The sequence below is a fragment of the Anticarsia gemmatalis genome, chromosome Z, assembly GCF_050436995.1.
Source record: "Anticarsia gemmatalis isolate Benzon Research Colony breed Stoneville strain chromosome Z, ilAntGemm2 primary, whole genome shotgun sequence".
NCBI classification, from domain to species: domain Eukaryota; kingdom Metazoa; phylum Arthropoda; class Insecta; order Lepidoptera; family Erebidae; genus Anticarsia; species Anticarsia gemmatalis.
The window spans coordinates 11,715,515-12,003,872 of record NC_134776.1 but is presented as its reverse complement, the minus strand read 5'-3'; the positions used below and the strand labels follow the sequence as shown (position 1 = coordinate 12,003,872).

The following is a 288,358-nucleotide window of genomic DNA, read 5'->3' as shown; positions in this document are numbered from 1 at the left end:
TTTTAATATAATTGATACAAAGATATACTCCAACTTCGTTACAAACCCGTTACCGAACAACGCGACATGCCCTTACAGAATAATACCCTTCAGTGGGGCTGCTTATGTAATAATAACGCTTTTAGTACATTGAATTCTGTGATGTTCGCAAGGAAGCCTACACGAGTGTTTATATTAACATACAAAGTTTGGATGCTCCCTATTCGAAAGGAACCACCCTTTAAGGGGTGGTGTTATTAGTATAAGCAAAAGACATAAAGTTCCCCCTTCAAGCAGACGCGGTGTGCATACAATGGAGTTGGCATTGATTTTGAGTTAAATATCACCCCTTTGCTGTGGTGCATTGTTGAGCATCGAACGTGTACAAACATAGTGACATGAATTATTGTTACTGGTTCTTTTATCTCTTTCATTGTAGTCATTAATCAGCTACAGAATATGCGTTTGATGGCTGCTCCTGCGCTCAACGTATCTCTCGCTTGGTAACAACAGAGCTTCAGTAAAAACGTTAGAACCGCTTGTTGCTTGAAATCACACGTCCCTTAAACGGCAACTTCAATTTCAATGCATGAAATCCACTTCAACGCTTCAATATGAAGTAGAATAAACTAATATTCATATTCAACATTTATGTTGTGTGAAAATGCACTTTACTATTTTAGTTTGTTTCAATATTTTCGCTCGGCTTAATGGCTAGAGTTTTCCAATGGTATCATGATTCGCTCTTTCCGTAGTTCCCCAAAATAAATAAAGTCACAACGAAAATACAAAAACGGAAATGTTAAAAAAGCTTCTCCAACTACGAGCCTTAAACTCAATTATAAATCTATGGAGTGGATAATGCAATACTTACGGAATGATATCAGCAGAGCACGCGGCACTGATAATGGCACGTCACATCGAATCTGATGTAAAAGTAGTTGAACACATTTTACTAATGTGCGTGGGTCCATTTCATTTATAGTACGCGCCTACGCGCCTTCCTTTGGGATTTATTGCATTAATTACCTGCTTTCATCTGTTTGTCAATAGTATATCTGTAAACAGAAACTGTCAAAATCTGCTCTTTGACGTTCACCGAGTTTGCTCAGGTGTACCCCTTTAACAATAACAGCTTGCTAAGCCTCTTCAACGTCATTTTACTGGAATCCTTTTAAGCGATGACAGTTTTGAAATAGATGCTAAATAGACATTGTGAATGTATAATTGTGGCTATATTATTGTATCGAATAGAATAAACTCCTTTCTTTTCTTGGTTTTGTACTTATTTCTTGATGTGTAGCACATGATGTTTTAAGTGAAGAAGTTTTCATTTTAAAAGGCTTATCAAAACAGCAGTATTTGAAACATTATTTGTGAGAATTCTTAAATATGTATTTTTTAAATACTAAAAGCACCACTTTTTTTTTCTAATCGAACGTAATTTCTTATTATTCAAAATCGTAAACATAAATCTTACCCATTTCTTTCAGTTTCTGCGCATATCTACCTATTAAGGTAAAATTCTATGTGCAAGTAAAATAAACCTCTATTTAAATTCCCACACGTTTAAAGTACTTAACGCGGCATGGAATCGCTACGCCAAAATCCCACAGGCTTACTAAGTCAACTCCTCTGAAAAAAATACAATATGTTCACAGCGCTTTGTCCTTTATTCATATTTAATCTCCTCAGCTATAAAAAACAATGATTTCACGGTACAGCATTAACGCATGTAGGCATAACAGAGAGCGAACCAACCCAAAGTAAACACAAGACCATATATTAAAATGTTGTCAATCCTATTTACAGACATTTTACTCTGTGTTTATCTTATAAATCTATTGTGTGCGTGGCGGTCGAAATTATGGGATTTTGTGTCAATATTGACGCGAGTTGGGTTTTGTCGGCCGTTGCATTTAACACGTCCCACCGGTAGATAAACGCACCAGTTTTAGTGCACCGCTGCGGTTATAGATGGCGCTGAGAGGCGCGTCTTGCCGCTCCACGCTTTTGCCTACTAGTTTGATTCTGAAACTATATTACGCCTGTGATTTGCTTCCATTAAAAATACTTTAAACATGTTAGTTTGAAGCAAACTAGCGTTGGATTTAGAATATAAAAAACCATTAGCGGCTTTTAACGAAACAAACTCAAAATCCTATTAAGTAAAGGGTAACTCAATTTTAACTCGCCGGCTAGTCTCCCTCGGTCTAGTTTTTCCAGGGATTCGTTGCTGAACCATTAGTATTTTTCATATAGATTTTAGCAGGTGAACTATTTACTCTCTTTGTTCCGGGTTTAACTTAATTTGTGAATAGATGTGATAGAGAGTAAAGGATTAGATTTTATTCCTCTGCAGCGGCTCCGAAAATATATGAATCATTTAGTCAACCATCTATTTTCAGCAACTTAAAAAAGCTTGTAATATTGTTAAGTAAAATATTAAATACTAATCTACATTTTATATAGACGTTATTCAAATAATAGAGTCGTGAAAATCACGCCGTCAATGACTGAAAAAGTTATCGATAATACCATTTATAGTCGCATATCTAAAGTAATACAAAGTTATAGTATTATAATAATGTAATTATTTAGTGTTGACGGGAAGTTCAAAAGTTGTGAGCAGTTTCCATGACGTGTGGCTTCTCTGTTAACCCTTAATGCACTTATTGACTTTGAGGAAGCCGATAAAATCTATTCGCAATCAAATGACATGTTTTCATCCTTTTGATCTTTCACGCCACTAACTTTATTTACGTACTTATTATTGTTATATAATTGTAGGAAATTATGCTATTCATTAATTTCTTATAGCTATTAAGTTATAATTATTGCTGATTATAGTTCCATTTTATGGTTCTTTTATACCTACTGACTTGCAATTTATTATTTATTGCTTTACATTTTTTTCTTGTTCGTTTCTTTTTAGAAACGATTTTTGAATATCAAAGAGTAGCCAAAAATGATAAGCGTTCATGTAGCAGTAAGGTATATTGATAAATATCATATACAGATCTACATATTATTTTAAAGAAATTTCTTCTTATTTTGAAGGATTTTGCTAACTGTTGTGTTGCCATGAACATCAAACATAGAAACAATGCCGCCGGCCGTAGTTGACATGGTGTTTTAACGTTAATATGATATTCGAAATGAAACGCGGTCCTCAAAATGTTTCCTTTAGTTTCCCCTAAAGTAAAATTGTCATAACCGTTGCAATATTCTATTGTTTGCTTTATGGCAATAAGGGATGCTGGAGTGTAATAAATAAATTTTCCCACAGACTACGAAGGTTTATTGAAAACCTCTGATTAGAATAGTACAAAAATATTACCTTTACGTCTGTTGTGGCCGTTGTTAGTCAACAACAGCAAGTTCAAAAAATGTTTGCATAAAACCAACTTAATCTCGAAACAAAACTCATTAAATAACAGATTAGTAGAAGTATTTTCTGAAAGTAAGTAATATTTTCTCTGATTAATGCGAAGTTGGAAAGCATTGGCTTGTCTTCCTACACACTGAAGGCTTAGTGGTAGAAATGGGTTAGTTTGTGGGCGAGGAGATAGCGACCTGTCACCTGTCCACCAGTCTTGTTCTTGAGCACAGATACACGATTGTAAACCTCGTACAGTAGCTTCGAAGCTTGCGGACGAACGTACGTTTTGGTCAACACGACATGGCTTTAATTGGAACCGGCTATCAAAAGTTTGCGCAAATATTGTAAGATAGAGGTAGCTAGGTAGAGGTAGTTCATTCATTTTGAATATTAAAAAAGGCCAGTAGTTATATAGTGGTTTTGTGTAGGATATAGGTTTTGGAACTATTTAGAATACTTATATATTTTTTATGTATTAGACGAAACTCGAAATGTTACTCTCTCGGCTATTCGCAATAATTTGTTATGTTGGAATATTGAGCAAATGAGTAAACTATAGAGAATCAAGTCAATAACACACTACGCTTTTGTTTTTTAATAGCGTCCACTTTTGTTCTTGTTCCGACCTTATTTCAGACATCTGCATGTAAATTGCTAACATTAACCACCGCGATACTCCGTCTGAGCTACCCGCGTACCCTAATAACAGGTTTTCAACAAAGTATTTTCGTAAAGAAAACAACAAATCATTTTATATGTAAAAATACGAATACTGATATGTGAATAGTTAGTGAATTTCTTTTGTTGGGCTTGAGCCGCAAATGATCCGTTTGATATAAAGGCGAATATTTTCACGAACGAAAAGTGCAGCATTTATTCTTTTATCTCCACAATATCGAACCACGCATCCATTGTCTGTTGTTTTTTATTAAGCCGTTGTCAGAAAAATGCTCTATCAAATTATCCACAGAACGCGGAACATTTAAAAAGGTAAATTAAACGTCGCGTTTCTCGAACAAAGAGTTATTCGGTAAAATGCGCCGTGTCGGCATACATAAGGCGCGCCGGGATGTCATTAGCGAAAGCTCGGCCTTTCTAATGCCTAACTGCGCACCGCCTCCCATTGTCGCGGGAATAATGAGCAACTAACGATTTAAGCCCCTGCACTCCGTTTATTATGGGTTAAATGCAAAAATTTCGAAGAAAAATAGTGTGACACACTAGATTTACAAAGCGGACGTTTTATGTAAATCTGTTGATTTTCCGTCAGAGTTGACGTGGAGGAAGACATGTTTTATGTGATTCCGATTCGTAGTTAAGAAAAAGGTGTTCTTTACAGGTATCATTCATATATTTGGCTGCCTTTCTCACCTATTTCTAGACTTCGTCTTAAAATTATTGCTTCCATATTATTATGGAATAATAAACTTGTATATATTGCCCTTAAGCTGATTAATTTGCTACTCTATTTTTTGCTTTATGCTTCAACGCTATTATCTAGATGAAAAATTAAATTCTTATATCTTTATATCGACTTCACGCTGAGCTAGTTATATCCTCGATAAACCGATATAATCGTCGCTTATATAGGTGTGAAACTACATATAGTTTCTTGCTTGTCCAGACACAGTGGAGGACACTCGGTTTGCAGCAGACGCTTTCCACCGTTCTGAAATTTACGCATATTTAATTATTAACAACTGAAATTGCATCTAAAATACTTCACCTGCTAAGTGCATTGCTTTAAACTTGTATGAATGCCTTGTCGCTAAAGTACGGTATACGTACTTCCACCCTGCATGTATGAGACACTTAACAAAAATGAACACGAAAACAAATGGAAACGTAAAATTGTCTATTTTGATAAGACATATTTGTGTTTACAGCTTAATTAGGCTGAATATAGACGGTAAAAAAGTCAGAGTCATTTTGTTTCGTTCACAAATAGGGTGATTGACGTTGAGCGGTACATTTAAAGATGTATCCAGGGGTTCTTTGTGTTCGGAGGACAAACGAACTTCCACCTCGTGTTTATATTCGTGTGATTTATCAACGCGTGCGGATCAGGACCGTCAAGCTTTTAGATGATCCCATAATTAAACACCCTGTATAAACATTGTACGATATTGCATTTCGAAGCCGGACGATACCACATTTGATATGTTTGGACATTATAATGTTTGTTTGTGATAAGTAAAACTTGTTGGTGCGGTTTTTGTTTAACCACTTAATTTTGTGTTTTTGGTTTGCACCTAATATTTTTAGTCAATAGGCAAATCAGATGGTACACAATTAAATGGACCGCGTGCGTCAGTGATTGAATATATGTTTATGTACACATATTTATTTAGATCCTGCCTTCGATTGTGACGGCTTAAATTGTCTTATGCGCACTTTTTCAGAAAACGAAGTTTCCTTAATTAATCAAAGATAGTCTTTATTATTTATTTTTCCTCAGGATACTAGATCCTGAATTATGAAAATGCCAGTAAAACTTGGTTGTACTGAAAATACATAATGCATATATATGGTACCTATTATATAGTGAATCGAATTTACGCATAGCTGTTGATAATGTTATAAAATGTATTAAAAAGTGTGGAACCTAAGATAGCTCTTTGGTTGAACCTTTTTACTTCGCTGTGAACTGTTGTTGCATTATGCACTACTTTGTTTAACGCCGTATTCTAAAATAAGCAAGACATTATCGTAGAGGTGTCTTTTACACACTACCTTTATCCTTATCTATCTAGCTATGATCTTAGCTCTAGGCTTGTAGAGTTTTTAAAGTACAATATAACAATTAGGCACTCAATACTTTTATTTCTACTTAGCTATAGAGGATTTACTCCGGTATTATTATATCTAAAGTACAATGGTAGGTATAGGTGAATGCATTCACTTGGAAATCTTAATGCCCTGTTTCGACTTCTCTCAGTAATTACTTCTATAAGTACTAGTTTTCTTTCTACTGGTATATACTTTGTATTTTCTCGTTCTTAACTGCACCAAAATAAAGCCTAAATAAAAACCCCCTTTAAACAGCACATTCGTTTAAAACTACCAGAATAAATAAGTGTAGAAAATACATTTCCGCATTATGTTGGCAATAAATTCAAAAGCAACGTGAAAATATATTTTAAATCTTCTCAACATTATTGCAGCTTCAAGTGAACGCAAATATTAAATAAAAGCATTCAGATTCGATAATGAAAACGTGTGTCCCAACAAGCCAATTTAAAACTCAATCACAATATGTATGAAGCTATAAACTATGAATAAATACAAAGTACAAAACAAATGGAAATTAAAATATGAACATATCGAGGTTTTAATTAAAGTAGAACGCTATACGAATTGGCATGACAGTGTGACACTCGTATCGTTTGACACGGATGCGCATTTACCGGAGCCGGTGCTTTATGTATTTGTGAATCACTCCGCTTTTGTAACGACTAGTCGAGCACAAACAGTCGACAAACGCAGGGCAGTATGCGTAACAGTATACATAGAAAGCCCTCGTAATGTTTGCCTATACGTGTGATTTATTGGCTTCGGCGGATTTAGAGGCACGCACTCGCAGACCAGACCCCGAGTACGCGGTGTAGCGTTACGTGACTGTTTGATACACCCCCGCCTGTGATATTAGCTCGCAACTCATCACTCGTTTGTTAATCAAACACTCTTATATTTCACATCGAGTTTTGTTATAACGTTGCCCTCCCTAGTATTACTGATATACTTTTTACAAGTAAGTAACGGGAAAAAAATTATGAAACATTCAAAATAGAAATACTTCGAATTATTAGAGCCGTAGATCACGATGTTTTAGAATACTCGTAGTCCAGTCAGAATCTGTTAGCCTTTTATACAATCTGATAATTAAAAACTAAAAATACCTTAAATACCAGCACAAGTTAACATAACCGATAGCAATTAATTAATCCAATACTAAATAATGAACAGGCGGCTCAGAGCCGAGAATAAACTGCAAACATTTGTACCTGGATTCGTCCGACCGATCTAATTTGATTGATTCGATTAGTGACACCCAGAGCGCATTCGCTGAATACATTTTAGATACGTGCGCTCATGAGCTATCGCTTAGGGAATTTAACCAGCCGTTTCCAAACTGGATGGAGTTAAATTTATTGTAATTACATAGTTGAATGTTGCAACAGCGTACTCAAACAAAACGATACAACTTTTATTCAACTTTAAAAATGCGTGGGATTGTTTCTTCTATTGGAGAGCAAACCACAATTCCCGAAATACGTACGCTTAAACATCCAAAAACGCCAATACACATTGGTGCTATTTCGCGTCGGTCGACGGCAACAATGAAGAGGAGGGACCTCGGTGTCATCTGCTTTCAACATAATTAAAATCACTTTAAATAATGCCACTAAGCGCCCAACCCTGCCGAGGTTTTATTTTAAAAAGTGCTATTAGCATTAAATTTAGTTTTGCGGATGATTATGTCGCTCTCAGGCCTCCGGGCACATTAACCGCTCACAATTTTTGTGAATTATTGTTCCGACCGCACTCCCCCGCTTTTATTACACGCTTATACCAAATTTTGACTACTCAGTGTAAGGTTGTAAGGAATTCGAACTGAATGGAAATGCTCAATTCGCAAAGCTTAATCGGTGCGATAGCGAATTTAATTATTTCCTGGCGGTTGTTTTTTAAACGACGCACCCTTTTAAGTTAAAATTTGTAGCCTACTATGTACTAGGCAGCGTCGTTACAGTTAATTATGTTACATTTTCATGTCTGATAATAATACAAAATAATTTTCCTTGACTTTAATTTCTTTTTGCAGTCGATGGGTAACATCATTGAGTTGTGTCTTGCTAGTTATGACAAATTGGTGGCTTTTTGAGAATAAATTTAAAGACTTTACTAGTCAAGCTACTTATGTACATTTTATTCGATGGTTTATTTTCCAGGTTTAAAAATATATGTTCATGACTTCCTAGAGTCTACTACAGATTCTATGCTAATAGAGCTCTTACCATACTCCCAATTTCAACAAATAGTAACTCCTTATATTATGTACCTTACTCGAATACTGACAATATTTTATGGAACCATTTTACCAACTTACACCAATATAGAGCACATTCAACATATAATTCCTAAAATCAGTGACAAATAAAAGTCTCACAAAAGAAACTACCACAATTAATGTCCTTTAATTGTAATACATTTTGTTTTTAATTAAAATTAAAAAGAAACGTCGAAGGCTGCGCCACCTACACACGGTACACAAGTACAATCGAAACATAAAGTTCGCTCAGAACACGCTTATCGGTACAATCGGAGGCAAAGAATCGGAAAGAAAAACAATCCGGGGGTTGGATTCTTTTAATTTATCCATCGCAGTTTTAAATCGGTGTTAAGATTCAGCAGTCGTAACGTTTTTTCAATTATCGGCGTCGATCTCTACGCGGCCTTACGATAGCTACCGAGACTCAACACGCCAAGACTTGGTGCCCGTTAAAAGGAAAAAAACGTCTTCCTAAAACTTACGCTTTACCCCTCGCCCAGTCAATGAGTTCGATTTTGAACAGAAACAAAATGTAATTGGTTTTGTTTTCATTGGATCTTTTTTGTAAAATATTGTATTCTTATGCCAAAATAGAATTGTATCCACAATAGAGATATTAAGTAAATGTCAAGTGATGTACGTAGTCCTATAGCAATTAATGCATTTACTTACTTATTAACCTTGATGATCAAAGAATAATGTGCGAATAGCAGCTGTATTATAGCCTAGATAGTAATCTGAGAAATAGAAAAAGTCCGCTTTGTTTAACACCAGTTCGTATAAATCTTCGGTTGCAGTAGATTGAACAAATAAAATCTACATTTACATTGACCAGCTGGCTACCCAATGTTTCTTAGTGTGTGTCAACTGCAAAATAATGCGTAGTTCTACATTTATTTTAAGTTCTTTTAATTGGTTCTTACTTAGGTTTAAGTGGAAGAAATCTGTGTAGGTACGCGATTTGTGTTAAACAAACGCGGTAATGTGAGAACGAGGCTATAATAACGCCAAATATTTGCATATTTCTACTCTACTTATGCTCAAGGCATGCGTGATTATCGCTAATTAAATTCTGTAAACTGTTATAGGAAGTAGTAAAGTAAATATTCCATAAAAATCCAACACCAACCTCGGTAAAAAAATCTTTAACAGTCAAAACTAAAACTACAAGCTAAATAGCAATTAAACAATGCTAAATGAGCTGATATTATAACGCATTATAAAGTTAAACCACCGTCCACAATAGGGTCATAAAAACGGTACCTTCTTACGTATAAACATAAATATGAGTAGTAAAACCTGACCACGCTTCGTGGCTTTTATACCGAAGCACTATCTATAATTAAACAATAGGCCTGACCCACGCCCTTCCATTACAACCCAACGGCGACGTTTAACACATTCAGATAATCTCACTAAATCGCCATAATCTCAACTCGGGACGAAACTTAATTCAATTCCACGTTAATTTACTTATTTGAAAACGAGAGCACCCGCGATACAGGGTTATCAGGGACGGGCCCCTCGAGAATTAGGGCCTAGTGGATGATCAGGATAATCTTTTTACGAATAAATCACGATATGAGAACCCCGCAATGACAACGCGTGCTGTACTTTATTAATAGTTATAAACAATTAACGCCACTTTAAATTAATTTATATATGTTGGTTTTTGATTAAATATTTTATGAGTTGAGTTGAGCAGCGAGTTCCCGCGACTTAGTGCGCATCCGGTACCTCTAAAAAGACGGTTTACAAGTTTATACTGTATGTTATGTGAATTTAATTAACATGTATGTTGAGTTATGATTATTATTGTTATATGTACATCGCATTGTGAAAAACGGTGCTAGAGTAGTTAACCGCTATTTTATGGCTCACAAGGATTTTTTAAGCCGTGCATGTATTAGAAAGTAATTAATTTATTCTTAAAGAAATTAAATGTAGGAGACTTGTATGCTTTAAAGATTGTTATAATGTTCAATTATGAATAAGATGTTATTGGCCGACATGTTGAAATTGCACTGTTTTGACCTTCCAAGGTTTACTTTTTTTGTGTTCCAGATAAAAGCACAACGTTTCTGATATTATCTGTAGACATTGATATTCGCTTTTTGAAGAGGCTTCAAGTAGGACTCGTAAACGACTGTAGCTTGGATCTTGAAGACACACTTACAAAAATTAACGGCGTCCGTGAGAATAATAAACGGATTAATTTTTAGTTTTCTTGAAATATTACTAGAATAAATAAAAACTTTTTTCATTCCCTCAATTGTTCTTTCTTAATTTCACAAAACTGTGGTGTCAGTTTAAATTAAGAAATTCAAGTTTGAGTTTCACGCTAGGCCAGTTGACGAATAACACAAAAACACTGAAACCACGAATATATTATTGTTTTGTTTTTTATACTGTACACACGTTGTTTAAACTGTTTTCTAATTAACTACGTAACAACATGTCTGACTAGTTGTCTACTATTTGCTTCGCTGTGATTTTAGAAACGCATTCCATTCAATATAATTTTAATTACCGTTTAATTATGCTGGCACTTTTGATCTTAGTGTCTTTAGCTTTCCTGCAATGTGCTTTTAGTATTTATCTGAACGTAATGACTATGATTTTATGTAGTTTTTAATATCGAAGTAGAGAATTATAATAGTGGTGGTATTTAATTTAGTATGTTATGTTCGGATAAGGCGTGATCTTATGTGCATATGTCCGAAGTTTAGGTTTCCAAGTAAAAAGTAAATCGCTAGATAGCTCATAAATTTTCTACCTATTCAAATACTGCAATATCGGTTACATAAGATTCCCAAGCGGTTAGTGTTCGCCTGTCTAGTTCAAACTGTGAAGTCACTGAATATATAATCAAGTTATATGTTTAAATGGCATCTCGCTTAAATATCATAACACCTATCTTTAACTTAGATAACCTTAGTTTTCCATGTTTTATTTTAACCTTATCTTAATTGAAGGATTGATCGATAGAATACCTTCTCTATCAGTTGATATTTCAACAGAAAATTTAGATACGAATGCAATCATCTTTTCATATTCTAATAAAGTTTTTCCGTAAAGCTATTAAAGTAGCGGCAGTCAATAAACGTTTCTGTCGTCGGTATCTCACTATCTAAAGGACTCTATGATTTAAATTCTAATGATGTTAGTGTACATTTGTTTCACTCATTGCGTGCCAGTGTAATATGAATAAAGTGATAAGAACAAAGAGGTTTATAGTCAATCTATCAGTGGGTGACTTCAAACACTTAATGATAAAGATGATAGATACCTACTGCGCGTGTCAATCCTACCGCCCATGTTTTGATATAAAACGTTCAGATGACCATGAAAAATAATAACATGTTTTCATAGCCCCGACAGTACAACCAATAAATAAAGAAAACAAATACTTGTATAAGTTATTCTGCAGAATATTCTCTTTAGAGCGAGTAAATCCATCATAGTAATCATTTATTACTCGAATCTAGTATATGTAAGATTAAGGATAAACTGTGTAGGCGGGCCATCTCGACGTTTATCACGAACATCTATTAATAATGCGTCATACCGATTTTTAGTTAAATCTAATGGCAATGTCTTACACAGAATGGGTTTTAAATGAACAGGTGAATTATTATCACTATTATTAGGTAGCCGCGCTAGATAATTTAACTAATAGAACGATGCCAGATAATAATTTTATGCGTTGCACACAAAAATGATAAATGACATTATTTAAATGAGTACGACAGATAGGCTAGGAGCTGGCGGTGTCGGCGCGTATTTTTAGGTGAGGCGAGATCGACTGCGCTGGCGCAGATACGTCGCTGTGTCGCCGCCCGCAAACGCCGCTTGACATTAACAAATTACATCGGCTGTCAACTTTCTGAAACAATATACCAGTTGGCGTTTAACTTATCTTGGAACTTTTCGTCTCGTGTAGATAAAATGTTGTAATACTAAAATGTCATTATGCTTGGTCGAGAGGCCAGTACTCGTAAGTCACACAGGAGATAATATTTCATTGGGCGCGGTGCGGCCCCCGCCTCGCTCCACGCTATCGTTTCAGTTAGTATCGCAGTTACCGAAGCGATTTGTTATGTTATCTCCGTTACTTTGTTTGAGGTTGATAGGTCAACTTTAAGGTATCGTTCACGAAATCTATTCTTACGTATGCAGGTGACTTTATACAAAATACCAATTTGTTTACCTAATACACATACAATAATAAAGAAAAACCTGTTATCGCGCTTTGACTATTATTCATTTTTTTATTATTAATTGAATAGTTCTTGTTATTAATGTTCGTAATTACTCATTTTATAGCTTCTGTAATATGCGTAAGTCACGAAAATAAATTGAAAATAAAAAGGAGGTCCTTACTTAGACTTAACCAAATGTTTACATGTATGTACATAATTAGCCCACATTCGAGATAGTAAATTGTTAATTAGAAGTCCACATGGCACCACTGAGCACTCCGCCAACATTGCTCTAGGTACAGTGCACAGAACTATAGCCTACTGGAATAGAAGCGAACGCATATTTAAATGTCTCCTCACAATTTTTACTATTGTTAGGAAATAATAAACAAGAGATTAGTCACGGAATTTAAAATATCAACATTATAAGTAGCTGTGTTTGACGTGTATAATTTTGAATGGGATTAAACTTACCAATCTGACAGAAGTCTACGTAAGATAGCATCGCGGACATTTCGACTTTTTACAGTAACATATTACCTTTTTAGACAAACGGTACAAGCCAGCCCACGTTCTTTGACAATCGGTGGGCCCCGACTTAAAAAAACTAATCACACGACTTTTTTATTGCTCTTTGGGAGTGAGGCTAGAAGTGATTTGTCCAGGGCAATCTATCATTCAAGCACTATGGGAATAATTAGTGTCAGCGAGCGCATCCGGACGGAGTGCGCGCCAACAATGAGCCGCGTGACGCACCATTCAAACAAACCATTAATAATTTTGAACGCTAGTTTTTCTAAGACGGATTCACTCTTGTAAATAAATGGTACAGCGGATTCTTAACTACCTACTTACGGAGACATTTTTTACGGCGACGAGCCGTTAGGCGGTTAATGTCGCCGCCGTGGTTGAGAAACTGGGATTTGGACGGACTATGATGAAAGTACATGCATTGTAAAGGCACAACATTAGTTTTGTGTTGTCTCTTAGCTACTTATTCATTGCGCGAAAGCTAATTGTATGTTTCAAACGCTCGAGTAATTAAAAGTTGTATGAAGTCGAACAGGCGGGACATGATTGTTGTGTTTATCGTCCGAATACTTTTGTTTGTACACGAAAATATTTAAAAATGGTTGAGGGAACGCAAACGGTCACGGTCGCACACCACGTTTTGTAGGAACCGAACCGGTGTGAACGACCTTTGTTTCGTTCCAAGATATGTTTTAATACGCATTTTAATAAAGCTCGTATTGTTTAGGCTATGGCGGAATACATTAAGCTTGTCGTCAGAAGCGTTTGATACATGTACTCTTAGTTTTAATTAAACAGATTCAACAAAAATGTTGTTAACTGTATTAATAAAACATGTAAAGGGTCAATGTTTGAGTCTTTCAAGTCGGTTTGTTCCCGACAGTAGAGCTGTTTATTTCTGGATGGATTTACAATTTGAATAAATTGTAAGAACTTTTTAATAGATACATTGTAAAGTAATCAAAATATTTGAAGACTAGGGGCGTATTCATTAAAATTTGTGAATAATTGATACATTTTATTGCATACCTTTTACAGTTTTATGTGTGCATAAATTACGTTTTTCAGTATACAAAATCTGCTGGAGACTTAGGTAGAAAATTTACTAAGTGTAGAGCATCTAAGTATCTCACAGGTGTTCGTCATGTACTAGGAAATTCATTTGACCGCCGTAGCGTATGGCCGCAACACCGCAACCATTGCTCCCCGTGAAGCTTGTCATGTATAGCGACAGTTGGAACTACCATGTTTTCTTGTTACATGCCAACTTTTCTTGAACGCTTTACATATTCTATTATTTATCAAAACTCATATAATTAAATAAATACAATTGGTAAAAATTTAACTAACTATTAGATATAGGTACCTACATAGGTAAAGCTTTTTGTCCAATTGCTATTCGGCAAGTTAATGCACCTGAGTTACAGACGGCTTCAAGAATAGGAATAGGTACATTGATTTATTTTCAATCGTCTATATACAAAAGTATACGTCATATTTATATTTGTCACCCTCCAATATACTATGATTATAATATTACTTTGGAGTACCTATGCTGAATTAATTTCCCAATTTTCTTTGGTAAAAATGCTTTTGAAAATCTGATTACATTTTTTGACACCGACCGTATCTACCGCAAAAGATTTTTAAATACGCCACTAATGTCTAAAACAAAGCAACTTTAGAGATAGTCTTGAAATTTCGTTATCTCGAGTTGATACGCTTTAACACCTAAATCAATCATCAAAAATATTTTTTTTCTAGCGGAGAACAGGCCAGTTCTCAACATTCTCAGAATTGACCACTTTAGTCCTGTGTAGTTACGATTACAACGATTATATCTAAATATAATACAACAATATGATTTATTCAAATCCGATCAAACTAAACAACTTGTTCTTAAGCTTAGCAGAACGTGCGAATGTTATACCGAGCGATAACGATCTTATGCTAAGATTGTTTAACACAATTCATACCTAAGTTCTGTTCTGCACATGAAACATAACTGTATACAGCAGGAGGACAATGACATCACTTCTTTAGTGAAAATTGGTACCAAAGAGCCCAGGCTTTTTGTATAGCAAATAAAATTTAACAAGACAGTGTTCACACGTCATTTATTTGAGACAAAAAAAATACATGTCTAAATTCGTTTATCTAGCATAACAATTTATGGTAATTAAATTAGTTAGCATTGGTCAAGTAATAGGTAATTATTCGTAGTTAGGATTCCGTATATAGAACGTAATTGGTAATTTTTATTGCTCAGTAAGTACATATTAAACAGGCAGGTAATGTCGTAGTGTCGCAGGGATAATTGTTTCGTAGAAGTATGCGTCGAGTGGAAAATTTATCACAAAATCGATTGTTTGTTTTTATGTTTCTTTAACCAGCTATCAAGAACGTAGTTAAGAGGTAACATGTATCGAATACAGTCACAGTAAATCCTAAAAAGACCAAATAATTAATTAACAGACGTACAGCAATTTAAGCACAAGTAACCTTGGTACAACGACATTATACCACTCTTATTACCACTGTCACCGTAAGTATCTACTCGGTTCATTGTTTTTTCTCTTACGTACCAACAGTATAATTCTATCGTTCAATATTGGCTCATTCTTTGCCTCCATTCAAATGTACGCATCGCCAGTTCCCGCTCAAAGAACCCTAAATGAGAAATAAAAAAATAACAATGGCGATTAACCTCCTCTAAGATATTTTCTGAATGGGCCTTCACTTTGTGTAATAAAGAACTCGTTCATAATTAGCGCTGTATATTAAATATAATGTCTAAAACGTGATAATAAGGAAGTAATGTAAGCAAGATCGTTATAATAAAAATAGAGATTTCTTTATGTGTACAACTAAATGAGTGAACGTCGTCGTATTAATTGCTTTACAGCAGCTGTTAACGTGTATGAAATACAGCTAACTTCACGGTAGGGGACCGTGTTATTATCTGCTTCTAACTGGAGTGTACTCCACATCTACAAAGCTTTATACGTTCATGCTCTGAAACCCGATAATTACCTATCAATAAATTTAATCGGATATAGAGACCGTGCCATCCAACGCGTGAGTGCGTGTGAGTACGTGTGACCGCCGTCAACAACCATCGCCTTGCTGGCTAAGATATTAATAATATGTTATTCCTTCTTTGATTGAGAATATCAAAGCAATGAGATCCGGGCAGATTTTTCAGTATGATTGGCGCGATTACACAGAAGACGCGGCTCTGTCGACAGATTTAACGAGTCGCCCAAACAACGCCCTCACAGATATCTTTCACCTGAATATTTAGCTCTTTGAGTAAAAATAAATCTTTCCGTTTCTCGGAATAACAACAGTGTCAAGTCAACTCGCTTTAGAGCAAAGATTATATTTGTCATCGACGATCGCATTAAGCTCGTTTACGGGGTGTCGCGGACGCGGTAAACGATTTAGTCGGAATAGCCGCCGAAGGCTCCCACACACGGAACAGATGTTTTGTCATCGCACCACCTTTCCACTACAAACACTCTCTCTTTTAGCCCCGACAATACAAAAATAAATAAAATAATATACTCTTAGAAGACGCCCGTCTCCTATTTATAGAGCTGTCATCTCAGCTTAAAGACCTAATGAGCCGTTTCTAATATCGTATGGTAGTTATTATTCGGTTTCCCTGTTTGTTGACGTAATTACTATCCACACGCCTAAAGCGCCTGTGGCTCGTCGTACTTTAAATACTTAAGGGGAAGTGCTTTACTCATGCATTGATACTTATGCTAATTATATCCTTGCTAATCTAGATATCGGAGAAAAACAGAAACTGTATCATTAGTTATCTCTCGATGTAAATTATCAGTCGTTTATGAGAACGAGTTGCTCTAACACTCTAACCAGTTATTTTTCATTTGTTGATCATGCACGTTAATTTGCTCTTTATAAGTAACATGAAATTGCCATATGAGATTACGTGATTACTTATAGTGCAGTGGAGCAAAGAAAATGTGATGGAATGTGTCAAAAGATATTTATCTATAGTGACTTCGTGGCCATAGTAAGTGTATCTACATAAGTTAACGTTGAGCAAATAACTTAAGTTCAGCGGTTTAGGAATTAACCGTCACAAATGGAAATGGAGTAGGCAACTCTACAATAGAATCCTTAAAATGGAAGCTCTCTGAAACGAGAAAGTCATCAAGGGCAACAACGTGGCTGTGGGCTCGGGAGCGGCGGGATCGGTGGGAGCGGCGGGCGCGGCGCCGACGACAGAGGTGGAGGATTTTGAGAAATATTCCGGCATTAGCCCGCGCGCCCACCTGTCCGTTCACACTCGACCTCCGGAATTTTTCGGTATTGCCGATGCAAAGTTTCTCGTTAATATGCAAATTAAGAATTATCTGCACAGAGGACGGGATTTAGGGTCACTTTCAAATAACGCCAAGTGCGCCGCTAAATGAAAATTTGAACTTCACGCCCTGATTGTACGCGGACCCGTTTAAAGATTTAGCATAATTACGAGATTATATTTTTGTTGTGTATGTTTATCGTGGTATACATATATTAACATATAATTACGCGTGAAATTCGTGGCGCATAATGTAACTAACGAACTAAAAATTTTAATAATGTGTTACAGTGCTTAGTTAATTCAAGCAAACTATAAAGAAAGACATAAAACTGTTTACTGCCTGCATTAGCTCATTAAGAAAACAACTATTCTTTTACTAAGTATGGGTACCTGGCGAATCTTCAAACACATTCGTTGTGTATAATTAGGCAACTGCCTAGATAATTTTATTAATTTGAATTTTATTATAATATGAGGGAGATAACGTTTGTGCGGTGGTCTAGAGATGGAACCTATGTTTCACAATGGGTAGTTTCGTGGAATGTTAAAGACCCTGGCGAGTATACAATTATAATTATTATTGCCGACGTTGTGAGGAAACTGCAAAAGAAAGCATTAAGAAAGTCCATTTGTAGTCGGTGAAAATGGTTATTATAAACAGAGTGGGTATTATGCGAAAAGGGTGAAGAATAATGCGATGAATGACAAATAAGTATTTAATGACTCTCGTTATCAGTCATACGAGGTCGGAATATGTATGTGTGAAGTAACAGTTAGCGGCAAGCGCGGACGCGAGGCTGCAGCGAATTACCGCTTGACCGCATAAAGACTCCGCGGCAAAGCGATGGAGTGTCACCAGTCAATTAATTGCCATGCGTGCTCAAAGAGATTTATCACGAGCACTTGTGAGGACTCCCTAACTCCACCTACCGACCGATTGTCTTTAATATTTCCACCATTCTGTTTTCAAGCTCGCTCTTCGAACGTCTCGGAAAAAATACCTCCATAAGCATACAAAGACAGGTATCATGTGGACAGCCACCTAATTGTTTTAATTATTGCGTACAAATTAAGTTGTATTTGAAATCAAAGAAACATAATTTCGCAGTTTTAATTCATGAGCGCTCTAAATACGCGAGTCGACGTGGTCATTGATTGAAGACTCGCATTAATTTATATTGTAAATAAATCCTATGAAAAAAAAACGCCAACAATTGTTTATTTGAAATTCCAACAAAATAACATTTAGTCGGTATGACAAAACCAACGCTGGACAGGATTGTTGGCGGAATACTAATATGGCTTAAAGAAGAAATAAAGAATCGCATAATGTTGTGTCGTATTTGTAATATGGACATCGATAAATCATAGGGAACCGACCACAATCGTTCCGATGACATGGCATGCTTACAAAAAATAATACAAGCCATCATTCAGATGCCCCGTAGAATTGGGTGGGAGCTTAGTTCATCTTTAGGGTTGAAGACAGTAGTCTAAATATTACATTCTACACGATGCTACGATGGAAATTACAATATTTGTTGAACTCAAACTTGAGATCTGTCAAGAAGTTTGTCGATTCATTTGCTATCCTACTCCATTTATCGCCGCGTCTCAGCTGAATAGAAATAATTTGGTTTAATATTCATTAAGCTTTCATAGTTGCATAGCAACTGTGGAGTATTAATAACAGTAAATTATATTGATTATTTTACGATCAACCATAATATCACAATGTTAACATCAGTTAAAGTTTAAAACATGCATCTTTTACTGAGCTAATTCGATTTTGTCAACCTTAGCCGATCACGATTCAGACAAGAGCAAAAGACGATTTTATGCTGAATGTTAATATGAAGACTTGTCCCTAATTTATTTATCTATTGTGTTAACATTTTCGAGGGAAGGTTATTGATAAACTTTTATTAATATTCCTTAAATCATTCCATTTATTGATTCAACATAATATTTTATTGTTTATGTAAATTTTTGTAGCCTCTTCTTGTATCGAACAACGGTTTGCAAGCCGCAAGGTGTTTTTTAGGAGCTGTGGAACATTTGCAATTAATTGGTGACACATTTACTCTTGGTAATATTTGAGTAGGTACATATCCTCTGAACGAAAATAAAAAAGTAAATCAAAAGTACTTTTTTGTAAAGTTATGCTGTATTATCCGTTCTCACTCGGATTACTTGCATGAAATTGTACTTATCCACGTGGGAGAAAGGTTTTAACGTATTTTAAAGTATGCACACATTCCCTTGACGATCCCGACTCATTGTTTGTGACCACAGAAAGAACAAAACACCAACCAAGATGGAGATGTCCAATATTTTAGATGGCATAGCAGTCGCCGCTACGAAATCGGAATTCCTGCCTCAAGGATTCTCGATCAGCACAATGCTAAAAAACAGCTGTAATTGTATACATTTAAAGTCGTTATTTGATTGCAATATTTCTTGTACAATGAGACTGTATCGCGACGTTCGAACAACGCTTTAGTAACCAGGTATGCAATAGATAACCATGTTTTATGCTAATCCTATAAACAGAAACATAACTTACAAATTTTCGAGAGCCTTCGTAAACGTTGAAGTTAAATCACGAGGAAGTGGGCTTTATTACCAAGCACCTACGTCCAAGTGTGCACATAAAATTATGAGCAATCAACCCGTAGATTGTTATGTTGACTTTTGCCCGTCATCGGCTATTAAGATTTCTTTGTTATAGAAACATGTTGGACTATTTACACAACACGTTGCTCTCAGCGCCTTTGTAAAAATAAGTTCTTTTTTTCGTAGCGTTCTTGTCGGTCAGCATATATCGCTCTCACGAGTTTGAATGAAATCCTCAAGTCACTTAGTGCGATGCGACGTTAGAATTTGCTTTTAACATAATGAATCGTTTCGATAGCTTTATTATACAAACCGAATGACGGCGATATAGTCCGGTAAAGGTTCAACAAAGCGAGCATCTCGAGGTGACAATGATGCGTGATTGCCGCGTGAGAGTTTGTAATTGAATTGTGAACTTAAATACTTAATTCAATGTGAGTCACTCTATAAAAATGTTGATTGGCCTTGGGAAAGACTTAGTAAATACCATATTATTTTATGATAAGTTTAATATGTGAAAATTGTTCCGCTACAGAGTTACGTCGGCAGGTACTCAGCACTCAGCTGTCTACGAAATTAGAGCCTGAGATTTAAGTTATGTCGTGTAAATGTGTCATGTATGCGGGCGCAATGTTTAATTTACATTTAAACAGACTTTGTTATGTCCTGGCGGAACTGAAGCGATTTAATTCAACTATGTTATAAGAAAATGTATAGTTTGTACGTGTATCAAAATATGGAATGATAAAGTGGAGATCTGCGAGATATTTTACATAGATCTAACTGCATGAAGGTAATATATAATCAATACTTTGTGAAAATCTCCTGCATAATTAAGTTTTAAAGGACTGTTTCCACTGTCATTTTGTCTTATTGGTGTTAAATCCATCATCCATCCCATCACAGGCATAAAAATCTAAAATCTTTGATGTACTTTTCACAAAATGCTCATTCATTTTGTTATTTTTTTACGTTAGACGTTTTTTCAAAAGATATCAGATGGAACGTGTTATCCAAGTGTAGGCAGTGTAAAAGCTAAGTTAATCGGTCATCACATATTCGCTGGCGCGGTAGTTCACGGGTATTGTTACCATTATCTTATTGTGAATTTCTCAAGCGTATTAAAGCGCGCTGACGTCAAACTACACGAGTGCTCCTTCGTCTCCGCCCAAGTATTTTATTTCACAAACTTTTCACGCCTTATTATAAACACTTGATAACACGAATTACAATTTATGATAAGTGAATCGTTAACACTTTAATTGAAAGTTATTAACACAATTCGAGTGCATGTTGTTTTCATAAATTCCATTATAATTCCGTCATGACGTTCTTTCAACGATGCCATAGGCTGTTCCGCGATTTGTTTATTTATATTGTGGTCGCCTTTCATCTAGTATACGTGAGCAAATAACGAATGTACGACATATCAGAAGTGTGTGACGTCACAGCGGACACGGTCACATCAAAGCGTCTACATCGATGATTTATGTGTATTTTGTTAGACTTCGGCCCAATTACGTTCATGAAAATTTGTGCACTTTCATAATAAAGTGTTTACCGTTGAAATGCTTTGATGTCTAATTAGGCGGATGGTGCGTTGAGCTATATTATATTTATACGTACGAGTGTCCCGGTAATCGTTGATTGATTTATACTTACACTTTAAGTAGATTTACTACTGGTCAAGGGTAGTCATCATAATTAGATACACTGTAGACGCGGATTTATGCATTGGCAGTCTCTTGACCGTGTGTACGAACACAGAATTAAATTAGTGTAAGCTGTGTTCAGTGTGCTGCTCGTTTGACTAACATTGTAGGCGCGACGAGGTATGTTTCGTACCGAGACTACCTACATAATATACTGTTTATACTTATTATTAAAAGTAATAATCATATTTTAATTACCCAAGTGTCTTAATCCTGTATTAAAATTGTAAGAAGTGTGCAGTTAATGTTCTTTGTTAAACACTTTCTCTCGTCGGTCGTCATCAGTATCTGCCATTAGCGTGCAGTCTTTTGTTTGACAATAGTTCTTAAACACTTTGTATTTTCACTTACCCACTTACTGTCTGTTTGCTCTTCAAGCTACGAGGAAAAATACACCATTATTATGAAGAACTTTGTTGAATATAATGTAGAGCTAAAATGTAGAGTAAGTGGGTAAACAATAGTTCTTAAGTCTATTTACTTTTCACGTCAGAGAGTTGTTTCATTACTTACCTATTAAGCATTACATTTGTGATAAGACGAAAACAAGTGAATAATTAATTTTCAAAGAGATTATGTTATTTTTTACGTCGAACAAGTAAGCTGATCTACCATAGTGTGTTGTGTTATTTCGATTTAACCCATGAGAACTTAAATGTTAGTGGGTCATTGTAGAACAATCGAATAATAAAAATAAATGTTGGTTTTGTGTTGTCCGGTTGTTTGGAAACCGTTCGCCGCGTCAGTTCGGCGAGTGAGAGCTCTTATTGATTGGTTAATACATCTCGTTTGTAGTATTATTGATACTAAGTGAACCATCGCCGCAGCGGTAACTTCTCATACAAAAGCCGAACATTTTTTACTCCTACGCTTGAGTGGCCATTCAAATTCTTCCAATGTGATTCAGGCTCAACTTAATTGAAACACTATTTCATATGTATGTAGATTAGTAGGTAAAGAAGAAAAAAAACCACAAAAATTATTTCTGTATTAAATTTTATTGCATCTATTCACACACCTTTCTGGGGGAAACGGTTAAAAGACGTCTGAAGCTAACAAAATAATACAATACGTAATAATTTTTAACAACAGTTACTTTGTATTTAACTTAACCCATTTATGTTAAGATAGTGTCCGATTCTACAAACTGTTCAATGATACTCTAGAGAGATATTACAATGTTCTTATTATCGTAAAGTGAATCGAGAATGTATGCGTATGATATTTGTTGAAAAATATACAGTCGTCGTGTCCCTGGGAATCTATGTATAGTCGAATATACTTCGTTGTTTATATAACTACTTTGAAGATTCACGTCTTCTATCCGTATTTTATGTACATCAAAAGGACTTCTATGTAATACAGAAAATTTATTGCATTTACCTCTCTTAAATACTCACGTTATTATTACAATATATACTTACAACAGTGACGTATGTACAAAACTATAGACTCAATTTTGGACTTTCAGTCTCTACAATATTGAAAAAAATATTATACAATGTTTAGAAACAAATTGAAGATGTAAATGTACATTCTTTTAACGTTTACAATTATACAAGGCCATTTTTTATGTAGTTATGACAAAATGGTGACAAATCTTGGGTAAATGTTTAGGTGATAATACATTTCCGTCCACAGTAAGGCTGGCAAGCGTGGAAGGCGATATTCGATGGCTGAGCGATTACGAGGTATCGACCCAGCGAGCCCCAAATGGTATGGCGACATAAATATTTGTTGAATTTATCTGTCTTCGCGAAATCTTTGCGGTACTCTCACGTATTTGTCGTGCAAACCCTCTTTACCAACTAGGCTTCTTTTGCAATTGGTTATGCAACGTTATCGGCACGAATCTTTTCTTGAAAGACTACCTTTGTTCACTTTCGATTTATCTCAACACGCTTATTTCCAAAGTAAGCTCTATCCAATATCGACTAAGTTATTAATGTAAATGCGAGTGGTTAGTGTTCAGCAAAAGCTACTAGTGTGATCAATTAGCCTCAGACAAATGAGCTTTATAGCGGCTTTCATAATATACTGAATAATTAAATACCGCGATGCGGCAATTTTGATATGACAGATACTTAGTTAAAAGTAATTAACTGAATGTTTTATTAAACCTATTATGCAATTAGAAGTAAACATTTCCTATTGAATAAGGTTAGGTGATGTGATAAAAAGCTCTCCGCATTAATTAAAATGTAGATTTAAAAAATATCTATCTACACACAAGTAAGTGCTAACTTGTGAATGGTATAAAAAGTATTCACTAAGAAAAAACTAGCGATGCCACTAACCATTACAAAGAACAATAAAGGGATTGCCATGTGAACATAACAATATTATTATGTAAAATGAAATACATTTGAAATTAAAACTTGTTTACGCGCGTAACTAAGCAGTTTGTTTAACTTTTTTATAAAGGGGCGAAGCAAACAAAAGTTAACATTAATGCTAGATATTTTAATTGTACAATAAATTTCGTACAATTATGTACTACAGCGGGAAACTTTTATTCGGACTCTAATTATATTAATTTCGCAGCAAGCCGCTCTTCCGCATTTCACGTTCCGCTGCTCCCACATGGTTTAAAAGTTGTCGACTTCGTCTACTTTGTACCGTAGCGTTTTTAGGGATCATTGTTCAAACAAGCATTTTCTTTTTTTGCGTTCCGGTGATGCTTTTACATAGTGTTATATTATTTAGTTTTGCCAGCCTTATTGTGCGAGAAATTATTAGTAACTAAGTGAGAAGTTGATTAATTAGTAATAGGTATGTAATTTCATAAATGTTTAACACAGACAATCATAGTCTTCTGACTAGAAAAAACTACACAGATTTTCCGAAATCTTCAATAAATCTGATATAAATTATTATTGATATATGGTAGATAAAAAAACCTTACATTAACGACTCGTTATACTACTGACCTCGTATCAATAAATATTAAAATTCGAATGTTAGATATTTAATGAAACTATCAAACAATAGAAACACTGGACGTAATTAGGCACTAAATATAAAGAGAATATTTGAAAATAATAATTTACACTACATACAAATAATAGTCTAAAACAGTGTTGTTTATCTATAAGAAACTTAACACATATTAATACCTATTTTTGAATGAAATCACTTCGTTTAACCACCTCCAATAATAACTACAGCAACATGTCGCAAGGTCCAACTTGTATTAGCACCTAGTATTGTCGGTCGGTCGGCGCACGCGTCGACGTCGTTTGCGAGTTGTCAACCTCACGGCGCGGGCGGCGGCGGTGGCTCTCTCGCACCGCTCGCATATGTGTCCACTATCACAAATCTAAGCTTCTCTACCGGTGCATAATAATTATTATCACGTATTTATACGTATGTATACATATTTATATTATTTAGTCTATCGCTATTTACAGGCTGAGAAGGCCCAGCAGCAGCACTCATCGAGAGAGATCGCAGTTATTGTCGATGCGCCAGCGGCGGGCGGGGGGCTGGCGGTCAGGCGCGGGGAGGGGGTGGCGGCTCGGCCAGCGACGAGGTGGAGGACGAGGACGGCGACGGGGCAGGCGGCGCGGGCGCGGGCGCGGCCAGCGCTAGCGACCTGGAGTACTCGAGCAGAGCGACGTCCGCCGGGTGGGTTGGAGGGTACAGGCCCCTGTACAGCTCAGGTCGGCCATAAGGATGAGCTAATCGAGCTGCCGCCGCAGCGGCTGCCGTCTGATAAAAAGCAGATGCAGAAGAAGGCGGTGCTGGGGCCTCGCCCTCTTTGCTCGCCATGTCTGCCAGAGACCATATTCTTGGTTTAGCAGAAGCTGGTGTGCTGCCAGGCGGTGCGCGGGAGGGTAAGTGCTGATAGGCTGGGTGAATGGGCCTCTCATAAGGCTCAGGTGATTCGGGGCCGCTGTCGGCGCGAGATTCGGACCACTCTGATTCGGTCCTTTGACCAAGCATGTCCAATCTTTGTTGTGGTCTATCTCCATCCTCACTGGAGCCAGTTCCTGAGTCTTTTCCATCTAAAATAAAATAACTATCCTTAGTAAAGACTAAAACACCAACGTATGTTCGCAGTACTTCTGTCTATAAGTCATCATTATCCCTAAAGTCAAAATCAAATCTCTATACTACTTATTTAAAAAACAATACGTACCTAATCCATCTTTCCCATCGTTGCTCTTGTGATCATCGTCATCATTATTATTGTCATCATCATCGACCCTGTTCCTTGGCTCCCATGTCATCTTGTTCTCTTTCTTGAGACGGCGGCGCGCGTTTGCAAACCACGTGGACACCTGAGTGAGTGTCATCTTGGTGATGATCGCCAACATTATCTTCTCACCCTTGGTTGGGTACGGATTCTTCTTGTGCTCGTTCAACCATGCTTTTAATGTGCTAGTGGTTTCCCGCGTTGCATTTTTTCTTCGTGCGCCATTTAGATCCATCCCGTACCTAATGAAAGAAATATATTTTTTTAATTTTATAGTAAAGACTACAAACCACGACAACAAAGTCTTTTGAATTATTCATCTCCCTCGCTAGCTTCGTAAAAAAAGTCTTTAAAGCCAGATTATTATTATTATTTCTGTCAGATTGATTAGATACGGTTTGGCATAATTATATTATGGGAAAAGCAAGTGTTAATTTCGAGAAATACAATCTAGCATAATATAATGGCAGAGTCCGATTTGGGCGAGATTTCAGATAACGTGGAACGAGACCGCCCCAATCCCTATCGCGCCGTCCCGCTTGATCGCCACACCGAACCAATGAAAGCGCCAGCATAATAATTGAAATCGAGATAAGCCACCGACTGCTGTGCCAGCGTTAAGCTGTAGCTTATCTGAGACACGGCTGTAGTCTATACGCATTTGTTGAACCATGCGCCGTTATTTACTATCTTTATAACTCACTATCCATAATGTGCATTCTAATGAAGTTCATTCAAGGCGCGTGTCACTTGTTTACATAAATGCATAATGACGTTCAGTGAGTACAATATTTTTGTAAATTTACTTTCACGAATGCTACAGAAGGAAAACCGATTCAGTAAATTAAAAGTCATTAGTTATAAGTATTAAGATTAATAAAATGAATAATTTGGTTTAAAATACATTAACATACAAATTTAATTGCTCTACGCGACCTTTTATTATATTGTTGATTGTACATTTTTATAACGTTTCAGTTGGGGAGTTTGGTACAAACACTGGCGGGACCATATGCTGCCTGTGCAATGGTGTCGGAAACTGAGTAGGGTGGAAAACAGGGATGAGTAGTAGGAAATTAATAAAACTGTCACTTAAATCGCAGAAGTGACGGGTAGGGCCCCTTTGCTTTCCATCAGCCAATCGATTTTGAACCTTTGGTTGCAACCAATATGGTAGGCCTTCCTTTAACGCCCTCCTCGCCAAATGAGCTAGCTCTCTCTATTGTTAAGTTCGTTGTTGACTTAATTCTCCTCGATCCCCATTGAACGAGATTCTCGTAAATAAATATGATAGACAATCTCTTTCCCATTTTGATTCTATTTTCATTTATGGCGCTGGCAGTTGCGTCGGTTTCTATGCGTTATGTTGATTAACAACTTGTAACGGTTTAAAACTGAGCTTCGTTAAGTGTAGGAAAATAAAGGCTTGTGTGAGAGCACTATATGATAATTTGTGGTGAAAACGCGGCGTAAAGGCGACATAAATTTAATGACGCTGCGACGGAGCGAGCTCTATGAATGAACTAACATCCATAGAATTGGAGTGACAATACGAAAGTGGAGCGACGCCAAGCTTAGGCGTATTCTACAAACAAAAAAGCTTCATTTATCCACGGCGTGCCACTTTCACGGCATCCGAGCTCGCGGGGGATCGGTCTGCGAGCTTCATTTTTTTATTATTTTGCTACCCCCGCGGCGTGGCCGGCGGGCGGCTGCGGCTACCCACCCCTCCCATCCAACGCCTCGCCTTCAATTAAATCCCTATCTCTCTCGCCACCTCATGCTTCCTACTTAAACTCATAAAAATGAGATAAACACAAAAATATTGCTCGTACTTTCTGTCGTTGTTATTAAAGTAATCCTTTGGTGCTGCGGTTAATTCATCGTTTAAATTTTATGCACCGATTCATAAATAGTTCACCATATTTATGTTTAACTGAGTACATTATTTTGAAGTCTGAATTGAGACTATTGAGAGATACGTAGGAGAGTTGCTAGCAACATTTTGGAATGAGCAATAGATTATGTAGGAGAGCAGCAGGTCATAATAAAAGCGGGCGGTCCGGGGCGTGAATTGGGAGTCATAATAATGGAATAAAGGTAAAAGAATGGGCCGCAGCGGTCACGATTGTTTGTTTGTTATATTTTCGTAGTCATATGGCGGTCATATTCGAACGTTCAATTGAAGATACTATTACTTTTTACTACGTTGTTACCCCAATTTTTAATGATTACATAAAGTAAAAATGTTTTAATTCAAGATACCTATTCATTATTTTTTTTAGATAACTACACATTACACTACATTTGAGTTACTTAACTTCTAAAAAAGATAATGTCTTCTCTATACCGGCAAAAGCAAGCACTTTCAAAAGTGACAACTCGCTTCTATCGCATGCGAATAACAGTGTCGGGATCAATAAATGCAGATTTCTAGAAAAAAAATGCGATGTGAGTACAAACGTTCGGTTCCCTGGTTTATAAATGCAAAAAAGTACGCATCAAACCCAAAGCGGCTTAAACAAGAGGTTCGAATTGCATCGCTTTGCACCTAACAGGCTTAGGTTTCTGTGACACTCGCACAAATGTACCACATGGAGAAATACGAATGAACGGAAGCAATGCATCTGATGTTGTTTCTATATTGACTATACGAAACAAGGAAAAAAATACGTAAGTAGGTTTTAGCTTGTTACGTTTTTAAAGTTCGCAGTGGTGATGATTTCAGTCGGTGTTCATTTGGTTTCGAATGTTATTTATGGATATGATATGTTTCTTTATTTCTCAGTGCGTCTGAGTAAAATAAGTAATGTTTCAAGAAAGATTAGTTTTTGATTGCTTACAACGTTAAGTTTTATTTACTCAGTTTTATAGTTCCTATTCTAAACCCGGAACCAAATTTTTTAGTTTCCATTTTATTTTAGATACTAAAAACACAAATCGGTCTCTATGAATCATTTTAGGTGTCAATGTCTGATAGGCAGTAGTTGACGGATACTGGCTATTAATCACAACAAACTTTTATAAAAGTAGAGTTTCATAGTTAAAAATCTTTATAACAATAATTGTCTATACATTAGATACTATATATATTAGTGAAATGGAACGAGTATCGCGTGTATTAAATAACAGACATGTTTAGACAATGTAACTAAAGAAAAAAGTATAAGTTATAAAAAGATAGAGCGAAATCGAGCTTCTTTTAAACCGGCGCGGAGCCTAGACAAGTGCTAATACAGCAATGTCGGCCTCTCAGCTCGAATGTACCCGACCGGCTCCGGGGCCGATCTAAAATTTCATTGCACATGTTTCTGTCGTGTTTAATTAGACCGTTTACGTAAAACACCTCACTGTTAGCAAAAACTCTCACGATTACGCTAGTATGTATTATGTAAAACGACATGACAAAGTTCACACTTTGTGGGCGAATTTCTCTTAAATTCGAGGCTATATTTAACTAGGTATGTTGACATGAGTGTGCAATTGTTATTGCTAATGGATGTCGGGATAATGCCGTCCTGATTTGCAATGATGCGGTCCGCCTAAACCGACGCAATCGATTTACATTATTGGGCTAAATGCTCTTGTTATTAGCAAATGGGAAGTGCGATAGTTTGGAGGATTCGGAGAGTATTAATTGATGCAATCTGTAGACGATAATCGAATAGGTTTAAAAACATTTATTGTAGTTCAGTGTTCATGTCTGTGCAGGTGGTAAGCCTTTTGTCAAGACTCTTATCAATTGGTGTTCGAGAAATGCACCTGCGTCATTTTGTTACGATTGTCGCTCGTATGCTTACTCCGAGTTTTTGTATTCGGATTCTTGCTTTAACTTTGATAAAGTAACTATACGATGATTGAGTCACCATAATCTAGTTAAATTGATATCTAAAAACTATTTCTTACGTCAAGTACATAGAGAAAATATTAATAGGGCACCTATTTAATATTTATTAGAACTAAGTATTTGAAAGATTAAGTAAGTTAAAATGAATCACTTTTGTTAGAGGCATAGAAGCGAGGCTTTCAATAATATAATTAGGAAATTCATTTCTGAATTTATATAATGTTTAGATATCCTATCGATCTTTAATTTCAGTTGATTATTCAGGCCTTGTTATTAGAAAATATAATAAACATTAATATTACACTAGTAATCACGATTGTAAAAAAAGCAATCATATCCCAACCTATCTGTGACTAATGTAATCAACCATACGTTTTTATTAACCACTAGCACAACATTTCTAATTTCTACTATGTATTGTGTCACCATGACAATTACTTTCAACTAATCATTTAACAAATGAAACAGATATGTACATGGTGTTGTAACAGTACACTGCAGCACTGTAGTCAGCGTAGTCAGTGTACGGAGTGGGTTTTGTGTGAGTGATCATGCCGCCCGCGGCCGACTCACGTAGCCTAGCAAGTTAACAAGCCTCAGGATATAATGTTTCTCTACAGTTTGAATTTACCAATGACATCGTCCGCACCCATATAAAATTACACGGTGCCATATTTTGTGAGGTAATAGATGTACACCTTTTTCATACGCTCCAGGGATTTCGTCAACATTGTAATCCACCAACTATGAAATTTAAAAGAGGCGCTTAATGCACGGTGACAGTTTTTGTGTAAAAACGCTTTGAGATTGTATCTCATAGCGCAATATCGTATTTCGTGTCATTCCAAAACATTTCAAGTGTTTTTAAGCCAAATTGCCGAGTAAACTCGATACTATCGTCTGAACCTTTTTGATTTCACCTTTAAGATCGCATATTTTAAACATTTCCAGTTGATATAATGGCCTTATGTCAGTCGGTTCACCGAGGTCAATAAATATAAAATTATTTAGAAAAGAAGGATCGTTTTCAACACAAACTTCGGCTTTCATGCTACAAGTAAATTACCATGTTCGTAAAAATGATATCAGATAAAGCTAATTATTCGTCGTCGTAATATAGAAATGGGCGCACGCAACGACCAATCTCGGGTTATGGACGAAGTTTTAAAAGGTACGATACAGGTCCTAAATATTGGTGGGTAGATAGGGTGGTAGGGGCGCGGCACGCCAAAAACTCATTACGAGCCGGCAACGCGCTATTACGGCGAACCGCACGCGTCCATGTTAGCCGATAGCTGCCACCCGAACATGCTATCCGACGACTAATTGGTCAGCTTCATGCACAAAAACCCCTAATAGAAACAACTGCGGCCGGGGGGAGTCCGCGCCGCGCCGGTTTACAGCCTAAAACATAAATGATCGCGTTAATCGCAAGGTATGACTGTAACAATCCGGCGTGGCTTACCTACCGAATATTTTCGGCGGTGGAAGTTAAATAAGGGCCAATCGTTAAGTTAGGTGGTATGAAGGGCGTGTTATCTAGAGGCTTGGGCGGCGCATGTCACGTGACAAACGAAGCGTAAACTCACCACCGGTACTTCGGCCATCTTTGTTTTTGTAACAAGGGGTAACGTTTTAAATTGCTTTTATTTTAAAATATTAAATTACCTGCTTCGCTTCCGGTGACACTTAAGGCAATGGTACATAGTCTCGCTACATAAAGACATTAAGAAGCGTTCAATCTTCGTCACATAGCATGTTTAAACAAGGGTGGGTACAGATTTATTTAAATCTATTTACGCTTTTGTATTCACTTGCACGGATCCGATTGAAATAATCAAAATATTTATATAGATACATAACAAGGTATAAAACTTATTAATCAATACTTATAAATATAAATTAGCTAGACAAAGATGTATGGATGAAATTGATAATAAAAGTAATAATTGCCGGTTTTACATTTCTCGTCCTCAGATAAATACTCGATGCAATGTGACATAATTACTTATCTGGGGGCACGGCAGTGCCCCCGCAAGTCGAGCAAAAAAAAGCGGCACGGCCGTACTATCTTTTCTCGAAGCAATTCAGGCCATTTTCGACCCCCTATAATTTCGTTGTGGATAAAACAAGAAGCCTGAATTTTTAGCGACTTATCAGTCATTGTATGAACACGATATTTTGAAAATTTCAGTCAATTTGAACCAGTACTTTAAGAATGACAACTTGTTAAAGTTTTGAATTTTGTCACTCACTGATTCACTGACTCACTGACTCACCGATCATCAAAAGTCTAAGGCATTTCTAGCAGACTTAGAAGCTTCAAATTTAGAATACAAATAGAATTTAGTATCTTAATCATGGGAAAATTTCAATATTTTCTCATTTCAGTCCAGTTTTCTAAATACATTAACTGCAAGAATAACTTTGTAATCTTATACATTTATATAGGATTACAAGGTTACATTTGCAGTTAATGAATTAATTATTACTGTAGTATAATAGAAAATAATAGGTGTACATAGGTACCTACTGTATGCGGCATAACTTAAGAGTGTTTAGCCCATGAAACTGAACAACATTTCAATAGGAAAATATGTTGAATTATGAAAAAAATAACCGTCTTTCCATACAAATTGGACTTACAAAAAGAAGTGAGATGCCATCAAAAACATCCTGTAAAAAACCTCAAGTCTCGCAGCGTAAAAAGTGGTGAGATCTATGTAATACCAAGTCGATTAATCTGTTTAGTCTATACTGAAAGGACCTTCTGTCTTAAGTTATTACATAAGTTATTATCATGCCAATATTAAAAATATTTCACATTTAAAACAAATAAATCGACTTGGTCATCGCATGAAAACACAAATTCGCCATTAAAATTTCAGGAGCATTAATTTCTTTAAGATACTCATCTCAATCATTATATTCGGAAGGACCCTAGTGAGGAATTCGGTTGCTGGCCCGTCGTGCTGTGCAGTGTGGTACATACTAATAATCAAATCATGCGATGGCCAGGTCGATTTATTTGTTTTAAACGTGAAATATTTTTAATATTGGCATGATAATAACTTATGTAATAACTTAAGACAGAAGGTCCTTTCAGTATAGACTAAACAGATTAATCGACTTGGTATTACATAGATCTCACCACTTTTTACGCTGCGAGACTTGAGGTTTTTTACAGGATGTTTTTGATGGCATTAATATTTACTGTTTATTGAAAACATATGAAGTTTAATGAATATTCTTATTATTTTAAATGATTCTGTGCAATCTCTTCTTGTCCAAACTGTACAAAAACAAGGCATAAATTACGGTGTTTATCGGTGGCAAATTATTTTTCTGTTAAACTTGTATCTTGACCCGGTCGTTTGCGTAGTTGATAATATTAATGTATGTGATACTACACAGAACCGTTTTAATTAATTTTATAATTATAACAATAATAATGTTGTGATGTATAATTAAAATCAAAGTGATCACCAGTAAATTTGCGACTACATGATATTGAATGTCGACGGTTATAAATTACTTTGATTGTTTTGAACGAAGTAGCTTTGATGGCTGCTAAGTAGGTGGTCAACGCGATAGCATCATAATAAAATAATATTTAATAATATAGACATACATTCATACATAAATTTATAAACGATACCTATGCAGTTAAACAGATTGAATCAGTATTAGTTAAATTGTAAGCTGTTTTGAAACGAGGATCGGCTACTTATTTATCTTCATAATTTCATTCAGAAGCTTTGAATATTCATATCAAGACTATAATTGAACTATATACCTCGTAAATAATGATAAGATTGCTCTTTATCATATTAGAACCTAATGTTGACAGTTAAGTGTGGCAATAGATATGCTTTTGTGCGCTCTCTTTGCGAAAATTTATCAGGCAATTGCTATGATGGGCACGAGTCTCAATTCAGGATAAGAGAGGTTAAGACCATAGTCCACAGTGACGGAAAGCGGCTTCATTGATAAAGATAACTTCACGAGGACATTTTCAATAGCATTTACAATCTTGCCTATCTAAGATTTGTTTCTCGCATTATTGGACTATTGTAAATTAGAATTGTAACTTGAGTTATTATTCACTATTTCAATCTGTAATGTCTTCTATTCTACAAGTTGTAATATTTATCAAGTAAAATGTAGAGCATTTTCGACATGAAACAGGAATAAATAAATCATGAAAGCTTGTATTGATCACCTAGACGTAAATGTTCATTTATACGGCTTTCAGATCCGATCACATTTTATAGCGTGTAAACTACAATAAATAATACTAATTAGTTAGGAACTCGGAAAGTAGAGTTGTAGGTATTCGCTCGTTCCGGTTCCGGTAAAAACACAAAAGAATGTTATTTTAATTAAATATGGGTAGATCACGGAAGGCTAATTTGGTATGAGCAATAATAAAATGTTCTAAATTATTTGGAGAAGGTAGTTACTACCTTCGGGTTTAAGACGATTTATTACTGTGATAAAGCTTTTTAATAATATAATAAGTTTAAAATAATCTGAACGAACTTGTTGGAACAGTTCTTTCATGATTTTAGAGTTAAGTCACCAAACCTTTCCTAGGCAGTGTGGTGAACTTAATTATTCAATCATCAACTGTGGAAAGGCTTTAGTGTAGTAAGGTGGCAATACGCCAGTCTTTTTAAAACCTACTTAATAGAATACACTAAAATGTCATGCGATACGACTTCAACAATACATACATAAGACCATCTAACAAGTATTATTATACGTTAATTTATTACACTGTCACTCATGTCTAAATAAATCTATGTCTGTATTATTATCTAGAAATCGATCTCTTTGAAGTTTAAACAATGAATAAAGCTTACCGTTATCTTATTGGCTCTTTGTTTCATATTTGCGGGTCACAAAAACTACACCTAAGAGACTTGAGGAAGTAATCTAGAGTTTTCCCATTGCATTCAAGCTTAGCATTGTTGTTCAGATAAGAGATAAACGTGATCGATCAAGTTGTATTAATTTGAGCAATTATTGCAGTACCAATACAGTTATTTGAACAATTTTCTTTTAGTAAAATTTGCTAGATATGAATTATTTTACAACAGACTATTTGACTTGACAATTTATGAGGATATTGTTTCAAATCTTTAGTCAGAATTTGTATCAAGTCGAAAATTGTTTCTGGTTCAATTAAATGTTGCAGAAAGCCTGTGGCATAGGTCAAGTTGTGTTTAATATATTTGCTAAAGCTTATATTTCTGCGAACCCTTTCTGTAGATGCACAATGATCAACAAGAGCCAAATATCTGCAGACGCAAATGAACCAACGGTTCAAGCAATTAATCATTCCATCGAAAAGCCTTAAATAAGACCAAATTAGGGCACCCTATAAGTGTCCACCTCTCAAGCTATCTCTTGACCGCAGGTTAAATACAGATTCTACAGATCAAGAGCTAATTCCTGATTATTTTGGCCACAGATCTTCGGCCATACAAATAAGTCAGCTAATTGAGATAGACCAATCTCTCAGTCCATTGTAATTAAGAGTGGCTTTTCCGAACTTGGCCACAATATTGGCGATCTAGGTCACCTGTTAATACTCTAATTACCATCTTCGGAGCTTTATTTTGGCACTTATTGGGACCGGTTTTCCTTAAAAATACAATATTTTTTTTGTCTAAAAGCGTGACGTTCCTAACAACAATTTTTGCGTTTCGAAATTTTATGAAATTTTCAAGTCATTCAAATACAAGCAACTTCGAAATTTTCATAAAAAAATATTAATATATAAAAAGTTGTGCAAATATTTTTTCATAGGAAACTCTTGCACTATGCGTTGTCATATAGCAAGGACTTTTCCAAACGTAAATCGACTATCAATCGAGTAATAGTATCAACCGTACCTACAGTTAGTACGTAGAAACTTAGTATACTATATCAAAAGCCGCTATCAGCAGTTGTACTGTGCAGTCCAAAGTACACTCATCAAAGGCTGATTCATAATTCTCTTAGCTGAGCTTTCGTTAACCGCTGTTGTAAATGTACAAAACATTTAAGCCTGAGGTACTGAGTCGATTCTTTCTCGTTATTATTCACAATACACAGTAATTTCAAAGGTGCTTGTAGCTATCTTATGATTTATAACCTAAAACGTACTTAAAATTCAAATATTATAAGAAAAATGTAGCAACTCTATCTCGTGTTATTCATCAAGTAAATACATTATATTACGTTTTAGATAAGAAAATGTTCCCCCTTCAACTACACAAAGTGTTGAACAATGAATTATTTATATTATCAAAGTAATAAATAGAAAACAATTCATAGCAACCACTAAAAGTTTTATTTTATATAATATTATTATATTAAATTATATTATTATTGCGATGTATTCGATAAGATTTTCATAATGGTTCTAGAAAAAGTAAAGCGATTTTATAATCTTGAATGTTTTTACTTGTACTTAGATCCTCAATGGTTGAAAACAACATAGGGCATTATAACTCTTTATACAGATAATACTCTAACATAGAGTAATTGAATCTGGAAGCATTGTTAATTCTCTTGGGATCTGTTAATCATAATTTAAGATAAAAAGCATGCTTGTTATTGGCCCACAGTTAAAATGAGCTCACCCTCTAAAATTAACGAATAGGGAACAAGTTTTCCATTATCTCAACGCTTTATACAAATATTTATATTTGATATCACCAAAAAGCGATACGAAATAATATAAATCATTCAAAATAAAATTAAAACATTGAATACAATTGAACGGCCCAGTATTTTATCGAACCGATAAATTGTCATGTTTATTTTGTTGTTGTAAATTTGTTTGCGACCTCCCAAAGACTTATCAATGCTGTGCTCTCACTAGGAAGATGTCAACACATGCTATTTATCAAGCGTCAATCAACTGTACCTACGTGGAAGCGTAAAGGCACAGCTCACACATGTCAAATTTAACATTCCGATTGATAATGTATTATGCGACTAGAATGTACGACGACACGAGAACTCTTCATGTCTCTGTAATTGGTTGAAAGCTTTTCTCTAATATGTGTATATAAACGAGTACAGAAAATCTGTTATTTAGATTTTGAAGTTGGGAAATAACCGAATTAATAAACGATGAATAATCAAAACGCGAGGGTTAAAGTTGTTTAAACTAAGGTCAGTGGTAACAATGCCAATAGTGGTTGTTAGTATGCCAAAATTGAGCGAACATTTACATATTTTTTAACTACTATTTTGTATGTTTTCAAATTTTTAGCAAAGCTTTTGGAAGGGCAAAGCTTCGCTAATCTGAGCGCGCCTTAACAAGTTGTTCGTTCGGCTGGCCTGGGCCGTGGCGCCGCTGACGTTCTGATAGTCGCATCGGACCTCACAAGACGCCATATGTAGAACGTATAAACTAGTGAAAATTAAGTGTCGCGAGCACGGTTCACTTGCTATCAGGGGTCATGTCACATTTTATTACCGACATATTATTAATATCGATGAGAACATTCAATTTTATACTTGAAGGCATTGTTTCGCAACCACTCCTACATTTACGTAACGGTGATTTCGTGATCTGTAAATACTTTATTGGTCAAGTTGTAGGGGTTTATCATCAGTCTTTTATCTATGTCGTAAACTGTACGCCGGTGGCAACCCGAATGTAAGGCGTCATTTTTATTTATTGTCGTAAAAAATATGTAATCATATTTAACTGTCACACGGAGAACCTACAAATGATGAACACAATCGATGTCTAATGCCAGTGTTGAATAGGTCTGACACTTTTTATTTTTCACAGCCGAATCATAAAGATAAGTATCAAAGAGTGAGATGGCACACGTATCATCTGTATCAGAACGGATATAGAGATGAAGTTTGTAAAATCGTATTTGCATTTACCTTCGTATTGCAATACTCAGAAATTGACTATTGTTAGTCACCGATTTAACACGAACGTAGATCCTCTTGGCAACCTAGTTTCTGAAATGACTGCCCTACTTCAAGCCGAAGAGACCGTCCATTCTATATGGAAATCATCGGAAATAGTTCGCATACAATCAATTTATTTACAAGAATATAGAGAGGCCTTTTATTGAAATTGACGTGAGACTATTAGCCAATTTCGGCCATCTTCTTAAATCTTTGTTGAACTAAATTTCTCTCTAAATCTGTTGTGTCAGGGCCGATTAAATGTCAAGTTAAAATTCATTTGCATTGTTTGAATAGGCTGAATTCGCTAATCAAAAGCTATCTATATTATCATAAATCGATTCCTGGGATGAAATGATGCCTGCCAATTTTTATTTAAGCGACTATATGACAACGATATAACTGAGTTCATTCTTATATTACTAAATGTATAAGATCAAGTCTTAAACATTTTTGAAAAACAAGGCGTTCTATTTTCTATCTTAAGATTTTTCCCTATCGTTTTTCAAGACAATGTTATTATTGAAACCTTTTATCAGCCTGTAAAGCTATGAAAATAGATGCATAAAAGCTATTACAGTTTTCAATCTGGGCTAGACGCTGACGACATTCTATTCTTTGCGCTAATGCTTTAGACAATGTAAAGGATATAATAGCAGATGAGGGGACGTTAACACAATATGTCACTGTAGTTACAAAGCAACATACTCAGGTTACATACTGTTCAGCGAACAACTTTATTTTAGTACAGGCTAGAAAATAAACACGTGGAAAAAATGTGGAAGCATTTTTCTAAACTTTAATATTTAATTGAATCACTTATTGGATCAGTGACCTGTGTTGGGTATAGTATAAAAAAAACTAAATATTAAACGTCATAAAAATGTATATATGACATACAAGAAATATCGCTACAATACAATTTTTAATGATTCCGATAGAATGAGTATTAAACATAACTCAAAGAAAAAACATTATAAAAGTTTATCAAATTAATTTAATTTCTTGTTCTGCACCAACTGACAAAATAAAATATATGGGCCTTTATGTAAGCCGTATTCCCTTTATTAATATTGGTCACTAGTTGTTAATGCAGTAGGTTAATAATGAACAAAGAAAATGAGCCTTTAGCAGGCTGTTTATTAGAACTTAGTGGACATCGTGACTACGTCTAGACATCGTGAGTCATACAAAGCCGGAAGTTTGTGTATTCGCCTCAGGTACTTAGTAACCATGTATGACAACTAAAAAAGAAATGTGTTGGCTGTATTCAAACTCGTGTAAGTATTAGTTTAAAATTTTGTATAACTAAAAGTTTCTTTAAGGCGAGGACAGTTCATTACAAATTGTCCCATTTAACTCTTGTATTTATTTTCTTTTTTGACAGATATCTCATAGGACTTTTGTAATGATTATTTCTAGTCTTAAACTGCCACAAGCCTGATAGCCAGCTAACCTACTTGAATCGTTACTAAACCTTTAAGTAAGTCGCGTTCACTGCATCTATAATCGAGGTTCGTATGCTATACGTTCGTATGTAGGTGCATTTAGCTTGCACGCACGACCGATACATGACCAATACAACAAACTGTCTGCTACATACACTGGTACGTTACCGTGTGTATGTATATCGCGAAGGAACCGCAAACCGTATGTCTACGTAATTGCTTATGCACGATACACACAATCGCTCCAACTGACAGTTCTTTTATGTTAACTATAAATTAGATAGATTTACTGAAGTAAAGAGATACAATTTTCGTTAATGTTCAGACTTAGTTCGAAATTGGTTAGTCGATAGTTTTGCTTTCATTAGCCGGCAATGTCGTGTTCGCTGTTTTCGTGGCCAACTTGCTCTGGATTTTAGGTTGCAAAAGTTTTAAAAGTAGAACAGCCAAGTTAAAACTGCTATGTGGTTTAATTTATCGCACGTTTAGTAGAATTTATTATGTAATAGATACGTGTTGGTAAATAAATGCCAATATCCACTGTCAATAAAGTATGTAGATCCACCATTGTGGTAAGCTGACGACATTGCGAAACGTCTCCGTATTCTGAGAACAGAACGGAAATACGCAGGTACCCATTGATTAAATAGAGTTAGGTACCTAAATTACGATTCAAAATGTCACGTTTTCTGTATCTAGAAATGTAATGAATGCCTTTCAAATGTTAATTAATGTTTAAACTGATCTCAAAAGCACACAATTCGTTCCATTTTGTATGGTAGAGTATAGATCTAGATGCAGTAACCATAGAGCTAATTTGCCATTACGCTGATTTATGTTTTGTTAAAGACCTGATAGAAAAAACGTATCTAAAAGCAAAGGTTCGGTACACAGAAACAAAGCAGCAACGACAACACTGCCACTAAACCAATTACGCTCCCCAAACTTCGTGATGAGTCGTCTGTTTTTAATTAAGTTGAATAAGTACATTCATGTCGATCACAACTCGCCTCGTGGCCGCTGCTGACCGATAGGAAAAAGGAAAGAGGAAGCGTCCAATGCGCCTAGAATGAAATTAGCCCGTCGGTCAATTACTCCGAACCGAGCGCGGCTTACTAATGGCACGCGCGGCGTCCCCTGCATACGGCACCGCTCATTTATATGCCTTCACGCGTACTCTTTATTGTTCCATAGATTGGTAATACACGGGAGGACTGGCACTTTGTGCTGTAAATCGTTGTCTGTACACGTATCCACGATTAACTGTGTGCTGTAGCCATAGGCGAAGCGGGCACCGTGTCAGTACATGCCGCCTGCGCAAGTGTGTACGATGACATCATGTCCGGAATCGAGTGGCCACACAGAAAACGTGAGGGTACGTGTTTGACTGACTCTTATTATCGTTGCGCTGTGCATGACGCATAGCCCTTAAGCTAGCATCAATGTGTTGTGAAATTGATCCGCCATATTGATAAACGTGAACCGCTGACATACATCACTTTTGCATGTCTTCAACAACAATCCTTGCCATATTGTATTTTTTTCGATTTGTAGCAGTCAGTTTTTATATACCCTTTTATTTATTTGCAAGATATTAAAAGTCATCAGCGTTGCTTAAGGCCCTATTCGTACTGATACATTTACTGATTGATTTTAAGACTTACTAAGCTTAAATCGCCCTTCGTTGAATACGGTTAGTAATTTAATCAACTTTCTCGACACGTTTTACCGGCGCGTATCAAAGTAATATATATTGCTTTTAATTTAGCTTCTGTTCTGAAGGAATGTTCTAAAAAGTACATTTCGTTGTAAACAAACAAAACGTATAGTCTCTATTTGTATTGTCGCAGTGTTGACTACGAAAAGGCAAAGGAGTCTTTCTCCAAGTCCCAAGAGGCTGTGATTGACAAATTGTGAACGTTAAACCTTCTTAACTCGGCTACCCTACCCCAGCGAGACGCTCCCTGAGGTTTAAAGAGGAAAAATACCATTTACGATGGAAGTATTTTTACCAACCGATAGGCCGGTTAATGCCAAATGAATATTCATATGTTTGCTCATCTGCTGAACTTAAATTGACATTGGCGAAAAAACAAAGTTGTCCGCTAATTTTTGTACAAACGAGAGTCGTCGGGCGTCGTCATATTGGGAAGTTATAACCATTATGAGAATACAATCGCAATTTCTTCCTGTCATAAATAAACTTTGGCGGGCATGAGTAATCGTTACTTTGTGTGCACAATATCGGGTCGGGGCCAAATAGATTGGTACGTGCTCAGCGTGCTGAACGTCCGCCTCCCGTGTATTATCACTTACTTCAACGAAATTCGTCTACACAGTTTTGTATGGTGTAGTTGAATTTTCCGTTTGTAATTATGTCGGTGGACAGCGGAAGTGTCGGCGGTGGTTGTTACACCGGTCACGACGCATCGGTTGACGACCGTCGCCCGACGCCTAACGGGGTAACTCCGGCTATGGATACCGGCGCGACCATCTCACTTTAGGGACTTTAAATATACTGTGTTGCCCTCCGCGCATAAAACATCACGTACCATTCACTTCATTCAACTCTATCTCCAATACGGAAAAGTGAATGTTATTACCCCATTCGATATCTGATCCCATTTTTATTGTGACAGCGATATAAGAAAGTGATTTCATAGACGCGGATATAGTCATTTTAATTTACAGTTGTTGTTAAAGATGTTGAAAATACTGATTAAAATTCCAACTTTTCAATTATAAAGTCATCAAATTAGTGTAAAAATGTGATTAAGCCGTACTGTTATGTTCTGCAACACCATCAATCATCAATGCTTAGACGTAAAGCGTTAATTTCTTTAATTAATTTAATAAACGGACAAAACAGTTGAAATGGACGTGTAACGCGTTTCGCTTGAAGGTACGTAGATAATTAGATAGTTTAAAGAGTGTCTGTTCGTCGTATACAAATACTACAGTAATCCGTCTCCCTCAGTTAATTTTTACAAACGTTGAAGGGCAAATAATTTTATATTGTTATCTTTATTGTGAAATCATTGGGTGCCGTGAATAATTGAGGTGTTAGCACTTCCTTCTATTATAACAGCGAGAGACTGCGTGTGTGTATTATTAAACGTAAGATGTCAGTGGTTATAAAAACGTTGAGTCTGTTCGACACTGATTTATAACTGGGTATATTAATGAGGTTGTTATTACAACACATTACCAATTACCATCACAGATGTCGTAGAAATACTAAAATTAAACATTTCCGCTTTAATTGATAGCGATCTGAGTTTAGTTTCAATATTTGCTCTTGCTTTGAAAAAATATACTATGTGACACTTTTGGATATAATTCTTTTAGATAGGTGGTAGATAATACTATTGGCAATTGTGTAGGTATAAAGCGTATACCAACAGTGAAAAGACTGTCGGCCTTTATATTTTCGCTGCTCGAATCAGCTACGAAATGAAAAAAACTTGTAATATGTTATGTTAGCAGGTTTCAAATAGTTTCAAGTGCCTTAGATAAATGACATCCTATGGCCTTGTTTTTCTGAAATTATACAAGTAATTAGCTGTACACATTTCCCTTTACTTATTTCGATATATTTTCCTGTTCAAATGTTCTTTTGTACTTTATTATTTATAAGTTAATATAGTTAATAAATCTGTTTGATTGACAAGTAAATAGCTAATGTTGTAATTTTATGAATACAAGCACGAATCGTTCTCTGGAACTACTAGACCAGACTTATAATACCTTCAATAGTAAAAAAATATATTTGTACTATTTTATGCAAAAACAGAATACAGTTATTATAGAGCAAGCAAGTAAACACGAGAAAATGTTGTCTTAAATCTGAATCAAATAGACAGAGACTATAAAAAAAATAGTGGAGGCTTGACTTTGCTTGAAACTAAAATATAGATTGAATATTAATTAAGTCTATATTAACGTTAATTTATTAAAGCAAATTAACCCTCTTTAATATTCATCAATTCGACGTCCGTTGGAAGTTCAGATTCAAAACAAAATAGCACATAATGTTCATTATTTAGTCGTACCTGTTATATATTTCAATTAATAAACACTATAATGTCCGCTAAGCGGTCGGACTGACCGTTTGCTAAAGAGGGTTTGTTTGTCGTAGTCATTTTAGGGTTGGTCCGTTGTCACTCTTCATTGCGACAAGCCTGCCCTCGGGCTAATTGTCCAAAACTTCCGACAACCGATGTTATTATTACAACAACCCAAGATTGTCTCGTTTTAACGCTCTTTATTTGACTTGTGCGTTTTTTTATAACACGTTGATGTGTAGCGTTTTCCCAGTAAATAATTTCTAGCCCGTAAATAATTTCAGGTTCAGAGTTGCGTGGAAAATTTGCATTTATCCTTTGCAAATAAAATGTTCTCTGCCATTTACTGTTGTGTATGTAATAGTGATATTTACATTAATAAAACATCAACTTACAAACAAATCCAACTTCGTTCAAAAAAATAAAAGTAATTTGGCCAGGTAGTATAATTAAATATAAGATTATAATTGATCAAAAGATATGCACAAAAAAGGACTTAACATTTTACAAAAAGTTTGCACAAAGAATAACAAAAAATAATGTTAATAATGTGACAAAAGTAATAGACGCCAGTTACAACAAACTAACTAGTAATTATTCGTTTTATCACTAAAGTCTAGGTGAGTATAAAAAATCGAACAAAAAACTGTTTAATTCGTCTCTATCGCGTTTCTACGTCGGTAACATAGTTAAACGTAGTTAATTATGGTCCGTTTTCGTGTTTATTTAGTACGTACATATCATTTGCCGACGTAAGTGATTAAAGTGTGAGATATCCATCGTGAGGAGCCGTTGGGACGAAGCACCTGCCGTCCGCGGCCGCTCGGCTCACTTCAAAACCTTCTATTACGTTGTTATTAGCGAGACGCCCCTTCGTTTTACAACATTTTAATTGTGTTATTTAACGCTTGTTATTCACAACTGACATGGTGATTTATTCATTATTGGCAGTTGCAGAATTTGATCGCACCGCTATTAATTCTGTCAGTTTTGATTAAGAACGTTTTGATCGGTAGTTTTGTGGGTTTCATTTATGAAATTGTTTGCCGCTGTACTTGTAGTAGAATTACGGTAATATTTGTTATGTTTCTGTTTTGTGCGCAAAAGCGCTGTTCTACAAAGTTATGATAACTTATCGCATTTAAACAGTACCTTGGTATACAGTTCTGACTGTTAACCAAAAAGTTGTAATAACAAAACGATTTGGTCCTACGTATTTGCAAATCCCTGTGCGCATCGATTTCAGATGTCGCTGAAAATTATTTAAACGGATGATAACTCACAGAAGATACAGAAGAATACAGGACTATATGGTCGCTCAAATAATGGCTCAGATTGAAGAGGAATATGAAATGTAAATCAGTACCAATCTTCGCTCATCCAACAATTCATATCGATAAAATATATAGACGAGTGCCTACACATATATGTATAAAAGCCTGTATTTGATTACTTCCGCCAAACTTCATAACAATACATCACGCTATCTATAAAGCAGCGTTATCAAAAGCTTTCACTATCATTGTCGGTCGATGCACAAGTTAGCAAAATTGGACGCACACGTTGATGTGCGCCTCGTATCTGTTTATAGTCTCCCTTTCATTTACGCACTGTTCAAAAACAATTCTGTAATCACTTGTGACTTTAGGTACGGTTGCTCTGCTAGAATGTTCTAAACAATATCGCAACTTGAAAAGAAGAAGACTATCAATGTCAAGCATAAGGTTTCATGATATCATAAACCAGCTTCACCGGCCACTCGTTGTAAGCATCGCACTCATCAGTATTTTTATCGCATTGTTTACGAATACACCTCCGTTCTTTCCAATATGTGTTATCTTATCCGAATCTTTGGCGTGATTATTTTAAGCCTTCCGTTTATGTATGCTTTTTTTCTTTTTTATTCGCCGAGGTAAAATACGATACAGACAATTTCGACTTTACAACGAGTGCAAGGTATTTGTGAACAGTGTTTGTTTGGTATAGCTAGCTCCTGCACGCGATGTGCTTTGTGCTGTTCTTTTATTTAAAATTTTCGGTCTATGTTTCGAGCACTCCCTTTTTGTAAAGCCTTGCGCATACCTACACGGTTTCAGCATTTTCAAATGTTGTTTTAACTTTTCAAAGTCGCTTCTCATTACGATGACAGTTTTCACATAAGATATGATGAAAACTTCATGCAACGAACAGTTTCTTTTTCAATGCGGCACAAAAAGACGCAGCCGGTGCTACTGATTATCGTGATTCAGAGGCTTAAATACAACTAACAACTCCTCATTATCACATTTCTTCTACTAATACCGGAACTGCGCAAAGTAATGTAGCTATTAGCAATCCTATTTACCACAGATACGTTTTTATAGGCAATTACTGTTTTACAGCAAACGATAAATACCTCGAATACAGCGGCATACACCTAATAGAGAATACAAAATGTTTTTAAATTACTGATTCAAATTAACGAGGGCTTTAGTTACGGTAGAAGAACTAAAGTTGGTTCCAATCGCGTAATCTATATTCATTCGGCGAAGTTGGCGGCATCAGTGCGCAGCGGTGCAATTAAAAACATATAAATCAAAGCATTCTCTACATATACCTAGGCAACAACAGCGAGAATCTATTAGCGCTTTATAAACTCACTAATTAACCTATATCCACAAGCTTTTTCATCGTTCACTGTTGAATAAAAGTGACAATGTGTGAAAAATATTCTAACATCTCAGCAGCCATATTGTAAAATGAAGACAGGGTGATTTTCCCGGCTCATTCTTTTTAACTAGTGCCATTATAAATAACAAAACATTAAAGGACATGTATAAAGACAAGTTATACAATGTTTCATACACTATTCACAGCAAGAATCCATTGTTAATAGACATAGTTTTATTTATAATGCGCGTCCACCTGTCGTAATTACAGTTTAGATATCATTTATAGCGCGTTTATGTGTTATAAGTATGATAGAAAAACAATGTTTCCTCCTCACATTGACATGGAACCATTGCTAATTATAATTACACCGGCTTGCCGCTGAGCACGAAGCAAAAACACTCATGAGAACGATGCCTTGATTGTATTAGCTTTCGTATTCTTGTTATACGATCAATAGGCATGCCGACATTATCAATAAAAAATATCTTGTAAAGTACCAAGGCGTGAAACTAATGAAGTGTTTCTATAACAAAAACTGTATTGCGAGTGTTTACTTCACACTACAGATTTCCATGTTTTTATTCACCGTTTTTATGCGTGGAACATTTTTATTTATTGTTCGCGTCTGAATTGTGATAACTTCATAGAGGAGCTTTATTTAACCATTTGTTAGAAGTTGCGTTGTCTTTAAGTACTTAATAGTATATAGTATAGTTTTTTTTACTGAAACGTATATGGTTAGATGCTACTTCATCGTGAACTGTTCATGATTGTGTAAGCGTGTAAATAATAATATTATTTATTACTTGGCTTCAGGAAGGAAAAACCACTACTTATCTTTTTTATTAATTTCTAATTGGTTGCTATAAAGCTATCAATATTTATAGTAAATATCATAATAGTTATATTTTTAATGTAGGTCGTCAGTTGATGGTAGATGGTAACGATCGCCCACTAAAAGAACCGCTTTCGTGTTCCTGTGTGTACGCTGCGCCCACAACGCGGACACAGTTTCGATAATCTGATACAACATTCATAATTATCTAATAAACTCATGTTTTGTAACCTTTACAGTTTGCCGCTATCAGTTTACATAAGCGTGTTGACTATATCAAATCCTATCTACATAGGTACGTGTACCTTGATTACGATAATATACACACATCAAAGACTCCTAAATAATTACTTACTTGTTTTAAAAATAATATCTGCCAAACCTATTGTCATAACTTCATTTACATTATATATTTTTGTCTTTTTTTGTTTTATACATTAACACAGTAGAATTTCAGGCATTTAGGTTTTAGAAAATAACAATGCTCATTATTTCAACGTCAGGACGATTAAAGTTTCTATGAATCCATAAATTTGTCAAAAATATTGCTTATGGTTTTCTAGTCGGCTAGGTATTACAATGTAGAATTCTTTCAAACACGAAGCCTGCGGAGGCCAGCTGCAGTAAAACGAGGTAAATGAGATTTCTCGTGCATGTGTGCGTGAGTAACCCTTAACTCGTCCGAGGGCGTACACATCGATACATCGATACCTTACACCCCTCCGACCAAGTATCGGGTTACGTACCGACACTGTCATTTTTGTACGCTACATAAGGTGTTCTTTGTCGGCCACATTCAATGTAAGATAGCGGTCTTCGTTTGTGATATTGGTCCCTTCGATTTTCGGAAATCCGTCCACTCATGAAATATTTTCTGGATAAATCATCCAGAAAATATTCGCGAACAAATTGCTTTAGTGAGATATTAAAAGGTAGCTTTAATCCTTATTATTCAATAGCGTGACACGATTGATAGCGCGGTGTGTTCACCTTTGTATTTAACGGTTCATTTTAATAAGACCTGTAATTATAACATTGACATATCACCACTTACAAAAAATGCTTTCAATGAATAATGAGATTAAGAGAATCGACAAAAAAACGGAGTAGGCGTGGAATTAGTGGGACGGTCAGAAATAGCACTCTACCGTCCTTGAACTAGAATCTAATAAATTACCTAAAAATCAATGAAATGAACTGGTTCCGGAGTTGGCTACGTAAAAGTATAAAAAAGGACGTACCGAAATATCGACATAGATGATATGCACAGGGCTGACGTAGCCTTTAGATAAACGTTCAGAAGCTCAGCCCACAAAAAGAGTAGAAGGATAGACAGGAAATGTAGAGTGACAGTGGATAGGGAGGAGCAGGCCGCTCCAGCGTTAGTGTCATTTTCCTCTTTTTTAGAGATTTGCACGTCTATTCTGTCGATATTGCAGCCGTTAGGGACTTATCTGTAAATTGCCGAGAGCCGAATATCGCGCGGTACAGGCTCGCAGCGACTTGTTTAAAAATTAATTATGCCAGACTCGGGCGTGTGTTGTCAGCAAGCGTTGTGAATCGCGGACCATAGAGAGGAGCGTGAGTTTTAGGTTTGTATTTGTCGTCGATTGATAGACTTACCCGTTGAATGGGTATCCAGCGAAGGCGGCGTCATATGGGTGGTATACGGTTGGGTACGGCCAGGTTGCAGCACTGGCCGCTAAATTTTCTTTCAGCTCAATTCCTGCAGCCTAATAACCCAGAAAATACAAAATGTCATTAGTATTAAACTTATACAACACGGCCATCGGTAAGTGTTGGCAGAAATCATACTAATTACAACTACAATATATACATCTAATTAAAATGGCCACTAATAGCCATACCATTATAATATCTCCATCCATGTTTCCGGTAGCTTTAACGCAATCCATTACTAAAATGATCCTCGTCGGATTGATTTCTTGATCGATCACTTTAACGTTTCGGTCTTAACTATTATTACTTAATGGGTAAAGATACGAGACGAAAGCATCAATCATCTTTCGGTCGACAAATGTACATTTTTTATTTTTAGAGATGGTTCAAGTTTTATCTTTTTAAAATAAACAAATGAATGGAGTGCTTTCGTATTATATTATACATTTTTTTTTGTTTTTTTAATCTGAACATTTATATGAACAGAATTTTAAAATTATGATTAATTTGTTTTGCCGAGACTGTGTGCGCGGGAGATCGCGTAAAAAGCACGACTGTCACTAAGGGTCCAAAAATTTATAGCGACACATTAAAAATAACTCAGGAGCGAGTCTTAATGCGGTCAGCCAGGATAAATCTATCAAAAGATTTTGTTGTCCAACAACTTCATTGGTGGCCGAATCGAAAATCCGATAATAAATTTTACTCAAGTACGACAGCGTAATCCAGTCGCGCTGTCGCTCTTTGTTGCTGCGACCTTTGTGATATAATTCCAGTTTTCTGTTACTTCAAATAATCGGACTAAGCCGAAACGCGAATCTCTGGTAACTTGGATTTATTATGTTTGGATACAATATTTATTTAATCGCCTAATCGCATCGTAAGCGATGATTAATGATTAACTACGTATGTATCTTTATTGAATAAAGATGGATATGAGAAACGCATATCCACGACGTTTTACAAACACTCAAACGTATGCTTTGCGCACTACATGTGCAAGAAACATAATAACAAGTTAAATAAATATAAAACAATTCAACTTAGTTAGAGAACCTCTCACATTGATCCTTAATCTAAGATAAATTGAACTTACTAAAAAGGTTAAGACTTGATTGATAGTCGTGTTGTTCTTAACGAAACAATTATTTCTACAAAAAACTTGATCGTGATCTTTATTGGTATCAACATTATGAGTTTAATGGATACCTAGCTTTAATCCCATTAACATTAGTGTGTTGAACTAGTAGGTATATATTTTTATGGAAGGTATAAGTTAATCCGGCGAGCGACGTGGTTGACACGCAAGCCCAGGTAGCGTTCAAATGTCGACGAGTCGACGAAGGCACTAAGTAGATACACGACTTCGGTCTGTTCAAAATTATTGCTCAAGTTATTTTTACCGAAAGACATGACAAATGATACAACTGAATTATTGTCTTTAGGTACGGAGTTATTACTATACCGAAGTACATGAGTCACGTCACATATATTTGTCGGCAAATATTGAGCGTATTTACCTTTACTTATATTGCATAGCCTTTACGCTTTCGTCTTTAATAAAGAAAGATGTAAAATTATGCACAGCTGGGACTTTACCTAATTTTACATCTTTCAATGCGGATAATAGAACTATAAATCTAAACGAAATCTGTTGATTAATATGAATCATTTCATAATTATCATAAATTATAGACAACGTTTACCACAAATCTATTAAAGAGCGACCGCGCGGAACGATCATTTATTTTAGGACACTTCTTCAGAACTATAAATCGTTATTTTTTCAATATAATAACGCGCTTCCTGTCGGTAAAGCCCACATGTGCAAATGGAAGCGATTAGATCGCCGGAGCTATTAAATATTTTGACACTTCAAATTTTCCGTTTGTCTCATAAATGTATTTCTGTTTACAGTAAACGTTAGATTTAAACTATAAAGTGTAAACAAACACGTTATAATCCGACAACTACGAACACCAAACAAAGATATATAAAAACGAGTCTCAGCGCACGGATACCCCACGGGCCGGGATGAAATAATAAATTATAGACAAAATAAAAGGCGTTAACTAAAAAAACCATGAGGCAGGATCCCATTGAAGGCGTCGGCCGGAGTTAACACTTTCGCCACTGATGATGTATGATCATATCTTCATGAATGATTGAATCATCTGCCGGGACACGTTCACGGCTTTTAACACCTTCCTCCAAAAGTTTTACTACACGTCATATATTACGTAGCGTGGCTACTTTTATGTTGTTATGATCATTATCATTCAAAGTCACTACCCACACGTATTCAGACAGGCACACTCTAACACAGGGAGTGCTTTTATGATTTGACTTTATTTTTGACGTGTGGGGCAATACTACCCCTTTACTAATAAACTATATCCCGGATTGTACAATTTAATAATCACATCTTGTCCTATTAATACTTATATCGTTAATATTATGAATATGAACCAAGTTTTAAATGCAAATTTTAAATACTGCAGTTTAATGTTTAAGTTTTATAAAGACCAACAAAAACATATTTTATAAGCTAAAAATTCCAAAGTTACTAATTGGGGTGACATATTATGATATAGACATATTTATGAAAGCGATATGGTAACTCGTACTTCGAACATATTTTAATCCTCGGAAAGGAATTGTTAAACATATTAAGTTATTAAACCCGCCCGGTCCGGTACAAGTTTTTTGGTGCGATGGACAAAAGAACATACATCAACGGATTACGATTCCAATTTATATGTATTTATTACTTATATCGTAAACCTTATTGTGTAGCCTACTTAACACTGCGAGAGAGTCTTATAACTACCTCTGTAACGTAATATTTTGACATCGGATCCTAATTATTTTAACGTAATACCTTTTGTAATAGGGCGTAGAAAAAAACAGAATAATAAAAAGTAAAGCTTCTCCGCTGTAGATGCACATAATCCCTTTGCTTTAGATGATATCTCGTTCTCAACCGGCGATGTGCTCTTAAGCTTTTGTGGACGTAATTAATTTTAGTCATAGTCTAATAAGATTAAACGGTGTTTGAACATCATAATATTTGAAAACTAGGTGATTTACAAACTGATTATATCTAATGAGAACTCAAAATGGTTCATAAAAAATACTAACGATCTCAGCATAAAATTAGAGTAGGCATGGCTCATAGATTATGCTGAATGTAAACCATTTATTTTCTCTAAAAGGCTTTAAGCGAATTTAAATATTCATTATTATGTACAGCTACTTCAGAGATTAGCTATTCCGTAGAAAACTGAGTACTGGTACCTACGTTTGTATAAAATTACAATTTATGTTTCGGATCAATTGAAAGAGACTACTCTGGATAAAAGCGTTCTACTAACGTTATTAACACTACCTATAACAATAAAATATTAAATTACTCGGGCGCTTAGTATCGGCTTGATAGCACACAGAAACCTGTCAACAGAACTAGTTTTAAAATAAGTACTTGCTCACCATAGTTCTATAAACATGGGCCTCTCATGAAATGGTCGAGTGGGAGAAGTAAATTTAATTGTACTTAAATAATAATTAAGAAAATGTTCTTATGAGTCAATCCAGTGTCTTATTCTGAGTTATATCTTTGTTTGTGCGAGTGGGCACAAGATCGTCGAAGACAAAACGAATAGCAAGTTATTACTTTGTTGTCAACTTTTCAGAATTCTAACAAGACTAAAACTGCTTTGAACATTAAGCAGTCCATGACCAAAGAAATGATCAAAGCTGTGGTTATTAAATAAATAACTGTACACTAGTAGGTGTGCTGCAGGTACATTAATCCACAATAAATCTAGAGTGCTAGTCTGTGAAAGCAAACCTTTTCCTAGAGATAAAGTATCGAAGAAAGCCAACGGTGACATAGCGTGTACTGTTGCCCCACAGATATTGGAAAACGATGGAAACAAACGATAAAGTCAATTCTTCTATACAAACAACTTTCGAGTCGGTCACTATCCTGAGATTTTCTCATACATATAGAAGAGATGTAATTTCAAATCGATACCTATTTATAACTGTTCTGTTACTCCATAATCATGAGTTAGGATAGGTCAAAAAAGTGATTTGTAATGCCATCTAAATTAAGAGACGACGAACGTTAAGTGACCGATATCTTTCTGTGTAAAAACTCAGAATTAATTTAATGATCGTTTTTATTTGCAATTCAATTCGATATCCCTAATTCATGTTCGGTTGCAATACTAGTGTCTGATTATCATGTCAACCGCAGAATTGGTTGTGTGTTGAAAACTCGGTCAGGCAGTATTGTCTTTTATCGAAGCGGTTATTTAACTAAAATAACGTTGTAATTAATAGGCATCGTTGTTAGTCATCGGACAAATATCACCTACATGATTTGATTTTTACTCCCTATTGTGCTTAGAATAACTAGCAATTCCAAAAGCTACATAGAAATCTACCTAAAGTGTCTATCAAAGAGATTTAATTTATAATGATCACAAAGCATTGGGATCAATGTAGAAATAACAGTTTTGTAAATCTAATTGCAATCAAAATTTTATAGGTATTTTTAACGACCCGTTTTCAAGTTTACTAACAACAGTTAAGTAAATTGTTTTATGAAACTTCACCTTATAAACCTGCACTGGTATTACGAAGTGTACATAAATAACAAGTAAACATTAATAATTGTTAGGTACGCTAGATGTATGGCAGTCAGGCATGAACTAAAATCCACATATTTCTCTAATTGCCCAATTTTATGGTCCCTTACACGCAAACATAAAATGTTGTCCATTTAATGATTTAGCGGCCTATGTTACATAAAGACCTGAATCATACATTCATACTTATATGACTTCTGCCAAAATTACCGATGAGCTGTGAAAACCTGCTTTGTGTTTGGAAGGTCGTAGGTAATACTTACGGCATTGGTGTAGAAGGGTGGTTGATCGGCTGCTAGTGCGGGAAAGTACGCCGCCATTCCTGCAGCGGTGGCCGCCGCTGCGTCTGAGTACGGAGCACTGTACATAGATAGTGGCACGCCAGAGGCGAGCCTTTGGTAGTTGAGAAACTCATATTGACAGGAGCAGACTGTTTGTCCGGTGATAGGATCCTGGAATATAGGACGGCCTGTGTCGCAGCAGCGCGGAGCCGCGGCTGCCGGCGAGCTGGGCCTGGCCGCGCCACTCGCGCCGCCTGCGCCCGCGCTCATTCCCGCCTGCGCCGGCGGCGGACTGTTGGAGGCTGTCGAGATGGTGCTCTGTAAGTTGTAAATTTTGAAATGCCTTTATGGCGCGTTTTCACATTCGCTGGTGGCATACATGACGTATCTAAGGAGGCCTCCGTGCGCACAGCAACGCTCGCAAAGCATACACAACAATATAAAATGCACTTTGATATGATCACGTGTTACAGCCATAAATCGATCGACAAAAAGTTCATAATGGAAGACTGATATCATTAGCATGGTATAAAATAATTGATGGATAATAAACGAGCCTTTAACGATTGTGTGAAAAGGGGTGAACATCAGTAACCTTGGGCGTGCCTCTCATGTCGTCAAGGCGACGAGGACCCACAGTAGGCAAATTTGAAACGCTTTCAAACTCCCTTTAAATATAATAAAAAAAATGTTTATGCTTTGTCGCGGGTAATACTAATATGACGCGATTGAAGATTTAGAATTAATGACAATGGGATCAGGCAGGGCGGGCACATTGTTGTCGTAATAGATTTATTCGCCGGACTACCTGAATCGATAACGCGGTCGCAAAATAAACATCCGGCTGTTGTCCGATCATAATGCGAGAGATGCGAGTTGAGATCGTCCTTTTAATTGAGTACAGTGCAGACTCGCACGAGGGTAAATAACTTTCTAAATATTTGTCATTGTAATGAAAAATGGTCCCAGCCGTCCAAAACGTATTGTGTTCTCAATAGGATTATAAACCGAGAAATGTCGTTCTAATACAAATTCTTGTCAGTTTTATAAAAAAATATAATTAATGTTTCTTATAGATATGCTTCTAGGCTTTTATAGTAAAAAATATTAATATTTAAGTATTAGGATTTGAATGTAACATGCTGAAATATGTTTTGGAGTTGATACTGTTACCGTCAAAGCAGTAACCTTGCTATGAGACCCTAGGTAGTATGAGAGTTAACCTTTAATTGTGTAAAGAGGCGGTGCTGTTGCCATAAGCCTAGTAAAGTCACGTCGTCGCGGTTGACTGTGGACGTATTAAGCTGGAGCTGTGACCCGTCTGCCAGAAGTATGGCTTCCCTCGCCCTAAACACGCAGCTCACACCCATCGCCGCTTCTATCGCTATCGATACGAATATTTCGACGACCTATGGCATCAGCACACGTTCACCCTGCGCGCGACAGGCTAAAAACATTTGTTGTGTTGAGGGAATTATTGAGGTAATCCCGAAGCCGTTAAACGTCGAATCCCTGCATTACCTACATTACATACCCTGCATAGTTATTTAATCCTTGCTCGCTAACATTGTGTATGTATCGCGGGCTCTACGGTCGGTAGGTGTTAGCGCTGAATCGTCGCTCATTCGACCTAATGACTATGGTAATAGAGATTATATCGATCTATATGGGGGATGCGGCTGAAATCGACGCCGGTGCTTAAAAGGGATTCAATCCGTTCAAACGATACGAGTGTCTGTTGGGTAAAACGACATAATTATTGTACTACCTACGTATTGTGCGCTCTATTTATTCGTTCCGTCGGCCATTATGGACGGCCTGTGCGTACCCAATTTTCCTCATGTTTACAAATTCAAATTCATCCAATCATACGGTTTCATTCAATCATCAAAGTGGAAACCTAAGCTGTATCTAGTGTTCATTGCGAACGAGCAATTCAGTCATCAAATTGATATGGAAACATTGATTGAATTGTGAAAATTGTGGTGAAAAAAGATTGATCAACACGGTTATGTATATACATATATGTACATTTACGTCATGAGTTGTAAGTGTAAGTACTTCATGGAGTCAAATTATAAGTCTTATGTATTGTCTAGCGAACACTTGCGAGTTACAACCGTGTCAGTTCGGAATAAATTCTCGCATCATAGAAAAAACGAAAAATGAATTGTTGGCTTAATCACACACAAACAAGTAACAATTTTTTTGAACTTGCGTTACAGGTTGATTTTACAGATGCCTAATGATAGTACTAATCAGTTGATTAAAAGTATTTTTTATTTAAATGTTTCATCTTTATATGTTTGCTAGAGTCAGAGATCGTTTACGAACTATGAAGGTACCTATATCGATTTAGTGTGCACTCTCTAAGTCATGATAACAGCTAAGCTTCGTGAACTTCGAGACAGTTTAGTGAATATAATGTAAACATGTACTATATCATGTCATTCGCCGTCCATGAGTTTCGTACAAAGTTAGTTTGAGATTGACAGTTTTGAAAACAGTATTAAAACATGACACGTAACTAAACACTCGCGTATAACACGTCGTTCTCATTTATCTACTTAGACAAACTTTGGAAATAAGTAAGTATTGGTTATGTGTGCTTATTAGATAAAGAATACAAAAAAGTTGTCATCATATCCTTTTCAAATATCGGACGGTTGGAGGATTAAAGTGCCGCTGCACCTTATCTCCAGCAGACATCTTTTAAAAAACAAACACGAGAAGTATTCTCTTTTTGTCGTCTTTTTTTATCGTAACCCGCAGGATGTGTTAGAGTCGTTAAGCCCTTTTAAGTGTTAAACCATGTAACTGAATATTCGAGCGTATAAGGGTCCGATCTATTTGTTAAATAATGTAAAAAAGTTAATCTTAGAGAAATCGGACCCAATGACATGAATTTCGTTAAAGACATCAGCCGGGCAAAAAATATCGATGACATGTCGCTCGCTTAACTAACCGTGGGTGACGCCGAACGATGGCTTTTGTCCAGGTACCACGAGGTTTTTTATCAAAGTCGGCCCTTTAGCAGACATCATTAAAGTATTAAATTTACGATAAGGTTACCGATGCACAATAATAATTTGGAAAATCTTGCTAATGTTTAATTCGTCCACAGAGCCGATATAAACGGCTCGTGCGCTTCAGTGCTGATGCGAGGAGCGATCCCGGTCAGCCTCCTGTAATCTTGAACGATCTGGCAATCTGTTGGGCAACTTATAAAGTGATACAGATCACATTAGGCGCAATGTTTACAGTACACGTCAGGCTATCGCACTCACGTGTTATCATTAACTCTATGTATGAATATATCTGCCTAATGTGCTCACATATCTCAATGTGAGCCTGCCGATTCTGTCAGCGGCCATATTAATTTGAGCTCGTTACCATGTAGCGGTCTACGGCTTAAGCTATTACTCAGTGCTGAGACAGTTCACAGAATTATCGGAGTGTTAATATTCTCGCCTAATCCTTTTCGCACATAGTATGCTAAAGAAAAAGCATCACAATTTGATAGATCGAATGATAATACCAGCGGCGCGAGCGTCACGCCAGGTTGCGTTCGCGTTTACATTCCTTGTCTTGAGAAAAGCGTGTGCGAATAATTCCAGTGTGTTATGTTTTTTCTTCGCCTAAACATCAGGTTAATTGCTACAGATTAACATCGATACTAAAATAATTTGTTCAACAGCTACATGTTTTTGTAGCAGCTTTCGATTCTATAAGCTGATATTTCGAACATTAATTGTATTATTAAAAAGAGATCGTTAGTATTTATTCTTGTTTTTTCTATCCCGCACCTGATTTAGAAGATAAGTCGCACTGGTTCTACAAGAAAACGCTGGCTAGAATCTGTTCTAATAACGTGTCATTCATATTTATTAGAGCTGAACTTTATTTATATGATGTTCCGTGACTAGCTAAGAGCCACTGTATACTGACGCTAACAATTATATTCAAGATAATAGAGATTATGATATTGCAGCAAGTATAAGTGAAATAGACTTGTAATTAAAGTACTAAACGCCTATAAAAACTAAGCTTTCACAGATGTTTTTGTTTTACTAATGCTTAATCTTAGAAAAGCATCTATCACTTCCATTATTCTGTTTAGTCGATAAAAACATATACGCTGACAAAGTGTGATACATTATCGCCCATCGGTTTTAGACAATGAATTGCTACTAAGTCGTGTGATCCAGCTTTAATTAGCAACGTACCGCGCTCGCATGAATAGGAAACTCAATTAATAGCTGTGCAGTGTTTTTCAATAGCACTTTGATGCGGACTGCCTACTGTAAAACGCGCATGTTGTCGACCCTCAAATGTTTATTTTGTGAGCTCTAATTCAGTGAATGGCCAATCAAAGCTAACTGCCGACTCGCACGTGACGCACTCAACATTTTTACCCAAACGTCGAGTAATAAAATACAACATTTGTGAGCTATTACCTCCAGTTATTTACATAAAATTATACATTTAATTGGACAATTACACGGTGGATCACTCGAAATAGGTGTCTATTCGGACCGCATCCTGTGTCAAGATATCCGTATAGATAACCCCACGAAATTGGCCCACCCTCGAAATGCATAATGCCTTAAAGAAATTCACACCTTCTCTAATTAGGGTGGAATTAGGGAAGGATAAATATTGAAAGGGAACCGCCGGCCTTATTCTAATACTGTGGTATGGTAATGTGAAGATAAATACACATCAACGGTGTAAGTATAATAATAATGAATACTTATTAATATCATAAAAGTAGTCTATCAAACAACTATAGAGGGTTGTTTTTTCAAAAAGGTAATATTATAATCACGCAACTGCTGTAAGGTTTTCTTTTTTGTATCATATCTACTAATAAACATTAATACAAACACCTTGTATTTCTTATTTTATCGGAGTCGTATTCATTCACCACGTTAGTCACCTTAGTTGCAGTCGAACTCGAAATTTGCGTTCTGGCGACGATGTATCTCTGCTACAAAATATATTTCTAATAATTTTCTCAATCTCTGATAAGCAGTTTTTGCTTTGAGCTGATTTTGAATGTTAATTGGCACGAATTGTAGAACGTTAGTACTCAAAATGATAAGTAATAAAGCAATTTTTTTATGTACTTAGTCATAATTTTTTTCGACTGAATATATCAATAGTCAAGTTCATTCAATATGTCGTTTTTGTAAAACATTTGGCAGTCGTAAAATCTTGGCAGCGTTTATAAAATAGAGCCTTTTTATTCTCCTCTAATATGCTCGTGTTGTGGCTACTTAAATAATAAATATGTATACATCGAGTGATACATTTTTTGTCAAGAGATTATCAATTTAATTACCGACATAACTTAAGTGCTGTCCATATAATATTGTATTTATAATTTATGGATATATATGATATTGATGACATTCTTGTCAACGATTGTACTGTAAGGTTATGGTAATTATACAGTTTTATACACATGACACCCAGATTTAATGAAGTAAATACCTTTGTTCAATAATAACACAATTTAAATGTGGCTGTTACGATTTGAATAAGAACAAGTCGGTGGGCCGGTGTAAATCGATATACAATATTATTAAGTGTTTTATGGGGAGGTGAAATCTTTAACGTCAGACCAAATATTATGCGCGTTTAAAAGGCGTTTCGGACACGTACACGTCTCTACAGCGCGCTTTCCGCGTCGATTCGCAGCCCGAGCCGTATTATTATTGTGTTTCATTCAAACAACTCATTCATAAAATTGCAACTCATTCGAGAGCAACCGGAGAGCCCGCCGACACACTCCATCGAACCCACAAATGTGAAACTTTTACCTGCTCCTTTTAATCCGATATTCACATGTGAAAAATAACATTCGACTCATTATCTCGGACCGGCGTCTTATGTGTCTTCAATCATCCAGTGCGGCGCGAACGAACGTTGATTTCGCTAATGAAGTTGTTTCAGATTGTTCAGCGAGATTTATTGGCCCCTGTTACGGAATAAACATGTGCTAGTGCCGTGGGTACTTGTCTATTAATAACCGGACTATTATTCTGCTTAATACCCTTGTGACGCGGTCGCAAACATTCCACTGTTACAGTAATGCTCAAATTAGATTGATGCAATCGGAACATTGTAGGTAACGCTATTTATTAGTCTGATGTCGGTCTACTGATGGACCGAAATTTTGTGTGACGTATGTGATATATTAATTTTAGACTAATTGCATGATGAGATTGATTCAAATAAGAATATATTCTTAGTGTGAGTTTCACTTCTATCCGCATTTCTTGTCTGATAAGACAGTCCTTATTGGAAATTATAATTTTCGGGTTCCCTGAATGCTAATGACATATTTAAGAGATTTGATATAATATTATAAGATAATTACATATTTTGTACTTTAGCTAAAAAACCTTCAAAGATTCAGAACATTGCATTTCTTTTTACTTTTGCTAATATTTCTATTTACAAACTTTGCATAATCAAAGATTTATAATTATTTATGGTCAATGACGAGAATCATGTCATTAATGACATAATTAGTTCGCGACAATCTTTTAATAATTGAGTTAATAATTATAATTAATGTTAAATTTATTAAAACTGCCGCGATAATAGTTTTTAAAGCCGGTTACAATGTTTGTTACATAGAATATAAATATGTTTTACAAAACATGTTTGACACCTTCGTAAATTAATATTTTTACGTTTGGAAATATTTTCACTAGTGTAACAGTATTACTTCTGTCTATTTGCGTCTGTCTAACTCTGCGTAAATAAAAATACATCAGAATTTAAAACAAATTCTGTCGTTAGCCTGTTTGTTACATTTTCATTGCTAAGCCACTGAAACTATTTAAGTTGATAATATCGAGAGCTGATACATGTACTTGGACGTATCTAAATTATGGGTTTTCTTTCGAGAATTCGCGAGATTGTTCAAATATTCGATATACTTCTTTTTTACATAATAAACTAGAGTTTCATGATCAGTCAATTAATATCATACGCGTGTAACAGTTCCTTCGTCAAATCTATTTATCTCTACCGTTCGTAATATTTACTCTTCTATATATATCTTTACTTGACATTAAAGACAAAGGCGATCGATAAGCAATATTTTTTGTCCTAATTTATATTGTCAAAGATTTTCCGTTGACCTACAGTTTTGCATACACGCGACATAATAATAGCGCATGGACAAGGAAATATGCAAAATATTTCATTCTGATTTAAGTAAACATGACAATACTTGTGTTCGACAATGACATCCAGTTTTTTATCAATTCAAATGAGTATACTCAATTTGCTCGTACAATTAAAGAAACATAAAACAATTGCGTTAGTAAACCTTATTCCAAATGACTTAAACCGTATCGCACATAAATTGTTAGTAGGTGTCATTGAAACAAGTAACGAAAAAAAGATCTTGTGACAATTCTTATTCACATTCAAATTGTTACAATTTTTTCTATAAAGATTTGTAATAAACTCAAACATTTTGAATATTCATAAAATTAATTAAGAAACGACCTATACTTCTTATAATTAATATATTATTGAAATCGAGATACATATCTAGTAAATAAGTTGCTATTAACCTTTAATTCGTCGAGTCGTTTCCGTAGAACATAATTAAAAGATGCTTTGAAATTGCACTAAAATCGATCTGAAATAGAGCACAGGTGTCAACAAGCAACAGTTTCGATACTTTACGGTATCGGTGGAGCGGTAGAGCGTGTGTTATGTCAGCTTGTGTTTAGAACTCGAAGAGGGGTATGGAAATTTGAATTATCGGTTAATACAGACGCCATTAAAGCGGTGGCGATTCAAAACATCCCGTGCCGTTCCCAGCCGAGCCTTTATTGCGCACTCTATCGTTACCCACTAATCGACAACTGTGTTACCAAAATAACTCTGCTCAAAATTACTTCCTAAACGATATCAATTTATTTAGATTCATACATGTGTTTAGAGTTAGGTAATTAATTGTTTATAGCAAATTAGCAGTTTGTTGCAAAATATATATCAATTTAAAAGCAACTTTATGGAAATTATGATTTATTAAAATAAATAAATTAAATTATGATTTCGTTGTTCTTGCGTTTTAATTCTCATTGGTTTGTGTAGTTTTGTTACCTATGTATCTACGTCATCAAGCTTATGTATGATGCATAATATCGGCCGAGTCGAAAATAAAGCGGATTAAACGTGTCTCATAATGTACGCATATAGCCAAAACGATAAGATTATGTTATTAAAATAATTGCTATTTTTACAAATTTATTCTAGGTATTAAAATACGGTAAAGATTTATTTTTGTTATTTCCTGTAAAATGTAGAACACAAATAGTTTACCTATTTTCCATAATTATTTTTGTTATTTATTACAATTAATTTGCCATTGTCAAGTGAAACGATACCAATAAATTGGAAAACTTATTCAATTTACTGTTTTAACAAGAAACTCGTAAACGACATTTCTCTGAGTAGATGCTCTATTTACAGGATATTTTGAAAGCGTCAAGTGAAATGAGTGACACATTTACGTTTCAGCGAATGAGCTTTTTATAATAATGACTTTCAAAGTGAAACGCAGAGCTAAGATAAGATTTACAATACTTCTTTTAAGCATTTCGTACTTTGTTGTTGTTCGTACTTATCAACTCTTTTCATTCACTCATTCTGTTGCATTGACATTTCTGCTACATTCTGTACAGTAGTGTTGCTTTTGAAATAATGCATTGTAATTGGTAGATATAGCATAAGTGACGTCATTGTATAGCCGTGTGTTGGAGGGTAATGAAGACGTGCGTTAGAGATGATCCGAGAACACGCTGTACAGTTGTCGCGACCGTGTGTCACAAGTGTAACGATGTCTCGCGAACGCGGACGGTTCGGAGGCGACGAGGTGTGAACTAACGATATGTGAGCACCTCATCCGTCGCACACACACGCCCGTGGGCGAGACAACGCCAGTAATTGTCATACATGTGTATTTTAAGTTCACAATGTTGGTAATAAAGTTTCACGACTCTCTATGGCGCGGCTGATTAGGACCACTAACGAAAGATCTGTGGTCGCGGCGCGCCACAACGCCCGTTTATTCGTGTATTACAGTTGTCTCGTGGTTATTTTCATGCGGTATTTTTGATGTTTATACCTATCCTTAAAGTAAATAATGATGTGAGACACGCTAAAGAAAAATGTTCATGTTGTGAAAGCAATTTACGTTTTTTAAACGAATTATGCTGTCGTAAAGTCGTACGAATGTTTTAGGTTATTCCATTGAAGACTATTTGAATGTGGAATAGGAGTCGTTACATGCATCTCATAAAAGAAGACGCATAGTACTGCTACATAAGATTGGGACTTAATATACAGACAGCGGAATTTATTTTCACATAGTCGTATCGCCTTTACTCGGCAACCTTGTGAGAATAAAATGAAACACGCTTCAAGTAGACACCGGTGCTTCTAAATCCTATATTATACAGGCATCGCTGCAAGGCACACGATGTTTTCCTTTAGGGTAGCTGCGAATTCTATAATTTCATGCGGTCATCCATAAGAATTACTGTAGATATCTTCTTATTAATCGCAACATAACTCGCTAACACGGCCTTTTCATTGCCGTGTTTGAACGCGAAAAAGTTTTATTACCATCAAAATGTCGTAACATATCTCGGGGTTCCATCCGACTGACTATTAGATTACACGGCTGAATTAAACTTTGTTGCGTAGAGGAAAAGATTCATATTCGAAAGGACGTGAATGCGAGTTGATATTCTCGAAATGGATGGAGTATGTATCTGAGCGCACGCACACATACGCCAGTAAATCCGGTTGCGCCCGCGCTTTAGTATGAGAAACACTATCACAATTCGTCGCTGCCGTAACGAGAGACTACAAAATTTACTAACCGCGTGAACAGCGCACTCCCTTCATTTCGGAGAAATTAATTAAAGTTTCTGAGAAGTGAACGTCTCATTCACCTATCTGATTAGGGCGGGTCGAGTGAGTGCGCGCGGAGGATCGCTGCGCACCGCTCCGGGCCTCACGATAAGGTGTCAGGTTTACGCTACGCTCGCACCAAAACATCTCTCATCTTCATTCTAGGTGATACTTATATACTTATAATTGTAGTCTGCTAATTATGATTATTAAATTGCAGCACGATCGATATTCCCTGAAAATGACGTAAGGTTCTGGCTTCAATATTTTCGAGACTGGTGTGCCTTCGCGTTTATATTTTTGCAATCAAGAGTAAGAAGCTACTTTAATATGCTTTATTATTTTGGGTAGCTTTAAAGTTTTTAAATAATCTAGATTATATTTACGTATGTAATAAAAGGTTGATTCGAAGATTATTTGAAATACCTCTACTTATTGTTGAAGCGAGGGCATTTTTACGACTGAAAAACAACAGAGTTATTTTAAGACCGACCCAAGAAAAAAATTAAAATAAATATTTATGGTAAAACGTACAAGCTAATTAGTAAAACTGCAAAGCGATATCATGTTACACAAATGTAAAAAGCACACTTGCATATCATTAAACATTGGCTCATTATCAAGAACAATAGCTCACCAGACGAACATTTACTTAATCATGGCTTTTTATTAGGTACGCATTATTAAAGTCGAAACGGGTACCACACGTCAAATTACGATTCCATACAAAAAGGGGTCAGTAAGCGGTCGAATGCAAACTGCAAAAATGACGAAGATTGTTCATGGCTCATTATGAAGTTAAATGAATGGTGTTGGTTTTGTTCTTCGGTTTACGTGTCCCGAGGTCGTGCACGCGTGTTCGCCGTATGTGACCACAAGCCAGCCGAGTAGGCACCCATAGCTGAGCTCGCTCACGCCTCCGCGCCTCGCCTCTCAGGCCCACCTTCAATTATCACGGGGAGTAAACCTCCGTTCACAACTACAACGCCGCGTCCTATACAAATATGGAATAAGACAATTTTGGTATAAGATATATCTTTATCTTACATGGATATAAGCAGGTACAGAAAGCAACAGTAGCTTCCCAATATCAGTCTTTATATGAAAATTGTTGTCGAAAGAGGTTCACCGCGTCATTTATACAAATGTGTATTCCTCCTAAAGCCTGCTCGCGACTCCGCGACGCGCTCACAAAATATTAATCTGGAACTCGACACTTGAAACGCAAGCTTGACGAGACTCGTATGACCTAAATAAAAACAACTTTGTCGTCTTTTGTTCCAGCTTGTTTATGAAATGAAAATGTACATAAGTTGTACACAAGCGAGTAGATAATAACACACATGACATTAAGCGCTACATGTTTCAACGTTACATGCGATATTTTTAAGGAATTATTTTACGGCATCTATAAAAAGTTGTAGTATAAAGTGTACTTACAAGGCCCTAAGTAGTAAAATTTTAAATAAACTCCGTAAAATGAAGCGCCACTTTATCTATATTCTATCGACAGCTATAAGTATCTACGTATATCCACCGCTGAATGTATCTATATATTAGTATGTATCAAATAATATAAGTATGGCATCCTAATGCGATTCAATTTCGACCCTTTACGCGGAGCATTGTTCAAAAGTCGTCTATGAATTTTATAAGGCGCCGGTGTTATAGGGTGCAGAATATGAGAATAAGAGGGTTGAGAGTTACTTGCAACACGTGCAAAATATTACGTTGTGAATGTCACTAACTGTTTAAAATGTGTAAAATGACAATGTTAATTAAATGTTGTATTGCGTGGAGCTTTAGAAAGTGACAAAACTCATGTATTGATTACAGAGGAACATTGAATAGCTTCGAAAAACGTTATCGCCTACGGCCATAACGAAATTTATTACAATATTGTTAGAAAGCAAGTCCGTCTAGGCAAACGTTTGTGCAAACATTTTATTTGTGAAAGTAAAATGATGCTACCCGAGGTTTAGCGGGCCCAGGCTCTTAAAACGTCCGATACAACGCAGTATAAACGTTTACAGCCCATTCTTGTACTTAATTGCTATTTAAATAAAAACGTACCATGAAAGCAATGGGACCATGCTGCTATTAAAGAAAAAAAACATTGAATTCTTATTAAGTAAGCTTATTTAAAGGCTGCATTTACGACGGTCTCATATTAAGAAATGAAAAAATAGTGAATCATAACTGCGGGAGGTTGAAGAATTGAGTGTTAAAGTTGTGGAATGTAGTGTTGCGTTGCTCGGCGAGCTTTACGTTCCGAAACTGAGAAATAATGAGGATAATCCCCTCCCTGTCGAGGGAGTGAGTCCCTCTTATCACCGAGATAGCAAAAGTAGATCGCGTACGGCACGCACTCGGCCACTGACCGAATCATTCCATATTATCTTTATTAACATTGCTCTGCGTAGGTATAATATAGACTTCACCATTTTAATTATGTCTCGCAAAACTAACCGAATAGACAGATAAGTTTCACAAAACCGATATATTAATACAAGTGTGAAATTTAATAAACCGTTATCAGATAACAAATAAGGGTGACACTGAATCTAATAATTTATTAATGAATCACATCCACTCGAGATATAATATTTCATTTTTAAATATTATGCATACTTATTGATTGAAGAGATTTTATTGGATTAGTGGTTAAGTGCTCCAGATATTGGAAAACTTGATTTTGATAGTCAATAAAACTAGATTGAAGTAGATAATTCAATAGTATTTTATATTAAATGCAAAATAGATATTGATATCATAATTAACAGAAGTAATAGAGTCGTCATTCAAGGTAATAAGTTGGGAAGGAAATAAAAGAAGTGACAAGTAATTTGTGGAGCGATATCAAAATATACGATTGTTATAAAAATCTGAATGGACCCGGAGCAGATGTGAGCCGTAGTAACGTGACGATACTTTAAAAACAAAGAACGTTTAGGCCTCACTTTACACGTACATTTACATAAAAACTCGTTTTAACTGGTTTAGCTGTTTCTAAGGTTATTGATGATTATGTTCCTCGGACCAGATAGTACTGATTTTAAGGTGACGCTATGATTTTAAATCGGTGTGTTAGTTTTATTTGTAATCTCGTGGAAGGGAACTTGCGAGCTTTGAGTGTAATTGCGACTTTTCAAATACGTGTGACTATTGTGTTTTGTTCATTAGTTCCGTTATTGTTCTTGCGTTGTATTCTGACAATGTTCGCTTTATGAAAACACGAGGAGGTTCTTTCTTATTTTTTGTATAATTAATGCTGGCTGTAAGTTAATTACAAGCCGAAATTAACCTAGACCTTGTCTTTATTGATTATAGTTAAATATTTGCGTTAATGATTATATTAATTAAAATGTAGAGTCATTTAATTTTACAACAAACTAGACAATGTCATTCTTTGAATCACTGAAGCATTTATAGGTTTATTCCTATTATAGTACGTGAGCTTTTAACAAAATATTACGCGTTGTATTGGGAAATGTAGAGTCGCGTAATTTCTTAGGGAATCGATTATGACGGGAAATTTATTAATATTGTTATAAAGTTACTTTAGGACTTTTGTTCTGAATATATATTTTCTGTTGTCATTAATATATTTAATATAGTTCACAGTTTTTTGACGAGAATAAATATTACGAAAATTTGTAACAAGATTTCATAGGGTACGTTATATTATTATATTGGTACTAACAGTTTTAGCGTTGTAATTGTATTTATACAAGAAGTAATACAAATACTAACTGTACACGAAGCTGTTTTTAAACAGAACGGCGTTTTATTTATTTAGAACATATTATAAATCAAGTAAAATAAAGTAGACATAAAATATAGATAAAAAACGAAATGATAAAATTTAACGTTGAATTGAATGGAGTGCGTCGGCTAAAATCATGTTATCGCATTTGTCACAACACAACTGTCGATGCTAAACGTTCATTGGCAAAAGTGTTTAACTTTCAAATATACCTTTATTCAAATAAAACTTTAACCGAATGATTTACAGATTAATACTGCTATTTATCAATAAATACAAGTGTGTATGTTTATTATAACATCATAAAAATAGTAAATAAATGTGTATTGGGATTCTTACGGTGTAAACTTATTTTTGAACACAATGTTACTACACTTCATTACATTTGTATGAGGCTAATCGATTTAGTTTGCGATTGTTTATGCTTCGTTCTATCGACAATAAGTTGCTTTATAAAATGTGCAGTTACCGTTAACACACTACCTTATGACCATCTCTATGTAGGTATTTTATAATATTAATATGCCTACAATCATAAGTTATGTTCGTGATAAAACTACTGCGACCACGTAAAGCTGTCTTATAATTGTTGTAACATTTCGTTTTCAGTTAATAAAATATATTTAAATACTCTTTCATAAACTTCTGTATTGTTTCAACACAATTTATTGGTTTCTTGTATTGTGTTGAAGATATATTGCACTTTATGAGGATAACAAAAAAATAAAACTTGTTTTAAATGGAAATGAAGTTTGAAAAATATGTTTAGCCAACAACTTTGTGTGTTAGGAAAAATACACAATTAATAAAACTTTTCTTGGCGTGTAACCACGTAAACATATCACTGATTGTAACAAATGCATTATATTTAAATAATAAAATACTACGGACATCGCACTGCACAAAGATGACAATTATTTATTGGATCCAATAAAATGTTAAAAACTTAAGACAATATTATTTTTAAAGTTTTCGGCTTACCTGGTTGGGGGGAGATCCTCTGAAGGCGAACTGGGACGTCATCTTTCACTGTGTAACTCGCCAGTAAACTTGTAAATATCACGATTAGCGTTATGTCTGTGTCACAGTCCGCACACACTTCACAGTTGCATTGTCGCGCGCTGGCACTACTTAGGACGCGGGCTGAAGTGGTCGGCGGTGCATCCCCGGGGCGAGCAAAAATCAGCGAGTCGACTCGGGATGCACGGGACAGTGGCGAGTCGCGACGGTGGCTTGCCGCGACGATGCGAATATCGATTGCGGTGTAGAGTCGGGATAGAGCGGAGCGTCACAGGAGCGGAGCGAGCCGCGTGGTGCAGCGGGCGCGTGGTCGCGCGCGCGGCGGCAGTGGGTAATGCGGTAGCTGCCCGCCAGGTGATAGTAATTGGCGCCGCCGTCCCGCTCTCGCGTCGGCCGTCCCTCTCGGCGCGCACACGCACACTCGCCGTTGTGTGCGTGATGCTCGCACACCGCTCCTTCTTTTCACGCTCGCGTCGCCGTTTGACCCCGCGCCGCCGTCGACGCTCTCGATTTTTGCGGTGCGGTGGGTGGCGCCCGCCGCAGGGGCGGCCCGACGCGGTGGGGGCCGCCGGAGGTGGGGGTAGATGCACTCCTTTCTTTTTTAAAGCTTCTCTTTCTTTTCTCGTATTTTTTATGTTAGTATTGGTACGGAGCGGTCTCTTTATTTTATTTTATACATATATATTGTGATAATTAACAGTGACGATGCGCACGACGAGCGAGTTTGCCGAAGCGTCGACTTAATGATAGCTTTGCATTTGATTAAAGGTAACCACGACATTTGTAATTTTTATTTTCCTTCCATGTGAGACGTAGTAGAGGGGCTATAGATGCCTGTCTGTAAAGTCTATGGTTGTGGCCTGTTGTGTACTCGACAGCTTATATTACTGGGGTCGCTTTAGCGGTGGAAACATGTTAGCGGTGACAGTATTAAACGGTCTTTTCAATGTGTTTCTCCGTATGTCTGTATTGCGTACCAACCTATACACAGATACAACACAAGTACACTTGTTTTGAACAAACACTTTTAGTCCGTAGATATTAAAGTGTAGGGGCTCATAAAGAACTATGCTTTACGCAGCATTTCATTGAAAGGTTAATTTATATTTTAACTCAAGACTTGGCATCAAACTTTACCAACGAAGTAAGTATGTATGACCAATGCAAAGAATTAAGATTAAGTAATTTGTAAATCTTAAACTGTTTTAGAATTGCTGTAACTTTTGATTAGTTTGAAGTTTTTCAAAGAAATAGATATTACGAATAAATTTTAGTAGGCGCAGCGACACAAAGAGATTAAAGGAGATTATTATCAACAATTAAACTATGACAATAACACAAGCAAGTATCAAAATAAAAAGCGCAACGTCCCCGATCGATCTGTTCTCCTCTTCTTTCTTATCGCGCGAATATTTCACACTGAACGCATACCGACCGAAAAAACTCACACAGATATAAAATATTCAAACGGTATAACATAAAATAAATTATCTTAGGTGAGTGTGAGATTGTGTGCGTTGCCCCCTCCCCTGGGCGGGACGCCGGCGACCGACCAATTGGGTCGAGCGGCGCGCGACGCCAGGCCAAAGTCACTCATCGCGGCGCTCTCGTCGTCGCCGCACGTTCCGCTCCCGCTCCGCTCACTCACCCGCTAGCATGTCCGCTCGCCCGCCGCCACTAAGCCATGACCTTAATCCTTTGACTCATTACACCAGCTCACTGACACCGCAATGTACTTACACAACTTCACTTACATACTACATTTGTACCTCCACCAGCTCTCACAAGTGCTGCATTGGCTTTTTAACAAACGAAAACTTTATCTTATGACGGCAACAACTTTATTATTCTACCGAAATATTTAGATCGCATAGGTTTGTTTGTTTTTAGGAAACTATAGCCAAAGCTGTATTAATATTTCAATGTCGTTATTATAAAAATTTCAAAGTTATGCATCATTCAAAAATGTTTTAAAATATAGAAGAGAAATTATCAATTCAAATGAATTCAATAGAGTTGCGTAACTAAATAGCTATTTGATTAGACGGGTTATATTTTAATAATAACGCCCCTCAATAGATTGACCCCATTATTATTGTTATTATACGTGTTGTTTACTACTTTGTTTGTGTACCTACTACTTGCTTTATGTTTAGCAGAAGATTCCTCATACATTTAGATATAAGAATACTTTACTTTTAAAGTAGTTATCTAATGGGAACTGAATAAACTTTAAGACTGCACTTAATCGAAATAAGCAGAAACCGTAGAACTGTACCTGAGATTTCATTCATTTTAATGCTTTAGAACTCTACTAGGATGATCAAAATGTGATTGCGGTAGAGTTTGAAACTAAGTCTTTTAAGCGGGTGAGTGTGAGCACTCACGCATTAATTACTTTTAGTTGGTCCTCTAATTATACGAAAGTTTTTAAAAAGTTAACTTATATGTGGACTCTACCATTTATAATTCGACAAAAATATTAAATGGTGTTTAATAATATAAACGTATTAAACCAAATAAATGGTAAGTAATTGTTTTTTCTTATGTACAGATAAGGTTAGGATTTTTAAATTGGCGATATGTACCACTTAGGTATTTATACTACTTATTAAGAATTCCTATTTAATCTGACTCTATTCGTCACAGAAAGTATCCTAATAGATGATGTATGATGTAGACGGGTATGGACCTATGTAGAATCTTAGTATTTTGGTTACAATAGATATTACTAATTTTGATTATGTTCTGTATGTAAGTAGCAGGATTATTATCTACAAATAAAGACTTTTATTTAATAACTGCTCGTTTACTTACAAAAATAATATACAATTATTTCATATTTTATTACGATTTTTCAATAAGATATATCCAGAATACAATACAATACGGGTGTATATTTTTTGCCAGAATTCCTACTAATTGAATTGAATGAGCTCTACTTTTGCAAAATTGGCGGTCGAGAGATATCTTAGCTTGCATTGATTCGTCTTTAGATCAAATTTAGATATGCGATATATTAAATTGAAAATAATAAACTGGTAAATTACTCTTAGTTAGTTACTTAACTCTTATTATAGCTTATCGCTTATTTAGTTATTTTTCCTATGGTTCTCTTAACCTGGTGAAAGAGCTATTTCAAACTCAATGACAGATTTCTTCATTCACAAAAACCGAGAACGAATTTTAACATGCCTTCTGAAGCACGGAGAGTCAGGGACGCTTAGCTCAAATACCACTAAGCGGGCACTCACCTATGGAGTGTCTGCACCAAAGACTGATCGTTTACTGACCGGTAAATGTATGAGCATTGAAGAAATAATAATGGTTAAGGTGAAAAAAAAACTGAACCATTTGCCAAATTTTTACAACGAAATTACATTTGATAATTTATATCTTATCTATAATGCAGTGTAAAAATGGCATTTGCAATTATGAAATGCTATAAAAATCCTATGAACATGTTATAATTTTTTTTTATGGTTTTTGTTATTAAGACAGCGATTATGAACTCGGGTTATAAATTATTTAGTCTTAATGGTCCTGACCAAATAGAATAATGCTTCCGAATTACTTATTGTTTTGATAGCAAATAGTTTGTTAATTACGAACCGCAGACTGATGTAGGTGGTAGGTAACTGACGTAGGTTCACTATTTCTATAATAGGTACCTAGTCTAATAAGACTGGTTGTTGATACTAACTAGACCTACTCAAAAAATAAGGGGTAATTTTTTTTTGTGAAACGTTATACCTGATTATCATGTGTTTTTATAGTCTTGGAAATTGGAGATGAAAGACAAAACACTAAAACATTCCTAAAAATTGCTGAAAATATTTCATCTCGAGGTAAGTCATCGTCAATGTTTTTTTTAATGATTCGAGAGGTAAGTAAGGAAACAAAAATATCAGAATAAAAAAGAAGAATAATAAAAACAGCCTATGATTTGTCTTAAGATGCAAGGTCATACCCTCCCAAACTTCAACATCACAAATTCAGTATTAGTTATAACTGAAAAATGTGACAAACAGACTTTTTATTTATTTTAGTGTGGAGGAGTGCAGGGCAAAATGGCAACATTAAAAACGTATATAAAAATTTATGCTCTAAGCAACGAGTGTTTCAACACTATAATAATTGTAGGAATAAAAATGCTATCTTTACATCAAAAGTACAACAGTAAATTATTCAATAAAAAACAATATTTATATTATTTATAACTAACATTTTGTTTGTAAAAAAAACTACAAAATAAATATCAAGGTTTCCATTAGATTTGATTAGAACTACCACTTTTTACTGATGCGTTCAAACACCATGAATAATTTACACGAGTTTACGCACGTAATAGCTTTTTACCACTGTTATTTTCTTTAGTTAAAATAATGATATAAGTATGTGAAAATAGTAGCTATGGGATATATAGTAATCATGACAAATTCTCGAGTCTACCCTTTAGACGTGAAAGAAGTACAATTCATCACATAGTATTCATAATAATAATATGAGGAAACAAAAACATTATCACGTTTTAATTACCTTTCATATTGACATAGCCATCTTATTTACGATTTTCCTATTATTACATTTTTAAAGCCAGGCCACAAATTGCATAAAAGAAGATCAATTGTTGATCTTTAAACTAAAACTTATTCTATATTTCACAAATTCCGTAGAGTACATAACATAAGTTGACTAGCTTGAACGTACATTTAGTTGTGTCCCTTTGCGGCTTCTCATCTGAGTCCTTGCATTGGCAGAACGATTGCTATCTCGGTAACAATAGCCGGAAGCGGTTTTTCACGTGCCCTACAGGGGATACCAAGCTTGGGGACTTTTCATTGCCAATATTACGCTCTTTTCACGAACCAAAATAAGAACTACGATACTTTTTGAACATGAATGAGTATTATTCGTTTTCTATTTCAATTAAAAAGTGTCAACTAATAAAGTCGAAACCCCTCTATAACCGTTTTAATGAACTACTCTATGTTTAAAGCAGTTCTCTACGTTTAGTATGTGAGTAGGGTGTTCAGGCCTTGGGGCTCTAGGCATCCGGTATACTCCACTGTCCCTTTGTCCATACGTTTCAATGGAAAATATCTGCAGTAAATTACTTCATTAACAGTTATTTAGTTCGGAACTAAACAGTGTGATACTGTTCTGCTCTTTAGTGTATACATTTTGTTAAAACCTTTGTTACTTAGCTTACAAATCTGCAATAGTTTATCAATCATCTTAACATCAATATGGTCAAGCACTTTGCAGAGCATTCTCTTATTTAAACTGCGTTGTTATTTCTGAAGTCGTAGTTCGTTCGACGCTCTCTTTTCATTTCAGCGAAGCCACGTGTGATGGTCGTTGCCTCGTCCGCTTACACCTATAATAATCGCTCTATAGCCTCAACGACAGATTGAAATAAAATGGAAAGACGCACCGGCATCTTAAAAGGCGTGCGCATAAGAAAATAAAAAGAAAGTGAGTGTTATTTGTTTTAGTCAAATGAGTTTCTGACGTGGAGCGTCTCATACATATCGAGTTCGTGGAAGGCTGGCTTTATTAGCGCGTCTGTACCGGCACAAAGACACATCGCATTTAAATATCACACTAAAAGCGTCAATCTACATACGTCCTATCGAGCAAATCCTAAAAGTGATTTATACTGAGACCCTATTCGATTGAAGTAGATTACAAATAATGAATAAAATTGCATACGAAATGAGTAGATCGAGAGTCCGTGGGTGTACCGTTGTTTGAGCGGGGTGAGGGGGAGGGGACGTGCAGGCGGGCTTATTGCCGGTAAATACTTAGCTAGTATACCTCTGAGTACCTCACCACCGCTTATCCGCCCGATATGGCCCTGTGTGGATACGTCAAAATTCATTCGCGCTTTGATCTGTGCTCCAATACGTGGAACGGCTTTTCTCCCTCGTACACATTAAATCACGGAAGTTGCCACAGGAAAAAGAGTCCGATGAAATCCAATTTTAGGAACGTTAATTTCAATTGACTTTACGGTCACCAGATCGCCGCGTCCCCTCAGCTGGCTCTGGTGAATAAAGCAACAACGTTTTATTCTTATTATGCTTAGATTGTTTGCGTTTTGCAAGGTAAAAAAAATGTACAGCTATTTTATTGTTCGAAGTAGTTGTCGTTATTGTCGCTAGGACTGAGTTGTTTATGGTCAGCCGAACGTGTGTATTACGGTACAGTGAGTTTCATATATTGACATGGGCTTCTTGCTCAACACAATTACCATCAACCCTCCGAGTGCCAGATTTGCGTAGATTTGGAAAGCAAGCTAGAGTAATTCAATTGAATAGTCTGGACTAAATTCAATAAGACACTCTCTATTGCAAGATATGGAGGGCCGTCAAGAGTTTCTGGCCATCTTAGTATCCATTTGCAGCTCGAACTAGATTAACACTTGATTTAGTTCCTGATTCAGAAATTACATACAACTTACCTGTTTAGAAAGAGAGAATTAAGCAAACAATAGGTTTAGTAATATCCGTATTATCATATAGGTAATTATGTATGTACTTAGCTATAATTTTGTAATGGAGCACGAAGTATATATTGTAAAAATACCTACGAATGTGTAATTCTATGGTGATCATTAATCCGTCAAATTAATATGAGAAATACATTAAAATCCTCTGAATTATTTTGTTAAATGCACGATATCGCTACATATTTATTTGGATTTTATATTTGCTAATAAATAACATTTATTGTAATTTCGACACGTTCTTATAATATCGTATGAAGTACATTATCACGTAACTTGGGGAAATTATTTATTAACTTTGTTATTATCGTATTCATTTTGTACCAGCATAGACACTTCGAAATATCTATGAAATAATAAAGATCCAGCTATGCAGATATCATCAGATATCAAAGTGTAGCTAAGAGTTAAAGAAAGAAAAGTTCATCAAGCATCGCAGAAATCTGCATTTTAATAAAATAAGGCTTATTTCGAGGTTATTATACGTATTTTAAAGACCGTTCTCTATACAAGTACAATTCTATTTATATTATAAGAATAAAATATAGTAGTAGACGTATGACATTTATAATATAGTTTTACTACAATCACAAAATGGCGGACAAAAATTTACATGCGCATTGGTAAAAAAAATAATTGTTTTTCACTTTCTGATTTGAATAAGGAATATCAAAAAAAAGAAAATGTTGATGAGAAATAAAAATGTTACATTTGAAATCTTTCCATTCGGACGAAGTCGCGAGCATACTCTAGTTAAAATATAATATTATACATAATTCATTTGTTTAAGATAGGGTTCTTTTCCTCTCATTTATAGTATAATAATCTAAGTTAATATGCATAAAATATAATAATGTGGGAATAGAATCGCGTCATTATAATAGTCGACTATCAATCACGTGTTTTTATATACATTTTAAACTATCTGATTCCAAAAATTCTGTAATATGAATTGAATTGAAAAGTTAAATATATGCAAAATGCGATTTAACACTTTTTGTATTTAAATGTTATAGGTACATTCGCATTGAATATTTAGTAATTATAATTAATTTGATTTAATTTACACAATATTTTGCTACATTTAGAGAACCAATTAATGTATTAACGGAGCAACATATCTTTAAAATTGGTATTAACTAACCAAAACATTAGATTAACTTTAAATAATGATAAAACGTATGAATGAAAGTTCCAGTCTCAAAGCATTCTCATGAATGGGCCCGTATCTACTTATAGATACGGCTCCACAACGAGGTTTCTGCTCCATTAGTCTTATACCCTCGATCGTTAATTATCTTCTACTTAATTATCGAGCGCACCGAACATTTTTTTTTATTTAATTACTAGAGAACTTATCTCGGGAGCACACATTGAATAAGTGGGTAAACATTTTCTTGGGAAAGGGAGAGGACAAGTTGCAAAAACAGTTTAAGACAAAAGAGTAGCGAAAACCAGAAATGAATCCGGGCGGGAGTGCTTCCGCCCAGCCCCGGCGGGCGAGGGCGCGGGAATAACACGGGAGGCACCGACCATAGACCCACGACATTCTAGAACCATCTCGCAAACCACTTAACACGGTGATTGGAACATTCTAGTATTCTGATATTTTTTGCATTGTAGATTTAATGAAATACAGGTTGGTATGACTGTTAGTTAACAGTAATAGAATTGTGTTTTGTTTGAGTTTTATAAGGATGAATTAAATCTTGAAGCTAGTCTGTATACTGTATTTGAAAAAAATGTAGACCATGAGACTTTTTGCAGTATGTACTACGGCGTGTAATATACATATGTTAAATGGTATTACTCGTATTAAAACCAAAAGCACAATTTTAAAATATATGGATAACAGTTGGTTAGAACGAGACTAACTGGCCTAAACAGGAGGAGACTTATACCTGCAGAGAAAACATAAAAATTATGAAAATTTCACGCAAAGAAAATGACTGAAACAATATTGTACAGTTCTAATAGATAGTGTAAGGCTGTTGTTTGCCGCACTCACCGAGTATACTGTTTGTGGATACGGTGGCACGGGTTAACAGAGTAGAGGGATGGTCATTTAGTGGAAGGTAGCCCGCCCCTCCATCCCCGCACACCCCCGCCGCCCGTGTCTACAGCACAGACTGATTAAACGATCCGCTGTCTGTCTCTAAACTTGTTTGTTTTGCCGCTCTCATCGATGATACAGTTTTAAACTCTACGTACTTCTCATTTAGTCTCAAGTTTTAGTACTTGTATGTATAGACTGAGTACTTAACGCTTGCCGTGAGATATGTGTGTGAAATTTTGTGATAGCTGGAGATCTATCTGGCTTAAGCTTTTTGATTGTTCGAAATTACGTTATTGAGGATTTATAAGATTTTTTATCCGATAAAGCCTTATAGTTCCTTCGATGACAATTGTTTTTACATTAATATACTTTCGTAGATAGATAGTATTATAAATAAAAATAATATTACAAATATTCGCTAGTACCTACCTACAAATAAAATTCACGTTTCAGCAGCTCCATCTAAAAAGTATTTATTAAACTTTTGGATATTTAATATCAATTTATATTAGGTTAATTAATTAAATATTGCAAACAAATAGTACTTATAATACTTTTTAAAGTTGATTTACACTGCATGACCTCGTGAATATACTGCGTAATTAAATGTTACTAGAAATAAAAATACATTTCCTAATTTTCTTTTAAATTTTTTAATTATGCGGTCTTCAGTAATTGGCGGTATATATGTATAAATAAGCGTAAACCGCAAATACATAAAAACAATAGAAATTAGTATTTATAATAAACTAGCTGACCCGCGCAACTTCGCTTGCGTCCATTAAGAGAGAAAGGGTGAAATTTTTCCCCGTTTTAGTAACAATAATTACTGGTACTCTGCTCTTTTTGGTCGTAGCGTGATGATATATAGCCTATGTCCTTTCTCGGGTACCAAAATATCTCCATACCAAATTTCGTGCAAATTGGTTCAGTAGTTTAGGCGTGATTGAGTAGCAGACAGACAGACAGACAGACAGAGTTACTTTCGCATTTATAATATTAGTATGGATTATTGTCAATACAATGACATGCTGCCAAAAAAAAAAAAAAATCATGATTTTAATTAGACACAAAAATAAATGTTAACTGTCAAGTCCATACGATAATGAAAGTTAAGCACCTACTAAGGTGGTCTAGAAATCGGAGGCCGTTAACGAAAACTCGCACAACATTTGTGAAACATTTCCCGCGGTTGATGGAATTGTTTTATTAACTGAAATATCGCAAAGAATATTATTTACGAATTGACAGGCAAATAAAAATATTTTTAGGATTTTTCAGTGATCTCTAAGTGATAAAAATAATGATTTTTATCTATTTTAAATAAGATTATCTTTAAATAGAGACAAAATAATGACGACAACTTATTCGGCTAGTCAAAGACAATGGAAATTGGAAATGTATTGATGTAGGTAAGTTCTTCGCATGATTATTTAATTTCCCTATTTTTAAATGATTTTTACCCTTCAAGCCTATCAGTCGAATAATGATATACCAGTTTTATTGTTTGTACAATAAATTAAATCATAGCTTATCTCGTACAATAGCTTAGCACAATTGCTTTTCAATTTCAAATATGTTAATATTAATTTATTTTTAAACAAATTATTAATATTTAATTATGTATCGCAAAACTGTAGTAAGTACAGTCAAAATTTATTATGGTAGTATGGTATGGTAGGTTTTATTTATCTTATCCTGTGGTAAGTGGTCAACCCAGGGTCAAAGTTGTCTATGCCCCAAAGGTCTATGACATGGCTTGTGTTGTTACTGTTCTTGATAGAGAACAACGGGAACCGACTTTATACGACCGAAGCACAAAGACATCCAATTCAAATTCCACTAAGCGGTCATCCATCTATAGTACGACCGCGACAACGGTTGCTTAACCCAGAGATCGTTTACCGTCCATTGAGCGCAACTACTACTAATAATAACTGAACTACACTAATAATAACTACACTAATAATAACTGAAGTTGAGCAATGGTACTTATTTAGGCATTACGCCTAAATAAGAACTTTTTGTATGTAAATTGTATTTAAATGTAATTTGTCTGATTTATTTTACAGAAAATGTGTTGACGAAGGTCAGAAATGCAAAACAATAATTGTTGTAACATGACTTGGCGCTATTACTACAGATTTCTATTGCTAATGACAAATGCCTAGTCTTTTGGTTCTAATTTTTATAACCTCATTTATTAACAGTTTAAATGATATTATTTACCTTATGCTTGGTACATATTATAGACTGTTCACATCAGCTTCTGCGTTCTTCGCGTAATTCTTCTTTACACAACTAACAACACAATTTACTATTGGCCAACCTAGGTTCATTGACGCCCAGCTAAAACACAAAATAATAAGCAGTACCACCCATGGTATTCTCTAAGCCCTAAAAGTCCCTTAATCCACTTTATAGCATATATATATCTATGTCTTTATAGGATAAAATAAACATACAACGGTCATGAAAGGGCAAATAATAAGAAAATTTAAATACGATCTAGTGACATCAATCATCAATATTATAGTTAAGAAGTTATTTGTCATAATTTCCAGGTTTCCTTAACTGTTCGCAAGTAAAAACTGATCTAGACACGTGGTATTGTCGATCCAGAGTACACGAAACAGAACAGCAGCCCAATTCTTTACTACTATCCAGAATCGACAACCGGCTATCGAAAAAAATTGTATGAAAATCTGATCAGCGCCTCTAGCGGATGAAGTAGAAACTATTTTGGCTGTACATTTTAAATGTAAAACTCTCGTTACTCGATGGTTCCGATGGTTGAAGATCGAGCTACTGGCAAGTATGTACTCCCTTATTACGGGGGAAAGCCTTGCCCAGCAGTGGGACATAAATGGGTTAAATTTATTTTATTTATTTACTTTTTACTGAACTTGGTACCCATTTTGACATCAGTCCATTTGTCAGTGGAATCAGTAACCAAGGCGTCAATCACGATATTCACTTTGGCGTTTATTAAAACAAAGATGTTTGTGAAAGGATTTCTACTATAATTTCTTGTTGCCCTTATAATGAGTTGTAGTTCTCAGTCTTCTACCAGTCTTAAGAAGACCGATGAATTAAAATCATCAGATAAATAAAATGTTTTTAATTTAATAAAAACAGGGTTTTCCAACCAGGAAAACATTTCTTAACTTTTCACTAAACTTGGTACCCATTTTGACAACATATGCAAGACCGACGAATTATTTACACTTCTAGTCGCGTTCCAAAATGTTTTTAATTTAATAAAACCAGGGTTTTCCTCGTTTTCACAGATCATTGAACTAATTCAATACTAGAATACGGAATAATTGCATTGTAATAAGCTATGTTAATATGTAATTAACATTGCATATACTTTCAAATTGGTGTAAGTTGTAAACTGTTATTCTAAATAAAAGTCACTAATATCGAGTAATTAAGCAAACGTTGTATTGTGTGATTCGCGTTCTGTTTGTTCATCATAGTTATTCACGTGGCAGCCTTATTTTGATATTCTTTAGTCGCGTGATAAACTTTTTTTTAAATTACTAAACGCAGTTTTTGAATAATAATATGTTTATGTATAGTAAAAAACAAATAATAAAACGAAAAGCGGTTAAATAGGAACATGATAAGCACTAAACAGTTACGTATTTTGCAATTTAACTAACGTGATACAGATGTTTTTTATTGAATTTTTCATTCATTTTCGAATCAATATTGTAATTACCAATTCGTCAGCACTTCCATTCATTACGACATTTCAATCATCATATTGGAAGTAAAAAAAGTGTCTTCAAATAGTTTGTCTGTTGTTGCAAAGCTAAACTAAACTAGCATCTCATCAAAAACTTAAATAAATAAATTTAACCCATTATTGTCCCACTGCTGGGCAAGGGTCTCCTCCCGTAATGAGGGAGGGGTTAGGCCTTGAGTCCACCACGCTGGCCAAGTGCGGGACTTTGCATACCCTCAATAAATGTATGTATTAAACAAGTTATACCTACATTTATATAAAACTTACTTTTTGCAAATTTGGGTGGTTTTAATAAAGGATGGTAAAAGATTTTTTTTTTAAAGTTGGTCTATATCAGGCAGCAGACACGCACGAAATATGTAACTTGCACCATTTTGTTATTTTGTAAGTTTGCGACTCGTCATGACGACAGCGAGTAAATGTTTTTCAATTAAGGTAATAAACAGGTCATAAGGTGTAACTGTAGTACATTAAGTCGAAAAAATCATAAATGAAACATTACATTTAATTAGTAATTCACAATACTATGATTAGTATATGTCGCGTCGGGTTAATTATAATTGTGTAACTTTCTCAATCACAAAATTGATTGGATAAATTAATCAATTAGTAGTTTTATTATTGCGTTCGATTGTAGCATGTGCTATGAAATATTGCATTAATTACAAAACATGTTTTTAACCTTTATACGCTTTTTATTGTTTTAACGGACGTAGTTTACCCATAGGTTAATTAATATAGGTATAAACATACAGTATAACTGTAGTCACCTGGTGTGAGAGTTCAAATTCTGACTTTAAAGATCATATGAGTTCTAGTTAGTAAATATCCCTGTCATTTATTGAATTTTTGAATAAAACGTAAGGTTTGTATTGTACTACTTAAACTAACAGCAAAATTAAAAATCACTAGAATCCACTTCTCTCGCAGTACTACTTACACTCTGATAAAAACACATGCATACGCATGCAGACAAGTCATACTCTTTCATATTTTATTATCAGCTGAATTTTGTACTTAATTTTGCCTCCAATACACCCATTTATTAATATACAACAAACAACTAAAACAAAATAGTTTAATTGCTTATAACAGAGTAACATTATACGGTGTTTAAATGGCTGCTATCAGATTAATAACAATGCAAATATTCATAATTTCGTAGTTGGCAATTCAAATGAGCATTTTGTTAGTTTTGGGTCGTACCCGTGACCCGCTACCGCGACAACCTAATATAACAAGGAACAGGCATCAAACTTAATGTTATTGTTTATTCACAAATACATTTATAACTTTAAAACTGTTTAACAATTTCTGAATAATTTTGTCGGAGTTTGTCTCGTCGTAGTTAATTTTACAGATTCAATTAAACCGTAGTCAGATTTCTGGCGGCCGGTGTACAGCTGTTATGTAAGCGAAAAGCGCGTATGTGTGTAGTTGACTGTACGGCAACGTGGTTAATTAACGTATGTCCAATTGAGTTTGTCGAAATATTGAACGCACCGTAGACAGAATGAGCAGCATTTTAATTGGACCCCAAATTACATTTATTAAATTAACTTAAAACACGTACAATTGTACGACTTGAACTGCAGTTTGTCGATATCGTTTGCAATTTATTTTCATCTCTGAAAATGTTTGATTATATTCCTTGTTCATTTTGTATTCATATTGGCTTGTGATTTATCATCATATGCAAACCTTTTGGTCAAGTGACGGCGGTGGTGGTTATTGAGATTCATTGGAAATATTGTTTACATATTAATGTTTCAGGACTCACAACAAATAATAGGAATAATCTTTTCTCAGATGTTTAAATTGATTTGTGTAATGTCTACTGTATCGAATCCTTTCAACATTTGAAGAGCTATTGGAAAGGAATTTGGTTGCGCTATTGTCATTTCCACGTGAAAGTGCATGTAAAAATAAGAACAAACGATATTTGAGGCCACGAGACGTAATTTATTAGACATACATAGTCCTCGTTACGTTCAAAATGTTTATCATATAGAAGTGTAGAACATACTCGTACTACGTTCACTTTAAATAACGTTTATAAAAACTTGCAAAGTGAATACTGAATTAGAACATTGTGAATAATGAAGTTTCCGTAATCGGGCTTGTTATATAAATTATTGGTTATACGAAAATAATTACAGTGATTTAGTATGTATGCAAGTCATTTATTATACGAATGGACTGTTTTACATTAGCTAACTATACGTTCTTGAATTTCGAAGTCATGAGTTCATTAACTTTTTAATATTACTTGTCAAGTAATACTGTTAGTATTTAAAAACTGAAGTTTATCACACAATTACACAGAGTTCAACATACAAATGATTCTAGAAATGCGGTGGATTTTTGATTTGTCGTTTATATGTTTCAGTTAGACATTGTCCAATGTTTAGCGCTAGTAGATTTGTGACGGATGTATCCCTGGAAATGGACTTTCACCGCGTTCCGCTACTGCTTGCTGGCTTATGACCGAAACTATTGAGAATTGTTTGCCCGGAACACAGAAGCAGCCTTCATCAGTAACTTACGGAGTAAATAACTTCTACGCTACTCCACGTAACGATCAGTGTGCTAAACGACCAAGTATTGCGATAAACTCCGATGGAGTATATTCCTTAACATTGATGCTCTTAGCAGGTACCAAGTAGTGATATATATAAGGGCAAATAACTCTATTTTTGATCATTTGAATGTGTAAAAACAAATTATATTTATATACCTGATTGTAGGCCACGTTTTTGTATGAAAATTATTATACAACGATGCGATAATGTCTGAAGCTGTAATTAAAAAAGGTAAATGGTAGGATTCGCAATTTTTCAATAAGACATTGGTTAAAACACGAACCGGAATGAATTTAAAATGTTTAAAATTATATCATATCAGGCGACAGTAAGTCTGCTTGTAATATTTGCCAATTTTGTCGCAATCTGTAATCTAAAGAGTTTGCCGACTCCTTATCTGTCCACATAAGTAATAATGTGATTGTACATAACATTTTTATAATAAACGGGGTCATGGTGTTGATAACAACTTATTTGCTGGTTACTGTAACTTGTGGCAGCGGTTTCTTTTAATAGAATGATTGTTTTATAGTATTTATGCTTCCGCCTGCGTATATTTCGGATTTCCGGGAGTAAAGCTATCTTTTGTTTTCATAAGTTTACCTCTAAGCGTCACTGCTAGCAATTTTTTTCGATGGTTCAATTATGTAACTATAGAACTAAATTAAAATCCATTATAAGCAGAATATTTAAAAGTTCTTATTCATGAAAAATACTTTATATTCCTGCATTTTAAATCTTGCTTTAAAATATATTGGTATGAGGCTAACCATTTCGACACTTGAATATTTGAACGAATTGTTATCGTCAAACCGCCCAGTCTAGGTACAGTTTTAATTCAATGAGAATAACACACATTAATAAACAACGTATGTTTATTAGCAAATATTTGATGAAGCATTTTAATTAGGTATTATTTCAATGGAGGTCTTAGGTATAAGTGCGCAGTGCTTGCTTGAAATTACTAATATTTTTAAGTAATTGAAGTAGGCTACATTGGTCTTCTCAACAATGTTTCATAACAGGCATGCTATGTATGTCTCAGTATAGGTATTTTTTTTATTACGTTCAACATTATTCTAGAATTTTACTGTTTCATTAGACCTCATAGAGTTATCTGTTCGAAAACTTTATATAATTTTAGCGATGTATGGGACAACGGAAAGTATTTTTGAATCTTAGCACACTGGTCATAGAATTTGGTAGAATAGAAACCTCGAAACTATCCTTTTCAGGTTTATAGATAGCTCGCCCTCTAGTCAGCGAGAGCATAATTAAAAATACTCTAGTTTTTATAACTAATTATGGGTAATTATTTTACGGGTAAATAAAACACCTTCATTCACGGCGTACCAGAAATGGTAACAGCCATATTTTAATATTTACATAGGACATTCATTAATATATTATGACAATATACCGAAAATCTATTGCAGGTGTCACACGACGCTGTGAGTTAGTAAATTCGGTGATGTCTCTATAAGATCAAGGCAAAGTAATCTGCTTCGGACAGCCTATGAAAGGGGTGTCAGTCTTGCGCTATTGAGCGTAACGTGTCAGTGTCTTGGGAGGTTGATAACAGCCCAAGCTATTGTTGAACCTTGTTCACAGGCTTTGTGTTTAACCTGATATTGATTTAGATGGTCAGCCATTTACAAAGCCATTGATTCTGAGGAGTTTTCGATATATTGAAGACTTTTGGGAAAGGATGAAGTAACGACAGCTAGTTTAAAAAATCCGTAATGGGTTTGAAATGGCAAAGTTGAAATGAGTTTTTCATATACAAAGAAAGTATTTTGCTAACTTCTGCAAAACTAAGTGATAATATTTAAAGAAATATTAACTAGGGACGCATCTTCATTCGCGTATCTTGCAGCAGTGGAACACTCATGAGGCAGTTGGTCTCTTGGTAAAAAAATTGTATTACAATAACTGGGCGAATTTGTTACAATGTATACTTCTAATGCGCATTTTTATTTTCAGTTGGCCTCGTTAAAAAGTATGCCCAAAACCTAATATTTCTTCAGCGATTTTCGTTCATACCTTTTAAAACCTAAATAGTTCGTTTAAATTTAACTCCAAAATACCAGTCAGGTATGTCAACGTTGAATATTTTCAGCTGTTTATTAATTAGTTTTGTAGTATTTAGGACAGTGTGCCTTTTAATACTGGGTCACTTTGTAATTAACGCGAACGAAATGAGTTCCGAAAACCAGACGTAACGTAACAATGCTCCCATTGTTCGGAACGGGAAGTCAATTCAGACCTTACGACCTTATTTGCAACGTAAGGTTGGGTCTTAAACCAATTTCGGATTTATGTTAATACATAGTTGTAGTTGGTACTGAGAGTGGAATTGGTGCGGACACTGTGTCTAATTGTTTCATACAGTGTGTCTGTTTACCATTAGTGATTGAGTGTGGGCCGTGCATTTTTAACATGTGATTGTTGAAGAAGATAGATACATACAGCAGATAATTAAACGCGGTTTAGTAAGTATTATAACAATTGCATTACATAAGCGTGGGATTGAAAAAGTATTTCTGCATTATGATATCATAAACAACAATACAGTCTTTTTACAATCAGAATAATTCTCGGTCTAAAGCAAAACGAGAAGAACTAGCAGTTAAATCGATGTTTGTAGTAAGTTTCGTAAGGTAACTGCTGACACAAATGCAATTACTTAAGTCTCAAACCAACTCTCAAGGCACGGGCTGCGGGAAAAATGCAAAGTAACCAAATTAATTACTATAACAGGACCGAATGTGCAGACACAACGCTATTTCAACTGTTGCGGAATAAATAAGAGTATTGGAAACCTATGCAATGCATATTCCTATTTATCACTATATTATTTGGGTTCTCTTTCTTTGTCTTAACGTTTTATATTTCCCAGAACGTGCTTATTATTAAAATATTTTACATAATTATGGTCAAAAACTTAAGCCAGATCTAGTCATGATTAATCGTAAGAATCATATCAATTTCCGCTTACAGACGTTTTATGGAAACACCTTTATTTTTTACAACTATTAGCCTTCTAAATCCAGCTTATCTTTATGTTGTTGAATGAGAAATCGTAAATTAAGATTTAAATAAAAGATGTCTTGTAAACAACAAACCTTTTGCTAAAAGCGGTAATAAATTGTGGGACCAGTGATTTTTTCGTATGTTTTTTTGTCAGTATTTTATCACTTTTCTGCTCGCCTATTTTTTATAGGCAATGCTTTTACCAACTTCAGATGTTATCAAAAACATATTTTTGATCGTCCGTCGTAGGTAGTAAAATTCGTTTTTAAGCATCGAAGCATGTAGAATGATGATTAGAGGATTAGTTTGGCGCGTCTTATATCTACTTCTGTTTATATAAAGTGGTTGTATAATAAACTCATTTGTCAAATTCATACTTTTCTTTTCTTAAGTCTTTAGTTTAATAATTAAAATCCCTGTATTTGTACAACATTAATAAGTGTTTTACAAAAACACATTGTTAAAAACCCGTGCATTAATTAAATTATTTTTAATCATGTGTTCCTAAAATACTTAAACCAACTTAAATGACACGCTAATGAATATGCAGTTTGTATTGGAATTACTAATTTACTTTTGTTCAATGAACAAAAAGGTCAATAGAATCAACCTCTTTTCCTCGCTGAAAAATAGATATTATACATCATAATTATAAGAACAACGGCACGAACTTTTACCTACCTACGGTATTTGAAAGTGAGGTTCCGTATATTTTTGCTATTATTTGTCATGATGCTATCTACAGTTGTTTCTTTGATTATGTTCCATTTATTGTTTAATTGCTCGGGTTGATCGTTGCTACAGCTTTACTATACAACTTTACTTTCGTTTGTGTAATAATTATAATTTTATTTGTTTGTGTAATTATTGAGCAATTATTTATAGCAATAAATACTTGCGTTCACATGCTTAGTTGACTACTGCAGGGTGGGTATTTACTTGATCTTTATCTTAACTTATCGATACAATTCTTAGATTTACGTGTACTTACTACAGTTTGCACTTTAATATCAGGATTATCTATAGATATAACTTGGTAACATTCATTTTGAATAATAATTATGGTATCGCAATAATATCTACATAATCGGAACATTTGTAGTTACTTTTTGTAATTAACTTTGTTATTGTTCTATTCATTTACCTTGTGTAGAATATGTTAAATAATTATCTATAGATTTGTGTCGTAAATCATGTGATCACAGTACAATGTTAATACGGGGAAATACAGGTAGCTTTAGCAGTATGATTTAAAAACAATGTGAGAGGTTTAAGTAGAAAACTTCCTTGACTAGAGATCTAAAGTCTGTATAAAAATCGATCGATCGATCATGCATTTGCATAAGTAATAGAGTAAAGTAAGTATTAATTATAAACTACAAATAGATCTTATATATTCCAAATTATACATACTTGTATTTGATGAGTCATATTGTTCTCTGTAAACAATACATTTAAAGTAAACAGTTTATCTACAAATGTTTATACATTTCACATAATACGTGTTTATATTAACCTCGGAACTTCCTTCGTGTAATTGTTAACGATGTATTTGTCATTCAATAGACAAAACATTATGTCGTTCAAGCATCTTTGATTCACCTGAACTTTGTACTACGTTCATATTGATCTTTTATTTATGTTTGGGAATACTATTGTTATGTTTCAAGTGCGTTAGCCTGTTAATTAGATTAATTATGTTATTGCATATTATGTGTTGTGACAGACTATTTTGACCACTTGCATTTATTTAATTAATACATACTTACATACATAAAATCACGCCTTCTTCACGCAGGAGAACTTGGAACGATCTTTACAAACTTCCTTTGATTCATTCACATCCATAGATCTTAATTTAATCGCTTACTTTTTTTCTAATTGCTTTTACCCGGTCCTTTTTTAGATTCCCCTATTTTGTCTAGTAAATTCTTTCAAAAATTGCTACTGAAGTCTTAGATGACTTTGTATGTGTAGCAATAAATGCTTGTTAATTTTAATCTTAACCCAACTCAAGTTCTTAATATTTTTTACCTTGAGAATCTTTTCCTTGCATCCAACCGCTCAGGGGTTATTAAAGTACCGCTTTAAACTATCTATCAGTAGAACTACTGAAAACAAAAATAAGACCACTATTGACATCAATAATTGGCCAAATTTGTGACGGTTTTTATCCCTGTATCTTAAACTACGGATAGGTACCTACGAGTTATTGTTTCTGTATAACTAGAGACACATGTGACTGAGCGTTATTGAGCAACTCGAGATATACTTGTCCCGCAGTGTCGTCCACTATTTTATGCTGAAGCACAAAGTTCACAGGTGCAACAAGTCCGCTGCAAGGCACAGAGATCACAAACGGAAAAGTTTTTACACAACTTATACTGTACACGACTAACAACTACGCTTATAACAGTTATTTGTACCACACTATTTTGGATACTTCGTTCAGTATTCAGATACAACCACATCAGCTTTTCTTTCAAAGGAAATATCGCTATTGTGCATATATTTACATCATTGTTACAAAACAATTTAGTTTTATATTCTCAAATGTTTTAGCATGTACCTGTAGGCATTCAGCAGACAATTTATTATTATAAAAACATGTTTTTTATTTTTTATCTTCATCATGGACATTTTCGAGGTTTGCTTTAAGTTAATTAACAATTGTTCGTGCCGATGAAGTGATTTTTATTGTAATAAAATGCTAATATATGAGTTTTAAAAAAAGACATACATGTTGCATTACAAGGCGTTAATTTACGTTATTAAATATATGGAGTTGGCTACTATTAGACGTCATTCAAGGCGCAATCTTATCTTGAAGAACAGTCAGTTGTTCCCGACCCCCGGTTTATTGGTCGTCGTTTATTATCAAGATAAGTTATCTTTGAGGAGCCAATTAAATTTGAAAACAAAGGTAACATAATAAGGCGCCACAGTGAACTCGAGCGGTGAGCGGTGAGCGGGCAGCGGAGGACGCAGGCGGTACACGCGGGGAGGGGGTCACTGGCTCTGGCGACTTGCGTAGGCGCAACTCCTTTGTCGCTCAAAGGATTTATAAGGTAACATTATGAGGAATCGGCTATTGTATTATCTAAGCCAACGATACGTCGATACCATCGGTATTTTGATTGTAGCTTCTTATCAGCGATTCTGATGATTACAGAAATGGAAATAAAATGGCGGCGTAGGTATCATGTCATTTTGAAAGTAACTTTTATTCAACAAAATTGTACAGTGTAAATATAAAACTAGTATTTGGTCTGGAAAAAATGTAAGGCGGTAAGTACTAAACTATGAGTATAAAAGACACAAACTGACTCCATACTTGGCCTATATCCGTTCGGCACCTCAATCTCCCTATTTTATTGCCTTTATTTCTTCCAAAGGTAGACACAAAGAACTGTGTTTATAGCTAATGATACTTAGGTGTGTATTTTAACACAAAATCCGGGCCTCCAAAAGGTACACGTAAAAAATACACTACACGATATAATAAGGACCTGCTGTACTTTGAGCCGAGATTCTCTTTGGTGGCGCCTATTTTTTGTTAACATTTTTTGGACGCATATTAAACCAAGAGTTGGCAGAGCAATAAAATGGCAACTGTTGGAAATTTAACAGCCACTTTCAGCAGAATCCTCAAGTTTATTATTTGAATTTATTATAACATTAATGGCTGCCCGCTTACGCGATAGAAATTCTTTAAGATTTTTTAGATAAAGTGTGTTTTACAATACTAATGGAGAACAAGAAATTTATCATAAATAACGTAAGTGGGTTTTCTTTTGTAGATCGTAGGTATAGAAGGTAGGCATAAAAATAATATGATAATACGATCTGACAGATATTTTAAACAGCTATACCTACACATAGGCATGTAAATGTATATTTACTTAATTTGTTAGCTTTTTACCCGCGATTTCGTCAGCATCAACATATTCCATAAAATAAAAGTATGCTATGTATTTATAGTCCAGGTTATTCGTACAGCTTAATGCTTTTGAAAGTTAGTCGGAAACAGACTTCTATATATTTATCCAATCCGTATGTTGTGATGGACTGTGTTACTAAAATTTAAATGACTCTCCTGACTTCTTGCAAATGGGGGGTCGAATTTTCATCTCTGTTTTAGACTGATAATTATGACGCGAGAATATAGTTGCATGACCCGCCGTTTATTTCTTGCTGGGAGATGTGTCGTAAGTAGAAAACAAAATGTATCCATAAGTATATTTATATGTCAATCGCGGACTAACCGCTAAAAGGTACCGGTAAGGTATAAGGAGTATACCATTCATTACTCTTTCACGACAAAATCATGTTTACGACGATATAAAAGAATAAATTAATCTGTAATTTATTCAAAGGGAGGTGGAGAACAAAATAAATCAAAAACTCAATTCACATAAAACTTGAAATAAAAAAATATACGGTGAAATGAAATTAGGGCAACAAGTCAAACTTTTGCTTTGACTTACTTAGCCGTGTCACGCAACGCCAAATGACATCGAAACATAATGTCGGACCCAAATAGGGTAGTTAATAATAAAATAGAATTATTGAATAATCGAACATTCATAACTGTTACTATAGTTGACACTGTCGTTCTAATTAATTGTGTCAGTTCATGCTAAATAACAGATCTAAACGAATAGTCAGTGGCATGAAAATGTTTTTATACTGTCGTTAAAGGAATGAAAACCTGCAATACGAATTTACTTCAATATTTGAAGCTTCTTATACGCAAAATAAATCTTGTAAATTAGGTCCTGTTCGCAGTATAAAACAAGTTATTCTAGGTCTAGGTTAATTCAAGATGATATTCATGATGTGTCCTGATTTTTTAGCCTATAACTATTTATATGATGAATATGAGCAGTGATAGCCGAGTGGTTTAAGTTGGCACCTCCCACGCAAGTGGTCGCAGGTTCGAATCCGAGGCAACACACCAATGACTTTTCGAAGTTATGTGTGTATTAGAAATAATTATCACTTGCTCTAACGGTGAAGGAAAACATCGTGAGGAAACCTTGCATGCCTAAAATTTGTTTAATACATTTATTGAGGGCATGCAAAGTCCCCAACCCGCACTTGGCCAGCGTGGTGGACTCAAGGCCTAACCCCTCCCCCTCGTTTGGGAGGAGACCCTTGCCCTGCAGTGGGACAGATATGGGTTATTAAAAAAAAAAAAAAAAAAACTATTTATCAGGAAAAAGGGAAATAGTCAGAAGTTATATTTGATAGCTGAGTTTCATACGTGAGACACCAAAGAGATTTGTTTTGAAAATTAATTGTCAATGTTGTCACCTTGCTTAGACCTTACGACACCTTGTATAATTTTAGTTATTTATGAAATCACATCATTATGTCCCTCCATAATCACTATATTAAGTAAATTAATAAAACAGTAGCCTTATTAGTCGGGTACGAACCACATTTATCATTTTTGGATAAAAGAACAGGAACCAAACATAATCCGAGGTACACGTAATAGCTTTCTGTATCTACTATCTTACCCAACAAAAGTCGGTGTCCAACGACAAACGACAAAGCATCGCTTTAAGATTAACCCCATCAATTTGAGATAACTGCGCCTACTGTTCTCTTGTGTGGCCTCCCAAAATGAAATAAAAATCATACTAAAATAGTTACACTGCCCACTTCCTATTCAAACTTACGACCTTCTTCTTCTTGATTAAACGTTCCTCAACTAAATGGGATTACAGAACCGTTCAAGAAACGTTCCGTGTAAATCTATAAATAGGTTTCGATACCTAGTTAAAATTGAAGCTCGATTGCATTAAAGTTTATGAAACTATTGAAATGGAACAGCGGAGACGTGGAAGTTTTCTCATTGAGCTGCACTATTCAGTATTTCTAATAAATGTGATATTTGTGTACATCATAATGATCAGTAAAAAGGGCGGAGGAAAGCTAACGAAGCATCTTGATTGGGATAAAATGCGAACTTAGTGTCGTCGGTCCATTAGTGAAAGAGTCGGTGTCACGACTCGGCTCGCACGGGTTTTATTATTTATTCCCAGTTTCGTAACCGCAGTGCCACGCCATCGGCGTGCACAACAAATGAACGTTTATGCACAATGAATAAACAGGCGGGGTGGAATTTTGTGACGACCTACGGCGATTACACTGAAACCACCGCAGCTTGCGGCTGAAATGTGAAAATTGTTGTCCTATGGAATACAAATTCACCAAAGCTTAGTAACTGCTCCCGCGTCTCTGTAACTACATCGTTTGTTGCTTGTAGTTTTGTTTTTTAATGAAGTCCTTTTGCGTTGGATTTTTGTTGTAAAATTAATAAAGTACCACTTGAAGTCTTCAAGTGAGGGTAATCATTTTATCGCTTTGTTCATTACGCAGAAAATGCTGCCTAATAAATAAACCTCTGAACCCTGTTATAATATGAGAACTAAGTATTTGTTTATATAACCCTTGAGTACTGCAAGTTTAAATACATGTATCTTTATAAATTAATAAGTCGAATGTAGAAAATACAAATAATAAACTAAACAAAAGAAGAAAAAAACTAAATCAATAACGAAATTTCCCATTTCTTATCTTGCCCGTTTTTGAGAACAATGCCGCCTAAACTGTTTAATTTACATCCGAAACAGTGAAACAAAAAGGGTAAAGTGGTGACATGCGCCGACACACCAAAAGCCTAGAGTTGTTGAGCGTTGGTCCGTTGAGCGGCGCGCGCACACCGCCGCCGCAAAAAGGACGAATCATTAGGAGGCGCCACACGAGATCCCATTTAAAAGTATGAGAATATTTTCACAAAAAGCCTCACATTCAACTCCCAGCACATTCATTTTATGAGAACAATGAGTGATTTTTGTATTTTTCTTTAATTCTATGTCGATTTTATCCGCGGCAGCGTGGAGGCGAGCCTCTGTGGTTGTCGCCTCGTTCCGTCTTCGACTTTTTGCAATAAGGGAAGCGCGGGCGTCAGCGGCAAACGGTGGTTTTATTCCCGCGGAGGCGCTACTCTTCCCCGCCCGCGCCGCACGTTGTTCGCGACTCTCCTGCGACGCCCTCGCGCCGGCGCCACATTTCACGCGCCTGACGCCCGCCGCACACCGGACCTTACATGCCCTTGATGCTCCTCACTGCCGCGCCGCTCCATTAACTAACGTCAATTCTCACAAAGAAATAGCCGATCAGCAACTCGTTGTAGGATCCACTGATTACGTTAACTTGTTAATTAACATTTAAATCAACAGTAATTGTTAATCAGCAGTAACGAATAATGAACAGATGCCAAATCAAAACGCACTGTCAGATATCCACTTAGGTTAAGTGTTATTTATTTAAGAATTGAAACTAATGAGTAGCAGCGGCCGTCGCTGATGTTTTTTGTAATTTATTTCTAACAGATCTATGACGGGGCCGCGTAACATGTCGATGTGACGGCATAATGGTGCGGAGACAATGGACTTCAAGACTTGTTTATTGAGTGGATGGAGTTGTTTTGAAGTAGAGTGTGCGCAGGAGTGGAGGCGGCGACTGGTCGGTGAGAGCCAATGATAGCCGCTCGGCGCAGTGGGAGGAACGAGTAATCATGCATTAAGACTACCACGAGCGACGAGGAGATTCACCTCGCACTAACAACTTTACGATTCGTTATAAATATTTTGAGTAACTTTGTTTAATAAGCCCTCCAAAGTACCCTTAATTTAGTGAATGACAAGAGCCCGAGCCTCGTAATTGAGACGTTATTTAATCTTTTAATATGTTCCTTACCGTCATCTTTATTTCTGTTGAGGACGTGTTCGAGAGCGAGCTAATTTTATTCATGAAATCTGATCAGCTGAGTCATGTCTTTTATAAATCACACAGTAAGTAGGTACCAAAATACTATCAATAAAATATATAAAATATCAAGAGATTTTTTTACAATATTTTTACTTTTGTTCAATCAGTTGTCTACAATTTGTTCCTGTGGTAAGCCATTACTTGACAATAGAAAGATACATTGTAGGTAGCATAATATTATTAATAGAGAATAAGCAAGCGAAACGTCGAATTGGAACCTACTCCCCGACTCCGACGAGCTTCATTGGAAATGTATACGAAAAAATATATATTTCGACTATAGAATAGAACAAGACTATAACATAAGTAGACATTTCAATAACTCCTTTGTAAACATACAAACCTTCGTTTAAAAACATATTTACGATATTAAATTCAGAATGTAGTCACTTTGTATGCATTTTACCGTGTTCTTGAAGTTATTGAGCTTGTTTCCAGTGGGTAGATATGGTTTTTGTTGCGCTCTGGCAAAGCTCTGTAAAGATATAGATGTTAAGTGCGCACTTTAACCAACCAGATCGAAGACAAAGCTATGATGGCTTAATCTTAGAGCTACAACTTTATCTAAATATGAAGTTTTCTTCTGAATATGAAGTTTTCAGGAAAGTGAGATTTTATTGATGGTCGAAAATTGGTTAAGAAGGTGAATAAATCTAATAAACAGTTCGCAGGTGCAAGTATAAAGACACAAAAAAATTAAAAAATCCGTAATTAAAATGAGGAATGTCCTAAAAATTAGTACCCAAAATCATCTGGATGCGCGCAGTACTCGTAGAAGTCGCGGCTGTATATAGTGTAGCAAAATAAAAAATACGCTTAATCCATGTCTAAAATCGGAGACTTCTGACTTGTTATTTCTTCTTCCACTTTTTGTTGAACAAAAAATATAACCAAGCCTTTTCCAACCCTATTATACGTATTGCAAACTCAGCAGCTTAATTCAGTTTCATTTAAGTAAAAGTTTGTATTAAATATGAACTTATGAAAACTAGTTTGTACTTGGGGCGCGAGCTTACTATTTTTCTTGTGTTCGAGTTGGGCGGAGTTGCAAATGAGTTTAACTATCGCTGGAGGTCTCGAGGCTTATTGTAGAATAGTTTCATTGGTCTTGGCTGCGGACGTTCTCTAACCAAGAAGTATAATGTTGTTGGAAACTTTCAATAAGAAACTCTGTGTCGTATTATTGAAGAATATAATATACTCACATTTATAAGCATGTCATTAGCAGTACCACAAGCTCCAGTATGTAGAATACAACAACTTAGGACAGAGCCTTGGAGCAAGGTTCGCAACCAGGAGGCTGGCGGAGTTATACAAAACTCTGAATTTAGATCATCTGTGACCCGCAGACTAATGCAACAGACAAAGCCCTGTTTGATACAGTGTCTTTATTTTTGAACTATACAGAATTATTAATTTTAATCTAAATAATCAAGCATTCCATACTTACTCTCCACTTAGTGTTGAGACTGGTAAAATTCACAGAAAGTTATTTTCATACAGTAAAGTATGTGCTCCTCTACAGATGGATTTAAATCTAGAAATATCAAAATAGCAAATCGATTCAACAACTGAAGTGTAAGTGAAGTACTTACAGTTTTATTGACTAATTGGAAGATGAAACCTTAGCATGACTTGCCTTTTTAGAAAGAAGTATATATGTTTAACCTCTGAACTTTGGCTCAACTCGCTACCGCGTTTTTAGATTGCTTATTCAAGTTTTGCGCCCCAGTATCTTGAAAACACCTTTCAAGAAATTGACTTCTGCTCCCTTTTAATTTAAAGAACATATTATCATCTCTCCCTAAAAATGCCCAAAAACTCCTCCTGACATAGTCCAGGATGTTCTTTTGGAACCCTTTTTAATACATTGTACAGAATCTCTTTTCCCATTTACATCTAACGAAAGTTGTTATAACTAAATACCGTATACAACCTTAGTGCTGAGATAAATTTACTCTGGTTGTTTGTATCAAAGCGTATGTAGACTCTTGCTACCGCAGGGAACAGTTAGTTCTGTATGGCAATTGTAAAGCGGTCAACCAAGTTAAGTGTCCATAGTCAACGTTTGAAGGCTTGTACACGGTATACAAACTTGTAAGCTCGCTCAAATTGGGCTCAATCTCAGCCACTGAGTCCACACTTCAGTACCGAGTGCCTCAAATTGCTTTGCTTGAGATATTCGAAATAAAATATGAACTGTCATGAGCATTTAATAAAGTTAAAAATAAATTCCATTACATGAATATGAATACACCATAAAAAATGGAATATAATAACAAACAATTGTGACGGTCGTGTATAAATTTTATGGTCGCGGTTCTACTTGTATCAATAATTGTGAAACGGCGTGTTTCTTAATTACAAGACACATAAATCGTAAAAAAATCAATTTATCACTGTCTTACTGTTCGCGGGGCTCCCAGTATGATTACCTTGGTTAGGTATTGAAACTTGAGTCCCGCTGGCTGAGTGTGCGACACATAGATATAGTTTGAACTTCAATAAAGGTAAAAAAAAAACATTTTATAAATGCGACCATGTTTTCATCATTTCTTTACTTTAGAGGCGCATAATTACGTCCAGTGTATATCTTGAATGGTTTTTTGTTGTTCATAGACGTTATTGTTCCTTGCGTAGTCTATTGTGTCACCAAGAGTCTTTTCATCACTAGTTCCTCAGGCATTTTATGGCCTCATAGACGTAGATCTTGTCGGGGAAAATGCCCAGAACCTTAAGCTTACCTCGGTTTATTATATTTATAAGATTAACATTGGCTAAATTAAAATCAACGAATCATACATAACTATTTAAAGTTTCTTAATGTATATGTTCAACTTTGAAATCAGATAAGCAGTTGTGGCTAAAATAAACAACACACACAAAAACTTGTGAACACATGCAAGTATTAATGTCTGTTTACAACATATTAAAGCATTGTTTTTTTACTTAGTTTTATCTTACTGTGAGACTAAGTACTAAACACAATCACATTAGTTAGCAAAAAAAAAAAAAAATAACGAAATTCTAGTTGACAGAAATCAGCTTGTTCTAGACTTAAGACTGTAACAGAAATTCCCAGGAAGATGTGAAAATCTATGCACCAATAGAATAATAAACAATGAAAATTATATCCTGATTGTCATACAATATGTAATTTAAGAAAAGTGTGCAAATTTTTGAATACATTTTCTTCTTAATCATATAATGATAGTCAAAAACTAATGTAATATTCAAGTTAAATGTATTTACGGAGACATCGGAATAACAAGGACGTTTTAATTTTAATGTTAAAATTTGGTTTGTGTGTATAACTCGCACTTTAAAATTTCAAAATTGAACAAAAAGTTTAAACTTCCTATAAAAAGACAATCACGACCCACTCTAGCATCAAATCCCTTTCGAAGTCCACTTTTTACACCGTCTCTGTTCTTAAAATGAACAAAAAATTTGGAATTAGCCACATTTTGTCTTTTATACAAATGTTTACTACAAAATTACTAGAAGCGCTACGAAAAACACCACGTAAATATTACGTAATTAAAATTGTGCATGCCTAATTTACAATATTATTTGCTGGCACATACTAATTACCAATATCGAGTGGCAGCGCTATATCAATTAGTACTTATTCATGCGCTATTAAAAAAGTAAGAAACAATAATGAAACTTGTGCGAGACGCATTTTTTATAGCCATTACTCAAACTAGCAATATATTACTTTTTTAAAACTCTTTGTCTACTTGTCTAGAATGATGCACTTCCTTAGTGTACCTATTAATGTTTATAAATAATTTATATTTTAATTAAATAGTAATTAGATGTAGTTTTACACGATTACAAGTGTCAATATCTGATGATGATGAAAGGATCACCCCAGGCACATAACTTAGAAAATTAATGATACACATTATTTTAGGTGGAAACTTTGAGTAAGTCTGTGCGTCGGTAGTTCAGGTGACGCACAGATAGATGATGACTCATGCATGAGTAACAGGAAAACTTGTGGCTCCTAAAGCTAATGAAAATATACGAAAATTACATACAGTTAACCGGATTTTTTCCACAGCTTGAACCAAATGGAATTTATAAAATGTTCTTTTATAACGAACTAAAGCATGAAATTTTCATTAAACGTAACCATAATTATAAATGTTATATGCGGCGAGCAGTCATAAATATGCCGACACATTATGCTAATTTAAATAGTTGAATGTCATTTCACCGTAAAATTCACGGCTATCCCCTACTCATTTATTTAGTTTACCCCACAGGAGAAAACCGTAACATCCATCGAAAATTCTAATTGGATGGGAAAATAACATATTTTATTTAAAGGTACTCGTTAAAAATGTACGGTGTAGTATGAATTATAACGGGTATCGTTCGGTAATAAAAACTGTCGTTCGATATCGGCAAGGCATAAATAAACGTTGTCGGGTAGCGCTGAGGTACATGGTCGATCCCTGATTAGGCGCGCGTCGCGTGACAAACCCCTATTTGTTCGATCATTGTCTTACCCTGCATCCTCGCGCCATCAAAACAAACTGGAACACACACAAACTGCCAGCTACAACGTTCTGCATTTAGGTAGAAACGCTATTCAAATTAATAATGCTACTATAACCTTGTTGCAAGGCACGCGGATTTGCTAGATTTTGTGCAAAATACTTGGCACCAAAATTATATTATTAAGGTTTCACGGAACACCTGTCGAAATAACATTTAGGTGTAATAAATAGTTCTAATATAGGTGTTAATGACAAATACTCTATTATTTTCACAATTTCGGAAGCTAAAAATTGTGATGGTTGTAATGCAGCAGCCAGTACAAAGCTATTTTTATTCATAGCCTTGAAAAATTGCATGGGTCGAAATGTTGTTATTTTCTGACAGTCAAAACAGTATTTATAACACGCATACATGAATCAAACGTGTCACAATGGAGTATGTCGTAATTAAGCCGTGAATTTAACATGTTTTTAACACTCACGCTGTGTTCCAGTATAAATTGTAAATTGTTTTACTAGACAGTGACGATCAATTTCAGTAGCTAGCTTGTTTGATAGGGCGTTAAGTGCAAAATAATGTACAATGAAAAATAGATCTTCAGTTTTCGAAACTACTCTGCCTATTCTTTGACATAATTACAATGAGACACTTGTATGCTGGGTCCAACTCCTTAAGGTTTATTTCAATCTTTCAGACTAAGCGTACATACGTATGTATAACATCAACTTCACAGTTAAGATTGGAACTAAGCCAAGACATGATATTAAGCACGTTTTTACCGTATTAGACATTGAACTTGGCAACTCTAGAGATGTAGGATAGTAATAAAATCATGATAGACACACGAAGCAGAAGATTTTCAGTACTGTAGATTTGGTCGTTGAAAAGTAATACGATTGTAGTTATGAAACATCAAAACCTAATGGGTATTGGTCCAGAATTCCAGATCCATCACAGAATTGGTTGTCAATTGTCATACGAGAAAAATATCTAGATAAAGTGAAAAAGCCAGGCCTGATATGTTTACTATACCCAATCTCTAATCTCAAGTTAAGGAGTTTAAATAAGTCTCAGAGGTTTTTAAAAATTGTAGGTACCTATGTATGGTATCACAAATAACCTTAATTAAATTTTCTTAATCAATAGTTCGACATTTAAAAACGAACCAGCTGCGGCAAATGATTTAAACAAAGGTCTCTCTTATCTAGGCTCTTGTTTTGTTTTTGAAACTATACAATAGTCATTTCAAAATGTAGTTTTATCTCTAAACCTTGTAACAAACTCACAGAGGTCATAGAGTTAAGTCAGATTCCATAAGTCTTACAATTGCGGTAGACAATATCGAAGCCTAAGAATATCTGCAGCTGCACGTGCATGGTAAGTAAGTGCCGCACACCGCCATCTATCGGCCACGTACATAATTAAATTTAACAAATAAGTACTGTGGAAACTGAATAGCGCGCGCGTTGAAATTATCTCGAAGACAACATGAAATATGAATAAAATATAAATATTTTCCCACTCAGTCTCGTCTCGTTAAGTTCCGCTTATGCGCAAAGTTAATGAGCCAGCCCAAGACAGGACAGTGCTCAACCGTTGGTGTAACAATTTCTAATTTATTTTATATTGGGTTTTTATTTAATTTATTCAGTGTGAGAGAAGTGGGCAGGTTTCCGATGCTTGTTACGATACGATAATCTCGGCTTACAGGATGTTTGTGGCGATTTAATTGGCACTCGAAATGCTTGGACGTTTTTGCGCTTGCCTTTTATTGCTGGCTAACGAGAAATGAACATAGTTATGTGCAATATACTGTCCCTTGCATGAGTCGACTACTGATGAGCTAGCTATCTAGTGCGTGCTCGTAATAATATGTCACGATTTAATTTTTAATAAAAGATAATGTTGTATTGTCATCGTAGTTATTTTATAATTGTTTTTGATCGATATGTGCGTATCTCCACGCGTTATAGGCTTAATATTTTTTCATACCTCTGTCGTCCGTCCTCAGTGTAAGAGCTATTCGAGGTATGTATAACGAACAATAATAAGTCTGTTAAGATCTCGTAATGTCTACTGTAGTTATTAATTATTATAGTTGCTGTACAGCCTGTTTTGTGTATTTTCATTATGTTACTTCATTACACGACAAACTATTATTTAATGTCTAATTCTAGATTTAAACGATTCTTTCTGTTGATTTACCTAGGTACAATAGTCATACTAATTCGAATACTGAAATAATTTATTTCAAGGATTTTAAATCTGAGTCTGTGGAACCACAATCTACATCATTCTAGCAAATAAACTTATAATATGTATTAACATTCAATTACTTATCAAAACGCAACCAGTAAAAATAACTACTTCGCTAATAAAACTGCAAGACAATGCTTATTCAAATAACATTTAATAAAAAATATATTATAATGCTGTGTAATATAAAGTATATTATTTTTAATATTCTTTTATAGTGTGATCATTAAAATGAAACTTTAGCAAAATGAGATTTTAATGTAATAAAAGAAACAATTACGACGACTGCTTAGTTTTATTAACAAATACTTAACACTTATGAACCAGTACTTATTATGCGTAACCCACAAAAACTAGTATGATAACATTTTTATTACAACTAGTTAGTGCGGCCGATTTCATGCAATGTTTTAAGTATGCTTCGTAAATTAATTTGAAAAGGATCGTAAGTAACTGCTAACATGAACCGTTAAATGAGTCTTGCACTTTTTTTAAACCTTAAACATCATAACATGGTTGGAAACGAAATAAAAATTGTTATTGGTAGATAAATGATAAGGTATAGTGCGATGCACTGAACTGCAACAGACTGCATCCTTAACTACACTTATTTATTTAACCAATCAGAAAGAGGCAGCATTAAATAATTTTGCCTAAAAAACTATATATCGAGCCATTCAGTATTGACATTCCACACAGCAAAATTGTGAGGACTCTGGAAATATACTCCTAGAGTCTAAAAGTGTAATTTAAAAACAATTTCAGCCATGTTTATCAAGAGCTACGTGTCAGGGTATGTATTGAGTTCTACCCTTTAGAAGATATTTCTGCTCAGCGCCAACAAGTGCGCTATTGATTGTTCTGCCTCTCTCCAGTCGTCGGTATTCGAATAGATGAAATGAAGGAATTCTACAATGCCATTATCTTCCATTTTTAATGTAGGTACCTATTATTTTAATATAAGTTTACAAGTATGTATTTTGATAGTAAATAGCTGATAGGTATTTATAAAATGTCAATATTTTGTAATAAAATAGAGCTTTTCTTTGTATATTTATAATTTACTGGTGACTTTACTCCTAAACTCAGCGGGTCAGAATATCACACGTTTTGAGAAGGAGTCTTAACAGGCGATATCTATACTAATGTTATTAAGCTGAAGAGTTTGTTTGTTTGTTTGTACGCGCTAATTTCAGGAACTACGGGTCCGATTGCAAAAATTCTTTCAGTGTTAGATAGCTCATTTATCGAGAAATGCTGGGCTATAGGTACTTATATCATCACGCTACGACCAATAGGAGCAGAGTATCAGTATTTTTTTTAAGAAAATCGGGGAATACCTATTATGTGTCAGCTAGTTAGATAAAATATTTGTAAATCAGAATCATCCATGACTTGAAAATCCTTCAAATTCAGTGGTTTAGTCTGTCATAAATGTGAATGAGGGTGGATACTTGTACTCAACTCCTTCAGACGTTTTGACAAGTGATCTTAACCATTTGGCTCTAACTAGCGGTTTATTTGAGTTGAAATAAACAGAGACAATTTTTACAATGGGAAATAGATTTGTTAGAAGATGACGTCTTTGTACTTCCAAGTAATGTAAACAAATAACTAAAAAAAATTATATGAATGGTGATTTTCGTCACTATTCTTAAATTAGAAAATACTTTTCATAGCATACATAAGTTGAAGTTTGGTAAAGTCAAATAATTTCATTTGTTTGTCACTTTACTAGTCGACATGGGCGTAATATTTGGTAAAATATCCAACAACAGCGGAGTTAATATTTTTTAACTGGTTACCATAATGATTATATGTTATAATTATATTTTAATTTCATATTTTTTTTATTTTTTTGCCGTCTTATGTTTGGTGAATAGAAAAAACTATGTTTAAATATTTAATAATACACATACTGATCATAATTTTAGACCCCCCGGTGATAAGTACGTATGTTATGTGTTTTAAAGTTTAAATAACATTATTAGACCGAATCAGTGGTAACAATATTTTAGTTAAACGAATATTAACTGAGTTCAACAACTTCTTTATTTCTCCTATTTACTTTGCAATTAGTAGTCTTTTGAGCTCAAGTTTTGAATACGAAATTTTAATAGTTTTTTAACGCGTGGAGGATTTTTTTCTAATTGTTAAAAATAAATATACGTCAGGCTAATTAGTACTACTAATTTTAAATCAATGCCTATTTGTTTATAGTCAATAAGTGAGTTTTGAGTCATAGTGAATTAAATACAATCTTAAGTTGCAAGGCATTGTTACAAATATTGTGGTCTATAACACCCGTTTTGCATCAGCCTCCAGTATTTAAAGTATCTAGACTACAAATTAAGTATTTAGTATATGGTCCCAAATCTCTCTCTCTCTCTCTCTTTCATGCTATGAATCCCATATGGTAGTGGTGTCAGCCTTCCTTATAATAATGCTTATCCAGCATAAAAAAATTGCGTCTATAGTAAAAAAGCGTAATCAAATCTTGAGGTTTTCGTACTTATTATAACAAAACTCCTATGTTTAATTTTTAATATCTAGTCACAGTTCACCAAACAGAGTTAGTTAAAGTGATAAGCAAAACACAGACGTGGCTTAGCTGCTGCTGTCTTTACCCTTCAGTCTACAACTCTACAGCAAGGATTAAAGTTTTCACACGCCGCTGAAATCTCAAGTAATACAAATCTTTAGGATTTATTTGTTCGCCAATAACTACAACGTCGAGAACTTTGATCTTCTTTTAGAATAATAAGTATTAGTGGTATTTCTTATTTACTTTGTAACTTTAAATTGCTTTTAGCGGTTCTCACTACTCAATTATTTATTGTACTGCGTCTGTCGGTGGATTAAAATATGAACTTCGAGTACTTTTGTGCGATACAATATCTATTATACTTAAAACAAGCTTAATATTATACCGTGGCTCTACCTAGAATGCTTATTTGTTGCCAGTAGCTTATATTTATAATTTCCTTGTCCAGTTTCATGATAATGTTTCACAGACGAACAGTCATAAACTAGATAGTATATTTGATGACGGTTAATTTAAGAAAGCATTTGCTGTTGCAGATTTTTGCGCGTTTGAGCGTTTAACCATAGATCACTCATCACTAAAGTCATCGAGTGAAGAGCACGTGAATTTGCTGTGAGTAAATACCCACATGTTTCACACAAATAGTCGCGGTGATCTTTGAAGTAATATAGAGTTAGCTGTAAATGAATTACTCATCATATTCAGTAATAAAAAGCTTTGAACTTAGCCGCTTGCACGTTTCAACAAATATTTTTTATTATGAAGTTTTTCTTAAGCAGTTTTCAATATCAAAATTAGATTTTGGTTTGTTCTGGCCTCGCAAGAAGTTGTAAAATAAACAATTTTATGAAAATGAAAAATATTTTCACGTTTTAAATCTCCATTCCATTGATATTCTGGTTTTCTATTTCGAGTAGTTGAAGGTGCGAAAGCTTCTGGTTAGACGATATGTTACCAATAGATAGTGAAGAGCAAAACAGCTTCGATGTGACCATATTTGTGTTTGTCCGACACTTAGTAGTGTAAATACTTAGTACTGCAACGAAGGAACATTTAATTGATACTAATAACTTAAACTTTTTACTTTAATACGTATTTCGATATTGTATTGAAAGTTTTTAAGTACTCTTAAAGTGTAATGCTGCTGAGTTCGGTACGTATATTAATTGCTAAAGTGTTGTGTTGATGGAATGAGTGAGTCGATGACAGAGTAAGAGCTGGGCGTGAGAACTGCGCGGGTGTGCGCTCACTCTACCACTATGCGTCATACCTAATGTCACTTAACATTGCTTCTGTCAAAAGTACCTACCAAATTCTACAACACTTTAAAGTAATACAAGTTTCCCAAGAGAATGTTTACAGCATTCCAAGGGACAATATTTATTTAAGAACAGTTTTATATTGTTAAATATACAAAATGGCATGTGTGTAAATCAAAATGATCTGTCAATAGGACTGTATACTAATATCCGGTTATCTTTAGCTCACGGTCAGTCAGCACAACAAAGAACGTTGTTAAAATTTATCTCTGAAAACTTCCGGCAGCAACAATCGAATATAAAATCCATTCATATGTTTTTTAAAACGCACACAACAATAGGACGACAAATCGAAACGCAAACAAATCAACGTCACCTTTAGGCGACGAGAACAGATTAAACTTGGACAAAGCACGCGTTGACCCTTTGCATTAGAACGCGAAATCAAAAATTATAGGGACGCCAACCCCCGCACATAATTCAAGAATCATCCTCGTCCATATTCGACGATCCTCGGACAATGGCTCGGACAACACACAGTTAAACGCCGCAAATGCCATAAGCGGCTATAAATCATTGACATAGCGGAAGTGCGTAGCCTGCCAGTGGTGAGAGAACCCCAGCAATAACGGTTGCGCGGCCGTCTCCGGCATTTTCAGCGTTATAGATAAATTAAATGCCAACACATCCAGCCGGGGCAAGCGCAGCGGAGGCGCGCTAGGAATGTCCAAATAAATTTTTTGATAAACGCACCGGAAGCTGGACCTATTACGTGACAGTGCCCCCGTTCCGTCCTTATCCTCCTCGGTTATTGTTTTTCTCAATCGGCATTCGAAGAATTTTAAGCTTTTATTCAAACCAGCATATGGGAAGCGCGGCCCTTTGAATCGATTAGATCGTAATCAATAAACTGTAATAGGTCAGTTTTGTGTCGGAATTAATCAAGCGTCAAAGGCCTGGCCATAATTGAGCGCCAAAGGCTGCGGGTGTGTCGTATATCTCACTAATTAATGGATTCGCTAGAAATGTTTTTGTCACAAAAGATACCGCTTAGCGTACAAAAAACTTCTCGAAAACTTTTTGTGTAGAGATACACAATAATAACCCTTTTTAAGATTCTAGAGCATGTGTTGTGTGCGCGGTAAAGTAAAGTAATTCGATGATATAGAGACGGGCATCATTAGAATTATTCGGCGCACATCGCTGTTGTGGAATTGGTGCGTGCGTGTTCGATATAAAGAAATATTAATATTCCCGCAGCCATAAACAAGCGTTTGACGATAATAATTCGAACGCATAAAACAAAGCTTTATCTATGATCGAAAGCCAGCCCCCGGAGAGTTTAGTGTGAAATGTGTTCTCAAAGACACCGTTTAGTAGCGTAATACGCGTGACTGTCGTACAAATTATGCATTTTCGAGACAAGTCGATTTTATTGCTGCGGAAGTGACGTCAATAAAGCACAATGTACAGCAGTTTAATGTTCTCGTATAATAATTTTTGATCGGATCCGTTCACGATATGCATCACGCTCAGGCACGGTACGTGCAGCCGGTGTAGTCGGTGTAGTCGGTGTAGTCGCTGGAGCACGTGCCTCTGCGCAAACATCATCCAGCCGCCACTCCAACTGCCGCCGACATACTTGTCCACTACAAGATTTTGTTCTTAAACTCTTATGATCACTGCCTACTTTTTAAAATTACCCTCTCGACTCAAATAACGTACAAACACTTGACTACCTCGTATTTCCTAGAATGATTAAATGAATTAATTTAGACCGTTTTAACACACAAACTGAATGACGGAATATACATAAATTATGAATAAAGTTGAACAGGTGGGCATATTTAAGTAGTTCTCCTTACCCAACCAGCACTTGTAGTTTAAAAATCATCCATTAGCTGAGAACAGTTATCACAGGTTTTGAGGTGGTACGTAGCAGGTGTATAAATACATAATTTACTTACATTTCTGAATAAGTATATAACAATTTAATATAATTTCATTCGTTCATCGTTTAAGCGTTCATTTAAATAGCATATTCTCAAATAAAAAAATATGTTTCAATAGTTATGAGTCTAAACCATATTGGAAAATAACATAGAACCAGACAATTTCAATATAAACGCCTCAGCTATAAAAAAAACATAAATGTACTTAATAAGAAAACAAATTATTTAAACTACAAACGAGGAAAATTAATATAAAGCTAGAAAGGTCGTTGCGCTTGTCAAATTTATCGATATTATTATTTTAAACTGCGACATAATTCATAGCTGTAAAACGCGTCGAAACATCATAACGCCCCAAATATAAATGGTGTGTGACGCCCAAGCGCTCCTCGCGCCCTCAAGGATTCGGTTCCGACTCAAAAAATGATATACTCCATACCTTATATTGAACGGGAAATAAATCGTATACTTCCTTTAAGTGCCAATAAAAGTTGGAGTAAATCATAAAAGTATCACTCCTCGAGAAATGTCTATAACAAGTGTGTTATTGCGGAATAATTCAGTAGCGACGGAGGGTGGTTTGAAGGATGGCTCCCTCTAGATCCGCCGGGCGGTACTCCGACCTGGAATTCCCGATGCTCTATCAAAGCCTTCAATTATTTATCGGACCCGTGTCTACTTTTCATTTTACTCCTTTCCCCGGCCAGGCTTTCAGTGCCGGGAAATAAACATGTCACACTATTGGGAATACGTTTTACATGAATAGTGGTCGTGTGACTTAACTGTATCGGTTGCGGTTCCGCCGCTGACAATGATGTATGGCGTTTGCCTTTATTAATTATTAAATTGGGACTAACGTTTAGGTTATTTGTTGAATAAACAATAGCTGGTTTGATTTTAAATTCACTGTTAGGGGTTGTTGTGTGGTGTGGCTATGACCAAACAGGCCAAACATTAATGCAACTACCTGAAACTTCATCAGGCCTTTCGCAAACATTAAATAAAATTACCAAGTTATAAGCCAACTGAATATTTATTTTAAAAGACAGATAAATAGGCGGTGCTACTAACTACTTATGAAGTAGATATCACTGTAGGAATAATTACCTTATGTGTTTCTTTAGAATCGCTAATAACTAGTTTTGAATTTCGGAATCTATGAGTATCTCGACGCGTGCGATCATAATTTAACTGCAATGCCTAATAATAAATCAAAAATCTGATTTATAGTTACAGTTTGCTATAAAATTGTATCATTACGCACTTACAGTAGAGGAAACATAAAAAGTTATACTATCTTTTCACGTGTAAGCTCGACTCGTCGTTTAGTACCTAGTAAAATTATTGAATTATGTGACGATTGTAAAATATATCAAAAATGACAACTTTAACAGATTTTACTCAAAATAAATGCACATGACTGTTTATCAGAGGTTTTTACGACACAAAGAATTGCGTTTAAAAATTGAACATGGGTTTGTTTTATGAAGCAAGATCTTAGTACGTTTTGCGCAACAAAATTTACTTTACCATTTTTGTCACAGTGTTATTATTTTATTGGTACAGGAAAATAAGATTTATATTTAAAAAATTAAGCCAGAGTTTAACTAGCTTTATAACAGAAAACAGTCACTACTCCAAAATACTCACGTTCCTATGTTATTCTGCAACAGAAAACACTGTCAAAAGTTAAGTTAAAACAGCGCATCGTACAACCCTCGAGGTATAAAGTGCCTGCTTTTCTTTCAAGAGAATAACTTGGAGGTTTTAAATAAACCCCTTTTATTACCCAATTGCTGTATTTCTCTTGAAATAATAGCAAAAGAGAAATTATTGTACAAATGAACTCTTAATTAAGAGAAAAAAGGTTATGATTGGCGTCAGCCAGCTACATTATCCAGGAATCGTGTATAAAAACTCATTTTTACCCACATATGTGTTAGTACATAAAATTGGTGCGGCGGCACAATACGGACATCTCTCGAGGTTGCGGCCAGTTATGTGAGGCAAAAAGCGATGATAATGACAGAAAGCATCGGCGCAAAGGGCGCGGGATGAGGCTCCGCCGACGAACGCGCGTAGAATAACAAATGTACTGATCGTAGACGGCGGAAACTCGCAGACCGGACCTCCTGAAACATCTTCAGCTTAGATATTAAAGAAGGGAGGCTAGCTCGGATGATCGATTTCAATTCCTGGGTATGTCGAGGCTTTCATTTTAGATTATTTATAGTTTGACGGTCTGTCTGGCCTCGAGTTTCGATATCGGCTGTAACTTAAAAAGATAAGTATCTTTGTGGTTAGAGAACATTAAATATGAATTACTTTTCCGCCGTGTTATGGTCGGCGTATTGTAGACTAAAACGCGTAGAAAATAGTGCAATATTATCAGCGTTGAGATCATATAATAAAAGCAGGAAGCATAAAAGTTTATTTGTTCAGTTTTATGAGTCTATTAAAGTTAGCAGTGAATAACTTGTGAACAAGTTGATATCTGCGAATCTTAAACAGATGTCTGCTAATTAGGAATATACAATTCCTGGTTTGTTTGATTTGCATATTTTATATAACTTGCGTGTTATTAATGACGTAGTATGTTGAAGCATGCCCAATTATATCTACCTATGTGAAATGTTCGCAATGGTTTCCCCCATGTTACTATAATTATATTTTATTATTTATTTGAGACTTGTGTGTTGTTTTTGGTATAACGGCCATCATTATTTAGTACGTCTCGATTGCTGTAATGATAAGAACTTTCAAGGATAATTGGAAAAACAATAAGCTCAAATTACACAAAGTGTTAAGTCGACATATTTCTATAGGGGACTATCTACCGGTGCAGAAATCTTCGTCGTATAAAACCGTAGTAATACTTCTCAGTGGCGTGGTGAATAGGGGAGGCCTAAGGCAATAGTAGGAACACGTCGCGAACATCTTCTCGGAGTCACGTAGTGTAACGTTACCGAATTACTCGCAAACTGATCCTTAGTGTACCCAGGGAAATATGCCGCGGTAAGGAAATAAAAAGTACGTCTAACAAAATAAAGTTTTATTGCGTATGGGTGCACTGATCTCCCGTGAGTGGTGATCGTCGGATCGAGTGGACAGCCCGATGGGATGGTTAATAGCCTACTTACATACGTATCCTCGACTCACGTTACTGATACGATGGCTTATGGACGGTATATTTTGAGTACGCTTAGAGAGGATTGCTTGTACGGTAGCTGTTACCGCGGCAATATTGTACAAAACCATTTGGTTTAATTTAGCTACCATAACTTCCACTGAATTGTAATTTTACACGCTTGCTAGGTAGAGGCAAATTTAAGCTATGACTAAATTGGTAACTCTTCTTATTAAAAGAGACAACACTTGCATACAGTTTGTAATAGTAAAGTTTATTTGAAGTCGATCACATCAAACATGTTACAATAAATAAAAACCATTCATCATAAATATCACAACCATTTTTTCCAATCGACTTGTATTTCTCCGACCTCCACTTAAGTAAAATAAGTCAAACAAAACATATCGATATCCTAAAAGTTATACTCCCAAATCCCACTACATATTCCCTGAATTCAAAAACGTCTTTTAAATGAAACGACATAAAGTAAAGCCTCCTAGTGTATTATGTCGAACGGAGTCAAGGGGCATCGGTAACAGAATTTTCACAAACTTTCCGAAACAATATCCCCAACGCTTTCCACCCAAATCTTTATATAAGCCTCACTCAGCTTTTTAAAATCTTATTCAAACTTTATAAAATAAGTGGCGCTCCCCTCTGAAGGGGTCTTACGGCCGATATTATTGTGAGGCCATCTGTGACGAGACCGGGACGCCATAGAAAAGACATATTTTTAGATTTAACTCGTAAATTACTTCGATCCAATTGCTTTACGCTCGTGTGAGAATTAGGAGCGAACTTTTATTTGCCAATGTGGTTGTTTATGATCGTGGAAGGGGGCGCTCAGCCACTAATCTTACACTTTATTTATTTGCATTTATTGAAATTTAATGTCGCTATGAACTGACTTTGTTTAACATTATGTTTAGGTACGTCATAATAATACGATACGCAGCCATTAACTCGTTCTGTGTTATCACTAATCTATTATTTTAATGGTTATTATGATAATGATGTTAATAGTAATATTAAACGTTGTTCTTTTGTTTTAATGGTACCTACACGGTACACGACAATGGGCACATTAATAACACAACTATTCCCGTAATATTTTTAAATATAATGGTTCAAATACGTGTACGTGTGTGTATTATTTATAAAGCTACCAAAACATGATTCGATTGATATAATAAATGCTCAATGAAGCAACAAACCACGCTATCTCTAAAACATGATTTAATAGCATGTGTAGTGTATTTCAGAACTTACAAATATACCAATTTAACCGGTACATAAAATATATTCAACCGTCATCGTATCAACATAATTGTAGAGCTATTACACACCTACCAAAGAAATGCGTGTCTAATTATAAGCCGCCATCAATCCCGCCGTCTTATTGGTCTAATAGACATTTTTAGCTTCGTCACACTTTATTGACGGGACTCAACACGTAACTAACCAATTTAAAAATTATGTCTCTCTTTATTAACGTAGCAATAAATTAATTTACTTTCATAATATAATATTACGAGGCCGCTATAAAAAGTGTCTGTCACCATAATTTTGGACACAGATTGTTGCACTAATGCTCCGACTTTAAAGGAAGGGGTTGACGACCCCTTTTGCTCGATTTTCATTCGTCACACACACGCCGTCAAATGGCAGTTTAATTTTTTAAAATTGGATTTTTATTGCTATTTGGAATGGAATGAAAAGTGCCAACAGTGGTGTCTTAATGGCTATATAGATATCCTAGTTATAGGGTCGATAACTAGTGCTTACTTTTGACAACATTTGTGCTAATGCTAACGGTTTTTATACGTTTTAATATTATCATGCCCAAAACCAAAACATTGTTTAATTGTTAATTTTACGTGTAATTCATTTCATAAAATCACAATTCGAGATACAAGTAAAATGCTTCAAGATTATTCATATTTTCGTTCTATAAATTATAACGAGCATTATATTTGACAAGTAGGCAACAACAATAGTTCAAACAATGTCAACTAAAATTATGGTTATTTATTAAGCAACAGCCGTCTCATCAATCACCGAAATGTATGGATAGTTAAATCATTGTTTGATAGACAGTATCACTTGCTTAAAGCTCGGGGTTCCGGTATATCCCCTTTAGGCAGCGGAAGTCAAACGCCAGTTACGCCACATAACGCCAATGAGCCGTGTAATTGGAAAACTAACCCCAGAAAACTCAGGAAAACAACGGACGGCGGTGGATGAAAATGTTTCACCGACCGTGATGCACCGAACAGTTATATCAAACATATGGAACTGTTAGCGGATGGACAGAGGTCCTTTGCCTGGGGAAACCAAAATTGATGATTGAACATACCGTTCGGCTAAAAAACGGGGCTTGTGGTAAGATTTGATATTTTTTATCGCTCAATTTCTTACTTGTTGGTGTAATAATCAAAAGTTCCCAGAATAAACTCCTCGTTCTTGTTATTAGCAATGTAAAATTTCCCGGGAAAAACGTCTGTACATAAAATTTTTACATCAAGTCAATGATAGCTTCAATAAGCGGTCATTATTGCCGTAATAGCACGAAGAATAGACTCACGGAAAACCCTCATTGCATTTTAATTGAAATGAACGCGCCCAAAGTACCGGGTAAAGAGGTAGACTTTAAAACAAGCTAATAACAGGGTGCTATCCTTTCATCATCTATTACGGAACGTTCGAATTTGCACCGTTCTTTAATGACATAATTGTAGGTAAGCGTGAAGTATTGTTTGCGCGTAAATAATTTCGTGAGGCCCGTCTACCACTTGGTCGTTTAATCGCCAACAATTACACATGGAAAATAAGGGTGGTAAGTATAGGCTACATTTCATAACCACATATTGTACGGGGAAGAAATAACTCGCCAGCTATTTTTATGGGAAAATTCCCGTTAATTTGCGTGACAGGCGATGTTATTAATCAATCTTTCTCTTACTAGTTCGCCTCTTCTGAAGTATTCGAATAGGATGGAATGCATTAGATAATTTGATAACTTAAGCACAGCCTTTCAGTTCGTGTATGAATAAAGGAGAATATTAATAGACGTATCATTTTTATCCTAAAGGCACTCTAGCGCTGTCAGCCGCTGTCTCCGATTAAATGAGTGTTGAAAAATTTGGTTAATTGAGTAGTTTTGTCGAGTCTATCTCGAATTTGTCGACTAACCTAGTTTATTATTTTATAAAAGGTGTTACAATGAGGCAGGCTAATGTTAGAATATTAAATATGTATTTTAATTTAATAAAAGCAGCATGATATATCGAAATATTATTTTGGTTGCTACAATAATGAGTACAAAATACAAAAGATTTAAAACATGTAGGTACAGTTTACCTAAAATATTAAATTGTTGAATTGCTATAGAGTGTTCATCTTAGACTTAATAATCTCATAGTCATGATTAAACAACAAGTTAATTTTGATGTTTCTATAGTTCTAAAATATAACTAAGTAGGTATATACCGAGGCTGTGACTATAGATAGTTAACTGTGTAAAAGATAGATTGTAGGCTGGTGGCAAACTTGCAGTCCCGTGGTCGCATACTGTCACGTTGAATGGTAAATGTAACCGAACCATGGTACTATTTTTAGGGCTTAGAATTGGATGCTGTCGATATCGGTCGATACGTGGTTTTAACAGGGTGACGCCATAAGCCACACATGCACTGCTACAATCGTATTACTAAATAACTAGTCTACGGTTCACATCATCGGTACTGAAAAGTCAATAGTATGTTAAAATCATACTGGAGTGGTTTTATTTTTAAGAATCAGTGAAATTTGCCCTTCAGCCGTTTAGGAAACCTAATATTGATATTTTCAGGATTTTTTAAATTACGGGAATTAACGCGAACACGCATTTTACCTTAAAATGCCTAACGTTTCGGCGCAGGTTGCGAGTTAGGCATTTTAAGGTAAAATGCGTGTTCGCGTTAATTCCCGTATTCTATTATACATTAAAATGCAACGCGAGAGTTTAAAAGTTATGATTTTTTAAATTAATTTAGTCTTCCAAAACGATAACCAGATAAACAAAAGAGGTTAGTTATACAGTTACCTATAAGTATTAAAAAATCCTTTTAGGAAACCAGTTACCTATAAGTATTAAAAAATCCTTTTAAGAAACCAGTTACGTATAAGTATAAAAAAATACTTTTAGGAAACCAGTTTCCAAACTTAGGTTTCCTAAACGGCTGAAGGGGAAATTTGGTGTTATTTGCGTAGAAATGTAATCTTACAAATATGAAATACGTTTGTCACTGACACCTTTTGCATGTAATTATATCGACTCAATATTTGTCGCGTAGTAGGTTGCCGCCAAAAGTCACACGCAATTGCCAGGTACTTAACAATATGATTTAGTCAAACAAACATCATTTACTACAAAATAACACCTTATTGTTGACTTTTAACACCGATCCGTTATTTGAAACACCCTATATCGTATCGTCCAAACAGAAATAGTTCTCGAAACTGCGCTCAAAACCGCACCATTTTGTATTTCTGTTTATTTTATTAATGGAAGGGTTATCAATATTTTGAAAATGTTGCTAAATAAACACGATAATGACTGAGTAGGTGAACAAAACTACACTGGACCTGCTGATAACAAGGTTTGATATAAAAAAATCAGTACACGGGCTAATGGCCAGCGATATTTGTTTAGGATTGGTATTTATGAAACAAAAGCTCCCAAGAATCTCCTTAAAACGTTATCATGTTGAAGTTTATGAATTCAGTTCTTTCATTTCGCCGGCAGTTTGAACAAGGAGAGGGCAGATTGTAATAAGAGGGGTTCATATTGCAGTGTTAGTGAACAATCGGAAAGTTTAGACAGTGAGATAGCGGTGCGTCTACAAGCCGAAGTTAATCGAGACTAAGCCTGTATACATTGCTGTGGCAAGTTCACGAAACGGTTAGTAACCAACATACTAGTTGTTGGATAATCGAATTAACGAACCTCTGTACATCCTGCTCGAATTGTTTATGAACGTAAGTAGATGTTATATTTGGTCACGTTTCAATACTATAGAAAATCTCATCCAATTTTTTAAACCTGGAATTGGAAGTTTGGAATACCTATATAATTTATTGTATTCGGACGTAACCTTATAAATAATTCCTATATTTTTTAAATGCTTTTCGGTATGCATTTTACTATAGGTAATGTAAACTATGGGTTAAGTGAAAGTCTTACTTAAGTAATCAATCCTATCTGTTCAACAAGACTCATTGCATTTATAGGATGTATAAAACGATTACATTTAATTATATTTACTTTTATTATTACTGTACCTACCAAATAGTACCTTATTTTTACATTCTCATTGCTTCAAAACGCTATAAAGTATTTTCGCAAAAAAATATGAAGTTAATAACAAAAGCTGAAAGTCGCACAACAGACAGCAGTCAATTATAAATGTACAAAACCCGACACAATTGTTCACAACAGACTGTACAATGTGGAACTACCTTACCACGGTTCACGTTAAACTTAATACTTACTTGAAACTTTCACGAGGCGTGATTGCGAATCTGAAAAGTTCCCGTCTCGGCTTGTCTTGAACCCCGCATGTGGCGCCAATGAAAGCCTCTCAACTAAAATACAACTTTATATTTTGTAAAATAAGGTGTATTATCCTTCAAGGCGTTCCTCGTCAGTCTGTCAAGCATGAACTATCGGTTCACACTCATGTCTCCCACTTCAGCTCACTGCGGATTAGTTCTTAACTGTAATCGTGTTCTTTGTTCAAGTTTTTGAACTTATGCTGTTTCATTTCCAGTATGCGGTTTGAACATATTTTTCACCGCAGCTGTTTTTTATTCGTTCGTCGTATTTATGATTTCAAGGTTTACTTTCAATTGAGTAGGTAAACAAATAATTTTCACATTAAGAGAAATGTAAACACCATGAATAAACTCAAACACAAATGTTGACAGTAAACTCATTGACACATATTTCGGTATCAATATTAACCCAATATGAATAGACTGTGTGACCCAATTTGAAAGCAAAATTATTTTAAGTACCTAGTTAACGTTATTGTGTTCCGAGCGTTCAGTCACCGTTAACAGAGTGTAAATCATTTTCGATAAAGGGAGCAAATCAGAGAGGAGGTCAAGTATATTAGTTAATTAATTCACTAGTGGTCGTTTGAAATTAGCAGCTGGAAATTTTAATATCACAAACAATTTGCATTTGCGCAAACTGCGAGAGCTTTTAATAAAACCGTGGAACAAACAGCTCTGCTATGGTATGAACTCTTGCAAATTGCTTTAAGCTGCAGGGCGGCGGCGTTTAACAAGAACCTGCGCGGCCGAAGTTCCGCTCAGTTCCGGTTTAAGGCCAAGATGCAGCATGCACTTAATGCATTTAATTTTTTTTATATGTCTTAGCAGATTATGATCAGTTGAGATTGAATTGGTTTGGTGTACATTAGTTACAACGGTAAAGAGAGATGAAGATGTTTGTATTAGTAAAATCATCAAAGAGTTCTGTCCCCTTTTGGCAGTTGTTTTATTTACTTCATTTACACTTAAAAACTTTTATTATGTGACAATTATTTTCAGTAAAAAAAACCATACAAAATTCCTCCAACCACGTTTTAGTATATTGCTATTAGTAAATTCAGGGTTTCTTTAGGAAATATTAAAAGATTTAATACTGCTGATGACTGTCGATAAATCGATAGTTAATTGACATTGTATTAAATATAACGAAGACTCCTCAGTGTTTGTTATATTTTTGTTAACAAGTAGTACAGATACATGAATTCAATTGATGTTGAATTTAGTGCTATTTAATCCACTTAATACGCGATCAATGACAATATTATTATAAGATATTATATTAAGGCAATACAAATATTATTATAATTTTATGATTTATACAGATTCCTACAATTTAGCTAAAATACCACAATTGTTTTACAATAGAGAAGGAACAAACAACATAATAAACCTGCGAAGAAAGTTACATCACCGAATCGAATGCGAAACGACTAACAATCCTCAGGAATTGCAAGTCGTAGAAGTATCTGTGTTTGACTAATTAGTAATTAACATAATTAGTCACTAATTAGGTTACCATCTTATCCTGAGTTCAGTGTGGAGAATCATAACCTTTGTTATATTATTGTGCAGTCATGGTCACGGTTAATGTCGCTATGGGGACTCGAACACAGGAATTGCATTTGTTTGCATTATTATGAAGTACTATAAATAAGAATATAGTAAGAACTATATTCAATAAATGATGGTTGGTTTTTAATTAAGAATGCTGTGTGCTTTAATCTGACCAAGTTGTCCAGTAGTGACCACAACTTTTATCCATTTAAAAGTATGAATGTACCGTTTCATAATTTCGTTTTCACCACGCAAATCTGAGTTAAATAAACAACTAACATTAAAATAGCCGCAGGACATCTTAATTAGTGCCTAACGAATCTCATTGAAAATAATTTGGTACATCCACATACAAATAATTTTGTGAGCTCGCCTTTGTAACGAGCGCGTTGTATTCTATTGTTAGCTCTAGTACCGGTAACAGCCACTTGAAAATGTCCAATTAGTAAGGGCTGAGCCTTAAGTATGAGCTCGAGGCCGATGAGAGCTTGCGAACAAAACTATGTGGTGGCGCGGAATAGCGAAGCAAGCAATGCAGCCGCCCCATCCCCTCTCGCCCCTCTTGCCACCGCCGCCCCCCCAGGTACACATAGAGGTGAACAGCAATCTCGTCCGTACAATACTCTGTACTACTCTGTAGATAGTTCACAACACAATAGTTTCTGCGAGTCTGCCAACTCGCTTACGTCGGTAGGTGTGCGGTTACGTTCTAGAATCAATTTTTGTTTTGAACGTCTCTGAATAAGAAATTAATGATAAATATTTATTCAGTCTCTTGTAGACTTACATAGTTATTAAAATTATATTAAACGCTAATGATATTAAATTTTAGTCAAATTCCAATTTGATTAAATAATGCTGTTGTATTAATAATTTGAGTAATTAATTTAGATGCTGGAATAAAATTATATCGTATTGGAATTTGTAGAAAAAAATATGTATTCTTTTATTTAAATATTTAGTATAGTTATAATAAGTAGACGATTCGATTTCAAATTTTTATTCCTACAAGCCTTGTGAGTCGTATTTAGTTATTCCTACATATCAAATTATTGTATGCAGTGGTTAAGGTTTTCAGTCGGTTATAAGTTACATTCTAAGAAGTAATTGATGCATTGGTCCAATACGCTGTATAACAAACACTTTTCATACGCCGTTATATCAAGTATATGCTCGTATATAATAGCGTCGTTATACTTTTCACGCAAATTCTTTAAGAACTAATTGTTTAATAATTATTTTATTATATCATATATTATTAATAATTGTTTTTATATCTATTATTATTAATTATAATTAATTTCAATCAACGTTGTTACTATTTCTTATTATACAAATAAGGGAGTAACGGACAGTCAAAGATGTGTGTTATCAGTGTAGGAGTAGGATTAAATAACTAAAGTAATATTAATCCTATTAGTATGCAAGTAGCGCGTTTGGTGTACATTTTATACAGCCTACGCAATGTAAAGATCTTATAATGACACGTTATGGCTCTACGTACTCGTAGAGTGATGGAACACCAAAACACTTTGCTTGTCGGCCGTGATTTATCCACTTTGTATTGAGAAACAAAGACTTTCAATTAACTTGAATAAGGTTTGATTTGTTATTTACGATACTTTTAGGGCAACGCATGGATAGGGAATGTATCCTTCGGTTTGCTATGCCTTACGTATACCTTTTATAAATGTACACAGGATGCTTTTTAAACATGCAACGGAATTACATATTATTATTAATATGATGCATTTTTAATAAGTGAATTGTAGGATGCATGTTCAAGTAGATATATTAGATAGTACGAAGATGAGATTAATTTTACTATGTTATTGTATAAAAGTATGTTCGAGGCTCACTTTCAAGCAATTTTTAAACAAGGTAACTATAAATTGTGCTTAAAATTAATGGAAAATTGTCACATCCTTGCATTTTTAAAGAAACAAAAGTAAGTGAAACAATACTCACAAATAGTACCTACGTAAAACTATTTGTAGTTTAATGTACTCGTATAAAGCTATTTTTCTGAATGTAAAGTCGTACAGCGGTGTATTTTTCGGGAGCGTTATCGAAGGCGAACAGGGTAGTCGATTTTAATTTGTTGCCTACTGTTTTTGGGTTTACGCTGGCACGTCTGCCGTGAAATAATACGTAAGAACAATGCATGTGCAAGAATGGTCTACAGATTTTTACGTATATAATAAAATACGTAATATAGTTTGCTGTATTTATTGTCTTTAGTTGTAAGGTTTTCTTTTTTCCGTTGTAAGTAAGTTGGTTTCAATGATGTATGTCATTTAGAGAATAAGTCTACCTTTAATATATTTTATAAGCGTTCCTTTTTAGCAACGTAAAAACTATCTTTCAAAATATTTTAGCAGAATTTACATATAATTGCTTGCAAATTTGTGACAAGTAATTCAATGGTTTCTTCCTAAATAAATAACCGATCAAAAAGCTAGACATCAGATACTCAGCATTTTACAAATTTAACCAACTGTGTAATAAAAAATACGAATGGAAATACACTATCTCTTAAAATCCTTTTACACATAATGGTGTTGACACAATAAATAACATTACATTGTCATTACTAAGTCTAATATTTGAGGACTTATATAGCGCAGTAGCGGAGCGGATGTCTTGTGAGTTATGGCAGGTTCGATTTCCGCAGGGAACAAATATTTGTATTGAGATATTATTATCGGTTTGGTGGAACGTGATATTTCACTTTCGTTTTGGGCAATGTTTTATTTATAAATACTAAGTAATCACGCTATTGGGAAATTACTTAAAATTCAATGTAAGACTACATTTTTAAATAAACTTTGTATGCTGCCCTCGTGCTCGGTGTTTGCGAGGTCCCAGGTTCGATTCTTCAGGTCGGATGAAATTCTATGGGTCTTTATCTAATTTATATTAGATTATTCTTAATAGTAGTATGAACTTTGGAAACATGCTCACTATATGGCAGTAGGTTCACCCCACACTACTCACATTGTAAATAGCGAAACGCGGGTGTATTTCATATACCTCTGACTTCACCTTCGAGTATATCAGGCGTGATTATATGTATTATGTAAGTACTTGGTCTTGTTGGTAAGAGCACTTAGGCAAAAGTAGCATAACTTATTTATCATTCAAATGTCGTTCCATAGACCACTATCTTCAATTATTCAAAATAAAAGGGACCAATAAGATCTAAACAATTTTAAATTCGAAGATACTTACGAACAATATAACAAAAGGCCCTGTTAGTATAACTGATAGTGGATATACGAGGATTCGTTCTAATAATCAGTGCTACTTAAATCTATCTCCCGTGTTCCGTTGCTTCGTTAGTGTGTGATCCGATCACATTTTGTTGTAAAGATTATGTCCTAAAGAAACTCCCATCCGGTCTTTCGGAGATACCGGCACACATGAGACGATGATATATCTTCGGATAGGATTTGAGTGCTTATTGTGTTGGTATAGTGTGGAAAAATATACATTTATTTGTTGATATGAATAATAAATTAATTTTTAGTTATTAGGTTACAAATATTAAAATGGATAGTAAACGACTTAACAATTATTTTACTTGTACAAGGTTTTTAAATTGATGTTAGATTACATCGTGTTGAGCAGTATTTTTCATTGCAGCTTGCCATTTGTAGGTTTGTAAATCACTAACGTTTAAAAGCCCGTAATATTCGCACTTGATTCAGTACCGACGTCGAGGTTTTTAGATCTCTCGTAAAACTAAAGCCTAAAGAGAAAACACACTAGTGGTGTATAAAAAACGACAACATAGCAATTCATTCGACTGAATTCAGCAATAGGTTATTTCACATCGAATGGCTTGTCCAGTAATTTTATGGGGATACTAAAAGAGATAGAAATCTGCCGGAGACCCGTGTCACTGAAATAGTGCAAGTCCATAAAAATAGAATAAAAATATTCTTTAGTAGTGCAAGTGTACATTTATTATAATTGCAGAACGTTTTAAACACTCAATAATGTCATGTACGATATTTTCTTTATGTTTACGTTCTCGTAGCTTTAATTTCTTGTAAAATATGATATTTATAAGCAATCAATAGATGAGTTGGTATATCTCATGACATATCGTGAGGCAGCAACCCGGTGTGTGGACCGTGTATAGTGGTCAACATCGGTCCTCCAATGTCGGACATGTCGCTCCTATCTGTTTCGATGCATTTGTCGTTTAAACACCGACCTGTAATAAATCAGCCACCATATTAAACATTGCTAAGCATCCTAACTCCAAAAATGCGGTCATTAAAAAGCACTCGTATCGCCACGTATTCAAGAACCAGTTTGCCTTGAAGAATGGGTCCGAGTTACACCCCTGTCCCGGGAGCTAATTTAAGCCTATCTCAAGTCCACTACGGACACTCTTCATTCAATACTTTAAATGAGATTCTTATCGCACGCCCTTAAATAGATTAGTAGATTAATGATGTCTGTAATAATTAATAATGGATCGTGAATTTTACAACAACAATAAAAGCGGTTCGGTCGTCGTCGTAAACACTGCCTTGCAGTTTGTTGTTTTGAATCCTTTAGCTTTACGATCCGTCAATGCGTTCCATATATTTACCTCGTCTTAATTACAGAGGAGTTATCCTCTCAGTTTTATTGCACTTCATTTTTAGTATAATCAAAGTCCTGTTTAGTGGTACGACGATAACCTTTATGTTTGCCTTGCAATATAGGGTTTTAGAGTGCTATTAATGTAATCAAATTAAGTTAATATTGCAAGTGACGGCGGCTTCAAAAAACATTTTTAATGTTGTAATACTATAAAATATTGTATACCTATAGATTACCATACTCATTTTATCTTTCTGTTTGCTGCTGTTACTCATAAAACAAAAACTTGATATGATAATATTATCTTTAGTAGTTAACAGAAGAATAAAGGTAAGGTAATGTTTGCACCCACTTATCTGTTTATCGGCTTAATTGAAATCCATACACGAATCATCGAGATTGATCTAATCAAATAGGTAAAAAATAACGAACAACTTCGAGCGCCGGCTGGTCAACGTACAACTTTTAAAAGTTAAGCCCTTTTTGGAAAAAAAGAAAAAAAACGAGAAGAACCCCTAATTGATGCGTCGTCTTTGTTTAGTTTAATTCTAACATGCTTTTCCCATTAAAGTGGTCAGGAATCGGGCCTGTGTAGAAGATAACGCCGACTCTTTTACTCCTTACACGTTATAATATTATGAGGTCGCGGCAGACCCTCCACACTTTTAACCCTAGTTTAACTCTCGTTTCGTAATGTTCATTCGCACAAGAGGACAAATAAGTGAATGACGTACTCCGCGCTCTCGCGTTTTTACATTGTCACAGTGTCCCCGGGGCGTTAGCGTCGCATATTGAGAATCGATATGTTTGCGCTAAGTGCTTAAGTGCTTCGAGGGGATTGCGTTTCACTGATGAATAAGCAATGCGCACTATTAACATTTGGCGAATTTTACAATTCGTTACATCACTCAAAACTTGTAACTGAATAAATCATATACGCATTAATCTAAAATCAATTTACCGTGGTATTTGGGTATAGATCATTTAACATACTGTCTTTTACAGCAAATATACGTAGTTGTCAATATAGCACAAAATAACGTCATGATCCGAATACCTAAATACTAAATTGTTGTTAAACTTATGTTATAAACAAATCGTAGATTAAGGTGTGGGTTAAGTAATCGTGTGCGACCGGCCCTGGGTCGTGAAGACAACTCGGCACCTTTTGTGAGTTTTATGGATTATCTCGGTTTACGTGTATTAACATGCGGAGCTGTGTCCGGTCGCGCGTCTCGCCGCTCCACACTCCACACCCACTCGCCGCGTTATCACCCACTACGGTCAATGCTCGATAATTTTATTACAGAAGTTTTGTCGAATTACTTGAGCCTTCAAATTAAATTAAACGATACTTGTCTCTCGTTGATATGACGCATTAATTTATTTTAGGACCTCGTTTTAAATCGAAGCAGTTAGATAGAGCTGACTTGACGTTTTCCTGACTTGAAACTTTCTTCGATGCGACTGAGTGTACGGTAAAGTACATAAAGAGGAGGGACGCGTTTCGACTGAACATCGGGACAAACAGGCGTTTCCAAAGCTCCCCTGCGTTTCAGGAATGACACTGTAAACAAAAGTATCATATAAGTTTATTAATTACACGGCCCCTCCGGCACGAGCCTCCATGAATATTAATTACTGGATACCGAAAAGCTTTAGAACGCTCAAGGAGGGAAAGTTTTACAAAGAGCTTTTATTATTTAAGAAGTAACGTCGATGCGGTGAAACGAATTATGCTCACTAGCCCCTGGCGTAGGAAAATGTACGCTTGTGCGTAGATCACAGGGTCGCGTTCTACGCGCACCGGCCACCATTTATCATAACTCGATAAGAAAGTGACGGAAGAAAGTCAATAGAGTAGGTGCTTGAGGGTAGGCTTTACACAGCGCTGGCGCTCGCTCGCCCCGCCTTAATGAACAAATAACAGCCGAGTGCCGACTGTGTGCGACTCGCCCCATTCAAATTATTCTCTGTTTTCATAAAAATAAAGTGTTATGACGCGTTTTTTTAACCGTCCACGATCGATGAAACTGCGCTCCTAGAAATGAACAATGGAGTTAATTAGGCAATTTATATTAAATATGTAAAACTAGATTTTTGCAACTGTACTTGTTGTTTGTTAAGTCATAAAACTACTTTAAAAAATATATTTTTAATAGTTACCGTAATCACGGTATTCAATTATGAGGCGGCACTAGAGGATAACTTACATTTATTTTTCCACAACCTAGAAATTATGATTTACTTTAAACTTAAATATCTTGTCACATAATTCAGAAATAAGAGTCAGATATTTCATATTTAAATCAGAAGTTACTTATTTAATGGTATATAATATGTAGCCACTTATTATGTAACTGACTCTATTAAATTCATTCACGAAAAAAGTTATACGTTTACAGGTTTCAGGGTGCCGATATTATTACAGCGTCCCAATGGTGTTATTGTTCTCATTTATATAATGAATGAGATTGAACCTCTGAGCTAAGCTTGCTGTTATGTTTATATTTTGATACGTTGTTTTGTTAATATAATATGTTTTAAGTATTTAATTCTTCACCATTATTACTAATGCTTTTTTTTATCTGTAGCATAAAACATTTCTATTCACTTAATATTTCGCGTACCTAAGATGGAAGTTTCGCTTAAGTTCTATCAAATATCTTTCTTTATACTAAAACCTAAAAGTATGTTCTTCTACTGGAATTGATATTTCATCCAAAAGCGAGAAAAGTTGTAATTGTGTGCAACACCCAATCTGTTATTACATTAGGAATCAACTGTTTTTACAACTAACTTCTCTCATAGAGCTATAAACTAAACTTTGACAAATAAAAGAACAATCCTTCTGAAATTCACATAAGACAAACGGGAACAACTGGCGTCTATAATTAATATGAACACAGTACACAAATCAGTTTCATAACATGTGTCAAATCTGTAGTAAGTAAACAATATCAAGTAGAACAATGTTAATACATAGAGTATTATGCGAAGGGATTGCTTGTAAGGTGGCGCGCTCGGGTCGAGGCCGACGAGTTATTATTTAAAGTAATTATTTAATTAACACCGTGTCACGGAGTCTTACCCTCTTAAGCGAGTTTAGGGCTACAAGGAATTAAGTACGGAGCTAATGTTAACACGGCATACGTCGCGGTTATTGTGTAGAGGGCCGCGCGGGCGCCCGGCGCGCCGCGACCGGGCCCCCCGCCGTGGTATTTATGGCCGCAGTACCCAAGTTTTGGCGCACACACACCCGAACTATGACTGTTAACAATGTTACTCTTACCCCTCGCTTTTAACGTCATTAGTTGTACGAGATTTCGTACGTACTCGTAATGTGTATTTGTTTTCATAACTCACAGCTCCATAGTGTTTTCAGTTTGCCCTTTATTACTCGTTCCCGTTTAATCGCTGTGGGAAACTAATGTTTTGACTTGCAGTTTTTTTATAATTTATTGTCATAATACAGTTTTATGACGTAAGCAGATGCTTACAGGGAAGCTTTACATTTGATACGTGAGCTCTGTACACATAATTTACATTACGTGGCTCGTTTAAACAGTGAGTAGAACGCGTTCATTGTACGCTAAATAGCGTGCCATAACAATTGAAGTTGTAAACTGATAGACAAAAAGATTCATAATGTTTTTGTTTGCTCATTAACAGTAGCTAAATGTTATCTAAACTCTCTTTCGTGCAGTAAAAAGAAATTCATCACGTTTTATATGAGCGTTTTATTCAGACGGCGAGCGTCAAAGAGCACTAAAGCTGTGCGCCTTTAAATTCATAACTTTTAATTAACTGGAATGCTAACACAATTACAGGCTTTATAGTCGTATCAAATTTTCCGAAACGGACCGTTCACCGTCGTAAAATGTGAGAATGATTACAAATTTTAAAACAAAGCATTGTAACGTGGAATTTAGTGCTGCGAGCAGCTGGCGTTGCGCTTAAGGGAAGCTTTAGGGCTCGTTCCGAGCTGAGAATGGGTCGTTGCATTGCCTCAGTTTGCTCGAGTCGGTGTTAATTTGTCGCTACAAAAGGAACAGATGTTACGTACGGCGTCTCCGCGCCCGCTAGTCACCGCCGCCGCCGCCGCGCCGCTGCTCACTCGGAGAATACTCAATATTGAGTCCACAACTACTCTGAGAACGCTGATCAAGACTCACTTACTCAGTACACTTTAGTACTTTAACCCGAAAAACATAAGGTGACAAATACCTAAGCCACAGCATCACCAAGCTTTTAGGGACATCACTTATGTGTGCCGTGGTAGAGCCGTAAGGACGAGAGAAACCAGCTGGTATGTATGCAAGGTAGGTAATAATGAAACGGAAGGAAGCCAAGTTCAATTGTAAAAATTGAGATTGAAACAATTTTACCCTCGAGTTTCAAAGACAAGGAGAAGAAATATGACGAGTGTGCTGAAACAAGAGCGGTGTCTTCGAGTAGGTGGTCCAGAAACAGAAGATCGCCAGAACTGTGTTTACTTTCCTTCTATGAACGAGTACAGTAATTTACATTTAAGCACTCATTTCTTATTTAAGTGCGTCTACTGAGTCTCGACCGTGCGACCGAGTACGATTGAGTTAAACAATAATTTACAACTTAAGGATTTTAAGGATCTCTCTTAGTATAATTAATAACTTTTTTACATTTTTATATTACTTAAGACCAGTGTTGGGTCAATCAACTAATTTTTTCAATCAATTGATTAGTCATGACTAATTTAGTCATGAATTATTTAGTCATGATTGAATTAATCATGAGTAAAAATAATAATCATAATCATGATTAAATAAATTAGTCATCAATCATTTAATGATTAAATGACTGATGACTAATTTATTGTATTTTTGTATGATGATTAAACTAAAAAAAATAATTCAGGTGACATAATTTTAGTTTAATTGAACACATCTATAAAACTATAACTGATCACCACCTTAAGTTGACTGAAAGAAGATAATTCCATTATTTATAAAATTTGATTTTCAAAACGCGTAGTTTTAAAAAGCAATTTAAATTTTAAACTAAATTAGCCCGAACTTATTTTTGCAAATGTGTACCTGTGTAAATTAAAAAAAAAGTTAACTGATTCTGTTGTAAAACTAGCTTTAATTAATAACCTGTGATTAACAAATCAACAGTCATGGAACGTAGACTTGAAAAGCTTAGTTTTATTTAACTATTATTTTTAGTCATTAAAATTTTAGTCATGATTGAATAACTAACACTAACACTAATTAATCATCAATCACGACTCATGATTGAATTTTTTTAGTCATTAGTCATTAGTCATGAATAAATAATTTAATCTTAATCATCAATCATCAATCAAACTAAATTTTGCCCAACACTGCTTAAGACATCTGTTATACCTTAAGTTCGCTGCAAACCAACACAAAATATTTAAGCTTACGATTTCCGCACCATCACTCCAAAGCTTTGGTTGTACTACTTCAAATTACATAATGGCAATTATAATTCGAACGAATACATAAAAATCAGACAACACAATACCCACACATCATATTGTGTATGTGTGTGTGTAATATATTCACAATTCAAACAAGTTTATTTCAGAACTGAAGGAGTAAACAATAAAGAAATACACATTTCGATGTAGGTATGTAGATGTGTACAAATGTAAAACAAAGCGTGGCTGATAAGTTTCAAGAGGAGCGCCAATATTCCGAAGTTGGTGAAGCGATGTTCGTCAATCCCATTTTGTCGTCCCTTATCCGCGCCGCGTCGCACCGCACCACTCCACGACAACGCGCGAATCAGGCCGGCGCCTCCTCCTCCAATTTCCGACATTAATCCCCAGATCGTAAGGTTTGTTAAATCAAATAAGTTCTTGCTTTATAATTTAAGCATTCGCATTTACATTCGAACTAGATTCATCTCGCCGCCGTCTTCGGCCAAAAATTTTAATAACAAAATAACTTGCCAACTCCGTCTCGTCAAATATAATAGCAAAGTTGGAAGTAATAAGACAAAATTTTATGCATAACAAGGGGAGCCCTTCGAGACGGGGTGAGGCGGGGGCGCGGGGGACAGGCGCGAAGGAGGGTTAGCACTTGTCGGCCTGCCTAGACAGAAATGAAACGTCAAGGCTTATGAAGACGAACAACTTCGCCTTAACAAATATAAATCTCCTTTTCATCCTGCGTAGGTTTTTTGAGGCAGTTAAGGGTAATGTTAATTTATGGTTTGTAATTGTTTGCTGTTAACCTCGTCGGTCGAGTACCTACTGAAATAATGCTCTCGAGTGGTTTGTGGTTTGTTATCTAAATCAACATTTCCGGGTGGTTTAAAAATGCTACGTTTAAATATTGTGTAGCACAATGTTAACATTTTAGTTAACACTTAATATTTTAACGCCACTGTATTCGGGGCGAGAAGTGTTCGCGATTGCTTGGAAACTTTACAAACGATGTGGGGAGTTATGTGTATCATCCGCCACTCGATGCGACATCTGCGCCGCCATTTACATACAACAACAAAATATATTAAAATCCTGTCATCGCGATCCAAGACACAGTTGCGAGCCGTCATTGACACCGGGCGCGGGCGGTGATTAGCAGTGGGGAAGGGGGGGGCACGGCGACAAGGAAAAAGGGCTACCCAGCAATAATTACTTTATATACCCCCTGTGAATAATTACCCCGGCCAGAGATCAATTAGACGGAAACCCCGAATTAAACCCCTCTTTAATGAGCCGGCAAATTTTTATTTCACTTATATCGGATGTTAAGCGACTCAAGTTCAAATGTTCTCAAACTATTCAATTACTTCTACCTTATCCAAACACAAGTATTCGATACACAGGATGTGTATGTCTAGCACGCTCGAAGTAAAAGATTGCTAGTGTAATTAAGCTTTTTGTAATTGAAGCAATCTTACACTCTAGTTCATTCAGTAGACTCATCTATTTCTTTTTGCGTGTGTCAGAAAAAACATAGTTTACCGACGTATCGAGGATAATACACTGAAAACTCGTCCGGTTTGTCATACCATCTCTCACAAGTCGTAAAGCATTTTTTCCACTTCCTACTCAAAACGTTGTAACGATTTAACATATGGTGAACTAAATTATGTTACCTACGTCTAAACGACAGCAAAATAAAAATGTCCAAACATTTGTATACATTAAATAAATTTATCATCCCGTTTCATTTATAGGAGCGTTGCAGTGAAAAGGAAGCTGCCGTGCGCACATGGGGAGCCGTCAAATCCCAAACGTATTATTTTTTCAATATCACCTCACACGCTCGCTAATACAAGATAACGAAATTCACGACAATCGGATGAATGTTCGCGCCGCGTGAAATCACGACTTTTGTGAGGAAAAAAGGCTGACATCGAACGTTAGGACGCTCGGGACGAACGAACACGTGTATGTGGGCAGACGAGGGTACGGACATGTGACGATACCTGTCAAAATATGACGAGTCTCATTCAGCTACAGATGTAGCTATTGTCATCGCGCTAATCTAATTCTGTGTCGCGAACCGTGAAAGTGTTGTGCGCGCGATTAACACATTTTCGTAACGAATTATTGGGAGGCTGTCAGTCGGTTTGCGTAAGCTGTGACAGGAGAGTGGCAGCAGCCGTGGGGTGCGAGCTTAGAGCTCACGGTGCTGGGCGCCAGCTCGCCGAGCGTGCGGCGTGCGCCCGACGGATAGCGTTATCAACCAGCTTACACTGCACCACTTGTATCATAGCTGATGCTCTAAAAGCGCCGTGCTAAACAAAAATATGTTTCTATGAAAAAGATAGCTAGTGCAATTCCTATTGACAGATCATGACTCTACAATACATATATTATTTTCACATTTCAGTACAAAATATCGACTGTTGTATTTTTTTAAACGATTAATTCTATTTGTTTCCAAACGTGTCAGTGTTAATTATTTCATAACATTATCTGTATCCTAAAGTATCGCTAGCAGCTGCTTGACAAAGTATCTAGTTGATCAGTTCAAAAAATATTTTTTGCTCAATGTCCTCTTCATTTGAGAAGACAACAAATCTGCTCCTAAAACACATTTGGTTTGAATGTTTCTTCCCCAATACATTTGTAAAGATACGGCTACTTAGTAAAATTAGAGGGTAGGGGAGAAGTGTCACACAAAAGTTATTTAGATGTTTACGTGTGCATCGTTGCATTAAATAAGCAACGAATCCTTGCGGGGGGTGGCCGGGTTCGAACCTGGGACAATGATATCGCGACACCCGGCCCACCCCGGCGCACTAACATGATTAACTTTTATATTGGCAATCACAGCCGTTGACGTTTCGGGGTTTTGTTCTCTACAAACGCAACAACAATGTGTTAGTAGTTGACTCCACATCGCATTAAAAACTTTATAGCTCCGCACACGAAGCGAATTTGTTCATAGATTAACAGTTCAAAGTTAGTTATTAACACGAGTTTTACAATCCAGCTTTTTGTAACTAACTGTTGGATCCTGGTTGAAATTGCTCCGAAAACACACTTTAGAGTTACAGTATTGTCATGGAAATAACCTTTCGTTAATAGATATAATTAAGATGATTTGCTTTACTTGATGTTAGAGTAAGTTATTAACAGCATAGATACAGATATCTTCGAGACGGCAAGTTGACAGGTCGGGAGGAGCTAATGCCGAGATAATGGCTGACAGAGCAGTTAATTGCAAGCACAGCACCACACTCTGGTGTCAGGGGCTCCACACACTCCCCTGAGACGTCGGCCCTAGTGCTCGACACCCCCGCTACTTCGCCACTCGACCTCTTAATCATTCACTCCTAATGGAAACCCATCAACGACGTCTATCTCGCTAAAATACGCATGAAATTTAAATGACCCACTCGAAAGGAAAACGTTGAAAAAAAAAATAGCACGTAAATGTTTGCCGAATTGTGTCCGCAGTGAACAATAGCGAAGCCACCAACGCTGACGCTCAGCATCCCGCAGCGCGACTTATGAATAGAATAATGCGAGCCTACACAAAACCGTGCGAGCGAACATCATCAATCAATGTATTTAGAAATGTTTCATTAGTAAACATTAAGATGTTTGCTTACATGTCCGAATGTTGTCTGCCGTAATATGGTCGGATTCCGTGAAATAAGGGTCGGTGGTAAAATATTGTCAGTGAAGATGTATGGGATGACGCTGCGAGGTAAAATAATCGCATTGCACGGTGTTGCGTCGCAAGTTCCCCACGCGGTAGGTGTCAAGGCCACTGCTGTGAATATACATCATTACAAATTCAGTCCACCCATTCTATTTAGATATCTATACACCACTGGGAGTGTCTTTTTATGTCACCAATGACCATTGCTTGGACAAAAGATAGTAGTAAAAGTAAGATATCAAGTTGTATTAGAATTGGGCCACAATGTGTAGTACCACCGGTGCACTGAGCATATTCTGTGCAACAATAAGATGACATATTTATTTCAGAAATTATTATTATAACGTTTTGGATAAGTTGCTTTTAAATGAAGACTCTACCTATGTAGAGTTATGGCTAATCCTCATAGATAACTGAAATATATCATGATAGTTTTTTATGTTCAGAAGTTGGTATGACATTTATCAAAAACATAACGACTTAATCTTTTTAAAACGGCTTTAGTGTGCTAAAGTAAAATTCCAATGGGTTAGGACTGACAAAGAGTAGAGCAATCAAAAGCGAACAAAACGTGATTCTAGGACGAACAAAGAACTCGTGAACTACAGTTTAACATACCTAAACTAAAAACAGTCAAACACCTACGTTAAAAAAGTAAAAGAACTCTTTATAACCTAGAATTGACACAAGCTCGTCGCTGAGCTGGTTTCGAATGTGACGCATGCGCACGACGCCTGATAAAAAGAGAGAAGTCGCACAGAGCCGTGTTTCACGTTGCAGCAATAATGTGCGCAGGCGCTTCACATAACACTGTTATATTTGACTTTATGAGAAAATATTAAGTTTTATTGCAATTCATGCAGCAAAAAATGATAACGAATGTTATGTTTTATTTATGTGCAGTATATTTTGACCTTTACAATTTTACGACTGTGTCTTTTACTAAGATTAATTAAGGTGTTATTAAGATAAAAAACGGGAGTTATGTAGAGCTTATTTATATAATACACTCGTAAACTTTCATATATTGTTTCGATAATACTTGAAGAGATTAACATTTAAAATACAAATAACGGATAATTAAAGTGTTAAAGTACCTAGGTCATTTTAATGAAGTTCCTCATTAAAACAATATAAATATTGTTGATAATCTAAAGCATCATAATGGATATAATATGCGGTGTTATGTTTAGTGAGCATCTATAGTGAGCGCGCCTCAGATATGATCGATGACTGGAGAAGCCAAGGACACCCACCCATGCATCCCTATGAAGATTTAAAATCTTTGCTAGAAGCGCTCATACAGTTTTGGGTTGCGTTTATGAATCTTACAGACTTTTGTAGGGAACTCAGATTATTTTAAGCAGGTAGTAATATGATTGTAAAATAATTCAGAATGTGTTTTTATCTAATTTACTTAAAAAATATGTCTGTGGAATCATTAACCACTAAGTATAATAAACGGAGACAGACCATATAAAAAAACACTAAGTAGTAAGGGTATGGCGATTAAAGCGTAGAAAAATTGCTTTATTTTAATGTTTGTCTTGTTCACATTTATCTCGGATTAAAAGTATAGTGAAAAGCTGCCAGTTTACAACTTTATTCAGTAGATACAAAAACCAGTTACAAAAATAATATATATTATGATTTGTTTCAAGCGTTAATTACGGTCGTTACAGTAAGAATTATCAAATAGAGCCCATATAAAAATATTGATGAAATGAAAATTATAAATGCAAAAGTCTATCTGTTTGCGTGTTTCACTTTCAAGGCTATAGCGCTGTATCGATTTTTTTTTTACATATAATAGAGATTGTTGAAGACGCGGGAACTAACATAGCTTGCGTTTTCGCAATATTGACCCTTAAGTGACTGAATTACAGGGAAAAATTCCCGAGTAGAGCTACGCTGGCAAATGCGATATAAAAAGGGAATTTTCCAAGATGATCTCATCACTTCATTAAAATAAGTATTTTTTATTTACCTAACAAAATATTGTTTAAAAGATTGCGCATGAACCCTGTCAATTGGTTTCTTTTGTATTGATTACATCATACACATCGTAAGTTTCATTAAATAAGTTGATAACACAACAGATAACCTCTGCCAGCAAATGGCATATATTTAATTAGAACATGTCATTGAATAATATCAACAATTTGTAAATCTTTAAAAAAATATGTAGATAACTAATAACTAGTACAAATAAGGTTAGAATAACAAATCGTTTAAGGAAGTTGTTTAATGTGTGTAAATAACAGTTGTGAAGTAGGTTATATATATCTGCAAGCTTATGTTTCTGGCCAAAATTAGTCGAACGGAACATACATTAGGTACAAGTAACATGACATAACGAGATAAAAATCTCCCATATACAGTAAGCAGACAGTAGAGTAGTAGGAAATTTTTAACGTCTTGAACATTTTCTAAAATTATTACATGTGTTTAGTGCTTATCTCAATTGTAAAGGGGGCAAGGCCATTGCTATTTACCTTGCATATCTTCTCACAACTGCCGAACTTTTGACAATTTCAAAGTAGAAAATTTTAGAGATTGCTCTGTAACCAAAACTGTTAAAAAAACAGTGCCTTTACAAGTGTCTTTTTTTATTATGTCTTCAAAATGTAACTTAAACTTGTCTGATAAAAACTATTTTTTGACAAATTTTATTCGACTTGCTGCCGTGATTTCTGAGTTTTTAGGCCGCATCTAGTGAGTGCACATCTGTGTTGATCGTACGTGCTTAATGAAATACACATATCGATACATCATTGATCGTGGTGCGATAGCGAGCTCCACGTCATGTTTACTAGATCTGACATGAACGCCCCGTGTAGTTTCAACTCTCATTACCGGGATTAATGATGATTGTTCTAACTATATAGGGTGATATCATCAGTCCCAAAGTTGGGCAAATTGCAAAGTTTTTGTCGTAACTATTTTGTTAATTATTTTGCTATGTAATTTTCCTCTGTTTTCAATTACATACTGGTTAAAAGGTGAGAGTGTTGGCGTGAAGATTGCGTGTCTCAATATTTTACAATATTTTTTTGAACAAATTCTGTAAGCCTTTAAAACTCTCGTCCGCTCAGAATTACTGAGTCAATAAGAGCATTTTAAATAGGCACGCATTTACTTAGTATTGCACATGATTCGATTAAATGAATTACAAAACTACAACGATACAACACTTAACTAATAAACATTACCTATCCAATAAACAGATCAGTAATATAATGAACCGATAATGACATAAAATACCCACTCACGTACAGTCACTTGGCGCAAAACTACAATCACAATTGAACGAAATACGAAATTACGGCAATTGTAAACAAAAATAGTTTTTATAGTCCGTGCCAACGAAGGCGCGGTTGTAAAAAATGTTTGTTGGTAGCAATAATAACTTCATTCATCCTTTGTGGATCTCCACGGAACACAAAAAAGGGGTTTTACAATCGAAATCAATTTAAAATTAATAAAACCGTTCAGGGCGACCGCAACGTCCAATCATTTGGTGCTTATATCAAAACATTAAAAAAGAACAAACACTCGTTTTGGTGTTTATTATTTCTCGTAATACTGTGTTCCAAATGACTTTTAATAATACCCTTTTAAAAGAATAGCCCAGCCCTTTCACTGTAACAATAATATATGTAACGATTATTGTTTTGCCTAACGAAGGTTATAAATTTTCATGTACCTTGCGTACTTTACATTTATTTATTTGGCCAGTTTGCTAACTGCTCTATACGTTATTAGGGTAAACAATAATGCGCTTAACTTGCTACATTTCATTGTACTTTTACATTTGTTTATTGACACGCGTGTTCTCATTAATCTCAGTAAGAGAACCTTTGATAAAATTTAAATAGGCTTTTTTTCACACATCCGGTCCGGAGGAACCCATAAAAACTAATCGCTGGGGCCCACGGTCAAAGTAATCGAATATTATTTGTCACAGATTACAAAATCCGACTCGAACTTGACAGAGTTCCTTTCTGTTAATGTCGTCATAATTCGTTACCGAATATTTAACCAATAAAGCTTAATACGTACAAACATTCCAGAGATTCAAGAGATATGTTTAAAAGAAATACCACATAATGATTATAACACACTTATATTCATTAATCTCGGGATAAATTATAATTTATAATGGCATACGAGCGGGGCATTAATAAATTTGGACGAGAGTATTGAAAAGTCCGGAGTTATGATAAATAAATAACAACATGATATCGTGGAACAAACAAACAAACACAGGTCACCTCCCGGAGCTCGGAGCGCGTGCCCCGGATTAGCTGTATTTTCATATCAAAGGGCTCGCTCAGTTTTATGAATTGCTCCTATTTGGGGCCCGACGTAATGTCTTTCTTTATACAAGGGACGTTTCGCGTGGGAGAATTTAATTTGTTGCACTTTTCGTTTAATCGCATTAGAGGGTATTCATATCTTTATTTCGTCGAAGCGACAGCTTCTTATCGTTGGTTTGCATAGGCGTTGAGTGACAATGTAATTTAATATTTGCTGTTTTGTTATAAGACGGTTTGATTGTGGACCACGCTAAGAGTCAAAAGGGGAAAGGCGGAATTGGTAATTCACACGTTACTTTGCATTCGATGAAATCATGTCAAAACAGTCTATGTAATTTCTAGCATATACATCAATTAGATGAGAACCCATTGATACCTAATTGTTATAATGTATGATTCTTGTATGAAGAAGGTAAGTAGCACGGATACATTGGAGACAACAATGTTGTTGATAGAGTTGTCATCGGCGGCGGACCAGATGACGTCATTATTCCGGGATTCGCTATGTGGATCACACGGTGAATCCGCGGACCACCGGACTCGGTATTGTCAGATTTGTCCCCATTTCCATGAATTTTGTTTATTCAACATTGGTCCGTTTCTGGGTTTATTTGTATGTTTTTTTAGATATACACATGATTTATCCCCGCCCATTAGGTCACGGTGAGTAATGCAGGCAAGTCGGGCCCGCGCCCCGGGGCGTCCGATCCGTCCGCGTAGATAGCGACTACACGTGTTGTCAACTTGTATGTTTTCATCCAAATACCGTATATTTGATAAATTTAACATTCTACATTAGTATGATATCTCGATAATGACACCGTTTTATACAAAGGTGTCAACTAATAAAGTTCTCCGGTTTCGGTCGCTTGCTGAATGTAGGTGTTTTACAACTTGTTTGGCACGCATGTTATGACACGCTCTATCTATATTTTACGGAATAGTTTTAATGTAGGTACAAGAGAGTATATTACTGCAATATTAATGAACACCATGCTTCCTGACGTCTACTAATATTTATGAAAGTAGGCAAATATAATACCAACACGTGAGATGATATTACTACGAAGAATATTTTCGTACTGATGTAAACGTCTCCGCGACATACAGCTGTAACGAATGATTTCTGAGCTAATAACTTAGATTTACTGTCGTAGGTCTCCGGCTCACCACAGCGAGTGTGTAGTAATTGTTGTTTGTATTTTAAATAGACTCGTATGCATAATGGAGGTTATCGCTCCCGATAGTGTTCAACTGCTCACCCTTACCTACCACAAAGGTATCGGGTGTCTGTTTACACGCAGCCATCGATGCTTAGCTATAAGCTGCAAAAGAGCAAAGTCATCAGGTGTTACGAACATTCATAAACAAGTTGAACAAATCAACAAATATTATAAACAAAGGCCACTTGTCACCCGACGTAAGCGTTTTTGTTCCTCGTGCATTTTTATAACAAGCGTTTTTGTAGTGAGGCGATGTAGGAAGGAAGCCGCGGCGGGGGGTCCCGGCCTGGCCTCCCGGGGCACCACTACACAAAACATTTCGTGATCCATAAAGACAAAAGGAAAATTAAAATCTGTAAAACTCACGGGACGGACGGCGCGGTCTCGTACCTTACACTCACATCCAACTACACCAAATTGTTTCGGTAATTGTATGAATACTATCTTGTTGAAATGCGAATAATAACAAAATTATTACCTACTATAACTTTATTTCTAATCACTCTTATTCACTCTCGAATACGTAACTAAAAGTACCCTTGTTACTACATCAAAATTCTATATTTAGACACAAACACGTACTAATCCTTAGTTACCTAAAATTAATGTTATTATAACGTCAGTGTCTCCAACAATTTTCCCAGTAATGTACCTATCTGATACACTATCATAATTTCTTCATATTTTATTTCTATTACTAACTTTAATAAAGCAGGATGGTAACATTGAATATGACTCTAGACAAAATTTCGAGTGCGAAGTGTTGCACACTTTGCACGAGTGAAATGCACAAGGCAAGTGTTCTTGACAAAACTCTACTTTCAGCACATAATACCAGTTCAAAGCAATACAATTTAATTGTACAGTTTAGTACACCACTGTATCACGAAGTAGTCACGAGAGCTCCTCAAACGTGTATATAATAATGTATTTACATATTATTATTCATGGAAACAAATGTCCTTTGAATGGTTTTTGGATTTGTTGACTTAATACAAAGTGCTTTTGCGAGAGGTGGTCGGTCTGTTGGCGACATCGCATAATGGATGGTCCCGATGTTCGCATTTTGCGCAAATGTTTCTCTTATTATATCGCAAAATATATCTTTCGGAGTGGAATCGATGCTTTTGTTGTCTTTTTCACTGTTTGCTCTAGGATTGTCGGGCTTAGTATTTTTATTTAGATTTAAATCTGGACTGAAATTCACGCGATTTATTTTACAGTATTTTTAAGCTTGGGGAAACATAGTTTGTAAATGTAGTGCTAGCCTTTGATTTAGTTTTAATTTTCAGGTGAATTTAACGTTTTGTCCGCTAACATTATTAACATTTTAGTTGGTACATGGAGTATCGTGTATCCTCGTATGATTCATAAGTAAGTCACAGATAAATGATTGCACACTGCACAGTTCAGATGCACGTTGGTGCCTGTAATGCCATAAAAACAACATTGGAGTTTATCTGTTTTTATGCAAATGCAGCATCATGTGGTGTGAGAGGAGGCAGGAGGCAGGAGGAGTGCGCGTGGTCGCTCTGCTCGACCTCCGGAAATCATTGGTGCCGTAATAAAGAGCTGCGCGAGAAAGCGCCCGCACGCTGCGTGATAGATGCCCACGAACGAGCGACAAAAAAATAACAAAATCGACTTAGCAAACATGTTTAATAAAATGAATGACCCGCTCGTATATCTTCACCTGCTTAGTATGACATAAATTATAATAACATTATGTTGTACACGTTCAAGGAGTCCCAACAAATTCTTATTCACTAGAAAATAAGACGTTTCACAAAAAATATTGTTCGAGTTATTAAGATGAGTTCGAAATAGAATAAAATGTTGGAATTTTTCTATGTGTCATCCCGCTGTTGAACACAGTACACTGTCTTTTGGTTGTTTATTGCTGAGCTAGTGTTGCACACGTTTTAAATAAGTAGGCACAAGCTATTTATGGTCAAATATCTTATTAGATACACAGCCATTTTGAACGCCTAGATTACATTACTCTGTAAGAGTTTATATTATATACTTAGTAGATATGTTTTGTAAGTATTTCTTATCATACGTTCTCTTCTAGGTTAAGTGGTGTTAGAACGCTCATTTTTGCTCATTTTCAATCTAATCTGTTATTTTTTTCATTTATCCAATCATCGTTATGTACAGAACAATAAATTATACATTTATACCAAACACTTAGGTATACTTAGTAATAAAACAACAACATACATCATAATTTGTTAGCAGTAGCATTTATGTGTAATCAGTTATTAGACACGGTTGCATACAAAGATATGTTGAATCTTCCTTCTTAACGATCAATGACAGTAAGAATAAGGATTTATAGGAGACAAATCTGTCACGGAACAAAGACAAGGTTGTTCAGATATTCGATAGCAGCTCGAACAAAGCCTCTACATAATTGCCTCCCTTGCAGACTCCCTTAACGATCGCAAAAGCAGGCTGCACATAATTAGCGCTAAACAATATTTAGCACCGATTAACCCCATAAACTCGCATTAAATTAGAAGGGCAGTAAAAATCAATTAGAGAGTCCATCCAAGTGATGTAACCGCACGCTTCCGAATTCCTCCTTTTATTAACAATTAGATGGGTTTATGTGTGGAGTAGGTGCGGATTAGGCGAGTTTCGGACGACGTGCGTGTCTCTGCCGGACGGCGGGGGCTTAGCCTCGAGGGATGCGGCGACCCTTCAAGCTACACGATGACAGCTGCCTTTGTCGTGTCCAAAGAGGAATTTTATACCGCAAAATTGACAGCCGCAGTGTACCGTAACTCATCGATCGCGCAACGTGTTCCCAGGGATGTTTCGATGAGCGCAATAAAGTATTAGTTCATGTTCTCGGCGCATGAGTGAAGCAAGTCCGCAGTTCACGCGGCGGGGTCCGATTTATGTTGTTTTATATCGTCTTGTCCGCTTTTGTTAATGTGAAAACTAAATCAGCTTGTATTTTTGTTATATCATCTTACTTACTACATTTAGTTTCATTGATGCTATTACTTAGCAGTCTGTTACTCCATTATATTATTCTTTAGGATTCCGTGTTTACGTCCATGTCACATAACTTAATAGATAAAAGCAGAATCATAAAAATAAGATACCTATTAATTTAGGAACGTAGCTACCGTTCTCTGATGTCATAGGTATGTGAATAATAATGGACTTCATATTCTGTAGGCCATACCATACTTTATGAGCAAATATTTGGTATCCAATAATCTCAGCGAGGAGCGCTCTGCATACGTACGTGAGTACACCATAGCATAATCACAGCTGAAGGTGAACTCATTTAAACTCCAAAGTTCCTCTGAATCGCGACCCTCGACCGCCGTGTAGGAATGTCTCATTGATTTTCCTTCGGTTTATGCGTCAAACGCGCCGTGAAAGTATTCTCAAGTTAGGAATTTGATTTCGATAGAAATATTAATGAAGTAAATCTTTGGTCTCGTCTGTAACGCAGGCTGAATACTCTCAGTGTGCTTGATTTATTTATTCCATATTAAACATTCACCTTGTGTCTGATCTTTTTTATTGAAATGCAACATTGACGAAAAGAAAAAATCGAGTACTTCAAAGAACTCGTAATGTCTGACTTACAAAAACGTTCAAATGACTACTAGTTATTAGTTTTTGCTCTATTTGCAGTGGTCGTGTAGTCCAACTCCATTAAAACCAATATAGCCTTTTAGCAGATATAAGAAAATTATCCTTTTTAATCAGTTAAGTATCTGCAGTAAATTTTAGTTATATTATCTGGCTTATCTTTAACGGCATTTATATTTGTAAGGGCACTATCTAGCGAGAGCGTATAGCAAGGTAGGTGCGTTCGGTGCCGGGCGCTGCACATCCGATACAAGACACAGGGAGCCGAGCGCAGACGAATTGCTGTAGATAAATTATTAAACGTAATGTTTTCAGTTATCTCCGATGTCGGGTTGGTGGAATGCCGACGATCACATCTCGGGCGTAGGGAGCGATCGATGCTCCGATACGCGCCCGGCACACATCTGGTAGCCACTAGTTTGTTATCGGCGTGAACCGTCGGCCAAACCTATTTATCGAAGTCATAGAGATTTATTGATGGCTATTTTAGTTAATAACATGACGTCTAACACATTATGTAACAATAAATAATTAGGTATATCTCGGCCGCAAATGACAAGAATTTATTAACTCGTGTCTTATGTCATATGCGTGCTTAATCTGCAGAATGGTTATAAGGCCTAAGTACTTTTATATGCTCCGAATTAAGTCAAATAATTGTCCAACCATGCCTTACAATAAGACGATTCGTATCTAAGATGGACATCGCAAATCTAAAGCCTCATTTCGCCGTTAAAAGTATGTTTACAGGTCGTTCAACCTCTCTCTTAACAGATTTTGGAATACTTTGAATCAAGATATAAATTCTAAACAAGCCAAACAGCTAAGCGTCTCATAAATCGTTCATAAAAATCTGTTTAGTAGCGCAATAAATAAAACTGAAGGTCCGCAGTGATCTCCATGCATATAGGGGCAGTATTACGCAATAGTTTGATTTATTGGTTTCGGCAAGGTGCACAAAATTCTAACGGCTCTCGCCCTCCTCAGAGCGCGGCGTGATAGAATTTCGCCTCGGCAATTTTCTCATACATGCGAAAAACTACTCGGAGCGGCCCGCGGTGATAAATGCGAGGTTATGAATAAATTTGCCCCTTTGCAACGAAATCTGAAGTGATTAGATTCGACACCTTCGACGTGAAGCAGGTGGACCGAAGACACCTGGTTCTTTTTCTGCCCATTGTTTACGACTGTAATTGCGGATGTCATAATCTAAACTCTAATGGCGTTAAATCACCGATTGCACGTGGGGTGTATCTATATGTTTTGTTTTTTATGATCTCCAATACCGTTCATACACATAATAAACTTTACAAGCTAAAAAAGTAAACTCGGCCCGCGTTTGCAATAAGAGCCATTCTCGGCGAACAATAGCGGAAAAACATTCACAAAGCAGTAAACGTCGCTGGAAATCTAAATATTTATTTGAATTACTGTGAACGGTCGGCACGGGGCGCGGTTGACGGCCGTACCGCCGACGCTAAGTTCCGACCACGGACCGCAAACTGGACGCGTTGCGCGGCCGGGGTTAACCGAAGACGAGACTAAAATATTTATGAAGATGCCAAACGTAAACGCGTTTGTATAAAAAACTGTTCTTAAGGAATCGATAGGCGGTGCGACGTCGGAGAGAGGCTGCGACGATACACTTCCATTGAGCTCGTTGCGGGAATATAACTGCGAACGATCATCACGCTATAAAATTGTTCTTGCTGGTTTAACTCAAGGATAACTAGGCGTTAATATTATAATAATTGGAAAACCATCTCAAAATGCATTATTGCGTGCAATATGCTGGCTTATTATTATATTTTTGTATGAAATGTAAAGAATTATAAGACCAGAGCCTCAAAAAAGTACGGAAAAATAACGTGAATATAAAATCACAAACTTAAAAAATAAGCTAACCCTGACACTCACCACTGGCAATTTTAAATTTAAAACAATGTTATTTAACTCGTATTTCACTAGAGTGTTTAACAACTTACTCTATAATAAAAGTAAACACTTAAGTCAGCACACCCCTCAAACAAAACTAAGCCGCATTTATAAACGAATCGTCAAAGCTAAAGGCCAACTTATTGACCAAACTAAATAAACGTCAAATCGTATATTTGATCATGTCTGCAAACTTTGTCCCCCTTTCTATTAATTAATATTTCATTGGCATTCACTAATAAAGTTTAGTACTTTATGTAGAGTTAAGGTGAAATGGACTAGGTATGCCATCTGTCGCAGAGTGGTGGAAGCTCTTTAAGCGATATCCAGACTTCCTGGTTACCAACCTTTGCAAGAATTAAATCAACCGAGACTAATAGTTCACTTCAACTGCATACATTTAGAAAATGTAGCACTTGACTTGGTTATATATTAATTTTGAATATCTTAATATTTTGATTCTAGCGTATGTTATTGTGCCTAAACATGAAAATTTCTTTACTTTCACGAATATTCAGACCGTTTTCAATAAATTGTTGTCTTTGTTTGACGCAACCCTTCTTAAGGTTACCCCTTCACGAAGACTCGCTCAAGTCTCCGTTTATAAGTTCATGTTACGTACACATGACACTATTTGTTAGCCAACTTTTATACGTTCTGTGATTGACTATATTTCATTTTATGATTATAAAAGTGTTTTCACTTCTTTTACGTATCTGTATCACACTTGTTTCTTTATTATATTTTGACTATGCATATTACAATGTATCAGTAGCAGTATGATAAAAAATACTTAATTTGTTTTGGTACTTAATAATCTTTTGTGCTCTGTCTCTGTATTTACCTTCATTATCCATTTGATTTATTTTTCTCCGCTTATGTAAACGAGACAACTCATGTTATAAACGAAAATTCTTCTTTAGATGTAGTCGTAAGATGTCATTAAATGATTAAATTTGAACATTACCTTGTGAGCTCATATTTTGTATGATCCAAGTATTTTGTTAAGACTTTCTCTCATTCACAGATCAGTCACCGTTCCCACGGGTAATCTGAAATATAATTAATTAAAAGCGAGGACAGCAAACAACTTTATTGCAGCAATCATCTGCAATGCATCTCTATAAAGGTGCGTATAAAATATATTGGTGTCACATTCGTACGCTCAGATTGGTTCCGTAGGTTATTAGTGCCTATTTGTACTGTCAATGTTTATGACCGTTTTATTAGCCATGGCGGTTTTATTGCAGATTCAATTGTTATAGCAACGGATTTGATTAAGTAAAGCAATCGGTGCGTTTTGTTTGTCGCTAAATGTCCATTTTATGATCTACAATATCGTTCGGATGTGGTGTCCTTTTCATTGAGTCGCTCTTTCGGATTTTACTAAGTTGAATTAATTAGGAATTTACATCGACCTCTTTATGTAGCTTTGGGACCGTACATTCTAAATATTCGTTTTGCTTTATTTCTAATTATGTACTTCACTGTGTTTCTACTATAAGAGTTCCTAAATGATTAGTAATGACCAGCTAAAGGGTAATAGAGACGATATCTATAAGACTTAATAGATTGAGTATACTTCATTACTGAATTCTTTGTCTGTAAATTATTTTTATTATCATTGGTAGTTTAGAAACATAGCTTTGTAATATGTCACAAGGTTCCACACCTAATCTATACAACTCAAACTTATACGCTAAAATTTAGCGCCGACTAAAAAGTACTGACCCTACTAAAATACCACTAAATAACTTACCTTCTTAATGCTCCAGTTACAGTTGCTATTAAAATCAGAAAGGTATTATTTATAGTGAGGATGGCTAGAGTCCGTTGGCTGAGGACGGACCAGGACCTGAAGTTGTTCAATACTATGAGGACACCAGCAGTGGGCGTCATAAGGCAGATATAATTTTAATGATTTAATTTATTTTCGACCTCTGACAGGAGATTTTCTATCTTTATTTCTGTCTTTCTTTATGAAAGAGCAATAAAATTGTACTATACTTCTCTTGTTTAGTTATAAGTTGATTGAAGATCTAATTGTTACTATAACAGTAGAGTTACATATTATATCGCTGTAAATAATTTGTGACATAGGTATATACTTATTTCACGACGTCGAGTTTATTAACTATAATCAGCTGCATGTATAAAAATGTAACCATTTTATTATTTCATTACAAACTTGGCAAATAATGAACTCCAAGTAGTTAATATTTCAAAAGCGGGTATGTATAAACGCAATAGAAAACCTTTTAATTAATATAATCTGTTGAACTGGGAAATAAACCCATAATTCTGCCAAAATAAGTTGAAAAAAGGTTCGTTTTATTAGCTCTAAGTATTGTTTAAGTGTTGAGTGAGGGAGGCTGCCCTCCGCTCTCAGAGACTTTTAGCGGCTCATTATGCACATTTTCCCCTACTTTCTTTAAATGTACCTCAAGATCGAACCTCGCCAAATGGGTTTATTTTAATTTAGTTCCGATTAAGTATTGTTTAAGTAAAGGGTAGACGAGCCACTTATTCTAATTATGGATTAATTAGGAACAAATGGAAAAATCTTTTAAGCAAACTGGACGAGTTTTAAAACGATGCTGATAATTTACTTGTTTAGAGCGAGGTGTGCAGGTAGGCACTACCTTTTTGTTTTTTCATCTTATTTGTAACAGCGGTCTAACGGGTTATTGCAAATGTGGTCCGTATTCAATGAATGTGCGGGAATTAGATAAAAATTAAGGTTAGGAGGAAAAGCATATCACTTTTACTACTTTTAGAATATTGGAATCACATCAAAACAGTTTCCAAGATGGCTATGATTAAATAAAGGTAAGGAATGTTATAAATTAAACGTACACCGTTGAAATAAAGATTTAATTACAATCGTTACATAATTTTACTCATAATAATAATAATTAATAGGTATATATTCTATAAATATCTATATAGAACATTTAATATTAAGCGAATGTATTCGATTTGGTCACATTGAAATTTTCATCATCATGTTTTGCCGCCAGGTGAACATAATATTATGTATAATAACAAGCCTCAAAACTATTGCTTTTATTATTGTGACCCGAAAACAAAAAGTACATTTCTCTTAATGTGGGAAATTAAGTATTATTTATATAGAATGCTTAATAAATTATCTTACATTACCAATCGATGTATGTTTGCAATGCGTTCGTTACAAAATATTGAACATGTCTCTTAGATATTCACAGCTCCGTTTAATTAGCGCCACCCCACGGACTACTTGCCCTGTACCCTCACGCAGCGACCACGCCTGCGACTGAGCTGACTCGGCCTGACTCGGCCTCACTCGGCTCACCCACCACCAGCCCACGCTCAGCGCTAATTATTAAACTAAATATCCATTCAACGTTTGCTTCAGTAGGTACATATTCGCCACATATTATTTTACGTAAAATAGTTACAATATGGCCACGAATCTCCTAAACTATTCATCTGTTTCAACATTTCATTTTGAATTTTGATTCCAGAAGCATTTATCATTTTAATTCTTATATTACCCACATGACATAAACCCGATATTGAAAAAACTTATGTTGAAATTGCTGGATCTGAAATGTGGCTGCGACCGATTTAAAAAATAAAAAATATTCAGAATATATTTATGTACATGTATGTATACTAATAATACTTTTAAACAATATTTATAATGTTCATAATCGAAGTGTCTGTTAACAACATCGAACGCGGTGAAATCATACTAATTACTTTGTACACATCTTGACAAACTAAAATAGAAAATCTACAAAACATTTTATATATACAAGGACAACAACAATAACCAAACCGACGATCTTATATCGACTATTCATCTAGTTATTAACAAAATTAAACAATAGTTTGTGTAGTAGGGCGATACCAAACCTAACCACCGTTCACTGTCTACTCTCTCAATGTACAATTACACTTAAATCTAATCAAAGTTAAGTCTGGCACCTGTACTAACCAATAACTTATTGCTCCAAGTAATTCAAATCATTAAAGTAAAGTTGGAAGAACTTAGCGAAAACATAATATATATGTGTATATAAGATCCCTTATCGTATGACCAACTTCCTTCCCACACTTGGCATTGACAATAATTCATTTACAATAATTCACTAAAACCAATAGAGGCTAGTTTAATTTTATTACACATAATTGCGCTTTCTGTGTATCTATAAATAATTTAGATATTATTTCCATAATATTCTTAAATCTATAAAAATACTGAGCAACGTCGATTTCATTCAATGTTTCATTCGATAAGTACTAAGTGACAACCGTAGACGTAACCACATCAAACAAAACTAAAGTACTTAACGAAACACTTTATACATTGTTACAATCTGTGCATTATACTTCAGGAATTTTAAAATTACACTATGTGATGTACAAATAAAAGTATACGTTAACAAATTAATAAATTTTACAAAGGGTCTATAGACCTAATCGTATAATCAGCCGGAGGCTATTTAACTAAGGTATAGTTGTGTCGTTGATGTTATTGTAGAAGTGAAACACTGTGCCACTGTAGTGTGATTGTATATCTGACAGGCCCTAGTAGTAAGCGGGTAGTCCAGCGACCCAGGTTTCACGTGCTTTACCTGCAACAAACGAACACAACATTACATTTTATATCCTTCCTATAATATGTATATCGATAAATTCATTCAAAGGGTCCCAATCTTAACTGCCGCGTCATTTGAGTTTATTTTAAAACAATAAAAATATCCCTTAAAAAGAATAGCGGTATTTAAATTAACAAAAAAGAAGGTCCATTCCGATAGCTGTTCCGATTCTATCGCGACGTCGACGGTGCGAGCCCGCCGCCGCGTTCACACATATAAGCCGAAAAAGAAAAAATCTAAACCAATCGAGATGAGGTGACGAAACGTTCAGTCTCATTATCTGAGAATTTATTAACGAATCGCCTGGACCGGAAAACCGAAATGTGAAAGAAATAAAAATTCGACCTCGGCCGCGGTCATCTAAAGTTTGTACGGCGTCAATGAAAAAAGAAGTCAAACAGGTTGTCCGAGCGACCTGCGACTGAATGAAACGGAGAAGGACCCGAGTCAGGATCGAGAGATAAGAGGGAAGATTAGGGCGTCGAAAAAAAGTAAAGCAGCTTTTAATGCGGAGGTAGTGTTGTGAATGAAGAGGATCCATTGAGATTCCGCGCCCACGCACGCCGGCAGTACGCGCGTTATCGGCGCGCACAGGACCGCCCGGCTGCCGTGCGCCACTATGACCCTTCTTCGTGAACAATACTCATTGTAGCACACATTATGTCCACTCGTCGTTAGAATATCATCGGCGTATTATTAAAATTAGCTGCAGTAATAACGATATAAGACATCAACCCCGACCACCGGAACCATGGGTAAACATTTACAAGACAATTTTATTGTCATCGTGGATCATACCGTCATTTTTAATGGCAGGTTTGCACTCTGATTTGGTAGCGATGATACCTATCAGTTAGCAAAATAATAAGTTAAAGCGGTGTAGGAATGTTATTTAAGTCGAAAACAAAAACTGTCGATTTAAATCCGTTCTTTTTGGGCTACTTTAAAGGAATGCCGCGATAAGGAGTTATTTTCGCGTCAAAGAATTCGAGGGACAAAAAGGCGTGAAAACCAAAATAATACAAAAGGTTTATAGAAGTGAATTTGTGAGCGTTTGGCTAAAACAAAATTCTTCGCGATGCCGTCCTGTGCGGCGACGGCGGCGACGCGATTTATTGTAATGAGACGCGGATGCCGCTACTACTTCTTAGAAAACCTTTGACGACTCTAAGAAATATGTGACACGGGAAACTGCACGATGTCCGTCTTCACACGACTCTGCTTGACCTGTCTATGTTTAATTTTTTTATCGACTTTTAATTAATTACCGGAAATAGTTGTCTAACAATGTTAAATTAGATGTAGATCACAATCATGCCATTTCCTTTTACAGTTTTTATATCGATTGATCGTTATCGTATTTTGTATCTGCTTCAATAGCTACACGCTATTTAATTAATTTTAAGTAAATCAACAGTCCGATTAGTTTGTAGGATTAAAGTGTATCGCGTAGAGCCACGTCACATGAGACTTTACATACTTGTAGAAAGAGCTAATTTGGGCAGGTCAACGGTACGCGCGTAGGCGTACGGAACGCGTCGCTCTGACAATGACAAATGACACAAGATTGCAATCTCGCCGCCCTCGAGTCGCGCGTCGCGTCGCCCTTCCGCCTCGACTCAACTCCATTGTTTTCAATTACCGACATGACACCCTGGCGCGAGCCTGCGCTACTAAACCGCAACTCAGTTTATGACCCTCAGATATCTCCACCACGATCGTCCATTACGTGCGCGGTTCTCATTTACATGTGCGCGTAGCGTCGTGATTATGCGCAAGCTCGTCAATCAGAATCAATCTGTAACTCACCGCCAGTAGTGCGCGGTCCGCTTTCAGACGGCCGACACGAAACCGTTGGGATGTTGGAGCGAGCTGGAATAGGAAACATTCACTCTTTTCACGTAACGTTACGAATATCTGAATCAACTTAACCTTAATTTATACCGTATACGTGATTACGAGCGGATATGTTTTCGTGTGCTCCTAAATGATGCCTAAAGTTTAAGTAAGAAATTTAAAGTAATAACCTTTTGTAGAAGGGCTTAAAGGCCGCAGATCCCTCGTTGTGGTGTGGTTGATTAGGCTGGTGACTGTTGGCGGCGTGGTGAGGGTTGTGGTAAGGATCGCGCTGTGGTGACTGTTGATGTCTTGGGAAGCAGTAGCCCGAGCCGCCTCCGCTACCGAGCGGGTTGGCAACACTAGGCACCTTCATGTTAGGAGGTGTTTGTGGTGGCGTGTCGGTCTGCACGTCGGGAAACGCTGCAGGGTGCACGCAGGGATGCTGACCGCCATACTGGCCTCCAGCAAATCCGCCATACCGACCGTACGAACCACTTGCAGGGCTCGCAGCAGCCGTGGCCGGCAGAGCGAAGCCGTTGGCGCTGCCATCGGACGGCGCTGCTCGTTCAGGAGGCCCATATGCGTGTTGCGGCCAAGGCTGTGCTGCTGGCGGAGGAGTTTTGCAAGCCGCAGTATCAGCAAGCGACCAAATCTTCGGCTTAGACGCAGGGATCGGCACGCCGCAATCAGACGCACCTCTCTTAGCTTCCTCCTTGATGCCGTAGCCCAACATCTGGTGGTGCATGCCCTGCAGCATCTCGTCGCCCTTCCTCTCCTCATCTGTAAAGATAATCGTATTCATCGATCATATTTTACGTCCGACTAGCAATAAACGCGTGAGCGCACGTTATTGCAATCAGATTAGTCGCAATAGCCCAGCCCATAACTAACGCGACAACAATAAAGAGGGCTTAAAATGTTCCCGAGAAAAATCGATACAGTACGGATTGAATCGTCGACGTGACCGTTACAAGTCGGACGTAAGTTTTAGCGAGTAAGAAGCGAAATCTCCCGGCTCCCTTCAGAAAAGTCGTGTGAAAATACGTTAGGCGTGCAGTGACCCATTCGTTAAGTGGTTATCCGATTAGCGAAGTGAAAATACCACTTTGGGGCGCGAGCCCCCGCCGCGGGCGCGCTGCCCTATCCCTTTCGTATTTAAGCCGAGCATTTATTTCGCATTTCCCGACGCACCCCGCGGCATCGTACTCCTCCGCGAAATGTGTACGACACAATTAACGGTCAACCTCAATTCTCACTTGTTCTTATGATTTCGTTAACTGAGCGTTTTGTTTTATTTGCTTTGGAATATGTAAATATTTCTTTCTAGCTTTTCTCAAGCTATCAAGTGAACTTCACGTAGATATGTAAGGTACCTAATTTAGGTATGACGAAACAGACACTTAGGTACTACTTAGCTGAACTTCACTCTTAAATCGATTGCTGTACGAGCAGATATCTAAAATAGGAACTTTAAAATGACGATTTAATCAGTTTGAACAATAAAATTTGATCATTGATTGGCTTGGATGGTTGTTTGAGGCAAGGAGAAAAATCATGGTTATGAAACTGCAATGAAATTAATCTTTAAATCTTTCCCGCTTGAAGAATTTCATGTTATTGTACAATTACACAAAAATGTTTACTCAGCGAATTTTATAAGGCTCTAAGTATTATCATAATGCCATTTTCCGTTGTAAAGTGGCTTTCGGCGGGCGCGGAGGCGGGCCCGGGGCCACTAATGAAATTCAGAGGCCCGCGATCATAGCGAGGGCGCGCGCGGGGGTGAGGCACCGCGGCCCGCGGGGCGCGGATGAAACGCGACCGCTCGACTTCATTCTCTTTATTCCATTTAATGCTGACTGCTCCTAGCTTTTAAGAGGGGTTATCCGCGTTGCCCTTCACTAAGGATAAATAGGGACGCCACTGATACTCCGCGCGAAGATATTTATCCGGCAAATTGTTTTAATTTTCATTGTATTAATCTAATAAAGGCCCACAACAGCGGGAGATAAGCGAGCGATGGGCGATTTCGTAATGTTTTATTTTGGCAATATGTTTAATGTGTCTATCGGGTTAATTGTAAAATAAATTTACTGGTTTTTTATTACTCATTGTCGATAGCAAAATTATTCTTATTGCGGCTTTAAGATTTTTTTAACACATCCAGTGCCAAAATGTAAATAAACATCTTTGTTTTTCTCAAATTAAACCATTAACAAGAAGTAAGTCTTTTTATAATAGCATATCAAATCCGCTATAACTACGCGAACTGCCGACATTGGTTTTGTTTAAAAAGATTAACGCGTTAGAGTGACAATATTCTGCAGTGATGAATTATAAGGACTATATTTCGAAATATACTTATTACTTTTTAGCACTATTGCAAAGAAAGGTAGATATAAATGGCAAGACTGTAGCGATTTTCCCTCAACGTGCAGGCTTGAGAACGTGTGCCAATGGTGGCGGTGCGCGGTGCACACTTCGCATTGAGTGGTTTTCCCTTCAGTGTGCTTTAGTCACAAGCCGGGGGCGAAGTGAGACATAATAAAAACCTGTCTCGGTCGCTCGAGGCGCCTCAGTCCCGCTCTCCCCGTAGTGTTTCCACTTTAGGAAAACCCCTTGTATAGGGTGTAATAATTCGTCTAGGATTTGTTTGTGTTTCTGTATTCAATTAGTCGCTTTCAAAATGAGATACAAGGATTTTCGATTTATGCGACGAGTAAGTAGATGCGTTTTTAGTAAAGCTTCGTTGGTACGAGTCGGGTAGGCACAAGGCAGAGAGGCAGCGTGCGACTGCGGGCCTGCACTTTACAGCTGAGGTCAGTGCAATTTATTGCTCAACGCGCTCTCCCCGCTTCCCCGTTGAGCGACGTGCGTTCGACGACGCTCACTTGTTTGTGTTACTTCTACTCGTTTTCCATTAACGCGCGTCGGATTAATATTTTGTTTGCAATGCGAGCGCTCACGACAAAAATTAACATTTATTGGTGGGGTCCGAAAATGAAGCTTTTATTCATGAGTGGCTTAGCTCCGGATAGTTCTGTGTGTTTGTTTGCCGACGACGGTCTAGGGATCGCGTGTGAAAGCTTTTATATTGGCTTTGTTTGCCGTGACTTAAAATGATATATTACACGTCGCTAACATTGACGTTTTTGTAAAAGAATGGTTATGAACGTTAGCGAGAAATGTTATGGTTTGTTTGCGATCGGAATTTGGGATTAGTTTAATCGGAAAGTTGTTTGGTTAAGTGTTAATCTTTTGATGCCCGCTTTTTGATTAGAGATTCTTTCTCACGAATCTCCGTCCGTCACGCAGATTTTACATGTTCCTAATATGCGATATTTGAATTCAGGATAGCTCACGCGACGTTTAGAGAACGTTTTATAGCCTTGGGTGGAACATCACAGGTGTAAATTAGATACCTTCGACTTTTGGAGGACATCAATAAAAAGTCAAATGAAGGATTCGTGCAGTAGTAACACGCATTTAATATTTCATGTTACCACTGCTGATGCACTTTCTTATAAGGATATAGTGGCTAACGTAAAGTAGGTCTGAAATAAGCAGGTTTTAGCGAAGAGACTAAAAAAAGTTGTTAAGATTTTTGCAGTGTTTACATTTTGTAATAAAATCATGTGGGGTTAGAAAAATATGATATAAATAACAATTGCAATACCGTGTCGCTCGGCGTCGAGGCGACGTCCCTCGGAAGTCGCCGCGGGGGCGCGTGCCTATAATCCCGCCGCACACAATGCGCACGCCGTCTTCAGCGTTTTTTTCCAAAGTCGCACTATGAATGCGTAGATTATGTCGATGACTAGATGCGCTTTTAATGGAATCGTGCTAGTCAATAAGAATTCAATGCTACGGAATTTCTGAATTGTGTGATACTTTTTGATTTAACTTATAACCACTGTAGTAGATACTTTATATACTAGATGTTTATGTAGTAGATACAATAACTGTTTTAGAAATATAATTTGAATATGAGATGTTTCATAAAATGTTATAAAATGTTATAAACTGAAACATGTAATGACGAGACAGTGAGAACCTACTAAGGATGTATTTACAGGAAAATATAAATAGGTAATATTTATACACCATCGGAAATTGCGATCACAATATTACAAAATATTGTGAGCAATAAACCACAAATTAAAAATTAGTTCCATCAGTTCCATGTCGGGCACGCTTCTGCCATACATCTTACACTTTTTATGAACATTGTGAGTGGCCCTCGTCATACACCACGAATTAAGTACACTTGAGGCTCAACAATAGTGGGCTTCATTACACGAGCGTATGCCGGGCGTTACGCGTGACGCCCTCGCGACTCCATTAGCGCCGCGAACTTCGCTATGAAAACACTCTGTTAGAAGCCATCTCTGTTGTAACAATGCATACTTATAATTTATGTTGTTGACAAGCGCCACTAACTGCCGCCCCAGCACTGCTTCTCACGTACCGTGTCCAATACGTATCTGGATTTTATTATGCACTCAAGCTTTTCTAAAAGTGCACGCGACTTTGTGTTTGAAATGTTTCTGATCGAATTTATCATCGTACAGACGTGTTCACATGAGACAACTATCTGATTTCACGAAACACCTGAAAGTTAAACACAACAGTACCAAAACAAAATACATACAGTTGAAAAAATTCTCACCCCGCGTCCTATTCGATCTGTAGGTACATTATAAATCCCCAAAACCGTACTTACTTACGTTCCAGCGGAATATCCTCATAAAAGAAACGATCCACGAACTCGACAAATCCTTTGGCAAGAACATGAAGTAGGGCAGATCGTCAGACAAGCTGAACGCGACCTCCGAGCGTCGGCCCGTTGTAGCGACGAACAGAAGACGCGTTATATGAAATTTGGGCCCGGGCGCCGCCCACTTTACTACGAATAGGAAATCCGGTAGCGAGGAGCGGTTACGCACAGTTACACGCCTGAGACCCAGCCCCCCCTCCGTCCCGCTAGTCCGCCACACGCCCCTCGTGGCCCCTCGCCTCCTCTCGGGCCGCACACCCTCCGGCCCGCAGCCGCGTTATGCCAATTCACTCGACGATTTATACACCGACAAAATTAAAGCAATTTTAAACGGTTAACAACACCGGCGCAATTCGTACATGAATAACACGCACTATAGTTCAAGGGTAATTAGTTAATTATATTCGCAATCGCACTTATCGACAACAACTCGACACATATACACATCACACAACAATAATTCGCATAGCAATTGGAAATGGTGACACTATGGGATCAGAACAAGATAGTAGAAGCTTTTTGAATAAAATCAACATCCGACAGTCAACAGATTTTTTTTTATGTTAGAGAACCGACATCATTTATAAATATATATAAATGATTATTCGGTGTAGTTGACTATTAGGCGTTGTATGTTGTTAAACTCAACGAACCTTTGTGAGTTTTGATCTTCTCCTCCTGCTCATCTTTGTCTTTCTCTTCGTCGGAGAGCATGGTGTCATCATCGTCGTCTGTCTTATTCTTAGGTTCCCAGGTCATCTTGTTCTCCTTCTTGAGGCGCCGGCGCGCGTTCGCAAACCAAGTGGACACCTGAGTGAGTGTCATCTTGGTGATGATCGCCAACATTATCTTCTCACCCTTGGTCGGGTACGGATTCTTCTTGTGCTCGTTCAGCCACGCCTTGAGAGTCGCTGTTGACTCCCGTGTTGCATTTTTACGCCTGGCAGCTAGGTCGTACCCGGCTCCGTATCTGTCGACAAACATGCTTATACTTACATATACCTAATGGGAACAGTACGCTTCCGACCTCAGCACAGCCTACACTCTTTCTTATACTACTTTCGCTCAGACTGTACATTTACCCGAAAATGGATTCAGACCGCATTTCCCTAAGTGAGAAATCTATGAAAGCTGTTGTTGTACTGAGAAATAATTAAAATACCATTAAAATTAATCAATTAATTACCAGAGGAGAAACTGTCAAAATATACTAATTATTCATATGTATTTTTTTGTGACTGAGTAATCTCGAATCTGTCCTGAATACCATAATATCCATAATAATAATAAATAGAAAACAGGAATACAAAGATCTGGTTACTATATTGATTCAAATAACTGCAATATTCATAACGTAATGGTGTAATCAGCATAAATATTTTGAACCGTCTTTATAATTAAAAATGATTTACTAACAAAAACTATGTTTTAGTATAACATATTTCAATTAATTTTACCGTTCGTGCGTCGAATCGTTTGCAGTAAGCAATAAAGTGGCTTTTAAATTCCTAGCAGATAGGCGTTTTATTTGAGGCAATAGATTTCTCGTAACGGCAGCAAAAATAAAGCCATCGTGGCACAGAGCGACATTCGGTACACTTTTTAGGGCCCACGGTCCCATTTGCATCCGCATTCTGAGCGTAATTGTGGCTTCCCCCAGCGCTGCCAGCATTCGTACCTGACTTCGATTTTCCCGTCGACATGACAAAGGCGCGGTCTAAGGGGCCCAATAAATAGGTTTCGCGCGTGAAAATAGTTAAAAAATGGTTCCGAATCCGGCGATGTTCACGCAAATTGCAATGTTGAGCGCCTCGCTTACGGTCTAGTATCGAAAATTCTACAGACGTTTTCGCCTACGTGTTATGCATGACGCGAATAGGATTTGTAGAATTGACAGCATTTGTTTCTTGTTACGATATTGCGCCGATTGATTTAAGTTGAATGTTTTGAAGCGCGGCTAAATAATTTATGCTTAGGACATAGACCGTCTGCGTAAATAATGAATCGAAAAGACAATAAAATTTTCAGAGGATACTTTGTTTCTTTTATTTGTAGCTTTGTGTTATAAGGTACCGCGAAGACCGCGTTCTTGTGCTAAGATCGTTGTAAAAGAAGAGGGCGGTCCGTTGCATCTCGGTTGCAATTGCAGGGCGGTGCAGCGCAGGCGTGGGCAGCGTGGGCGTACTCAGCACCAATCGATCGCGACGCCATCTTGCTCACCGGACATCACCGGTATTGCTAGTCGCTCAACGACCGCCGGCCTGCCACAAGGCTTGCACGCACCGACCGAGCCGGTGATTTCGACATAACTACTGCGTCGATACTTACTTCGTAAAGTTATGTTTTTTTTATTCTGAAGTTAAATTTTAGTTTAGTCAGAGTACTGAGACGGTTATACATAAATATAAAACATGAGTACTGTATTAATACAAGTGTCAAACGCGGATCTACACAAAGCCTCTGAAACCAAACCGCATTAGTTTGAACACGAATAAGCTCTTCAGAAATCTACGGCGGTTAGTGACGACAGCGGCGCGACATAGGAAAAACAGCGCTTTATTGCTTTAACGTTTTATTGATTCGTCAACGCTCGGTTTGGTTTACAGCTCTGAAGCTGAAGCGAGGGGCTGAATCCTTTAAGCTTTGTTAATTAATTTAGACAGTCCACTTACTCGTCGCGCCCGCCCTGTGAGAACACATGCACTCGGCTCTGAGAACGTTAATACTTACGTGGGCGGAAATACTTTGTATCTTTGTTAATTTGGGGACGCAAACATAAAACTGATGGTCGAGCTTTGAATAATGTTCCAAATTTGTGTTTAAACTAATGTTAAGATTTATATGCAGTGACGTTTCCTGAGTTTATAACGTTTACATTTCATTTTCTGAACAATCATTTTTAAAGATTGCTATTTGGATATGTTTACATTCTGTCACTCTATTAAGGTATATTAAAAATATATCACTGAAAATGTTGAAGTCAGCAATAAGAGACTACCATAAAACAATATGTATGTGTGTACATTAGGTCACCCCGAGGAAAAGCGGCGGTGTTGGGCGGGCGCTTACAGCCGTTGCTACATATTTGCGCTTGCCGAGTATTCAATTCGCGGTATCGAAGGTTTACGATCTACCCGCTTGGGGGAATTGCGGCCTCTACGTGCCCTCCCCCGTAAACCGTACACTCGTACAGCTATGTACGAATGCGTACATAAGTAATACCCCCCGCCATGGGGGAGCCTCGCCTCGTATTAGAATTAGGATTCGCAACTCAAGTGCGACTTGAGTAGGCGTTTTAGGAACTGGATTGTTGCGCTCACTTTGTTCATGTCTGGCATAGACTGTGCGCGACTAGAGGACTGGTTTATTGACTACATTACCTCGACATGTAGTCTGGGTTCGATACAACCTTTAATTCTAAACGAAACCTCTAAGAAATTCGAAATCGTCCCGACAAGCACGAATTTATTACTTTAAGTATTAGTTCATAATGATAATAGGTACTACCAGAATATTAAAATTATGATGATTACAATGACATATTCTAGTCTATTTTTTTTCATAACATTCTCTAATTTATGGCCCTTTTTTTATATTCATCTCTATTTTTTTAATGTTATTTTTTGTTAGCCTTTCATGTGTCCCACTGCTGGACAAGGCCTTTCCTTCCAAAATTATATGTCCTGTGCCGTGCGCCGTCATGTTGGAACCGCAAATGCCTTTTCGACTCTATTATTTAAAGAAAATATAACGTTACGCACTCAACATCAAAATAATAACGTATAAGTATGTGGTACAAGATAGGTAGTTACTAGGTAAAACATAATAAGAATGATTTATTTACATCCGCATTTTGATAGCAGTTGCTTTAATATGTAAATACCGCAGTCGAACCCGGCTCACGTAAATTAATTTTAGGTGATGATTGAAACAAAGTAAAACTGAACTGTTTAGTAAAAAAGCAATTAGAGTCGTTTGGTTGAAACTAAAACTTATTTTGCAGCACCTTTCGACCGATAAGTATGAGCACATTTCGGATTATGACGGATGTATGTGTGTGTATGTCAATCATATTGTAATTCTGACGTAATTAGTTAATTACAGCGGGTCCGTTGGAGCGGCCCGCCCGCCGCCAGCGCTCGGCGACGAACCCCGCGCCTTTACAATTCACTGATACATTTATTAATAACTTACACCTGATTGGAACTCGATGTATGACGTATTAATTATGATCTACACGCACCGGTAATTGTCTTCCGATTACTTACAGTTTTTGTAGGTTTTGACAGCTACAAAATAATTAATAATTCTAGATTGATATGGAATGTCTTAATGAGAAATCGTTGTAAACAGCAGCTGCACTTATGAACGTATTTTGAAATATCAGTTTCTTGGCAAAATACTGCACTGCAATTGGTATTATGTGTTTATACATACACCTTATAGGTATGTATTGCAAATTGCAAATACCTATATAAGAAAAAAAAACACAGCATATACTCGTTTTCAAGCATAGTTATTAGGGTATAACTGTAACAATATTTTAATGTAGGTGTGTGTACTGCAATATAATAAGAAACTCAAGAAATTGCAGTAGTCTTGATGAAATCGAGAGAGCTATGTTATGAGGCTGTCAAACTGTTACGTATCTATTACTAAAAATATTTGAACAAACGTGCGTTAAACGGTCATAAATGTCGTTCAAGCTGGCGTCTCGTTAACAAGCGCCCTTACTTGGCTTATTTAAAAAGTAACAACCCAAATCGTTGGCACACAAATAATTCCCTCAGAGCTCCGCGCTCGGGGCGCGGTAATTTCCTGCGCATTTTGATCTCAATGGTGCGGTACAAGTGCTCCCTCGTCTCTTTTCTCTAATTTTTGTACGTTTTCTGTGCTCGTGACTTTTGTTAAAAATAGCTGAGTAATTTTTCATTTCGGCGCGCGGCGGGCGTGGCAGATTACAGGCTGTTCCAAATAATACGCCAACAGTACTTAACTCGAGTGCGCCTACACTCGCGGCCAAGTTTTGTTGCTTATGTACGCTGTTCACCGTACTTGTTTCTTTGTGAGGCTATTTATTCGGTCCGGCTAACTTATTGCGGCCTCCGGAACGTTTTATGAGCCTCTTATGAAGTTTTTCCTTTGAAATGAATACACAACAATTTCGTTGGCAGTCGTGTGTAATTACACTTGCAAATAAATGAATTATTTAGTAGCTGGCGACAATGTGTTGCGGAAATATTTTTATTTTGACACGTTCGCAGGTCGTATATTACGTACACGCTGGTTGTTTGCGGCGCGCTTAAGTGAACGCAAAGTGATCATCCTATGCGTGCGTCGGCGTAGTGAACAATTGTGTTGGAACATCGGGGCCGCTATATATCACGGTGTATTTCCGTGCGCGTCCCGTCACGATACCGTAACGTCTTTTTTACGCATAAAAACTAATGTCGCGTCTAATTATTTTTAGATTATAACGCACCGCCTGCTATATATTAAGTCGAGCGCAGCCGAATTGTCAGCATAACTCCGCTTTGATGTATCATGATTTGTTTTTATTTTCAGGCAGTTTCAACGTGATTCATGGACGGATAAATTTCAAGTACGCCGTGAAACGTATATTTAATTGATGCGTCCGCATAATACATTGTTATGACACTCTTATGACGACCGCTGCCGATTTATAGACACAGTGTTCTTGCAGCAGAAGGTACATAAATAACATTGAATACCACCCTTGCTCGTCGACAAGTCTGACGGGTTGATAAGTTTGCCGAAAACGTCAACGCAACGCCTCGAGTGATCGCGTTTCAAAGAAAAACTGTGAATTAATCAAGCACTAGCGCGAATGGATGTAGCGTCATCCGTCTCTGTCATAGACGCGGGTGTGTACGTGTCGAAACGGGACGGCGAACAACCGGGAGTGGTTACTCGGTCATTTGTCCCTTGCGGTCGACACGCACAGCCTAGCACACAACTACGTGTGTGTATGCCTTTATCGGTGCACTTCTATTTTTTTTTTAATAAAATTGGATTATCCATAAGTCATTATTATTGAACAGTCTACATATCTTTACTTATTGTCGTCTTATTGATTCTGACGCGAGTGTAGAGCCGACACTATTACGATGTTTAAGCTGCATACCCATAGTTTTTATGGCACGTATATTTGCTTTTTAAATGTCCCTAATTTCAATTTCTTTACGTACATGTACTTCTAGAGAGAAGTCCTTATTTTCCACATTCCTATATTGCAGATACAAGATATTATCAATTTAATGGATATGTTTGCTGAATATATTAGAGGAACCTGTATAGCATTAATTGTACGAAGTGTTAACTGCGATATCGTATACATATTGCTGCTTGCTGAAATTATAAGATATCTTTCTTGGATTTCTTCGATCAACGTGATTTTGCGTACATATGTGTCAGAATTTATAATTTGAGACTAGTTCTGGTAAAACGAAAACGATCTAAAAATTAGGTTTGATACAAACATTAATTTTATCAGGTATTCCGATACCGTAAAGACATACCACAATATTTACTGGTAGACAATGTTTACTAGAATTAAATCTATAATAAACAAGAAAAACCAAAAAATAAGTTAATATTAGGCCCATTTTAAACATATTTCATCAGTACATTTGGTTACTCGTAATGTATTCGGTAGAAACAATTTACTAAACTATCACTCAGTAAAACGCATCTGAATCCAATAACAGTAAAACATGAAAGGGGGTACATATGCACAACCTAACAAAATTGATTAAAGTCAAAACGAGTCGCCAAATACAAACATGAGCCTTTCGCATTGCAATCTATTAGAGAGATAAGTCTCGATAGGGAGGTATTATGTTAATCCGGGTGCGGCGCGGCGTGGGCTTTATCTAAAGTGGCGCGGGCGCTATGGACCTGTGGGGTCCCTCGGACCCTGGGGACTTACCCGTAGGCAGCGAGCGTCGGGTCGTAAGGGTAGTAGCCGCCCGAGGGTTGCAGGCCAGCCGACGTCCACGCAGACATCTCACCACCGCCCTCCTTCAGCGCGTAAGGGTTGCTCTGAAATACCGCACAACACAATAAACAAACATGCCGCTGGCCAAATTGCCTTGTAGCTAACTTTGATACAGTTTATTTCAGTCTCATTTGTTCTACAAAAACATAAGGAAGATGGAATTTTTTCGGCGTTGCTACAAACAGCTCTAAAATCGATGTATAGATAGCCGTTCTACCTTTTGTAAAACTCAGTGAAACTGAGAAAACCGTCAACAAAATATTACTACTCGATCACGAACAGTCATAAGTCGTTATGGCCATGCGTAATGCCATAGTGTTGAAGTACCCACTCACGTGGTCCTCGACATCAAATCATATTAAATTCGTTAACCATTAACGCTAGCTCTTCGCGTCGCTAAGCCCACATGTAAGCGGATAAATCTCGACGCTTAATACCTTTCAGTCAATCGGTCTTACAAATACGTCGGCTTGAATTTAATTAAAGTTAACTTAATAAAAGGGAATAAACTGGCGAACAACAATAAAAGTCCCAAGTGTACGGGCTGACATATCACTGGCATATTTGCATAATGTATGGAAGCAGAGGGGAAAACTATTAAGGCCTAACGCTCCCTACGCGTGATAGTTGTTTAACAGCGAGCTAGTGAGCGCGGGGATGGTACCCTCTTTACTCAGTTATTCGCATACATTAGGAGCAACTAAATTAAAAGTGTGAACGATTCGAGCGCGCCTCGGGAGTCGGTCCCTTGTCTCACCCTAGCTCCTCTGATAATAAAATGAAAAGCATTATGATACGTATGGCACTGGTTGTGACGCGATAACTGAATAAAAAGAGCAAGCTTATTTGTCCCCCTATTTTAAGTAAGAAAAAGTGTGTGTCGTTGTGTTTGTCTTGAGTAATTTGTTTTCATTTTGCAACAACACTGAGATATGTTGCAACTTTGTTTGGGTATTTTTGATAGGGTATGTATTAAGGTATTCTGTAAGGAATACATCTTAATTTTACAGTTATTCTTAAACGAATACAATACTTAATCTCCTATCGGTTCTAGAATAGAATCGTAACATTCTCCTAAACATTTTTCGCGAACTAGCTGTATCCCAGATCACATGTAAAGATGCTTTAACAAAGTTTATCTATACACCTTTTTGAGACACGCTGTGATTGATGGGCCCCCGAGCTTGCGACGGAGTGCTCTTGTATCGAACAAACATAGGTAGAAGTACTCCGCGTATAAGCTAATGTGTTCCGCTATCTATTACTGTGGTCGTAAAATCAAGATGTTTTTGACGAAATCACAATGTCCAGGTTTTCTATTCCTATCTGAAAATTCTCTGTTACACATGATTATAATATGTGTGTAATTCGGAAATTGTTGATTAACTCGAAAATATCAAATCAATTTTTTACTGTACGTGTGCTTTCTAACTACCGTAAAAGGATTAACAATATCCAGGTAACGTAAACAAAAAAGGTCTAATAAGTACAATCAGTGTGAGACTAATTGCATAAGACTTGTGTTTTTATAATATAAAACGTTTTTGTTATATTATAAATAATCAATAATTGTATCCTACGTAGATAAGCAAAGCGGTCTACACAATTACGAAGTTGGCAATAAAAAGTTAGTACTGTGGCAATTATAAAGAAAAAAAAAACAATAAAAAGATTCAACAGCGTCGTAACATTTCTTATTAGAATGGTAACTAGTATTAGTAAGATAATGGCACAATTACTGTACAAGAACTGAGTTTAATAGCCGATATAAGTAAACAGCTCGTTAGTTGATTGTAAAGACAAATTGTTAGGCTTTGAATGTTTGCATTTGTAATTATCGTTTGCGATGACGTCACGAAAGTAGTGTTCAACACGGTGCTGACTTATGGCTGTTATAATATTCAGACAGTTGACGCAAGGTAGGACTAAATATTTATCTTTTTTGCAAAATTAATTGTGAAATTATGTTTCGGTCTTTTAAATTTTCTAACAAAAGGAATAATCATTTGTAAAGTAACAATAATTAATTATCACACCATTGTGATGATACAATCCATCTAGATAGAGTTATAACACCGTTTGCGATTTATAGGTACTACAGATAGCTGGAAAAAGATCTATTTTTTTTTAAGCGGTGCCAGAAATATATGTGGAATATCAAACATACCTAAAGTATATAACTAAATGTCATCTACTTGCTTTAGTCCTAACTCTACATGTATTAAGATGCATTCGTATTATTTATCTCTAGGTGCTTTACAAATATGCGCATGTCTGTTTACCTAATTCATCTCACACATCGGCATGTTGTTCCAACTACTGATTTGCAAACTCGATTATTTTTTCCTGCTTTGATATATGTGAGAAATAATTAAGTACGCTAAGTGTAAAATTTTCCAGTCTGTCAATCTGGATTTCTTATCAAGCATGTTAGACATAAATATTTATTAAATCCATTAAAAGTTATCGCCGACCAGGCAGAAACATTAATGGTGCGTTGAAAAATTTTCACATTAATTAATTTAGAGCTGTAGTTGGTACTTATTTATTAGTGCCGTACTAATTAGAGCAAACGGCTAAAACATGGAAGTTAGGAAATACCTTTATTAGTGGACTAGATGGAGATAAATGGTTTGTCGTGTCACCTAGGAATAGAACACCCATTGCTGCCTCCGGTGCCGTCTATCTACTTACTCCGTGACAGGACGATGGGCACTTATGTACCACGTCACCACTGAATCATTGAGTTTTCTATGTATTCAAATGTTGACATATTTTCTGAATTTGTATAAGACGTATACATTAAGAATTGGTACATCTGACGTTGATTACAAAGAAGAAAATCTGAATTCAAAAAGAGGAATGTTTTTGATAACAAGTGCATGCAAGTCATTAGAACAAAACTTACGTAGCCAAAAGATTTGAATGAAGATGAAGGTTTGAAATATTTTGCACTGCACTTTTATGAAACAATTGATTTGATTTATTATTGATATTTAATTACCTTAGTTGAATGACACAGATTTAGTCACATAATTTTTTATTGATCCCTAAATTGTCAATAAACCGAACAACAAACATAGCTTTTGTATACTTATTAACTTTAATGTAAAAAAGTATTCAAAACTGTTTAATGTAGAGGTTTATAAGTAAGTTTAGTATCGAGTTTATCTATGCACTGAATAAATATTACACGAACAAATTGCAGAATTGGCAGACACAAAGGCTCCAGTCGTCATTATAAAGGAAAATCTAAAGCGATACTGCATCAACAAGTTGAGTGATAACAGATCTACATCGATACTTTAATTGAACGCGATAATTATTGTCAATAAATGTTTAATCGTTTAAAGATCTCGATCAGCTCATTGGATATTGGTCGCGGCTGTGTTTTCTCTGGTCTGATTTCTAAGAAATGAAACCCAATGATATCTATAACATTCCAACATATCGACGAGAAATCTTTATTTGTGAACTGCGTAATAATTGTAGAGCAATTAGTTGTAAAGGATACTACAGATATGATTATGCATTTACCCGGGAGTGAACATTTTTAGGAATACTACTTGCAAGTGTAGTAATATTTGCAATGTTTTCTAAAACAAGCTTTGGACAAACTTTCGAACTATGTCCGAATGTTCTACGCATCAAAGTGACTGGGGTTTTGGAGCAAGTGGACGTGGGTCAGATCTACTTACAAGTCAAATTGGCAGAATAATTAATCATTGTTTGAGCTTAATTAATTATTACAATGTTCCGTCATTGAGAATACTGGTGCGTTATAATTGGACAATTTGATATTGAGGTCGATAAAATTGACAAAACAAGGTACTGTGGATCAATTTCATTCAAGAAATTATTACCTACAGTTTTCAAGAAATATACGATGGAGATATAGTATTTGGGATACTAAGAATATATTCCGATCAAGCCAAACTAACTCGAATAAATAAGGTTAGACTAATTCGATGTTCTTGGTTCCTAAGCAATCGCGATTGGCTACTGGCTTTCTCTTATTTGGCATTTTAGTATTACATGAGTTAAAAAAATCTCGTTACGTCGTACTTTTTTAAAGAAAGGTAATAAATAATGAAAAAGAGTAAAAATCTTTCAAACCGAATGCAAGGAAAATAAAAACATTTTATACCATCGGCAGTCATCTTTGCGGTAGGAGTATCTATGGGTAAAGATTAGGCTTGAGTAAAAACTATTAGTGCGCTATCTTGTTCTAAGGGCTGTCTAGAAAGGAACTATGTAATAGTTTTAAAAGTTTTGTATTGAATTTGCTCTTATTGTAAGTAGTTCTTATAGTCTCGGATAAGTCTATTACAGAGAAACACTACTCCAGCTTTTAAAGGATCCTTATTATAATAAACATTGTTATTCGCATTGTCCCAAACTTAGCTTACTGTCTGTTTTTACAACACGAAAACACAAACACGTCCTTACAATAAGATCAGAGCTTGGAAACCACTTGGGGAGTCAAAGAGTCAGTGTAAATGATTACCACATCATTAATATCTATCATTGTATAAGTAAACATTACACTTTTTCGACGTTCCCCAGCAAATAATCCCGTGACAAATTCGTAACCGCAACTCTTTTGTGGAACTGTGATAAAAATTGTTCCTTTTCCTGGCGGTGACAGGGCAGTGAGGTTTGCCTCAGAGGTCGGGGCTTCGGGCGCACTAACTATGAGTGATGATTGTCTCGCCCCCAACATTAGCCGCGGCTCGAGGAAGCACGTGCCAGCCCCAACATTAATGATTATGTTGTTATTATTTACTACTATGCCATTTTTTAGTTTCTCTCATGGCGAACTTGGGAATAATCAAAAGTACCGAGCCCTTTGTTGCAGTGTTAATGATAATCTGAGTCTAGCTAAGATTTATTGACTATTAAAGCGTCAGACTTCTTGTTCGTTTGTGTTAACTAATTTGTGGAAATTACGTTGGGATAAAGACAGTGTTTTTATTTAAAAGATTAATGAAATATCGGTTATAAACTAATACCATACTCTTTAATTCAATAACAATGAGATACAAAGTTGAAAATACAGATTCTAAAAACCCAAGTCACTGTTGTATTTATTAAACTAGGGTGATAAAACTCATTTATTAACTCTCAAAAAATCTCATCCGCACCAATTCATCCCCCTTTTCCGTAAGACTGGCTCTAACAACATTTTAATCAATTCTCCACAGACTCCGCGAGTCAGCGCGCCAGATAGACTCATTACACCAACCCCAAATAAATATAAACAGTAGCGAAAAGGGCCCGGCCCCACTATTAACGTTATTCACACGCGCCGCTAGATCCATAAATAAAAGCCAACTACACCGCGACCCTAGAAACAAAAAAGACAAAGTTCACGTTCGACTGATCTGTGCGGTTCATAAATAAGGCTCGTTTATTTCATTGCATTAAACTGGTGATAAGTTATTTGACGGTTCATAAATTCGTACCCCATCGGTGGTTGGAGCCGCTTATTGAGCTAGCGCGCGCCCCGGCACCGCCCGAGGCGCCGCCGCGCCGACCCGCCGCCTTGCCAAATCGACGACACTCCATCATACCGCGACTCAGCTTTCTGGCTACTGTGCGCCACTAAACTCACTACTTCGGCACATGCCTAATAATACATACATCCAATACATAAACTAAAAAAATAGTAGGTTAACATTTGTCAACAGAGTCGAAGGGAAGGAAGTCGAGAAAGTCTATGAAAGGAGTCGAAGGTGTCTATGAAAATTAACTCAACTAGTAAATTGCAATGAAACTTCATAATGATCGTTGTTAGGTATATCTAATGTACCACAAAGAATTTTGAGTACGTAAAACAAAAAAACAGCAATAAAATAATATTGGTAGGAAACACTACTAACAGAATCTAAAAGTGAATTGTAGCGAGTGGAAAAAAGAATGACTCTAAGTGGATAAAGAGCGAATACAAACGAAAAAGTCATTTCATGGCGCACGACAGTGACGCAACCGCAGGCGGCACGCCACTCTGAGTCGTGGCGGACTCGAGTTAAGGGCTGTATTTGTTAGTCGCGCAGACAACGTGGCTAAGTTCAATAAAGCTTTCCCCCAAATAAGCCATAAAACGAGCGGCGACGGGCGCGGGCGTTTTAGCTACGTTCCCGTTCCAATTATTTGTTTGTGGAGGCACAATAATTTTATTTTACGTTTTATTTAACATTTATTTCGTTACGGCAATTTCACGGGTATCAAAGAATTGCTAGATTGTGATTTAAACGAAATTGGTTATTTTCCACTTCGAAAACTGAAAGTTATTTCTTTGGCATTGAATTAATATTATTTTATTATGCATGACATTGTGTTCTTAATCAAATGCAATTCTTCTTACAACACTTTATTATTGAAAATTGAGAATGTCATAATTCGGAATTGAGTTGTATAAGTGCAGCCATTAAAATATTGAAAGACCCTTATTAGTAAGCATTGTGAATGTGGAATAAGCGTGACAAGTAAGTATTTTCTTTGCATATAAGTGCCATTGAATACCTATACACGAAAATAACCGATACCTAACTAATCTGCGCGCGAAGGTGCAGATTGATAGAGAAATTGGGCGTCATTCAGACGACCATAAATAAATAAACAATAAAACAGGATTAAACAAGTCAATTGGAGCTCAGACACAGACAATGTGCGGTCACGTTTAACTGCCGAACCCGACGGTAACCGATCGCGGCCGACGTAATTCAATGATCGTAAACGCTCGCAATGATATCAATTAGACGGGCCCCGAGACCGATAAAGCTCCACTTTAATTAGGAGAACAAACAACAGACGGTTGTTAATGAGCCGTGCGCGTGTGGAGGGCGAGAGAGGTAATTAGGTCGGGGGAGAGTGAGTTCGATGCCGGTCGCGGAGCCGCCGAGGGCGATCAATTATTGAGCCTCTGTGATTGATTCGCGGAGCTGGTGTCGCGGCTGCCGCGGCCCACCGCGCGCCTTCCGCACCGACCACCGACCGCCGATACCTCACTCTTAATCCTCGTTTCCTCAACTCCCCAACTTCACTAAAACTGTCTACATTACTCCGCTTATTTAAGCCGCAACACAAGAAAGTTAAGCTAGTCCACGACCCATGAAAGATTCATACCATTTAGTTCTCGCTGATTAATGTTGGACAACTTGTCCTGAGTTCCACCCGGTAATTACAAACAGTGTCATGTATAAGAAGACTTCAGGTAATTATTAAAGAAGTGAAACTATTAGTTACTCACTATCAGTCACTATACACCCAGTATTGCACCTAAAAGCTTTTGCTATAAAGAGCTGAACCCCTCAAATCAGGACTTAAGTTACAAAATTAACTTTCTTCGTAAAACCTTCCGATAGATACCCAATTGGACATTGTTAATTCATTTTATTCTAAGAGTTAGAGTCGAAAACAAAAACAAAATGTTTAAATTTCTAAACGATAAGAGAGTGAGTCTCAAATTAAAATGAAGCAGAATTGAAGAGCTCACGATATAACCCCGCGTTCATCGTATTTATCTGATGTCTTGCTAATAGCCGTCATTTGAGGGTGAAACGCAGCTGTAAAGGCTCCACTGCACTTATAAATTACCTACTTATAAAATAAGGACATTAAAAACCATTTAGAGCAATGACTATTATACACTGAATATAGCTATAAATACATTGAATAAATTATATGTATTATTTTGATACAAAAATAAATGTTAGAGGTGTCAGCGTTAATGGGTGACTCGGGGAGGTCGGGGGGAGAGGACAATGCGCCCCCGGGGCGCTTTTGTTGTCGTGGATTCCCTGCCCGTGACATCTGTCCGAATCGCTACAATAACTCGCAAAAAACTCACTCGAAATTTACCAACTGTAAAGCGCTTCTCCGCGATTATTTTCCGCTGAATATACAATGTGTACCTATCGTAGAGCTTCGCTTGCACGCCGAGATGTCTTCATTGAGCCATTGTTGTCGCTGACGTATCATTTATTCCATTTTGAATTAGTATCCGCACTACTACGGTGGTCCCAAATTGATCGCAATATAGGATTCTCTGTCGTGTCACAATATTATAAGCGGCGTAAAATTTTGCCTTTTTGTTGTTATTGTTGTAATTTTTTGTGTAAAATGATGACAAAAGAAATAAAGTGTCAAAAATGCTTTGTTAAATCCGAGATAATGCTATTACGTGAAGTGACGTCTCTGTTTTGTGTGCTGCTGAATATTCAATGCTTAGCTGTGAACTTCGAAATTCTACGATTTTAACGCAATTTTAATACATTGCTGTGTAAAGAATCATATTTGTCAGGTATTTATTGCTCCTGTAATCATCATCTAACACAATTCTACTGACACTTATAATATGTATATTTAATATTCTCTGACGTGTTTTGGTCTCTGCCTGCAGTGCCTACCCCTGTGGAAAAAAGGCGTGGTCGTATCTACGTTTTAAATACTTTAAATTTTTTTGATACAATGTATATATACGTATGTATTTACTGTTGTAAGATAGGTACTCAAGTATTCTACAAACAGTCACTACGTCATATATAATTTGCTTCTATAAACTTTCTTATTATGCAAATGACTTCAAAAACACGGAGCTACGGCATTCTAAAACAAACTTCAAATTAAATAATAACGTAGTTAAAAGCTATCTCAAGTTTAATCGACACCTTGTTTTTTATTCGACTAATGCTTAGCGCGTTGGGCGAAGCGAGCGGCGCGGACAAAAATTACGCCTGGATCACGTTTTTTTTTCACTTCCGGCCGAGATAACGGTCGAAATAAGCACCTTTATATTGTTAAGTGGTCACAGATCGCTTAGTAAACGGCACACACAATATAATAGCTTACTTTCAAGCTAATCCCACCCCTCGTCGATTCTTCGTAAAACTTTCAATTATCACGCATTAGACTGTTTCCTTCGGTCAAGCGACCGGCCAAACTTTTCGCTTAACATTAATCGCGAACGCCTTCACACGGAACGGTCATAATATCCTTCAGTTCCGGACCTAACAAAGGGACGTAACAAATTTCCTGTATCGTCCAAGATTGCTGACTAACGTCTGCTATATTGGCTACATGTAGGTACGAGAGCACAGACCAAAAATGATCGTCGAATGAAATATGCATCAACACACAGGGACATCGGTCACGATAGTAGTGTTCGAGGTGTATTCAAACAATAGTAAATGCATTTAGCCCGACCATTGTGTGATTTATAGCGAAAGCGTGTAGGTAATTTATAAGAGTGGCGCGAGAGTGGACGTAGGGCGCCGGCCGCCGCGGGACGTCGGGAAATCGGGGAAAATCCGAAGATTTATTAGCGGTGGAGCCACAGCGTGGCTGACCGCGCGACCGCTCACTCTGTTTGACCACTCATTAAAGTCGGCAAGTAAACGCTTACTACGAAGATGAGTATATTTGCGGAGCAATTAACGCTTTTGAGGTGAGATGAGGGTTGCGGGGATTGTTCACGGTCATTGTTTGTGAATTACTAGCAACCTTTATCGTAGCACATTATGTATTTTGGACGGTATTTCGACCATCTTTCGATTGTGCCGTATCGTTAAAACGCTTATGTGTCCACTAGATAAGGCGGCCGATACAGAAGGTGTATCTACGTCAGGATATCTGAGTGTAAATATGCGCGGTGTCAATCACTGCTAGGCGGCGCTTTACAACATTTTATCGGTTGTCACATAGGTAATCTAAGTATAACGCATTTATGTCAAATCGTCGATGTACCTATTGATAAGCCCACCCACGTTTCACCGGCTCTCTATTGCATCATTAAAGCTGTGGCGGTTGATATTATGTACTACAACGCTTATACAGTTACACGTTGTCATTACAAATACAAAAACCGGCACATGTTACTTATCGCGCCTGCATAAAACGTATTGGCGATATTTACACGTAAAGAAATTCCAAAATTTCTAATTTACTCGCAAAATGCTTCGCCACAGTTATTAAGTTTGACACTAACTGCTTTTTGTTGATAATTTATATTAGTAATCGTTACTCATAGCTGACAGTTATAATTTACAAAAAAAACGTCGTTCTTTCGAGCTATTAGACTATTAAGGATGTATTTATTGGAATTTTCATAATGTCTAAGGCTCGCAATGTGTATTGTTTATTTTTATGTCTTAGTTAATTAAAAAGCATCACTATTTACTTAAGCTACAAATGATCGAAAGATATTTGTAACCTTTTTATTAGTATTTTACACGGAGTGTTTCATAACACATTTAATGTCAAGAGAAGATATTGCGCGGCATGTGTTGAAAGTTTTGCGTTCAAGATACAGAGAGAATAATTATTCCAAATTATAATTTGGAGAATCTAATCTCACTATAAACTGACTTACTTAATTATAAATAATAAAAAAAATCACATCATGTCCCAGTTTGATATTATGAATACTAAAATCTAATTGACAGAACGTACGATTAGCGGTAAAATCAATGCGCGTGGTTATTCTATCAAATAAAACAGCCATTATGCTACACATTATCTATCTAAGTACACCGCCCAATCTAAAGATAGCTTATCCATACAGAATACTCCTACTTGTGTACAGACAGGCGCACACATGTTTGTTCTATCACACATGTTCACGCGTTGACTGTTAAACGACTCGCAACTCTATTCAAATTAAGACATGGTATATATCAATCTGAACTGTTGTCGAATTTTCATTCCCGTTCAAGCTAATTAAAAAGAAAATAAAACGAAGTATGGTCATTACTCAGAAGCAAGGTCGCTCTTGACTAATTAATTGACGAAAGAGTAATGTGGGTAATAGACGTCTACTAAGATATTTATGATATACCTATTCAATTTGAAAGCGTATATTATTTCTAACATACTCGATAGACGCAGAAGATACCAAGGTCTCTGTCAAGTTTACAAAGCTTAGGAAATATTGTCTTTGTGTGTTTGAACAAACTCGCGTTATCGGGCAAATAACTGAAATATCCTTTTAAAGATGGAATAGATTTAACAGCGCTGCGCACCTTTGTTGAATAAAAGTAGGTATGCACCTATTCACTTTGCATACATGACGAAGTATTTTATATACCGAAACATTTCAAAGCAAAGACTGAATCGAATGCAAAATCATAATAAGCAACAACTACGTTTCCTTTACTGCATCAAGAAACAGTATTCAGAAATTGAATGTGAAAACTCAATTATTCGAACGATGGACATTCAGAATAAGCACCCACATTCAGATTAAGTGCCCATTTTCAGGCGCGTTTTATTGTTCCAAGTGACATTAATCCAACATTATTAATTCTGAGAATACGTCCTCGGTGTAGAACATGTTCTACACTGCTTGAAGAATCTGTTTGAAGGCTTTCTAGAATTCTATTCAGAAGAAACAGAATGTGCTTTTGTATAAATCATTTTTATGACAACTTTAACAGGTCTTTGTTAAAAAAAATTTATGATTGAAACACTGAAACTTTCACATATTTACGGACTGCGTATAGTGCGTATCATAATTATTAGCGCGTTAAAATATATCCCATAGAATTAGCGTATTTCAGAAATTCTAAGGTTTTAAACTAAATCAACTGCTACGTCGTATTTAAACAGCAATGTTAATATGAATTTATTACTAGTTTTTCTTAATCAGTATATCTATTTTACGAAAAATACTGCCCTAGAGATATTTTGTGTACCTATCTATCAAAGAATCGTAGACCAAAACCCAAATTTTAAATAATGATACTTATTTCATTTACTGTTCTGTAAAAATGTGACTTAGAGAAAAATAAAGTAATTTAACTCAAGTATGCTGATTACTGTAAGTATTTAACTATGAATGTAACGTGCTTATCTGTATTTCGTCAGCACAAAGTCTAATAGAAAATGATGTAAAAAAAGTAATTCATTCACATTAATTAACACTCCACGTCAACAGAATAAACAACATAATAGATTACTATTATTTATAAGACTACAAATTTCAGAAAACACTCAATTGAGTGAAAACTGTACCTCACTGTTAAACTCCCGCTGGTAAACATCACAAATGGCACCAAGTGCATTATCGACGCGTGTAAACTGAGTTGCAAACAAAAAGACATCTTTATCAAAACTTCATCCTCCATTGTTGCTCGTGATACACATTTGATAATTAAGTCGAAATTTAATCTGCAGTGATTAATGAACAAAGCGAGCACTACAGGCAGACCACCCACGGGGAGGAGACGGCTTAATAAGACCCTCATTAACACCTTAATGGCTATTCTCAATTCGCCTGATTTCTCTTGACTTTTATTTATTTTTTCCTTCTCAGTCTCGCGTGGCTCTTGTGCATCTCTCCTCCCGCTCCTTAGCCCTCTTTTAATTGAATTTCTGGTCTCCTTTTTCTAAACTTATTCTCTTTGACTTAAGATTAGTGATGTATTTAAATTGGCGTTTTGTTACGTTTTTATAGTCGACCGAGGCACGCTTCGTTTTTTTGTGCCTCTCTCGTTTTCTTATCGAAGTTTTAATTCGATTGTTGTATTGAACAGCGCATAGAGCTTTGAGCGCGAATGTTTGATGGGTGCACTCTTTTTGATGTGTTGATAATGATCACACGGCGGCACAAGGCTGTTTGGTTGGCCGTTAATTTGGAACGTCGCCTCATATGTCTATCAGTGGGCTATAACACTGAAGAGGGGTTTGGTTGAAGTTTCCGTTTGCAATAAACGAGCGGGAGACATAGATATATACGTAGTTATGACACATGTTGGTGCATATGTTCTTGTAAGAATGACGACAGATTTTATTGCCTCCCTTTACGATTCGCCATGAGTTTGTTAAATGATAATTAACAAATTTATCACTAAATGAGAATTATTTATGGGTTTATCTTCAAAGGTGGAAAAAAAAGCTTTCTAATCCATTCTCATAAAATAAATGAAGTCAAAAGGTGTATGACTGCGTATGAAAAGGGCAAATAAACTAAAGCGTAGATAAATATGTGAAAAGAACTTTTATGTTTCGCTTTAAAACGTCTCTTATTAGACATATTATTATATTGATATTATGTAGGACCGATTGCATTTTTAGATATAATCCTATCCAACTACATACTGACTAAAACGCACTTTTAACAAAACTATAATACTAACATGTTGGCAAAATCTTTCAAATAAATAGTTAAGTTGATGTCATTAAAACGCGGTTACACAAACAAACCCCTTTTATTGATTATCACACGCATACAATAGATGGCGCTGCTCGTATTGTAAGTCGCAAGTCGAACAGACGCCGCCACCGGAGTTGCTCGTGTACAAAAATGGCAGTTGAATATTTTCCCTCGCAACGGTTTACAACCCCACTGTACGACTGTACACTTTGTTCCTTCAGCGCTAAGGTTGAATGTTCCATGTTGGTATATGAAGACTTACATAGCCAGAAACAGACACAAGTGTATTTGTGGTGGAGCGTCGTCATTGTTCGCTAAATCGTCGCTTGCACGGAACCGGCCGGGCTTGTCGTGAGTTAGGTATGAACAGGGCACACACAATGACAATATACGTACATTTAAACACCTGTTATTAAACATGCAGGGTCACAGAGCGTAGGTACGTACTGACTTCGTTAAATAAATGACAGATAGAGATCTCGCTGCCGGCGGTTTAGGATGCATCCACAATTACCAGCAAACAACAAAAGTTGCCACATTATATTATAATTTGAGTTGAACGAACTCTACGTTTTTGTTCTGAAATATGCACCTTACCCAGAATAGGTGTTTAATGCAGTACATACCGGCTTCATAAAAATACACATGAATAAATCAATGTTCCATCGAAAACTTTTCCAACATGGAGTACGTTCTTTAAATTTTTTGTTTACTTAAGTAATAAATTCTATTTGCACTTATTTTCAGTGTGATTTTTAAACTAGCAACAGATAAACTTAATTGGACTAGCTAGAATAGTTTTAAGGTCAACCTTTGATTGTTTACTATTTACTAATATACTAAATATCAGAATGCTTTTGTGTGTGATGTTATTAATTTGATTAATAATTATTTCAAACATATTTCATTTATTTTATACGTTTACTTTTGCCAGAGCCGAGGGATTGAACTAGTTTGACCATTCCAAGAATACATCCTTTTCTGAGTCTTAGTAAGATAAAGATATAATGAGATTAAGATAATGTCGATGTAGGCACAACGAAATTACAGTAGCATTAACAATTTAAAACCAGTATTAAAAGCATATAATTTGTATAAATTAGGGTTTCAGAATGGAAATGTTTTCACTGGTATATTTGTTTGAAAAAATGTTTGTTATTGATAATATTACGCGATAACTAGAAACCTAAACTAAGTCCTCATGTAACTGAGTCAATAATTATCAATTAAATTATGGTATTATTGTCCTCTCAAGAATCGCTTGTTCGTCGATCCAACGAAGTAGAGGCTTCTAGATTAAAAACTTCCTCTCTGCTTATACACAGTAACATAACATAGTACCACATACATTTAGAAATTAAGATCTTTTTTCACACACATCTATGTTAGTCGAATGACCATAACCAAAGGCGTTTAAAACATAATATCATATTCGTGCCAAGCTTCACTCCTTTATTCAGTAAAAACATCCGTTGTGAATGTTTCAGCACTTCAAGATTAAGCTCTTTGAACTTCCTCTTGAAAACGAAAAAAAAGAATCATTTTACGTTCAATAGGATTTTCATGGCTTAACGGATTTCACATGTGTTTCACGGGAATAGCTGAAGTCGAGATACGAATAAAAGTAAGTAAATCGGCTGAAAGTTGAAAAACGCCGGAATCAAATGAATGTTTAACTAACTCCGAACACTCTACGCTACTAAGTCAGGCACAGGCACGCGGTAGCTTGCTACATTCGATTCTTCGGTGACTATAGAGCCATATAAGGATTGCGGGTGCCGCATATACCGACCGCCCATTTGTCCTCTTTGCCCAGACAAGGTGTTAAACGAGTAGCAGGTCCAGCCATTCTTTAGCAAACCACAAATTGCATACTTATTTCAATTTATGGAAAAGCATACAACAACTGTCATAACTCTAAAAACAGTGGAGAAAAATACAAACCGAGTTTAGCGTCATTTGAAACAAAATAAAAGTAACCTTCAGAACTGAACTGAGATAGAGTGTAATTGGTATAATAATGGCGGTCGCTTTTTGAATTTATTTTTAAGTTTAAATATTAATGTTTCGTGACAGGGCGGCGGCGGCGTGGTTTGCGAGGTGTCGGTGGTTTTCTGGCCCAGCGCGCCCGGACCGGTTCGCCGGTGGCTCGCACGCCACGCCAGAAAAGCCAAACACGTTGTATCGCAGTCGAGAGCGATAAACCTTGCTTCGTATACGGGCAAACGGCAAACGACCTATTCGTACCAATTTGCAGTCTGTTCATTCTGCTTTAGGAGCTAAACAGTACGAGTGACTAGGTTACTGGCGACTATGAAATAAACTGTATCATAACTGACGAATGTTTCCGGATGTGACGTTAAAGAAATATAAGCACGAAAGACCAAACCTTGTATTTTTCAATAAGTTAGTTTCGATAAACATCGACACCAATTTGTTCTTCAGATAAAATAACATTGAACATTGATTATAAATCCTTGGTCTATGAGATATTTCAATTGATTTAAACTTTATATACTTAAGAACAATCTAGAACAACATGGTGCGATACCAAATTTCCTGAAGCATCGACGATTTAAAAAATTTTTTATACAAATTGAGACTACATACCAAAGGTGAGTAAAAGGCTGAGCTGTCGACTCCGATGCTGGGGTAGGGGTTCTGATCAGTCGAGGGATATGGCGTGCCGTAGACGCCGACTGCCGCGCTGGACAGACGCGGGTAGGAGCTGAGGGCGAGGCGGGCTCCGTCGTACTGGCAAGAGCAGACGGTTTGACCGGACACTGGGTCTGTGATGATGGGGCGCGGCGTGTCGCAGCATGATGCAGCGGGCGTGCTGGCGTGGCTCCCGGCGCCTGGAGACAGCGCGCCTCCAGCGACGCCGGAGCCGCCCGGGGAAAGCGGCGGCGCCGAGCTCGAGCCCCCGTCTGGGGAGGTGGCCGCGCCGCCGGTGCCCGCCCCGCTGCTGCCCACCAGCAACTGTGCAACACAAAACGAACATTTCATATTATGTTCCATCCCACCCATAGCTTTTTCCATTTTAAATGTAGGTACGTACGATTCATCTAAATCTATAAGCTGACCGAAAAATCCAATGAAATATACATTTAGGTACTACATGTCGATCATACATGATGATGACCATTTATATCATACTAAGTGTCGAGTAACCAAGACATTGGCTACAATTAGCAAAGAAAGTTACTGGTCCTTTAATAAGAAAAAAATAGGTAAAGCAAATTGATTTTGTAGTTGATACCAAAATAATTATTTCATTCGAGAGAACCTCTAACAGGCTAACAGCTAAAAAAATTGTTACTCGGTCGATTTGAGAGCACACCTAACAAGTGGAGCGCTTTCTTGTACGTTTATTTTTAAATGAATGCAAATTAATTCCATTTCTAGGGCAGAGCGCGGTAAGATAATATCAGGGGCATCCGCTTAATCTAAGCATCTCTGTGACGCGCCCATCGTCCCGTCCGACTGAAGAGCTCTCGAATTACTTCGTGGAAATAATTAGTAAACATATTATGAAGAGCGAGTTAGCGCTCCGCTGATCAAAGTAACGACGTGATCGGCACAATTTGTTAATCGTAACGTCTTGTTTAACTCGTTGTAATTTCGTGTTGATATTATAAATAGATGACTCTCGTTCACTTCCTCCATTTTCGTTTAGAATTTATTATGACGCGTAATTAACCCCAAGGTGTATCGAATACATTTATTCCTAATTTGTAAGCCGTAGGGCTATAAATGAAAAAAATATTTTCTATTTGGTGCTTGAACCGCAAAAATAATTAAATTACCTAGCTCAAATGTTTATGAATAGAGTTGATTGATTAAACGCATACACTTTATCAAAAACGTATTAATATACATTATTCATTATTTTAACGTCGAATAAACTGCGTGTCTGGGAGGTTTTAAACGCTTTTTAAATCATGGTTATTTTAGTGTAAGTAACGTTTAAAACGTAACCATGATGTTTGATGTACATATGTAGGTTCCGCTAATGTAAGGTTAATTAACTCTAGTATAAAAAATCGTGTGATCGTATTAATTAGTAACGAAGTGATCACGATGATAAGACCCGCCCCGCTGTCATTACTTCATTCAAGTCTCAATCAATTAGAACAATAAAGAGTAAGCTAAACAATGAGTTGTGTAGTCTAAAGTGCAAACATGCAGTCTATTGAGACGATATTGTGGGTACGGACAACTACAGCCTCTTTGATATAACAAATATGAATTCTTTATTTAATAAATACGAGTGCAGTTCAGCCGGTAAAAGATTAAAGGGAATAGGGATGTAAACAGATTTGGTCAAACATTGGGGCCGGCTTGACTTAGAAATAATAGCATGAGATACTGTGCACACACTGGACCCCACTTCACCTATGACGCTCCGTTTGAGAGTACCAACTTGTTTTCTTTAAACAGAGCGAAGTCTTCAAAGAGACATGCCTTGTACCTTTGTTGGTTTGTTAGCCTTCAATTTTATAAGAGAATTGTCTTACACATTTAAATATGGGGTCAGGCAGGTACTGTCACATCGACTGACGAGTCATTCTCATGGTTAAACTACGACAGTTTTGCGAAAAACCATGTATCCTTTTGACTATTTTCTTACCAGTTCATAGGGATTTTATCAAAATCACAATGATTACTGTTGCCAATGTATGTTCGGAACCTTTTTCCATTAAAACAAAATAAACAATTTACTCGTTGTCGAAAAAAAACGTGTTAAAGGTCGTCGCATCCCCCTTCGTCAACTGAAATTGGAGTCAGCAATCGTTGGCGCGAACAACACGCCGCGATTAATCCGGGCTACAATTACAAAGAACCAACCGCTTATTGGTCCGCCATATTTGTATAAACATCGCTATCACTGCTTGCGTGCATTCGTGTAATTAGTAATACTCCAAGATAACACACGTACACACTGTGTAATTATGGATAACGACGATATTTAGGTATGAAATTGTGATTTCGATATCAATCGCACGCCGCTCGATAATCGCACCGTATAATACCGCGATTGTCTATACTCGATACTGTCCTATATATACATACAAAGAACATTAAATAAACGATATATTGTGTTGTTGTACCGCTGTCAGTACTGTGCATTACCAACATAGCTATTAGTCATGCACCTATTAATGTGATATAGTGAGGAGGTACCACAATTGAGCATTTGTAAGTGTCAACGTGTTTGAAAATGTTTTTCATACGTGTATGCAACGTACATTAGTAAGTAAATATTATGTTTATTTAATGTTAATGGGCTCCGAGCCATTCTTCAGAAAATTTGCTCGTGAGTTTTGAACAAAAATTATTCATTCTGCATTACTGCCGACGCGGCTACGTTTGAGTATGAATATACAAATAGGCACGTTATACAAATTATAGTACAATGTACAAACATGTTCACTACTTCATTTTAAACAATATGTGCTTGACAAAGCCGAAATGAACCAATAAAACCGGAAAGTACCCGTTTATTTGGCAAATTTCATTGACAGTCATTGAATCTCAGTAATTAAGGGGAACAATAAATTATACACTTGTTAAGAAACGTAACGACCGTTTATAAGCTAATAAAAAGGCGAGGGCAGGAGCAATAACGGGGCTTCCTGGGCTATCCGGAGGGCTGATCAAATCAAATATAAGCTATATTATGTCACTGTGTACAAAGGGGGCACAACTCCGCAGACGCTTGACTGCTTCGGTCAACAAAAGTTCCAATAAAAACTACTTGGACGGAGAGCTTGAGCAAACAAGTTCTCAAAGAGAAATACTCCTACGATTGCTATTACCCTTAAATTAAATAAAAAAGCTTCAGTAATTTAGTCCAATCTGTCAAATGAAGAGTGTTGAGCAAAGAGAGGGTTTCGGATTAATGTTTTATGTGGGCGATATCAGATGTTTTCAAGAGGGGGGTGCAAGCAACGTAGCCGGTTGTTAATATAAGCTCGGCTTGACATCGGTTATCTTTTACACTTTACACTACTTTCATGCTGAAAAACAATTATGGAGTAGATATTATGGACAAAGTGCTGTTATGATACAACGATATTGCACGCTCTATTGATATTTTCCACAATTTATATTGCTGATAATGATTCTAGTTTAAACACAAAAACTAAAAGTGAAATAAACTTAACGTCTAGGAATATATCCTAGTTCATTAAGGGTGCATACCTACTTGATGTTACAGACAACTTACGAAATGTTTATACTTTTAGAGACTATAGTCGCTGAGAGGTATATATTCTAATCAGTTTTGACATCAAAGCTGGGTAAGGACAAAATAAAATATGGAAAATTACTAAAACATAGTATAGTATAATTTTGACTTGAAACTTTGCGTGACACTAAGTCGTCACTATCAGGTATTGTATTTAATGTTCAAATACAAAGTAAATAATAATGTTAATTTTATTTAAACTCAAAGCATTGTAAAGGATAAATATCAGTACTTATTGTCAAGTAATGTTAAAATGATTGTAAACAAAATTTTCTTCATTTCTTGGGTTTATCGTCTCAGTCCACGCCAAGTCTGCGTTCAAAATCTTTATGTTTCTAGTAACTTGACTTTGAACTAAGTACAACTAACTTATCTTGTTCTAACTTCCACTTAGATACCTAAATAAATATAGTATACTAAAGTCCTTCCCTATGTTATATCGTACAACTACTTAGAGTAAGTTGCAGGTATCATGTAGTTACAGCTAGATCAAAGACTAAATTTACAACACATATCGAAGAATAGGGTTACTCTTCAGATTTGGTGATGATCGTCTCAGGTAGTTGTAATAGTATCAACCTAGTTATGACTGTTGTTGATCTTGTAACTCTTAGATGGTATACCAACTAAGAAGAGTATGCACTCACTGCGTAAATAAAGAGACGTGGCACATTCAAGGAGTAAATCTCCACTCTTCAACAACAGGACCACTACAGCCAGTTTCTTTATGCTGTTAATAAAACAAGAACTAGAGTGTTAATTATAGAGAATATAGAGGCTCAAACTCAAACCCGTGCCAACGATTAAAGCAACTATTGCATAAAATTACTTTCAACCATTTGATACCAAATTGAAACGGTCATTCCGATCGGCATACATTATGTAGATGGCCAAATATAATTGAAATGAGGCGTGGCCCCATTACGTATGCGCCTAGTCTATGGGTAGAATAGATCTGTAGGTACCAGTGTACGGGTAGATAAGTAAGTATCGGTATAGGCAGTGATAGCCGGGAAGCTTTCAGTCTGCCGTCAATATTTGATGAGATTCGGACGAGGGCGTAGTCAACACTGTCCGTGCAGACCGCTTGTCCTTCATACCTATTCGTTGTCAGCCTCCATACATATTGATGATGGTGAGAGACGATATTTCCAGTACGACAGCTTGAATATTCAATTTCTAATGTTATAGTTAGAGTCGTGGTGAAGCCGAATTTAAAAAGTATCCTAAAGTTTTGTAGTCAGTTTAACTGCTGAAAGAGTTATGAAAATACTGAGCGTTTGATAAAAAGCAAATTTTTGGATTTTGTGAAATAATATTTATACTTCATAAATACTTCGATCTCTGTATACATAATTATTTGTAAGAGAAACATTCCCATAATGAACGACAGAAGCGCTGATTGTTTTTCCATATAACATTTTTCGATGGAAATCGATACTCTTTGTTTTCGAAACTCTTTGTAAATTAGACTGCGGTTTTACTTGTGCTAAGCTAATCTTAATTAGTAATTATGTGTCCGATTAGTATTTGACTAGTTATTATTATTTTTTTAATAAATGGCACTGCACAGTTGTCATCTGGTTTAAAATACTCAACTAAGGCAACATCTATAGGTTCAGTTAACTGCGGCAGCAAAAATAAATCTCGCTCTCTAAAAATGTATTAACTAATTCCGGAACTACTGTCTAGTTACAGGATTTAGAGATTGGAACCAGCATTCGAATTAGCCAGTGAACTGAATTTAGTGTTCGGACAGTTACGCTTCTGTTAACTAGCAAGTGGCATTAAACTAAAAGTTGTGCAGCTGATGTATTTTATTTTAAACAGATGAGCGTAAAAAGCTGATCTTTGCAAACACATTTGCTTTGTAGATTGTAAATCTAATACGCTTCTCTACATAGAGCTCCTATTTCGCAAGTCTATAGGATTAAATACATTATATGAACAAAGTACCACAACGGAGTGCGAAAAAAATCGATTCACATAATTATGTACTTAATTATTTTCATTAAAATTATGTTGTGCCTAAAGTGCAGCGTGCATTTGATTATAAAGCGTGATTCACACGGTTTACTCTACTTTAACCTCGGCCACCTAACGCCAAACTCAGATTAATGTATTTATTAAAAAAAAAAACAGTTAAAGGCATCGAGATGATCTCATAATTTCCATTACATTAGCAAAGGCATTATCTCGTCCCGAAGGTCCGTCTCTCTTCCAATTTGGCCTCGGCCAACGGGATATGTTAAAGAGGACATTATAATAATTAAATTGTTATTATATGCATTTTCCAAAATTATAAGAGTTAACGACGAAGATAAATCGACGATATCGTGACGACGGTAGGAATAGATTACGGAATAGCCGGCGGGCGGCGCGGCGGCGCAATCGGACGCACAAAATTTTGGTCGTTTAGAAAAACACGCCATACAGCAAATCGATAACCGATCATTATAATGATTGGGCTGTAAACGCCACTCTTGTTTCTTTTGAGACGCTTGACGAACGGGAGTCGTATTTTAATTTGAGAGAGAGGGAGTGCGAGGGGCGGGCGCGGGGCGCGCGGGCGGGCACTCCATGCGTGCTCGCTCCACCTGACCGACCACTCTGCGCGGCTCAATCATTAAATAACAAATTTTCTCATTTTGAACTGTCGCTACATGCATAGAAATTATTTTCCTCTCTTCGTACGCTTTAACATCATCATTATCGTACATGCTTAGACGGAGGCAACCGTGACATCATAAACTGATCTCCGCTCGTAAAGCGTAAACGTAGTAGCATCTTTTAACCATCACGTTTTAAATCATTTTTTTGTGAATGGTCACCTATAATAGCCCTTAAGCGCTATTTAAATATGACAGTAATGGGTGGAGACATCACAAAACATCCACGCATCGAGACGGAACACAAAAGGGGTCGTCTCCTTCGCCGCCAGCTTTCAATTGACGCCACTATTATGCGTATCATAAACATAAATCTTCAAGCGCCATTCCTTGGAAATATTATGTGGCGCTTTGCTGCGGTGCTGCGGAAAAATTGCCTCACACTGAGCGTCCGTCTGCCTAAGTACAGTCGAGCGCAAAGTTCACGTTCCTTTCAAAATAGAGTACGTACAAATTCATATTGCAAGTCTGCGCTGTACTCTGCCAAGCCGAGCAGACTGTAAAAGTAATAGTCACTCACAAATGCTCCTTTATTTTAAGGCACAAACACCTTTCTACATCACGATAATGTGTCGTCGAGTGTACATTACACTGCACTGACATAATATTATTATGTACCGGAGCTCAGTGCACTGCGCGGAGCATAGCGTCGTATAATGTGTCTACATCGTAATATACAATATGTCATGTGGGTATTAATGTCTAGTGTCACACTAGGCGTCGGAATGTCGAGCGAGGTATGCTTTCCAGTTAGAATATCAGCGTTTGCGAAAACAATGATACGGCTAGGGTGCGATAAAACGGCTCGATTCTTGTAGTAAAATTGAAATGAGGTGTGTGCGTGACGCACGTTGTCACGAAAAACGGGTTCGCGGCGTGCGTGGCGATCGAAACACGAAGAAATGACGCGTCGCGTCGGTTGTGAGTGGTGTGACACGCGCGGACGTGCGGCCTGGTGCGGACACCGCGCCATTAGAGATGCACCGCACCGCGCCGACTTGGGCCCACTGCGCGCACCGACCGATAAATATCAATCACGCTCGCGACAACAATTAATGGTTATTTAACGCGCTTCCGTTCAATTATCGTCAAGCGGATTGCGCCGATAATTCCGATGGCCAAATTCCCAGTAGTTAATACTCGGCGGGTACTTCATTTATGGCTCTTGCCATGCGAGCAATGGACTCACCACGTGTTCGATCGCCGTCCATTGGGCATTAATTCTGCAACGTTCGAAGCCGACAGAGCGTAAAAGTATGTTAATGTTACTTTACAACTTAAAGTAACGGATAAAAATGTCATCCTTCTCTGATGTTAGTAGCTATTTAAATTAATTGCAAGTTAAAATGAAATAACGATAGCATGACTATTTACTGCCAATTTGCTTGAGTCCTTCAGCCAAACAATTTATGAAAACTTACTACTTAGTTACTCTTCACTAGAACACTCTATTAACTTTACTTACACAATCTCCTATTCAATAATTACTAGCTGAACGTTATTATTGTCCAATATATTTATTAAAGACAAATTAAGTTAAACGCATGTAACAATATTTCACCGGCTAGCTTCAGTCTAGTATAAATATTTATTGATCACTTTATTTATAAAGACCAGTCATATATAATTTATTATAAATTATAGACAATATGCCTTATAAAATAATCGAATAGTTAAACAATAAGATATTAAAATTACTACACACTTAATAAATATATGGGTACGTAAATGGCACAGTAAAATAGTTAAAGACTCACACGAATGTGCAGGCGCGGGTGTTCGGTGTGCACACTGTACATCGCTAATAAATCGAATGCAAACGCGTCAAGTAATTATTCCCAACAAAACACAATCTAAGCGTATGCAAAAGGGCAATCGTCCGCGACGCGGCAATTTGAAATTCGTGTTCCATCTTAAATTATCGACAAGTTTAATAACAAGCATAGAGGCAATAGCAATAATCGCTGCAAATTAATTACCAGCTTAGAGCGAGCGCGAAGAAAAACAGTAAAAGTAATGACGCGTCGCTGAAACTCGCCACTCGCCGGTACTCGGTAGCTGCCGGCCTGTATGGGGTGCAATAGGCTAAAATTTATACACGGCGTAGGTGCGGCGGCCGCCGCGCCGCCGGCTGTTTGGAGTTTCGCTTATAAATAACATTTAGCGGGTGGGGCGGGAGGTGCGGATTATGAGGTCGGAGGACTCAATTAAATTGTGCTACCGGACCCGGCTTTTATTGTGGACTTTTGCCGTGACCTCCCACCGGATTTCCAAATAAATGGATCCACTTTACGCACAACGTTGGCGTTCGCACAAAATTCGGCCGAATTAATGATAATGATTTCACCACAAGCGGCCCGTGTGTGTTTCTATTGTGTCTATATATTTTGTGGGCAACTAGAACAGTTCTGTTAGTAACTTAAGCTATTATTATAAAATTGTTTTTAAAACTGTATGTATGTAGGTATACAGGTATACTTTAAGTGTGCTGACTGTCATAAATTAAAAATAGATAATTTCACAGAGGCAGTCACACAATTATTAAAACTAACAAAAACGTCTACACTTCGGAATAAGTGATGAATTGTTCAAAACACACAAAAAAGTGTTGCCCTAAACCGCTGTAATTTATAACCAGTATCATGATTAATTGCTGGCATATAAGATGAATGTATGCAAGGATTGTCTTAAACAATTAGCAATTTGTTCCATCTATATTTAAAGAGTTTAAGCAGTAAAAAATATGTAGCTTCAAGTTGTATACTCCATGTACGAAGTAACCAGTAATTACACATAAATAATTCAATACCGCATTCATTTATAAGCAAAAAGTGAAGAGCTATTTTGCGTAACTGGGCTCCTTGTTATTAATGAGAATTATATTCTAAAATATAATTTAAGGCGTCATATTATAACAGTTCATGTGTCGACAACTGGTGAGAACTACCCTCATAAATATAAACATTATGCAAATTGCTTTGAATTGAATTTTATTTCTCAATTCGAAGTTTAGTGAAAAAGTAACAGAACCGATGATGCGTGTAAATATAAAGTCGTTTGATTTAACTATTTCGTTGGTTACTCAATATTCAAGTCTACGTACTCTGCAACAATTGATGTTCAACCCATTTATTTAATTGCATTTGTACATACGCCGGGCGCTGGTATTAAAAACGAAATGTAGTAAATACAAAGGGAATATGAGATATAATATTTTTCTTTAAGGTATAGATTTTGAGAGATATTATTCACCTAGTTTTAGGTGTTTTTTTATCATCTCTACCTACACTCTTAGTTTTTATTGTTTAGCTATTGCTTATTTGCATAGACAGTCAATCACTACAAAGTTAGTAACTATGAAAACATAAACGTTTTGTTTTAGCAGATACAAGCATACGTGAAATCTCTCTAAATTTAACGACTCTAAGCAACCCTATTAAAATAGACCCTTCGACTCTATTGAATACAGTTAGAGTAGATGATCTGACAGTGCATTAATAATCAGGACTTAGTCGCAACTATGAGTAATCCGAATGTACGTAGCGTGATCGTGCATCGCTCACCACGATCGGCATGCTGCGCGAAAGTTTCACTGTTATTAGGCTTTAATATACGATCGAAGCTGTAGACGTGCAACTGTTCATCACTATCATTATTACTTGGATGTTCTTGTTATAGTGTGAATGTGGAGCAAAACGTGTATTATTTAACTGTAGAAAATACTACTTTTAAATACTCACTAAACATAGAACGTATAGCTATATATTTTTTTCATTCTCGTATCTGTTACAGTTTCATGAATCTGATAAAACTGATGGCATTGTCGTTATCTGTATCTAAAACCGTCGCGGGATCTTCACTCGCACCGACTGTTGTCGAAGATCGCTCACTATTTGTCAAAACTATACGTCAACTATAAATAAAACAACACAGATACTGTTTTGTTCAGTACATTTTACTTTTCTTACATTTTTATCTAATAAATGAATGGCAAACTATTCTCTCTCTGTTTACATAATTTGCAAGATCTGGGCTGACATGAACAAAAGATTCACATAAATGTTTCTCTATTGCGCGGTGTACGTGTGATGCCAATATTTTTTTCTTATTGTTTTCAAATACTGACTCATGTTTTTAAGAGCAAATATTCTCTCGTTCCTTGGAAGTGAATGAAGTAAGTCATGGATAACTTGGATTTTTATCCAGACTATTTCATACATCTACAAAGGGTGACAAAGTCTACTTGGGTATTTAAAGCTCACTATTGGTTCGCTTTGCCTCTACATTCCGAATCGGCAGTAAATTAATAAACTCTAACTTTAAATGTAATAAGTGTCAATAAAATTAAGCTAAATTAAAAATGATTTCATCATGATCAATAACAGGTAGGTAATACGTTTCTACTATTGAGTTACTATTTACTACAACATTCAAAGTATTTCGCGTTTCGAATAATTTACAACAATGAATATATTCGTCCCATCGACAAAAGAAAATAATTAATTTAAAGTTTAAATAAAGAAGACAATATGGTATTATCATCACCAAATTGTCTTCACTGTCGAAATATTTAGTTTGTTTATTTAACAAAGAACTTATTTCCATACAAAGGACGAGTATAATACGAGTAAACATAATCTCATTGAACAAACATATCACTGTCATCTTCTATACTCCTCACACAAAATCATGTAAATTAATATGCTTTGGTATATTTTTTCTTTTCTGGAGCCTTAGTAGAAAATACTTTATCTGGTTTGATAAATAATGACATTATTTAAGTTCTCATCAATTTAATATGCCTAGATCATTTTGATTTGGCATATTCTTATAGCATACCAATGTGTCAGCAGATATGTTATTAGTAAAATCAATTTTGGGACTAACCTAAAGTATGTTTTCATATGAAATAATAATTAACTCTAATCCTTTATGAGTTAAATGATAAGTACATTTATTAAGAAAGTGGCATCATCCAATTTCGATTCAAATTCAATGGGCTTTTAATACATCGAACCTTTTTGGTCACAAAAGATTGAAACGGGGACAAATGAAATAAAACTAAGAGAACAACTCGACTTAAACAAATGAAACAGTAAAATTTTAATTAAATAAAGGAATCCGAAAAAGTAAAAGACCAAAGCCACGTTGTTTTAAAAGTTTGTGTTTACAAAGGGTATAACTCGAAGCTATTTTCTTTCAAGTTTGTTTGATTTCCTAGCAATGGACCCGTATCAGAAGGCTATTAACTATTAACTGCTATCGAATCAACTTGAATGCTCAATTGCATTCGGTCAATTAGACGGAAAATTGTTGTGGGGATTGCACATGTGCCTTTCTGTTTTCGTGTCGACACAAACTAGCCCATTGGTGCTTTCTACCTGAGAACACGGCCGCTTTTAATTCATAATAGATTAATGCAATAACGTTTCTTTAATAGAAAGCATATTCGTGTGTAATTCTTGTTGTTTTTATTGTGTTAATATGAATATTAATTTTGTTGTCGCATGAACTTCGGAAAAAGTAAGTTATTGACACTAAGTTTTTCGTGTAGATTTAGTCGCACTATCTTCTTACAACTTTACAAATTTAGATTGGGACTAAAATCTTAACGGATTCTCAACAAACTCTGATTATTTTAAAGTTGTGTATAATGAGGAAAATATATGTAAACATACAGATGTTTTCCGCATTAGTTTCAGCGGCAAAGGAGGTACAGTTTTCTAGGGATCCTTATTAGGTACTTTAAGAAATCTTGGTCATGAGCTATTACGTCGTCGCACGCTTAATGCTTCGAAAGTGGAATAGCCATCAAATAATCATCTTATTAACTTTTCTTAAATATTGCAAGTTGTTTTTGTTCTATAACGTGTAAAACAATCAATATGCAAAACAAAACGTTATGAAAATAATATAGGTTTAACATAATTCAATCGGTGGAGTAGATACTTACATGAAAGGGTTACTGAATACTTATAAAAATCCAAAGGCTTGACTACAGCCAACAAAAGTATTACAATCCTATATTTACCTACGTGTCACGGTATCATTTATAAGGCTTCAAGTTCACGGCTTAGTTTACATTCTTGTGATTTAGGTATAAAAATAGACCATTGCATATAGTTACGAGATTACTACGCAGAATAAAATAGAAAAATAACAAATAAAACCTACTTAAATGTGTGAAGTGTTTATCTTTGATCATAATAAGGAAACGCGTGGAACAGCTGACTGGCACTCAGATCGCCCTCAATGATAAACGGATTAAATACTTTTTTTAATCCATCGTGGCTTGAGAGTTTAGATCGAGTCGCGCCCAGAACATGTAAACTGTTGCTAAAGTGCTAAATACGTAGCACCTAAAATTGTAATTTTATTAGGGTAATTTTTTTGTGAATAAACCTCCAAGTTTTAACGCAAGGGCCAAGTATACCTGCTCCCAAAACATTATCAGATGTTATTTGTTCACAGAGGCGCCATCTTGATATAATTTTGGATCCCGTAAAGGTAACAACGGAACCGCGTATGGGATTACTCGTTTATCAACCCGTCCGGCCATTCATCTGTCACCGACTCATCTATTTACAATTGGAACGTTTTTTACTTGAGTCATTTTTTGTTTCTCATAGTCTATTTGGTTTATGTTAATCGATCATAGTATTTTATAGCCGTGCAAACAAACTAGGTAGGTTTAGGTACTTAGGATTGTTAGAAAGATTTTATTTTTGTTACCTACGAGGTTTTTTACCAGCACTGAAAAACAATTCCACTGATTGAACTAAAAGTATTTATGTACTGAACCGTAATGAAATCTAGCGTGTATGTTTAGATATTTAATATTACATTCCTAAAAAGAAATACGGGACCCTTTTGACAATAGATAAGTAGATTATAAGCTGTCCATTTTTTATATTGACCTAGCGGGTGTCAAATATTAACGTCTAGTTACACAAACTCACCAACATTTGCTCTATATTCACAATAAACATTATAAACTTAAAACCTCGCACTATTATAAACTATAAGTTTGTATGAATAAAGCCTACAATTGAATGAACAATCGAACAGATGTTAATAGCTTTTAATCCTATCTATCTAGTCGATCGAAGTCACCACCTTTTTGGGATTGTAATTAATTATTAGTTCGATATTTTAACGTTTCCTATTAACGTCAGTATGTCTGTCCAGTCACACCGTCGCATCGTAATTATATCTTGTTACTGTATTAATAATATATGCTTTATTAATATCCTAACGTTACTAGGCATATTGTTTTGAACGATTGAAAGAAAATTTCCGTATCGAGATCATATAAACATAAAATTGAGACAAAATTATAAACTCAGTACATTTTCCACACTCATTAAGTATATGTTTGAAAGATAAAATCTAATGAGCGATGTACAGGTTATTAGCAAGTACCTGTTTACATGCATCCGTGAGAGATAGTGAGATTTTTACTACTTCATAGTTGTTATTATGCTGAAGAATATGATGCCCATGTAAGACAGTAACGACAATTATGTTTTATGGCCATGCAATGTGCCTACGCATTGTTTATAAATTCTGTAGGTAATATCAGCAAACTCTAGACTCTACTAGAATAATAATTAACAAACTGAGTAAGACATTAATACGAAATCATTCGAAAGAGAATTTAATTTCGAATGATTAGAATATTGCTTGATCATACATGTAAACAAGAATTATGATGATACGATTACACCATTTTCAATTATATTAGGTACTTAGTAATTTCTTTCATCAATTATTTCACTGGACTTTTAATCTCAATGTAAAAGATATAATAACAATTTATCACAAACAAAAACAATGGTAATACAATTATTTATTTCGAAAAACATAATTTAATCCTTGTGAACTTGCCTCTATTGCTTTCAGCTGATAAAATAACTTCGGCTGATATGTTCGTTAATAATTGATAACTTATTTTTTCGTTTGTACACAGATAAATAATTTGTGTTAAGATTTTAGATTAGCTATAATTTCCTTTATTGTATGCCGCTCTGATATGTGCCACATGCTTTTACACTTATCAGTGTTGTAGGAAAACTGAAAACGAAACTGTGACGTTTGTTTCTTTGAATTTAGATACGAAAGACCGCTGGCCACATGTGCTTGTACTAAAAAATAAAATTTGCAGACATAGGATAAATGAAAAACAGTGAAATGTGGTTTTAAACGTTTATTTAACTTATCTTTATTATATTTCTAGTGATTAATCGATGCAAAAATACATTTTAAAAACATAACTTTTATTTCAAAATTGCCTTTTAACTTTATTTTCTATTGACACGTGTTGTGTAGGTAGACAGATCAATTATACTTATTATAAATATCCTTTTTTTCAAGCTATCTACACCTAGCTAAAGAAAATGACAAAAAACCCTAACAATTAAAATATTATAATTTAATGTAAACGTTTCAGGCATTCTTAGTACTTGAATAGTACCTAAATGGCTGAACACACCCTACTTGAGTAAAGCCTTTATCCGTCACGACACCACTAATGTTATGTCTAGCCTAGACTGACTGTAACCACAACTATTTCGGCATTTCGATCTGAAAATGTATACATTACTCAGCAAATACATTCATAACATTTTAGATTTATTGTTTTGTCGTTTTTATCAACATTTACTAAATGAACAAATTGTACAATCTAATCGTTTTAAGATTGCGACCAACCATATCTATTAGTATAATAATTATGTCTTGTGTACTTTCTGTCTCTAGAAACGTTTGTTACACGTTTCAGTCAGTTTACTTAATAAACACTAATACTACCCACGAAGGCTGATCAAATTGTATTATTCAAAAATCCCGTATCGTTATTTTTCAGGGACGATCAAAGAACCAAAAGCGAAAACGAGAGCAGTATGTTTCAAAACTCTTTGGATAAATACTATCGCTCATTAAGGTGGAACAAATCTAGTTAGCGCGAGGACAAATTAGCGACAGCACGGTATTCTCTCCGTTCCTTTATTCCCCGTTCTACGTAACAGACGTTCCGGTAACAGACTGGAAGTTAGGCGTATTAGCAACCGTGGCCACGTCCTAACATAATCGCTTTCCATTAAGTTGGCTTTAGAAATTTAAGTACTATCAACGCTTACTCTATTTAATTTAAGAGATAAAATTCTTTTGAAGTACACTTTTAATTGCGCCTACACGGACTAAGCACTTAAGGTTACCGTCGGCTTGTAACGTCAACAGGTGATGAAAATGTCAAGAGATAATAACCGAACGCGTCTTATTTATTAGCAGGTAATATTATTATTGTTAATAAAAGGCTAAAACGATCTATCTGATCGTCGGTTATAAGTTTGAATTATAAAACATACCTACGTACATGAATTATAAAACAAAAAAATGCATTTTTGCAGATCTTGTACAGATAATTCTCTCACATTACCATCTAATTAATGATTTACTATCGTGGACTACTGAGGTGATGAAATGTATAAAAAATATTCCTAAATAAAGTTTGCCAGTTGATTGATGGGGTAGTTAGTGAGTCTCTGGGTTACGGAAGAATGAGCCTTCATTGATTATCTTCATCTTTCTGGAGGTATCATATATTACCTAAATTTTATGATAAGTAGAGTCCCAGACATCTTCCAAAACATCTTTTTCATGGTTTTCATTTTTCTGTTACTGTACTGTAACTATATCTAGTTACAAGCTTCATACCCATTGTCGTTATGATCGGAGGCACCACATTATCATAATAAATGCTGTAATAAACGCAATTAGCTTCTACTGGAGTAATAAGTGCGTTGTTATTATTTTTTAAATTAACTTTAACTACACATGCAGTATGTATTTTTATAATAACATGCGTCGTACCTAAATGTACAGTCGTTGTACTAAATGTGTACCATCGCAGGAATCATTCAAGGTTTAATATCATTACTAACTACAGTCTCGAGCGAGAAAAGTATACTCTTTCTAATTACCTGACTCAAGTTTAAAGATGAAAACGTCAAAATTAAAAGGATTTCTTTACTTATTAATGGGAGAAATAATGAGTATCCATAGTATAATTAACGCAGCATTTATTGTTATAGTTTCAGCCACAAAAATGCTTCTATAAATGTGTCAGTGTACACATGTTAATGCTCTCGACTATACTTATTGATGAACGGGTTCAAGTTGATGGATCTTAATTTTCTGCACAGTTTGCACCTTTGTTTTTTAATCGAAAAACAACATACCTACTTGCGATGAAACAGAACCAGTTTGACATAATTATTAGTGTCATAAATAAACAAGGAAATATTATTCTTAGGTTTTAAAATGTTTATTAGCATTTTAAAAGACATGAATTGCAATAATATGAACCGGGCGGCATAATATTATAATATATAACTTCCAAGCAAAAAGTCATGCGATAGTAGACGTAACGGAAAGTTATGTCAAATCATCAGAATTCGTGACAATTCTGCAATAATGCATCAAAGTTAATAATTTTGTTTCATGTCCCATTTAAAAAAAGATATACCTACATACGTAGTTTTAAATTCTGACTTCATGATTTCTTTTCATAATTTAAACCTTTCAAGTAGTTATTTTATATTACCATGCAGATATCTAGCAAATATGAAGAAAAAACAAGTGAATCGGACTTCAAGCGACTTGATAAATAAACATGCATAGTTAAATTATGCAAACCAGTTAAATACTTGTATAATTACGGTAATTGCTAAATGAAGACTTTATTCTATTACATGCTGTGAAAAATAAACAAATATCTTGTAAGTATCTCATCTAGAGTTCTAGGAAATTGATTTAAAAGTATTAATTCTGATCAATTTGTACTCAATTGATTTCTAATCTGATGGTTATTCGTGCAAAGCATTAAAAGTAAACTACTCATGAATATGTAAGGTATAGTCTGAAGTCAAGGTAGCAGGGTGACACAGAACTTGAACTGAACAATGCATTATTAAAAAGCAATAAAATTTAATTTATGCAATTATACAATTTGTATGTTGATAGCTTCATAATTGTAGAAAATATCATCATAAATATGAAACTAATAAGGGATTGTATTGTGACACCAAAAAGCGAAAAGGTGCAACATAAGTATCTAGAAATATAGCCACGAAACTAGCTGCGTATACCTAGCAAACGTGTGGGAATATCCACTCGGTCGATCCGATTCCACCGGGATCCAATTGCCTTATCGGCGAAATGCGAGGTTCCAATGAAATGTCGCTCAGCAAAACAGTTTATACAAATGTTCACAGAATTAGTTTATTGCAACTTTACGCAAACCGCATGAATTAAACCTACAATTGTCCCAATTGAAAATGCAATGTTTTCTTTTTCTAAACAAATAACGGGTATCAAATAGATTCCTCTTGGAGTTTACACTCTTATTCAGATATCTACCTACTAATGCTGTAGGTAAGATTCGAAGAAAAATGCGGTAACACCTGTTAGCGTCATATTTTTCTGGTGTATTGTTTACAGATGGTAAAATAAACAACAGACATTAATATTATACTTATGAAAACAATGCTCGGGTGCACCGGCCCCTGAGCATGTGAGCGTTGTTTCAATAAATTTAATTAACAGGGAAATTATAACTATCGACTAATGATTTTCTTTGTCACGCTAATGTCTGTAGCGATCTATTGTAGACTGGCTTGTATCCGCTAAAGATTTCTCAGGGTACGGTATCCATGGATACAAACAACCATTGAATTTATAACATAAAAAGGATAAAAGGCATCATGTGTAGGACAATCCGTAATCAAAGCACACCTTCATTCATGGCCCAAAAGAAAATTAGCTTCTATTATAAAAAGTATAGACGAAACTAAAATAAAAAGATTATCTATAATATAAGTATTCATAATGAGTTGAACCCTCGAAGCAAATGGTCTTTAATTTCTTTCAACTAAAGATTACTTAAGTGGTTAATGTTACATTTAGTTTTAAGTTGGGATTAAGTGAGTAGTATCGAGTTACGCACTTGAGCGACAGATCGATAAACTGTTTTTGTCAAGGCTGTGATGTTTTTATTTGATACTTTTTATGAATGTGTTTATGCTTGAGTTGTAGGTATAGAATATCATTTGTAACTATATACATGTAGAATAGATTAATCACAACCAACAGTTGAAATTTGTACATAAATGTCCCATAGCCCCCATAGGGGTAAGCAGAGACTAGACTACGATATTCCCAAAGATGTCTGCTAATTATTTTTGTGGCGCACATCAGTACCATAAGACCTAGAAATAGTATTAGATTCGTATGGGAAAAACAAAACGTAATGCTTCACAAAAAGTGTGTGAAAAACTAAAGGTAGACCTTTGTCTTGCAGGTAGACAGTACATCTTAACTATAAATAAATAAGAAACGGGAAAATGTATTGTAAATATTAGTTAAAAAATCTCTGTTTATACATAGAGACGTGACTCTATATAGAGAGGAAGTTACACAAAGAGTATTAATACATACATGATACATTAACATGCAATTTAAAGGTTTTAAAATGTAAATAAGTAGGCCTAAATTGTGCATTTCATGTAACTTTAATATTACACCCAATATTCTGTTATCACAGGTACATACATCGGCTTACACGGATGTTACTTTAGGCCTACTGAGTCTAAGACTGGTATCTAAGAATATATAAAATACTCTAATATTTTACTATCTACTCTACTTATATTGATCAAGTACTAGTTATGTTTTCAGTAAGAAATTAATATTGTATCTATGTCTCTATACAGTTTTCATATGAATGTAAACAATCAAATAAGTTTGTTATATTTATTGTACTAATAAATATGTAACATACACGTACCTAATTCGGCAAGAACTTTTTACTATTAATAATTAAAGAAATGTCTATAAAGTATAGAGTAAGTACATTTCCTATAGTACCTTTTAATGAATTTATACTAATGTATGTATGGTATGTAAATACTAAAATACTCTGCATGGGAAGCTGGTAATAAACACAGTTTTGTTGTAAATAAACGGCACGGTTTACTCATTAAAGTTAAATGTAATACGTTACTCTACTGTGCAGTTGAAAGTATTTGTAAGTCATACTCATAACTGTACACAAAACACATCAATCAACCACAAAAATATAGATCATTAACAAGTAAACTACCATGGTCACAGCAAATTATATACATAACATAAAACGTAAGCCTACTACTAGTCATTTGTACAACAGCAAGCACTATTTACCTACTGGTGAAAATAAACATATAGCAACGTGGTAACTGTCACAACAGTACTAATTATTTACTAACCTGCGAGGCGGGCGGGTATGAATAGCCAAATTGCGCATACGCTGCCATCGGGACGATCATATGGGCGGCTTCACACTAAACACTGTCTCTCGAAGTCTATAGCACGGACGTATGAATTTCTTATAAATATTTCTACTACTTCTAGTAAGAAATTAAGTTAGTAAATTGTATCACAGTTGGTTGTGTGCGCGGCGACTGCGCGGCGCGCTGCCATTCCTGCGCGTCAGCCGGCCGGTGCGCGCGCGCTTCGCATGCCGGGCCTTCGTGCTCGTGTGCGACCGGCCTACACCTTCTGTACGCGATAGAGGCTCAACACCGACTGGCGCGCGTACGACGCCCATAGCCCCTCCGCCGTAGGAGACGGCCAATTACGCCCCGCCCTCGGGGCGGACCCTCGTATCGAACGCCAACCACTGCATCAATTTTCTGTCCTTTTCGAAACGGCGTACGGAAACGCGGCGGTGGATTGGTGCGCGTCATCCCCTCCACGGTAAACGACCGCCCACGCGTTGGCCCCCGCCCACATCCGGGTGGGGCGCTGGAAAAAAGCGGCAGAGTCGGCCCGACTTGATCATGTTTATGGGTTTCCGTCGAGACAGTCCGCCAGCCCTGTACCGCGGCCAAACAAATCTCTAGTGGCAAAAAATGGCTCGGCCGAGGACAAGTTGTTTCACCTCGTCAGATTTACGAACAACGCGACGCCGAGTTAAGAATCGACTTTATAGACTACCACCTGCGTCGATATTGGGTAGAGCTTTATGTTGTTCGTCGGTACTCGGATAAAATAAGACGAGTACAAATAAAGGACGAATAATTGGAGACGACATCTCTTTAGCTCCGATACAAGATTAGAATGTTAAAGGATGAGCGATTAGCAATACCTTATACATTTCATGATTTTTAATATTAACTTAGGGCTTAGATTATTTTCATGTAAAGTGAGTCTCAGTAAGTATTATCGAGGTAGTCGTAGTCGCAGTCGCAATTAGAGAAACAGCTGTAATGGTATTAGCGGAGGCAGCGGTGGTGAACAGATCATATCTTTCTGTAAACATCTTAATAAGTAGCTGTAACTATAATCTAACAAAGGCGATAATTCCATGAAGTTAAAATTACAACCTTAAGATGGGAAATTATTTTACAATTAGCACACTTACATATTCCATAATAATATAATAGTAGATATGTAATATTGTACACACTATGTAAACATACGTACCTACGTCGTTTATCTACAAAAAAATCTTTAGATATCTTGTAAATAGTCAATAGACGATATTACAGGTATATACTTTTAATAGCTAAATCATTGCCGAGTAGCAGTCAATTGTGTAAGACTTTGACGTAGAGTTAGTAAGAAAAATAGGCGGTTGTTGGCGGTACTAACTGAAATACGGGTAAAACGGAGACGTGAAGTGATTTGGAGGTCGGAGCACAGGTGGCGCTAAACTCGCGCCGACACGACGCACACCCGCAAGTAATAGGGGAGCCACTTTATATAGCCACATAACTTGATGTATGATACCACAGTTGCGTTTTGTACACATTTTGTTGATATTTTTCACTAGATTTGTTTAATGTCTTACGGACGGTTTCACCATCGGGTAAGTATCGGATAGCTTAAGGAATTTAACTTAGATATTTCCATACTAGTGTTTAAAACTGTAGGATAGTAATAGCTATTTGTTAAGTCTTTTTTAAGTTCTGTAAAGGTTTAAAGGAGTGGATAATAATAACGCAGATTTCTTAGATGTGCTAGTTATTGTGGTCCAATGGACGACTGGGTTATAAATAAAGAGTTTTGAAATACTTGATTACCGTTTTCTACTAAGAAATAAGAATCTACATAATAATATGACTTAATATATTTCACGTACTATAACAAGGTGTATTTGAAATTGCAGACAGGAGATTGAGTATTTGATGAAAAGCGTAGTTTTTAAACTTATTCGAGATACTTTTTTGTATACCTGGCAATATACAGGTAACAATATAAAGAGTAGTGTTACTTAACCATACCATAAAATGTATTGTAAGAATTATGATCTGAAGTACTATGTTTACCAAACAGAATTGAAAGTCAATTACTTTTGCACAAAATAACCAAGAAGTAGTTCATCAGAGTTCAAAAGTACAATTGTTTTATTACAATAGTTTAATAACTTAGTAGAGAGCCGTGTATGAAAGGTACACCGGAGAAGTTTTATAAAATTCAGAATTTTAAACATTTGTGACCCGTAGGCTCATGCCTACGGGTCACAAATGAAATTATATTGAAAATACACAGAATGCTTTATTAACCTAGAAAAATTGTGCGCGACAGTGCTCTATCTATACTCAGTGGTCGGACTACATCGGGTATTAAATAGCGGTCCCCCTATAACGTTTTCTTAAAGACTGAGTTGGTTTGGAAAATTGTAAAGACCAAAATATTTATACCAAGTGAAGCGTTTAGCTACAAAATTGTTACATAGTTTTCACGTATTAGGACTGCTATAACGAAATTTGATCAGCGCCCCTAGCGTATTTTGTAAGAACTATAATTATTTGACAAACAGTTTCAAATACTTGTGCCGAAAGCGATATAATAGTATCAAAACGCTTATGACGCTTTTGTTAAACATGAACTTGAGAAATAAAGGAATGGGAATCTACAAAGTCACAAAATATTTTTTTACTCTTTTTTATTTATATATTTCTAGTATCTAATATTATAGGTACAATTTTTGAAACAATTTAACAACAGTGAAATATATTTTTAAACATTTTCAGTATTTATAAGTTTAATTTATTCAATATCGACTATTTACTACTTATTTCTAATTGTGAATTTGTAACTTCTAAACTGTCAACTACGTTATAGCTAAAAATAGGAATATTATAAAGCGTATAAAGTATATCTTAATCATCTGCAATAGATGTATGTGCGGCCAATGATGATGACAAAGTATAACACAGTACCTACATAAAGTGACAGACGCGCAATTATTAATCGAGGCATAGCTAGCATTAAAAAAAACTAGGTCGTAGCCAATAGGTATATTATGATAGCAATATTTTTGCAACGACACCATTAGATTCTGTCGATATGAAGTTTTTACACGCTTCTTTTATTCACCCATATTTATTATGCGGATTAAGCACTAACTACTTCACGTTCAATGTCGTGTAACTGTATCAATAGACTATAAATATCAATAATATAACGCCTTCGACCCGCGTGCATTTTTTTCACAGTCTTTTCTTTCGAGCAACGAGGTGATGGTGTAGATCATTTTTTATTTATTATGGGAAATAAACAGACTAAGTGTGGTTAGTACAGTAATTTAGGTTATAAGTCGTGTTCACACTACAGGAGCGCAATTCTGTATAATCTATACTGTCAAGTATCGAGAGTTTGACATTTAAAATGTACTGCCAAAATAATTCTGAAAGAGCCCGGTAGAGGCGCTAACAGATTTTCGTGTAAAATTACTCGATAGCTAGCTGGTTGTCGGAAGTCGGCACAAGTAAAGAATCGAGTTACTGTTAAAAACAACTGATAAGCACTGTCCTCCCAGAGTGAGTTCTTATTGTGTTTAAGCTGGCCTAGTGTTGTTTGGGACTTTCTTCGTAGAGCTTGTAAGAACACTACATAAGACAAATGGAAAGTGACAAATGTGAAAGGGAATGGTTTTTTTATTATTGATAGCTACAACAAACGCATTAATGTTTTATGTACGTTGATAATATTTCAACAATAGATCCGATAGATGAGAATTGTAATTGAATACATAATATCATATATCATATAACCATATACGGAGTGAAGACACCTGCATACATGATACAAGTGCATACTGCGAGCAAAAAATGCGAAAAGATGAATAAAATATGGTAAAAGTTAAAAAAAATATTATTATAACCTTAGCAGTATTGTAATTAATAACTAATGTCAAAAGTCATTACTTTATTCATTACTCTTATCCACTTACCCACGTTCAAGACAAATTTTCTTGCAAACACACAATTTATTATATCGTGATAGCTTCCTATTATTATTTTGCAGTTAAAAAACTACTATCTATCAAAGTTTCTCAAGCCTATCGACTTTCATAATGAAATAGTTTTTGTAAAGAATGACTGTTGAATATAATACACGATCAACCGACAACTATTGTTAATAATTAAGTGTTCATTACAAAACCATGTAAAGTTGTTGGTGGTCCACAATAGAGAATTAAAAAATATAGTTTCTTACATGAAACAATATCAACAAAAAAATAATTTCACCCGCTACCTACATGTAGAAAATTGCTTACATGGATATTATAAGGTTACTTCAAAATGCCAGAAATAGTTGCGTTATTATTTTGTAGAAAGAAGATCCACTTAGATTATACCCGTGACGTTATTATTAATTAAATATTTGTTTAACAACTTTAAAAAACCTAACAAAAAATTACCGCTACTTTTAACGTCGTAAATATTCTGAACGAATCAATGCTTAGTAGAGATGAATAAGAATTATAATTTAAGTTCACCAATAAAAAGAGGGTGAAAACTTAACTCACAGCTAGTAAAATCAAATTGAGTAGTATCTTCTTTTTATATTTACATCGACCCTGTTCAATTCGGAGTAAGGGTAAGAGGATCCCTCTCTTTATAAGATCTACAACAAGCACTCAGGCACTTATTATAATCATTAAAACCAACGTAATGCCTTTTAGGCTTCCCACTATTCTCTCAACTATGATATATGTATACAATAGTATGCATGTGTGTAAAGTCCATGTTATGTTAATACAATATAATTAATTTGAATCCTCATTGCAGTGTATTCCCGCTGTAGTCAGTAAGCTGACCTCAACTTCACCCCAATTGAGACTAATTACCTGTATTTGTATAAAACTACATCGTCGTCTGACCTCAGTAGCCGATACTGCGGTACCACGAGATCCAGCCATGATTATCAATAAATCCCAATGCCTGCAACGCTCTGTTCTGCTACTGGTTCCTCAAAGTCTTTTGTGTCGGTAGATTTGGGTGAATATAGGCCTTCGGAATGGAGGTGCAGTTGTGCTCAGTGGACAAATAGCTTTTCAAAACTCGATGAAATGAACACCCACACTTCAATAAATAAATGTAATTAAAAATTCTGTCTTCTCCTACATGGCACATTGCTACGTGTGTTGAATGTTTTTATGAAAAATGCATTTTTTCATGTTGTCAGTGAGACAAATACCCCACTATGTCATAGTGGTTGGCGTGTTAATTACCCTGATAATGCTATAATAACACAACTAGGTACTCTCATATAAATTGCTGTTCAGCCAAAAAGAGACAAAACATACACTCTGAAACCAAGAGGGTTTTCAATTTGCAATAAAATTGGAGTAATATTTTTAAATTGGCTTTAAACGATCGTTTTATCATTGTTTCTGTATGATTGCTCTGGGAGGAGTCACGAGTCGTGAAATAACAACAGTCGGGACACGCGGTGTACGTATGCACCGTTCCATAATTATGTAAAGTATATACCTAAGTACTATAATAAGAAGAAGACTAGGTAATGAACCATTTACCTATGAGAAAAATGCACCTATTAAGCAAGAACAGAGTGGCCATACTGGCAAACATCATGTTAACTGGTTAAAAAATAATTTAAAGTTAGGTATATTAAATCAAAATAATATGCATTTATGGAGACACTAACAGACGTGGCTGTAAAACCAATTTTTACAAAGCGCTAACGCTGTAGAACCTACGTGTAAAATCCTCTGTACATTGTTTTATAAAATTGCGCAAGAAAAAAATCTGAACCTTAAAAAATACGTCTCTAACACTGTTTCTGTAATCTCTGATTGCTTTTTAAAAATAATTAAGCACATGGAACATTAAGAAGGTAAGTGCATTGAAAAAGTTGACTTTAAAATAAGGTTAAGGTTTTGAAACGAAGGTTGTTCTAACAGATTTATAAAGACACATGATGACACATGAAACACACAATGATGCTTAACTACTTTTAACTTTAGTTTAATACATATAAGTATAACTCTCCATATTTGTACCTCTAGAACAAAAATAGCTTAGAAAATGAAAACGAGGAACTCTAATTATAGCATTAGGAGCCAAAATAATATTTTTTTATTAATCATTTTATAAAATCGCAAAATGGCCGCATCATTTTGAATGTGGATTTCATGGTTTCGTTGTTTAAATTAAAATATAATATAATTATAATCTGGTAAGCTAAGCTTAACCCATTACTAACCAATAAGAAAGTACAATTCATTTCATACGCCTCTTAAAAGAATATTGATATTGCTTTACAACTAACATTTGACGCGAGTGCAGTCGCAGTAATAAATATACCTAGCGATATTAATATAACATAGCTACCGTAATTTTAATTTCTTGAAGGAAATATAATAATATTATGTAAGTGCACAACGCAGCGTTGAATTCTTATTTATTTATTAATAAGGCGTGTAAACAGAATAAGCATAAACAATTACAATAATTTAGTTAGTACATGAACGTATACTTATATAACGTATTATTAGCTATTCATTAATATTCCCCCATTACTAAAGAACATGTTTTCTTACCTTTGCTTCTCAAGTTTCTTTTAAAAAACATCAACAAAGGCGGATAAAATAATATCATCAATTATTATATTAAAAACGCGTGCTACGCGGCACTAAAATATTAAACAAGTGTATTTACTGTACATGAACCTACTTCATATCTACTTATATATTTACCTTGCTGTGACGAACAAGCGTTGTACAACGAATAAAACATTAAAATCGATAAACAATGAACATAAGTAAATAATACCCTGACTGATCTATACAGCGTAGATAATTTGTCATCATGAATCGAATTTAAGATAATCTCCACTACTTACTGAGGGCTCGGACCCTCTTGAACCTAATGTATCTCCTTTCACCCACAAATCTGGAAATTTCTAATTCTACACTTAATTGTACTCCAAAAAAGCTCTATTATAATTTTGTTTCAGACCGTGATACCCGAATATATGACGCAATTGATATATAAAACTTAGACACATTTTACAACATATCAATCTAAAGTTTTACGAAGCATGACCAAGATAATTAACTTACATTAAACCAGTGTGTTCTCCAAAACAAAAGATCTTACTAAACTCGTAATAATTGATACCTACTGTTTATTTTTTGTTCAAATCACACGTTGTTGTTTATATGAATGCGATGATACTGACACGATTCACATTTAAGGACATAATAGCAGACTACTGTCTATAATAATAGTGTATCAGTCCCAAACATTCAAAACAAGAACGCGGTGGTTCTTACCTAAGCCCATATCTCAACATCTCACTTTTCCTTCCTATGAACAAAAAATAAAGTTTTGTGTCACTAATTGCATATCCATAGCTTCAGTATCAACACATCCGATCAGTCGCCTCGAGATTTGGCAACGCGCTCTATTCTGAATAAGTCTCTCTGCCAACGAACTAAGGTTCTATTTTAAGCAGAGCTATCGCGAGGGATGGCGCCAAGACATCTGTCATCGTTAATAACAAGCAATTTGAGCCAATTTTGCATTTTTGGAATATCGGAGAGCGCCCAGGCGTCTCGCTCTCACGGCAGGAAGTAATACAAAAAGTAACACTAAATAAAGTAGTGGTTGACATGTTTAGTTTTTGCCGTGGCTCACTAATTACGCGGGCGCAACAGTAGGTGCGTGAGCGTTCGCGTGAACCGTCGAAGCGAACGTTGGCCGTAAATGCTAACAGTTTAGATATTTATGAACATGTGTACGTAATTAATTTTTACGATGGATCAGATAACGGAATCGGTGGAGCGATACGCTTGTCGCGGCGGCGGCGGCGTCTTGGCACCGACTCGTATAAAGGTTAATTAAGGGTAAATTAGCGAGCAAGAAGGTTTTTCCGCGGGTGGATCGGTTAAATAACGACGGAGACGAGAGGCTGTGGTCGCGACCCCGCACCCCGCCACGCACGAACAATGGCCGCCACGCGTGCTGCGGCCTCCGCCGCCGCCGCGCCTTGTTAACAACATAAACTATACGCATTTCCATAGAAAGTACTTAAAATTCGATTCTTTTCCTTACAAAAACAAGGAAACTCGCTCTATTGGTATACGAGTCACGGATATAAATTAGAAGAGCGGGTTTAATCCGCTTACGTGAATAATCCTTTTGTAACAATTTGATGCTATGTTCTAACGGAGATATAGATAAAGGGCTCTGTGTAGTGGTAATGTATAGCTCTCGTAGAACATTTGTTAAGAGATGAGTTCCGTTTTTGTGGAGGTGCGCCTCAGGTCCCTCCCCTGCAACCATCATTCTTTAGTATGGGGTACTTAAGAACTCCCTAGCGTTTCAGAATTTGGTCGACTGCGTCAGAATTATAAATCTATAAAACTGTTTGGTCGCAATAAACATGCTCGTTAAACGTAATCGAATCCTGCAATTAATGAATGTAATAGCGAGCACGCATACCTATAGAAAAAACAGTCGTAAATATCAATAATGAGCTCTATCCGCTACATATCTACATCGGGGGATAGAATTTTCACCCAAAAAAAGTACAAAAGCTATAACCAGCCATTTGTAATTCGCATTAATTAACTCTCCCTGAATTAATGCCAAAAAGTAATCTTTCCAGTAACAATGGGCACATAAACCTTTTTACGGCGGTCAGAAAAAAGGGTGCGCGCACATAGATACATGTGTCGGCTCAGAACCGTCGCTGTACACCGTGTTTATTCGTTGATTAAACATATCCAGGGCCGCAATGCGTATGCAACCGGACGGACATATTACCAGGGCTCGAATTCTGATTGTTTAGAGAATTTATTACTCCCGTGCCTTGTACAGTTAATTGAATTCGCCTGTAGAATAGGCACGAGCTGAATTGCCCGCCGACCGTTTATCGTGTCTTCCCAGTGCGTGGTCCGACGCACACCGACGCCGTTTTTGTTGATAATACACCTCGTTTGTGCTGTTAGATTTTGATGACGATTTTATTGCTTGCAAATATCTCTATCAAAACGCAAATATTGAATATGGATTGTAATTAACTTTACTATCTCAGTTGGTTGATAAGCAAAAATATTGTTATCGTAAATTAAAATTATTTTATAAAAGCACTGACGCAAAAATATAATCGAACACGTATTAAAAATATTCTTTAATTTCAAACCGTTGATCTAAGAAAAAAAAATAGCGTGATTGTTCTTAGATGAAATAGAGCATTGAACATTACTAGAATATTTTTCTTATAGGTACTTTGCATGGAAATGCAGATTTATAAGTTAAGACTTTGATAAGAGGATTGGAGAATCGTTTTATCAAAGTCCTTTCAAATTACAAATACTGGCTATCCCTTAAATAATGTATCAAACACAATGTGCCGGCCGTTGTGTCTCGAGCCCGAACCCATTAATTATTTATCAAGTTAACGCTCATTATCTTAAAACAAAACACCATTTTTTCATCTTTAAAAAGCTTGTGGTCATTAATCACTACGCACACCACGTTTAACACAAAGATCCAACATTTGTTTAATAATAAATTAGATCATGTCATTTATTTAATTAAATGTCTTCCCGTTAACTAACTATTATACCATAATAAGCAGTACTCGTAAGTAAAAGTCAAAGTACAATGAAGATAGTTCATCATAATTGCTATGTGATGAGATAAAAGTACGTACCTAAATAACTAATGCTCGTTAGCCCACTATCCAGGGAATCATTTTTTTCCTAGATTATATAAAAGAGCCTAACTATTCCTTATAAGATAAAGGAGATAACGCAAAAGAAGCATATTGTGTTTCTCACAGCATACCTAATTATGCTTAAAATAAAGTATCGACGGAAAATAAAATACGATACGATCAGCCTTTAAAAATATAAGTTTCAATACAAAAACTAGTTTGGATATTAGCGACTCTAATTATATTCAGACTTCACACCATGTATTATTTATGTGTGTTCCAATGTAGGCGAAATTCATGAAGTATTGTTACAAAATGTACGCGTCTAAAGGAATAAAAACTAAACATCTAAAAGAAAAACTAGGAATACAATCTGCGATGTACGCGATGTAGTTTGTTATTATAAGTTTCAATAATATAGTAAATTGATAAAATCCCATTTTGTTCCAAAATAAATATAAATTTGCCATTTACTTAAAGAAATAATAATATATCGATATCCGCAAATGAAAACTGCAAGCACTTTAAAATGAGGAGACTACTTAAGGTGTTTAAAAGGTTTCTTTCGTCACGATAAACAAACAAACAAATCTGAGCATCTGCTTCATTCGAGGACCAGGGTTAATCAGTTCGAGTAACTTGAAAAAACTAAAGCGGTCGGATATGGCGGAAACATCTTATCAATGCTTGTTCACTGTATCTGTTGTACACGTGTCAACTGTGTTTACAGACGTTTTCATTGGTTAATCGCCTACTTTTTTTAATTAACCCAACCGTGCAAGTGTGTGTGAGCACGCGAGGGTTTGACGCTATTCCAAGTGTTAGCTTAGAGTAATTTGAAACTTATTAATGGCGATCACTGGCTTATGTTAGAACGATTTTGAGTAACTTTCGACATGCGTACGTGTGCAATCAATTATAATTACCCATTCAGTCAATTTTATAACAAAACTAACCGTGTTTTATTGAACAATAATAACGTTAGTTTACACTTTACAATATCCGGATACTGTTTCAATTGGATTTATACAATCCGTTAACTGAGTTTAATCAGCTCTACGTTTCGCAGTAAACCGTGCAACATTTGTAAAATACTTGTAAACTATGAACTTTTTAATGTTAGTTTCTCTCTTTTTTGGCAATTAATACAATTTTGGAATTGCAGAAAGCGTTTTCCGACATTACCTTCCCTCCATAATTGTCATCCCGAAGGTACAAGCAACTAATGGTTTGCCATTCATTGTTTATTTAAATTAGTGGTAGTGACATTGGAAAAATCGAAAATAGGCCGCAGTGGCACGGGTACAGTATCGAAAATAGCCCGTCGTATTTTTGGTAAGTCTGGACAGTAGATAAACCTAGGGACTGAACTACAACCTTTTAAAATTCTGCTATGAGGCGACTATTTCCAGTTCAATTGAAACTATTTGTGTTTATAAAACCAGATTTATAATGTTTATCCCAGCTATGTTCAATAATTAAGCAGTAACTACTTTAATTGGCATAATTTACGCAATTATGCAGTTTCCTTATACCATGATGATAATGACGAAGATTATAGTAAAATAAATAAGACTTCATATAAATTGCTATGTTTATTAGCAAAGATTTTTCCATCGCCATACAACTAACTAGAAAAAATAGCTTAAATAATTTCGAACATAAATTCCGAAACAGTCATACGTGTGAGATGTTAATATGTATGTAGTCACATATGGGGATATGTAATAATATGCATGCATAAATATATCAGCTATGCCAATATTTGTAAGTCATCAATTGTTAGACAGTTTGTGATGATACAACCACCAAGCGAACCAGTACGTGATCTCATGCATGAGACGTGGAAGGTATAATAAATTGATTATAATATTTCTTGTGTCGTTAATCTACGTACCTCCATCCTGAAACCGTTTCCTCTTGTAATTTACAACTTCCAAGCGCTGCCCTATTTTAATTGCATTAAATACAATTGCAGCACTCTGTTTCACTAATTTAAAAAACGTTACGCTTTAATCCTGTTTTAACTGTATAAAAGCTCCATTGCGTGTATATGATCAAACTACAGATTGATTGTTACCATAAATCTAAAAAATATTATAAAGCTGAAGAGTTTATTTGTTTGTTTGTTTGAACGCGCTAATCTCAGGAACTACTGGTACGATTTGAAAAAATCTTTCAGTGTTAGATAGCCCATTTATTGAGGAAGGCTATAGGCTATATATCTTCACGCTACAACCAATAGGAGCAGGGGAAAAAATCACTCTTTCTCTCTAATGTGACGCAAGCGAAGTTGCGCGGGTCAGCTACATTTGAATAAAGTCATAATGCGTTTTCCAAGTTACACGTAAACCTGTCTGCTCTTGTTAATAATATTTAGCTGCTCTTATTCATACTCAGAGCTCTGATACCTCGACTAATAGACCTCACAATAACTGAAGTTAGTTATAATCGGTGTTTGTGGTACTTATGATAAAGTATCACTATCAACTATCGACAACCGGCCAACTATCGAAAAAAATGTATGAAAATCGAATCGCGCCTCTAGCGGGCGCTATATGAACTATTTTGCAGGGTATTCTAAACGTCAAACTTTCGTTATTCGATAGAACCGAATGTAGAAAATCGCGCACCAGACTTTAAAATACTTAATCGCGTATCACACAACTTTCTACGAACATCCAAGCATATTCAGAATTATGTTTAGAATAAAAGTATGAAACTGGCCCATGGGGTAAAGATTTCTTTATTCATTATTTAATTATGTTTAGCTTATTTAAAATTTCTATTGTTTTAATATAGGAACCAGACCCCGAGTGGTACATGCTATGGCATTGATTTCAGACTAAAGCAGTTGTTAATGATGTTTTGATCAGTAGCGCTGGAATTAAGATTTCTTACAAAATTTCTAATACCTATATTTTTAACTAACTTGTATTACTTAATTTTCGTGTAACACATCAAATGGCTTGGATAAATGATTAAATTTACTTTTCCAATTTTCCAAATTTTTTAAGGAACAAGACGAGACTAACAGAAAACATTAGGGTCACAATCGAACGAGTTCAAATCGAATTTTAAACTGAAATAGAACTCGGTATGCAAGTTTCACGTGCGAGGATACGTAGGTGTAGATGTGTTAGTGAAGCGCTAAGAGCTTTCCAAGACGAACACCCCAGAAATGCATTTACATGTCACGAGATCCTATGGGAAAATCTGCACGTGGCGTTGATTGTCTGCTTGTACCTGCCATGTACTCATGTACTAGATATCGTATTATTAACTCATCGATACTTGCCATTATATGTATATCTAGATCTACAAACATATGTATCTTCTATACCTACGCGTTAACAAAACATGGTTTCTGTATTTGCAACATGCTTGAAGTTAATCCAATTAACTATTTGTTGGAAAATTGAAATTAAAATACTGATGTAATGTTAATATGGATAATATATTCGTTTCTGTGTATAAATTATATTCTAGAATAATATCTAGGAACTACGTTAGGTAAGTTATACTAAAGTAAGGAATTCTCGAGAATACGCACGTGAAGCAGCGATAATATAACAGTCACAATTTAAGCGTCTATCCTTTACAAACGCGATTTGCGATTCATTAGCAATCAACAAGGAGGTTAAACAAAGGACCCTGTTTGATACGACACCCACTGAAGTGAGGTTTATTAGTCTTGTATTTGTTTAATGCGAAGGCAGAGCGAGCGAGCGGGGTGTGGATAAGCAAACAGATTTTCGAAGTAACAGATTTCGGAAGCAATCTAGTTCGTGTTTACATAGGTTCTTCTCAGGTATGTTTAACGTTACGTAACTGTGAGGTGCTCGGGAAATTAATACCTAAATAGATATAAGCATTACATGTACACCTGACTGGCTCGAAACTAACATGCGTATAAAATAAAAAGTCCATCGTATAGTTTGTAACCCAAAATCCGTACTATATAGTCGTATTATAGGTAGGAAAAAATATTGATGTTCATTTTAGCAGACAAGTTACTCATAACTTGTCTAGCTAGATTGCCTAGCTATTGCCGACTTTTATAGTCTCGTGTTGCTTTCATATAACACATAAGTAGATATAACTAAATACTCCCGGAAACGCTTTCATCATCAAGTTATTAATTTATTTCAGATTGTTATACTTTTTAATATTGTGACATTATGTAAAGGGGTATATTTATTTTCATAAAATGAACAATAAATACAAAATCAAAAACGAAACTGTTTATTCTTAGAATTCGAGGAGTTTAAAGAAAAAACAAAATATAGATGCAGTAGTTTCAGCGGTAAACATTGTCTTGCTCTTTCTTCAGGCGAAAAGGGGTGGCTAAGTGGAAGGAAGTGTTGTATAAATTGAAATTACTTTCTTAAAAATTTGCTCGTACAACTTTTTATAATCCACAAATCTTAAAAGGCGTTCTTAAACAGCTTACTCAATTTTAGTTGTATTACCATATAATTTGACAAGAAAATCCAATACCTTTACAAATTCCAAAAATCGGTCAGGTAAACTATCTATAATATATAAGTTTAAACTTTGTTGTAAACCTACTACTAGTTATGAAGCATCAACTAAAAACAATTAAATTGACATATCAATCAATCAGTCGAGGCGACCGTTCACAATAATGCCTTAAAAGCCAATTCTTAAATCCCATCGTGCAAGATATAAGTTTGCAATTCGTGGTGCAATAAACTTGCTACTTAATTATTTCTCCCATCTATGAATAGTATAATAAATAATATATTTAATTTAATAAATTTACGATGCCTAAACAAAGGCCGTACTCTATCAAGTACATAAATTCTTTATCTGCGTGTAAGGGCCTGTAAAACTTTATAGCCGTTTTATTATCATAATGTAAGATTGAAGGTACACACTATTGGATATATAATTTTATAGTCACTGTCACTCTATAGCCTTAGACCAAATATAAATTTAACGTTAGTGCGTGTTTGTTTAAGAGCAATGTAATTTCATTTTAATGTGATGGTTGCAGACTTACGACCACTGCTTTAAAGTCAAGAGTTGTAAAGGTTTATTGTGTTTTGTGATCTAAAACAGGTCAACTAATTAGTTGTAGGCTTCTCTTATGCAGTTCCTCGTTGTTTTTGAACAACCAAAAGAGAAATAATTTTAAAGCTATCTTGAGTAAGTGTGCAAATCAGTCAGCACCCCTAGCGTATTTGTTAGTATTTTTTATCACGAAAATTAGGGCAAGAGCAGTTTAACTATCCCAATAATATTAAAATTGATATTTTTACGACGCGCTGACAGACTTGAGACTACTTATTGAACTAATAATTTAAAATAGTTTATAAGGGAAATGCATAGTAAATTACTTATGACTCTTACCTACCATCAATTGGCCACCCTCAAACTTAAAATTTAATAACAGTTTTTGTGGAGACTTATTTAGTTTAGTATAGACGGACTAAATGGACATAAGAAAGCATATTAATGAAGGTAATTTATCACTGAACCATTTACAAGTATTACTTATTAGTGAAATAATTAACCCGCAACTGTCATACAATCTTAATTATCTTGGCAACTGATTGTGGCCACTTGCAAGAGAAATTAATCAGAGCATTTAATTTTCGTAGAATAATGGCAGACTTGTCTTAGATGTATCTTTGGTCAGCTTACGCTTGACCATTTTGCAAAATGGGGATACAGTTCATGAATCATTTTTATATTACGAAAAAAACAATTATAAATATTTTTCCAGGCATTCAGATCTCTTTTCAAAGGAAACACCAGGAATCTTTAATTTAGCAAGTAGCCTAGTTTGTTATAATCTTAATTAATAATCTTAAAAGAACAAACTATCTTACATTTGTTGTGGACAAAACGTCTTTAAATCCGATATTTTGTGAAGCGGCTATGTAGTTTGATATAAACAAACAAACTCTTACTTTCTCTTTATAATATATATAAGTGGGTTGGGATGTAGCGGTGCCTACAAACATATTTTCTTGGAACAAAATTTTCCTAAACATAACTTGATCTAAGTCAGTCAGAATAACAACTTGGGCTGACTCCTTCTTAATATATTCTGTGTTTAGAATAAGATTATAATATTAAGGAGGGCAGACGTCGTTTCACAGTTTTGGACCGGGGAATTTGTGGAAATGTCCCGGTTACTGTACACTGACGAATTATAATTGGAGATTAGTGAATATAGATAATGTACCTGTCTACATAGGTTAGTGGAACACGGACCAGTCGCGATCCCTCTATTTGATACTTATAGATAGCTAATTGAATCATTTATATCCCAATCCGCATTTGAATCAAGGCTATCCGATTAGCTGCAAACGTTAATAGGAATAGAATAATACTAAACTGACACGTGGCGTGTCGCATATGACTGGTTCACTTTGTTAAATTTTAATATATATCCAATATTTTGCTTTTATTCTGTTTAATATTTTGAGTCTGAAGTATTTAAAAAATGCTTCCATCCAACTACAAAAACTGAGGAATACTCCAAAACTATATAGAATCGATGCAGAAAGCGGTTTGTTATTCAAGCTTTGCTCGTTCAGAAATGTATTTTAACAATTAATACCTAGTAATTATTATTGTTTTGACCTAAATATTAATTAAAATCGACTTTGTAAACCTCTCTCTCTTTCAGTGGTTTAAATTTATAATATCTATTTATAATTTATTAAGCTCGTTGATGTCTTTTCTGACTCATAGCGGCAAGTCTATATAAATTCTGTGCCTACATGTTAGGGCAATATATGAGCAAATTTTCTTCCCCTTTTACATTTCACAACATATCGAAGAATACGAAAATATACTACAAACCGAATGAAAAGTATCTTTATCTTGGTTTGTGATTAAAAATTGACGAAATAATAAGTAAGTAATATAATGAAAAATGAATGCGTAGGTATCCAGCTAACTCTAAAACAATTTGCTTTTATTGTCAACTAAAAGTTCTTAACTTGAAAGCCTATATGTATCAATACGTTTACACTTTCTTTTACAAACAATGACTTTTTCAATCACGAGTAGAACTAAAACCGAAACAGGTGGAATGTGGATACTACGCAGCGTGCATCAGCGCAAAACGGAAACGCTAAGTAGTATCATTTTACATTTCATTCAAAACATAAACAGTAATTATTTTTAATAGAAGCTAATACTTTTAATTGCCAAACAAGGTGATGATATGCCCCTTGTACTCGAGTTATAAAGATGGAGAGCCCATTATTATCGACAAGAAATAGAAAGGATATTTCGTACCGTTTAACAATGTAGCAGAACTCCACTAATTAGTGGCGTACGAGGTTTAATGTATAATTTCAGAGTTATACAACTTGTTTAATGACTTGTTGCATACAATTTTATGCAATTTAAAATAAGTACCGCTCATTACCTAACGAAAAGATAGTTTGTATTGTTGTTTTGCATATTATTATGTTTTCGTGTGATGTCGACGTTTAAATTCATCAAAAGTATGAATTTAACGCAAAACGGCTGAGACAGGTCGCCTAGTCACATCGAATAGTGCCAAGGATATATGAGTGGGGTCACTGGTGTGCACACACTTTTACAAACTTGGGTTGACATAAAAAATGGAAAGAAACATTTTTCACTATGTTTTTGCCTAGTTTGCAGACTTTGCTATATTCCTGCACATTTATAAAAAATAATAACTCAACTTACATTAAAGCAATTAATAAAGTTTTAACAAAGAAACATTAAAAAGTAAACCATTTAAAATTTAAAATGAATTCAAACATTGGTGTAGTCGAGCCCTTTAAAAGGTTTTTTCGAATGTCAACGCACAAAAAATCTTAAAGCTATTCTACATCAGCGACCTTTGTCACACACGCCTGACTACACGCAAAACAAGTACCTCTCACTCACACACGCGGCGACGCTGACATTGAAAATGTTCATTCACAAAGGGCCAAACGTGTCCCCTGTCCTCTGAACTCATCCTCTTCATCTTGCCTTATCTGTGTTCATTCATTACCATCTAGTTTTATAAGAGTCGACGGCCCGAAAACATATCACGCCTCGATTTTTTGTCACACCACTTAATTATCTAGATTTATATCATGATATCATGAGCGTTAGATACAAAAAAAGGATTTTTGTAGAATCGATAATGTATTGGGCACCTGTAATATATTTTGTACACACGCATGAACTTTAGCTATCTAAGTTATTATGAGCCGTTTATTTGCAAAAAGTGGAGACAACCTCGACGGTAATACACCTAATTAATAAATAATAAGAGAGATCATTAACTTGCGAGACGTGTTAACGTGACGCAACATAGTTGTGATAACGATGGAAACATCCACATACAAAAGTTGAAGTGATTATTATTAAATAATATATCTGTTGACAAAAACATAGCTAGTTGTGGCATTTCAAGAAAATCGAATCGTATGATAAATACCTAGTTGTGTGTCCATGTAGATTGTAAGTGACATAACACAAGTCCTAAACAATACGTATAATACAACAATAGAATTCTAGGTCGTTTTACGTGTGCAGACACAGTTATTTGATAAATTACTATTGACTTGATTATATTGAATTTGATATTGATATCGTTGTCAACTAAACTGACAGGACAATGAGTGGCTTTATACATCATACATGAGCACCGAGACCACATGTTGCTTCATGTAATAGATATTACATACAAACACGGAACAGAACAAAGAACTACACCACTCCGCGTGTACCCAAGTGTCTAGTCTATTAACTTACATTTTGATCATTTAGCACAATGTATAAAAAAACTGCATAGAGCAGCGGTAACTGACCCGTATGTTATTACGTAGAATAAATAAAAATAAATTTTAAGAACCATAGTGGTCATTTTAAAAGAAGACACTTTTTTTCTACAAATGATACAAAGTTTTTAAACATCTTTTATTTAATCTAAACTGTTAACTACAAAAAAGCCATAGTTAAAAGTTAAAAACGAGTAAAATGTTATCATTAATGATATCTTTGGACTTCTTATTTAAAGTAAACGATGTATATATTAATAAATTAAAAAATCATTTGGGCATAATAGAGTAAAACTGCGGGTATTGTTTTTAACTGTGATTATTAAAATATCATATAACAATGTTTTATTTATTTAATTATGGTGAGACAATTTATAAATTTTTCACCACCTAGAAATGATAGAGCTGATGTGAAAATCTAGCAAGAACATAGTACAGAAGTGAATGAATGAAAAGCGATTATTTTTCTTATAAAGACACGGAACACAATATGGAAGTATGATGATTTAATTTTATATTCTTATACTTAATAACATTTGTGATTGATGCAAACTTTTTCAGTTTTGTACTCGGTACTAGTCGTTAGAAAAAATCTTTAGTATAAAATAAATCTATCGTAGATTAAATCCATAAACCAATGCATTACTATCTTGTGGAATATAACATGTCTGTGTGCAGTTAATTTGGTAGTATTTAACAAAAGTGTTCGTAAAAAGGTACAAACAGAAATAAAAGTGCGTAACAGAAGCCGAAGTGGCGAGCAATTTATGTGTGGATATGCATTTTTCGAGAGTTGTGCATCCCTTGTTGTGCGTAGGGAACATTGGCGGGCTCGATTCGCTCGGTTTTAGTTAATTACAGAGTGCGACTAAGCGCCGGGCGCTGCTCGCGGCCGCGCTGGTGGCCGCTACACAAAAGCGGGTCGATGCCTCCGATAACGAAGCCAGTTTTTATCTTCTTATTTTAACGCTTTTAATTAGTTAGGAAAATATTCTCAAATAAAAACTGCCAGCGGCGACCGCCAGGCCTCGACTTAAGGATTGTCTTTGACCGCTCGCTGCCTCGGGCGCGCTATAATGGAACGGAATAACTCTGCTATTTCGATTGGCTTCTGTATTGCCGATAACTTTAATAACTGTAATTGAGTTCATCGCTTTAATGATTTTCTTACTGCTCGTTACGTAGCGACGATCATAAAGTGAAATGACATCAAAAGACATTAGATATCGGAGTGGGATGAATATTTTATGTTTTATATTAACAAAAGCGGTAATTGGCGTCCAATAAAACCTTACACAAATAAAAATATTGTGATTGCCTTGAACGAACTTTATATGGGTAATTATAATTACTGATGTTCCTTGATAATAACAACAATACATAAAACTATGCATGATAGCCAGTATTTTTTACGATTGCTATAACCGTAATACAACAAACACTTAACAAGTCTAATTAAACAATAAAACTAAGAATACAAGGAAAGGATTGATAAAAGAAACGATATCATTTTACCATAATAACAATGGAACATTTTCAATGCATACTTAATAGTAAATAGTAGTTAAGTTAATTATGATTATAGCGGCGTCAGTTGGACACGTAATTAAAATATTATGAATACTGTATTCTCAGGTCAACAATCAAACCACAATGAAGACTTAAACATCTGTTTGGGTCGAAAGTTTCCGAACGAAATGATACACTCGTTAAATATCATTTCACTACGTATTCCAGTTGTTTAACTGTTTATCAGTGTCTTACTCGTTTTATAAGGGAACGTTGGCGTATACTAGGTAATAACATTGTATTAAATAATAACATATAATTAGTATCTACCTGCTACAAAGATAAAGGAGGGACAACGGAGTTTTTTAAAAGCTGTTTACAATCAACCGTAAGTGGAGGTACAGCCGACGACACGAGTTGTTTGTAAAATTATAGACCCTATCTAATTTATTACCGCGCTCGTCCTCCCTGTGTACTTAATTTATTTGTTACCTATTAAAGTTTACTTTAAGAGATATTTTGTCAGCACTTATTGCCTCTTTTGATTGTGATACAGAAGATTAATCAAATGAAGAGTTTTTAAGTAACATTATTACATTATGAGCCAGTTTCGTTGTTTACAAATAGGTTTCTGATAACATATATCTAAAAGATTAAGTGACAGCAATTGTATGAAATTTTTTTGTCGAAATTCTACTTTTTAAGCTAACTGATTCTTGTTCAGTAATGGTCAAACTGTAACATAATATTGAAGGAAAAAGTCACAATACTGCAATAAAAAAACTAATTTGGCGAGCTTTTAAGACACTAAAGAACTAGTGTTTTGTTACCAATGTGTCGCAACGTGTTAAAGGAAACATGTCGGCGACGCGATGCTGACATCCGCGTCGTCGGTGTGATCAAGCTGATGCTTTTACCCGCCACACATTTGTGTCAGTGAAAAATCATCCTATAAAAATCTCCTATCTTCTATTTTTGTTTCACCGTATCGATATTCAATAATTTTTTCGATAAATAAGCGATACCATATTAGGACACTTCGTTTATCTTCTGACTTGTAAGCTATTAAATATGAATGTAAAATCATTTTTTAACCATTCTTGCATCTGCCACCTGTGTTATTACACGAAATACCAAATATTTTAAAATCAATAGCAGTAAAGCATCTAATGAAAATGTGTAAGATCGTTGTACGCGACTCTACTGCGGACGTTAGGCTCGTTACCACGTTATCGTGGAGCGGGCCGCGATGTTTATCTTGACAGCCACGTCGCCGGCCACCTCTCGGGGCCTTCACCATCGACACCTCGCAACAATAAATTGACCTTGTTAACCCTTTATGCAACACTACCTTACTTTTTGTATACTTTATTTTTTAAATTTTCGTGTAATTGACTCATTCATTAATTAATACCCTCGAACGATGTTTGGGCACATCTAACTCAGGCATATCAGTAGCCTTTCAAAAGTCTGATAATTCTACTCGAAGCTTAGTCGAATGTTCGAGAAATTCTTGCAAGGAAAATATTGTTGGTTCGTAATTTATGAATAATAAATATAACTTGTGAAGTGACTTCAGTAGAGAACAACAGGGAGTATTGGTGATTACGATATTGGCAGTTAAACACTTTGACGTCGTGCCAACAGCTCATGCCCGACGTGATAGGTGGATACACTACTGTGATTTTCTCGACGTGGTGGGTGTTTTAGATAAAATTACGTTAAGTTTTCACACAATATGTTTCACGTCATAAATTGTTAACCAACGTGTGCCTGGAAAACATTGTAACAACGATTGAACGAATGAATCCATAACGTCACGATATTGTGTTTTTGCATAAGACAAATAAGTGCGCATAAAATTATTTTATTATACGCTAGTGCTTCCACTTAAATTATTAAATAAAATAAAAAGATAATTCAAGAAACCTCAATGCTCCATTAATTAGGAGTATTTTTACAAACTTTTATTTGACCATCTCTTAATCTACTAACAAATCTGTAAGAGCTTTGTACACGTTAAATGGTAACCTTAATAATAGTTTCAGTGAGTATAATATCGTAAACTAAGACCAAGACAATCTATGAACTTTACCACTCAAAACACGATTGGAGATTTACTCGTGACGGACTCGGGAGAACGTTGCTCGGTTGCAGAGCAAATATCTTTGTTATATTACGTTTGAAGATTAATTAACTAAATGGGCACGACGTATCAACCAGTATGCAGATCTCATATTATATAAAGGTAGCTAAAAACCTTATTGAAACGTAAATATAAGTCTTGACACTAATTATTTTAGGGAAGAATTAATTTCATATATCTCGACTGTCCATCCCAGGAATGGCAGCTTTTTATAATTTCAGCAAATGCTATAAAAATATAATATTATCATTATTGTCTTCGACTTGTTTCATTATGTTTTTTCCTTTTGGTCACCCCGTTGGTTCCCATGAATGTTGTAAATAGGAGTATGTTCGGCGTCAAACTCGACATCTATAGTTTACTACTTCGCAATGATTTATAAATATCGTTAATTAATCTAAAGAACTATATACCTGGTAATAAACTATTAGTCATCGTGTTATAGTAGCTAAACAACTACCTTCATTTTCAATTCAGTAAACACTGCGAGGTTTCTCGACTTCATCATAAACTCATTGTTTATTTCGACGTTTACCGTCCCAGAGTTATAAGAAAACAATTCCAATCATTAACAGTCGTCGTTAAAAGCAAACTCGAACATTGGAACCACATGCAGAGAGCGAATAAATAGCTAACAAGTGATTTGTATAGGGAAATGTTACCGGGAATCGAAAAGGCGCTCTGTGTCCGCCGCGCCGGCCGTTCTCGGATGTGCGTCTCTCTCATTGTTCGTGGAAATGTGGCCCCTTTTGTATTGTGGTATATCTCAACCCAAACGATTTTCAGTCCATTTAATCTCAGTACAAGCAATGTCATTAGTCTAGCAACTATTTTACTACTTTTTACACAAATACTAATGAACTAATATTAACTGAATATTTCTCAAAAAAAAACATAATTTACCTACAGATCACAGGGACTGTGGTATCGTATGATATATAATATATCTTAGTATCTGTAGCAAAGAATGAAATGAAAAATTATTCTTAAAAGTGTTAACCGACATTGTAATTGGGTTAGCATTTCAATAGTATTAAGATTAACTAGCGGCACTTAATCAACGTAAGATTACGAAAAATAAATATCGTAAATAAATGTTCCAGTGAATTTTCATTTTTCTTACTGTCACTTGTCTCATTGGCAAGCATTGTTGCCTTGTAATTGTAGTATTTGTCTTCGAACGTCATGTTACGCTTTTCGTACATAGGTAAGTATATTCTGAATACGATTTGATCTCGCATGTTTTGTGCTAACACAGAACACATTCTCATAAATGTTTGCAAATGTTCGGTCAATATCTAAAATAAAACGCACGCGCCGTTATGGTATGGGTAAAAGCCTGTGTTGATTGGATTAGCTGCGCAGACAAACTTGTCAGGTTCATACATAAATAACTAGACAAGGTTTAGAAATGCTTCACTGATATTGTTCATCAATTCTAATTGAGTCAGCTGTGTCGATATCATAGATTTGTTTGACAGGTATAATTTGACAAAATTAATTCCATTATATTCTCGGTATTTTAGTGTTAACTGTTTGGCATATTATGATTTATGTGTTTTGGTTAATAACAAAAGTTTTTGCATATCCTGATAATGTAAATTTTGGCCATGAATGTAAAGAGATTCTTTCGTGTGGCGTACATTTTTATTAGCGGAGCATGTTGTAAAGACTTTTTGGATAGGTAAGGTTAAATAACATGCATTTTAAAATCATTGAATTAGCATTGAAAATGTAAACGAGAAACAATAAGTATCTGGATAGTTTCCAAATGTCTGAAGCAAAAATATTACTTATTTTTCAAATCAAATGAAACAACTGTATTTCTAATAAACAGATTGAGGACAGAAAAATCAGTCATTTGAAAGCAGCATGTACCAAATGACATTGCGTTTTAGAAAAAAGCGCTGAGTTAAATAAATGTGCAGTTCAATATCAGTATCGAAAGAAAATCAAGTTTCTGTTTGTAAGTACAAAAGAAAGAAAATATTTTAAGATGTTAATAAATATACTACACAGGCTTATTTTATTAATTCAACATTGCTAATGAATCAGATGTCGCAATCATGTCTAATACATTATAGAGTACACAGTTGTATTCTGAGTACATGTATGTAGGCTCTAGAGACGGCCTAGTGCTGGCGAACGTTGGTTAGCCGTAGTTTGTTTGTTAAATCCCCTGCACGCTAGCTCGGGCTATGTTGAATACCACTGGACACCGTAAAACAACGTGTTCGTTTGTTTACTGTAATTAATATTAAGCGGTTAACACACACTCCGACATATAAATATACATTTTGTAAACTCTCACCCCCTCCTGACAATATTTAATGAGTGTTCCATTCATTTATTATTTTAGTTTGAAAACGCTTATGTGTATTTAACTAATAACAAAATAATTGTATGCTAATTTGTGAGTTCTGTTTCGACATTGCATCTAGTTTATTATTTTGAAATGGGCGCGATAGCACTAGCATGGATATGCCTAGGAAGATAACCTTATCAATAATTTTAATTTAAACTCGCTGTTGAAAACAGTAATTGTATTTAAATTAATTAAATAAGTGCGTTCACTCTTCGTAAACAAAAAATAATCAAGCTGGGTTGCAAAAAAATCGCAAAAAATGATAGCTTAAAATGAATACGTAGGAGCTAGGTGCTCATACACGCACAGGAAGTTTGGTCAAGTTTTCGTGAGTCGCAACTTGACGATAAAATACGCGTTGGCCATGCCGACGGCGGCTCCTTATGAATAAATTATTACTCGGCGGCAGGTGGAATGACCTGACACAAAATGTTTTGATGGAATTGTTTTAATTGGACGTTATCTCGCCTCGACTATCGCACCCGATACTTCGTTACGAAAATATGAATTTGTTGGCCGACGATTCACACCACCGTTCGCATTTAATTATAACTTCATTGTTGCATCTTGATATTAGTTCAAAACAAATAACTAAGCGGAAAGACAGCTCGATTAATTGTTTCTCGTTAGATAGAGCCATTAAAGAATTTTAACGGCTTATTAAAACATGTGGTTAATTGAAATAAAACTAGTGCGGTACATCGAGGCAGAAAAACAATAACAGTAAATGAAAGCCGTGCTCTAGTTCGAAAATTTAATAGTAGGTGACTATCTAAGCTGGCTAGTTGGTAATTATTAAGACTGATTAGAAAACTTTTTATGAAAATATTTTATGTAGTTAACCGTGCTAGGTATACTACAGACTGTGAAAAAACGAAACATGTCTTAATTTATGAATATTGTATTAACCAATTATTTACCAACCGATTAAACATTATCACGGGACCCTAACTTCAAACACTTTTACAGACAAGCGTATTATGGCAATCCGAATTAACCGCACTATTGTTCGTAAGGAAAACGTATTAATAGTGCAAATGCTTTCAGGGTGATTTTCAATGTCTATCTATCCATCGTATGGTTAGTTGTCAACCTAATGTCAAGCCGCCCGAAAACTAATATCATCATTACATTTCTATACTTTATCGATACTCCACCGAGGAAGCAGTATTAAGTGAAACTGCTAGTGTTGACGCCTTAGCTTATTCTTTATCAAAATTAAATGCTTCGTCATAAATTCTGCATTTATAACTCTTTTCTCAAATACACGCATACGCACTATCATACATGCATTCGCCAGACAACGAAGTTTTGCACTCGACGTGTGTATTAGATTAGCCGCTAGGCCCTCTCGTATTAAAATCAGTTCCGTGTCCACTGGAACGGATACAGAGGTGGATGATGCTATATGCACTATGGTACCAACACTGCCTACAAAGAATAAAAATAAAAGCCGTGTTAGCGAGAGTTAACACGTTCTCTTCAAAACCTCTTCCGTGAGTTAAACTCGCGATACAAAATTTTAGAGACTCTCTCTCACTCAGGTATTTTATACTGCTCAACTCTACCTTCAGCAAGTTCGTGGGCGTGACATATAAACTAGTATATTAGGTTTATTTAAATAACCCATGAAACGGTGTTGTGTCATTTTCCCTATTTTTTTTTTGGTATCTGTACGAATCTATTACAGCTCTTTAAAAATATTTTTTTCCCACGTTTTTACTTTATCGTGTTGGTATGATATAAGACGTTACTAATATATAGATTGAATTAAATATTTTTAAATGAATTATCGTGTCATAATAAAGGTTTCCCCATCTTATAAAACATTTTAATAATTGGTAGCGAAGTATACAATAAGTATGTGTAACGCGGTTTACAATAGTATCGCTGTGTAGAAAGTAGATAGTGGTTTTTACAGAAAACGTTTGAATTCATAATGACATAATATGGTGAGAGATTTTGTAAAATTTGAATAACATAACTTTAAAAATTGTTTTCACACTTTACGCAATTACAAATATATTGCAAATTGTTAAGTAATTTGAAAAAATTGTGCGATGACAATTTTATTATTTTATTTTACAATTTTTATTACTAAATGCACATTTTACTGGTAGAATGGACGGCGTGACCACCTACTGGGCTGTGTTATCTAAACGCTACCATCAATTTTAAAATAAGGGCACATAAAATATCAAGTTATAGGGGCGGTTATTAGTCTTATAAGTTAATTGCTTTCTTTACATATTATGTTTTCAAGTTAAATACACCACATTTAAACACCACGTTCTCACATTTATTCAAGTCGCGTTTAATCCCAAGACAAAATGCTAACATTATTTTTTGAAGTACTTAATACTAGTTAAGTTTACAGTTATATGACACCCCATATATAAAGTTACAATTTCTGCGGCAGTTTTCGACAACCCTATTAAATATTTGTAAACACATTGTGATGAGATATAACGTCTGATTATAAATGTTAAAAGGTTTTATCGCACCTGTACTTTACCTTGAACTGCATTAGTCTACCGGAAAAAACCCATAAATTTCACATAAACATACCAACGAACGCTTCTACATTTCACGTGTAAAACGCTCAGCATGCGAAGAAAATGAAATGTTTTTATTCCTCATGTTTGTTATTTGTATTGTTCATTATACACGCAATGTTTTTATATAAATCACGCGTTTCCCTGTGTTAATAGCATCGACGATAAATATTGCATCTCTTCCGACTTTTCAATTCTGTATAAGTTAGAGATCATATTGTTATCTAAAAGTACTCTGTAAAATCAAATAAAAAATCTAAAAAAAATTGGGGTGCTGAAACGGTGAATAAAAACTACGTGATGGAACCTTGCATGTCTTAAAATTATTTATCACATTTCTTGGGCAAAGTACCTAACCCGCATTTGTCCAGCGTGGTGGACACATGGACTAAATCATCCATCAAATTGGGAGAAGACTCTTGCCCAGCAGTGGGAGAACAAAAGGTTGAAAAAAAAAGTATACACAAACGATGACAATTTTTATCGTATCTGTTACCTTAAATTTGATGAAACCATAATTTTCTAGTTCTCACCATTATTTAATGCCAGTTATCAGCTATAGAAACTACACAGTTGTCAGCTATTGGACAGCTAGTAAGTAAGGTTGTCTTACACCAATGATTTTTTTACGGTAACAGTGTACCAGTGTGCTCTCCCTGAATCTGATCATTAACAATTTAAAATATTATTGTAATAGAACCAGAGCAATTTTGTACGAATTTTAAACTATCTATTACTGCGTAGCTAATAGGCAACGCGATTCTGTACAATTGGAACTATCAAGTATCGAGAGTTTGACATTCAAAATGTACTACCAAAATAGTTTCTGCGACGCCCGCTAGAGGCGCTGATATTGTCGTACATTTTTTTTCGATAGCTAGCCGGTTGTCGGTAGTCAATAGTGGTAGATAATCGCTACAGTGCTTGCTCTTTCTCTGAACATATTTTAGGACAAAAGACTGAATCAACAGATTAAAAACATAACTAGTTATCATTATTGATACCGAAAATATTGAATCAAAAATACGACATCTATTTGACGGTTACCTTTAACGGGTTTCGTGCTAAATGGCAGAACCGATTAAAACGAGATTTTGACGGTAGAGCCCTAGGCAGAGCTAAGCGAACGCACGGTTAAATACAGTTTTTCTAGAATAGAAAAAAAATCGAAAAGCTAAAACTAACGTCGCAAAACGTAGTAGGTACTTAAACATTGTTAGCGATCGATTCTTCAATGAAACAATTATTTTCCTCGAAGAATCGATATCAATAAAATTGCTGGAGCAAGGGTGTCTTGTATGCTAACTTACTATGATACCTACGACTTAATAACTGAGTCCATTGTAGGGAATTAACCAGACGAAGACTCAGTTAAAAGTACTGCCGGCGATTATCACATGAAAAATTGAGCAGGACACTGAATAGTATCCTGTTCTGAAAGTACTGGTTATGTTTGTGAAATAATTTATTAATGCTGATACAAAGGAGACGCGATACTATCGAGTTCGTAATAAAGCATATAAGCCAATGTGCGTTAATTAAAGATGCTTTTCTCTAATACTACAAAGATTTTGACTGTAAACCCAGTACTTAAGTACGCGTAGGTACTCTTGTCAAGTCAATGTTAAACCGCGAAGCCATACATTGCGCTCTTCTACAGTACATGTAAATATATATTTTTACACCATAATATATTTATTTATGAAAGAACCTGTTTCAGGATATTAGCTGTACCGGCTGTACCTACTACAAACGCTTATTGAATAATAATACATTCTATTAGATATTAATTTTCTATATTATATGCTAACATAAGTTGTGAGACCTTTCGATATAATTATATGTATTATAAGAGGCAGGTTGAAGAAAACTGCAGGTGGTTACTTGTACTACTTGCTTACATAAATGATCTAATGAACGTCGGTTTAATAGCTACCTAATTATTTAGCTTTATTCAAATCTCCGTATCAGACATTAGTGACAACGGGTCTTAATATGTTTGACATTAATTATTATACTTCCACTTTCTTCCAGTTTTTACAGAGTCTTATTGAAAACTATGGAGTAGCTTTCTAAAAACAAAAGTTTGCTAGTGTAAATTCAACATTGAACCTTAGAGGCACATATTAAATTATATACTAAGAACACGATATTTATTGAAAATTTTAACTTCATAGAAGGCGATTTAAAATTTTTCTTCAATTAACGTAATTGTGCCATTACGAGTCACTTAACTACTTGAATTTACCGTTAAGATGGAGGTTCCTAAATACCTAGCGTATAACTTAGACCACTATCTCTAAGTTCATGTCCACTAGTGTACATTCAGTTACACGATAATTATATAATTTTCGTAGTTCGTCAAGCGCCACGAGAATGAGGCACGCATTCATTAGACTCTCCGGAAGTCCGTCGCGTGCTTCCATCGCCGATAGCCCATTGAATTATTTATACTTTTAATATTGTAATAATTATACACCAGCAGGCTGCCTTATTATCATTTAGGTTATTATATTAAATGTTATGATAACGCTCACACAGAAAGGTTATACTTTGATAAGGAGATAACGTCCACTGTCAGAGCTTAATGAGCGTTTTCGTTTGTGTCGATCGACGCAGTCGCGGACGCGAATGCTAATTCCGTTCTCGGCAACTTGTTCTTTGTATTATAACACGCGACGAATAAATTCTTTTACAATTTGTACTCGTTTGTCGAACTTGACGATCTCGTTTCGATACCGAAAGTTATAAACTGCCCGCTTGATGCATGAATACAAATAATTGTTTTATTTCATTAAGTACACCTCGTATCAGAGCGAAACATCATTGCTAAGTAAATAAGTTCATTGATTGATACTGTCACTTTTGAACATTTAATATTAAAAATAAACATGTTGCTTGCGAACGGCGAAAAAATTTCCACCAGATGCAAGCTGAATTCAATTAGCTAAAGAGCGCCGTTTGTAATTGTTTGCGTTTCAGATATAATTTTTGATAGTTGATGAGACTAAAGTATCCAGAATAGTTGCATATGGAACTTTTTTGTATTTCGCGTTTGTTACTACATTAAATAAGACACATTTTGAGTTCTCTAGATTAGATATAGAGGTTAGATACTTATATCAGAATTCATATTTCATTTAATGTTTCGTATTTGTTACGCTAAACGTTTATGTTACTATTCTCTTTTTATTTCGTTATAAGTGTCTACACATAAATAACTGTAGAAAGGTATAAGGACTCATTAAGGAGTTTGATTGGCACAGCTTTTCTTTAAATTCTAGATAAACGTAGCCTATCATAGTTACTACTGGGGATTTCGAAATCTTTCAAGCAATTCCACGGATTATTGCTTTTAAGCAAGTAAATCACTTGGAATTATTAGTATAGTATTCTTCAGTACTATATACCTATACAATTAATAAATGAAATTCTGTGCTAGTAAAAAAATAAAACTACTAATATTTGAATATGCAGGGGTAATCAATCGAAGCCACTTTTTTGTGTAATGAATTACTTTTGCAGGTATATTAAAATTCATTATGCGTTTTGGCGTATTATAAAATGTATTCGGGCTGCGCGCAGTCCAGCCGAGTGTGGCACAGCTGCACTATAGTATAGAATTTCATTAAAAATTACCGGTTCTCAAGTAAAATAATGCGGGTAGATGGACCGTTGGCGAACGACGGACACACGTGTCCAAGGAAGTACTTCCTAAGGCCACCTGAACTCTAAACTAGTGGACTTTCTCACGGCATAGCAGTAAAATGCTTAACGCATTTAAACACAATGGAAAAAACTAGTAACAGCACTTAGCTGTCCTCGACCAAGTGGTCCGTGTCAAGAAGCTTCGACTACCGAAGACGTGTATGGCTAATGGATTTAATTTAATTTTAAAGTTTTTATAACTTAACACCCACATTGCAGTGGCCAAACGCGACGAAACCTCATACATTTGGTGTATTTGGTTAATATAAACAATGAAAAAAATATTTCTAAATATTATAAAAAGTTCTAACCAAGAATCTTTGCATTTTTTATATTTTTGCGATGCGATACCTAAAGATAAGATTAGGTTATCGTTAACTGGTGTCGCGATATAGACAACAGGTATTACGTAGATATATGATAATGCATATTCTCTTATAGGTCATGGCCACGCTAGCAATAAACTAGGAAATAAAAGAAAATCATTAACGTTCAGATTTAAATATTAAATTATGCCATGATGCCTAAATATTGGTGTTGATTCCTAGGTGAATTAAAATCAGGACGTTATTTTTTCTCGAGTAATAAATAAAGAAGATCTGTAATTGGTAGAATGTGCCCTAACAAATATAGATCTCTCTTTTCAAAGACAGCTTAAGGTTTCTCTAGGCTCTAGATTTAACATTTTTTTGACAAAGTTTTGAAAGAACTCTTAGACATCCATGTTTCCTCACGAGATGTTCCATTCATTGCTTCAACATAATTATAGCTGTTCCTTATTCTTATAGGTGCGAAAAATATGTTGCCTTAGGCTTTGAACAATCGACCCATTGCGTGGGAGGCTAACGCGTACACCGAGCCACTAACACTGCCTATGCTATAACACATCTGCTTTCATAAAATCTGCGCCCAGCAAGTAAAGATCCCAATCGATTTTATGTATCCAAAATAGCTTGTGGAAACTTGGCCATGTCTTAAGGCCGGCTTGATCATATTTTTGTCTTGCGTTTTGAATACTATATTTTATTGAACACTTCAACGACTTTGATCGTTTTAGCGTGTCCAAATACAGTCCCAGTTAAGGTTCGATCTACTTAGCGATAAACTATATTATTTTTCGTGTTTTGTACGGAACGAAGGAAACAAACTTTTCATCACAGTTGAGACATTTCAGATATTATACTATTGTTAATTTACAGATCTACCGATGTGATACGACGCAGCCAGTGAACAAATTCTTATGTTCTTTTGAAGCATTACTTTCAATTTAGTGTTTAATGATTTATATCGGAACACCACTGTAATACACGCGTTAATTTGCTTTCTTCGAGTTTTTTTATGTGCTTATTATGCGCCCGATGTGTTCACAAACATTAACTGACATTTTAAGTCACGCCAACTTTAAGGCTGGCTTTAGACGAAATTTAATGGCACACTTTGACCAGTTTTATATTGTGAACGTTTTAACGTCAAGTAAAGTAGAGATGTCAACACAAAAGTATGCAGCATTTTGCAGTTTAAACTATAACTATCAAAAATAGATAAACCCTTTATTATCTTTGCATCGTACTCATAAAGTGTATCATGAGATCTACCTGATAGACGCTGTACCGGCACTATTTTGTACTTCATGTCAGAAATATACCTAAATTTAAAAAATAAATAAGATAGCAAAATTGTATGTATCACGCTTTTGTTTGTTCAATCAGAATTATTTTCAGTTAAGATCTACGAACTCATCGCATATAACATGTTCAGTTCAACATACATTTATCACCACGATCTTATAGATATTTATCTCGAGAAGGAAAAAAACTGCAAAATAATGTGTTGGGAGGACTCCAAATGTAGAGATGTCCACCTACGACTAATAAATCAAACGCGATGATTCATAATCGTAAAAATGAGAAACTGGCTCTTCATCTGTATTGTTTATTGCTCAAAGATAAATAAATATCCATTTTACAGACTTCGATGACAAAGTACAAATCAATTAGCTCGTGGCGTAACATTTTAGATTTGCATTTTGTTTTGATGTTTGGTGAAATTACCTTTTGTAGTATAACAAAGAAACAATAAAGTAAAATAAATTATGCATAGATATAGTACGATTTCAGATCCAAATAAATCAAAAATGTATGCTAAAGACTTCTTCGAATTTAAAAGTCGGATGTTTCGAACAATAGAGAATAATATGTATAAATTACAAAACACATAGATAGACATTATAGGGACATAGTACAAGCCCCACTAGGTGTAAAATCAACATGTATGTAGGCGTCGTTATATTTCAACCAACAATCATGATGCCTTTAAATTAGGGTTCACTATGCGATAGCCGCGACCGAACCTATCATTTTCGTGCCTGAAATGACAAGTTACGTTTGATAATTACGAACAGAGTAGGGTGCGGGGTTTATCTTTAGTTCCATCTTTTTGAAAACAACGGAAAGTTGACAATATACGAAAAGGATTTTTTCAATCTCTTTGTTGTTGATGCATGAAATTTGGAATAAACGTGATTTAAAAGAACAGCGAAATGGAGCTGATGTTCAAGACTCGGTCTATAAATATAGGTGTATAGGGATTAGCGCATTCAGCTTTGTAATATAAATTATGTTTGTCCATCACAGTTGAAGTACACGCTTTTTAGACCACCACATATAACAAAATATTTAAATGTGTATTTAATGGAAAAACATTATCCGGAAAGATATTTAAACTGCCCTCACTGTTTAGTCACGTTAGAAACAAAGCACTAATTTCCCTACCCGGTGGAAAATCCAGAAAAGTGGCGGGATGAGATAAGAAACCTAAACTAAAAACGTAAACGTTGTAAACTATAGTACAAAAAGACATGAGCGAGTATAAGGTCTCCGAAGACGACGTCGAGGACAGAGTAAAGTGGGGAAGAAAGCTCAGGAAGAGATCAAGGAGATGTTATTTGTATGTCCCAAAGTTCCACACTTTATCACAGTTATTAATACCTAATGTTAGCTTACAAACATTAAAACAAAACTTTGAAATGAAAAGTAGTAAAAAAACAAAACAATTTTGTTTTGTTTCCATGGTAAAATTACGATGGAAAATATTTTTATAATCCACGTTTCAAGCTATCAAAAAACTGATTAATACTGACGAACGGATTGTAGAGCTAGGTACTTTCTTGGTAGTTAGACTTAGGTCATTGCATTCTAACATAGTTATTAATTAGTCGCCAGTTTCAACATCCTTAATCCTTTCTGCTCAAAATTAGTATCATTTAGTCTACTGCTTTTAATTTTTTTTTATCAAAATATATTATTAACTAACACTATACTAACACTATGGACACGTTGTCTGAAACAAAGAATTTGAATTTGAATATTCACGGTATAGAGAACGTTGTCTATTTTCGACTAATACTTAGTCATGTATTCTAAAGTAACTAATTAATTGAATTTTTCAATATTTTACATTTGTTTCTAGCATATCATTGAAATTCATACAATACGATAACAATATGATACTCGTATATCGGCAGAAACTGCTAGAATCGGACGACACTAACGCATTCAATATATCGATTTAATTGCCTGACCGTACAATATATGGACACAGTTTTATTTTTGTGTAAATTTTGCCACATGCTACACTTAACTGGTTATAATCAATGAAAATATTTTTGATCCAAAGCTGGTTTTTCTGTTATGACCATTGTTTGTTTGGTCAGTAATTCTTCAAATGCAAACAAAGTTTGAACAAGTTTTTATTAAGTAGTTACTGAGTGATAGCGTATCTATTACTCAGTAACTACTTTAAAAATGCCCTGTGTGAGAGATACCTGTTAGTTAAATGAACGTGATATATCTATCTTAGATAACAAAAAAATATGACTGACCAGTATTTGACCACTAAACTCTTGCAGTTCGAACAGTGCGTTAAGTCTTACTATCATACCCAGTAATTTTCTCCTTAAACAATCAACTGAAATTGTTACTCAAATTCACTTGAGTTTGGACGTAGTAGAACGATGTGCGCTTGAGAGTTTTGTGATGGTGTAGTATCGGATATCTTGTTAAGCTATAAAATAATTAAACTAAAAATATTACAAAATACTGGGTTTCAGAAATAAGGCCGGATAATACTAAAAGATCTTTGAGCATTACTACTTGAACCTCGCCGTAACCTTATCGGATATTGAATTTAATATGAAATAAGAAAAACTATCGATTAATTTATTTATTAGATTGAGTAATTCAACGTACACAATTGATGTAACATGAAACCGTTGCCTTTCAGGGTATGTTAAAGGTATTTTAATTAGTATTCTCTTTACACAATGTCAATCTCAAAATAAGTTATTTTCCTTATAGTTTACTGAAATACTAACCCTCTTTCTTACTTATAAAAATATATGAAGTTATGAAAGGCTTATAAAGAGTTTGGTTTCTTTCACTCCTTAGCGAAATGAAAGAGAGAAAACATATTTTAGTAGTGTTTTAAGTAAAATTGGTTTATAGTGTGTTTATTAATAAGAGGGTTAATTTCTACTCCATCTACTTCACTGCTCGCATATGGTAGATCAAACCAAAATATTTTTCTACAGCAAAAAAAAATAAATATACATGTTCGATATTCGTCCTTCGATAACCTTTTGAAAATTGACTGCACACTGCGTTACACATTGTATCCATTTTTCAATCTAACAAATGTTGATAAAAAAACTTCGTATGACTACTACCAATAAACCGAACATTTCAACTTTATATTCTAATATGAAACAGGAATTAATTTACATTATGGCATGATTTCTGTATCAGTAAATTGTTGTTCTCGATAAATAATTGACTGCACCGACTGGATATGGTACTAATTGATACTTATCTAATTGTCCATGGCGTATTGTAGAATATACCTATATTATTGTGATAAAGTTTATTTTAATATTATTATCGCGAGCTTCAGTAGCTGACACGTTGACAGCTGCAGTCAGAAAAATCGGCTAATGCAAGTTTTGTTAAAAGGATGTCTTGAAAAAGTTTAAAATTTTGATGCGTTACTAATTAGAAAATAAGCACAATTTTACACCAATAAAATAAAAAAATAAAAAAATATAGTATTTACTGACAGTCCAAAATAGAACAAAATCAGGCGATTTTCTATCTTTGTATATTCTTTGTTACATGCACAATATTATAACGTCTTGCAAGGGGTCATGTCACAATGGTGCTCCTACAGATATCACTCTAATGACTAGTATAAATTGGGCCCACGCATTTTATTTACATTAATACTGCAATAAACTACAAGACCCGTTCTCTCATATATGTTTTTGAAAATTTATTTGACTGTAAGATTTAAGCTATTTGAAGGAAATATAGTTCCCAACTGCTCATTAATTACCATATCCCAAAATGTATTATTTTTAAAACTGTTTTTTGTCAAGTTTCTTTCATAATTTTTCATTTTGTTTTTTTGGTATTTTAACTCTTAATTCTTAAAGGGCCGAAATCACAGAGACATGCGTATAAACTGGAGATGCAGATACATACGTCAAACGTTTAACATCCCACTATTTGCGTTAGGGGTTAGAAACTGAGTACTTAGGTGTTGTTTTGAAGTAAGACTATATAGTTTATTAAATTCGGTGTTCTGCTGCTCATATATGCTATCAAGTAATAAATATTTGCATTCCAAGGACTTTTACATACCTCAATTTTAACCAATGACAACCTAATTTTATTTTGTTGACTTTGATTGCTAAAAGTGAAAAACGTAATATATGATTTGCAATATCAAGATTTAGTAAATCCGCCTATTTATCGTCATATGAATAAATAAGCTTTAATAAAATTGCAGAGCCATATCGATAAGGAACACAATGTTCCGGCGTCATCGATGTTCATTCCAATACTTAGCCAATAACCGATTCAAACACCAATAACAGTTCCATGTTTCAGCAAAGACATCGTTGTAGAGACGCGAATGTTGCGGTGAATGGCGCTCTTACTCGGGCAATTAAGCATAACAGCAGTACCAGGCTCCGGGCACCTTGCCACATGGCAGCGGACTCGAATCTCGTTTTATATTGAAACGGGTCTAACCCGCGATGTTAGACGTAGCGTAGCCCCGGTAGTTGGGCAAAATACACAGCCTATATATTAGTATGAGCAGGCAACGATTAATGGTTTATGGATACTAAGTGCTCAGACGCTGTGTATCTACTAATAATGACCAACGAAATTATGTACAGAGCTATCATGCCGGCCATTTTTAAATTAAGACAGAATTTTGTTTGAAAGTTTCAGTGCTGAAAATGATCTTCAATACTATAATAAATACGATTATGCAATACGAATATGGGTACATAAATGACTTTGAATATTACGAGAAAAGTAGTTTGCTTAACTATTTTTTAAATTTCTAATTATAAAAAGATAGGTCATTTTTTATAATTAATTTGATATCTAATTATGTCCTATGATTAGAAATTTTTATAATAAGTAAATCCTAGATGGTCAATCTACGAGTACTTACATAATTTTTAACAATTCAAATAATATATTTATTATAAAAAATCGGTTTGATATCGCCTTGGTCGCAGTTTCAATGTTTGTTTTTATAACACAACCACGCACCATTTAGAATGACACCGACCATTTCTTTGCCTCTCCGTCGTGGAAACTTTATTTATTCTAAGGGTTTCTCTGTTTTAATATTTTTACTTTTATACAACCTGAAAATGGTTGAAAACAAGCAACTATTGTGCATTGCTGACGCTAGATTTATTTAGGTAGCTGGGTAAAACTAACTAATATAATATTTATCCTTAATAAACTGTTAATTTAGTTTGTATTGTAACTTTGTGCAATATGGAAGAATATCCTAAATAGATCCCTGATTATGTTTGGACTATTACTAATGAAAACTTTTATACAATTTCTAAATATTTGTATAGCAAAGTAATATAAAGCAAGCAAAGTTGACGCCTAAATATGTGAATATTAATCTAACTGTCACAAACGATATTTTCAGAACTTTCACGTCATTCAAAATTAAATTTGATTCACCGTTAGGAAATAAATAGACAAAGCTTTTAAGCCCTACAAGAACCTATGCAAATGGCAATACCTAAATAGAAAATCGGAAAATTTTAGGAAAGCAGTTTTCAAATTTTTTACTTTATTACGGTAATATTATTAGTTTTTTTAAGTGAAAGCATGTCCCCAGTATCTTACGAAATAATTTTTAAATTTTAGATTAATAAGATTTCTAACTGACCTTTACCCAAGTAAAGATATTTATGATCACCACTGTCAATCTACGTTTCAGAAGCAAGTTGCATCAATTAATCAAGGCTCTCGCCACATCTTACGGTACCCTGTTAAATCCCATAACAAATGTTCAACCGAATTTGCTATGCCAACGCTTTTAGGAGTGTCCATAGCAATATCTTTGATTTTATGTGCGTTTATTTCTTGAGTGTACAGACAAATGCTTCGGGTAAACTTTGTTTTGCAGTTAGTAAATAATTAATTAGCACTGAACGCAGTTGCGCTGGTTCGCTCTGCAATTAGCAGATTTTATTAAGCTTTTTATTTTCATTTGAAAATTGCTACGTTATTTTAATAAACCTTTTGAAAGTAGATGTTTTTGTAGATAATAAAACCTTTGGCTTCTACGATGCAATGCTATCAAAGAAATACAGCATAACTATAATGAAAGAAAAAGTGATCTAATTTATGAGGTATGTGGAACTTTGGATATTGTTTGTTGATCTAAATGCAGTAGATATAAAGCCAGAACAAAATGATACTTACTAGATACCTATTTTGTCGTCAATTAGAGGTTGTGACGAAATGACCGGTTGCATCTCGGCGTGCCTCCGGCACCGAGTAATTGAGTCATCGATCCCGACTTAAATGAACATCATCGACATGCCAATTCTATACTTCAAAGGTATTGACGACTCACGGTCGCTATTCCTTTGCGAAAAGTGATTGTCGTTTAACACAAGCCAAAAGTTGTTTTTACCTTTATGTTGACACATGAGTACTATGAGAATATTATGCTAAATCATTACTTTGTGCTGAAGACTTTTAGATAGAAAAACACGCGTTCATGCTTATTTAATTATTAACATTCATAATTACTAGTAAAATCTAAATATTTCAAACATTTTGAAACCATTTCGTTAACATTTAATGATACCTACTATTCTAACGGAAGTGTAACATCGTAAAAGTAGATTGATTAAGCGATTACGCAGACAGATAATCATAGACAGCCAGAATTTAAAATATACACTTATTGCGGACGAGATATTTAGTTGGGTAATTATGTAGGATAACTCTTTGTTAGTCTTAAAAGATGTACGTCGTTATCGCACTTCTAATCTTGTTTGAATTGTGTGTTTTGTACTGTAACCTACCTATTATATGAGATACTTCGTGCAGCAATTAGAAAACATAATTGTGTTATTTCATGTTCAAATTTAACAGGCAACAAAAATAAGACTTAAAACTCAGTGAACTACTACTCTAAATCATTACTTTAGTAGTCTATGGTTTATACGTCTTTAAATACAAATATCTTGTTTTCTGGCTGTTCGAACATCTTAATTTAAATTATAAGATTGAATTTATCCTTGACTAAAAATATAAAATGTGTCATTAATGAGTTAAATATAGCTTTTTTTAATGAAAACTCTTACATGGTGAATGAATGCTTAGTTTATTAACATAACTTCTACGGTAATAACTTACGTCTTGCTGATTAAAGAAGTCATCTTGGGCGTCTTCGTTTGTACACCCCATGTCTTGTAGCAACGGGGTAACATGCCGCTCCCAGTCATCCATAATTATGAAACTTCCCCTAAACAGTTAGATAAGAACGCGAACCGACAATCACAGCTCAACAATCTTCACAAACTATTAACAATGAGTCATTTTAATATGTTTCACATGTATCCAACATTCCTAGTGAGCGCGACGTCGAATCGCACATTTCGCGCCAAAAACTTCTCGGCTCTACTTTTTACTTTTCCGTAGGTTACTGGAAGTGGCGGGAAATGGGCGAGATCGCACGCGACACTCGGCTGTCACAAAGTCGAGCGAAAGAGAAAAAAAAACAGCTGCGGCCGCGGGCGTATCACGTGCCCGCTGTTACCGGCGCGCATTCAAAAAACGTACTAGGAGAAAAGTCGGCGTTTGCAGCGTTTACGGAGTCAGTATGGCGAGGCGCGGGTTCCCGGCCGCCCGTCGACGCGACCGGAACAGGAGTGCGTGGCGGTCCGCGAGCTCGTACGCCCTCTGCGTCGCGCCGCCTCGTACTCCTCTCACTCGCGCCTCCTCCGCCCGAATTTGGCCGTCCCGCTCGCCTGGCCCGGCGCTGCACGCCTCCCATGGGCGGCCGCGATTTCCCGCCGTCCGTCTGCGGCCACAACATGGCCGTACCTATCTGCAGACTTCTGCTTACCAGCTTTGGTCACCAAGCATCTTTGTCGTTACCAGATACCTTCTACAAACCTCACCACTCACTAGGATTCGAACATAGAACTGGCCATCGTGAGAAACACTCAAAATGAACTAAAATTACGACTTCTATCAATTTACAACTTCTAATCTTGGTCTTAACTAGTAATCTGATACACATAAAGGGTAACACTATAATTTTGTATTGGTTCAAGTTAAATTTCTAAATACTATTGCACCCCGTGCCTGAAAATAACTTTTCCAAACTTTTCGCAACTTGTTTTCTTTCAAGTCATGTTTTCTATACACGTTTGTTGTAATTCTCGCTGAACTAGGCTTTTCTTTAATGTTCTATCGGGGGTAGGTGCCTGCAAGTCTTAACATGAACCGATAGACAGAGTACGACAAATTTTGCACATCTTTCCAAACTTTTGAGAGCGCTCATTTTCCCGCATTTTCCCAACTACATTATATTTGTACCTACTTTTAAAAAACCACTGCTTACATATATGTATTTAGTCACTGTTACTAATTAAGTATTTTCTTATACTAATATCTTCTTTATAAAAGATATTACGCTTAATTTTCATAAATGAATCCGGAAAAGATGAAAAGTCACTTTATTTCTCCAAAGCCTTATAGATTGAAAAAACAAAATCATAGTAGGATACTGAATTAAAACATTTTAAAACTAAACCTAAACCTTGAAAATAGAAGCTCATTAAATCTGCAGCTTCTTGTATAAACTATACCATCGATTGTTAAATTCAAACCCCAACAGTTTCGGCGCAGAAAGCAACTTTGGTCATTATTAAAAGCGTAGAGTACCTATAACATAGTTAAACACTTACGGCGAACAAAGTTTCTGAAGACCGTACAAGCGGCCAATTAAAAGTTAAATGTCTAATTCTTGTTAGTCGCGGGAAGTCCACAACTAGTGGGTATACTACTAAATTGAAAGTTCTTCAATGTTGCTCATAGGTAGGACACGGACCCGCCTCGGTTGTGATGGACCGCAGGAAAATCGAATCAGGATAATGATAAAGTTTTGAACGATAAGTAATTTAAACTAAACAATGTCTGGAAAAGCGTAGTTAACTATATCTACGGATACTTACATAACAGTGCTTGACTTTACACTGTGCAAGTAAGCTAACAATGCACCAACCAATGCACACTATACTATACAGTCCCGTCAAACAATTTCTCTTTATTATCACGTAAATTATAATTTGAGTAACTTATAGTACGATATTGAGTGATAATTAGTGAATTTCTCTATTTCTTCATTTTAAAATTCGTACTTTATACAATGGTCAAATTTATAATTTAGGCGTACGAGAGATTAAGGCTTAATAACTTAAAAAATCTTTACATCTATAACCTATCAGCCTAAATCTTTCAAGTCAGTAAAATAAACCACCTTATTGGCCGGAGTGATGGGAAATTCACTGAAGTGACTAATGGTCATATCCGATATTACCTGAGTGAAAAAAGTATCCGATGTGATTTTGATTCAGATTCAATACATCACATTTTTTTTTAAAACGGTAGTGACTTTACATTTTATGAAGGTCTAAAGCTACGTTATACGAAAAAAAATCTAGTAAATCATAAATCTGCCCTGAAACGATATATTGTATTGCAATTTCAATGTTTTAGATGTGACTTTCTCTTCAGAATTTGGGCATGTTAAAATAGCGAATATTTTGATTCGATCTTTGCAAAATTGAATTGCTTTTAAAGATCGGGTAATATTTATGACAATCATTTATGTATACATTATAAATAACTAAACCTTCTCCTGTACATTCAGGTAGAGTTCAAAAAAGTTTTTAGTTAGTGTTAGTGTGGAAGTCACTAATTTCACAAAGAAATGTGCCACATTTTAATACAAACGAGCTAGTCAGTCGTTAGAGTAGGACATTAAGGCATACAGGTAGTGATGTAATTATAATAAATGCACAATAAAATCAATAATTATAATCAGACAGACTCCTTGTGTACGAAAAGCGCAAGACAGGAAAAAGGAACGCGTAGTTTTAAATTAGGCAATCTATATTGGGCTAAAATAATAAATAACATTACAGGCGACTTGATAGATTAGGAAAAACTCTTTCACGATTAAAACCCATCTAGTTCTTTAGCAAATTTACTTTACTTACTGTTTGTTACACTTACGGATATACAATTTGAACGAAATCATTCTTTTTATTTTTCTAAGCATTACCGAACGACCTAAGAATAATGTAGGGTTATAAAGAAGTAATCTACTACAAAGATAATTATAGTTAAATATTTATACTTAAAACTAGATGTGGAATTCATTTGGTTGTAGAACTTACGTCCGCAAAGCATGCACAAACGATACAACTTATACAAATAAAACTTACAGAAGTGAGCATCTCAAACGACCCTTAACGCGGCGCAACTGAAAAATATTTTTCTTTAAGTTGGTACGACGACGTACCTTTATTCTCAAAGTTATAATAATTAGTGCAAAATGTAATCCATATTCTGTGATTTCTAGAAATTTTCTAATATTCCTAATACGCCTCTTTTTAACCGAATTTAAATTCGATTTACCAATTCGAACGATATATCTGACCGTTTTAAAAAGTGAAAATTACATCCATTTATTTTTCTCTATCGTCTCCGTAAATTAGATCACAGTAAATAATATCTTGTTAATGTTTTTTCCAAAAGATTTGCTGCTTTACCAATGCTTTGTTCGACAAATTTGTGAATGTAGTGTCGATTAAAATTAAAAAGAAAGATACTTAATTGTACATTTTGGCAGTGCCTAAAGACATTATTTAGTGTGTTAGTCGAGGTTATGAACGATCTGATTTTACCGAGACCCAGTCCACTATTTTTATGTGAATCTTAATAAGTATTTGAAATTTGATACCAGTAATAGCTTCGATGGTTTTTTTTTAACTTCCCATAATGTCCGTACAACTATATTTTTGTTTAATGCGCTCTTGTTTTACTGACACTTAATTTTGCATTGTAGAATATATCTATAGGTAGACATGTGAAGAGGAACTCAGTGTTTGAATATTTACTCAACTTTATCTGTCTAGACAGTCCATGCGAGGAAGTTCTATTTCGATTGGATATTGGCATATTTTATTCATAATTTTAAGGCGATTGTAGAAATGAATTCTTAATCCATTCGCCTTTCGCTAAATTCGTCTTGAAGGGTAAATCTACAAAGTTTTAACTCCCCGCTATAACAAAAACCACTATTTTTTTATCTATGAGATGTGCCCAGCTGAAATTACGAAACAAAATTATGAACAATAATGGTATTGTGATCTGTATATCTTAAATCTATTATGTTCACGCGATATGAAACTAACTAACACAACTCTCTGACATTAAATTAACAGAAAGTTTTCATTTAAGTATGTGTATTTATTATAAACGCCTAGAAAACTTCATACTGTGAGTATCGTTACGGCTGCTGTACTAACAAAAACCTAGGAGAGTGTTATATGTCACATCATTTAGAACAGAGCGTTTAAAACTCCACAAACTGGCTGCCAGAAACACATACTACTTATTTTCTACACTCAATAATCAAGAAAATTGGAAAATCTGTTTTTTAAGTGCCGAAAGGAAAGGTTAAATAAAACAAAGAAATATACCAATTCGCCTTATTGTGAAATAAATCGCTTTCGTAAACATACGATTTAACAAAACATATTGCCACGGTACTGCAACGATTAACGTGTACCTAAGACCGCTTCATTTGTAATAGAGTATCGCCATTTTGTGAACATCATGAAATGCGTGAAAACCGAATGAAAACGTTTAACCAGATGATGAGTTTTCTTGAAGACTCACTATTAATTATTTTCGTTGTGTTCTGGATTTCTTTGAGGTCATTTTATTTATATTATGTAATAAGAGAATAATACCTATACTATATGCTTACTAATCATAATTATTAAACAACATTATCGATATTTGAATCGTTTACCGTAATTTATAATGTACTAGTTGTTACTGTGAGTAGTGCTACCATAAAATCAACAAAAAATAAGGCTACTTATGAAAAATTAAATATAGAGCGCGTGGACAATCTAATTTAAAGTAATTTTAATCAAAGCCATCATTCCAATGCATTACAAAAAGAAACACAAAAATTGACGCACTTGTTTTTTGACTCAGTCGTTCCTAGTTGTATAGGTAAGTATAATATGTAAGCCTAAGTGTTGTCATAAGATTGTTAATCATCATTCTAAAATTCAGCGGCATAGGTGGCTCAACACATCCTAGAAAAGCAATGCAGTGTATTCTAGCTAAACACTTGCAGAGCTTTATTAAGCTTGTTTAATATGTTAGTATGCTAGTTGTTTTTATACGTTACTGATTTTATTCTAATATCGTTTAACTAAAATTCGGAAGGGATAGACAATCTGTGCAAACAAGGACCAGCCCAGTCGAAAGACACACATCACATTTAAGAATTTACGGAATAAAATGACTTTTAATTTACTATTAGGTAGGTACCTATGGCTTTAAAATGATGCGAATAAATCAAAAGCATTCGTGCTTACTTGTGCTTACTTACTTAACCTTACCGACCGAAATCTTAGTCATTGCACATTTTTTATGATTGTAATATTATTATGTAGTTAAGAAATAAGTATTTAAGAATTTTCTATCATTTTTAATAAAGCCTGCCAAAAATCATACTTTCATGCTAGTCTTTGTAAAGTCCTCACCATTGTTTTCTTAACTCTCTAATACCTAATTACCGCCAGCGATCTTCAGATGTGCTAGAACTCAGCACATTTTATCAGTGTACTTGTGTAATTAATTTATGCCCACTATGTCGCGTCAGGACAGAACATAGTTTTCAACATTGTTCCTTATGCAGTTGTTACCGATCTCGTTTAACCTTACCTCCTTTATTTGCGTGTGTTGTAAATCCCACGTCTATAGCAAAAAAGTAATTTATGGTGCGTGCCAAAGTTAATGAATATTGAAATAAATATTTATTTTCTATTTTAACTTTTATATTGAGAAAATATTATTATTCCTCTTTTTAATAAACACAATTTCACACGATGAATTACTTAATACTCTTAGGTTGTACCGACTTTAGACAATCATACAAAAAATTATGTATACATAGCACTAAAGACCAAAGAGACCTAAAGCTGCCATATTTACTGTCACATTCGAATCGATATTCGTTCCACGTGCGATCGAACGTGGATCGAACCCACGACCCCTGCGGCCTGTGGCAGCCGAGGCGTGATCACCTTAAATACTGCAATATTTACAGAACACACTTGCATCAGTACCTAACTAAAATCTACTAACTAAAAAAAAATGTGGGAAATACATTGCTTTTTTAAATTATAGGACAACTCACACACGTCCATAGTGATTCCAAACTAAGCAAAACTTTGAATAAGGTAATCAGTGAAATGTATCACTGAAAAACATAAAAATATATTTAAATACTCCTAATTATATGGATCTACACGTATTCATTACACAAAAATTGTCTCGGGTCGGATTCGAACCCACCACACACAGCGAAACGGTTATTGCGATGAGACAGTGGTGATCACGTTAACCACTGCGCCAATCGTGCCGTTGTAATGAAGAACTATCAGACTCGTTTAGATAGCAAAATAAGCGCTATTTTCTGGCAGGCACAACGATTTAGATTTAATTTTCTATGCATTTTTTTTTTTCAGATTGGTTATCAGTTTTGGGACGATTTATAAAATAATTAAAGACGTTAATTGTATTTTTCCAAATAAGTTATTTTGCGATACCCATAAAATTCATAAAAATACTTAACTATATAAAAAATAATTAGGTGCTTACCTACTCGAACGTCACAACATATAAATTTTATGTTACGTTTGGCGCAGTGGTTTAAGCGGTCACCTCGCCGCAACAACCGTTTCGCCGCGTGTGGTGGGTTCGAATCCTACCCGGGACAAATCTTTGTGTGATGAGCACGAGTATTTGTTCTGAGCCTGGTTGTCAATTTATCTATATAAGTATGTATTTAGAAGTATATAAGTATGTTTATCAGTTATTTGGTTACCATAGTACAAGCTCTGCTTAGTTTGGAATCAAATGACCGTGTGTGAGTTGTCCAACAATATTTATTTATTTATTTATTTATTTATTGTTTAAGTTCTATAAGTCTTACAGATAAATATTGTATTCAGCCTTTATAAAATTCGTGCACATAAATTAATATACATACCTATTAAGTAATTAATAATTTTGAAGTTCTTTTTACTTGTGTACTTTTTACTATTGTGCCAAGTAAGTATAGCAATGTCGAAATTTAAGTGTACCTAAACAAAACATAATCTTATTTTATTCGTAGTAATAATAAAATAAATGAAAAAGTTTAAAATAAAATAAAATGATATCCCACTTAAGCAATTTCCGTGTAACGGAACGTACATGTCACACAAGCGCGCCTGACTATTCTGACGTTTTGTTTTTCACTTGTTGAAAAGTTTAGTTTACAATATATACCTAAGTTATTATTTTAGTTTATTCACCATGTCGCCTCCTTCAGAATTAAGTTTTGAAGAAATTCTGAAGTTCATGTTAGCACACAATGGTAAAGTTACGAATCACGAGTTAGTAAAACATTTCAAAGTATTTCTAATGAACCCAGACATGAGAGGTGAGCACGTATGAAGTTTTATCATTTTTCTCTATAAAATTGCTATCGTATCGGGTATTACTCATAATTATTATTTGTTCTAGATGAAGCCCGAAGTACTTTTAAAAAGCATGTGAATGCCTTGGCCAATATAAAAAATCAAAACAATGAAAAATGGTTGATTCTCAAAAAGAAATATATGACAAGTAACGGTAAAGAAAACGAGGATGTTAGTGAGAAAGTACCTGATTCTCCTGCTGTTAATGCTGACGAGATTGTACAAGAATCTGAATCAAATGCAGAAGAGGTGCCTCCTGTAAGACCACCATTACCTTTGCAACTCAACCAGGACTTTAGCATATTGACCAATCTCATCCAGGACAACACATTTCCTGCCAGTAACATTCCTCAAGCAGAAGTAACTTTGAGAGAGTCTAAAGAGAGTCTTCCATCAGTGTCTAGTGAAGATTTACCGCCTAAAGTGCATCCTCGAAGAAGATCCTCTGAAAAAAATAATGAGTTAAGATTGGGTGTGCCTGGTGCTGCCGGACATCGGTCTTCCATTCCCAATCAAGAAGTTAGTGATCCAAACAACACAATGCCAACAACATTAACTTCCTCTAGAAGTGAAAGTATGTTGGTAGATAGTGAGCAGACAATATCTGTGAAAGAAAGGAAACAGATGTTCAACAGAATGGCTTCTGAAAGTGATGTGCTAAAGAGTAACAGAGTCGGTGGCAACTTAAGTTCTCAGGTAAGCTAATATTTCTCATTATTAGTATGCTTTGGTACCGGTTTCTACACCCTAAAATGAAATGAACTCATGTATGTGTGAATTTCTTTTGTTAAAACTCCAATATTTGCACTTACACGATGAAACTAGGTAGTCAAATTGCTTTCACATTTTACATACACTCGGTTAAATTGAATCTTCCTATTGCTTAAAAGATTACTATATCAAGGATTTGATATTTTGCCTGTTTATATAATAAACAATATTATTATTCGGTTACAAGCAACAAAATTCCTAATATCAAGGTATTCATAGTAAAATAGCTGTTTATCCAAGTATGTCTATAATATTAAGGATTTTTATTAACTAAATTGAAAAAAAAAATGTCTTAAAATGAAACTAGAAACCGTATATAGGTAGATGCCAATGTACCTACCTATGTAATTTGACTTACAGTAGATACTGAGTCATTTGTTGTTTAAGAAACCTGCTGTATAATTTGTACATAGCACAGGTTCATAATTAAATCTAATACTAACATTAAGAGTCCAATATTGTCCAACCCGGGAATCCAATCAGTGAACTCGTGATTGGCAATTGTATACTTTACTGCTCAGACCTCAGAGGATTCAAAATGTTATGGCATAAAATATTTGAAAAAGACAATAGTCAGTCACAGTGGGATTTATTGTAATTCAATTGGAATCTTAGCATTTAGAAATTCTAGACATTCATGCAATTCTTGAAGTGCAAAATAATGTTAATTGTTTAAGTTTTATACATGAGTATAATTTATAATAAGTAAATACTGACTAGTTTTCCTTCATAAAGTTATTTAGATGTGTCAATAACAGGATGACATGTGGTTATCTATATATAGGTAGAGTTTATATATATTTACTTTATTGCAACCCACCACAAAAATATGACGCCCCCCATGAATATAAATAGAGTATGGGTATTTTATCTCAACTAATCTGAAGCTTAAATAATGGAATAATGTTATATATATATAATTTTCATGTTGTGACATTAGTTACCATACTCCTCCGAAACAGCTTGACCGATTCTCATGAAATTTTAAGAGCATATTGAGTAAGAATCGGCCAACATCTAATTTCATACCCCTAAGTGGCACTATTTTTTTTATTTATATGGCAAAACAATGTTTGCTGGGTCAGCTAGTAGTAATATAATTGCTGACTTATCCTGTGTCATTTTCAAGCATTACATTATTTACTTCATTATCATCTCATGTAGTTAAAAATTCTCTCATTGGCAGTTCGTAAACGAATAATGTTCCTGATGAGTATATGCAATAAACTCAATTATACTAGACTATGGAATCAACAGCATGAAATGGGTGTAATTTAATGCATAGATATTTGAAAAAGAATTTTGTTATGGATTTGAGTTTATTGCTTTTTTCTTGTTATGAGCATTTTATGAGTAGAAGTGGTATATTCACGAGTCAACAACACGAGAATTTCAAATAATTTCCGATAAAATTTTTGTTACAAAGGTATGAAAGGAGGAATATTTGAATAAATTTTCTTTGAGTCTTTCTACGAATCTTCATGTTTCTAGTAGTTGTTATCAAAATAACTATGCCGAAAGGGCGTCAGTAGATGCTATTAACATCGGGGCGCTGCACCTGTAAGTTGTTTTTCGTTACAAACGAAGTATCGTTCGTTAGCCAATATACATATTTGAAAATTAACTTTTCAAATAGTGCTTTTATATCCGTACATTGCATATGTACGGATTAGTGAATGCAATCCCGATCTCGCGGGATCCCGATCTCGCGAGATCCCGTGTATTTTTTCGGGATCAATCCCGAAGCATAATATGACGAGATCCCGTTCGGGATTGTCGGAGAGGGCATTTTCAGCAGCTGGCTACATTGCAATAGACTTAAGATGCCGATTAGAAGCTCGTACTATTGATACACTTTGTATTTTAAGAGGCTACTTTCAAAATGCCATGTGATTACTCTTTATTTTGATCTCCTGGAACTACACCTACTTTTTTGATTACTAGCTGACCCGCGCAACTTCGCTTGCGTCACATAAAAGAAAATGGGTCAAAATTTTCCCCGTTTTTGTAACATTTTTCACTGCCGCTCTGCTCCTATTGGTCGTAGCGTGATGATATATAGCCTATATAGCCTTCCTCGATACATGGGCTATCAAACACTGAAAGAATTTTTCAAATCGGACCTGTAGTTCCTGAGATTAGCGCGTTCAAATAAACAAACAAACTAACAAACAAACAAACTCTTCAGCTTTATAATATTAGTATAGATGTTCATGTTATTACACCTGTTAATTATGTTACGTTGTTCGTAATATTGAAAAATAAAGGCTTTTATTTTCTTTCAAATAATAATTTATTGCATTCACCACACTATCACACACATATTACATTAAACAAGCCGTTCGAATTGTATTATTTTTACTAACTAGACGGGATCCCGAAAATCTCGGGATCCCGCGGGATTGATATTTCTGATCGCGAGGGATCTCGAGTTGACGATCTCGAGTCGGGATTGCATTCCCTAGTACGGATATAAAAGCACTATTTGAAAATGCGTAATGTATTTTAGTATTTTTTGATAGTTAATTATGATGAAGAAAAAAACTTGCCTAGTATTTTTTTTTATATTTCGTCTAACTGATGACTTAGAATTAGTTTTTTATCAATGATGGTACCTACTCATTTTCTGCTACCTCACCGATCTGTATCACCCATCCCTCCGTATCATAGATAGGTATCGACATCGAATTTTCTGTGACATTCCCGAAAAGTAGAAGTTTCCCTATCGAGGATTAATCAATAAATCTTTGATACATAGAATTAATATTTGTAGCTTCTAAGTGCTCCGCTCCGGGGCAAAAGCCACCCTTTCTTTTCCTCGCATATTGTTTTGAGCTAACGCCAACAATATAATATTGCGTGAAGTATATTCCAGTATGAATTAATCCAGCCATAGCTTTGACCGGATTTGGTATCGCCAAATATTTTATGAGATCCATAATTTTAACCCATACGACAAACATGAGAAATTCTTAAATTTGAATAATAATATTTAATGTAACCTGCCGGGTCCCTGATTCCTGGATACTGTGTTCTATGGCTCTTAAGTAAATATCAAGTGATGGCTGCGTTGAGCAGTCGCAAATGATTAAAAGCATAGAAATCCAGGAGAAATATTGGTTTTGAAAGAGCGAAAAAGGACACGAAATCAGTATTTATTTAATGCAAAGAAGTAATTGTATTTAAATTATCATGCTGGTTCATTCATGTCATCGTATGGGACGTTTTAACTGTTTCTTTAGATAGTTAATTATTACTTTTAATGAGTAAATGATTATAAAATATTAGGGGTGCTGCCGAGTTTCAAAGACCGCGGCACCTGTTGTTGGCTGACAATCATTAACAAATATTTTGACCCGCAACAATTTTGAACATGTGAATTTATTGAAAGTTTTTTCTGTTTGTGTATTTTGATAAATTTAAAATTTGTTTCGTTGAATATCAATAAAACATTTATTCAACGCGGTAGGTACCTTGCAAGAATAACACTCTTAATGATATAGGTGTAATATCTGATTTCATTATGATGAGTTTGCTTCAGTTCATCTGCATGGCATGATGCTGTACACTGGTCTAAATATAAAATCATGTAACTATAACTACTGATTATAAGTTGGGTATCTCTAATGTAAAAAGCAGGCAAATTTATTTTGAATCCACAGACAATATTACGCTACATTGTGATTGCAGTCGTACTACAACTACCACACAGACAGTTTGTAATTTAAAAAATACTTCTGTACATAATACTTCATATTATGCTTAGTAAAATAATGCAAAAGCGTTCTAAGAAAAACTTGTATTATACATGTTTAATAATTTATTTTTTAATGAAATTAAACTGCCTTTTCAATCTTACGAAAGCTTATTCAATTTAATACAACTATGAATTTCGTTATTCAATCTAATAAAACTCTTTTGAATTAAATTGTTGCGGTGCGGGTTAAGTTTCCTGTCTGTCGACACCTGGTGCACCTAATTGAATTGTAAAACCTTCGTCATGGCCCTTTGGCGGTCAGAATTATGTCGAATATGATTATTATCGATAATAATTTTGTGATCGCACCGGGATATCGAGAGGGTACGGCAAATTGTTAATAAATGAAACACTCTTAGAACTGAATCTTTTCAATGAAGCGCTTTAAAAATCGTATACATACATACCGAACGTATGCCCACGTAAATAAAACACTGAATAGGTAACAACACTACCCCCAAAGGGCACATTTCGGAAACAACCGACGAGGGATGTTCGTCGCGAGTGCAAAAATTTATATAATAATAATTTTGGCTCATCCGAACGGGGCAACCCCTACACGAGGGAAGCTCATACAACACGAACAACAAAAGCTCCTAATGACAAATATTAGCTCGCGCCTCCGCGCACCTAATGGACTTTACAATTGCTTTATACAGCGTACTTTACATTGTAACCTATTAAAAGGACGAGAGGACACATTAACCTGCATGTACGGAGTAAACATAGCAATAATATGTATAAATAAGCCAAAGATAATATTAGTTGGAGATTTTCAATAATTTTTCAGTTTGTTCAATTATTTTACTACCTAATTGACTACCTAGCTACACTCCAAAGCTGGCATGATTCTAAATATCTGATGATCATGATCATGATCTAGTGTCCACTTAATTATACCTGTAATAATTAGCACGTCACTAACACTGAGAAACAAGATTGACAAGCTTTCTGTTCTATCAGAATTCACTTAACGCCGCCACGGAAGCCAATAAATTATAAATGAACAATCCGTTTCTCACTAATATGCCACGTTGCCACACGTCCAGACGAGATCTCGACTCATAAATCAACACTGAAATAGAACGACGATGTATGCATACACTTCCGCTCGTCAATTGGAATACACTTTAAAAAAATCTACAAAGATTTTATTAAATCTCAGTTCATGTCACGTTGCATTAAAAAGGATTTAGTTTACGCTCAAAATAGTTACTAGAGTTTTTTCGTATGCTATCACTGAGGATATTAGTATCAGTTATAAATGATCGTAGATATGTAATAAAAAATAAATAAAAAGTTGACTATACCCATTCTCACCCAGTAGGGAATTAAGGTGGTTTACTTTATATCTTATGGAATATGATTATCTCTGCTCGTTGCAGTCAAACACTTCGTGTAAATTAATTGATATCCAATTGATTGTTGTTTATTCTTCACGGGCCATCACAATTCGGTATCGCTAGGCTTTAGGGCAATATCATCATCATTATTCAAGGCGTACATCATATTGAATAGTGCCTCGTGACTTGCGTTCGATTGTCAATTATTGTCGTGTGATTCCATACCGCACGTGCGCTATTATAGCTCAAAAAAAGGTCAATCGTGCTGTGTATAGACCACGTTGTTGGTAGGTTTTGCTTCTGTATTAAATACGACTTGCCTGCTAATTGTTGTTTTTCATACACATACATGTATAACATCACGCCTTGTTCCCTTTCACCAACTAAAGACTGCCACTTGCTACCTTTGCTCTATACTTCACCTACTGCAAGCAAATCCAAATTAATTGCATATTACATATTACCATCATGAATGCCTGTAAATTGTCGACAGACAAACATTCCTTAGTATGAAATAACTCTTTCGTTTACAAATAAATGTAAATAATGTAAACTGGCAAATCCTAAATGAACGTGTCAACTTTTTGTAACGTCTTCTTTAAGAGGTCTCAGTACGTGCTAAACTCAAAATCCAATTCGCTTTTACTGGCTAGGCAGCTAATAAACCGCTTTACTACCTTCGTGTCGTTATTGTGATTTAAATCTACTTATTGGCACTCGTAACATTAAGGATCTCGGAACATATTCTGACGATTTTGTTTACATTAGTGATTAGAGGAACAATTATATTATCGTAGTTAAGGTTTGCCGAGACAATGTGTTCGTCCCATACTCAATGAAAATGAGCTTTACTTTAAGTATAGGTGCGTCATCCATATTTTGAATAAATGCACAGTCGTTATGCACGATGGGAACGATAACGCGGTACGGTCCGTTGCGAGTTGGCAGGAAAATATGACCGATTTCATTGTTCTCTCTGTGCTATTCGGGCCTGAGAATCACTTGCAGCCATCAACAACGCGGATGCCACTTAACGAGCCTTGTCGAAGCAATGGAAAATAGGAACGGATGAATTAGCTGTCAGCTATTCAATGATAACAGTAAGATAACGCATAATACACGCTCTGTGGCATCAAACAATCATGTGTCCATGACAATAATACCGTTTACGAAAGTTGAAACGGCAGTTTTATCTGCAAATATCCTGTGTTTGTAAATATCATTTCTAAAATAATATTTAGACTAAATTCACAGTTCGCTAAGACGATTATGGGTCTGTTTCAAAAGTTAGAGAAGAATCAAAAAGATAAATCATTTTTATAACAATTTATCGTTTAGTCGAGTCTAGGTATGTACTCGTACGATGGTTTCCGAGTGTTAAGTGAATAACAATTAATAAAGTAGAATTTCCAGAAGTCAGTTTAAGTTGATGAAGGGCTCTACGTTAGCGTTTCGTTAATTTTTGGTTAATTTTTCAAAACTTAAGGAAAATTTCTTAGTTGCAATGAAATCCATTATCACAAAATACAAAAGTATGTATACCTTTACTCTGGCAGTTTTTAGTTTCTATTTCCTATTTAAGTTCCTAGTTGGAATTTCATCGAGTCACTAGTAGTTAAGGTTGTTTGAGTATTGCTTCAAAACACATAAATTATTTAAATAACTTTGAAAGCTAGAAGCTTGTGACGTGTATCGATCGTAATGTGGTGCCGTCGTCGCCACCATAATGCGACCCAGCGCGAACAACGTGATGCGTACGACGTCCTACGGTGAGGCAAGAGGCACGCACGCCTGGAGCCCTTCGGCGACTAACTGGCGAGCCTGCCCTTTCAATTTACTTACATTAATATCAATTTCATTTTTACTATATTATGTCAATATGATCATATTTAAAACTGCATTTCTCTTCGTTTGGTTGTTTATTATAATTATTTTGGTAGAGGCTTTTTCTTATTGTTAGGAATACAAAAACTAATTTGTTGTCGGTTCGTATGTTAGTATCTCTTTTAACTTGCAATTGATCAAATTTAGGTTTTCTTCCCCTTGGAAGAAAACTATTTTACCAGTGCCTTGAAGTATAACCATGTACGTCTTGCGCAGGATCTTAAAGGGTTGATTTAAATTATACTACTATTACTTACTCTTTACTACTATTTATAAGAATGGGAGCACTTATTTTAGTCTCATAGTACAAAATTTACGCGTTAACTGATGCTACCAGTGTAACTTACTCGTACATCTATTCATTGTATTAACTTGAAAGAACCGTAAGTGGATTAGTACCTGTGGCCTTAGCATATCGAATTTTGATAGATATGAGCAAATATATTTAACATTACATTGAAAAGTTTATGTGTAAGTAGTAAACCGGCAGTAAGGTTCGGGTCTTCGTATTTAAATTAAATTGCATAACGTAGCTGATAAAGTGATGGAATCTAATTGTCAGTTGCTACGCTATATTTTTAAAACTAATCAAAGTATATTTCTTCTCTAAATTGTGAATCATTTTAAACTAGCTGATGTCCGTACCCTTATTCGGTTATTTATGAAACTCCGACTCCTTCAAGTACACCCTTGTGTGAGATAAAGTGCAAATTTGCGTGATGATTTTTTTACTCATCACTTAGCTTCTAGGCAATTTATCAATATAAAACGTAGCCTTTATGTTGCTCACACTTAATAGCTGTACAATAAAGGAGTTTTATTCTTCTCGGGAGATTACCGAGTACAAACAGATAAACAGACAATCAGACAGACTTTTTTTTAATCTTGCTTTGTTACTTTTTCTTAACATCCCTCAATTTGTTTTACATATCTTTAATGTACATACACACTTTTATCTTTGATTAACCACCCCGCATGCATGTAATTATTTAAATTAAGTTAAAATCATGCGTACTAGCTAGATCATCTATTGCGCTTTTTTAATAAAGCATACTTAATCATATATTAGTTTCTTCCAAGTTTATATATCTACAAGACTTCCAATAGGTAAATGGGGACAGTCAGCGAATTTTAATCGTGTAAACGTTTCCCGTAAAACCTAAAACTAGCAACGTACAAACTTAATCTTATTATTAAATCAAACACATCACATTAAGGATGTTATCTTGTCAATATCGAAGTCCCTAACAGTGAGGCCAATAGTGTAGACATAAATATGTAACGACAGGTGGTAAAGTGGCCATGCTGCGCAGCGCACGCCCAAGGCACCGACCGCAAACATTATAACATTACGTACACATTACACAAAAATGAACTGTATTATGCATTACGTAGAGTTTTTAATTACTCCCAAATGTAAATAATACTTACGATCAACATTATCCCGCACGAATAGCAACGCAGGCCTGAAGACGGGAGAATTCGAATTTATTGACCATTAATTCAAAATATTATTTTCACAATATAAGTACTCATTTATTAATTTTGAAATATTAGGTTCCGATTAATTTATATGTGTCGTTAAGATATTTATTATGTATGTAAATATCGTCTTTATTTATAATCCTAATCTTTTGTTTTCAGACGTTAAGTACGTTGATGTTCATCGTTTAATAAATCGTTCGCTATGAATGAACACGCGTTTGTTTTTATAGAATTAAAGAGTTAATGAAATCTTGAACTATAACGATGACTCATTGAAATAAATATGTTTGTTCTCAGGGCATGGACGAGGAAGACAGAGTTTCTGTGAGTAATCACCATGTTTATATGAATCACTAAATATAAGTGGCATTGACATAAATATAATAATCTCATTATGTAATTGCAGTTAGATCAAAAGAGTGAAGCTGATCCTCTAGATTCAAAACAAAAACAGTGGATTTTATGTGCAGCAAGAGGAGACTACCACGCTTTGGCGAAGATGTGCAAAGAAAATGCAAAACTCGTCAAAACCAAGGTAAGACTTAAGCTTTCATTTTAACAGTAACACTTTGTGAAATTAGTTATTTCGTGTTATTGATGTTAGTTACTTACTATGAGGTGAACCAAACTGAGCTCTACTGAGCCTTTTCCCATGTGAAGCTATATAATGGCCACCCGGTAGGTATCGTGCAATAATTAATCCTCTCATGCACTAAGAGATTTTGTCTTATAAAATGACACCTTACTCCCGCTTAAAACACCGAAACGAACGAACATACCAGTACCATTTTTTAGCATTTGTTAGATATTTTTCGCAAATTTTCAATGTTATGGCCAATCAAAAGATTTTTTGTTGAAAAAAGTGATAATCGGTAACGGATGTAGTTGTCCCATACCCTCGAGTTTTTAGGCGTTAGTTAGCGCCAAGTGAGAGCACATGTCCAAAAGGTGTGCTTCTAATTGGGTCTCGGGGAGCGTGGACGGCGCCGGCCCGCGCCCCCCCGCCGCATGCTATCTTGACATATCTCCGGACGTAGTCCCTTGTTTTATTTTACGAGCCATCTCTCAGACCCCGGCCTTTTTTTCTATTCAACTATTGTGTTTACGCTGTTTCAACTCGCGCACTTAATATATGGTCGTCATATAAACCGAAGGGATCGCTAATTTCTGAAGAGCATTCCACAGATTTATTTGAATGATATTAGTAAATAACCAAGTCCCGTATTTGTTATGCTAATTTTCGAGGAAGATTCAAGTTGTTTTGAACTAAACACTATAATCCACAATTATCTCTGTTGACTGATAAAGTGGAATCTTTCGACTTGAAAGAAATCGTGTTTCGCGCCCGAAGTAAATATTTTTTATGAATAGCTACTAATAAAACGGTGTTGATTTTTAAATACACAAGTATTTTATTAAATGGCCTCAAAGCTTTTATTTGAATCAGTTCTGTCATCGCATTGATTACCGAGTACATTACTTTTATTGAATACGCAATAAAAAAGGTAATGATAGCCTTCTCTTTTATTGATTCGTTGTAAATCAAGAGTCGACGCAATTGGATTTAAATTTTATTGGCATCCTCTCGTAGGTATGTGAATAGTAGTTAAAAACTTAATGAGAATTAACTGAGATTTGTTTTTAAAGTAATGCGGTACATTTGTACTGGTTGCAGATAATGCATATAATTTGTTGTGACAGTATCGTGCTCGTACAAAGTTTTGATTCTGTTTTCAATTAATCCTCCCGATCAGTATTGCTATAACACGTGCTTAAAATGTAGAACGACAGTTATTTTCATTTTCTTCTATCCGCTTCCCGAGCTAATAAAGCAACAGTAAATATTGTCAGACAATATGTAACACGTGTTTGCCACTGTGCCTTGCTGGTTGACATTTGTCGTCTTTCCTCTAAAAAACACTTTGATGCTTATTTTCGTATTTGCCCGACTTGCTGATGGAATTATAGATTTGTGGAAATTTCTTTGTGTGTGGGTTCTTATGATATTTTTTTTATTGTAGTACCCTCTTGTTTCTCTTTGAAATGAGAAATTTAAATATGTCATCGTCGCTTCCTATCTAAAAGAGCTCATCTTTAATATTTACTTTAATGCTTCACGAAGATTAGTTGAGATATATTAGTTGGTTTTATAAGCTTTTTTAACACTTCATGACACTCCCGTTTACACTGTGTTAATGTTGAATTCATTTTATCTGTGTAAGAAATATTAGGACAGCCACCGGGAAGTTTTTTACACGCTATCATCAGTTTATACATTAGTTTTGAAAAATGATGCGCGTTTTCATGCTTAGTTTTACTACTACGGGACCTGTTGAATTGTAATACAGTGCAAAGTACCTAATGGATAATTAAAAATATTTATACTACAATTTTATAATTACTATTATGTGTATAAGTAGTACCCATTTTTATTTAATTAACCTGCTACATTGTAATCCCGATAAATATTACAAAATAAATAACAGGTTGTTATTCTTCCAAGATATTTTTTGCTTACTATCTTTACATTTCTACAAAACGTTGAACGCCATTACCACTGTTCTCGTATTACGAAGATAATTTTTTTTTGAGGATGCTTTATTTATTTCACTCCTAACATTTTTGACTCTTACGTTATAGTACAAAAGTAGACTTATATAGAGGCCTAGTTTTTATTTGTAATATCTAACAAACGTTTGTTTAACCTCGATAGTTATTTATTATGTATATCTGTTATATATTGGATGATATGTGTGAATTTTGTATTTAAACTTGAGTTTATTAAATAAACACAAGATTTCAATCGCAGAAGAGGATCCTAAATTTAATTGTTTTATAACTATCAAGTAATTGTGTGGAATAACAATATTTGTTTAGTCCATAAAAAGACCAAAGCTCGGCATTATTATGGTTGATTTACGAGCGACCGATTCAACGAGGGCGGAGCTAGTGATACAAGTAATTAAATCCAAATAATTTCGATGTTAGTTGCCATACCAACAGTTATATTGATACCATCCAATAATGGTATTGTTAATTACATTTATATCGGGTAATATAAGTAAGTAAAATTTTATATCGTCGTCTTTAATTTGAATGACTACTTACGGGTTTAATTATGTTTCTTAAATATCATTTAAAATGCTCCTATAATAAATTTTATAGTTCTTTGGTTTGGCATGCTCTAATTAGTGCCTTTAACTGGGCTGCAATTACAACAGTTTTTTTTCTGTGGCGCCTGCCTGCAGTCTCGGGTATACTATTTCATTGTAAAAAATATTTCCAAACATACGTCTAAGATTTCGGTTGCACGCGCTATTAACGCCAACTCGATAGTGGGAGTGTCGTTGGGGAAAGCCATTTAAGCCCTGATTTATTCCGTTGCAAAGCATGGACTCCGTTGACATCTCTCAGTCTAATTAAGACAGTGTTTTTCTGCATGATTTGTATACGTTTATATAAATAATTTATGTATCTTTCAAATTACACTTGCCATTTCGCAATGCTTACCAATTTTTTCCATATTAACGTAATATTAGAACATTTTGTGTAAAAGCTTATATCACGACGATGAAATCGATTCCCCGACGGAGTCGTTTGTTACGGTCGCTTGTTACTTTGTGAAGTGAAGCACGACGGCAAGAACTTTTGGTGTATTGTTATTTTTTTGGTCTTTTTCAATGGGTGTGCTAACTTCTCGAATGTGTCGGCCGGCGCCAAGTCGGTGCAACCCGAGATTTGACGCCGCGCCTCATTTGACCCGTCCGTCGAGCGCATTGTTTAGCTATGCATGTTGAACACGACGAACCGACAGTAACGTTTCCTATCTCTGTGTCATAGATAGATATCTACCACGTTATCGTTTATTGGTACTATAAAAACTATCAAACGACTTAACAAATTACGTTTAAAACGGAAATTGTCTTTTACTCAAGATTGATGGAATTAATTTGGTTTTCTTAATAAAGTAGGTAAATGCTATTTTATTTACCGCGTAACGAATTAGAAGTGACCATTTGAGCAATGTGATTTAATGACCTATGCAGTTACCTAGTAATTAAATGATTTTATTTACTTCATTTGCACTCCGATTTAATTAAACTTAACGACTACTTAATATTTCAGTTTGTTTAAGGTACAAAATCTTGTTATATGAGCGCATTTTTTGGTTACTTATTTATAATTTAAATAAGCGATTATTAAATTTCTTAATATTTTTTTAATTGTTTAGGAATTTGTTGTTTGGTACAACCAATTCATTTTAGAAGGGACTGAGAGCTGGATAAGCCTACGGTCACTGATCTTCTAATTCTGAATTTTGTCTACTTTATTATGCCAGCCGCGGTCTCTTCACTAACTTGTTGGACTATAGAGTATGGCTTAAATTGTTTGAGTTACCTACATTGATTTAAGTAGTAGGTAGGTATCTATGGTACTTTTTAATTAGTACTTCAGGTAATTAAATATTTATAGTGATGTGATGTATACATACTAAAGATGTTACAAGTTTGCTAACGTAGTAAATTTGAAATAAATATTCGCAAATACTTAGGTCTCAATAAATGAGCGTATTGAAACGGGGGGCTTATTCGGTCATGACTTAGGCGCGTAGCATAAGGCACTTGCGCAGGAGTGCAAGTCATTCGTACAATAAGTGATTTCCAACACGGTGACGCAGCATTATTGTAATGGTTGTTTGTTTAGTGGTTCTACCTTACTCGTGTATCGGCCTAATCATATATGCCCATAGTTTTGTTTTTATACGGTTGTTTCATTATAGAGTTCATGGGCGTGTGATGTTGGGCGCAATCAAATTTGAAAGGAGACAGCTCAGCGTTCGTGCTGCTTTAGTAATTTGGTTCTGGCGCCAATAGGTGTTGGCAGCAAACAATCCAATATTTTATCATTTAATATAACTCTTTGTCTATTCATTGTAGTCTATTACTTATGTATTAGCTCTGATTGAGGGTATGTTCTTATGCGATGAAAATTGGACTGTGGAAGAAAGTTATGAGAATATGTTATTTTGATAAAGCATGTTTCTTTACGTAAAATTAAAAATAACTGCTTCTTATATTGATACTTGTATGTGCAATAATTGGTCTGCATCGCTGTCCAATGCAAATATTCCCGAAAGGCATGCAATGCCACATTGGCACATTAAACAGTCTATTGGTTTCGAAAAGTGTCAATCGCTCTGCAATCTCCGTAGAGACTGCGCGCTGGCGCTTGGCCGTCACGACTGCAAACGTTAAGGCGATGAGAGCTACGTATTAGGAGGAAGATGCAGCAAATACTTAAGTCAATTGTGTTTATAGACAAAATTATTGAGTACTTAATGTATATTTCGGAATTATGTGGTGATTGGTATAATTTTTTGATCTATTTAAAAATAAATAAGGTCGCGGGTGCAATAGTTACTTGCCTGGTACAAAGTTATTTGGCTAGAGTTGTGAGTAAAAGTTAATCCTTATTGAGAACTAATAAACCTACGAGTACCTTAAAACGACATTTTAGTTGACTTCTTATTTGATTAAATTATAATTAAAACGAAACCACGGACCCCAAAAATGCAAGCATTGGTGTGCGTTCGATTTTCCAAACAGTATCTATATATTGGTGCTTGTCTTTCCACCGTGTTGTATTCAACGAACGGGGCTTGGTTTGTTATTGCAAAACACGAAAGCATGCTAATTGAAATTCAGCATGAAAGGGATAATAAGGGTGGAGGGGTCTTGCTCCCCTCATCGTCACCCGCCATACGTCACTCAACGATTGTGAAGATCACGACTTAAACTATTCCTAAACTTGTTCCTAACCCAGTAAGTGAAAGTTCGCAACATATCCCGTAATTCCTTCGCTGCATTTAGTTAGATCTATTGAATAAAAGAAGAGATATTTAGAAACAAACCCCAATCACAGTCCGGGGGCGTGCAACGGCCTGCTAATCAGCATTGAGAATGACGTATTGAGTTACTAAGTATACCTAACTAGACTCCAGTCGCGGTAGAAACGATATAATTTTTTTACGATTTTTTAAAGGTATCTATCACATATTTTTTTACTACTGAGCATATTACAATACATCACGAGATTACCAAGCTACTTAATAGTGTGGTCATATGTAGCCAAGTGAAATTGTGTTAACACTGCGCAGTGGTTCATGTAAGCTTGTACTTTAGTATTCTGTGGTTCCTGTGACAAATGATGGTACTTTGTACACGTTGCAAACGTCTCGCACTTGTGAATTTCAATTTGATGCTTTATTTTTTATAAAGCTCACCACTGACTGCTATGGCCAAGCTCTTAATATTAAATTAGAAAATGATGCTGAATGTTTTTGATACCATTTAAAAACATAGTACCTATTATATTTTGCCGAAATTGAAGCAATCGTACATGTGGGAGATGGGTGCGCAATTTACGAAACCCGGTTGGGGATGTGAGGGAGAGACCTCGCACTTTACTATGGTACATTAATTAACCGAGCTGAATCTACATACGGCGCCACAACCACGTAGAGAGCCCACTGGCGGCAAGAGCGTAGATTTACGACTCGTTCGACCACCATCTATCGGATAAACTAATTGCAGCACAGAGCTATTGTTTCTAAATACTAGGCAGAAATAGAGCCTACCGGCCGACTGTCCGGTTACGATCGCCGCTTGTATGCGATCGAGGACAATTATTCGATTGTCCCGCCGTTTGAATACGCTGCGATCTTTGTTCGTGGAAATTCAGTGATTGATGAGCAAATGGTTCTCGTTATCAGAAATTTGTTGATATTTATGTCTATGTTTTATTGAGAAACAGTATTTGCGCGTAATGGTGCGTTTTAATATACTTAGGACGTTGATATAATGTATAAATAAGTATTGAGATCATTATTGACCACTGAGTACTTTATTTGTATATTATGTAATTAGTTACATATCTTTGCTAAGGAGTCTTGCAAGCAGTATTATTGTTATCTGAACTCTATTTCAAAGTAGTTTTTCAAAGTATTTAAAATAGTCATATATTAAACGAGCGGTCACTTGCTTGAAACTCGGGTGAAATTAACCTAAACCAATTCAACAAACTCAAAACTGACGATCTTTAGTGTTTCGAGAAATTCCTCCTTCCTTCTTGTATGTTCAAATATTAGATTTTACTGTCCATGTTTAGAAAAGCTCATACATATTTGTGAAAACATGACGTGCTTTCAGCGGAATTTCTTTTTCACCCCTATTTGAAGGCTTGCACATGGTATTGGTAACCCTAGGTGGGTCGTATGTCGACGCAGCAGCCGCCGGCGGCGTACACGCCGAATGCCCGCAGCCGCGCGCTTTCGGCAATCCGCGAACAACCGCTTCTATCCTTACCCTCATCGTTTCATATACCTATTGTATTAAAATATTTTAAAAACTTGACAAATCTATTCCGGTAAATTTAGTTTTTTTCATATTCATCTATACATATTTTAGAATGCTTTTATCTCCTTAACTCTGCACACAGTAAATCATTAATAATTATTATCATTGTTACTTTAAAATATTGACAGATAAAAAGCGCACGCCGTAATTTTCTTGCCGTTTCTTCTCACGAGAAACAGCTTTTCTGAAACGGTGGTAGATTGAAAACACTGACCATTTCATATACTTGACTTGATTTTTGAAGTCTTTGAAAAGCGAGTTCTTCATTTTGCATCAGGGAAGTAAACAATACTGTCTTTCCCTGATGCAAAAGCTGACCTACTGTATTTATATGCAGCGGATAGGCGAAAAGTGGAAATATTTTGTAGTTATTCGGGCTTATCCCAATGTAGCCAATAATGAGTTGGTAGATTTTTAAATCCACGTTGTTTATGTACCTACCTAGAAACGTAGGTACACCTAAAAAAAAACTACGTGGATTGAAAAAATACTGCCTATACGTTAAACTGACAAATAGACTTTACTACGCTTTCAAATAAAAATATAGCCATTTATTCAAAACTCCGTATAATGTAAAGAACGAGTATATGTAGGTATTTAATCAGTTAATCCCTGAAAACGGCGCAGGCGTCAACTTGTCTCCATTCGCTTTCATCTCGATCTATGCGCACCCAGCAAAGCTATCTTACGACAAAAATAATTATAACCAAGAGGCGGTAGGCAAAGCCCGAGGTACTCCGCTAAGCCACTACAATTCGTTTGCGGCGGCAATGAGCGGCTTGTAAATCAAAGGGATTCTACATAATTAAGCTCATAATTAATGTAAAGACTCCTTTATTTATAGACGCAGTCATTCTTAAAATTGCTCCTGTTTTGATAAGGCGGCCCTTAGGGGATGTGATTAACACATGTTACATGTTAATGGGTGTGGATGGAGGTCTTAAGTTAGATTTCACCATTTTTAAAAGAGTCGCTCTTGTTTTCTGACATGTGACGCTTTTATTTTAATTTAATTAAAATTTAAAAAACGTTTATGGTTTATGATACAAGAGACCTATAAAAATGATTACTTATGAATTATGTTTCCTTAATACTGTCATCCATAATAAAAATATCACAGTGAGACAGGAAATGTATCTTTAATAAAAGTAGAAAAAGTCGGGGTGTGATTTACAACTGGCGCGTCTAATATTTTTGAGTAAATGCGTTAATGAATACTTGAGAACTGTGCCTCATCTGAACCCCTATCAGTGACTGAGTGTCTTCTAAATTACTCCCGCCACCGTAGCGGGCTCGACCCGCTCCCTATTAATTTGTTTATATTAGAGACGTTCACTTGCGCAGTCAATCACGATTGTCGTCAAGCGACCGATACACGATTTGTTTTCGAAAGATCTTAACCGTGTTTTGGTTATTTCTGTACAATTGAAGCTTTTAAATTTAGTGTCACCGCAACTCTCCGGAGACACTCTAAACATTTGTCTTGGGATATTTATCGCCGCGACTCGTCGACTATATCATCCAGCCGGCATTGTGGCAATCGATCAGAAGCCGCGCGGGGCCGGCTAAATTGATTATTTATTCAGGCTTAGTTAAATCTTTGAGCAGTCGCGTTATTTGTAGACTTAACAGGCAGGAAGTGGTTAAATGCTTATTTGAAATGTGTGGCGCGCCTCGACATCTTGTTTGTCGCCGCAGCAAATTTTTAATGTATAGCTTGTAAAATTGCTGAATTCTTTAAAGATCAATATAATAAATAGAAATAAAAACTATGTTGCATTTTAATTATTTATTTGTTTTATGAAACAAAGCAAATTGCTCGTTAATTATTATTACGTCACCCTTTATTGTAGCAAGTTTTCCAATTAGAAAACAAAGCCGTTTCTAGAGCTCCGTTAGCTTGACATAGGCATATTCAGTCGATAGATTTTAACTTATTGATGGGATATAATAATATATTAAAAACACAGGATATTTTGTTCAGTTAGTTTAATTCGCGCGGCTTCGCTTTTTTTTTAATTTCTCGCGTTGCTGCGTAGCTCTCGTACCTCATTGGATGAATATGTTTGAAATATACGTTACTCAAATAAAGTTGTAATTATAACAGATAGTACACCTGTCATCTGCTCTTTTTATCGTAAATATGCCCACTTACTTACGTGCCAAATGAAATGAAACCTTATTGTTATGAGTTAAATATAAGCTTTTTAAGTAATTAGGTACTATTTCTATAAAAACATTTTTTTTCTTTAAAGTTATTATATGATTGCTTGTGTTACTCGCAAGTACCATCGCGTAACTTTCTATAGGTAGGCAATATTTTTTACAATTACCTACATGAAACCTTTCATGTAGTTAACCTTTCATACCTGATCTGTGAGTCTAAACTGACTATTTAAGCATTTTTTTAATTCAAAGGTATACGTAATCCTGAACGTGATGTACAGCTCTATTGTGAAAATCCGTATCAATAGATTTTGCAATCTCATACTCTAATTCGTTTGATGAAACACTCTACTACGAAGATAATGTGTTGGTAATTATTTCTCGCTAAAGTACTGCTATAATAAGCAACTTCGTAATTAAAATAGTGATTATTCCATGCAATCTTATTCATAGTGGTATAATAAACAACAAGAGAAACACATGAACCGGAACAGCACTATAACGGACTAACAAGAGGCGGCAACCTTTTGAACTATTCTATTGTGGGGATCATTTTACACACAAAACGTTACCACACCCGGCGCAGTTGTATCTAAAACCCAGCCGACGTGTCCCTTTTATTATATTACCTACTTGAAGATACTCCAGTGTAAAACAACGTGAGAGGGCCACAGCCGCATGACCTCCCGGGGCAAACGGGGATAAGTACACGCCGCACTCGGGTGGAAATATAAAACATGTTCATTATTTTAAGGCTAATTGGGAGAGGCCGCTTGCAGCGAAGTAGGTGCGAGCCCGCCGCCGCCCGCCCACGGCAGTACCGAATTCGAGCGCCGTGTAACGGCCTCATTACGGTATAAATGCGAATATACGTATAGACACTGTTTCTGCATTAAGCTGAAATACTACAGCGCTTTGTAAGATGTGTCTAACCATACACATTGCGTTTAATATGTCATACCAGGCGCAGGAACTGAGGCTCACTTTAATACAGACGCACAAAGCTTATAATATCTGTTTCAATTTTGCGTGTTTTTCTTAGCATACCTATATAATTTAGCTCTATGAGATGGTAAAATAATACGATTCCTTTATACTTGCAGTTATAAAACTCTTTTATTATTTTCTCTCAAATTTCTTGTGAATAGATGGGCAAGTTAAGAAGAAGGATTTATTCTCTTCTTTGATGATCTCCCCGCCCAAGGCGTATACGTTATTGTAAAACTTTTATATTTTGTTGCAGATTGAGCGTTGTTTTACTGAAAAACTTCTCTTTATAGGATAAAATACAAAAGAAGTTCACTAAGTACAACCCTTGCGTTAAGATTACTCTTTTCCATGCGAAACTTTTAATTAATCAAAATTAAAAGGGACGGTTGACGATATTTTGTCTGCTTTCTATTTAAAGAAACGCTTTATCTTAGACTCATTTAATTCTTGCATGCAAATAAGCTTCACTGAGAACCTCGAAAATTACAACCATCTATTCATTAGTGACACGCAAAAAAATATAAGCGTGCCAAAATTAGTTAAAGAGATTGAAATAACAAATCTTTAGGGGATTGGTAAATTGTGTCACACGACCTCTAAAATGTGCTTCCATCCAATTTCGCATCTAATTGGACGGTAGGAAACGGCATTGGTGCGGGCTGTACCCAAGCAGCGCGGAACCAAAGGCGGACGATAGTTAATCATTATTCGCATCTGTGATGAAGTGTGGCTCGATTGTAATTACTTCGTGTGTTGATTTAAGCTTTATCACGAGGTATAGCGGAGGGATCCGCGGCCAGCCGGCCCCGCACCGGAATATTGAATTTATTCCTCCAGAGATACTTTATACAATTACTGGCGAAGGTGCCGCTACGGGAACCTATTAAAATATTGAAGATAAGATCAAACTTTTAGTGCGGACGAGGTGGGCCGGCCGCCTTATAAACAAGAATCGGATCCTGCTTCCAGCGCACGCTCGCCTCTCTCGCTTATAGTTTTTGTGTTTACAATTGTTTCTAATTATGAATTGATCAAACATTCAATTCGATATTGTATGTAATTATCTTGGAGTGTTTGATTTTATTTGTAATTTGTTATTTAATTGGCTTCTGATTATGAAGTGGTCGAAGTATTTTTAATGGAGTACTTTTTCATTCCCTATCGAGTCAAGAAAAGATTCGAATAGGAAGATTTTTTTAATTTGCGGCAGGCTACCATTTATGTAACTATTATCACTTAATAGCAAAAATTGTCTAAACGTGCGCTACTGTTATCATAGAAAATATTACTTACCTTCATTTGTATAGTACGTTAGACAAAGAAACGTGTTTCTGTATTGTGGATTTTAATTTAGCACACGCTTAGGAACAAATGATTTCTTCGTTTGTGGCATAGCCCCGGTATACGAACACTAAACGACTGGGAGGTGTCCAGACGCGGTGACTAACTGCCTAAGGCCTCTGTGTAATATACGACAGCGACTGAATATAGTTTTTAATTAGGATCTGCCTACCGATCCAACGAGGCCTCTATTTGTTTAACAAACTGCAAAGAAAAGTAAACGAGATGAGAACGGGACGATAGGCGCTATCACGAATGCTTGATACGTGGTTTTATTTGTAAATCAGCCACATGATTGTGGCTGATTTACAAATAAAACTACGAATCACTGGATACATAAATTAGGAAATCATTTGTATTTTGATAAGTGTCCTCTTAACGGTTTTTATTTTCATAAAATTACTATTAAGTATTTAGATACAATTTTCCTGTCGAAAACATTTACTTCCCTCTTTTTTCGTGCTGCCTGTAATATAACAAAAAGTTAGAATATTGTGTGAGTCATAATAAGATTAATGATGTTGCTGTCATCGCAAATTAAGTTCCCTTCAAGATTTTAATAAGGCCTTTGTAAAGTAAAAGTTTTAGAAAACATGTAAATTGATAAGTTAAGACTGCTTTTGCAAGTTGCTTTAGCAATTTTGCGATTTCAGGTGCTGTTCAGTGTTATATTAATAACGTGAATATGGAATAATCGCTAGTCATCAAGTCGGTAAAGTGGGCTGGCAATCTGTATAAAGCCGCAGGTCGAACCCGTAAGTTTCAATTAAAATTCTTCTATCTTCGCTACCGCTGTTGAATTGGTCCAATGAACGATTCGTTTTGCATAAATGCCCGCCAGCTGTTTACAATAATCGATGATATGTTTTTACGAGTTACATTTTCAATTTATTGATATTCATTCTTGGTCGGACAATTTATTTGTATCGATAATGTTTCAAAGACTTCTGTTTATTTTTATCGTGCAGTCGCTGACGGGTTTACGATGGCGCGTCTCGGCCTCGAATGATATATCGGTTCTCTCTCATAATTACACTTTAATTACGAGTCATTAATTTTGATCGATATAGAAATGACTTTTAATGGACATCTCCTTTAATAACACCCGTAGTGCGTAAATAATTCAGGGCAGAAAAATACAATGAAAATAAACCTAAGAGATTCTTCTTATTGTTTCTGTGTTAGGCCCATTCTGAACTGTGTTTTTTTTTATTTGTTTGGTCTCCAAATCCTGTTCAAACGTAACCTCTGGAGGCATTGACTCCGAGTACAGTCGAATGTATTGTGTTGGCGCAACTAACCGACGACAGCGAGTTGAAAACAGTTTTTCACATCCCGGTAAGATAAGTGCATTTGCTTGTAGCGACAAGGCGCGCCATGGCGATCGCCTCTCCACGCCGCCTCAATGGGCGCGCGTTCTTTATTTATATACGCCCTTCTGTAATTAACGATAGTAAAAAGAAATACATATATCTTTTGATTTATATCATATCATTCTTTCCTTATGTTTGTTTTTGGAGGAAACCGTTTCGTTATCTGCCTTTGTTTATTGTCGACTTTGTTTGTGTGAAAGTAGGATTTCATCCGATTTTGTTTTATATTGAGAGAAAATAATTCAATTTTTAACCTTTTTTATTCGCACACTTACTTTATTTGTGGACTTTTAAACACGGTGTATTATATAATACGTTAATGAACTATGACTTTTTTGTCATTTGACTGCTTGAACACCTAAGTACCAGCAGATTTTTGTTTATGCTTTTTAATAATACACACTAGATTAAATTTAGTCAAACCTACAAATTAAATGATATAATTAGTAAACATTTTTGGTTATACGGTTGTTATAACGATCAATAAAATTTTACGGTTTGGACGGTCCTTGGCGACGTCAATCAGAGTAGTAGGTAAAGTCGTTCTTTTAATTTTCTTTCGACATTTAGTCATATAAATCTTGGCTTGGTTTGTCTTCATCGTTGCCGCTAATTTATATATGCACAAATCTTGTACGTTCCCTCTCTACAGTCTTTTGCAAAAGTGTCTGTATAGATTTTTTTTATTTGTATCATAGTTTTTTTTGTCAATAGGCCGTATTATTTATAAGTCAATTATAATAAAAATAATGCAATTGACAACAATAGAGCGAAACACTTTAAAGTAAAACTTGATGATCAAGCGTTTCTATGAAAATGCTTTTAAATTTTATCAACAACAGAAAGTACTTTCCTACCTTATAACTGTTAGCATGTTATAAACGTCACCCTAGATTAATATCTGACATCAATAAAATCAAATTACACATCAACAATAAGTGCCGGCAAGCGAAGCCGGTATTAACACTTTGAAATACATTTTTGTATTTCGTGTGTTACGAATTAGCTTTACTGAAGTGATAATGCTAACACAAACAAATAGAATGGCGAGAGAACGAAACGAAAATTGAACGGAGCGTTGATAAAATAAGAGAATTTAGGAGTAGAACGTGAGGAATGAGACATCGACGCAAGAGTGCAGAGGCGGTGGAGCAGCTGACACCTGTCATCACGCAATTTATTAGTCGCTCCGAAATAACGGAGTCAGTGAACGTTCAAACAAAATGAAGAGACACAACGCTCTATTAACGACACATCCTCGGGGTGCACCCGTTAACAGCTCTACAATTAAATTCACAATGTTCTCTCGATATCCACACGTTAAAAATAATACGTTCTCACTATATACTTACTGTTAATTAGCTTTGTACAGTCTTTAACTTTTAAGTATATTATAATGCTACGTTTCTACGGTGTCGTAATGCCTAACATAATGAAGATAATATTATTATAGTTGCCTACCCAGATAAGCTAACTATGTGCTTTCAACAATAATTATGATATGAATAACATAATCAACAAAAGAACTAATCTAAATATAAATATACGTAAGTTGAAGAAGAATGATGAGATGGAATTTGTCTTAACATTGATTTATGTATTAGTTGCGAGTGTAAGTGATGCCGTACACAAGAGAGATGACAATATCGTGGCGAGCGCGCGCTCGCTGTGATGCGCTGCATCCTGATGCAGTGTTCTAGCGCTTAATAACTGTCGACGAATGTTTGCGTCACTGCGTCTGCAACGCTTATGATAATAAATTGCCTCTTATTTTAGAAATCCTCATTCACCATGCTTATAGTCATACGAGCTCATCGTTTACGATGTCGGCATACATTTCTCGAAAATGACATTCGACGACTGATTTTATTGATTGCTTTGAAGTTATATGATTAATTTGTTCTATTTTTGATATTTTATTTGGTTGAATTTTTAAAGTACATAGATATCGCCCATAACATTTTTTGATGGATTTTTTATGATACCTTTCGACACATTTTAGATGTGTTTAAATTCCGATTCGCGTCATTACTTACTTTGTTTTGAAAAAGGTCTGTGATTTTGTGTAAGTGACTGCGATTATCTGTACACAGATAATAATAATTGCAATAAGAAAAATAGGCGTGTATTAAAATCATCGCATATTTTTCTTTTGGTCTGACAGTCGTAAGACATTATAGGACTTTTAAAATGTACACGTATTACTCAATAAGTAACTGATCAGATAAGTTTGGTTACGATGGGTGTAGCAAGATCACTCCATTGATAGAATCAACGATATCAATTACACACTTGTAGACATTGTCAATAACAGTATTTAAATGATTGTAATAGAGGTGCAATAAAACGACGGCAACATGTCATGAAATACGATAACCAAACAGATTTATTGAATAAAGGTGAATTATCGGTCGCGGAGGCGGGTGCGCGTCGGTCGCACAGTCATTACCCGACCTCATCTTTGTACACGCATGGGGTATAGCACTGATGGGATATTAAGGTTATTACCAACGGCGAAATTGGCCGAGCGACCGCTGAGGAAGCTGCCCACCGAGACCTATTAGCGGTATTACATATTTCATATGATCCATCGTCGATCGATGATTATGGGTGTATTAAAACGCCGTCTGACCGTCTCGCGATCATGGGAATATTCTCTTTCACTTTTATCTACGTTTTTTACAGTTTAGTAGATAATTCGGTGATCACCGATCGTACGAGGCGGTGAGAGGTACATTATGGGTACTACTACACCGAAACCTTTAATGGTTAATCTGATTTTTTAACATTTACTTGGTATCGTGAGAGCGGTAACAGCGAGATTCAATTGAAAACATTAGTCATTAAATGCTATTAATAATATAATTTGTATAGATCTAGTTGATTGTTTCGGTTATATCATTTTTTATACTATTAAAACTAGTTTATAATAAGTACTTTTAACATTTTTTTTGCACAGATAATAACATATCCACACGTTAAGTGTGGTTATTAATATGTGTTTTCGCTTCTCGAATCATTGTACCTGCAAGCTTACATTTGCATTATTAATATCCTTGTCTAAAATACAGGCACTTATGTACCGTTAGGTCATTTTGGTAATTATTACAATAACCGAGAATTCGTTATTTTATTCCTGCGCGGGCGCTAAAGACTTCAGATAATAATGTTGGTATTAAATTATCCAACGCTATTAGACCTTGATACAATACATTTTTAAATTATATGCATTAGCGGTCGTGTAATGTAACCAATCAATTTTATGCCAAATATACGTTGTACATTTTTAATAGGATGGTATGAATTTATACATGCATGTTGATGTGATCAGACTTTAAAGTAGTCCAATAGTGCTGGATTCACAAACAATCACGAAGTAGACTACAAACACAAAAACGATAAACATCTATTAAACGTTTGTTTACCGAAAGCTTTGTAATAATGCCCTGCTGTAACATGTTTCTTTTGTTTCAGGATCCTTTTACGGTAAGTTACATAGGCACAACATAATGGTAATTACTGTAGCATTGTAATTATGTAGCATGTAACCGATGAAATAAATCGTTCGAAAAAAGCAACACGAGGGGAACTGAAAGTGGTTTGAGGAAAATTTACTAACTTTGGTATGTATGTATTGTAATAACAGGTTGCCACTACAACCAACTAATTTAAACTGTTTACACAAAAGTAATATTTGAAAAATATTTGTCAATTCGTAAACTAACCGTAGCTATGTTTAATGTTTGTGTTCTAATTATGATGTTTTTTTTTCTCGGTATTTGAAATTCGACGTCAACTGCAGGGTGTAAGTATATTTGCGTTTTTATTTTTCTATTACTTCAAGCTAATAATAATAATGATGTACCTTATCCCATTAGGAATTTAAGTAATTTTCTATCAATATTAACTTCCAAAAATATCAAGTTTATTTAAATCTAATTTGATAAGAGGCAGTGGATAATATTCTTTTTTTTTATTATGATCATTTCTTCTGTGCAAGGGTCCTGAGATATCTATAAATCTAACTTTTTTTTATTATAGTTAAATTTTGCTGTAGTATTATTATTTATGTTATTTTTGTTCGATTGACATAGTCAGCGTCGTGTAATTTGATTTTCATTTATATTAGGCTTTTACCAGGTCACATTTATGATTACATCCTGTATAAGCATAGATACCTACATAGATAGAGATTAATAGCAAGCGTCTCAGTTCGACACGTATATCAACGTCGCTGTCAACCTATATGCATAATTACACAGTGACAAGACGATAATTAGTGGTGTGGAAGACGCATCGTTCCGCGGATCCTAATTGATGTACATGCAAACGCAATCAATATGACGTGGTAGCGGATGTTGGTCGGCACACGGGGACATGAGCCGTGTCCTCGCCATCCGTGGATATAGCCATTGTACGTTCACGCTAAACAATTGTACATGTGTCGTCACCATATTACACCGTAACTTAACGTCAACTTTGTCAGGAATAGCAGCAACACTACACCATTTTAGTTAGTTAACTATTAAGTAGATTTGCGAGATAGGTGAAAATAGCCTTAAAAATAAAAATAAACTGGTGCAAATCTTTGTCACTAGATACAGTAAGAAATGTTTGCTGGGCTTATAGGTAGATATTGCTCTTTTCCTGCTGTGTAACTAAGTAATTGAAATTATATCATAGTACAGCCCAACTCCTTGAGCCCTCTAGGACCTTTAAGATACAGAAAAGGGTTTCTAGAAATTTTCTTCGTTTTTCTCTCAAGTAAGACAATACGAATAAATCCTACCAAGTCGTTCTTATTAAACATATTACAGTACGGTGTTGTGTATGGGCCTAAGTGTGGTAAAGTGAAGCGGTTAACATGTAGAGTATATTCGCTGGTCGGTCACTAAACATAACATTGCTTTTTAAATGTCCAATGTAGAAAAGCCTATAACAATTTACACGTTGAAATGGGCGGAAGTTGAAAATGTTTCCCGAATTGTGAATTCAATCGTTGATTTATTCTATGACTAAGTTACTCTAATGTTTTTATTTTACTAAATTATGGCCCTAGCAAACTATCGAAGACCTAGGAGACTACAAAAACACGTTTCGTCTTTAGGTTCTTAAGAAATTGTTTTATTTCATATTCTCAATTTAAACTAGGTAATTGTGAAGCATCTCATTGGTCTCTTTTACAACTACGAGGGTGATGCTTTAACTCAGACATCCGAAAAGTGTCTAGGCCTTTTTTAAGTCGGCTCGTTTCAAATGATAAGTCACTCGTTTGACGCAGACGAGAGATTTATATCGGGCAAATTATAAAGCTTTGCTTTGTGCACGGACCACGTAATCCTGTTTTAAATTTATTAGGTTAGCCGACAATAAATTTGTAAATTCTGTAGACCGCTGACCCGGAAACGTCGCCTTAATGAGATTTTTATTTTAAGGATATTCAAAGGACCCTTATCTTTTTAAATATCCGCTGCCATGATAACATTTTTATGCCAGACTTTACAAGTTCATGTATCATTATGTAGGATTAATTACGTTTCGACTTTGTTCCCGCATGTCGCTTGCCGTTTCATGCCGCTGCCGTCGATGGTGTGAACGCGTGCAACATGCAGTACGTAAGTATATTTAATTACTTGTAAATTACAGCCTTAATAAAACATTTATAATGTGTGTGCTCGATGCCCTCCAGCTGACACAACCAAGAGCTTTACTAATTAGTTGGTAAATGTCCGACGTTATTAACAAAATGCTGGTGCAATAAATCTAGTATTATTATCTCGGCGTCGTATCTTGTTTTATAATACCTACAATATCCGATAAGCGTAATCTCCAATCTCAAAGTTGCGGTACTTTATAAAAAATATATTACTCAGCATGCCAACTAATTCATAATTCGTAGTTCTAAAAGCCAGTCAGTGCCTTAGTGCCTTACTTGGTGTTTCTTATTGGGCCGAAATAAAAAAGCACAATAATATTCCCGTTTTATTAAAAGAGTATCTCTTACATTTTTGTGCGATAAACTACAACCGTGCATCGACATTTTTATATTTTATCCTTTTCTACAAAAGCATAATAGCAAATGGGTATTTGTTTTCTAAAGACAATTCAATGTACCGAAATTTTCGCGTCAAAATTTACGTTGCTTGCTCTAAACGTGTAGGTAGATAGATACGTGGAAAATCGTGCCTGTGCCCAATGTGCGCTGCAAATTAACAGCGCTTCCCCCGAGGCCAATATTTCTCCGGGCGACGTCGAACCTAGGACCGCCCGCCACTAACTACCCCACTGAATCAGCGACGATCACGCCTACATCTTGTACATACGCCGATTGGTACGTAACTCGTACCCTCGGCTTGGATAAAGTAATATATATTCCCAAGACTTAACTGCTGACTGAAAATCTTGGCACACCTAAGGTGACGGAGATTTTATGGGCTCCGGTAGAGCGAGGGGTCAATCGCGTCATCGATAAACTTGTTTTTTTAAGTAATTTCCAATTCTACTGTCCATTATGATATCGTCACAATTCATTTAATATCCACCATTTAACATTACTTCCATTATTATTGTTTTAGAAATATTAAATGATTTAGATAGTTTACGAACGACCTTATGACTCAATCTTTTGTCAATACTAGACAATAGCTAGTCTACCATTGGTTTTTTCCAATGACACGTTTTTATTTTTTGATAATGCAGCACGACAGATTAAATGTGGAAAATGACCGCAAGTAATTCATTACAAACATCTCTACATTCATTACAATATTAAACTTCGTATCTAATCAAAACAGTTTGTAGAACAAGCTAAAATTGCTAACTATTAACTGCAGCTAAACGCAACCTGCATCTAAAATACGGTTCCTTTAAATTATGCTTCGCTTATCATAACGTTTTAAATATTAAAATGACCAACGATGATAGCAAGCTAATTCCTATAACTATGCTAATAACACCTACCTTCACCAAAATATAATCTTTAATCTGGATGCAAATCATCCTAATACGTTCCGATTATAAAGAGGTATAATTTCGGCATTATATTGTCCATCAAAGTGTTTTACATATATAAAAATAAAAGGCTGGCAATCAAGTAATTTGTGTCTCGACTCGACCTACTAAACTCTTCGTGGCGGAATCGTGTTTTGGTCTTAGGTTGCTGAATATTTAATTTCATAATTTGATATCGATTCCGAAATTACACTGTAATTACATTGGCAAATTTACTACTTTGTAAAACTTACAGATTTGAGGCTAAGTGCATGGTTTAAGTTGTGTGTTGTGAGTTCACTAGTTCATTTATTCCAGACGGCGATGCACTGGGCTTGTAAACGCGGTGATGAAAATTTAGTCAAACTGTTAGGAGGGGTCGCTCGACACGTAGTCAACGAACGATCGGTGAGTAGAACATATCTAATGAAGTACATGTCCTGTGGGAAAGCTAAATAGTGCTACTGTCTTCAGGAAATTAGCTCGTAAACGTAAAAAAGGGAATACACAGTTTTTTATAGGATTTATTTTGCTCTCTCGACCATTTAATTATTACAGATCTCGTAGTGTATTACAACCACTAAACGCCTTGGTTGGCCAGACCTTCTGATTTAGAAGTTATGTTTCCCCTCAAGCATTGCAAACGTTCTTTGTTTTTGCAACCGTAAAATGTTTTGAGGATGAGTGCAGGAAAAAACCTTTTCACCGATGCGACAAAAAGATGGTTAAATTCCAACATGCATGCGGGCAAAGAATTCACTTTAAAACGTGAAAACTGCCGGGGGAGCAATTTGGTAACCGTATTTGGATCCAACAATGGAAGCGAATCGTACCGCTTTAATATACCAAAGAAATATTGCGTACAAAATACGCAGCAGTTGCAAGAATTATGCGATAGCAATTGCTTTTAAATGCACTGAAAGTTAATTATGTGTTTACATCTGTGGTGAGAGTAATCGCGAGCTTTACTGTTACCTAGAAGCCTTAAAGTCCAATCAAATTTCCTTACTGTAAGTTTTATTTTGCCTGTTTTACTGTATCGTTAAAGTGTCGTTACAATCTTTTTCATGTGGTGTTCGGCATCGTCGACGACGGAAGTAGAATGGGGTAAGTCCGCCGAGAATTTTATTGCTGGACTACTTGTGGATTCGAGAGAAGTTGTAGTAAATTTATTTGTGCACCTCTCAACAATTTTATGTTCCTCTTTCCCTAAGCAAAGCACTTTATGATACCTTTGTATTTATCTCTGCCGTATAATGAAATGTATCTAGTTATTTTAAAATTATCTTTTAAAAAAATATGTTTCTTATTATGTTAAATTACATGAATGTAGTTGATATATTATTTCGATATGTAAATTATTAATATTTTCATTTTATCTTTAACTTATTACTAAGCTGCCTGCCTCTCGATGTTTTTTTCGCTTAGTTTACGCTACAGCTGTCACTGTTATATATTCAATAATATCCAACTGAGTTTAATATCAATCGAGAATAATATTGAATATAAGTATTGGATTCGCAAACGGGGGCAATGTATGAGAAGCCGGGAGCAGATGTGAGCCTTTACAACTCAGTGTTAGCTCGCCTCATCCGCCCCGCGCACCCTCGCAACTTGAAATATTTCATATCTGATAGCATCGTAAAGGTGCAATCTTGCAAACGTACTTGTATAGGCAAAGTATGTTATCTGCGCTCTTTCCATTTTTTAATACTTTTGTCACGTAAGCTTATTGATATAGCAGCTCTGCTTCACTCGCTATTATTCATATTTTTTATTAAAGCAAAGTTACCTTAGCAATAATTAGGATCATACAAATGAAAAAGATTTTACGTTATGTAGTTTTGATAATCAATAATAAAGTACGTAAAGGATACTTTTATTTCAACTCGCGTTGCAATTATACGTTGGCAGTATTTTATCGTAATCATTTTATTTAAACCCGGGTTCAACACTTCTGAATAAGTATCAGATATTTATCAAATCAAAAGTTGATAGTTGTTTTTATACATTTGCCCTCACTATATTATTATCTCACAAATAGATTATTTGACAATTACTAAAGCTGTGAATCTGTGTTATTATTTGTTTCTTATACGTCAGAAAATAAAGGTATTTGCTAAACCAGTATTCCACATCGTTATACAAACAACAATATTTTATTTTAGGGATACACGCCACTCCACATAGCAATGCAGTTTCGTCATGAGAACGTATACAGGCTCTTGGTAGAAGTTTATGGTAAGTTTAAAGAATATATTTTTTGCCACTCCCCTGATTTAATGCCAAACTTACGGCATTTAGCGAGTACATCTTCATTATTTTAGGCTATATTTGAATATCATACTTTCCCAAAGAAATAATAACGGATATATTTAGATAACTATTTACAGTCGTTCTTATTATATTATTTTATCTAAATTTACAAGTCCAATTAATATCATCTTAAACCTCTATATATATGTGTCTCTACCTACTTAACTTTTATTGCCTGCGATGGCTGTGATATTGTTTTAGTTGTATATCAATACTTTCTAGATGTCTAATGTCTATATAGACTTTTAATTTCATTCAAAATATTCAATGTTTGATTCTAATCTTCATATAAATATTATATTCTTTAAGAAGTCGATTATTTCAACTAAGTTCGGATAGTGATTTGTTGCACGTTGTGCCATTTCAGATGCTGACCCGAACGTACGGGATTGGTCCGGCAGAAAACCGCGGCAGTATTTAGTACATATGGACACATCGCTGTCTCCGGGGTCATATAGAAGTAAGTATAAAAGAAGTTCCTTCTACATATTCTTTAGAAACGTACCCAATTCGTTGTATTCTAAAGCTTTGATTTCAGTTGTCTCCAAATGTAACTACTTAAGCTATTTTATTAGTTTGTAAGTAAAAATGTTTTGCAGAGGCCGACACATTTGACATACGAAGAACAGTTACATCTCCTCCAGTTTTAAGAGTTACTCCAAACAATATAAATCCTCAGTCAAGTAAGATACTCAACTATGTGTTCCCACAGTGCTTACTGGCGTATATTTGTGACATCGTGCTCAGTCATTCTAATCATAAAACTATCCATTTTGTGTTATCAAAATCGAATATTTCTCTTCTCCACTGCTTGTGACCTAAGTTGCTAATGCATCTTGATTATATTTTTTCTGATATACTTACTTAACGTGTAACCTCAATGGAACATTAAGTAAAAAAGTAAGGTCAATATGGGTAACTTCGAATCATTTGGGTAACATTGACATTGGGAATTTGAACTAGTTTCGATTATTTTTTCATATGAAACCAACACAATTGATAAAGGTTTTTTTTTAGTTTTGCAAACTTTTATCAATTGTGTTGGTGTCATATGAAAAAATAATCGAAACTAGTTCAAATTCCCACTGTCAATGTTACCCAAATGATTCAAAGTTACTCAAATTAACCGTAGTAGTTATATTAATTTCCATTTATGTGTAACAAGAAAGCGATATTTTTCAACGTTAATATGGATGGTTTTATGATTGTTCTGTATCACCTGCACTTCTTAAGGTTGAGGTCTGTACAGTCTGTTCTCATTGTAGTTAGCGAGGGGCGTCCGTGACCTGTTACTTCTGCTCTATTTGTGAAATGTGTTGTGTAAATAGTTGCCAATCAAATCCTGTAAAATGTACTGCACAAATAACATGTTCTTTGAAAATAACCTTCGTCACATACTACCACTAATTAAGCAAGCTGTTCAATCTAAGAAGTCTAAGTATTTGGTTTCGTCATGAACAAAAATGGTATGTTTTCGCCACTTCAAGGAAAAGCCGTAAAACCTTGCACTTCTTAAAGTATTCAACTAAAGACTACAGTAAAATAATGTGTAAATTGTGTTCATAAATCCTTAAGTAAAACATTACAAAACGTTAGCTTTAACGAACATAACGTGAATGTAATAAAGTTAGTAGTCGATAAAATACTTAGGTACGTACAAGTATGTTTCATTTAAAAATTAATCCTTTGTTCAGTGGTGATAAATGTTAATAAAGCCCGAGAAAACTTGAGATAAGGTATAGACTGCTAGGATTCCGGCTGTAAACATTTTTTTTTCTGATACGATCTTTTCCATGCAGTTTCAATAGATTACTTTGGCCGTGTGATGCTGCCCCTATAACGTGTCATTTGATAATTATTGACAGATCGTTTGTGGGTACACAATCTGAAAATCATCAATCATCAAGTATTATGTAAGACAAATTGTTATAGGTGAAGTACAAGTTATTGGAGGTACGATTTTTGTAATTGAGTTGATAATTATTGTAAATAATACTTCAATTTTGTAATATACTTCCTTTATTTACAATCTACTGGATATTAACTTATCTATCGTTAACGTCCTAGCATCGTGCGTCAGCAACTGCTACTGTAAATATAAAAACATAATATACATATACATTAAATGTATAATAATTCACTGATCGCAGCATCACTGACTTGCAAATACAATGAATGTCCAGAACCTTCATACACAACACTGGCTAATTCTTATTAAAATCATAAATTATTTGCAGAAAAAGAGGGGTTTCTTCGCATCGGTTCTCTAAATGTAAGGGTAAAGAAAACCACAGAGGCGTTTAGTAACTTCCTAGGCGTTGGAGCAACTAGGTCGTCGGCGTATGTGCCCAAGTCTGCTCGCGAAGAGAGAAGGTCGGATGACGGCGACCAGCTCAAAAGTTGGGGCTCAGCTGACAATATACAAGTAAGATTTTATTATGCTATTACATCGACTTTGTGCGGGTAAAATAATTTCAGCCATATCCAAATCAATTCAAACTATTAATTTCTTCATAGCAATATTTTTATACAAGTCTGATATGTAGTTTTCGTGTGTAAAAGACTAACATTCATTTATCTTAACAAGTTTACTCGTTTATTGCTAAGTTTGCGCATCCTTTGACTGCGTTCATTCAAATAAAAGGGTTGTTATCTGGGTTAACGAAATATTTCTGAGCGTGTACTCGTCACTACGATGTATTTCTATACTAATATGTGTTCTTAACATTTTTAAAATGATAGCTAATTAGATTAGTATTGAATTATCCTATTGTATATTTTATTTATAGAAAGATGATAAATTGATGCCACCGCCAATGAGCAGTAAAGTGCGGCGTCGGGGTGCGGCTGGACGTCGTGGTGTCGGCGCAGCGCATAGTCGTAGCACACCTTCAACTCCCGACCAGGTATACCTACTGAAACTGTTACTGAATTAGTTTAACGGCGCTCCCCCTATTTACCCCCCCTCCCCCTACAAATAATATACAACCTCGTAACAATAATAGCGGAAAGCATCAGAGACACTCTTTTTTTCCAACCGAATTGTAGGTGACCAGTCGATTTCCTATTATCTATAAAATATTTAAAAACTATTTGGCGATTTAAAAAGATGGCCAGTTGTTTTATGACAGCTTTTGTCATTGGCTATACCTTCAGAACTGGCGATAAATTCGCTTACTGCATTTTTAACCCCCATAAGATTTTGTTTTATGTTTTCCTAAAATTTTATCATAATTGATAATAATATATGTTATAGAAGTCATCATCAAGAGTAGAGTATTTGATTAGCTTCTCAGAAAATTAATAATACAGTGCTATGGTAGAACTGTATCAGATATGTCAATAAAATTAAAAAGATTACAGAGGAAAATAATCAAATATAATTTAATATCAACCATTACTCGTAAAGTCAAATACAAGAAGTTTTATATACAATGAAGAATGTTTGACATTTTATAAAGAATACCCGATTTATAACCAATAACAAGAAATTAACGCTTAACATGTCATTGTGTGAAATTAATCAAATACATCCTTTTTACGGGTTGCCTTGAAACTATTGACTATTGTTGGCACTTTGTAAACTGAGAATTAAAAAAAAACAATACTTCCTTATGTCAAATTAACACGTGATTTTTAACGAAGTTTCGTTTGGCTGATAAGGTTATATTTAATATTCCGATTTAAAAATAAGTGGTAAATTTTCTTTAAATCGAAACTGAAAGAGACCCCGCTATCAATGAATTGCACGTTTAAAAATGGTCTTCACAAAACTTTCCTTTCTTAAATCCTACGATTTTTTAAGGTGAGATTTATTTTGGCATGTAGTAGGTAATTTATAACTGTCAGCCTATGTAGTAATTTAATTAAGTTTAAGCCTATGTAATAAAATAATACATATCTAAAAACGCAATCATATTAGGTGCTGTGAGTGCTTTCTGTAAAAGTAAACCTGGCAATATGATCCTTTTCGTAATGTTTTAGACATATGTATGAGTGTTCAATCCCTAAGCATAGGTACTAACATCTAATTTATAGGATAAATCAAAGTTCACCTGCTTTTTGCTTCTTGAAAAATAGCTCATAAATAATTGATAACCTTTTGTAACACGCCATCTGTTGAAAATATCGATGAACTACTAAGTCTCGTCGAAACGTATATTCCTTAGCGCTATCAACTTTCAGCGACATCTTAGGCGAAACTCTTCCTTCAAAAGAGGTTTTAATGATTAGTATGTATTAAGTTTTAATTTTTCATTAATATTAAAATTATCACTACAGTGATTATTATTTGGTAAAACCTGTGACATATTTAAAGTCAAAACAAAGTCCCTTCGTCACGTCTGTCTGCTTGTTCGTGATAAATTCAAAATCTTCTGAATAGATTTTTATGTGGTTTTCATCAATAAATATATTCTCAAAGTTGTATACTCGTAATTTGTTGAGGTAAACTCTACGTAATCTAGGAGAAGCCAGGGCGGGCCGATAGTGAAGTATATTAAATAATGTGATATCAGGGAACAATCGAATACTTATCTTGTTTTAATGGCAAACCTTTTTTTGACGTTACAGCCACGAGCTCAGATCGGCGTCAGTGAAGAAGGGGATTCGGATTCCGACTCAGCTGCTGGGTTTCATGCTGCTTGGCGACAGCAGCGGGCGTCACACTGTACCTAATCACATCACAAAACATTCCTTTAGTATGGTTAAGAGTAAGTGAGGTTAAGTTTAAGGTCGGTAAATTCTCGCTTTTCTACTTAGTAGTATCTCTATCACAAAATGCATTTTTATTATTATAGCTGTAGGTTAGTTATACGTATTTATAATAATGTATTACAATAATAATTACAATCTTGATTCAACTGTAGCTTCTCACCATAGCTTTGATAAGTATTTAAGTTGATTATATATTTAGGTAATGGGTTTATTGATCAAATATTTATTCGTATGTAGTTCCAGAATTGACCATAATGAATTATAATTAAATCTGTAGCTAGTAATGTAATACAATCAAATTATTGGCTAACATTTGACATTCCGTACATATTGCTTTATTTTATACACTTGTTATTGAAATTAAGTGACGACAAAAGGTGATTGATTATTTGATTTATGTAATAAGTTCACAGTATTTTTTATATTAGATAGAAGTAAAGTGCCTTGTATTTAAAATATATGTATATAAGTTTTTTATGTACATATTGTAGGTTATTTTATCAAATTCAATGTTATCATTAATGAAATAAAAATGTTAAAACACGTAAAGAAGAGATTTTAATGATATAAAGTTCACCCCTAGGAATGACAACCAAGTATGGGAGCTTGCAATGTTTACAATGTCGAATTTGCTCAGCTTCTTTTGATAAGCCTAGCAGAATTGTCGCTCAGTTTTAAGCGATGCTCAAAAGTATTATTGTCTCCAATATCTAAGTGACAAAGACAGTATAATACTTACAAGCTGATTTAAGTTGAGCGACAATTCTGCGTTTGGCCATTAGATGTTATCGAGGTAGCTACTACACGTCTGGCGAGTAAAATCGGGTCGTTTGCCTGTGGTCATTTGTTTTAGCCAGGTTGACCACAATTCCCAACAATGAAGTGGATTCTGTAGGCGAAGATTCCTTACTTAAAAATCATACTAATATAAAAAATATTTGCCAAGAGTCAATACATGTTTAACTACTTTTTACACGGGATCTAAGGTTAGCCTTAAAGCATAGCATTTAAATAATATTGTCAATGCAAGATTGGCAAAAATCTTCATCAATTTCTGTCCGCTCACACTGCAATATTATTGTCTATTTTTCGTAGTACACATTGAAGCAGTTGTTCAGCAGCTAGATTAATGTGCACACGTTTAATTTAATGTAATGGGTCGAAAGAAAAAAGTAGTTGAAATGAGTATTGCAAAATGAAACGACTCTTTTCTTTCGATTTCGAATTTAATATTGATTTGAATTTAAATATTCTATTCAAAGCTTGTTTTGATTTTTCGTAAAATCGAGCAATTGCGTGCGGCTATCGTAACGTACCTAACGTTACGATAGCCGCACGTAATTGCTCAATTTATTTTTAAAATGGACATCATCAAAGTATTCATCATCGTCTTTGCTGTAGTCGTTATCAGTGTTCTCATGTCAGTATTCGTACCCTATGCAGTTTCTTAGTTTCCTGTGAATCGAATCTATCATGTTTTGTCTTCTGAGTTCCAATAGATGGACCCAATATTTAATTGTTTATGTAGAACACAAGTACACGTACACCTGTACCGTTTATGGCTTCTTCCGCGTGGTCAAACTAATTCAACTAACTTGACCACAGGAATTTCCATTCTTTGTGGACAAACTATGTAATGAATCAAATATAATATTAAACATCCTAAGGCGCCATAACGGGCCATATTTTCCTGCAATATGTGGCTGCAACATAGTGGCCGGACACATTGCGAGCAATACCAGCCATACTACGCAACATTGCAGCAATGTCCCAGACATAGCCACACATTTTCGATATTGCAGCGAATGGCCGATATTGTTTTGATAGGTTGCCGGACGATCGCTGAGCTACCGATTTTACTGCAATGTTGCCCAGCCAGTTTTATTGTTGTTTCAGACGCTCTCTATTGTTATGATATAATGCATCTTTTTCTACACGACGTGAAGTTGACTGCGAGTGCGGCTGTTTGAGTTTGTTTGTTTGTTTGTTTGTATCGTTTCTTTTTATTTTCGGTCCGATTATATTTAAAATATACTCGAAGTCACTCTTTGACATTCTAGAAGAGTAGGCAAATAGTTTTTTATCCAGCATTAATTCTTGACATAAATTGTCTAATGTTTCACGCCTATTTAAGTAAGGACGAATCCACTGTCTCTGCTTTTTCCTTTTTTATTTTTCTTGTAAAACAATATAGGCTGCTGCGACGAGTGTGATTTCGTCAGCCATTGTTGCCGGTTTGTGTGGCCCGTTTAGGAGTCTGCATCATGCTCCATACTGCAGACATATTGCAACACATTGCTCGGCCATAGATTGCTCAGCCATCGTAGCAATAAAATATTTTTGTGATGGTCGAGCAATAAGTTGCCAATAGTGCAGCCACATATTGCAGGAAAATATGGCCCGTTTAGAAGCGCCTCTATATAATGTCTTGAAACAAAATTGTACAGTTAGAGCCAAAAATTGGTTAGCGTAATTGGTTTAAAAAATAACCACTCTTAATTGACTTTGTAATAATTCCATTTTATTTATTTGTAATTATAAATGGTGTATCTGTAGATACAAGTAAATACATTTTTCTGTCATTGATGTCAATAAATTCTTGAAAGTAACTCCATCCCGACTCTATTTTATCACTTGGAAGTAAAACTGCGTACAATTCAACAATCCGTCGAGTCCTCTTATTCTTTACTACCTGCAGACTATAAAACTTTCTCCGAATACTATTTCTAAAATGATAGTAACAGCCTTTAGTTGTGATTCCCGGAAATACTGCCAACATAGCATTGATCGATGGTCGTTCAAAATCGCTGGTGAATTTTGTGCGTAACCAATCTAGAATTTGAGATTTAATTACTATTTCAAACAACGCCACATATGCTTTTAATGTTCTTTCCGGCATCAGAGCGTAGATCATTGGAATTATATTTGTATTCTTCGATGAACTACCGATATCACCATGAATCGTATAAATTTGCTTAAAAGTGTCCGGACACGCTCGAAACGTTCCATCCCCAAGAACATATTTTACATTTTTCAAGAGTGGCCTAGTTTCATCAGTACAAAATACTGAAATACGCACATTATCGCAGCAGTAATCTCCCAGTAAAAATGACTGATCCCGAGGAGAAACAATGACATCCCTAACATTTTTGAAACATGTTCTTTGCATACCAGCAGCATTGTTCCTTTTGTTGTATAAGGTGCTTTTAACGGAAGTAAAATATGGAATTTCACATATTAAATCAAGTCCTGAGTCTTTGATATCTACCAAAGTATGTCTGTAAATAGTTGGTATTGATTCCTCACTCCACGGGTTGTTTAGCAACCTTTTCTTTACAATGATGTATTTTTAAATTTATGTCATTTTTGGCAAAATTTGGACTACAGTTACTACTATGAATTATCGACTTCCGTGTATTGTTATCCTGAAAACCAACAAAAACACAATTGACATTTTCACAATATTATTTTAGCGTCAGAAATACAGCAGTACAAAATACCGAGTTCATTTTTAGACGTTTTTTTTTATTCTTTTTCGAACTAATTAGAATTTTGAACTGAAATTAGTAAAGAATATATAAGTAAGTATTTGTTATATTTAGAACAATTTTTTTTTTATTTAATTCTACTAAATATAACAAATACTTTCTGAAAACTACACTATATATACATACGTACGAGTAAAACGGTACCAAATTCCATCCGTTTAGGCTTACTTCAAAGAATTCAGGTTTGCAGATGATGTTTTGGTGTTATCAAAACATTATTTATTTATTTATTTATTTATTTATTTATTTATTTATTTATTTATTTATTTATTTATTTATTTATTTATTTATTTATTTATTTATTTATTTATTTATTTATTTACAACTTACAACTATCATTACAGGTAAACCCAATTCGATAGTGCGCTACATCTTACTTAATCTTACTAAAAACAAAAAATTTAATATAAAATAATGAACACAAAAGCAAAAATACAAATATACATTTAACTTATAATACTACTTACATACTAACTAGGGACTAAAATATGACAATGTGTATATAATAATTTTTGTCAACTCACTCATGTGACAGCAAAATATGTCAACATTCATGCTAACCATATTAATTAATTTAATAGACCTGATGAGCGGGGTCTTAGCCAGCAGATTAGTCCTGGCGTTCGGTACAGCTAGGAGTGGCGGACGTCGCCGCCTGCACACATACCGATCCGGTACACAAAGGCTAAGACATCGTAGTACTGTAGGGTTGTGTTCAATGCCACGCAATAGTTTTATTAAATATATACCTAAATGAAATTCCCTACGTACTCTCAGTTCATTATATCCTACCATACCCAGGTCAAACAGTGTAGGATACATGAGAGGATAAAATAGATAGACTCCATAATACCGGTAGTACAAATGCCTTGTGAATTTGTTCTGGACCCTCTCCAACATGACACTATATTTTTGTTCATGGGGCGACCATACGACCGCACTATGTTCCAGATGACTCCTGACTAGTGCATCGTATAGTGCCTTAACAGTGGACATGTTGGTGAAATGGTGTGTCTGTCTGAGAACAAATCCCAAGTTTCTAAACGCCTTCTTACAAATCTGTTGTATGTGATCGCGAAATGTGAGGTCCGGTGAAAAGTTAACTCCAAGATCACGTACTTGAGTCACTCTTTGTATCTGTGTTGCGCCTATGTTGTAATCGTAGCAAAGAGGTGAACGAGCACGAGTGAAACTCATGACTGTGCATTTATTTTCATTAAAGGAGAGTTTATTTAGCCGGCACCATTCTAACACTCTATTTATATCATCCTGTAAACGTTTACAGTCTTCTAAATTATGGATCTCAAGCATTAGTTTTAAATCGTCGGCAAACAATAGACATGATCCATTAATGACAACCTCAGGTAGATCATAATAATAAATTCAAGGGGACCCAAGTTGCTGCCTTGACTAACTCCTGATCTGGTGAAATAGGGTTCAGATTCACTACCATTGTAGTCGACATACTGCTTACGGTCCTTCATATAGTTACTGAATAAACTTAATAATTTTGGGGTGCATCCTACTTCAGCTAACTTCATTAAAAGTATATCATTATTAACAGTGTCGAAAGCTTTTTTTAAATCTAAGTAAGCGACATCTACTTGCGCCCCCGCATCCACCGCAGGCACCACCGTGGCCATGAAGCTAAGGAGATTGGTAGATGTACTGCGCGCCTCTCGAAAACCGTGTTGTGCGTCAGATAGTAATGGCCGCACTTGCTTCTGTAAACTGCGCTGAATAGCGGATTCAAACACCTTTGCAGGCGTCGACAATACTGCAACTGGCCTGTAGTCCTTAACATCATGACTCAGCTTGCCCTTAGGAACCGGGATAACCCTAGTCAATTTCCATTGATCTGGGTACATGGCTGAATTAAAACAGATATTAAATATATGCTGAAGAGGTTCAGCGAGCACCTTACTACAGTCTTTAAATAAAAACGGTGGTATGCCATCGGGACCAGTTGAGTGCTTGGGTTTAAGGGAACCTAGTGCCTCACTAACATTTTCCAGTGTTAACGAGTCGATGTGAACGCGAGCGCTACTCGCCCCGTAGGCCGCCGCCTCTCGCGCATCGAGTCGGGGCGGTTCGTCACTATACACAGATTGGAAATACTCAGCAAAGTTAACAGCACACTCTTCATCACTTAGGTACTTATCTCCTATCATAATAACTGGTTTGTTTCCTGTCCCTCTAAGCGACCTTATATATTGCCAGAACGTTTTAGGATCTTTTGCAAACCGGCTCTGTATTTCATCCGTGTGTTGTTTATGTGCAAGTTCTATGGCTCGTTTAACTCGCGCCCTATAACTAGAAAACGCTAGCTAGTCACATTCTGACTTCGTCTGTTTATACTTTTTGTGAAGTGAAGCTTTAATTTTAATATCCCCTATTATATCACTAGTGTACCAAACCGGATAATTGTACCTGTTATTACTCAGAACCCGCTTTTTTCTCGGGACACATTCATCTAGTAATTCCGTAAACATATTGTAAAAATATTGTATTGTGTCCTCCACCGTGTGTAAGTTATATAATTCACTCCAATCCATAGTAGACAACTTCGAGTACAATGTAGGAAAATCGGCCTTATAAAATTTTATCTGCAAACCTTCCCTGTCGATAATATTAGTAAGATTTTACCTGAACTGTAACTGAACCAACGCATTTATTACTTTTGCTTGAAGCACGTTTCCAAATTTTCTGACCATTTGCATAGTTTTTGTTTTTATAATATTGGTGTCCTGCATTATAGCAGCACCGTACACCTCCCTCTCTTTATAAACACAAGACTTGAATCTTGTTCGTTTACTTCCATCTTTGCTCTACACGTATTATTTTTTAATTTACATGACAAATGTCAATGAGTGACAATGACATTTGTCATGTAAATGTCAATGAAATTGGAATAAAAAATCCAAACAGTTCGACTATCGAACTACTGGTAGGACTAGATGGAATAAAGAGAGCAAATCGAGCAATTGCGTGCGGCTAGCGTAACGTACCTAACGTTACGCTAGCCGCACGCAATTGCTCGATTTATTTTAAAATGGGCATCATCGAAGTATTCATCATCGTCATTGCTGTAGTCGTTATCAGTGTTCTTATGTCAGTATTCGTACCCTATGTAGTTTTTTAGTTTCCTGTGAATCGAATCTATCATGTTTTGTCTTCCGAGTTTCAGTAGATGAACCAAATATTTAATTGTTTATGTAGAACTTAATTCACGGTAATCAACACAAAGTCGGTCTGTGCCATTCTTTTTCTTGACTAATAATATGGGGCTGCTGAACGGTAAAGAACTATCTCTTAAAATGTTATTTTCTTTCAAGTCGCTAATCATTTCTCTTACTTTCTCACTTTCCACCGGAGACAAACGATAAGGACGGCGTTGAACAATCTTATCGGGGTTTTTTAGCCTAATTTTAAGCTCCCCTGTTGTCACTCACCTTTGAGACACAGTTACCAGAAGTAAAATTACTTTTAAACTCTTTGATTATACTATAGACTTCCCTCAATTTCTTTTGAGTCTGTGAGGCCAGTATCTAGTTTAAAATTGGATGTCAAGTTAACACATTCATTAACTAAATACTCACGGTTGACAGATGTTTTGTCTTCTTTTATGGTTACACTAAAACCAGGTATTCTTAGGAGATTATAACCAATTAAGACATCAAATTGAGTTTCATTATCTCCTACTACATACAGTTCGAGCTCTAAGCTGACATTGTCAATTTCGATAAGAGTTACGATGTTATGTTTCAAAATAACTGTTTGACCCAATGCCCATAAACTTAACATCGACCTGATTACGTTTACCGGGAACTGAACCAGCAACCTTCTCTCGAATTAATGAACAGTCAGCACCAGTATCGAATAGACAATTAAACTTTTTGTTACCAATAATTACAGAAATGGTGCTCCGTTTAACAGATGAACAAGAGTTAATACTTTTATTAGGAGCGTTTCGCTCATCATGTTGACGACGGTAGCAATTTCTACCAATTTACGATGACAGTAATCGCATTCGGTAACTTTAGTGTGACTACTTTCCGGGCTGTGAGTATTATTCGTTGATGATGGCGAAACAGCGTCAGACGGAGTCAAAGATTTGCAATGCCTTGACATATGACCCGGCTTGTTGCAAATAAAACAAGTGACTTGGTCCTTCGAAGGCACCGAAACACGTGTTTTCTTGTTATTAATAAATGTATTATCTTTAATATCGGATTTGCCTTACCGGAAAGTTTTAAGAACTGAAATTAATTTGGGGAGAGAGTTTGGGGTATTTCTTAATAATCCAGACCGAATATATTCCGGATAAATACCTGTGATCAGTGCATCTAGCACCTCGGCGTCGGGAGCTTCCGGTTGAACTCTCCTGAACATCGTCCAGGCCGTCGTAGCGTATTTTGAGTAGGAGCTTGCAGGCTCGGACGTGTAGTTCCGCCATTTTCGCACGTCGTCTGCATACCAGAACTCCTCGTCAAACGTTCGGATAAGATTTTCTTTAACTCCCTCCCATGTCGTCGAGTGTAGCGACCAAGTATCCGCCCAGGTCTTGGCACGCCCTTTCAGTTGAAGCATCGCCTTGATTCGTGAGCAGGAACATTCAATTGCGCGATACTTAGGTCTACGGTGGCACACCAGTCCCTGATGTCGTGTGACCTCTCATCAGGGTTGAACGGCGGCATGTAAAAGTCGTGGTGTCGCCATGAGGTTTCCCCGGACAGGGTAGCTCTTACCGCACTCGCCGCAGCAGTACTTGATATGGAATTCAGGAGGCCCATAACCTGATCCATGGTGAATGTCGTCGAGGCTGATTCGGAGGTGTTTTCGGACTGCAATCCCACCGCTGCTGCCGGAGATTCTTCATGCTCCATAGTTAAATCGTCGTAATCGTTCGATAGCGTGACAGCAACCTCTCTCGGGCCGAGTCTAGGTGGAAGTGAACGACATATCGGTTCCCACCGATGGACGCCACCGCCAAAATCAATTACAACTTCTAATATCCATACTAATATTATAAATGCGGAAGTAACTCTGTCTGTCTGTCTGTCTGTCTGTCTGTCTGTCTGTCTGTCTGCTACTCAATCACGTCTAAACTACTGAATCAGTTTGCATGAAATTTGGTATGGAGATATTTTGATACTCGAGAAAGGACATAGGCTACTTTTTACCCCTGGAAAATGACGCATTTCCCGGGAAAATGCAAAAAATTCAACGAAATCGCGAAAAATCAATATAATAATGACATTGAATTAACAAAATTCCGTTGCCATGGCAACTGTTTTAATGGCGGATATGCCTTAGCGCGACTTCGTTATATTAAGAGATATAAATAGTTTTAAGAGTATTTTTCGTGAAAAAAAAGCATATTTTATATCATTACGCTACGACCAATAGGAGCAGAGTAACAGTAAAAAAGTGTTACAAAAACGTGGAAACTGACCCATTCTCTCTTATGTGACGCAAGCGAAGTTGCGCGGGTCAGCTAGTAACAAATAATTAAATATTTTGAGAAATATTATAGTATTAATTTGAAATTTTTACTTGGTGTTATATGGGCACTTCCCTATTCATTCAAATGTTAAGATTTGACTCAGTACTCTATAATCACATTCATTTGTCGCTTACGATAAAACTTATGATCGTTATTTGGTAGAGCTGATAATGAGTATGTCGATTACGATAATTCTTAAAAACCATAAAATAGTAGAAATATATTTTTTTTGTGATTTTTTGTTTTGATCTGTTTTTACTAGATACAATGCCAGACAGAGAAGAAAAAAGAGTCAGAAATACAATAAAGTAAAAAAAAAGAACAAAGTGAGTATTTCTAAGTGAATTAGCTTTATTTATAAGAAAATCAATACAAAAAGGGACATTCATTCATTCATTCATATCGTATGGTTAGTGGTCAACCTAGTGTCAAAGTTGTTCAAGCCGCCCGTAAGGCCTTTGACATGGCTTAACGACTGTTATCTTAGTAGACAACAACCGGGACCGACTTTTTACGTGCCCCCCGAAGCACGGAGACGCCCAGCTCAAATACCACTATGCGGTCACCCATCTATAGAATGAC

The 288,358-nt window shown here is 35.5% G+C and overlaps 4 protein-coding genes and 1 long non-coding RNA gene across 12 annotated transcripts; 3 read left to right on the top strand and 2 right to left on the bottom strand.

The window, feature by feature from the left end:
* Positions 1-22,799: 22,799 nt before the first annotated feature.
* Positions 22,800-68,625, bottom strand: mirr (iroquois-class homeodomain protein mirror). 2 transcript variants are annotated; one of them, XM_076134884.1, is made up of 5 exons: positions 68,102-68,625; positions 53,386-53,721; positions 48,411-48,520; positions 25,956-26,254; positions 22,800-25,821 (listed from the first exon to the last, which is right to left on the bottom strand). In XM_076134884.1, exons 1-5 carry the CDS (start codon positions 68,141-68,143, stop codon positions 25,307-25,309), a joined length of 1,302 nt encoding a protein of 433 aa, XP_075990999.1. In that variant the 5' UTR covers positions 68,144-68,625; the 3' UTR covers positions 22,800-25,306. The 2 variants fall into 2 exon arrangements, with proteins under 2 accessions (XP_075990999.1, XP_075991000.1); XM_076134885.1 differs by having other exon boundaries at positions 53,386-53,705.
* A 75,790-nt stretch (positions 68,626-144,415) lies between these two features.
* On the bottom strand, positions 144,416-235,264 carry LOC142986249 (homeobox protein araucan-like). Of its 4 annotated transcripts, none has more exons than XM_076134640.1 (7): positions 234,749-235,264; positions 175,599-175,967; positions 159,767-159,879; positions 153,471-153,787; positions 148,229-148,820; positions 148,011-148,073; positions 144,416-146,177 (listed from the first exon to the last, which is right to left on the bottom strand). In XM_076134640.1, the coding sequence occupies exons 1-6, from the start codon at positions 234,839-234,841 to the stop codon at positions 148,034-148,036; spliced, it is 1,524 nt and encodes a 507-aa protein (XP_075990755.1). In that variant the 5' UTR covers positions 234,842-235,264; the 3' UTR covers positions 144,416-146,177; positions 148,011-148,033. The 4 variants fall into 4 exon arrangements, with proteins under 4 accessions (XP_075990755.1, XP_075990756.1, XP_075990758.1 ...); XM_076134641.1 differs by lacking the exon at positions 234,749-235,264 and adding an exon at positions 195,212-195,526; XM_076134643.1 differs by lacking the exon at positions 234,749-235,264 and adding an exon at positions 183,665-183,765.
* Positions 166,184-175,332, top strand: LOC142986101 (uncharacterized). Its single transcript, XR_012960322.1, has 3 exons — positions 166,184-166,323; positions 174,476-174,612; positions 175,065-175,332. It is a non-coding gene; the product is annotated as an uncharacterized LOC142986101 (long non-coding RNA).
* A 6,654-nt stretch (positions 235,265-241,918) lies between the features above and the next one.
* Positions 241,919-273,434, top strand: sowah (ankyrin repeat domain family member sosondowah). Of its 3 annotated transcripts, none has more exons than XR_012960360.1 (6): positions 241,919-242,138; positions 242,222-242,871; positions 251,713-251,739; positions 251,822-251,950; positions 268,175-270,311; positions 272,009-273,434. XR_012960360.1 is itself a non-coding variant. In XM_076134872.1 (5 exons), the coding sequence occupies exons 1-5, from the start codon at positions 242,012-242,014 to the stop codon at positions 264,008-264,010; spliced, it is 963 nt and encodes a 320-aa protein (XP_075990987.1). In that variant the 5' UTR covers positions 241,919-242,011; the 3' UTR covers positions 264,011-264,139. The 3 variants fall into 3 exon arrangements, 1 of the variants encoding a protein (XP_075990987.1); XR_012960359.1 differs by having other exon boundaries at positions 268,175-270,315; XM_076134872.1 differs by lacking the exons at positions 268,175-270,311; positions 272,009-273,434 and adding an exon at positions 263,981-264,139.
* Positions 273,435-273,771: 337 nt separating this feature from the next.
* On the top strand, positions 273,772-279,265 carry LOC142986391 (uncharacterized). Of its 2 annotated transcripts, XM_076134873.1 has the most exons (6): positions 273,772-273,931; positions 274,374-274,466; positions 274,606-274,689; positions 276,244-276,431; positions 276,796-276,912; positions 278,579-279,265. In XM_076134873.1, the coding sequence occupies exons 1-6, from the start codon at positions 273,883-273,885 to the stop codon at positions 278,681-278,683; spliced, it is 636 nt and encodes a 211-aa protein (XP_075990988.1). In that variant the 5' UTR covers positions 273,772-273,882; the 3' UTR covers positions 278,684-279,265. The 2 variants fall into 2 exon arrangements, with proteins under 2 accessions (XP_075990988.1, XP_075990989.1); XM_076134874.1 differs by lacking the exon at positions 274,606-274,689.
* Positions 279,266-288,358: the final 9,093 nt, after the last annotated feature.

Bases quoted from the DNA above. Each gene is read 5' to 3' on its own strand.
- LOC142986249 (XM_076134640.1), bottom strand. From the start codon at position 234,841: ATGGATGACTGGGAGCGGCATGTTACCCCGTTGCTACAAGACATGGGG. The intron at 175,968-234,748 runs GTAAGTTATTAC...TGTGTTGCACAG, and splicing joins ACTTCTTTAATCAGCAAGAC to TTGCTGGTGGGCAGCAGCGG. The intron at 148,074-148,228 runs GTTATTACTTTA...TTCCTATTCCAG, and splicing joins TTTAAGCCCTTCTACAAAAG to CTCGCTCCAACATCCCAACG.
- sowah (XM_076134872.1), top strand. From the start codon at position 242,012: ATGTCGCCTCCTTCAGAATTAAGTTTTGAAGAAATTCTGAAGTTCATG. The intron at 242,872-251,712 runs GTAAGCTAATAT...GTTTGTTCTCAG, and splicing joins GTGGCAACTTAAGTTCTCAG to GGCATGGACGAGGAAGACAG. The intron at 251,740-251,821 runs GTGAGTAATCAC...ATGTAATTGCAG, and splicing joins ACGAGGAAGACAGAGTTTCT to TTAGATCAAAAGAGTGAAGC.
- mirr (XM_076134884.1), bottom strand. From the start codon at position 68,143: ATGACGTCCCAGTTCGCCTTCAGAGGATCTCCCCCCAACCAG. The intron at 53,722-68,101 runs GTAAGCCGAAAA...TACAACTTACAG, and splicing joins GAGGATCTCCCCCCAACCAG to AGCACCATCTCGACAGCCTC. The intron at 26,255-48,410 runs GTAAGTCTATCA...TTCTTTCATTAG, and splicing joins GCTGGATACCCATTCAACGG to GTACGGGATGGATCTAAATG.
- LOC142986391 (XM_076134873.1), top strand. From the start codon at position 273,883: ATGCAGTTTCGTCATGAGAACGTATACAGGCTCTTGGTAGAAGTTTAT. The intron at 274,467-274,605 runs GTAAGTATAAAA...AATGTTTTGCAG, and splicing joins GTCTCCGGGGTCATATAGAA to AGGCCGACACATTTGACATA. The intron at 274,690-276,243 runs GTAAGATACTCA...AATTATTTGCAG, and splicing joins CAATATAAATCCTCAGTCAA to AAAAAGAGGGGTTTCTTCGC.